This window comes from Sus scrofa, chromosome X (assembly GCF_054392235.1).
Source record: "Sus scrofa isolate SSC_HxYL_T2T_F1_AM1 chromosome X, Sscrofa_HxYL_maternal_Yorkshire_Landrace_v2.0, whole genome shotgun sequence".
NCBI lineage: Eukaryota > Metazoa > Chordata > Mammalia > Artiodactyla > Suidae > Sus > Sus scrofa.
In genome coordinates this window covers 45,111,788-45,396,821 of record NC_139401.1, presented here as the reverse complement: position 1 = coordinate 45,396,821, position 285,034 = coordinate 45,111,788, and the positions used below count along the sequence as shown (strand labels likewise).

Below are 285,034 nucleotides of genomic sequence, written 5' to 3'. Positions count from 1 at the left end.
TGTGGCTCAGTGGGTTAAGAATCCGACTAGCATCCATGAGGATGCAGTTCAGTCCCTGGCCTCGCTCAGTGGGTTAAGGATCCAGCATTGCCACAACCTGTGGCTAAGTCACAGACACGGCTTGGATCCCACGTGGCTGTGGCTGTGTAGGCCGGTGGCTGCAGCTCTGATGTGACCCCTAGTCTGGGGACTTCCATATGCTGCAGGTGCGGCCCTAAAAAGAAGAAGATAAAATGTGTAGGAAAAGGGCACAGCAGGTTAAGGATCTGGCATTGTCACTGTAGCAGCTTGGGTTGCTGCTGTGGTGCAGGTTCGATCCCTGGCCCCGAAGACATGGCCAAAAAAAAAAAAAATAAAAGACTTGAGGGAAAACTGATAGAAAGATCCAATACTCTCAACCAAACGTGAATCCACAAATTTTGATCCTGACATATTAGACTTGGTGAAAACTGGTCACAAATCAATCTCAGAATGCCAAGAGCTAGTCACTCAACAAATATTGAGTGCCTACTGGGTGCTAGGCACTATTATAGGCAGTGTGGCTACGAGGAACAAAAGATTCAAAACTTCCTGCCCTTGTGGAGTTTTATTCTAGCAGAGGGAGACAGACAATAAACAACGTAATAAATTACATTATATTGGTATATGTGGAGGTGATGAGTATGCATTAAATTAAAAATAAAAGGTTGGGGAGTTCCTGTTGTGACTCAGTGGGTTAAGGACCCAGCATTGTCTCTGTGAGGATATGGGTTCAATCCCTGGCCTCGCTCAGTGCGTTAACGATCTGGCGTTGCTGCAAGGTTCAGCATAGGTTGCAGATGTGGCTTGGGTCCAGTGTTGCTGTGGCTGTGGCGTAGGCTGGCAGCTGCAGTTCTTATTTGGTCCCTAGCCCGGGAATTTTCATATGCCACAGGTGCAGCCATATAAAGAAAAAAAAAGGCAGGGGGAAGGCTAAATTAGGAGTTTGAGATTAACAGATACACATTACTATACATGAAATAACAAAGACCTACTGTAAAACACAGGGAACTATATTCAATATCTTGTAATAACCTATAATGAAAAAGAATCTGAAAAAGAATCTAATTTTTTTACCAAATCACTTTTCTGTACACTATAAATCAACTAGACGTCAATAAAAAAATAATTGAAAAATAATGGTTACTGTCATGGCTCAGCGTTTAACGAATCCGACTAGCATCCATGGGGACGCGGGTTCGATCCCCGGCCTTGCTCAGTGGGTTAAGGATCCGGCGTTGCCGTGAACTGTGATGTAGGTCCCAGATGCAGCTAGGATCTGGCATTGCTGTGGCTGTGGGGTAGGTTGGCACCTGTAGCTCCGATTCGACCCCTAGCCTGAGAACCTCCCTATGCTGCGGGTGCAGCCCTAAAAAGCCAAAAAGAAAAAAAAAAAAAAATATATATATATATACATGGCAGGAAGAGGGATCAGGAGTGAAGGAGGGGAGTAGATTGTATCTGCATAGGGAGGCAGCTTAGGCCTTGTGGAGAGGTGATTTTTTTTTTTTTTAGAAAAAAATGTGAAGAAAGTGAGTAATGAGCTACAGACGCAAGAGCATTTCTAGCAGAGGGAACACCCAGTACAGTCCCTGAAGCAAGAGCGTGCCTGAGTGTTCAAGGAGAAGCCTGTGGCCAAGGACATATCTGGGGCAAAACTATTATTGCTCAAATATGACACAGTTAAGAGAATTGATGCATGGATCTCATCATCACTGTAAAGATGAACCCTTTTGAGAGCTCCTGTTCTCGTATCTGGCAGAGAGCCTATTGCTTTTCTGTGCTTCCTCTGGCATAGATCCTAACACTAGACAGACCTTGTGGTCGTTGGTGGTTTGAACCCCACTTACATCTTGAGGTTCATAGAGATACGCTGTCGCCAAGTTTGGTTGTAAATATAATCCGTGGGTTTTGAGATTTGCTATCTACTTGCTCTCTTTTTATATAGGGATTTGGTTTTTACCACCACTCCATCTTCTATAGCATCCTCAAGGAACTAGAAATTTTAGTCAATAAATAAATCAGGAGTTCCCATTGTGGGGCAGAGATTAACGAATCCGACTAGGAACCATGAGGTTTCGGGTTCAATCCCTGGACTTGCTCAGAGGTTTAAGGATCCAGCGTTGCCGTGAGCTGTGGTGTAGGTTGAAGACGTGGCTCGGATCTGGCGTTGCTGTGGCTCTGGCGAAGGCCGGCGGCTACAGCTCTGATGCGACCCCTAGCCTGGGAACCTCCATATGCTGTGGGTGCAGCCCTGGAAAAGACCAAAAAAAAAAAAAAAAAAAAAAAAAAATCAGCCAATTCTCATTTTGAAAAAAAAGAAAAAGATGGAAGTTCCCCTTGTGGCTCAGTGGAAACGAATCCAACTAGTAACCATGAGGTTGTGGGTTTGATCCCTGGACTCTCTCAGTGGGTTAAGGATCCGGTATTGCCATGAGCTGTGGTATAGGTCGCAGATGTGGCTCGGATCTGGCATTGCTGTGGCTGTGGTGTAGGCTGGCAGCTGTAGCTCCAATTCAACACCTAGCCTGGGAACTTCCATATGCTGCCGGTGTGGCACTAGAAAGGACAAAAAAGACCAAAAAAAAAAAAAAAAAAAGAGACAGTCATAGCGGTTAAGGGCATGGATTCTAGAGCCAAACTGCCTGGGTTCAAATCACAGCCCCCTCCACACCAAACATGTGACCTTAAGTTCCCATTTTCCTCCTCTGTCAACTGGGGCTAATGACAGTAACTACCTCCTAAGGATTCTGAGAGTCCTTACAACCCTACCTGACACAGATCAGGTATTTGTAAATATTGGTTGAATGAATCAATCCTCATTCACCTTAAATGAAAATTTTGGTTTTTTAGTGAGTGCCCTAAAAAATGAAAGTGTGGTAACCATGGTTCCAGGAGATGTTCAGACTGTGGACTTGGAATGGAAGGTGGTTTGGGAGCCCTGGCAGGCCCTACGGAGAAGGTTAGGGTCTAGTGTTGAAAGCTGTGTTTCCAGGAGTTCCCGTCATAGCGCATCGGAAATGAATCTGACTAGGAACTATGAGGTTTCAGGTTCGATCCCTGGCCTCGCTCAGTGGGTTAAGGATTTGGTGTTGCCGGGAGCTGTGATGTAGGTCGCAGATGTGGCTCGGATCTGGCATTGCTGTGGCTGTGGCGAAGGCCAATGGCTACAGCTCCGATTCAACCCCTAGCCTGGGAACCTCCATGTGCCATGGGTGTGGCCCTAAAAATACAAAAGACAAAAAAAAAAAAAAGAAAAGAAAAAAAGAAAAGAAAGAAAGAAAGAAAAATTACTTAGGTCAGTGAAGTTACCTTAGCAGTTGTTAGAAAAGCTGCAGGATTCTTGGAGTCAATTGTCTAAAGGTAGAAGGGCTAAAAAAAAAAATCTGGTGTTGTCATGAACTGTGGTGTAGGTTGAAGATTTGGCTTAGATCCCGTGTGTCTGTGGCTGTGGTGTAGGCCAGCAGGTGTAGCTCTGATTCGACCCCTAGCCTGGCAACCCAGGCCCTAAAAAGCAAAAAAATAAAAAAATAAATAAAGGTAGAGGGGGTCTGGGGAACACTGCCAGGGTTAGAATGAGGATCCAGGGTCTTGGCTGGAATTTAGGATAAGAGCCATGAGGTGCCAATTAGAGGTACACCTTTGGGGGTCCGTAAATGCTATAGCCTTTTCTTTTTATTCTCTTTCCAACTACCTCACCTCCTTCAAAAGTCTTTGTGTGTTTTTTTGTTTGTCTTTTGTATTTTTAGGGCCATATGCTCCCATAGCACATGGAGGTCCCCAGGCTAGGGGTCCAATCGGAGCTGTAGCCACCAGCCTACACCACAGCCACAGTAATGCAGGATCCGAGCTGCGTCTGCAACCTACACCACAGCAACGCCGGATCCTTCACCCACTGAGCAAGGCCAGGGATCAAACCCACAACCTCATGATTCCTAGTCGGATTCGTTAACCACTGCGCCATGACGGGAACTCCAAGTCTTTGTTAAATATCAGCTTCTCAAAGATTCCCCTTATTTAAAAGCATAATCCCCCTTACTATTCATTCTCTGTATTTGTGACATTTTCTTCAATTTTTGTTTTTGTGCTTGTTTTTTTAGTTTTTTCCTGCCACAGCACACAAAACTGCATCAGGTGTGTTGTCCTTGTAATTGAGGCAATTAAACAAAAATAAACTAGGTTGTTATTTTAATGAGGAAGAGGGAGAAGCAGGGGGAATCCAGGGAGAGAGAAAGGAGGAGGAGAAGGGGGGGAAATGGAGGAAATCTTCAAAAACCCTAAACCCACCAAGATGAGGCAGGAATGGTAGTTTGGGGCCAGATCCCACAGGGCTCTGAATGTCACACTGAGGTTTGGCGAGTGGTGTGTGTGTGTGGTGTGTGTGTGTTTGAACAAATTCCATCCAAATGAGAAACATTCTCTGCACACAGTTTCCAGCCTCTGCTTCTGCCAAGATTCTAAAGTCATAACAACCTCAGAGCCACTATTTTTCTCACCTGGAATCCACTTTCTCCCTTTTCCAGAAAATTCCACTCGTCCTACAAACGTGGCTTCTTGGGGAGGGGGGAAGATTTCATTCATTTTGAAAAAACAAGCTTAGAGGGGTTATTTAGGATCTGACCCTAAAAAAAGCACCCCCCCCCTTGGCCGTGCCCATGGCACGTGGAAGTTTCCAGGCCAGTGATCCAACCCATGCCACAGGAGGGACCCAAGCTACTGCAGTGACAATGCCGGATCCTTAACCTACTGAACCACAAGAGAACTTCTGGAAAAAGGCTTTTTAAAAATTTTTATTTTTTCGCTTTTTAGGGTCACACCTGTGGCATATGGAGGTTCTCGGGCTAGGGGTCTAATCAGAGCTACAGCCGCCAGCCTACACCAGAGCCACAGTCACGCAGGATCCCAGTGGGATCTGCAACCTACACCACTGTTCACGGCAACGCCGGATCCTTAACCCACTGAGCGAAGCCAGGGATCAAACCCACAACCTCATGGTTCCTAGTCGGATTCATTAACCACTGAGCCACGACAGGAACTCAACAGCATTCCTAAACTTTACACCTTTGCCTCACAATTTCGATCATTGGTGTTAAAGTTTATATATTTTTTTACATTTTGTAGCCAATAACAAAGTGTTGTAGTTATGATTATTTTTACTACAGTTTTTTGTTTGTTTGTTTGTCTTTTTGCCTTTTCTAGGGCCGCTTCCCACGGCATATGGAGGTTCCCAGGCTAGGGGTCTAATCGGAGCTGTAGCCGCCAGCCTACACCGGAGCCACAGCAACGCGGGATCCGAGCCGAGTCTGCAACCTACACCACAGCTGACGGCAACACCGGATCCTTCACCCACTGAGCAAGGCCAGGGACCGAACCCGCAACCTCATGGTTCCTAGTCAGATTCGTTAACCACTGCACCACGACGAGAACTCCTACAGTTGTTTTTACCTTTTAGAGTTCTAAAGGAATTATGGCTCACCATTACCATACTACAAAATCTTACAGAAAACACAATTACAGAAATCTTAAATATATTTTTAAAAAATCAGACATGTACACAGGCAAGTAAAATTTCCCATGCCAGGATTCAACTCCGGCAGTCTTAAAGAAACCCAATACCTAAGCACCAAAGCAGCAGCACGCTGAGTTAATTTGTGTTTTGGAGCCACCCCAGGTTTTTGTTTTTCTAGACTGCGGCTGCGCAGACACTCTGGCCCTCTGCGCTCCAAACCGCCTGGGAAACCAACACTCCCCCACGGTCTTCCTTCCCCAGTGGAGACGGGGCTCCAAACCAGATACCTTAAAAGGACCAGCAGAGGGAAGCTGGGAAGGCCACAGAGACCCTCTGCAGGCCCGCCAGTCTCCAAGTCAATAGAGGTCTGGGAAGAGGCGGAGCCAGTCGTGACAGATCAGCGGGCCACAGACAGCCCTTGGGTTAATCAGCTGTTCATCACCGCAGCTTTGCCACCTTTAAAGGGTGGGCTCTCCAACTGAAAGGGCAGCGGGGGGCCAATTAAGAGCTCTTGCTCCTGCGCGCAGAGGGTGCCGAGCGAGCCAGGGTGGGGCGTGGGGGGCGGGGGGTGCTGACGGACAAGCCAGCCAGTCAGTGAGTGCAGTCTTGGGACCCCAGGCTCTTCTGCGAGCAAGGGGTGGGAGCGAGGACTTGATTGATAGCCATTCCAACCAGTGACAATGTCTGAGCCACAGGGGTGGGTGGGTGGGGGTGTGTCTTGCTTTGACGGATACGTTTATCATCCAATAACCATGTCTGCTTGAGCTCGGGGCGGGGCGATTGGGTGCAAAACAGGCAGGGGCTTGTCCTTGACTGACCCTTGTTTTGCTTAATAAGGAAACCCAAATTCCGCAAGCAGCTCCTCTTTTTCTGTTTTGAAAAAGGCTATGATACTTTAAAAAGTTGGAAAATCACAGCTTTGGAGCAATTTAGCTTTCTCATGCGGGGCAGAAATGATGGCCTCCCTGCGCCCGTGGTAAAAAAAGCAGCCCTTAGAAGAGGTGATCTTAGGGGTGGGGAGTGGAAATGGAAGTGACTCTCTGAAGCCGCTGAACGGCATTTAGCCTAGAGTTGGAATTTGAGTTGAATTTTAGGGCTGGAGAGACTGTGATGGGTCTGATGGAGGGTCTCTGGTGTGAGCGATGGGAGTTTCTGGGGATGATGATGGGGGCCTGTGGGAATCACTAATAGATGGTTAGTGGCTGAGGTCAGTCTGGGTGACTCAGGTAGATGGCCAGAGTAAGGGCCTGGTCTCTGATGAGGCCAGCTGGAATTAAGTGGCAGATGGAGCCTGAGCTGGCAAGATCACCGCTTTTGCGCCTTGGACATGGCAACACATTCGCCATCTGACACTGGGTATGAAGTAGACTACACCCTATGTTTCTGCTGCAGTCTGTTTTCCATCTGACAGTTGCTCCCTACCATCAGCAGATATCTGATTTTTTGTGTTTTTTTTTAACTCAGTGAATTTTATTACATTTATAGTTGTACAACAATCATTATAACCCAATTTTATAGATTTCCATCCCAACCTCCCCAGCCCAGACCATCCTCACACACACCCCCCCAAGCTGTCTCCTTTGGAAACCATAAGTTTTTCAAAGTCTGTGAGTCAGGATCTGTTCTCCAAAGAAGTTCATTGTGTCCTTTTTTTAGATTCCACATGTAAGTGATAGCATAGGATGTTGGCGTCTCACTGACTGACTTCACTCAGCATAATTTCTAGATCCATCATGTTTCTGCAAATGCCATTATTTCTTTCCTTTCAATGGCTGAGTAATATTCCATTGTGTATATGTATCTCATCTTCTTGATCCACTCCTCTGTCGATGGACATTTAGGTTGTTTCCATGTCTTGGCTATTGTATATAGTGCTGCAATGAACATTGAAGTACATATATCTTTTCGGGTCATGGTTTTCTCTGGATAGATGCCCAGGAGTAGGGTGGCTGGATCAGCAGATATCTGAGTGTTGTTGAACATTGAACAGCCTCCTCAAACACGGACTCAAGGGACTTCCTATTGTGGGTTCAGAACCTGACTAATATCCATGAGGACGCAGGTTTGATCCCTGGCTTTGCTCAATGGGTTAAGGATCTGGCATGTCTGTGAGCTGTGGTGTAGGCTGCAGATGCAGCTCAGATGCCACATTGCTGTGGCTGTGGCATAGGCCAGCGGCTGCAGCTCCGATTCAACCCCGAACCTGGGAACCTCCATATGCCGCAAGTGTGGCCCTAAAAAGCAAAAAAAAAAAAAAAAAAAAAAAAAAAAAAAAGTAAATTTTATACAAATGCCCTCTGTCCTCTTGCACCTGACCCTGCAGCTGATAAAGGTCTGGGTGCAAACAGGAGATGATTGAATAAAAGTGAAGTTATAGGCCCTGGGATGGGACACATGGATTTCATGGCTATGGAAGGAGTGTACTTGGAGAAGGAACACCTTCGTCCCTGAGAGGTGCCAGATAGGGAGACAGTTAATGCCCTTTGTCTCCTAGATTGAGCACTCGAGCCTGGCAGAACATCGTATGGTTTCCCAGAGTCAAGCAGACCACTGGCAATGTGACCTGCTGCCAGGTTTGTCGTGACTTCCCGGGGATGACAAAAACAGAAGAAAAACTCCATGTTCCCGTTGTGGCTCATCGGAGTAAGAACCTGACATAGTGTCCAAGAGGATGTGGGTTCGATCCCTGGCCTCATTCTGTGGGTTAAGGATCCAGTGTTGCCATGAGCCGCGGCACAGATGCTGTTCAGACCCCAAGGTGCTGTGGCTGTGGCTGTGGCAGCTGCAGCTTTGATTCGACCCCTAGCCTGGAAACTTCCGTATGCCACAGTGGCCCTAAAAAGAAAAAGGAAAAAAAAAAAAAAAAAAAAAAAAAAAACAAACCAGAAAAACTCATGTGAAGGTGGCCAGTCCTAAACTGTTCTGCTCTGCCTGAGGCCATCGACGGCCCCCCGCCCCCCGAACACAGATTTCTCTCATAGCAATCACATAGGCCAGCATGACCTTGTTTAGATCTGACTGATACAAATTCATCTGCTTCTCCCAACACCCGAGTCGTCTCGGATCATGTCACATTTAGTACTTGGGCTACAAGCAGTGGGTGATACCAGCTATGAGACTTAACCAAACCAATGTCATGGTGTTCCCAATTAAGTCTAACAAATTCTTTCTTTCTTTTTTTTTTTTTTTTTTTTTTTTTTTGTCTTTTTAGAGTCACACCCAAGGCATATGGAGGTTCCCAGGCTAGGGGTCGAATTGGAGCTGCAGCTGCCCACCTATGCCAAAGCCACAGCAACGCTGGATCCTTAACCCACTGAGCGAGGCCAGAGATCAAACCTGAGTGCTCATGAATACGAGTCACAATGGGAACTCCTTTCTGTTTGTTTTTTTTTTTTATTATTATTATTGCTTTTTAGGGCAGCACCTGTGGCATCTGCAAGTTCCCAGGCTGGGGTCGAATCAGAGCTACAGCTGCCAGCCTACGCCACAGCCGCAGCAACTTGGGATCTGAGCTGAGTCTGCGACCTACACCACAGCTCATGGCAACACTGGATCCTTAACCCACTGAACGAGGCCAGGGGTCGAACCCACAACCTCATGGATCCTAGTCGGGTTTGTTAACCACTAAGCCAAGAAGAGAAGTCCAATGCCTTTCTGTTTATTCTTGATTCTTGGTGGGCTGTATGCTTCTAGAAATTTATCCATTTTTTTCAGGTTATCCCAATTTGTTGGCATAAAACTGTTCATATAGATCCTTATTATTTTTTTTCTGAGTCATCCATTGTAATGTCTCCCCTTTCATTTCTAGCTTTATGTATTTGAGTCTTCTCACTCTCTCTTTTTTTTTTTAGTCAGGCTAGCTAGGGGTTTGTTGATTCCCCTCCCCCCAAATACACTCTTATTTTTGTTGACTTTTCTACTGTGTTTCTATTCTTTTTTTTTTTTTTTTAATGGCTGCATCCATGGCATGTGGATGTTTCTGGGCCAGGGACTGAAACTGAGCTGCAGCTTCTGCAAAGGACACAGCTGTGGCAACGCCAGATCCTTTAACCCACTGGGTGGGGCTGGGGATTGACCCTGCGCCTCTGCAACCACCCAAACCACTGCAGTCAGATTTTTAACCCACTGTGCTATAGCGGGAACTCCACTGTGTTTCTATTCTTTATTTATTTCTACTCTGATCTTTATTTTTTTTGTCTTTTTTTTTTTTTTTTGTCTTTTTGCCTTTTCTAGGGCCGCTCCCTGGGCATATGGAGGTTCCCAGGCTAGGGATCGAATCAGAGCTGTTGCTGCCAGCCTACACCACAGCCACAGCAACTCGGCATCTGAGCCACGTCTGTGACCTACACCACAGCTCAGGGCAATACCGGATCCTTAACCCACTGAGCAAGGGCAGGGATCGAACCCGCAACCCCATGGTTCCTAGTCGGATTCTTTAACCACTGAGCCACGACGGGAACTCCTCTCCTCTGATCTTATTTTCTTCCTTCTGCTAACTTTGGGCTTAGTTTATCTTTTTTCCCCCTAGTTCCTTGAGGTAGAAAGTTAGGTTGTTTATTTGAGATCTTTTTATTTTTTATTGTATTTTATTTATTTTTTGTCTTTTTGCTATTTCTTGGGCCGCTCCCGCGGCATATGGAGGTTCCCAGGCTAGGGGTCGAATCGGAGCTGTAGCCACAGGCCTACGCCAGAGCCACAGCAACACCAGATCCGAGCCGCATCCGAAACCTACACCACAGCTCATGGCAATGCTGGATCCTTAACCCACTGAGCAAGGCCAGGGATTGAACCCGCACCCTCATGGTTCCTAGTTGGATTCATTAACCACTGAGCCATGGCGGGAACTCCCATATCAACATTCCTCATGGGATTTAAACAAGACTTAGAGTCTCATAATGTAATATTCAAAGTGTCCAGTATACAATCCAAAATTATCCAGCATACAAAGAACAATGAAATGTTTGATTCAAATGGGGAATGACAATCAACAGGTGCCAAGAATGAGATAATGCAGATGTTGGAATTAGCTGCCAAGCACTTTAAAAGAGCTATTATAAAAATGATTGAATGAGCAATCATGAAAATTCTCAAAACAAATATTAAAATGGAAAGAATTGGGATAGACGTGTTCCCGTTGTGGCACAGAGGAAACAAATCCGACTAGGAACCATGAGGTTGCAAGTTCGATCCCTGGCCTTGCTCAGTGGGTTACGGATCTGGCGTTGCCGTGAGCTGTGGTGTAGGTTGCAGACTCGGTTCAGATCTGGCATGGCTGTGGCTGTGGCATAGGTCACAGATGGGGCTTGGATCCTGCGTTACTGTGGCTGTGGTGTAGGCTGGCAGCTGCAGCTCTGACTGGACCTCTAGCCTGGGAACCTCCATATGCCGTGGGTGCAGCCCTAAAAAGCAAAAAAAAAAAAAAAAAAAAAAAAAGAATTGGAATAGAAAAAAGACATAAAAATTAACTAAATAGAAATTTTAGATTTGAAAAGTAAAATAACGACCACAACAAGAAAAAAACCCACTGGGTGGATTCAATAGCAAAAGAGATAACAGAGAAAAGAGCCAGTGAACTTAAGTGAGATCAATAAAAGTTATCCAACCTGAATAATAGATAAAAGTATTGAAAAAAATTAACAGAACTTCAGGGACCTATGGAACAATAGCAAAAAGTCTAATATTCAAGTAATTGGAGGAATATGAGGCAGAAAAAATATTTGAATAATGCCCCCCATAAACTTCCCAAGTTAGGTAAAAGACATAAGCCTTCAGATTCAAGAGCAAACCCCAAAGAGGATAAACCCGAAGAAATCCATATCCAGACACATTATCATCAAAATTGCTGAGAACTAAAGGCAAAATTGATAATCTTGAAATCGGTCACAGAAAAATGACTCATTACTCATAGGGGAACAATGATTTCAACAACAGATTTCTCATCAGAAACCACGAAGGCCAGAAGGAAATGGCACAACATTTTAAAACCACTAAAAGGCTAAAAGAGAAATATCCCCCGGTGGCAATAGTCCGCAGGAGTTGAAGGTGAAAGGAAGATATTCGCATATGAAGGAAAACTAAGAGAATTCATAGCCAGCACCCCTGCTCTAAAAAAATTGCTGAAGGTAGTTCTGCAGACAAGAAAAAGGATACATGAAGGAAACTTGGAACACCAGCAATGTAGGAAGAACCACAGAAATGGTAAGTATCTTGGTAAATATAACAGACTAATAGAACTATTAAAGTTCTTTAAAACATGCTTGATGGTTGAAAGCAAAAAATTTAACTTTCAATGAATTTTCAATGTATATGGATGTAGTATATAATACACTTAGAACATGAAGGAGGAAGGGTAAAGGGCTCTCTACGGTAGTAAGCTTTATACATTTCAAATATAAAATATTGATTCTGAATAGACCATGAGGGAGTTCCCACTGTGGTGCGGCAGGTTAAGGATCTGGTGTTGTCTCTGTGGCGGTGTGGGTTCAGCCTTGTGCAGTGGGTTAAGGATCTGGTGTTGCTGTGGCTGTGAGCGTAGGTTGCAGAGGCAGCTTGGATCTGGTGTTGCTGTGGCTGTGAGCGTAAGGGGGTAGCTGTATCTCTGATTGGGCCCCTAGCCTGGGAACTTCCATATGTCACGCAGGTGTGGCCCTAAAAAGACAAAAAAAAAATGTTGGTTCTTTTAAAAGATAAACTTCTGGAGTTCCCATTGTGACTCAGTGGGTTAAGAACCTGACATAGTGTCAGTAACGATTCAGGTTTGATCCCTGCCCTCGCTCAGTGGGTTAAGGATCCAGTGTTGCCACAAGCTATGGTATAGGTCACAGATGTGGCTTGAATCTGATGTTCCTGTGGCTGTGGCACAGGCCGGCAGCTGCAGCTCCAATTCAGTCCCTAGCCTGGGAATGTCCATATGCCGCAGGTGTGGCTTTAAAAAGAAAAAAATAAACTTCTGGCAAGACTGACAAAGAATAAAGAGAAGACACAAATAACCTGTGTAAGGAGGGGAAAGAGACATTACTACAAACCTCACAGACAGTATTTAAAAAATAATAAGGAAATACTATGAACAATTCTACACAGATAAATTTGAAAACTTTTATGAATATGGGCTGTTCCTTGAAATCCATAAACCACCAAACCTCATCAAGAATAAATAGATAACCTGAGTAGCTTCATAATGAAAAAGAAATCTCCAGATCCCAAATGTCTTCACTGGTGAATTTTGCTATATATTTAAAGAATAAAATAACAATAAATGACACTATCTTTTCCGAGAATAGAAGAGGAGGGACACTTTTCTAATTCGTTTTCTGAGGCCAATATCACCCTGATATCAACACCACACAAAGACAGTAGAAATAAAGAAAACCAGAGACCAATATCCTTGATGAACATAGATGCAAAAATCCTCAACAAAATTTTCTTTTGTTTTTATTGCTTTTTAGGGCCGTACCCGCACAGCATATGGAAGTTCCCAGGCTAGGGGTCAAATCGGAGCTGCAGCCACTGGCCTACGCCACAGGCACAGCAACGCAGGACCTGAGCCACGTCTGTGACCTGCACCACGGCTCACGACAACACTGGATTGTTAACCCGCTAAGCGACGCCAGGAATTGAACCCGAGTTCTCATGGACACTAGTCGGTTTGTTACCACTGAGCCATGAAGGGAAGTCCTCAACAAAATTTTAGAAGGCTGAATCCAGTTAACATATAAAAGGAATAATATGCTACCACTAGGGGGGGTTACCCCAAGAATGCAAAAATCTATCACATTATATAGAACAAAAACAATGTGATCATATCAACAAATGCAGAAAGAAGTTTGATGAAATACATTAATAATAATAATAATAATAATAATAAAATTCTTAGCAAACTAGACTAGAGGAGAACTTCCTCAACCTGAGAAAGGGCATCTGCAAAAAATTCTACAGGTGACATCATATTTAATGAAGAAAGTCTGCATGCTTTTCTCCTAAGATTGGGAACAAGGCAATGATATCCACTCTTACTATGCAGACTTAGTGTAATAAGGCAAGAAAAAGAAATAAAAATTCATATTAGAAAGAACAAAATAAAACCATCTACCCACAGAAGATATAATTAAATATCCAAGGAATCCCAGAGAAGCTATAGATACTCTTAGAACTACTCAGTTAATTTAGCAAAGTCATCAAAGTCAACCTACAATCATCAATCATACTTTCATAAATGAGCAATGAACAATTGGAAACAAAAATCATTTTAAAATAATGATATCATTGACAATAGCTCCAGAACATGAAATACTTGGATATAAATCTAACAAAGCACGTACAAGATCTGCATGCTGAAAACTACATAATGCGGATGAAAGACATCAAAGAAGACAAATAATTGGAAAGACATACCATGTTCATAGATTGGAAGACTCAAAATAGTAAAGATGTCAGTTCTCTCCAAACTGTCCTCCAGATTTAGAGCAATTCCAATTAAAATTGCCACAGGATTTTTTTGTAGATATAGTCAAGCTGATTCTAAAATGTATATGGGAGACCAAAGGAACTAAAAGAGCTAAAGGATTTTGAAAAAAAAAAACAAAGTTGGAGAACTCACACTACCCAATTTTAAGGCTAATTTGACAGAAATCAGATATGTGATTGCCTGGGGATGGAGGCAGACATACAGAAGGACCAAAGGAAAAGATTACAAAGGGAAAGAGGGAAAGTTGGAATAGTGGATAGATCCACTACCTTACTTGTGATGTTAGTTTCATTAATGTATAAATGTCAAACTTATCGAACTGTATACTTCAAATATGTACAGCTTAATTATAACTCAATGAGGCTTTTTTTTTTTTTTTTTTAGGGATGCACCCACTGGCATATGGAGGTTCCCAGGCTAGAGGTCGAATCGGAGCTGTAGCTGCCGACCTACGCCACAGCCACAGCCACAGCCACACCAGATCTGAGCCGCACCTGCCACCTACACCACAGCTCATGGCAACACCAGATCCTTAACCCACTGAGCGAGGCCAGGGATTGAACCTGCAACCTCATGGTTACTAGCTGGAATTGTTTCCACTGTGGCACAATGGGAACTCCTCAATGAGGTTATTTTTTATTTTATTTTTGTCTTTTTGTCTTTATTTAGGGCTGCACCCACAGCATATGAAGGTTCCCAGCCTAGGGGTCGATTCAGAGCTGTAGCCGCTGGCCTAGACCACAGCCACAGCAACACCAGATCTGAGCCGCATCTGCAACCTACACCACAGCTCATGGCAATGCCGGATCCTTAACCCACTGAGCGAGACCAGGAATCAAACGCACATCCTAATGGATACTAGTCGGGTTCATTAACGGCTGAGCCACAATGGGAACTGCCAATGAGGCTACTTTTTAGAGTATTCTTTCCAAAACGATATATTACTTTTTCATCTACTAGGAGGCAGTTGGAACCATGGATTTTTTTAAATTAAAGTATAGTTGATTTACAGTGTTATGTCAATTTCTGCTGTACAGCATAGTGACCCAGTTATATATCTATATCTTCATTCTTTTTCTCATACTATCTTCCATAATGTTCTATCCCAAGAGATTGGATATAGTTCCCTGTGCTGGACAGTAGGACCTCATTGCTTACCCATTCTTGTTTTTTTTTTTTTTTTTTTTTTTTTTTTTTTTTTTTTTGTCTTTTGTCTTTTTTAGGGCCGCACCTGTGGCCGGCATGTGGAAGTTCCCAGGCTAGGGGTCCAAGCGGAGCTCTTGCTGCCGGTCTACACCATAGCCACAGCAACGCCAGATCAGAGCTGCGTCTTCAACCTACACCACAGCTCATGGCAACGCTGGATCCTTAACCCACTGAGCAAGGCCAGGGATCGAACCTTTGTCCTCATGGATCCTAGTCGGGTTTGTTCCCCTGAGCCATGACAGAAACTCCCTGTGCCATATTTTAGATTCCACATATCATGGTATTTGTCTTTCTCTTTCTGACTTACTTCACTTAGTATGAGACTCTCTAGCTGCATCCATGTTTTTGCAAATGGCATTCTTTTGTTCTTTTTCATGGCTGAGTGGTATGCCATTGTACATGTGCACCACACCTTCTTAAGATGGCCAATAGGCACATGAAAAAATGCTCAGCATCACTAATTATTAGGGAAATGCAAATCAAAACTATAATGAGGGACCACCTCACACCAGTCCAAATGGCCATCATTAGCAAGCCTACAAATGATAAATGCTAGAGAGGGTCTGGAGAAAAGGAAACCCCTCCTACCCTGTTGGTGGGAATGTAAATTGGTACAACCACTATGGAAAACAGTATGGAGGTTCCTCAGAAAACTACATATAGAACTGCCATATGCTCCAGCAATCCCACTCCTCGGCATATACTGGACCAAACTATAATGCACAAAGAGAGAGGCGAGTTCTCGTCGGGTCTCAGGGGAAACTGAACCCAACTAGTATCCATGAGGATGCAGGTGTGAACCCTGGCCCTGCTCAGTGGGTTAAGGATCTGGCGTTGCTGGGAGCTGTGGTGTTGGTCACAGACACAGCTCAGTTCTGGCATTGAGCTGCAGCTCAGATTCAAACCCTAGCCTGGGAGCTTCCATATGCAGCAGGTGTGGCCCTAAAAAGGGAAAAAAAAAAGATAGAGGAACCATGGATTTTGCCAGAGGGTTTCGTTCTTATCCTCCAGCAATATTTTAGTTTGTAAAATAACTTAAAGGAAGAGTAATATGAAGGTGGGTGAGCACTGTCATATAGTGTATAAGATTATGATGAAAATAAAAAGGCACAATCATATAAGTCATTACCAAACTACTATTTATTAGTGTTTTGAAGCTTTGGGTGTAGTATGCAGAATAAAGAGCAGATATGGTCCCTTCCCTCTTCCCCCACTCCACCAGCAATTTCAAAGACTCAAGAGGCTGGGTTGACAGCTGAAAAACTACATTTCTTATTTTTTTGGCCACCCCTGTGGCATGTGGAAGTTCCCAGGCCAGGGACTGAACCCGAACCACAGCAGTGATAGCACTGGATTCTTAACCGCTAGGCCACCAGGGAACTGCCAACTCTATATTTCTATAGCACCTTTGCAAAACGTCTTATGTTATCAAAAGCACCCATCACCCTTTGTTAAAAATGCTCTGCCTTTTAAAAATTGTCAGTAAAAATTTAATGCTATTAATAATCTCATTGCTTCATTTTTTTGGGGTAGCTAGACTGAAATCTCAGCTCCCGAATTTTCTAGTTGTCTTCAAAGTCTCCTGCAATAGGAAAGAAGGCTTGTCACTCATCCTGCATAAGGATATGGAGGAAGTCCTTTGACCCCCAGGCCAGTTATCTGTTAGAAAAAGAAAAGAGAGGAATTTTGATACAAGTATTCTCCAAAAGCAGTTTTATGATTCACAATAATATATTTAGCCACCTATTATTCTTGTTTTATTTCCTATCATAAAAAGGAATTATTTGATTAGATATTTATGGTCCCACCCAATTATCCACATGGGTAAGAATCCATCTAGCAACCCTTTCCCACTAGAATTTGAAACTGAACTCATGGAGTTCCCGCTGTGGCCCAGTGGGTTAAGAACCTGACTGCAGCAGCTCTGGTCTCTGTGGAGGCCTGGGTTTGATCCCTGGCCAATCCCTGGCTTGGTTCAGCGGGTTGCAGGATCCAGCATTGCTGAAGCTGCAGCTTGGATTCAGTCCCTGGCCTGAGAACTTCCATATGCCACAGATGCAGCCATAATAATAAATAAATAAATAAATAATGTTAAAACTGAATTTATTTCTATCTTCTTCCCATCTGTTGAAGAAAGGGGTTTGAGATGATTTCTACATTCCTTTTCAGCTCAAGAGAGCCATAATTTTTATCAGTGTTTATGTCACCACCAAAAAAAGAGTTAAGAGATGGAGTTCCCGTCGAGGCGCAGTGGTTAACAAATCCGACTAGGAACCATGAGGTTGCAGGTTCGATCCCTGGCCTTGCTCAGTGGGTCGAGGATCCAGCATTGCCCTGAGCTGTGGTGTAGGTTGCAGATGCGGCTCTGAGGCTCTGACCCCGCGTTGCTGTGGCTGTGGCTGTGGCGTAGGCCGGTGGCTACGGCTCCAATTCGACTCCTAGCCTGGGAATCTCCATATGCCGTGAAAGCGGCCCTAGAAAACACAAAAAGACAAAAAAAAAAAAAAAAAGAGTTAAGAGGAATTCCCATTGTGGCTCAGTGGTAACGAACCCCACTAGTATCCACGAGGATGCAGGTTCGATCCCGGGCCTCGCTCGGTGGGTTAAGGATCTGGAGTTGCCATGAACTGTGGTGTAGGTTGCAGACATTGCTCAGATCTGGTGTTGCTGTGGCTGTGGTGTAGGCCGACAGCTGCAGTTCCAGCTCCAATTGGACCCCTAGCCTGGCAACTTCCCTATGTCTCGTGGATGTGGCCCTTAAAAGCCAAAAAAAAAAAAAAAAGTTAAGAACCTGAAATATTCTTGCAACATCAAAACAATCAACTAATTGCATCAACATGTTTCAAACACTGGATTTCCAAGCCGATTCTACTGATTTATAGAATTCAACAAACACCCCTGAAGCGAAAAAAAAATTTTTTTAAGTACTGTACAAAGTAGGCTAAACACATTGTCCTGGACTTCGGATAACTTAAGGTCTAGAAAATCTAAATAAAATGTTTTTAAGCCTAGCATGAAGGCTTCATAGTTTGGGGAAGTATGAAACAGCACCAATCACTCAGTTACTTATTGCAAGACCTCAAAATAAAAGACAGAGCCAGCTCACCTTGAAGATTCCACCAGCCTCAGGTTGCTGCAAAAGACCCTGAGGGTCTAGCCCATCCCGGGCACAGGTCACGTACATTTCAGAGTAATCCTTCCCTCCAAAGCAGCATGAGGTTGTTTTATCAACAGGCAACTTCACGGTTTGGAGTCTTTTCCCTAGATCACCAAATAGTTCCTTTAAAGTCTAACTGTAGCACATTTTCAACCCGCGCAAGCTTTTAGGATCCCTTGTGGAGCCAAAAGAAAGTTCAAAGAGGATCTGGAGGTCAGACTTGACCCAGCTTGTTCACCTACCTTCCTTGATAGTTTATTTTGAGCAAAAAGACTTACCACTGTAGGGAAAGGCGTTCTGATCATAAATTTTGGTCTATGTCTTTGGCCCTTATTTCCAAAAGCATCCAATTGAGACCTTTGAATAGATCTCATCTTTGAATATATCTCATCAAAGATAAATACACATATTTATTTTACTTTTATTTTTATTTTTTTTCATCTTCTTAGGGCCGCTCCCTCGGCATATGGAGGTTCCCAGGCTAGGGGTCGAATTGGAGCCGTAGCTGCCAGCCTACGCCACAGCCACAGCAACGCAGGATCCGAGCCGTGTCTGTGACCGACACCACGGCTCACGGCAACAATGGATCCTTAACCCACTGAGCAAGGCCAGGGATCAAACCTGCAACCTCATGGTTCCTAGTCAGATTCGTTAACCACTGAGCCACAGCGGGAACTCCCAATACGCATCTTTATTAGCAATGAAGTTTCTCCAGTCCCTAGTGTCTGGCGTTTTCTAGACATGACAGGGAGTTTTTATTTTGCTGTGGGCCTACCTGTCTCAGGATCCAGGCGGATCACTCTTCCTCCATTGTAACAGGCCACCCAGAGCTTCCCCTCAGTATCAATGCACATTCCATCTGGGATGTGTTCTTCTTTCTCCATCTTGTAAATGCTTCTGCGGTTGGCTATGGTTAAAAAAAAAACAAAACACACACACACACACACACACCAAATAACAAGTTGATCATAAATACTGATCACCTCTGACCAGGCTGCCCCATTCATGGAGTTCTCCTCTTTCAACCTGTTGAGTTGTTTCAAAGCTGGTTTCTGTACCCCCTGCCTTGAACTGCCCCCAAGATCCTGGGGATTCTAGCTACCAGTGTCAGAGTTTCCTGCCAGCACAGGGAAATCTACTCAATATTCTATAATAAACAATCTGGGAAAAAAGAATGGATATATGTATATGTATAACTGATTCACTTTGCTGTACATCTGAAACGAACCCAACCTTGTAAATCAACTCTACTCCAATAAAATGTATTTAAAAAAATACTGGAGTTCCCGTCGTGGCGCAGTGGTTAACGAATCCGACTAGGAACCATGAGGTTGCGGGTTCGATCCCTGCCCTTGCTCAGTGGGTTAACGATCCGGCGTGGCCGTGAGCTGTGGTGTAGGTTGCAGACGCGGCTCGGATCCCGAGTTGCTGTGCCTCTGGCGTAGGCCGGTGGCTACAGCTCCAATTGGACCCCTAGCCTGGGAACCTCCATATGCCGCGGGAGCGGCCCAAGAAATAGCAACAATAACAACAACAACAACAACAACAACAACAACAACAACAACAAAATACTGATCACTTCTGCTGATCCAGGGTCTGCCATGTGGGCAGCACAGGCGGGATGGTTCAGGAGGATCCCTAGCTCTAAAAATGTCCTGGAGTTCCCTGGTGGCCTAGCCGGTTAAGGATCTGGCATTGTAACTGCTGTGGTGCAGGTTCGATTCCTGGCCTGGGACCTTCAGCAGGCCATGGGCATGGCCAAAAATAAATAAATAAAATAAGTAAATAAGTAAAATAAATGAATTAATAAATAAGTCCAGAAACATGGGCGAACACCCCTCAACAAAGGATTTTGACTGCAGGATTTGGGATGGACTCACTCCCTTTAGTTTGGGTACAGACACAATTGTCGAAGCTTTCAGAGGACGGGGGAATAAAAGAAAGCAGAATTCTTGGACTCAGTGTGTCCCCACTGCACCAGGAAACTCCTAAAGTTCCTGTAGATGCAAAGCAGAATTTCCTAAGAACATGATGGACAGAGAATAGAGATCCTATGGTGGCTGTGAAGGGCCTGATGCCTCATATGGCAAACTGATAGCTTCGGATAGTCAGGAATTTTTTTTTTTTTTGTCTTTTTGACTTTTCTTGAGCCGCTCCTGCAGCATATGGAGGTTCCCAGGCTAGGGGTCGAATCGGAGCCGTAGCCACCGGCCTACACCACAGCCACAGCAACTCAGGATCTGAGCCCTGTCTGCAACCCACACCACAACTCACGGCAACACTGGGTCCTTCACCCACTGAGCGAGGCCAGAGATCAAACCCGCAACCTCATGGTTCCTAGTCGGATTCGTTAACCACTGCGCCACGACGGGAACTCCAGGATAGTCAAGAATTTATTGTAAAAAGAGAACATGTGCTAACATCAGGAGCAATAAAAGCCATGTTCAGTAGCCCAGGTCAGTTTGCTGAGAAGGAAACTGATGTAGTCAATTTTAGAGAGACCCCTTCAGGAGTTCCCTTCGTGGCTCAGCGGGTAATGAACCCGACTAGGATCCATGAGGTTGCGGGTTCGATCCCTGGCCTCGATCAGTGGGTTAAGGATCTGGCGTCGCCATGAGCTCTCGTGTAGGTCGCAGACCCGGCTCCCATTCCAAATTGCTGTGGCTGTGGCATAGGTCAGTGGCTGCAGCTCCGATTAGACCCCTAGCCTGGGAACTTCCATATGCTGCGGGTGTGGCCCTAAAAAGCAAAAAATAAAAAATAAAATAGAGAGATCCCTTCAGCTGCACTATGGAAAGTATGCATGTATCTTCCCCACAAGGTTTGTTACACCTCCAACACCTCAGAGATTCCTGAATTCCCAATTGCACCTTTTGTTTGTTTGTTTGTCTTTTTAGGGCCGCACCTGCGGCATATGGAGGTTCCCAGGCTAGGGGTCGAATTGGAGCTACAGCTGCTGGCCTACACCACAGCCACAGCAACATCAGATCTGAGCGGTGTCTGCGACCTACACCACAGCTCATGGCAACTGGCACATCCTTAACCCACTGGGCGAAGCCAGGGATCAAACTTGCAACCTCATGGTTCCTAGTCAGATTCGTTTCTGCTGCTCCACGACGAGAACTCTGAATTCCCAATTGCACCTGATATTGCACTGGAACCACTGATGGCTGCAAACCTCCTAGACTGCTAAATCAAATAAATTATAATATGGAGTGCCCATTGTGGCGCAGGGGAAAGGAATCCAACTAGAATCTATGAGGACGCAGCTTCAACCCCTGTCCTTGCTCCGTGGGTCAAGGATCTGGCTTTGCTGTAGCTGTGGTGTAGGCCGGCAGCTACAGCTCCAGTTCGACCAATAGCGTGGGAACTTCCACATGCTTCGGGTGTGGCCCTAAAAAGCAAAAAAATAAAGACAAAAAAATAAAATAAAAATTATAATAAACTGTTAACTTTTTTCACTATTTAATACCAGTAGGACATTTTCATAAATTGAGAAATAAACAAATGTGTCAGTCTGTAGGTGGTTTTGCCTTATCCTTTGGATGTGATATTTTATTTTATTTTATCTTATTTTTTTTTGTCTTTTTGTCTTTTGTTGTTGTTGTTGTTGCTATTTCTTGGGCCACTCCCGCGGCATATGGAGGTTCCCAGGCTAGGGGTTGAATCGGAGCTGTAGCCTCCGGCCTATGCCAGAGCCACAGCAACGCGGGATCCGAGCTGCGTCTGCAACCTACACCACAGCTCACGGCCACGCCGGATCGTTAACCCACTGAGCAAGGGCAGGGACCGAACCCGCAACCTCATGGTTCCTAGTCGGATTCGTTAACCACTGCGCCACGACGGGAACTCCTGGATGTGATATTTTAAATCAGAGCAATAGTAATATAGTAAATGTTGAAATTTAGACATGAATTGAATACATTTTACAGGGAAATAATGGGGCTATGTATTTTTATGATTTTAGTGTTTTTTATATTTCCAGTGTTCCAGTGCAATTTCAGGTGCGATTTTGTTTTTGTTTTTGTTTTCGTTTTGTCTTTTTAGGGCCACCCAAGAGGCATATGGAAGTTCCCAGGCTAGGGGTCGAATTGGAGCTGCAGCCACCGGCCTACACCACAGCCACAGCCACCGGGATCTGATCTGCGTCTGCAACCTACACCACAGTTCACGGCAATGCCGGATCCTTAACCCATGGAGTGAGGCCAGGGATCGAACCTGAATCCTCATGGATCCTAGTCGGGTTCATTTCCGCTGAGCCACAATGGGAACTCCTTAAATATGTTTTAAAAGACGCACTGTGAACTACTTTATCTAGATCCTAAGAGCAAGACTTTTCTGAACTATTCTGGTCTTCCTCTCTCCAGCTGAAATGTTATGAAATATGAAAAAAGTGGAGTAATGCACTGCAAATCTTATAGTGCACTTCAATATAGTATATTAATTATCTTCTATTAATTAAAGTATGACCCAATAAATATAATATCCATAATATGGGTCATCTACTGAACTCAAACTTATAAAGAGGTCATTCAGCAATTATACTAAGACAAAAAAAATTTGAAGAACTGTAACTGAGTATCTTTGTTTAGGCATGGGAAAAGAAGCATTAGAGTTTCTACCTTAGTAGTAAAACAAAGCTGTTATTACAAGGTCTATAAATTTAAGTCTTCAGCTTAGTTCTCTAAGACTGGTTTAATATGGACCAGTTTTTCTGGAATCTCCAAAACCATAAACAAGATCTATAACAGTAATTTTTCTTGGAGTTCCCTTATGGAGCAGTGGGTTAAGGACCCGGCATTGTCACTGCAGCTGCTCAGGTCTCTGCTGTGGCGTGGATTTGATCCCTGGCCTGGGAACTTCCGTGTGCCACAAGTGCAGTCGAAAACAAAAGAAAGCAATTAAATATAAATGTCAATTGAATATATTTTAGTAACTTCTGGAGTTTCTGTCGTGGCGCAGTGGTTAGCAAACCTGACTAGGAACCATGAGGATGCCGGTTTGATCCCTGGCCTCACTCAGTGGGTTAAGGATCCGGCATTGCCGTGAGCTGGGGTGTAGGTTGCAGGCGCAGATCAGATCCCGTGTGGTTGTGGCTGTGGTGTAGGCCAGTGGCTGCGGCTCCGATTCGACCCCTAGCCTGGGAACCTCCATATGCCGCGGGAGCGGCCCTAGAAAAGGCAAAATAAATAAATAAATAAAACTTCTTAAGACCTACTGGTACATATTTTAGTATAGAAGATTATCAGGTACTTGGTGACAGATAATGCTGATTATAAATGATGTTTTTTTTTATTAACAGCAATGGGCACAAACTAAATAGCTTTTGATTCTAGGGGAAGGAAAATGGTTCTCTACAAGGTAAGCTAGTCGGCGTTCTGCAACGCAGGAATTCAGGGTTTCTGGAGGAGTCTTTTTTTTTTTCTTTTTTGTCTTTTTGCCTTTTTTAGGGCCGCTTCCGCGGCACATGGAGGTTCCCAAGCTAGGGGTCGAATCGGAGCCGTAGCCACCAGCCTACGCCACAGCCACAGCAACACAGGATCCCAGCCGTGTCTGCAACCTTCACCCCAGCTCACGGCAACGCCGGGTCTTTAACCCACTGAGCAAGGCCAGGGATCGAACCCGAAACCTCATGGTTCCCAGTCGGATTCGTTAACCACTGCGCCACAACGGGAACTCCATAAATGATGTTCTTAAAGGTCAAGGTGAGAGCTAGAATAAAGGTTAACTTTGACCCATTTATTTCTTTATTTATTTTGCTTTTTAGGGCCACACCTGTGGCATATGGAGGTTCTCAGGCTAGGGGTCTAATCGGAGCTACAGCTGCCCACCTACGCCACAGCCACGCCAAATCAAGCAGTGTCTGCGACCTACACCACAGCTCAGGGCAATGCCGGATCCTTAATCCACAGAGCAAGGCCAGGGAATCGAACCTGAAACCTCATGGTTCCTAGTCGGATTCGTTTCTGCTGTGCCACGATGGGAACTCCCCAGAATCCTTAATAAAATACCAAAATATCTTTTTGAGGCTGATCTGAACTGAAGACCTGATCTGAACTGAAGACCTGAATGCACACTTTAGTCTGAGGTTAGACCTTTGCTGTTTTACTTCCAGAAACTCCTACCTTGATTGACTCCAAGATCTAGAAGGAACTGTACAAACAGTCGATGCATAAAAACTAGCAAGATGTATGAGTTCTGTTCTGCCTGACTAAATGCTCCAAAATCACCTTATCAAAACATACTACTAGGAAAAAAAACAAACAAACTCTAAATATGAGTAGGGCTTCTATAAGGGAAAAGAACATATATATATGTACATATAAATGAATCACTTTGCTGTACATCTGAAACTAACACTACATTGTAAATCAACTATACTTCAACTAAAGAAAAAAAGAGCTTGTTTCTGAAAGGAGTATTCTGAAAGCAACTGGCCCTAAAGGGAATCATAATACACCCCCACCCCCAAAAAAAGACATCAAAATCCAGAGGAACTTTGCGCTACAAAATCCAGGTCATTACAGTAATCCGATTGAGATATAATGGAAAGAATGTTAAAGCCATGTGCAGGGAAAATGGGTAAAAATAGTCATGAAAAGGAGCACTACGTCTTTTAAGAGTAAAACATCTGCTGGAATATTTTGCCTCTGATTAAATCTACATGACAGTCTTCGGATTTTTTTCAAATCATTTTTAGGATTGGTTTCGTTCTTGTGGTTTGGCGCCTTTCATGAAAGTTTCAAGCACCCCCTTGTAAATTCTTCCCAATAATTCCTTCCTTCCTAGTTTCCAAGTATGTCTCATGGAGAGTCCACTGATGGAGTTGAACAATCTGTAGCTACTTTTTTTTTTTTTTTTTTTTTTTTTACTTTTTGCTTTTTCAGGGCTGCACCTGGGGCATATGGAAGTTCCCAGGCTAGGGGTTGAATGGGAGGTGCAGCTGCCGGTCTACCCCAGAGCCACAACAATGCAGGATCCAAGCCGTGTCTGTGACCTACACCACAGCTCATGGCAACCCTGGATCCTTAAGCCACCGAGCAAGGCCAAGGATCGAACCTGTGTCCTCATGGATACTAGCCAGATGTGTTTCTGCTGCGCCACGATAGAAACTCCTACTTTTCCATTTTGAAAAGTTGTCTTTGAGTACTTGCCTATAGTTAATTAAAGTCCAAATAAGAAATATCAACCCCCATTTCTAATTTTCTGTTCTTTTGTCCCTTTTCTGTTATACATTATTTGCCTCTAAGCACAGAATCTGTTTTCCAGGGAACCTCTTTCTAGATATGGTTGCAAGAAAAAGGATTAAGGATCTAGCTATGCAATGCCAACAGTGGCCATATTTAGTTGTGTGAAAGCCATGGCTTGACTGGCAGCAGAGTCGAGCCTGTGTCGTCGTTACCACATTGCAATCATCATATCGGGCAATTCTCTGTTGGGAAAATAAGGATCTTTTCACATGGGTTAAGGGAGAGGCAGCTTGCTAGTCAGATACACGTGAAAAAAAATACCAGCAATATTAAGAAAAATGATGAAAAAGTACATACAAATCTTTCCTGTCTGCAGGTCATAGTCAAAGGCATCCACGGAGTAGGACAGGCTATCGATGTAATAGAAGATTTTGTGGTCCAGAGACCAATCCAAACCATTGGAGATGTCCACCTGATCAAAGTACTTTTCCACGTGGTGGTCGGCAAAGAGGGCGTACAGGGACCCTTGGTGCCGTTCCAGAACCGCCGGCGCTGTTTCCTCAGCCATGGTTCCTACAAACACCAAAGAGCACAGAGCTCAGCCACACAGCATTCCGTCCATATAAAGCACTATCTTCTTCCCCCTGGTGAAATCAACTATTACACAATCCCAATCTGGATGCTATTTTTTTTTTTTTGTCTTTTGTTGTTGTTGTTGTTGCTATTTCTTGGGCCGCTCCCACGGCATATGGAGGTTCCCAGGCTAGGGGTCGAATCGGAGCTGTAGTCACCAGCCTACGCCAGAGCCACAGCAACGCGGGATCCGAGCCGCGTCTGCAACCTACACCACAGCTCACGGCAACGCCGGATCGTTAACCCACTGAGCAAGGGCAAGGACCGAACCCGCAACCTCATGGTTCCTAGTCGGATTCGTTAACCACTGCGCCATGACGGGAACTCCTGGATGCTATTTTTTTAAAAAATGACAACAACCTTGCGTATAATGCAAATTCAAACTACCCTGAGAGGGAGTTCCCGTTGTGGCTCACGGGGTGAAGATCCTGACCTAGGATCCTTGAGGAGGTGGGTTTGATCCTGGGCCTCGCCGAGTGGGGTAAGGATCGGACGCTGCCGCAAGCTGTGGCATTGCTGTGGCTGTGGGGTAGGCCCGCAGCTGCAGGTCAGATGTGACCCCTAGCTGGGAAACTTCCATAGGCTGCAGGTGCAGCTGTGAAAGAAAACAAAAATGAAAAGCAAACAAATCAAAAAAAAAAAAAAGAAAAAAAAAAAACGCCTACCCTGAGAGATTCTAGTCCCAGACAGCTGCACCCACCTCATTTTCTCCCACTGAGCACAGCTCTTAGAAGACCTGGACAAAATGCATGGCAGCGCTATTTGAGAACTCTGAACAGAAAATTCAGAGAAGAACACAGAATTTTTTTTTTTTTTGTCTTTTTGCCATTTCTTGGGCCCGTCCCATGGCATATGGAGGTTCCCAGGTGAGGGGTCAAATCGGAGCTATAGCCGCTGGTCTACACCACAGCCACAGCAATGTGGGATCCGAGCTGTGTCTGTAACCTATACCACAGCTCGCGGCAAGGCTGGATCCTTAACCCACTGAGCAAGGCCAGGGATCGAACCCGAAACCTCATGGTTCCTAGTCGGATTCACTAACCACTGAGCCACGACGGGAACTCCAAGAACATAGAATTTGAAGTATCACCTAATTGGTGATGTGTCTCCATTTTATCCTCCAGTATGTCCCGGCCTGAACTCAACACAGCCTGGAACTTGGAAGGAATAAGCACTGTGGTGCAGGCAGAATGAGATCCAAGAGAAAAACAGTCTAGATCTGCTACAGTGAGCAGCAAACACTCCTGAGGCTCAGAGAGTGGAAGAAATGCCCTGGTTATTTTCCAGTCCCTTCCCTCCCTTTTCTCGTGCACTGGTCCCCAGACAATTCTGCAGTGAGGATAGCAAAGGCGGAGAATGGTCAGCCACAGGAAACTACAGGAATCAAAACTCTGAGGGAAGGTGACATTCCTCTCCATTTAGTGACGATGCAAGGACAAAACGGCAGAGCCAAACACTGTTTGTTTTGTTTTGTTTTTTGTATTGTTTTGTTTTATTGTCTTTTTTGCCTTTTCTAGGGCCGCTCCTGCGGCATATGGAGGTTCCCAGGCTAGGAGTCGAATCGGAGCTGTAGCCACTGGCCTAAGCCACAGCCACAGCCACGTGGGATCTGAGCCACATCTATGACCTACACCACAGCTCAGGGCAATGCCGGATCCTTAACCCACTGAGCAAGGCCAGGGATCGAACCCACAACCTCATGGTTCCTGGTCAGATTCGTTAACCCCTGAGCCACAATGGGAACACTGAAACACTGTTGCTTTCATGGTCTCCCTCTTTCTCCCCCGACCCCTCCTGCTACTTGGCCCTGGAGGCAGTGCAGTCACAGAAGTGGGTGGTGTCTGACTGGAGGAATGAAAAGGAGAGCTCCAGAAAGCTGGAAAGTACTAGAAGACAGCGAAGAGGGATGTTGCTCAGGAATGCAACCCCATAAAGTTGTCTGTGATCTCCTGGGCTCATCTCCTGCTCATACAAGTATGGGTTGGAATCTAATTAGCATACCACAGCCTTGGAGAAGGGAGCTGATGGATAGAACTCCTCCTAGCGCTCAGATTGACCCATGACTGGCACACACAGGGGACAGATCCTAATGGCACCTGAAGAAAGCAGGTTGGAACTTGCGATCTGAACCTGAAACAAATATATCAACATTCCTCCAGAGGATTTAAGCAAGACCCCGTGGCTCCTAATGCCACAGTCAAAATGTCCAGGATACACTCCAAAATTACTTGGCAACCCAAAGAAGCACGAACATGTCAACATGTATAGGAAAAAGAATCAACCAATGCAGACAAAGAGATGGCAGCACCGATATTAGAATTATTTGACAAAGACTACAGCAGCTCTTACAAAAAGGCTCAAATGAACAATTTATGAAGTCTTAAAACTCAGAATAGCAGCAAAGGAGTAGAAGATATAAAGAATCCTTGAGTGAAATTTTTAGAACTGAAAAACGAAATCAATGAAATAAAAAACCCACTGAGTGGGGGAGTTTCCGGGTGGTCTAGTGGTTAGGATTTGGTGCTTGCCTCGCTGTGGCCTGGATTTGATCCCTGGTCTGAGAACTGAGATCTCAGATCAAGCTGCTGCTTGCTGTGGCCAAACAAGCAAAAACCAAAAAACCCCTACTGGATGGACTCAGTAGCAGACTAGAGATGACAGAGGAAAGAGCCAGAGTTTCTGAAGCTAGAGCAAAAGGAATTATCCAATCTGAATAGCAGAGAGGAAAAAAGACTGAAAAGAAAGCAGTAGAGTGTCAGGGACCTGTGCGACAACAACAAAAGAGCTAACTTATGTGTCACTGGATTCCTAGGGGAGAGGAGAAAGAAAACGGCCAAAAATCACTTGAAGAAGTAAATGGCTCAAAATTTTCCAAGTGTGATGAAAAGCATAAAACTACAGAGCCGAGAAGGTGAGCAAATCTGAAACAGGAGAAGCCCAAAGAACCCTAACTCAGACTCATCATAATCACATTTCTGAAAACTGAAGTTAAATAGAAATTCTTGATGTCAATGAAAGAAAAACAACATATTACATACAGGAGAACAGTGATTCAATGGCTGTCAATTTTTCATGAGAAATGGTGGAAATCAGAAGGAAGTGTCATGTTCTAAATTTGTTGAAAGGAACAAAAAGCATCAACCTAGGAGTCTATATTAAGTGAAAAATAGTCCTTTAAGAACGAAGGTGATCATGGTAGAGAGCTTGGGGTTAACAGATGCAGAGTATTGCCTTTGGAATGGATGAGCAATGAGATCCTGCTGTGTAGCCCTGGGAACTCTGTCTGGTCACTTATGATGGAGCCTGATAATGGGAGAAAAAAGAATGTATGCATGTATGTGTATCTGGGTCACCATGCTGCACAGTAGAAAAAATAAATACAGAAAAAATAAAAGAAAAAAAGAAATAATAAAAGAAATAATAAAAAAAGAACGAAGGTGAAATAAAGACATTCTCATGTGAAGTAAAACTAAGAGAATTCACACCTAGTGGGTCTGCTCTAAAAGAACTGCTAAAAGAAGCTCTTCAGACAGAAGGGACATACCAAAAGGAAGCTTGGGACATCAGGAGTGAAGAAGGAACAACAGAAATAGTAAATATATTGGAGTTCACGTCGTGGCGCAGTGGTTAGCAAACCCGACCAGGAACCATGAGGATGTGGGTTCGGTCCCTGGCCTCGCTCAGTGGGTTAAGGATCCGGCATTGCCGGGAGCTGTGGTGTAGATCACAGATGCAGCTCGGATCCTGAGTTGCTGTGGCTGTGGTGTAGGCTGGCGGCTACAGCTCCAATTAGACCCCTAGCCTGGGAACCTCCATATGCCTCGGGTGTGGCCTTAGAAAAGACAAAATAAATAAATAAAAAGAAATAGTAAATATATGAGTAAATATAATAGACTCTTCTTCCTTTCAGTTCTTCAAAAACATTTTTGATGACTGATAGCAAAAATAACATTTTCTGATGGGATTTTCAATCCATGTGTATAGACAGGCAACTATAACATAAATGGGTGATTACCAATTGAAGTGGTAAAATATTGGTTCTGCATAGACTGAAAGTTAACTAGGCATTTTGTAATCCCTTCAAGAACCCTTAAAAAACTAGACAGGAGTTCCCAAGTGGCAGAACAGAATTGGCGGCATCTCTGCAGCCCTGGGATCAGGTTCAATCACCAGCCCCACACGGTAGGTTCAGGATCCGTCATTGCTGCAGCCATGGTGTAGGTGGCAACTGTGGCTCAGTTCTGATCCCTGGCCCGGGACCTCCATATGCTGTGAGGCGGCCAAAAAGGAAAAAAATATACAGAGAGATGAGTGAAAAATCGCAATAGATAAATTAAAATTGAATTCTAAAAACTGCTCAACCCAAGAGAAGGTAGGAGAGGGGAAACAGAGAAATAAGAAATACAGAGGGAAAGAAGAGAGAACAAATAATAAAATGGTATATCTAAGTCAAAGCATATCAATAATTATATTACTTATAAATAATTCTAAACACATCAAAAAGAGATTGTCAGAATAAAGTTTTGTGGTTTTTTTTTTTTGTATTTTCTAGGGCCGCACCCACCGCATATGGAGGTTCCCAGGCTAGAGGTCTAATCTGAACTGTAGCCACCGGCCTACACCAGAGCCACAGCAACATCAGATCTGAGCAGTGTCTGCGACCTACACCACAGCTCACGGCAACGCGGGATCCTTAACCCACTGAGCGAGGGGAGGTACATGAGAACTAAATGTGAAATGCATTATTATTATTTTTTAGGGCTGCACCCACGGCATATGGAGGTTCCCAGGCTAGGGGTGGAATCAGAGCTGTAGCTGCCAGCCTATACCACAGCCACAGCAACATGGGATCTGAGCTGCGGTCTGCAAGCTACACCACAGTTCACAGCAACACCAGATCCTTAACCTACTGAGCAAGGCCAGGGATTGAACCCGCATCCTCATGGATCCTAGTCGGGTTCGTTAACCACCGAGCCACGATGGGAACTCCCTTGCTTGGACTTTTAAGGTATCTTCCCATGTTGTAGCCTGCCTCTAGGATGGTCCCTAAAGAGCCCGGTCTCCCCATATTCACACCCTCATCTAGTCCCCTCCGTAACTGCGGGACAATAGCCCACAGCAGAAGTGATGTTATGTCACCTCTGAGATTGGTTAATAAAACCATAGCATCCATCTCGGGTGCGCTCTCTCTCTCTATCATCACTGGCTCTGAGGGAAGCCATGTCCCAGGCAGCCCACGTGGTAAGGAACTCCTGCCAACCCCCTCCAGGCCCCTTCAGACTCCAGCCCCCCACCCCAAGCCTGGAGCCCTAGCCAACAGCTTGACTGCAACGTCATGACATAGCCTTGAGCCATCCAGCTAAGCCAGACCCAGGTTCCCGACCTTCAGAAACTAAGTGTGATAATTCATGCTTCTTTTAAGCTTCTACATTTCAAGCTAATTTGTTACACAGCAGTAGATCACTAAGGAGTCCCACCGAACGCTTATAAATTACAATAAAAAATAGAGGAGTTCCCGTTGTGGTTCAGCTGTAATGAAGCTGACTAGTATCCATGAGGATGCGGCATTGTTTAGGGGTCTAAGGATCCGGCCTTGCTGTGAGCTCTGGTGTGGGCCGGCAGCTACAGCTCCAAGTCGACCCCTAGCCTGGGAACCTCCATGTGCTGCAAGTGCAGCCCTAAAAAGCAAAAAAAAAAAAAAAAAGTAACTATGCAGCAGTAGAGAAATTCAAGACCTCAGCTGGGAACTGGGTAACATTACCAATGAGGAACAGATGGTACCCAGATGGGGGACCCTGAGAAGGACAGAGCATCACTTAGGGATTCCAGCCATGGACGGATAGCATCAATCTAATCGAAAGAAGACATTAGACAAACACAAAACCAGGAGGAACATGAGGAATAGCCTATGAAAAAAAGAGGGGAGCGGGATGGGATTGCATTTTTCAAAAACAGCAATGTCATTCGAAACAAAGAAAGGTCTATGTTCTGTTCCAGATTCAAAAGATTCAAAAGAAATGACAACTAAATGCAACACATAATCCTAGGCTGGATCCTGTGCTGGAGGGGAAAAAATGCTATAAAGGACATTATTTGGCTAACTGACAAAACTGGAATATAACTAGTATATTAGCTAAAATGACCATATAATGTTAAATTTCTTTGAGATGAATACTATACTGTGGTCATGTAAGCTTTTTTTTTTTTTTTTTTTTTTTTTTTTTTTGGTTAGGGCTGCACCTGCAGCGTGTGGAGATTCCCAGGCTAGCAGTCGAATCAGAGCTACAGCCGCCAGCCTGCACCACAGCCACAGCCACACCAGATCCGAGCTGCATCTGTGGCCTACACCACAGCTCATGGTGATGCTGGATCCTTAACCCACTGAGCGAGGCCAGGGATTGAACCTGTGTCCTCATGGATGCTAGTCAAATTGGTTAACCACTGAGCCACGATGGGACCTCCCTGGGAACTCCCGCATATGTCATTTTTTCTTGGGGAATTCACACTGAAGTATTTTAGAGGTAAAAGCACATGACATATGCAACTTACTTTCAAATGATCCTGGAGAAAAATGTTTATGTATATTGAGAAAACAAATGAAACAAAATGTTGCCAGAGGTGAGACCAGGGAAAGACTGACCAGGTGTTGTTTGTGCTATTCTTACTGCCCCCCACCGGGTACATGTGAAATTATTTCCAATTTAAACATCAACAACAAAATGATACAAAAGAACTTATTTATAAAACAGAAACCGGATCCAAGATTTCAAAAGCAAATTTAGGGCAACCATTTGGGGAAACCATAGGAGGCGGGGAGGAATTGGGAATAACATATACACACTACTCTAGAGAATAGATGATTATCAAGAGCCTACTGTGGGAGGTCCCATTGCGGCGCATTGGAAATGAATCTGACTAGGAACCATGAGGTTGTGGGTTCGATCCCTGGCCTCGCTCAGTGGGTTAAGGATCCAGTGTTGCCGTGAGCGGTGGTGTAGGTCACAGATGCGGCTCAGATCCCCCATGGCTGTGGCTGTGGTGGAGGCCGGTGGCTACATCTCCGATTCAACCCCTAGCCTGGGAACTTCCATATGCCACAGGTGCAGTCCTTAAAAAAAAAAAAGAACCTACTGTAGCGTACAGGGAAATATATTCAATAGTTTGTAATAATCTATGTGGGGAAAAAAGAATGGAGATATATATCTATATCTCTCTGAACTAGTACAGCATTGTAAGTCAACTCTACTCCAATAGAATTTAAAGAATAACCCAGAAACGACAACATGACCTCTAGTATAAAACTCATTGCAACTACAAAAATACCATATATATTTTAGTCTGCTAGAGATAGCAACTATAAGGAACATCTATGAAGTTTTTTTTCTTTTTTCTTTTTCTCTCTCTCTCTCTTTTTTTTTTAACTGCTATATCTGTTGCCTATGGAAGATCCCGGGCCAGGGGTTGAATGGGGGCTGCAGCTGCAGCCTATGCCACAGCCTCACCGGATCTGAGCCCCATCTTTGACCTATGTCACAGCTCACGGCAATGCCGGATCCTTAACCCACGGAGCGAGGCCAGGGATCGAACCCACGTCCTCACTGTGTCGGGTTCTTAACCCACAGAGCCACAACGGGAGCTCCCCCAGGAAGCTTTTCTCATGGGAATTTTTGTTTTGGAGCGGGATCAAAGTGACTCAAGTAAAAATTAAAGAAGCCCTCAAGATCTGTTAGGAACAACAATTCTTTTCACCACTGCAGCTGTGAGACTTTTATAAGACAGATTCTGATCCTCTCCAAAGCTCAGTACATAGATGCTAAAGATAAACCATACCAGCAAAGTATCTCCCAGCGGGATCCACCTTCCCGTCATTGAATCGATTGTTTTTCTTGTCTTTATCGACAGCGGCCAAGACAACTGCTGACTCATCTTCCCAGTTCAAAGCACAGAACTTTGTTCCAACTGTGGCGACATAGCCTCCTGCCTGGCGAAGGGCCACAGAGCTGACAGGAGCATCTGCAGAGGCAAAAGCAGCAGTCAGAGGGCCGGCCGAGCAGCACACACAGCCATCACACCACCCGGTACCCCGAAGGCGACATGGCACTTTGGACCACGGGCATGCACCCTTCTTTCCACTGAAGAGTGAAGGCTACACAGCCTAGTATATTCGTGCAGCATAGGGACCCCGCGTGCTGAACTGGGCAGCAGGGATGGAAAGATGAATGAAACCCAGTTCCTCTGAAAGCGCCTAGCCTAGTGAGAGAAGCAGAGAAGTCAAACCACAGCAGCCGCCCTACCCTGCAGCAGGTGCCACGGCGCGTTCAGAGGAGAGATTTCCGAATGGGGGAGAGGGGGTGGGAGCATGCCATGAACAAGAGCCATAACCACAGAGCAAGCGATGCTCAATTTGCCCGATCTTCAGCAAATTCAGAGACACAAACCGTTTAGTTGAGTTTCAGCCGCTAAGTTTTGTGACATCTCTCTCCCTCCAAAACAGGACATGTTTTGTTTTTTAAATTAAGACCTGTTTGTTTGTTTTTTTTAAGGGGCCCTATTTTGTATGTATCTAATTGCACATTGTTTCTCAAATCCTTTTTGGAAGTAAACATGACAAACAATAAATAAAAATAGACGCAGTAAGAACAAACACATCTTCCTTATATTCTTATATTTTGTATATTTAAATTTTAGGTTTTCTCGGTTTAATATTTTTCCACGTGTAAGGACACTTTCTTTTAATTAAAAAAAAATTTGTTTTTGGCCATGACAAAAACTTCCACGCCTGTGGAAATTCCCCAGGCCAGGGGTTGAACCTGAGCTACAGCCAGCAACCGAGCCGCTGCAGTGACAACGCCAGATCCTTAACCCACTGAGCCACTAGGGAACTCCAGGAAACTTTTTTATTTCAGAGTGGAGAGATTGATTACCACGGTGAGCAGTCACAGGAAACAAATTGATGAAAATTTACTTTGAAAACATTTCCGAAGCATCTATTCAGGGCAAGACGCTGGGTGCTCTAGGTGGAGCTTCTAGCTAAAAGTCCTGTGCAAAAGTTGATTGGAGCCATTAAGGATCCCAGGAAATGTGCAGGACACTGTTAGAAGGGTCACATTCTCGTCTGGGATCCCAACCTGTGTCCTGAGGCTTCTGTTAGCTTTCAAGCAAATGCTGACAGCACAAGCCTTTCCCGTAGTTTGGGATTTTTTTTTTGTTGTTTGGTTGGTTTTTGTTTTTGCAGATTAGGCTTAGGAATAGATCCCTTAGGTGTGCATGTTGGGAAAGAGAGACTAGGAAAGGTCCCTTCCCTACTCTGATCACAGCAGGTCATAGTCATTTTGCCTCTAGCCATGGTCACATCCCTGTGTGAATTAAAAGCTGTTCCTTCTCATTAAAAAAAAAAAAAAAGTTGGAGGAGTTCCCACTGTGGCGCAACTAGGGATCAGTGGTGTCTCTGGAGCACTGGGACGCACCTTTGTTTTGTTTTTTGTTTTGTTTTGTCTTTTCTAGGGCCCCTCCTGTGACATATGGAGGTTCCCAGGCTAGGAGTCCAATTGGAGCTGTAGTCGCCGGCCTACGCCAGAGCCACAGCAACGTGGGATCCGAGCCTCGTCTGCAACCTACACCACAGCTCACAGCAACACCAGATCCTTCACCCACTGAGCAAGGCCAGGGATCGAACCCGCAACCTCATGGTTCCTAGTCGGATTCGCTAACCACTGCGCCACGACGGGAACTCCTGGGACGCAGCTTTGATCCTGGCCAGGCACAGTGCGATAGGGATCCGGCATTGCCCCCACTGCGGGCGAAGGTCATAACGATGGCTCGGACCTGATCCCCGGCCCAGGAACTCCATGTGCCATGGGGTGGCCAAAAACGAAAACAATTCTCAGGTCCCCAGATCTGAGTTGACAGTGTCCTAAGGTCATGGGAATTCCTAGTATCTTGTTCCCACAAACACAACAAAGAAATAAGAAACTTTATCACTGGTCAAGCCCATACCCTAGGGCCATAGAATGTGATAAGCCCCGCCTCGGGAAACCACAGGGCCATAAACAGAATCATATGCAAAGGCGCTCAAAATTCCTTCACGAATCCTACGTTGTACAGGGAAGAGAAAGTCCTGGTGCAAGCTCTCTGCACATTCAAAGAAGGGATATAGCTGTTATTTTTGGTCAGTCAAGGCCTTGCTTGGCCTGACCCAAGGTAGACGAATTTGCTGTGCCACAAACAGGGTCTCTGACGTTCAAGGCTGTTATCTGCAGCTATTAAGAACAGATCCTACCGTGGCGCGTTCCCGTGGTGGCTCAATGGTAACCAACCTGACTAGTATCCATGAGGACACGGGTTCGATCCCCGGCCTCACTTATTGGGTGAAGGACCCACTGCGCCATGAGCTGTGGTGTAGGTCACAGACACAGCTCAGATCTGGCGTTGCTGTGGCTGCGGCCGAGGCTGGCGGCAGCTGCAGCTCCGGCTGGACTCCTAGCCTGGGAACTTTCATATGCTACAGGTGTGGCCCTAAAAAGACGAAAAAAAAAAAAAAGGAAAGATCCTGCTGTGACTCACACTCCAAAACGAAATGGGGAATGTGACCCCAAAAGGGAAGAGGCACGTGTGGATGATCCAGATGTTACTCCTGGGTCGCAGTGGGTGACATAGGATGACGATCCAAGACTTTTAAAGTATATTCAGTACCTTTTAACAAGAAGGTCCCTGGGGGGACTGACACATTAGGTGACCGTCCCTTTCCAGGGAAGAAGAGAATGGCTGTCTGGGCAGCTCCCAGCCCGGGCTCCATCCTTACCCAGGGTCACTCGCTGCACTTGCTTGCTGAGCGCATTCCACCGGCAAACCTTTTTGGCGGGAATATCCACGAAGAGCAGAGAGTTGGACGCTTCCTCCCACACGGGCGACTCACCGCAGTGGCAGTTCTCCCGCAAAACGCACTCAATCTTAATGGAAGACATTGTCATGGGGGGAGATCTACTGAAGGTAACCGAGATAAAGGGACATGTTATTTCATGGAGCAAATTCAGTAAAACACCTCACTCAAGACCCCTGGCAAGACCCCAGTAGGGATTTTTTTAAAAAAATTAGAAATGGAGGTGTTCCCGTTGTGGCACAGCAGTAACGACTAGGAACCATGAGGTTGTGGGTTCGATCCCTGGCCTCAATCAGTGGGTTAAGGATCTGGTAGTGTTGTGAGCTGTGGTGTAGGTCACAGACGCCGCTTGGATCCCCCATTGCTGTGGCTGTGGTGTAGACCAGCAGCTGTAGTTCCAATTCGACCTCTAACCTGGGAACCTCCATATACCGCAGGTGCAGCCCTAAAAAGCAAAAAAAAAAAAAAAAAAAAAAGGAACTGGAGGAGTTCCCATTGTGGTGCAGTGGAAAGGAATCAGACTAGTATCCATGAGGACTTGGGTTCAATCCCTGGCCTGGTTCAGTGGGTTCAGGATCCAGCGTTGCTGTGAGCTGTGGTGTAGGTTGCAGACGTGGCTCGGATGCTGCTTTACTGTGGCTCTGGCATAGGCTGGCGGCTCCAGCTCCGATTCGACCCCTAGCCTGGGAACTTCCATACGCTGCGGGTGCGGCCCTAAAAAGACAAAAACAAACAAAAAAAAAAACAGAGAAAGGACAGACACATTTTCCCTAGCTCTGAACAAAATATGCAATCTGGCAGGAGGAGTCATATACAAAAGAAGAGCGAGAGGACAGCCCAGAACACAAGACAGCTTCAATCAACTTACCAGTGCTGTTTGTTAAGCAATCTTTAAAAAAGAGAGCCGCAGAAAAGCAACACCCCAACAGCCACACCTTGGCGCTAGTGACCCCCCCAGGGAAAGCTGACTGTCTGCACAAGGCAAGGCTCCCTTTATGCCAACACCCTAGCCCCCAAGGCTCGTCAGGGGGGCGTGTAGCTCCCTCATTGGTGGCCTTTCTGGGCGTCTGCAGGTCACCTTCTCCTGCTGCCCTCCCCATCTGTGGATGGTGTTGATGGCCTTCTGTGACCTTCAAGGCCCCGGTCTTCCTGCTCTGCATTTTTCTGAACTGCACGATAAGAAAGGCAGTGCATCAGTGACAACACATGCCACTATAATAATACACCAACATCTATTTTCTTTTGTAATCTAATTTGGATCTTACTATAAATCATTCAAGTGCAGAGTTACAGCCATTTATATATTCGCACATGTTCTGTAATTCTGGAAAGTGTTATGAATCCCCTTCTATCATCCATACGATCGTGAGGTATGGCGAAGTGTTTTTCATCTGATTTTCATAGTTTTCTATTCCAGAACAAAAAAAATCCTCTGGAAATAAAAGAGGCTGTGAGCATAAGGGGGATTTATTAGATATCGTAAAAGAATGATGCAGTAAAACTTATGTAAAAGTGTATTCCACTCCATTTAAGACTTATTATAATTCCGTTGCTAATTCTTTCAACTGAAAAATATGTCAAACTTTTCACAACTTTGTCAAATAAGAATATCATTTTATCTATTTATTACCATTTATTTTATTACTATTATTTATTACTATCTGTTATCAGTGGAATACTAACATCCATTTTCTTTCTTTTTTTTTTTTTTTTTTTGTCTTTTTTGTCTTGTTAGGGCCGCACCTGCAGCATATGGAGGTTCCCAGGCCAGGGGGCGCATCGGAGCTGTAGTCGCCGGCCTACCCCACAGCCACAGCAACGCCGGATCCTTCACCCACTGAGCCAGGCCAGGGATCGAACCTGCAACCTCATGGTTCCTAGTCAGATTCGCTTCCGCTGCGCCACGACGGGAACGCCTCTCACATCCATTCTCAAATTCAGACATCGGAAAAGGGGGAGAAAAGGACACCACTGGGGCACCGCTGTAGGAAGTTACAGGTATTTCTTGCTGCCTAGAAAGGCACTGTGCCAGTTTGGCAAGGAGTCTTGAACTCCGCAAGCAGGAACGTTCTATGCTGGGACTGTTGGCCAGAAGCTGTGACCAGCGAACAGGTAGAAGAAAAAGAAAAATGTTCAACGCAAAAAATTCTTGCTTAAGAAACCCATGTGAGAGGGGAAGGACAGGCAAAACTCTCTAGAGTCTTCTTTCCCACACTCTGCCCTGCTGAGGAAAATTGCCTGCATCTTCATCCTTCTCCCTGACTTGAAGTCAGTGGTCCCACACCTGGGTGGGCAAATTAAGGCTAGGGGAATAAAGGAACGACAATCTTGGGTTGAATACTTCTTTCAATAAACCGCTTAAGAAAAGAAAAAAGAAAAGAAAAGAAAAACAAACAAACAAACAAACAAAAAAAACCCCAAAAAAACCCCACACAGCTCCAATCGTCCTCATGTATGACCTGCCAGCGCTGGGGTATCTGCAATCCTCATGGGCGGTTAAAAATTGGCAAAAGTTCCAAAGGCCTTCCTCATATCAATTGGAGATAAGGCGCGAGATCAGACACGGGACTTTTGCAATCGCAGTGTTTAACCCCACGCTCCGTGGTGCAAGTGGGGGGGTGGGGGGAGACTGGCAAATGTCGTCCCTTTTCTGCCCCAACTTCTGCGAGAGCGCGGCGCGCAATCGGGGCAGCAGGTGGCCGTGCGACGGCGGGGTACCCGTGCGGGGGCGGGGAGGGGAGGCTTGACACCGGCCGGCGGCTCGGTTGAGGCCTCGGGTGACCGCGGGGCCCTGGGACGCTGAAGATTGCATTTGCGTTGCCTCCAGCCCGGGCCGGCCGAGTTGGGTGCACGGGACGCGGGGGTCAAATCGGCCTCCTTCCAACCGCGCGGGTTTCGGGGTGTGTGTGCGTGTGTGTGTGAGTGTGTGTGTGTGGCTGTCGTCAGAAGTCCCCTCTCCAAGGAGGGGGCGGGGAGGCCGGCCCGACCCAGCACTCACCAGGCTGATGACTCGCAGGCAGCTGGGAGGTCAGGTGGCAGAGCCGGGCGCGTGCGGGGTGTGGGGGTGGGGTGTGGGGGTGTCGCCGGCCCGCCTGGGGTGGGGGTGGGGACCGATCCCCCTCTCCCGTCCTCTCCTCCGCGGCTGCAAGAATCCAGCGGAGCCACTCTGGGCGAGGAGGTGGGGCGGAGGCTTGGAGCTCGGTGAATCCAAGCTTTGGAGTTTGGCCGGAGAGCGAAAGGTTGTTTCTGACAGCAGCAAAACGTTATTAAAATGCCTCACGGAGCGATGGGATCGAGGGTCCGGTTTGAACACAAACAAGTTCAAAAGGAAAGTTCAAAGCGGTTAAACAAACCCTCCCTTTCCCTCGTGAAGAGTCTGACAGGCTGGAGGCCAGCTCTTGCAAAACAGTCTTGACGGAGGGGAGCGGAGAGGCTTTATCTGATGCTTCCTGAAGTAAGTCAGACAAAGACAACTATTGTATGATCTCACTTATAGTGGGATCTGAAACATACAACAAACTAGTGACCATAACAAAAAAAAGAGAGTCACAGATATAGAGAACAAACTAGAGGTTAGAGGGAGGAGCAAGATAGGCACAGGGGATCAAGAGGTTACATATAAAATAAATAAGATATAAAGATATATTGTACAGCACAGAGGATATAGCCAATATTTTGTAATAACTATAAATGGAGCATTACTTTTTTTTTTCAAGGGCCGCACCCATAGCGTATGGAGGTTCCCAGGCTAGAGGTCCAATTGGAGCTACAGCTGCCGGTCTACACCACAGCAAAGCAGGATCCTAGCTGCATCTGTGACCTACACCACAGCTCACGGTGATGCTAGATCCTTAACCCACTGAGTGAGGCAAGGGATGGAACCTGTGTCCTCATGGATGCTGGTCAGATTCGTTTCCATTGAACCACAATGGGAACTCTGGAGCATGACTTTTAAAAATTGTGAATCGCAAAAAAAAAAAAAAAAAAAATTGAATTACCATGCCGTATACCTGAAACATACATGATAGTGTACATTTACCATATCTCGATAAAAAAATTAAAAAATAAAATCCTGTGGAAGAAATATTCCTAAGCTGCGCTCAGTTTCACATTCTCCTTTGAAAGCCTGAAGGTATTCCCGGCTCTGCCAACCTGACCATGTGTACTTCCTCTAAATAGCCCACAAGTTTAAAATACTAAAAAATAAAATTAAAATTGGAGTTCCTGTCGTGGCTCAGTGGTTAACGAATCGGACTAGGAACCATGAGGTTGCAGGTTCGATCCCTGGCCTTGCTCAGTGGGTTAAGGATCTGGCGTTGCCGTGAGCTCTGGTGTAGGTTGCAGACGCGGCTCGGATCCCGCGTTGCTGTGGCAGTGGTGCAGGCTGGCGGCTACAGCTCCGATTGGACCCCTAGCCTGGAAACCTCCATATGCCGTGGGTGGGGCCCTAGAAAAGGCAAAAAAAATAAAAAAATAAAATAAAATTAAGGGAGGGAGATAAACAGAATGGTGGTTGCCCCTGGGGGGATGGAAGCCAGGAATTGAACCCACCCCATAGCGGTGACAATGGTGGATCGGACCTTAACTTACTGAACCACCAGGGAACTCTTTATTGTATGTATTGAATCTAAGGTCAGCGTTATTATTATTTGTATCTCTCAGTCAAGTGTCCCATTCCTTGCCATCTGCGCTATCAAATCCCACTCAAATCACAATCATTGTGGCATTATTATTATTATTATTATCTTTGTCTTTTTGCCTTTTCTAGGGCCGCTCCCGCGGCACATGGAGGTTCCCAGGCTAGGGGTCCAATTGGAGCTGTAGCCACCTGACTGTGCCAGAGCCGCAGCAACACGAGATCTGAGCCGTGTCTGCGACCTACATCCCAGCTCACGGCAACGCCGGATCCTTCACCCACTGAGTGAGGCCAGGGATCGAACCCTCAACCTCATGGTCCCTAGTCAGATTCGTTAACCACTGAGACACAATGGGAACTCATTTTTTTTGATTTTTCAGCCACACCTGCAGCATGTGAAATTTCCCAGGGCAGGAATCGAATCCCAGCCACAGCGGCCACCTACGCCACCTTCCACAATGTCGGATCCTTAACCCACTCTGCAGGGCCGGGGTTCAAACGGGTGCCACCACAGAGACAAACTGGATCATTAACCCACAGCACCCCAGTGGCAACTCCTCATCGTGGCATTCTGATCGCCTTTACCTCACGAAGGAGGAAGAACTAGGCATCCATCTCCAAAGGCGCTAAGCTCCAGGCAGGCAGGAGGTGGCGGGAGCAATCTCAGCTCAGTTTACCATCAGTCCTTAGACTAACTGGCATTTATGGCTCCAGTTTTCACCTTTCACCCCGGGAGGTACTTTAGACAACTATTCTTCCATGTCCCATTTACAGATGGGAACACACACGTCTGCAAAGTGAGGAGACTCCCAAAGCTGCATATCCAGATGGGAAAAAGAAAAAAATCCAGCAAAGAGCCCAAACCATCAGTAGAAAAGTAAGAACTTGGAGGACACGTTCTTGGGTGAGCCAACAGGTGGGCCTACGATCTCCAGACGTTGGGGTTCTCATGGGCCTTCCTATCCTGTGGCTTCCTCTAGCTCCTTGAGGCTGATGACTCCCCAGACTATATCTCAGCCCAGATCTCTCCTCCAAACCACAGGCCTCTCGTTCAAACCCTTTACTGAACAGCACCATTGAGCTGATAAGAGCCAAGCCCATGACTCTTCACAAGCTCTCTTGGCCAATGGGACCATGGTCCAACCAATAGGCGGCATCAGAAGCCTGGAGCTCTCACTTGACCTCTCTTGTTCCCCACCTCAGGTCCATGGAGTCACCAGATCATAACTGTTGTTCCCTTGATGTCCTTCCAACTAGGTTGACACTCCCTTAGGTCATTCAGGACATCTCCATTTCTTGCCTGGATTGGTAGCATCTTCCTAGAGAGCTGGTCTCACACCTTTGGACCTGCTGCCAAGATGGTGAGCTACATCGTGGGTCCTGTAGGGCAGCGGGTGCATCTTACTCAGCCTCTCCTCCCCAGGTCCCACCACAGTGCTGATGCAGAAAGCTTGTTCAACTGTATGCTTTTTTTTTTTTTTTTTTTTTTTTTAGGGCCACACCTGCTGCGCATGGAGGCTCCCAGGCTAGGGGTCCAATCGGAGCTGTAGCCGTCAGTTTACACCACAGCCACAGCAACAGCGGATTCTTAACCCACTGATTGAGGCCAGGGATCGAACCTGTGTCCTCAGGGATACTAGTGAGATTTGTTTCTTCTGAGTCAAGATGGGAACTCCTAAGGTTTTATTTTGTTTTATTCTTGGCCGCACCCATGGCATGTGGAAGTTCCAGGGCCAGGGATTGAACCCATGCCACAGCAGTGACCTGAGCCACGGCAGTGACCATGTAGGATTCTTAACCCACTCTGCCACTTAAGGGGAAATCCTTAAGGTGTTAATAGTTGTACTGATGCATAAGCGACATACAACAAACCGACATATATAAAGAATATAACTTGATTAGTTTTGACACATGCACACATGCTTGAATCCTTACCACCATTAAGATAATGAATATGTCTGTCACTCCCAAAAGTTTCCTCTTGCCCCTTTATTATCTCTCCATCCTTCCCCTCCGTGCTCCTAACTCCTAGGCAACCACTGACCCACTGTTACTCTAGATTAATTTTCATTTCCTAGATTTTTTTTTTTTTTTTGGCACCTGTGGCATATGGAAGCTCCCGGGCCCAGGGATCAAACCCGAGCCACTGCACAGACAATGCCGAGTAGTTATTATGTGAGCCACAGGGGATGTCTTCCAAGATTTTTATATACATGGAATTGTACAGTAGGTATTCTGTTTTGTCTGGCTCCTTTTACTCCGCATAATTACTTTGAGATTCATCTACTCTGCTGTGTGTATTTCATTCCATTTTATTGCTAAGAGGTATTTCACTGTATGTAAATGTCACCACTTGCTTATCCATTCAAGGGTTGTCTTTTTTTTTTTTTTTTTTTTTTTTGTTGTTGTTGTTGTTGTTGTTGTTATTGTTGCTATCTCTTGGTTCTTGGGCCGCTCCCGCGGCATATGGAGGTTCCCAGGCTAGGGGTTGAATCGGAGCTGTAGCCACCGGCCTACGCCAGAGCCACAGCAACGCGGGATCCGAGCCGCGTCTGCAACCTACACCACAGCTCACGGCAACGCCGGATCGTTAACCCACTGAGCAAGGGCAGGGACCGAACCCGCGACCTCATGGTTCCTAGTCGGATTCGTTAACCACTGCGCCACGACGGGAACTCCTCAAGGGTTGATGTACATTTGATTTGCTTCTAGTTTCCTCAATCACAAAGCTACTCTGACTATCTGTGTACTAATCTTTATATGAATGAACATCTGCTTTCGCTTCTCTCGAGGACACATTTAGGAGCAGAATGGCTGCATCTTATGGTAGGTGTATGTCGACCTCTGTAAGAAGCTTCCAAACTGTTTTCCAAAGTGGCTGTGCCATTGTACATTCCCACCAGCCGGGTATGGGAGTTTCGGTTCACGTGGTGAGTCTTTTAAATTTTCGTCATTTTAATAGGGGTGTAGTGGTACCTTATTGTGGTTTTAATTGGCAGTTCCCTAATGACTAATGGGATTGAACATGTTTTCATGTGAGCATTTGCCATTCATTGTCTTCACCAAAGTGCCTGTTGAGATAGTTTGTTCCTTTTTAATTAGTTTTTTTTTTCTTGTATTGAAGTTGTGAGGGACACAATCTAGACACACTTCTTTATCAGATACAGGAGTAGCAAACCTTTGCTCCCAGTCTGAGTTCTTTTTTTTTTTTTTTTTTTGCCTCCTAACAGAGTCTTTCAAGAAGTAGTTGTAATTTTGATGAAGTCCAATATACCAATATGTTCTCTTAAGGAAAGTGCTTTTGGTGTCACATCTAAGAAGTTTTTACCTAGCCAAGATCCTAAAGGTTTTCATCTTTGTTTTTGTCTAGCAGCTTTATAGTTTAGGTTTTAGATTTAGGTCTTTGACACATTTTCAAATTGATTTTATATGTGGTGTGAAGTATTGATAGAAGCTGTTTCATTTTTTACATATAGAGATCTAGTTTTTCCAGCACACTTTGTTGGTAAGAGGATTGTTGAAGACACTGACACTCCTCTTTTTGCTAAATTGCTCTGCACCTTTGTTGAAAACCACTTTTCATTCTGCTCCATTGAGCTATATGTCTATCTTTACCCCAGTACCACATTGCTTTGATTCCTGTAGCTCTATAAAAAGCCATGAAGTCAGGTAGTGTCAGTCCTCTAACTTCATTCTTTTTGTTCTGAGTAGTTTTGCTTATCCTAGGTCTCTTGCACTTTCATATGAATTTTAAAGTCAGTTTATCAATTCACCCTCCAAAAAACCCTGGTGTGATTTTGATTGGAACTGCATTGAATCTGTAGACCAACTTGGGGATAATTGAAATCTTAATAATACTGAGCCTTCTATTCCATGAACATGGTATACCTCTCTGTTTACTTAGGTCTTCTATTTCTCTCAGTAATGTTTTACAGATGTCATTGTAAAATGACACATCTTTTTTTAAGATTTATACATAAGAATTTCATATTTTTGGTGCTATCATAAGTGGTATTATTGTTTAATTTTTTTGGTCTTTTTTGTCTTTTTAGGGCCACACCTCTGGCATGTGGAGGTTCCCAGGCTAGGGGTCTAATCGGAGCTATAGCCGCCAGCCCACACCACATCCACAGCAATGCCAGATCTGAGCTGTGTCTGCAACCTACACCACAGCTCACGGCAATGCCGGATCCTTAACCCACTGAGCAAGGCCAGGGATCAAACTCACAACCTCATGGTTCCTAGTCAGATTCCTTTCCTCTGCACCACGCCGGGAACTCTGGTATTATTTTTTAAATTTCAACTTCTGATTGTTCCTCATTAGTATATAATAGATTTTGTGTGTGTGTGTGTGTGATCTGACCTTTGATTTTGCATCCTTGCTATACTCACTTCAGAGTTCTGGTAACTTTTTTGTTGTTGTTGATTCCATCTGATTTTCTACATAAATAATCATGTCACCTGAGAATAAAGAAAGTAATATTTCTTCCTTTCTAATCAAGATGCCTTTCATTTCTTCTTCTTGCCTTATTGCACTGACTAGAAACTGCAGTACAGTATTGAAGAGAGGTAGTGACTGCAGATATTCTCGTCTTAGTCCTGGGAAAACATTTTCTTTCACTGTTAACTATGATGTTTGCAGTTGGTTTTTCATAAATGTCCTTTATCAGGTTCAGCGAGTTTCCCTTCTATTTTTAGTTTGCCAAGCATTATTACCAGGAGGGAATATTGGAATTTTGTCGAATGTTTTTTATGTATCTTTGAGAGGCAGCAAATCACATGGATTATTTTTGAATGTTAAAGTCAACCTTGCATTTATGGAATAAACCTCACTTGGTCATTGTTATAGACTGAAATGTTTGTGTGCCCACAAATTCATATGTTGAAGCCCCAGACCACAATATTTTGGTATTTGGAGGTGGAGCCTTTGGGAGATAATTAGGTTAAGATCGGGCCTCATATGTGGGTGAGAACCTCATGATGAGATTAATGTCCTTATAAGAGGAAAATCTCTCTCTATGCTCAGGTCCCTGGGACCTTCAAGAGCTAACTCTCCAACATACCCACTTCCTTGTGGGAAGCTTTGATAATTAGTGCATCATCCCTCATAACGAACCCCAACTGCCTTCTATCCCCTCCCCCTGGAGTAACACTCAGTGAGTTATTTCCACTTCCCTAGGACAGTTTTTCAGATAACAGGGACACCCAAACCTATGACAACTCCTTAGGCAGTGCCAGACCCAGCCACACTGGATCAAGCAGGCCCATGGAGATTACCCGGGATGAGATGCACCATCGATGCCCTTGGAAAACATGGTGGGGGGGGGGGGGAGGCAGGAAATAGAGAACTAGTGTCTACAGGGAAGGATTTTATTGATTGAAAAAAAAACACTTATTTTCCATTTCCAGAGAGAGTTTCGACTAAGAGAGACAGCACAGGAGTTCCCATTGTGGCTCAGCGGTAAAGAACCCAACTAGTATCCCTGAGGACACGGGTTCGATCTCTGGCCTTGCTCAGTGGGTTAATGATCCGGCGTTGCCATGAGCTGTGGTGTAGGTCGCAGACGTGGCTCGGATCTGGCATCGCTGTGGCTGTGATGTAGGCCAGCCGCTGAAGCTCTGATTTGCCCCCTAGCCTGGGGACCTCCATATGCCACACCTGTGGCCCTAAAAGAGCGAGAGAGTGGAGAGCTGAAGCCCAGGTGGACTATCTGGGAAGGATAAATGCTCCCCTGAAAGAATAAGGGACACTATGCTCTGTGCCTAGTTATTAGTTTCCTATTTCGCTGTAATAAATTTACCGCAAATTTAGTGGCTTCAAACAACACACATTTATTCTCCTATAGTTCTGGAAGTCAGAAGTCTAAAATCATAGTGTCGGCAGGGCTGCCTGGGTTCCTTCTGGAGACTTTAGGGGAGATTCATATCCTTGCCTTCTTCAGTTTCTAAAGGTCACCCACATTCCTTGGCTCGTGGCCATTCGTAGCCTTACTTGAACCTCTTGCTTCCATTCTCACATCTCTTACTGCAACTGACACTGATTGCACTGCCTCCCTCTTAAAAGTAGTCTTCTGAGTATACTGGTTGGGCTCACCTGGATAACCAAGGCTAACCTCCTCATCTCAGGTCCTTAACATCCATCATATCTGCAAAGTCTTTTTTTTTTTTTATCATTTAATGTAACAAATTCACAGGTTCCAGGGATTAGAATGTGGACCTCTTTGGAGGGGGGGCATTAATTAGGCAACTATAGGCAACCTATAATCTAATCTATAGATTAGATTAGCCATGGAGCAACACGTTCCCTAGCTCCTAGCTTCACCATGAGGTCTGTCCAGTGCAGATTTGTGTGAATTATCTTGCTCTTTGCATGTGAGCCTCGAAACGCTTTGCCTTTATGTCAGATGACTGATTCTGGTCCGATCATCTGTCCAGGATGACAGGAATGGAGTGGTATTGAACTCATGAATAGACCCCCTCTCAGGTTGCTTTCTTTAGGGAGAAGCTGAGGAGAAACACTTAACGAAGGTGCTTGGGGCACAGCAGTCAGGCAAATTGACCACGAGTCTGAGTTGTAGAGGCAGCCCCCAAGGTTCTAGTCCTAATCCTGCTGCACGCTAGCTGTGGAGACTTGAACAACTGTCTCACTCACTTGGGCTTCGTTTTCACATGTGTCAAGTGGAGCTAATAGTATCATCTTTATACGGTTAGCATAACTAAATATAAGGTAGTTCATATAAAAGGTTTAATTAGCAAAGGGCCTGATGCAGAAGAAGGGCTCAGTGAATTCTGCCCTGCTTATTTGAAGGCTTGACTGGTCTCAGGTTTCCTGGCCTTGGTTGGCTTCCCTAAGAGACCTAAGTAGCTGTCTTTTTTCTTTTTTGGCCACACCCAAGGCATGTGGTTTCCTGGGCCAGGATAGACGCCGAGCTGCACCTGTGACATATGCCGCAGATGTGGCAACTCCAGGTTCTTAACCCGCTGCACCACAGTGGGAATTCCCTTAAGTGGCTGTCTTGAAACTGAGCTTTAGCCTGGTCTTTGCCAGTGTAGTTCTCAGTCCATCTTTGAGGACTGGGGGGCAAAGACACTGGCATGAATTCTGCTCCAAACATGCAGAGATAGCCTTAAAAAAAATTTTTTTTTTAATGGCTACACTTGCAGCATATGGAAGTTCTTGGGCCAGGGGTTGAATCCAAACCGCAGCTTGACCCATGCTGCAGCTGCGTCAACACCGATCTTTCAATCCACTGTGCCCAGGATGGAACCCACACCTGAGAGCTCAGATGCTGCAGTTGGATTCTTAACTCATGGTGCCACAGTGGGAACTCCTTTTTTTTTTTAACCATTGTTTTTTTTAAATGATTTTTATTTTTTTTCATTATAGTTGATTTACAGTGTTGGTTTTTTTTGTTTGTTTTTGTTTTTGTTTTGTTTTTTTTTGGTTACATCTGTGGCATGCAGAAGTTCCCAGGCCAGGGATCAAACCTGTGCCACAGCATTGACTTGAGCCAAAGCAGTGACAACACCAGATCCTTAACCTGCTAGGCTACCAGGGAACTCCTGAGCCCTGTTTGATCCTGTTCATTGTTATCCCTGTGGGAAAAAGTGACTGAAAAAAATGGATGAGTGGCCATAGTATTGCATACAGCCAACAACAGCCTTGTGAACATTATCACTGGTTTCACTCCCTTGACTCCCTGTCTGTAGAGCTGGAGGAGTGAGGGGGACAGAATTAACCAGAAATCCTATCTTGGAAAGAGGAAGATGAAAAGTTAGGATAAAAAAAAGAGAAGTCTGGGAGTTCCCGTTGTGGCTCAGCAGGTTATGAACCTGACATAGTTCATTGATGTGGGTTCAATCCCTGGCTTCGCTCAGTGGGTGAAGGATCCGGTGTGCTGTGAGCTGTGGGTGTAGGCCACAGATGCAGCTTGGACTTGGCGTTGCTGTGGCTGTGGTGTAGGCTGGCAGTTGCAGCTCTGATTAGACCCCTAGCCTGGGAACCTCCATGTGCTGCAGGTGTGGCCATAAAAAGCAAAAAAAAAAAAAAAAAAAAAGGTAACTGCCCAATCTGAAGTGTCCTTCTTTTTGAAGCCGAGGTGATTAATTTGATGAGATTATAATTTTCAAAATGTCAGCAATTCTTAGCATGAAGGTTTTTTCAACATGTGAGAAACGACTACAAAATAATGAGACCATTTCCATGAGTGATTTATGGAAGCAGCTTCATTACATCATTGGCAATACTTTAGAAAGTCATGTTGACCAAAAGGTGGCTTGGCAAATGGTTTCCAAATTCAGGTAACTTGCCATAATGAGCACAGCTTAATCAGCCCAATTGTCTTTCTAGTTTGTTTATAACCTGATGTTCAGTTAAAATAAGTGAAACTGAGAAGTTGGGGTGGGAGGAGAAGGAAATTTAAACCTTGGGGGTCTTCAGGCTTTGAAGTTGGAATGGTCACACACAAACCCACCTTAGCAAGATGAGAAAGGCTGGGTGCTCTGAGACTTTATCAGGACAATTAATGTACTTAGGGAGCGTCAGGTCAAAGAACTCATCAGTGACAGGGGGCACTGGTTTGGGGTGTGACCATCCTCTTCATCCTGGCTCATTTCAAGGATGACTATCCGCATGCCTTCAGGTCATGCAATTTGTTCCAACCCATGAAGTAAAATTAACTGATTCACAGAAGCCTCCTGCAAGTGAGGAACTATTACTGAGTTCCTTGTGTAGGAGTGTCAGCCTTACTTAAAATTATTAGCAAGCATGCTGAGAACTGTAAAGTCCTGGAGGGAAAAAGCCCCAGGACTGCTCATCCTCTAGCTTCTCTGAATTTAAGTTTCTTTTTTTTTTTTTTGGTCTTTTCTAGGGCCACTCCCACGGCCTATGGAGGTTCCCAGGCTAGGGGTTCAATCAGAGCTGCAGCTGCCAGCCTACACCACGGTCACAGCCACGTGGGATCCAAGCCGCGTCTGCGACCCATACCACAGCTCACGGCAATGTCGGATCCTTCACCCACTGAGCAAGGCCGGGGATTGAACCCACAACCTCATGGTTCCTAGTTGGATTTGTTAACCACTGAGCCACGATGGGAACTCCTACAAGTTTCTTCAACACAGAAACAAAGGTTCATTTCCTATTAGAGATACAGACAGACATTAGCATAAATCCAAAGCTTTTGTTGGCTATAACAGGGTGTATTTGTAACTTTAGTAATCCAACATTTTACCTAACAATTTATGGAATCAAAACAGTCATCCATGGAAGGGGGGGAAATGCGGGGGGAGGGAGAGGGGGAAAGAGAAACCACTTATCTTTTAACCATCTTCATCAATGATTTACCCAGTGACCTTTAGCAAGTACATTTATCAAACATAATGGAAATGTTTGGCCTCAAAATCTGGCCATGACATCTTGTAAACAATGTATATTTACATGAGGCCTGATCTAAGCCTTCTGATCTTTTTTTTTTTTCTCTTTTTTGTCTTTTAGGGCTGCACCTGTGGCATATGGAGGTTCCTGGGGGTCAAATCAGAGCTATAGCCACTGGCCTATGCCACAGCCACGTCGGAAGCCAGGGATCGAATCTGCAACCTCATCGTTCTTAATTGGATTCGTTAACCACTGAGCCACGACGAGAACTCCTGATCTTTTTGACTTTAGACAGGATCCATTTCCCTGGTGATTTTTTATGTTGATACCAAGGTTTTGTCTTATTAGCCTGATGAAATCATGATTTCTGGGTAAAGTCCAATTCCCCAGAGTTCTCTTTGGTCCTGGTATTAACAAGAATTACGAATTTGTGCCTTTAATCATTCAGCTCCTCCGTCTCCTTTTTTTTTCCCCTTACCATTTATTTTGTTTAATGAATAAGATTTTTTAAATATAAAAGGAACGTAAGATTTTCTAAAACCCACGTGCCCAAATAAAAAGTTACCACACAGACAATAGTTAGCAGTTTTCATAATTTAATGAAAAAGTATCGGTAAAAAGGTGACATTTGAAAAAAGACTGACTTTATCTTTGAAAACTGGACTATATAAGACAAAACAAAAAAAAATTAACAAAGAAGGTTAAGAGGTAATACTTCAAACAACAGCAAAATGTAGGAAATACATTTTTTGGGGCAACTGAAATGTATACAACTGAAGGCTCCTTCATTTACCTAGGAAAATCCTGTAAAAATATTACAACTATATTTCCCTGACTGAAATTATTTTAGTCAATACTTTCCCAATGGCATCACATATGGAATTTGGCTGAAGCACTTTTTCAATGTTCGCTTTCCTTCCCACTCACTCAGAATTGAAAGGCATGAAAGGACATATAGGCTACTGCAGAAGGAGTTTATAAAACAGATCCATTACAATTTCATTACCATGAAGGTGTCAAATTAGTATCTACCCCAGGAGAATGCAAAGAAAAAGCACAGAAACCTGGTGCATAAATGGGAGAAATTCTCATTTGGATAATCCATAGCTTTTTTTCCATTCAAACAAAGTACAGGAGACATCTATCACACATGCTATGGCATGTTCACACATGTACACAGGCACAAAAGAAACATTTTGTAGGTGTAGCCAAAGGAGAGGCAAAATACAGGAGTTTTCAGAAAAGGAGGGTACACAAGAGCAAAGGAACCCATTAACCAGGCTATAAGAACAAAAGTGAGGGGAGAGGGAAACTGCTGAGTTTCCCATATTGATGGAGACAAAAGGCGCCCCTGCCTTTACTGCAACTGGGCTGTTTCACCTGAAAGCAACTTAAAAAATCTAAAATGGCCTCTTTTGTCTGAAAAGTCTCACTTAGTGTTCCCAAACTAGAAGAAAGAGAATATTAATTTAAGGCTAAGAAGAAAAGAGAGCAGAGAATGAAAGTCAGCTTCACATTTTAAAAACTAACAGTTTCCTCTCCTTTAAAAGGGAAGCAGATATGTTCTATCCCCCACAAATGTAATTACTCTCTTCCTTCCAGAAGTTAATCAAGGCTGATAGTTTGGGAACAGGGTATGAGCAACTTCTGAAAAACGGCTCCAGCCTTTCTGTTTGGGAAACTGCCTTGGATTCAAAGTTGGTACAAAGCTAAATTATATCCATGTGTTAAACACATGCTTTCAAATTCTGTTTGACAATAGAAATCTGTTTCAAAATTAAAGCAGGTAAGAATACTTAACCTCTGTGCATTTTACTATATTTTAATTATACCTCAATAAAAATTTTATAAACATTAAAGCAGGTATACAAAAACTGTCAGCCAAACTTGTTTTAAGTCAAACTTATTTGAAAACAGTAACTCAAAAACCCTGACCTGATACAAATCCCCCAGAAATGTTCTCACTTTGGGAAAGGCTCTGGGATCCTTCACAAATGCCTAAGCTGAGAGAATCAGAGCATTTTCCTTGGAAGTAGTACTTTTGTAAACACAATCCACAAGTTAGCCTTTTACGCTTGTTAGCTGGGTGAAATAGTTACAAGTGCGTCCCCAACAAGCACGTCTAGGAACAGGCACTGGACACGTAGAAGCATTAGGAGTATTGACTTGGTAAGTTAAGATACTGTGAAAGGAACTCAACCTTGTGCAGAGCAAAGGAAGAGGGTAGTGAGTTTGACAGTATCTGAGATGTTGGTCCCTGGTCTCTCCCTGAAGAGGGTTTCCAGGTACCAGTGGAGTTAGAAACCTCCTACAGACAGGCTCTCTGGGAGTCACAGGCTGTAGCTTCAAAAGATAGTAAGTAGTTTTAGTGTCTGATAATCACGGTCTCTTGTAAATGCATTAACAATGCAAGGACTTTTAATACATATGTGTATCAATGTGTTAATATAACTAGAAAGCTGCCCCAAAGTATTTACTGAGCAAATACTCTGGTCCCAGCTGTTCTCACTAGCTTCTGGCAAAAAAAACTTTTGCTGGACAATATGCAATTTCTATGATGTGCTTTTGAAAACTAGACCGGTTCAAAAATTGCAAGCCAATTTACTGTGGACGAATTTTATCCTTTTCACTACAGTTCCTCCTAACATATACTAGAATCCTTTTGGTGTGTCGGTTTCCCCCAATAGATGAGGCAAAGGCAAAGATGCAGGTTTTCTTGGCGTTTCTAATCACCTATGCATTGAACTGTGAGAAAGGGGATATGTCTTGCTTTTACCATGGCAATCCCGTCTGGAGTCATGGGGAGGATTTTCCCTGTCTGAGCTCTCTCTCTTTATCCTGACTTTCTCTTTACTCCCATCACTTTCTGCTTCTGAATCACTCAGCTCCAAATCTGGGCAATAGCCATCGTTTTCCTGATATGGAGCTCTCCCTGCAGACCGCCTGACAAGCTGCCTGCCCCAGAGCTGCTCCTTGGGGTTAATACTCTTGGTTGGCTTCACACAGCACTGGAGGTCCTCAGTGGTCCTCACCCACCTGTTGGTAGCCTCCTTAAAGGACCTGCTGAAGTGTTCCACGGTAGATTTTCTAAAGCTGCCCTGACTGCCCAAGTGGGAGCTGAGCATGGGCTCCTGGTCACAGAACATCTCACTCGAGCTGTCTTTTTGGGTGACATCCCCAGACCAGCTGCCCTCCAGGCCATTGGATTTGGCAAACTTGGAGTTAGGCTGACTTTTCCCATTCCCAATGGAAGACTGTCCATGCAGGGCAGCCTGAAGGACCAGAGGCTTTCCCAGCGCCTGCCCATGATAGAACTCTGGAGATGGAGTTCTCCAAGCAGGACTGGGATCCTTTGCTTCACTCCTGGCATGGCTGAGACTGGCCAGCAAACAGTTATTCTTGTTCTCTAGTGGATGCCTCGGGTATGACTTCATTCTCATTTCTAGTGATTCCTGAGCCACCTGCATGCTCCTTACACTGTGAACAATGGAGCTGCTGTCAGGAGAGAGGGGTCCATGATCAGGCTCTGTGGAGCTGTTTCTGCAGTCTTCTGGGGCTGATCTGGGCATTTTTAACTTTAAGGTAATTCTTGGTGGTGGGTAAAACAATGAGTTTTCTAGTGCACTTGTCAAAGGAAGTCCTGAAATCAAAAGGAAAGATTTATTTTTAACAACTGATTTAAATAACGTTATGTTTTCATGTAAATGGAAATGATAAGAAAGAGGGGGTAGCAACATTCATAATCAGACGAAACAAACTTTAAAACAAAGACTATAACAAAAGACAAAAAACTGGCATTATATAATAATAAAGGAAGCGATACGAGAAAAGGATATTATAGTTGTTAACACATACGCACCCAATACAGGAGCAACTAAACATACAAAGTAAATACTAATAGATATAAAAAGAGAAATGACAATAATGCATTAATAGTAGGAGACTTTTAACATCTCACTTCCATCAATGGACACATCAGCCAGACTGAAAATCAATAGCCAACAGTGGTCTTAAATGACACAATAGACCAGATGAACATAATAGATATCTATAGGACATTATATCCTCAAACAGCAGAATACGTATTCTTTTCAGGTGCCCATGGAATGTTCTCCAGGATAGAGCACATGCTAAAAGCACAAAACAAGTCTTAACAAACGTAACAGGACAGAAATTATACCAAGCATTTTTTCTGATCATAATGATATGAAACGAGACATCAATTACAGAAAGAAAAATAGGGAGTTCCCATTGTGGTGCAGTGGAAACGAATCCATGAGGATGTGGGTTTGATCCGTGGCCTCACTCAGTGGGTAGGGGATCTGGTATTGCTGTGAGCTGTGGTGTAGGCCAGTAGCTGTAGCTCCAATTTGACACCTAGCCTGGCAACTTCCATATGCCAGGGGTGCAGCCCTTAAAAAAAAAGAAACGAATGTAATATGTCAGTTAGACTTCAATAAAAAAAACAAACAAGATACAATTTTTAAATGTGGCCACGAGTTCCTGTTGTGGCTCAGTGGGTTAAGAATCCGACTAGTATCCATGAAGATGAGGGTTTCATCCCTGGCCTCACTCAGTAGGTTAAAAGATCTGGCATTGCCGTGAGCCACATGTGGTAGGGGTTGCAAATGTGGCTTGGATCTGGCGTTGCTGTGGCTGTGGGGAAGGCCAGCAACTGTAGCTCCAATTCGACTCCTAGCCTGGGAGCCTCCGTATGCTGCAGGTGCAGCCCTTAAAAAAAAAAAAAAAGTGGCCACAACACCCAAAGCAATCTACAGATTTGATTCAATCCCTATCAAAATACCCAAGACATTTTTCACATAACCAGAACAAATAATCCTCAAATTCATATGGAACCACAAAAGACCTCGAATCTCCAAAGCAACCTTGAGAAAAAAGAACAAAGCTGGAGGTATCATGTTCCCAGACTTCAGACTATACTATAAAGCTACAGTGATCAAAAAACAGACACATAGATCAATGGAACAGAAATAAATCCACACACCTATGGTAAATTAATCTATGACAAAGGAGACAAGAATATACAATGGAGAAAAGATAATCTCTTTAAGAAATGATGTTGGGAAAAGAGCTGCATGTTAATTAGTGAGATTGGAATATTTCCTCACACTACATACAAAAATAAACTCAGAATGGATTAAAGACCTAAATGTAAGACCGGAAACTATAAAATTCCTAGAAGGAAACATAGGTAGAACACTTTCTTTTTTTTTGTCTTTTTGCCATTTCTAGGGCCGCTCCTGTGGCATATGGAGGTTCCCAGGCTAGGGGTCGAATCAGAGCTACAGCTGCCGGCCTACACCACAGCCACAGCCACAGCCACACGGGATCCGAGCCATGTCTGCAACCTACACCACAGCTCACGGCAACACGGGATCCTTCACCCACTGAGCGAGGCCAGGGATCGAACCTGCAACCTCATGGTTCCTAGTTGGATTTGTTAACCACTGAGCCACGACGGGAACTCTGGTAGAACACTTTCTGACATAAATCATAGCGATATTTTTTTATCTATCTCCTAAGGCCAAAGAAATAAACAAAAAGGACCGAATTAAACTGAAAAGCTTTTGCACAGCAAAGAAAACCATCAACAAAAAGATAACCTACTGAATAGGAGAAAATATCCACAAATGACATGACCAATAAGGGGTTAATATCCAAAATACATACACAGCTCATACAACTCAGCATCAAAATAACAAGCAACACAATAAAAAAATAGGCAAAAGAACTGAACATTTTCCCAAAGATATACAGATACTTAACAGTCACATGAAAAGATGCTTAATACTGTTAACTATTTTTTTTTGTCTTTTTGCCTTTTCTAGGGCCGTTCCCGCAGCATATGGAGGTTCCTAGGCTAGGGGTCCAATCGGAGCTGTAGCCGCCAGCCTACTCCAGAGCCACAGCAACGCCAGATCCTTAACCCACTGAGCAAGGCCAGGGATCGAACCTGCAACCTCATGGTTCCTAGTCGGATTTGTTAACCACTGAGCCACGATGGGAACTCCAATACTGTTAACTATTAAGAGAAATGCAAATCAAAACATGAGGTATCACTTCACACCCACCAGAACGGCTATCATCAAAAAGTCTAAAATAACAAATGTTGGTGAGGATATGCAAAGAAGGGAACCCTTGAACACTGTTGGTGGGAATGTAAGTTGGTGCAGCCATTATGGAAAACAGTATGGAGGCTCCTCAAAAACTAAAAAAGAACTACTGTATGACCCAGCAATTCCACTCCTGGATATATATCTGAAAAAAACAAAAACACTAATTTGAAAGGGTACATGCACCCCAATGTTCACAGCAGCATTATTTACAATAGCTAAGATTGGAAACACCCCAAGTACCCATGAGCAGATGAATAAAGAGGTGGCACACACACACACAATGGAATATTACTCAGCCATAAAAAGAATGAAATTCTGCCATGTGCAGCAACATGGATGGACCTCTAGGTTATATTATACTATATTATGCTAAGTGAAATAAGTCAGAGAAAGACAAATACTTTGATATCACTTATATGTGAAATGTTAAAAATAATATAAATTAATGTATATACAAAACAGAAACAAACATAGATATAGACAACAAACTAGCAGTTAGCAAAGGGGAGAGGGAAAGGAGGAGAGGCAAATTAGGGTATGGGATTAAGAGATACAAACTACTACGTATAAAATAGACAAGCAATGAGGATGTATTGTATAGCACAGGGAATTATAGCCATTATCTTAAAGTAACTTTTAATGGAGTATAATCTATAAAAATGCTGAATCATTATGCTATACACCTGAAACAAATATAATTTTGTAAATCAATTATTACATAAATAAAAAAAGAAATTAACAAATACTGGCATGTGTGTTTACAGCAGTGTGAGTTTACATTCCCACTCTTCCAAAGGTTGAACAAGCACCTGTCTTTGCTATGTATCTATAGCAGCTAAAGTGAGCTAGAAGTTGGGGCGGGAAGTGCTACAGGTGGAAAACTTTGCAATGTCACTGTTTTCTCTGTGACTCCCAACCACTTCACCTCTGCTCTCCCAGTTTGTAAAATGATCAAAGACTTGTGTGGTGCTTCCTACATCCCTTCCCTGCTCCTTCTATTTCTGAAAAGAATGTCACTAGCAATGGTTTAGAACAGGGTCTCCCTATTTGTGTGTCTGCAGTATGCATGTGTTGAGTACTGCACAGCACTTAGGATGTGCCTTAGACATAGACATTTAACACCCCACCCTTCAGTCTTTCCCGGTCTTCCTAAAGCAAGTCAAATACAAATCTGAAAGAATGTAGCACGGGTTTTGGTGGGTGAAGAGTATGTGAGTATCTGTTTTAACCTGGCATTAGTAGCAGTGGTAGTGGGTGGTTCCCATATATTTTATGTTCTTAACCTAAAATAATTTCTTCACTGTGAAATCACGGAGGTGTGGAACAGGTATTGTAGTGGCAAGGCCAGCAGAAAAGAATCATGATGTTCCTGCCAATGGCCTGGTATGGGCTTGGCCTGGGGCTTACTGGCAACTAGTTACCTGGCTATGTCAATCATATAATCATATTTAGAACAGGTCTTCCTCTATTATTTTGAGTGCTCTGAAATTAAAAGGGCACTACCAAAAATTTCTCCTTGTATATGGACTGACCTTTGCCCATTATCATCTCACTCTAGGCTCACAAAGATGACATACAGAGAGGACAACTAGCAGGTGCCTCAACGGGCAACATTTGTTCCCTAAGGGTCCACGCTCACAGCCCCCATCTCTACCAGGGCCTGCCACCTGCTGATGCTACAAGCAGTTATGGGGCTGGCTCCTGCTAATCAGAAGCCACATGGTCTAGGGGCCAATTTCCTTGGCACCATGGGGGCTCCTGCAGCTGTCCTTTGGTTCTCCTTGTCTTGTTCACCATGGTACCCTTGTGGCTGAGCAGCCCTGCTGCCTCCTGCTACATCATTCTGCTGTGACTCATGATACAACTACCCACGAGTCTTTGATGCCTACCTGGCACCTAACTTCTGGATGTCTTTCTTGGTCTATGGCTGGCCCTTGGCAGAAGCTGGATTGTGCCTACTCTGCCCAATGTCCCCTGGTTGCCTAGGCTCTGCCACTGACCTCTGTGTTAAATGAGGCACAGGGAGGTTACAAATGTGTCTGAATATGACTGTCTTCATTCTAGCCAAGCTCCTCATGCTTAGGGCTATAATTATGCTCCCCCGTTTCTCTCACGAAGTGGGCAGCATACTCCGAAGGAAGGAATTCTGTCTTTCTGACTGCTCTATCTTCTAGCTCAGCTCTTAGTCCACAGTAGGTGCTCAGCAAGTACCAGTGAATAAATGAAGAGACGAGAACCCAGATCTTATAACTTCTGGCTAAGGATTTGTTATAACAGACTATTGCTAATATGAGTAATCCTGGAATTAAATGTTTTCTGGAAACTAGGATTACAACCTATCCTACTGATTTCTAAATAAATCCAATGATTCTAGAATAATTTCATGGCTCCAACTAAGAGCCTTTAATATCTATCTGGGGCCTCGGTTATCTGCCCTAGACCTGCAACTCCCTCAACCCTGTCCTGGGATTTCTTGCTTCAGGAGTTGACCGTGAAATGGGCCATGTTATATTAGGACTGGACTAGCACAAATGAATTTAAGATTTTAAAGTAAAATAATTGACATAAAATTTATGTAGGTTACCTGCAGCAATTTCCTGGTTAGCAAGCTGGACTTGCAAACTGAAGATCTGTTCCTGTATTTTGCTGTGTGACAGTTTCAGCTTCTCTCGCCTGCTTATCATGTAGCACAGGTTCCGGACCTGAAAGCCCAAACCCAGCGAACAGAGATTTTTGTTATGTTGCACAAACCTGACAACTTAAACTGTATAGCTAAAATTAAGACAACTAAAGTTAGGTGGTGCGGGGGGAGGCAGGTGGGTGAGGAGAGAAGACAGAACCCAAAAGCTGCGTAACAACGGCCATTCTACAGGAATTCATATAGCACGGTCAGTCCTGGGATCGTGGTTCCGATATCAATCAGTAGCACAAGCAAAATGGTCCAAAGTCACCTTCTCAAGTTTACTCTCCCTGTAGTGTCATGGGTTTGATATTTATCTGCACAGCCAGGCTGGGAACACCAAATGATGATTTAATATTTTAGCTTTCCCTTTAGATCCCTGAGTAAATGGTGGCAAGGCTGGATCCAGTACAATTTTCTAATGAGTGCTGGACCAACAGGATAAAAGTCTATTGCGAAGACCAGAATGGCTTCTTTGCTCACACTTTCAGCTCAGCCACATCTCCACAGACACAAGGGTGAAATCCTCACTCTTTCATGCTCCCTCATCTATACAAATTACTCAACCTTTCTGTGCCCCAGTTTATTCATCTGTAAGTAAGGATAATAGTACCTTCTTCATAAGCATGTTAGGATTATATAATATTTACAAAATGCTTAGAACAGGGTTGCCATATAGTAAGTGCCATATATGTATGAGATAAATTTTTAAAAGTGAGCCAATTCTATCAGTTCCCCTACAAATTCTGGTAGCAGAGAAAAAAAATAAGCTACCTCTATAATTATACTTGATTATAAAATTCTCTACAGTAAATACAGGGCCTAACTTATCTTTGAACCCCTACAGTACCTAATTTAGTAGATACCTGATATATACATATATATGATGAGTTCTCTTCTATTCTCTGAATGTGCCTACCAAAATTTCAACTGAGCCCAATGTTTGAGGCCGCAGTGAAATCAGAAGATAAGCAAGGAAACAGAAGCCCACACTATAAATGTACATTAACTGTACTTTTTTTACAAAATGGAAGTGGGGCCTCCATTTCTAGGCAGGCCGAGACCTACACACTAGTCGGTTGGTCACCTTACCCTCTCTAGGTCTTGCCGTAGGTGCATGAACATTCTCATGCGAGTGTGAATACTCTCCTCTTTTGGCTGTACTAGGCCATTTTCTTCATCCTCTTTAGGAGGAAATAATGGCTTATTGAAGTTACTTTTCCGCTTCAGTTTCCAGTAGTTATAGATAAAGTCCACAGCTAGTATGGGCAGCCCCAGCTCTGTGGCCACATCTTCCACACGGACCATGGAATAGAACTCTTCCTCCAGCTCCCGAAGCTTCTGTGCCCGCAGGCTGGTCTTCTCGCTTTTGGCCTGGCTCTGCTCTGAAGCCCTGTGTAGGGGGTACTCGGTCTCCCCGAGCTTCTGCCTGTTTTGGCTGTGCTTGAGGCAGTATGACTTGAACTTCACTTCATCCCCTTCATCTAGGATGGTCTTCATTTCTAGACTGTGCTCGAAGGCACAGGTGACGTGGAAGGCAGTGATGCAGCTTTTCACTGAGCACTGTGGGAAGAAAAGATGTGTTAAGACAGCAGGGCTGTGTGGGGGAAGGGAAAGTCCTATATGTCTGGGCCTAAAGTGAGAGCTCATAGCAAGTAAAGGAATGACAGGGAGAAAGCTGGTCCTAAATTGACCATGACAGACACTTTACAAGTGTCCAGGAAATTTGCTCTTACAGAAAGCAGTAAAAACAGAGACAAATTTTTTTTTCGATTCTCCTTTAAATTTTTAGCTCAACCATTAGGTAGTTCTGGGAATTCTTCTTTGGCCCCTGTAAAGAGTCATGCTGTACCTTTTCTGTAACCCCCTTATCACTTTATTATATGCTTCTATAATGGTCCTTTTCACACTGTACCTATAGCATAATAAATGTAAATCCCTGGTCATGGCTCTTAAAGACAGAAACTGCTATTCATCTTTGTATTGCCATCAACAACTAAAAAAGCAAGTACTCAAGAAATACTTCTGAACAAATGAAAGAAAAACAAAATCACTATTATTGTCAGAATACCTACTAGTTCTAAAAAGGCCACAGGAAAGCCAATATCTAAGTAACCTAACTTCTTGAAATTGTTCTTATAGAGCTGTGCTGTCCAACACGGTAGCCAACTGGCCACAAGTAGCTATTGAAATTAAAATTACATACAATCAAAAATTCAATTCCTCAGTCACACTAGCCACATTTCAACCATACTGGGCAGCCTAGATTTCCATTACATTGCAGAAATTTCTATTGGACAGTATGGTTACGGACAATCTGGAATTAAGTTTATTGTAATCTGCCATTCATAGATGCAACACATTTGTTAAGTATTACTATGGGGCATGCACTGAAGATTCACAGGGAGGCAGAGAGAACCTGGCTCATGATTGCTGGACTCTTAGGCTTCAGTTAGTCTCGGCTGCTCTTTTATACGGTTATGATGCTACAGCTTTCCTTCCAAAGACTTCAAATGCCATATATGCATTTATGCAGAGGAAGGAGGGAAAGCAAATAGTGGATTTGTTTCAAAAGATATAGTAGGAATTCCCATGGTTAAAGCCAAGTGTCAAATGTTTTGGGAGCCTGCATCTGGAGGGCGGACTACTCAATTACTTATATGTTGGGGTTTTTTTTTTTTTTTTTTTTTTTTTGGTCTTTTGTCTTTTTAGGGCCATACCCGCGGCATATGGAGGTTCCCAGGCTAGGGGTCCAATTGGAGCTGTTGATGCCGGCCTACATCACAGCCACAGCAATGCCAAATCCAAGCTGCATCTGTGACCGACACTACAACTCATGGCAACACCGGATCCTTAACCCACTGAGTGAGGCCAGGGATCGAACCTGCCACCTCATGGTTCCTAGCTGGATTCGTTTCTGATGCACCACGATGGGAGCTCCAGTTGGGTTTCTGATAACTAAACATAGAGTGTGACTTTGGATATGAATAAAGACTAAAAAAATGTAAACCCTGACAGGTCTCCTTATAATAGACTAAGAAATTTAACACATAAGAGAATACTGGCACCATCAAAGCTTTAATGGGGGCAGATTCCACTGAATCTATTTCCACAGGATAAAGAATTCCAGGGATGGAATACAATTCAAAGATAATCTTACCCAGCATCACATGTATTACTGCTTGTACTTCCTGTAAAGTACATGATTTTCTACCTCCACTGCCCTCTGTCTTCAACTCCTTTAGCTTTTTTTTAGTTAAGTGGTAATCTAGCCACTTACTGCTTTCCAAAACAGCCCACTCCAACTTGGCTCAATTGGAAAAGTTTGTTACATTACATCAAAATTTGTATCCTTAAAAATTCAATGTATTTGAGGAGTTCCCACTGTGTACAGCAGGATTGGCGGTGTCTCTGCAGCACCAGGACGCAGGTTCAATACCTGGCCCTACACAGCAGGTTAAAGGATCTGGTGTTGCCAAAGCTGTGGTGTAGGTTGCAACTGCAGCTTGGATCTTATCCCTGGCCTGGGAACTCCATATGCCGCAGGGTAGCCAAAAAAGAAAGAAAAATTCTATGTATTCAAAAGCCTCATGAAAATGAGGATAATGAAAGCCCCAAAACATACTTTTATCTGGGTACCTTTTGTTATCCCTTAGCTAAGAAACTAGCTGGTCATTTACAAAACAAGCAGCAAAAGCAAAAGATTAAAAGTGTTGAGCATAGTGCTGTTTTATTTTTATTTTTATTTGGCTGTGTCCATGGCATGTGGAGGTTCCCAGGCCAGGGACTGAACCCATACCACAGCACCGACCCAAGCCACAGCAGTGGCAGTGCTGGATCCTTAACCTGCTGAGCCACCAGGGAACTCCCACAGTGCTCATTTGCTGTTTAATAACTGACAAAACTATGGGAAGATAAAGCAAGGATTGTTTTCTACTCAAAGGGAAGAGTGTATGACATAAAACTACTACTAAGGGAATGTGAAAAACGGATCATCTCTCTCAGGTCAAATTTTACATAAGGTAGAGACATAAATTACTCAAAATAAAAGACAATACATAAATAAGAACTGAGTACTCAGATGAAAAATGGAATGTCCTTAGGAAACTCTGCCATAAAATCCGTTTAGTTTCAAAAAAGGTCATTCTATGATATTTATAGCTGGAGGTCCATATATCTTGGTGATAAAGTAGAAATGCTAACCAATTTTTGATGCCAAATAACTATTTATTAAAAAATTTAAAGTATAGTTGTTTTACAATGTTGTGTCAATTTCTGCAGTATAGCAAAGTGACCCAGTCATACACACACACACACAGACACACAAACATTCTTTATCTCATACTATCTTCCATCATATTCTATCACAAGAGATTGGATATAATATGTTCCTTGTGCGTTACAGAAGGATATTTACTTTTTGTCCAAAAACTCATTTGGCACATTCTGTTAAACAAATACCTTTGTATACACCTCCTTTATTTCTACCGTAATCATTTAAGGTGATATGCGAGGTTTTATTATGCCCATTTAAAAAGTATAGCTTTACTGAAATATAATTTACATGCTACAAAACACCATTTTTTTTGGTCTTTTTGCCTTTTCTAGGGCTGCTTTGGCAGCATATGGAGGTTCCCAGGCTAGGGGGCGAATCGGAGCCGTAGCCACTGGCCTACACCAGAGCCACAGCAACGTGGGATCCGAGCTGCGTCTGCGACCTACACCACAGCTCACTGCAACGCCGGATCCTTAACCCATTGAGCAAGGCCAGGGATTGAACCGAAACTTCATGGTTCCTAGTCAGATTCAAAACTCACCACTTTTAAGTAAACATTTCAATGTCTTTAGTGTATTTCCAGAGTTGTGCAATCATCACCACTAAATAATTCCAGTACGTTTTTATAACCCCCCCAAAAGAAATCTCAAGTCTATTTGCTGTCATTCCCTATTCCAATCCTAGCCCTAAACAACCATCAATCTACTTTATGTCTCTATAGACATGCCTATTCTGGACATTTCATATAAGTGGAATTGTATCTGGGTGGCAGTTTGTGTCTGGCTTCTTTCACTCAGCATGTTTTCAAGGTTCATCCATGTTGTAGCATGTATTAGAATTTCATTCTTGCTAAAATATGGCCAAATGATATTCCATTATATGGACATATTACATTTGTTTATCCATTCTTCAGTTCATGGATATTGGGCTGTCTTCATTTTTAACATTATGAAAGAATGCTGCTATGAACATTTGTGTACAAGTTTTTTATGGACATATGTTTTCATTTCTCTTTGGTAATGTGCAATAATGGACTAACTCTGCCAAAGAAAATTTGGCCTTTTGCCTTTAGCTCCCGAGAGGTAACCTCTAAGCCCTTGGAATGTCCTGCCCGATAAGAGTCTCTATTTACCTGGGGGCCTTGGGCCAAGTCAGATAGGCTATGCTAACAATGTGATTTATGGTGGAAGCTTTGGGCCATGTGGTATCAGCTTGACCTCTGGAGGGACTGGAGACTAAGGTCAGCCATGGGGGTGGTCAGCCATGTCTACGTGAACAACTCCTAATAAAATCTCTGAGCACTAAGGCTTGAGTGGCTTTGCTAGTTGGCAATATTCTGTGTGTATCAGCACATACCAGTGCTGGGAGAAAATAAGCATGGTCCAGAAGATTCCACTTAGAGAGGAAACTGCAATCTCTATGCCTGGTCTCTCCTGGACCCTGCCTTATGTGCCTCTCTCTTCCTTTTGTTGATTTTAATCTGTATTCTTTCACTGTAATAAAACTATGACCATGAGTATAATAGTTTTCTGAGTTCTGAGTCCTTCTAGTGAATTACTGAACCTGATAGTGGTCTTTCGGACCTCTAATTGTAGGTATATACTTAAAAGTGGAATTGCTAAGACATACGGCAACTCTATGTCTAACCGTTTGAAGAATTCCCAAACTGTTTTCTACAGTGGCTGTGCATTTTACATTCCCACCACCAATGCATAAGAGTTCTAATTTCTCCACCTTCTTGACAATAATTGTTATTTTCTGCCTTTTTGATTATTACCATCCTAGTAGGAAGCAGTAAATCATTGTGGCCTGTTTACTTTATTTTTATGGTTGCACTGCAGCATATGGAAGTTCCCAGGCCAGGGATCAAATCTGAGCTGCAGCTGAGACCTACGCCACAGCAATGGTGGATCCTTTTTTTTTTTTTTTTTTTTGCTTTTTAGGGACGCACCTGTGGCATATGGAGGTTCCCAGGCTAGGGGTCTAGTTGGAGCTACAGCTGCCGGCCTACACCACAGCCACAGCAATGCCAGATCCGAGCCACGTCTGCAACCTACACCATAGCTCCTGGCAATACCGTATCCTTAACCCACTGAGTGAGGCCAGGGATTGAACCTGCAACCTCATGATTCCTAGTCAGATTTCTTTCTGCTGTGCCATGATGGGAGCTCCAACAGTGGATCTTTAACCTGCTATGTTGCAGCAGTAACTCCCCTAAAGGGGTAAAAGGAAATAATCTTCTACTTATTCCTCAGAAATGAGTTTTTGAAATAATTTCATTAGAAGGAAAATAGCTACCTTTACATGTTCACATTTGTAAGGAGTTAGAGTTTCTGTGGGATGGGATGAGAACTGGAGCAGATAGGGTGGTTGGGATAAAAACCTTTGAAAAAGAATGCCAGAAACTTATTTAGGAATATTTCTTTTCTTTTTTTTTTTGTCTTTTTGCTATTTCCTTGGGCTGCTCCCACGGCATATGGAGGTTCCCAGGCTAGGGGTCTAATCGGAGCTGTAGCCGCCGGCCTACGCCAGAGCCACAGCAACTCGGGATCCGAGCCACGTCTGCAACCTACACCACAGCTCACGGCAACGCCGGATCGTTAACCCACTGAGCAAGGCCAGGGACCGAACCGGCAACCTCATGGTTCCTAGTTGGATTCGTTAACCACTGCGCCACGACAGGAACTCCGATTTAGGAATATTTCTACTGACCAATAAAATTTGAAAAATATGAGAAAAATATCAAGGCGCTTTACTTCTTAAATTTCTTTGGTACCCTTTAACCTTTTTGTTTGCTTTTTAGGGCTGCACCCAAGGCCTACACCACAGCCACAGCAACACTGGATCCTTAACCCACTGAGCGAGGCCAGGGATTGAACCCACGTCCTCATGGATCCTAGTTGGGTTTGTTACTGCTAAGCCAGGACTGGAACTCCATGCCCTTTAATCCTAACATTTAATTTCCTTCTCCACTAGTACCACCTTTAATAGTCACTGAGTAGATGTACTTGCATTTCCCCACTTGTCAAAGATTTCTGCTTTAAAAAAGTTCACTTCCTTCATAGTCGTATGAGTAGTCAAACTCATATTAGCCTAACAATGAACTCATGATGGCCGGCTGATTTATTCTGATGTCAATATACTTGCATGTAACTCCAGACATGACTACATTCCTCTAGTGTCAAAAGGGACACCTACTCTAGCATCAAATATTTAATGATTCTATTCAGTTTGGCTGGATGAATGCTAGGGCTTTCCATTAGTAAAGTCAGACTGATTCCAGGAAATAATATAAACAACAACAAGTATAACTACTAGTACCACCAATATTTACTGAGTGTTTACTATCTATTAGGCACTGTGTTAAGCTCTTTTCTACCTTATTAAGCAGGCACTATTATCATCTCCATTTATAGATGTGGAAACTGAGGCACAGATATGGTAGGTAACTTCCTCAAGATTACATAACAAACAAGAGGTGGGACAAGGATTTGGACCCCAGGAATCTGGCTCCAAAGGCCATAAATAAAAATTTGTTTTAGGGCCACACTAGTGGCATACAGAAGTTCCCAGGCTAGGGGCTGAATCAGCTGCAGCTGCTGGCCTACGCCACAGCCACAGCAATGTGGGTCCAAGCTGCATCTGTGACCTACAGCACAGCTCATGGCAACACCAGATCCTTAACCCATTGAGAGGAGCCAAGGATCAAACCTGTGTCTTCATGGATACTAGTTGGGTTCATTACCGCTGAGCCACAACGGGAACTCCGAAAGGCCATTTTTTTTTTTTAATGCTTTTTAGGGCTGCACCTGAGGCATATGGAAGTTCCCAGGCTAGGGGTCAAATCAGAGTTACAGCTGCCAGCCTACGCCACAGCCACAGCAACGCCAAATCCAAGTCATGTCTGGAACCTACACCACAGCTCGTGGCAATGCCGGATCCTTAACCCACAGAGTGAGGCCAGGGATCAAACCCATGTCTTCATGGATCCTAGTGGGGTTCATTAACCACTGAGCCACAAAGGGAACTCTGAAAGGCCGTATTTTTAACCAGTGTTCTTTCTTTCTTCTCAGAGAAGGCCTAACACATCTGGATTGGATTGAATGGGGCTTGAACATATGAATGTATAAGGACCCTATAAGGATTCTGGAAAGGTGGCAGAGGGACTGTGTCCAGAGTTCAGGCAAAATCCAGAGCTGTCTGGGGCATCTGTTTTTTGTTTTGTTTTGTTTTTGGCCACGCCCATAACAAGCAGAAGTTTCCAGGCCAGAAGTTCCCTTCATGGCGGAGTGGAAAAGAATCCAAATAGGAACCATGAGGTTGTAACGGGTTTAATCCCTGGCCTCACTCAGTGGATTAAGGATCTGGTGTTGCTGTGGCTGTAGCTCCACTTAGACCCCTAACCTGGGAACATCCATATGCTGCAGGTGGGTTAGGGTTAGGGTTAAAAAAAAAAGAAGTTTCCAGGCCAGGGATCAAACCCACACCACAGCTTATAACCAGAGCCACAGCAGTGACAAGGCAGGATCCTTAACCTGCTGCCACAAGGGAAGTTTAGGGGCATCTGTTTTGAATCCAGTCTTCAGGACCTGTTCCAAGATTATCAGAAATCTTCATGCTCAGGAAAAAGGTTCTCGCTCTCAGATATGGAGGCTGTAGATACTGGCTAGTCTAGATTCCCAAACCACCAGTGTGATTTTAGCCTTTATCACAGTGTGATTCTATCCTTGCCCAAATAAATGTCCCCAAATCAAAAGAAGAGTAGAAATATGGGTGTTCCCCACTGCTGGGAGACAGGAAGAATAAACACAGTTAAGAGATTTCTGGGAGTTCCCATTGTGGCGCAGTGGAAATGAATCCGCCTAGGAACCATGACGTTGTGGGTTTGATTCCTGGCCTCGTTCAGTGGGTTAAGGATCTGGCGTTACTGTGAGTTGGGGTGTAGGTTGCAGATGAGGCTCAGATCCCGAGTTGCTGTGGCTGTGGTGTAGGCCAGCGGCAACAGCTCCGATTAGACCCCTAGCCTGGGAACCTCCAAGTGCCACAGGTGTGGCCCTAAAAAGACAAAAAAAAAAAAAAAAAGACAAAAAAAGGAAATTTCTGTAAAGACTTTATAAAGCAAAATACCTGAGATGCATTACTAATCACAAATACTCTTAAAATAAACCTCTGAAGATAAACCTCTGAAGAAGAATGATGCTAATAAAATCTGACCTGTAATGAATTACTGTATTTGTTTACTGCTTTTGATTCCCATACAGGGAACAAGATGCTAAATTTTTAACTGGTTTGGATTAATTCAGTGGTGGTTTAAAAAGAAAAAACGGTTTTGATTTCATTTCCCACAGGAAAACTTGGTGTCAAGCATGGAACACAAAGCCCACTCTGTTAGTATAAACAGTGGAGAAAAATACAACCACACTTCACAAGGTCACCGGAAGCTCATTCCCTCTCACCTGGGGAATCTTCTGGGCAGTCTGGCACTCATGCTGCACTTCCCAAACCAAGAACTATTTCACACCTCTTCTCTCCCCAAACATTGAGACTTCACCCACATCCTCACTCTCAGCTGATGATCCTGCTTCCTACCTCACTGGGGCAATTACAACAATCAAAAGAGCACTCTGCAGATTCCCACCAGCATACCTACCTTCAAGACTGTTACCTGGGACGAATGATCTGTGCTCTTACCTGGAGCCGCCCCTCCACTGCACACTTCAACTCACCCTCTCTTACCTACTGAAAAATCTCACTCCAGCAGTTTTTCCTCCTCACTGGGTCACTCCCTTTGCATGCATACTGTATGCATACAAGTACACATAGAGTAGTCTCTCAGTATCCTCAGGGTATAGGTTCCAGACTCCCTGTGGATCTCAAAATCCATGGATGCTCAAGTCTCTTACATAAAACGGTGCGATGTTTGTATATAACCTACATACAACCTCTTGTACTTTAAATCATCTCTAGATTACTTAAAAAACCTAATGCAATGCAAATGTTACGTTAATAGCTGCCTGTGCAAGGCAAATTCAAGTTTTGCTTTTTGGGACTTTTCGGAATTTTTTTCCCCAGAATATCTTCAATCTGTGGTTGGTTGAATGAGGACCCCGAGGATGCAGAAAGCTGACCATACATCCTTATTATTTCTTCCATCTTAAAGAGCAGACTTCTTCCCCCTACTTTTCCAAGACTGTTCCTACTCCATTTCTTTGCCCTGACCCGTGGCCACAGAGCTTTTTGTCATTACCACTCCACTTACACTGCTCACCCAGATTATCCATAACCGCAATGCTAAATTCAGGGGTCAATTTGTAGTTCTCATCTACCTCAACAGTATTTTTATACCACTGATTTTTTCTTTCTCCTTGAAATGCTTTCTTTCCTTGATTTCTAGGCTACTATACTTTCTTGGTTTTTCTCCTGTCTCCCTAGTGGCTTCTTCTCAATCTCCTCTGCTATTTCTCCCTACTTTCCTGACTTCTTAACACTGGAATGCTTCAAGGCCCAGTGCTTGCTACTGTTCTCTTCTCTATCTACGGTCACTCAAGATCTTACCCAGTCTAGGCTAAAGATACCTATATGCCAGTGACTCCCAAATTTATGTCTTCAGTCCAAAACTTCCTCCCAAACTCCAAACTCAGACAGCTGCCAGTTTGGCATTTCCACTAGGATATCGTAACGATCTTTCAAATTTAAATGTCTAAAACGGAACTCATGATGACACCCCCCCATCTGTTCTATCTATAGATGTTCCTATTTAGTTTATGGCAATCTGCCCTTTTCCCTGTTCAGGTCAAAACTTGGAAGCATTTTCAACTCCTAGCTCCCTCTCTTACCTCATATCCGATTTGTCGTTAATCCTTCTGGTTCTACCTTTCACATTCAACCAGAACCCCATCACTTTTCACCACCTCCAGGGCTATCAATCCAGACAGTCACCACTGCCACCTCTCAAGGATTACTGTAATAGTCTAATTACTTATCTTGTTCCTAACCCTTCTTCCTCACAGTCTATTCTAAATAAGCAGCTAGAGTGCCTGTTTTTGTTTTTAACCTTTTACTATGGAAAAACCTATATAACAGCATAGAGAATACTATAATAAACCCTACATACCCATCATCCAGTTTCAGTAATTATTAAAGTATGGCCAATCTTGTTTCATCTCTAACCCCCATAGTACCCTGCCCTCCAGACCAGTTTGAGGCAAACCTTAGACATCGTAACATTCCACAAAGTGATCTCTTAAAATCAAAAATTAAATCATATCACTTAATCTGCTCAAAACCTGCTGATGGCTCCCCCTTAAATTCTGAGTAAAAACAAAAGATCTCATAAAGGCCCTAGAAACCCTTCACCAGGGGCTTGCAAACTATGGCCCACAGACCAAATGTAGCCAACTGCTTGTTTCTGTGCGGCCCATGAGCTAAGAACAGGAGCTAAAGATGGCTTTTACATTTTTAAATGGTGGGAAAAAGTCAAAAGAAAAAGAATATTTCATGGCACATAAAATATTACATTTAAATTTTGAAGTCCATAAAGTTTTGGTGGAATATAGCCATGCTCATTTACTTAAGCATTGTCTGTGGCTGCCTTTGTGCTACAAAGGCAGAGTTGAGTAGTTGTAACAGAGACTGTATGGCCTGCAAAGCCTAGAATATTTGATATCTATCCGTATAGATAAAATTGTCAACCTCTGCCCTAACCAATCAGGTCCCTGTGTAATCTCTCTGAGCTTCTCTTTCCATACACTCCATTCCAATCTCACTGGCTTCTTTCTTCTCACTCAGACAGGCCAAACACACTCGTATCTTGGGGCCTTTTGCACTGGCTGATCCCTCTGCCTGGAACATTTTTACCCCAAATAAAAATGTCTTGTCTTCTCTCACCTTTGAGTCTTTGCTCAAGTGTTACAACTATCAGTTATACTCTGACCATTCTATTTAAACTTGCAATGCATACCCCCGCTCCACAATACTCATGTTCTTACAATACTCTATAGTTTTTCTTTCCATAGCACCTAACCATCTTCTAATGTACTATTTAGTATCTATTGCTTATTATCCATTTCTTCCAAACCAAATCGTAAGTTCCATGGTGCAAAGTGTTCTGTTGATTCACTGATAAATCCAAAGTGCCTAGAATAGTACCTGGCACACAATTAGGCACTCAAATACTTGTTGAATAAATGTAATTCCTTATAATCAAAATTTTAAGAGTCTTAATTTGGAAAGACCTTTACAAAACATAGAATCTAAACTCTAAGTAATGAAAATAAAAACTATTGCCCTGCAAATGAAAAATGCATGCCAGAATGTTTCATCCATCTACCTGTTCATCCACTATCCATCTATCAATCTAATATTTTTATCTGCCATGTCAGGGGTGTTGAGGATCTAAGGATGAAACAGTCTGAGCTTACAGCCTGTAAGGGAGGATAAGACTTGTAGATAAATTACAACGATAGAGGGTGGAATATGCTAATGCAGGATGTGTTTTCTCTCATCACAGTCATGCTGTCAGTTACTAACTGTTGTCAAAAAAACAGGCTTTAGGAGTTCCACTGTGGCTCAGTGAGTTAAGAATGAGACACAGTGTTTGTGAGGATGTGGTTTCAATCCTTGGCCTTGCTCATTGGGTTAAGGATCTGGTGTTGCGGCAAGCTGCTGTGTACGGCAAGCTGCTGTGTACGTTGCAGATGAGGCTTGGATCTGGTGTTGCCATGGTGTGGTGTAGTCCAGCGGCTCTGATTTGAACCCTAGCTGGGGTATGGCAGGTGCGGCCATAAAAAGAAAATAAAAATCAGCCTTTAAATAGTAAAAATGGGAGTTCCCTGGTGGCCTAGTGGTAAAGGATTTGACATTGTTATTGTTCTGGCTTGAGTTCAATCCCTGGCCTGGGAACTTTCGCATAGCATGGGCGCCAAAAAACAAACAAAACAAAAACAAAATAGCAAAACTGAGGGGAAATGCAGGTACTACAGTAAGGAAAATAAGTAAACTATTATAAAATTACTAAATGATAATTATGAAAACATGGAAAATATTTTTAGTGGGGAGAATACATATTACAAACTAATCTATGATACAGTTACATATATAGTTGTATTTATTCAATAAACACGAATTGAACACTGACAATGGGTAGGCACTCTTCTTTGTGCTAGAGGAAATTTACAGAGGAATCATGCACAACCTTGGCCCTCAAGGTGCTCACAAGTGGGGAGTAACCAGGAGAGAACTTAGAAAACATAAACAGGCAATATGTTAAGGTAGTAGGGCCTGTGGGTATAGTTTTCCTTAAAAACTTTTCCCCTTAGGAGTTCCCGCTGTGGTGCAGTGGAAACAAATCCAAGTAGGAACCAGGTTTGCTCCCTGGCCTCACTCAGTGGGTTAAGGATCCAGTGTTGCCATGAACTGTGGTGTAGGTCGCAGATGTGGCTCGGATCTGGCGTTGCTGTGGCTCTGTCGTAGGCCAGCAGTAACAGCTCCGCCTGGACCCCTAGCCTGGGAACCTCCATATGCCACGGGTGTGACCCTTAAAAAAAAAAAATTCCCCTTATAATTGCTAAAGTGCTATAGTTAAATAAAATCAGTAGGAAATTTTTTTTTAAAAAAAAGGCAAGACAAAGGATCCGATTCTGTCAAATGTGAAAATGATGTTAAAAGGTTTTGGGGGTCCTGTGTTGTTTAAATACTATTTCTCAGTAAAAGAATCAGGGTTACTTGGAGGAAGGGCTGATTCTAAGTCTAGAGAAATAAATCTACAAGATGAGCCAGATAATAAGGAACCTCAAAAAACACCTGGAGCTACTTGTCCCTAAGCTATGGCATCATATGGTCCCCTTTCTGTGAAGAAGGTGAACAGGCCAACCTAACTCCAACCAGCCTGCAGCTCCTATGCAAGAGGTCTGGAGAGTGCAAGGTCAGCCCTTTATCCCCCTCTCGCCAGCAGAGCACCTTATTATATTTGGAGTAAATGGAGAGATGATGGGGAGTTCCCATCAGTGGTTAACAAACCTGACTAGGATCCATGAGGATGTGGGTTCAATCTTTGGCCTCACTCAGTGGGTTAAGGATCCAGTGCTGCTGTGAGCTATGGTGTAGGCTGCAGATACAGTTCGGATCCCACATTGCTGTGGCTGTGGCGCAGGCTGGCAGCTGTAGCTCCGACTCGACCCTTAGCCTGGGAACCTCCATATGCCACGGGTGTGGCCCTAAAAAGACAAAAATCAAAAACAAAAAAAAATAAAAGGTGAGATGACATTTTGGAAAACTAGTTTATGAAGAAGGGTCAATCTTTCTGCCTTTTCTAGGGGTGACTGGATCTCCCAGCCCCATCCTCACTCCCCTCCCCACAGTTTTGCTGCTGGGTGTTCCAGCTACTACTTCTATTTCAAGCAGCTCAATTTCTGTGCCCCAGATGTCCTAGAAAACTCTACTTGTAGTATCATATGCAACATATGTGCCTGAGAATGACTTTCAAACCAGTAATCAGAATTTATCCATTCAGATTCATCTTTCCCTACCAAAATGAGTTGCATTTCATCCACAATAGGGTCATCTGTCAAATCATCCTGGAGCCCAAGCTGTCCATCTAAAGTGGGTGAGCCACACAAGAACACAGGCCTGGTTGTTTTGAAGTTACACCTTGTTTCCACCCAAGATGGTAGGTAGCATCTACTTCAGAAATTACCTAATCCATCACACAGGACAGCAAAGGATGGAAATTAACTACGACTACGGCTATTGAAAATAATAAGCTGAAGGGTCCAGAGGCAATATCCAAAAAAGGGGTTCCAGAAATGGTCTGAACAGTGGCAGAGCTCTGGGAGTGAGTACGAAGCCTCCTGAGTAACCTTTCAGTTAACACGATGCTCTTACTGGGAGGGTGAGTCCAGCCAATTTGGTGTTAGCCCACTCCATGAGGACTTACCTGAATACAAGCACCTGTCTTCAACTTGCACAAGTTGCAGACTAAGGCCCACCGACTGGGCGGAATGTGGGAGACCTTTGTGATTGGTTCCATCCTCTCAGGACAAGCAATGCTGACCTAAACATAAAACACCACCATAAGGCACCAAGGCATTCCAGAATATCTTTTACAAACCATAAATGATGTTACATGAAAACAATGAGGTGAGCCATGTCTCTTAAGGTTGCTATGGAATTAAGAATAAATTAAACCTGTCTCTAACTACTGCTCACACCTTTAATCACTTTCAGTAATATAAATGATTCAGATATAGGATCAAAGGGCAAAAGTAGAGACGAGGCATGGTTACGTTACCTTAATGAATTCAAGATATCTATATTCTAGGAACCAAAGAAAGCTACGAACAAAAGGAATTAAAATTCACAAACCCTAGCACCCATCATATGTTTGAGATGGTGCCACATGCCTTTTTTTTTCATTTATAATCAACTAAGGGTGAAAAACAGGCAGTGACAAGCTTTTCAGTTCGACTTATAAAGAAGCATGATATTGTTGGATAGTGGCAGCAAGCTGTGTAATGTAGAGATTGCACCAGGTAAGTAGAAAAGATGAGGATGATAACATTTTTAAACTAGTGTTTAAAATTATATAACTATCATCAGCTTACTCTATTCTCTCAACCAAAGTAACTTTAAAGTGAAGTTAGTCTTTGAGGGAGTGCTGAGAGGAAAGGGATGCTTTTAAAAAAGATTTTTTTTCTGTGTGAAAATAAGGAGTCAAGCAACTTCTGGTAAAAAGTGTTCTCTTTAAAAATATACACATGAGGTTCTAAGAGAGGGACAACATTAAAAAGTGAAGGACCTTTGAATAAGGACAGTTAAAAGAGTATAAGTTCTACCCGCATCAAGAAACCAACAGTAAAAAGCTCAGAGAGCTCTTGAACAGCCCAAAAGGTACTAGAAACCTGATACTAGAAACTGTAAGAGATTTTCAGTAGGTGAGAAAGTTTATTTTACTTTTAAAATATTTTAATATATATTAGTTTCTTTTACTATTAAACAACTCTTCCTGAGTCATGTTCTAGACTTTAATACACTGAAAGAGCCTGCTTTATTAGCTGGGAATTTGCTGCTGGAAATTAGTGACTCTCAGGCCAGAAACCTCAGAGTTCACTTCATATATCTATTAAGTGGATGTTCCCAGTAAGAGAAAGAAACCACTACTTAAAAAAACAAAAACAAAACTGACTTCTGGAATTCCTGCTGTGGCACAGTGGGTTAAGATCCTGACTACAGTGGCTTGGGTTGCTGTAGAGGAGTGGGTTCAATCCCTGGCCTGGTGCAGCGGGTTAAGGGCATTGCTGCAGCTGTGGTTTGGACTCAATCCGTGACCAGGGAACTTCCAAATGTCATGGGTGTAGCCATAAATTAAAAAAAAAAAAAAAGAACAACTGAATTCTACATCCGTAAGAATACTATAGTAGGTATCTAGGACTTTCAGTTTAACTTTGTAAGCTCAGATTGGATGTTAACAGACTGGAAGTTAACAAGAATAAAGTCAGGCAAGTTTTAAAGGAGAATGAATTATTGATACAGTATCATCAGATCTCCATGACTTGAATTCTGCGATCTCTCTTGATCTGCAGTTGTGGAACAAGACAATGACAATCTGGTGTTGTCATTGCAGTGGCCTGGGTTGTTGCTGTGGCACAGGTTTGATCCCTGACCCAGGAACTTTTGCATTTTTGCATGCTGCAAGTACGGCCAAAAAAAAAAAAAAAAAAGGAATATCAGCAACTGGGGGACCAGATTTTTTTTTTAATTTTAAGATTTAATAATATATTGTCAAAATATGAACAGATGAATTCACAGAATATAAAGGCGGTTGGTTGAGTAGGAAGAACACCCAGATAATATAAAATAAAAATGCTTTATAAAGTCACTGAACAAGGAAACTGTAAACCACAAAGCTAATGGAAGGGAATGGATGCAGTAAGATGCTAAGAATATGTAGGAACAGGAATTCACTTTTCATCAGCATACTCTATCTTCATTTTCATATTTTCAACCCTCTTCATTTTGTATTAAATTATTTTTGCTAAAGACATACTATTTTGTACTTTCCAGAGAAGGACCAGATTAAGTAGTGAGGAGTGGAGTTCTGAATAAAGAAACTTTTAGAAAATGGGATACTACTCAGCAATAGAAAGCATGAATGGTGATACACCATATGGCTACAATACAGAGTGTCATTTAGCCAGAAGAGTGCATACTGTATGTACATGAGGTTCAAAAACATATAAAACTAAGCTACAGTGATAGAAATTAAAATGGTAGTTACTTTTTGGTAATAGGGATCCAGATAAGGACTGGAAAATGGGTATGAGGGATTCTTCTGGGGTGCTCTGTGTCTACTTCTGGGGTGTTCTATGTCTTGGTCTGGGTTGTGGGGACAGACATATACATGTGTAAAAATTTATGAAACTACACTTAATGTTTGGTATTTTAAGGTGAGTTTTACCTTAAAAAATCTGCTGCTCATACCCACTCCTCTCATACAAATTAATCCAATACCACTGGTAGTGCCCCCTATAAATCAGCATGGGCTCACATGCTCACCTGCATCCAAGAAGGACGTGAGGGAGTTCAATTGGAACCATTATCATCTCAGAAACATGGGCAGGCACAAAGCATCGCTATGAGGCCTGAGTCAGTCTGAATGTTGTGGAAGAGCAAATGGCTTCACAGACACAGATGAAGTCTTACCTCTGGAATCCACAGGGCACAGCTAACGTGAGCCCATTTAGTCCCTGTCCTGGTGGTCTTCATGGCTCCACCTTTCTTTGGACATAACAGACACTGTGGATGAATGCCCAGGACACAGGAGCGACACAGCCAGCTGCCTTCTGGAACCTTGAGGATGCCGTAGCAGGCCTGGAGGCACGAGGAGGAAGGGGGGAATGGTTAGTGTCTTCTCACCGGGCTCAACGTCTGCTCTGGTACACAGTCACAGAGTACTCTCCGCTTTTAGGAGAAAGAGGCAAATAAAGCCAAACAAGCTCATATCCAGGATTTAGTAATTTTAAAACACTAAAAAAAAAAAAAGGCAACTTCTAGAATCTATTCTAAGATCAGCATGTCTGCCTATGAGAACTGACTTTTAAGGACGATAGAATAAGACTAAAAAGAAATACAAGCAAAGGTTAGCCCAACTGTTATCTGAATTTTGTGATTATATATTTTTTTCTTTTTTGCCTCCATTTTCTAAAGCTTCCTCAATGATTGTGTTTTATAATTAGTCATATACTTATTGGACAACTTCTACATGTCATGCACTGTTGTGATCAAGAAAAAAGTGTTAGAAAATAAGCAAAATGAAACTTTTCAGGAGCAAATGAGCTAATGTTTAAAGAGCCTAATAGTGCCTGGTGCATAAAAAGTACTCTCAGAAAAGTGTTGCAATTACTTGCTTGGGTTGAAGAAAAAGGGACTTATGTATGGATCCTGAATTGAACAGAATATTAGACTAATCACAATGTTCTATAATGAGTTCTGGAAGCTACTTCAAATTCCTTACAGAATGAAGTTGGACAAATACATAAATTAATTACTAGGGGAGAGGGAGGCTAGTTTGGAAAATACTCTAGATTTCCTTTTCACTACCTCTAATTTCAGCCTCCTTCCCTCCCTTACTGCTCGACTCTCACCATTAAGGACTATACTTAGGGGCCACCTGGCTCCGCATGTGGCCTAGCATACCTTCACCACTGACTGGGTCACCACGGCAGCTTCAAGCCTGTGCATGCCCCAGAAGGTTCACCCACAGCTCAGATTCAAGTTACAACAGTCACCGTTATCCCCCACCAACTGGCCACTTTTCCAAAGTCTCTCTAACCATTTCACCACCATGCTTTCCAGCTTCCAGCTCCAAATTCCTAAACTCCTATTATCCACTTTCCTTCATCTACTGTCCCCCGGGCTTGCTAATTCTCCTTACAGAGTGATCACTAGACTCTGACCTTCCTCTCCAACCCCACCACCACTGCTCCATCTAAGTCCTCATTCGCACCATGCCTCGCATGATTTATTTCTAAATTCTCTTCCTCCCCTTTCATACCTTCAATCCTTCCTCTATCTGGCTGCCATATTCTTCTTACTAAAACAAAGGCTTCGTGCCACTGCATAGCAATAAGCCCTCTAAAAACTCTTTCTGCTCCCACTCCCAATCCCACCTAAAACCAGGGGTTGGCAAACTACTTCTTAAGGCCTGTTCTGTGAGGCCAACAAGGCTAGGAATGGTTTCCATATTTTTAAAGGGATGTTTAAAAAAGAAGAACATGTGGAGTTCCTGCCGTGGCTCAGCATGAATGAACCTGACTAGTATCCATGAGGATGCAGGTTCAATCCCTGGCCTCACTCAGTGGGTTAAGGATTTGGCGTTGTCGTGAGCTGCAGTGTCGGTTGCAGATGTGGCTCAGATCCTGCGTTGCTGTGGCTGTGGCACAGGTTAATGGCTGCACCTCTGATTTGACCCCTAGCCTGGGAACTTCCATATGTTGCAGGTACGGCCATAAAAAGAAAAGAAAAATAAAATAAGAATATGTAACAGGGGCTGTATGTGGTCCTCAAAGTCTAAAATATTTACTATCTGGTCCTTCAAAGAAAAAGCCTGCTCTTCTTTACCCCAATTCTCAGGTCACTGTGGTCCCTGCATCTGCTCCACTTCTCGACCCCCTCTACTCAATGTAGTTTCCCTTCCCAGGTACGTAGTCGACATTGTGTATTCTTCTCTGCTTTAACGATTATGTTTCATCTCCTCAGTGAGACTGTAAGGTCACTGGGGAAAAGTCCCTTATCACCAATTTATTTGGAAGGTTCTCCATGCTGAGTCTGAGCAAGTGGTTTGGTAGAACGAATAAATTTCACTCAGGAACTGAAGCTGGATTACAACTAGGCTGCTGTCACAAGAGCAGGGCATCATTTTATAAGGTCCCTAACCTTCAAAGCCTTTTCTTTTTCTGAGATCCCAAAAGCCTGCCCTGAAATGAAAGCAAGCTTTCTCCCTAAAATAGAGCCTCTTTCAGACCAGCAGAAGAAAAACTAGTAGCTGCTTCTAGGAATATCCTTTATTACCTGACCATTTTATTGGATAGAAAATCATTTACTGAGCCCTTGTGTAGATTTATTGGTCATAAGATCATAGAACCTTGTATTCCCTAGTAGTAGTTCTCAACTTTTTCTAGACTACAAAATGATGAAGGCTGAACTCTCCTTAAAAAAAAAAAAGCTGTTCACATGCATGTATGTATTTCAGGGGGTTAATAAATTTAGTGTCAAACATATATATGACAGGCATAAAAACTATGAGCATGTACCTTTAGGTAAATTAATTAGGCCTCAGTTTGAGTGTTCAATGCCTGGGCTAAGAAGCAGAAAATGTAACACATTAAGGGACTTGGAATAGTCCCGATTTTCATATTTTTTAATGAAAAATATCTAAGTTGATTGTTAAAATCCAAAATCTGTTGATGTAAAATTCTCTTCTAAAGTACTGCCCACAAGTGTATTATAGTCACAGAGGAACAAAAACTTACTATAATATGGTGGAAGTAAAAAAGAAAAATTATATTTAATAAATACAAATGTCAACATGTCCCCAATTCTGTTGAGTAAACCAACCTTCCAAATCGGTTAAAGTCACTTTTCAGTCAGCAGAGGGAGCTCTAACCTAAGTATCTCTTCAGAATTCAAGTGAATATACTCACTTTGGAAGACTCTCTTTTATGTGAAACTTTATGTGGCACCAATATCCAGCTTTGATACATACCAGCTTATATTCTGCAAGGCCTGGTCAGGTGTTATTATCATTTCTTTCTACGTGAGGAAAGGGTACCATTTATAGTCATTACTAGATATGTTTTCCAAGCAAATTACCTTCAAGGAGTTTATGCTACATTTTGTTTTGTTAGTCAAAGAACCTGGAAATAATTCATATTTTGTTCCAACTGTGAGGGATAAAGATAGAAAATACACACAGATGACCTTTGTACTATTACCTTCAAGTCTACTACAGATCCACAATCATTTATCTGAAAACTCGAGGGTAAGAAACATCAGGAAATTCAGAATTGTTCATATTTTAGGAAATTACTACAGTGCATACATGGCATATGACCTAACCCCTTAATGGGACCAGGGTAATATCTTATAATCAAATACATTAATGTTTCTCTAATAAAATACACAAGTATTTACACAAAATGGAAAATGAGTACAAATAGCCTCACATTGGATGAGTTCTGCTACTGCCCCCAAATCAGTTTTGGTGCCAAACTTAAGTAAAAAACTTGTAGTTTTCAGAGCTTTAAAAATCTGGAATTGCAGAGAAGGGACTGTGGACCTGTACGGTCAGACATTTAAGTTCATACTTAAATGGTAAAGATTTTTCTCTCTCACTAAAGGTGAGGCATAAATACCAATAACTGGTAAAGATAAATTTTCAAATTCACTCTAAAAGTGAATTTAGTAAGTGAGCAAAATGAAGAAAAAGACCCAAGTGATCACAGAGTAATTCTGAGTACCTTCTAATACAGAGGATTTTGTGGTCTAGGGAATTAAAATGAAATCTTAAGTCCTGGCTTCTATCTCCTGTGCTATCTAATCATTTTAGTCATTCTGTAGCCAGAGTGATCTTTCCAAATACAGGACAAAACCGAAGTTCCTTAGTTTGTTAGAGACACCTTCACATGTATCCCTTGTATCCCTCTCTACCCTCACTCTCCATGGCCTTCCTACTTGACTCCACCGCTCCTCACAGTTCTGAACTGCTCAGAGTTGCCTCTGACATACTTTGCCTACTCTCACTACTCCATTTGAACATGTTTTCCTCTCTGCCTGAGTGAATGCTGCTTTTTTTTTTTCCTTCCTGGCATCTCTTTTTGGCCATTAAAATTCAGCTTGGATGCCACTTTCTGGAAGTTATCCCTAACCCCCATCCGTCCCATGTACTTCCAGAGCAGCAAGACTTCTACCTACAAAAGCACTTGGCATACTATGCTAAATGGGCAGTTTCCTTGTAGACCCTACACCAGAGTCTGATCTCCCTGGGGGCAAAGACCATGTCTGCCTCTTCGTCACTGTATCTTCAGCATGCAGCAGTCCTGGCACATGGATGGTGTTGCGTACCTATTTGCTAGATAAATAAATGAAACACACAACAGGTTCAGAAGAGTGAAAAATCACTTTAGGGTAAGGGAGTTCAAGAAAGGATTTGAAGTAGATCTTGAAAAATACAGAAAGTTTTGATAGCTGAAGGTGGGAGAAGGTATTTTATTTTATTTTATTTTTTTGTCTTTTGCCATTTGTTGGGCCGCTGCTGCGGCATATGGAGGTTCCCAGGCTAGGGGTCTAATCGGAGCTGTTGACACCAGCCTACGCCAGAGCCACTGCAACGCGGGATCCGAGCCGCGTCTGCGACCTACACCACAGCTCACGGCAACGCCGGAACCTTGACCCACTGAGCAAGGGCAGGGATCGAACCCGCAACCTCATGGTTCCTAGTCGGATTCGTTAACCACTGCGCCACGACGGGAACTCCAGGAGAAGGTATTTTAAATTGGTGTGGCTGAAACACGGACACAGGACAGCATCAGGAATATTTATCACTGCCCCGCTGAGTAACCTTACTTCACTAGAGCACAGGGCTTGTGGGAGAAGACAATCAAAGAGCTGAAAAGAGTTCAGATATCGTCGTCATCACTACTGTTAACTAAAAAGCTAGTGTGGTAGCGAACAAATGATAAATAACTAGCTGTAAGAGCTTGGGGAAGGTCTCTTCACCTCTCCTGGTATTATCTGTAAAATTAAGAAGTAGGGCGGTCTTTTACAATCCTAAAATTCTATGATCATTAAAAGTAGAGTGGACCTAGTTTCCTGGTAGTGGTATATATTTGGGACATGGGGGAGTGCTTTGGGTGCCAGGATAAGGAGTCCAGACTTCCAGCTGTAGGAAGTGTAAATTCACCAAGGTTACTGACCAGGGGTGTAACCTGATGATGTAACAGGGACTCCAAGGCAGAGGAGAGACTCCCAGGCAGGCAGCAAAGAGACTCTCCAGGGGACTAAAAAATATCGCAGAAGGCAATCTCAGTGGCATGGGCATGAAGCAACACAATAAAGATCTGGGCTTAGCCTCCTGGAGTAACATTAGTAAGTTAAGTCACCTTGGGAATCATAAAAAGTATTGCTTCTAAAAAATTACTGAAGAACAGCCAGGCCAAATCTTTGTTTTCCCCCTTAAATGCAAGCTGCTACCCAGATATGGGTGCTGGAGATCATCACTGAGCTTCAGAAAGGCTGACCGTGGGGAGGTGGCGGTCTCCACTCTCACTAACCTGATGTACACAGATGTTACACTTATCACAGAACACCATATCATTCCCTTCTTCACTGTCTGGAGACCGGCACACATCACAGATCACATCTTCATCATACTCTATGCCTAGCCCTTCCTCTGTCTCAATAGCATGGTTCATATTTTCATGGCAATGGCGTTCCAGGACTTCTACTGTCTTTTCCATAAGATTCTCATCAACTGGCCCACAACCTGCACAGAAATACAAACAATCAATCAACCCATCAGTCAGCTGTCATTCCCAAATCACCTACTGTGAGCCCGATACGGAGGTGGGGAAATTCTAAAGAATAACACCATCTCTTCCCTGATCTAAAACAACCAGATTTCAAAGTATCTTTTGCTAGAGCTGTTCTAAAATTTATCTATCATCACATATTAGTGTTTGACACATGAAAGGAGATATACATTTCACCATTTTCCTTGTAAGTTATACAGTAACCTTTTCAATTTTCTGTCTAAATCCTAGTCAGTCTCCTCCTAAATCTGTTTTCCCTTATTCCTACTGAGGGAGGACTTTCACTGGACTTTGTAATTTTGAATACTTTAATTTACAGTATAATAAAGTTAGACTCACATAACTATTTGGACATAAATAATAATTTATTCTTAGCAAATTAGTTCCAATGAGCACATCTAATGGTCACAGAAGGAAATTTTCATACAAAAAGGGTATTAAGCCATTAAAGAAAATTCAAGGTATGCATATGAGATTTATACATATGAAATATTTGTTTTTCAAACGTGACTTTAAAAAATCCAGTAATATTTTCTAATGGCAAAGTATAATATAAAATAAACTTATTAACATTCACACAGGTCAAACTTCAAATTGTGAAATTATCTTTTTTGCCTCTTGATTCCTTTTCCTTTCATACTTTAATTTTTCTTAGTCTTCTATACTTAGTAACCCAACTAAAAGATTCATATAGTGGCTACCGGTAACAACTAATCATCTTTCTTCTTAGGGGAACCAATGGTTTTGTGAGAGCACACATATATTTACTCTAACAGCTTATAAACTCAGGAATAATTTTCAAAATGATCTGAAACAAATTTACCCAAGTATTCCATTTTAGGAATTCCACATAAACTACCTTCTCAAAGTTGTAGCTACTTATGAAACTCAAAACTACTCAGGTAGTATGTTTAATTTTTCCGGCCAAGACAAATTACACTTTTCCCCCCTGGAGTGAAGAAGTATAGTGTCTGGTTATAAGAACACCTGGATTCAAATTCTCACTTGACCTCATATTGGTTATGTAAGCTTTGACAAGTTATTTATCTGCTTTTTCCCATTTTCAGCCACACGTGTAGCATATGGAAGTTCCTGGGCAAGGGATGGAATCTGAGCCACAGCTGTGACCGGTGCCACAGCTGTGACCGATGCCACAGCTGTGGCAATGAGGGACCCTTAACCCACTGAGCCAGGCCAGGGATTGAACCTGTGCTGCCAGAGACAATGCCGGATCCTTAACCCACTGCGTCACAGTGGGAATTTCCTATTCATTCTCCTTAGGGTTTAGCCTCCTTATCTATAAAAATAAAGATAATAATACCAAACTCACTGATTTCTTATGAGGCAGAGATGAGATCATGTTTGTACACTGCTTAGTATAGTGCCTGGCATGCAGTAAGCACTCAATTTTTTAAATTGCTTAATGTGAATTTAAAAATGCTTAATTTAATATTGTTTTTAAAAGTGTAAGCTCTTAGAGCCTTACTACAGTATCATTCATTCTAAAGGAATGCTTGAGATAAGGCAATCGTCTTTTAAAACTCATCCAGGTCTAAATGCAATGTGGTATCCTGGACGGGATCCTGGAATAGAAAAAGGTCATTAGTGGAAAAACTGGTGAAATCCCAATAAAGTAATAGTACTGTACTTGTGGGGGTTTCTTAGCTTTGACAAATATACCATGGTAAAGTGAGATGTTAACACTAAGGGTACCTGAAACTGTGCAAGGGGTATATGGTAACTATTAAACGTGCAACTTTTCTGAAACCTAAAACTATTTCAAAAAATTTGAAAGCTTATTTTTTAAAAACTCAAACAGACACAGAGAACAGACTTGTAGTTGCCAAGGGGTGTGGGGGGGGATTGAGATGGACGGGACGTTTGGGGTTGGTAAATGCAAACTACTGCATTTACAATGGATAAGCAATGACGTCCTACTCTATAGCACAGGGAACTATATCCAGTCTCCTGGGATAGAACATGATGGAAAACAGTATGAGAAAAAGAATGTGTGTACGTATGCATATATATATATATATGTATGTATGTATGTATGTATGTATGTATATGTATGACTGGGTCACTATGCTGTATAGCAGAAACTGGCACAACACTGTAAATCAACTATACTTAAAAAAATAAATAAAATGAAAATCAGAAGAACTGGGAAAAAACCCAACTCATCCAAAAGGGAATTAATTGCAAAATACCAAAGGGATCTTTTTATAAGGCAGTGTCATGTTGAAAGCAGCACTGTAATGGCTGGAGAGTATATGGATGCTACACAGTTCATAACACAACTGCACAATGAGTTATCGCTCTACTTTATTATGCCCTCATATTCTCATTTTCCCTGTCAGTCTTTTATTCCCTTCTCTTTGTGGTTTGCACCCTAAACTGACCTCTCCTCTTAGAAAGCAGAGCAAGAGAAAATACAAAACAAAATGTTTTAAAAAGCAAGGAGTAAGTACCGGTTACTGGCAGAATAACTATCACCGTTATGCTAAACTGGATTTCATCTAATTTTAATTTCTTATTCGCATGCATTCAGATACAAACCTTTTCAAAAGAAAGAGGAGTTCCTGCTGTGGCTCAGTGGAAATCAACCCAACTAGTACCCACGAGGAGTCGGGCTCGAACCCTGGCCCCACTCAGTGGGTGAAGGATCCGACATTGCCATGAGCTGTGGTATAGGTCACATACCTGGCTTGGGTCTGGTGTTCTTGTGGCTGTGGTGTAGGCCAGCAGCTGCAGCTCTAATTCGACCCCTAGTCTGGGAACTTCCACATGCCACCGGCCCTTGAAAAAAAGAAAGAGAGAAAAAAAAAGGGTAGAAAAGAAAAACCACTGATCCTTGTTGTACTAACAATGAACAAATGGGATTCAAACAAAAATAAAGTCAAATATATCCTTCACCGTTATCTCATAGAGAGACTTAAAAACCACCCAGTTTCACAGGACCATTTGGACCTAAACGTTTAGACTGAAGACAGGTCAAAAAGAGCTGTATGTAAGTATAAGGTGAGTTTCCTTTCAGCCTAGGATTTCTGAGCATGGCTGGTATAGTACTGTATGGTATACATTTATTTAAAATTATTATTATGTTTATATCCGAGTTTTGTTTGCTTGTTTTTGCTTCATTTAATTAATTAATTAATTAAATTAATTCCTTTTTAGGACCACATCTGAGGCATATGGAAGTTCACAGACTAGGGGTTGAATCAGAGCTGCAGCTGCCGGCCTATGCCACAGCCACAGTATCGCCAGATCCGAGCCGCGTCTGTGACCTACACCACAGCTCATGGCAACACTGGATACTTAACCCACTGATCGAGGCCAGGGATCAAACCCAAATCCTCATGGATACTAGTCAGGTTCTTAACCTGCTGAGACACAATGAGAACTCCTATTTTATTTTTTGAGAACTGCATCACAACTCATTGGAGGTAGCTAAGAACCGCTTTGGAAATGTTTTGCCCTAGGCCTGCCATTCTTCTTTTAGGGAGCATTCTTTCAGGCAGCAAAATTACAAGTCCTTCATTAAGGCATCCTTGTCATATCAACCTGTCAGTTGCAGCGGTGCTGTCTAATGCTGAAGTTGGAACTTTTCTCCATCAGGTGGAGATGCCAGAGGTGCCACTGCCCTTGGCTCTGCTCACTGATCATGGTACTTTTCAGGGCTGAGCAAGGAACTGGTCTCGGAATGCTTCTCAACCAGAAGTCCAATCAGCATGACCAATCTCACATTCAGAACTGGGAAACAGCCTCGTAAAACCTACATGCTGTCCCTTACCTGTGATATTCACCATGAACAAGGAAAGAAAAGGTCAGATTTAAATGTTACTGCTCTACTTTAATATATTTATGCATTTCAGGAAATGCCTCATTAAGATTAAGATTAAAGAGAAAAATAATCGAAAAGGCCCGAAAAGAAAGGAAGCCACAAAATGAAAGCAAGTTATATATGGTCCTGACAACTTAAAAAAAAATTTAGGTATTGAGTCAAGGAACAAGTTACTTGTGAGGAAACAACTTACCCATTTCTGCGAGGTCTTCATTGAGTTCCTGGAGCCAAAAGATGTCCATGTCGTCTAGGTCATAGCGGCACACAGATGCCGCCAGCTCCGTGATGTTGATATAGCCAGGCTCTGCAGTCTCTGGGCTGGAGCAGTGGATGTACTTTCGGGGTCGGATAAATAGGACCTCCTTTACCTTGTCAGCCACAATCCTAGAAAAGCAAAAGAAAGACACTGATAATAATCAACACATGACAGATTCCAGGCACTGACTGGATGGGCCCAAGAGCACTCAAGCCATACAGTGGAGCTGAACGCGTTCCCTTTCCACCCTAGGGAAATCCCCTGCTCTGCCAACTGGGAGGCATGGCAGATTCCTTTCTAGAAAGCAAATGGTTCTACAAATCCCGTTTTGTCAATTGCTGTGAACACTGTGACTGCTAAGAAAATGCTTCACTACCCTTATGGCTTCTAGGTCCCTACCACCATTCATCCTATCAAAATGTTGGTACATTGTGTGTTCTTAGTGCAATGGTCACTATGTTTACCTAGAAGGGAAAATAGCAGAAAGGGTGATACCTATACAAAGACACAACCAGATTCCATACCAAAAATAAATTTCAGCTAAATTCATGATTTTCTGCAATACTGGATGGTGGTAATGATTACAGTCTATAGACTCACATAAACCTGTTTTTTGTTTTTTGTTTTTGTCTTTTTGCCATTTCTTGGGCCGCTCCCGCGGCATATGGGAGGTTCCCAGGCTAGGGGTCTAATCGGAGCTGTAGCTGCCAGCCTACGCCACAGCCACAGCCACAGCAACGCGGGATCCGAGCCGCGTCTGCGACTTACACCACAGCTCACGGCAACGCTGGATCCTTAACCCACTGAGCAAGGGCAGGGATTGAACACGCAACCTCATGGTTCCTAGTCGGATTCGTTAACCACTGCTCCACGACGGGAACTCCCTAAATCTGTTTTTTTTTTTTTTTTTAAATGCTTTTTATGGCTGTACCTGTGGCATATGGAAGTTCCCAGGCTAGGGGTCGAATGAGAGCTACAGCTGCAGGCCTACACCACAGCCACAGCAATGCAGGATCTGAGCTCCATCTGCAACCTACACCACAGCTCATGGCAACGCCAGATCCTTACCTCACTGAATGAGGCCAGGGATTGAACCAGCTACCGCATGGTTCCTAGTCAGATTTGTTTCTGCTGCGCCACGATGGGAACTCCCAAACCTGTTTTTCTGATACTCATTCGCATGATAATCTTGGGCAATTACTTAATTTCTATAAAGTTCAGTTTTCTTAGCTAAAAAGGATAATAATCATAAATTATGATATAATAACATCAAACTTAAAAGGTTATTATGACAATTACATGAAAAATTATACATAAAGTGCTTATCATAATGTATAGTAAAAAAGAGATGATCCATAATGCCATTGTTGGGAGTTCTCTTTTGGTGCAGTGGGTTAAGGATCTGGTATTAGCACTGCAGCAGCTTGGGTTGCTGCTATGGTGCAGGTTTCATCCCTGGCCTGGGAATTTCCACATGCCACGGATGAGGCCAAATAAATAATGCCATTGTTACTGTTATATTTCTTATTATTTTCACTATTCATGTAGATGAGTTAAAGCCAAGAGGCCACGGATTTATACAAACTTAAGGCATTCCCCCAGCATAAAGAATAGTGACTATAAGTCTGAGCCAGGATAACATGATGGATGAAAGATTCCCATTCTTCCATCAAATTACCCAACAGGCCAGAGCAACCTCATATTTCCCCTTAGCCCTCCTGACAGTTAAGGCAAGGAAACCAAGCAAGGGAAGAAACAGATGTTTCTCATACCAAAGACTCATTCTACAATCGATGTTTTGGATACTACACGAAGCATCAGAAAATATAACCAAGAGAGAAAAATCTGTATTATTAATCCCTGGCAATTAAAGAACAGGGTAGGCCATTTACAAAAGAAAGAGATATATGTGTCACCATAAAATAATGAAAATTGTTAATCTGAAAGGCTTCTGGAGCCAGTTTTTTTTTTTTAAATTCTAGAGTTACTATGGATGAAGAAGGATTCATAAACATAAATGAATTCAGAGAAATATATATAAATATATATCTAGGAATAGTCCACCTTGTAAACAGAGCATGAATATTTCCTCCTAAGCATTCTTCCAAAATCTACAAATAATGGTGAATAAAGTTAATAACCACACACATTTGCACATTTTAATTTTCCTACCATATGGAGTCTTTAAAGCCAAAGGCAACAAAGTATTTGAGGAAAAAAGTAGAACTCTAAAATATTAATTTAAGCTAAAAATTTGGGAACTGCTTCGATGGTCTGCTTCCAACCAAAATGAGCCCAACTGAAAAGGACAAGACATGCATATGAATTCTCCAGAGACTATGAGATTAATTATGCTGAACTTTTTGGTGCATAACCTACAGGGTAATTAAGAATATCTAATTTTTTTCAAGATTCATGTTTTTCTAAAAGGGACAATATTTTGCTTAACTATTCATCTTAATTGCCTCAAATTCTGTGTGGAACAAGATAGACTGTAAATGTCTGTGAATTAAACCAATACATTTATTAAGCTTCTGGAAAAAAATGAAAATAAACATCTTTGTGACCTTGGGATAGACAAAGATACTTTATATAAGACCCAAAAGCCATTAAAAGAAGAGACTGAAAAAACGTGTTTATCAACAATATATAATATACTCTTACAAATCAGTTAGAAAACTACAGATAGGCCAATTAAAAACTGGGCAAAAAATCCGAATATACACTTCACAAATAAGGATACCCAGATAGCAAGAAAACTTAAAAGATTCTCAACCTTATTAGTCACGACAGAAACACAAAATGAAATCATAATCTGCCATAATCTGCTAAACTTGAAAAGACTGACCAAAAAAATGACAATACCAAGTGCTTATAAGGAAATGGAGCAAACAAACCACTGCTGATGCAACTGTTAATTGGTACAATCATTTTGGCAAACTATTTGGTAGCAGATATCATGGCCGAACATATGCATACCCTATTACTTAGCAAATCCACTCCAAGGAATATACTTAACAAAAACACATATGTACACTAAAAGATGAATAAAAATGTCCATATTAGCAATTTTGATAATAGCTGAAACCTAAAAGCAACCCAAATACCTATCAAGAGTAGAACGGATAAATAAAATGTTGTATATTCACACAATGGAATTATGACATGGAAGTGAAACTTAATGAAATACTATATGCAACAGCATGGGTAAATCTCACAACCATAATGATGAACAAAACAATCCAGTCTCAGTATGAAGGCTTAAAAACTGGCATAACTGTCACCTATGGTGAAGGAAGTCAGTGAGCAAGAGTGGAAGGAGGGCTTCTGGAGTGCTGGTACATAGCAACTGCTACTGTATGCTGATTATTTTTGCTTTTACAGTAAGTTAATCATTTACCTATAATGTGAAAATCACGCACATATATACATGGTTAATACATCATTAACCACTGTGTGTGATATAACTTATAATACAAGCTTCCTTTCTTTCTTTTTTTAGGGTCCCACCCACAGCATATGGAGGTTCCCAGCCTGGGGTGGATCGGAGCTACAGCTGCCGGCCTACACCACAGCTCATGGCAATGCCAGATCCTTAACCCACTGAGCAAGGCCAGCGATTGAACCCACAACCTCATGGTTCCTAGTCGGATTTGTTTCCACTGCGCCACAACGGGAACTCCCACACGCTTCCTTTCAACCAAACATAAAGCACTGCTTTCCTCCTACTGGAACCTTATTGCAATAGAAACTAATTTAACTGTATTAATGAAAACAAAACAAAACAGAGACTATCTAAAGCCTGTTTAGTATCTACTAGCATCAAATTTATCCATGGTTTACCTAAAAAAAAAAGTAACAGGGTTAACATCATCTTCATGTGTTGAACTTACTTTCAAAAAAATTTCCTGTGGTAACGAACAGACTTATCTAAGCAGCAGGAACTTATAATGCAAGCTGGCTCCATTTCATAATTCTCCGTACCCCCCCTTCCCTCAATCATCGCATCCACACATTACACTACCTCAAACTAAGAGACGAGAACCTCGGAAGGGACGATGGAATAGAGGAGAAAACAGCCTGAAAGCCAGAACAAAAATTCTGAAAGGATTTGTTCCACCTACTCTGTTATGTCTCCCTACTCCCCACTGCGCCTTCAGTTACACAGCACGAATAGACTAATTCTAGCACCCAAGAATCAGGTCAATTAATTTATATACCTCCAAAATTACTTCTGTAAGTCCATTAGGAAATAACATTCTGAAGCATTTTGACAATCTTGTAGATTAGGTAATAAATAAAAAACAAGTGTTTAGTTTTATTAGCATTTAAATTTCTCTGACTGATTGAGTAATCTGTCTTTAAGCAATAAGTAACTCAAACACAAACATTACAAATACTATTATTGTGATGGATTGAAGGAAGTCACAAATGCTTTGATAGTCCTTCCGTGGAGAGGTAGGGTCTATTTCCCTCCCCTTCAGCCAGGAGCTCTCTGTGACTGCTCTAATAAAATGTGGTGGAAGTAATACTGTGCCATTTTCTGAGCCCAGGCCTCGAGTCTAACATCTTCCACTTCTTAGTTCTTGGGATACTCCCTCTTGGAACCTGGAGACTATCCTGCTGAGAGATGTGGACAGGTCTCAAGACTGAATGGGAATCTGGGCAGTGCGAATCATAGCATCAACTACAGGGTTAACAGTGGTGAATAAAATCAGTAAGGTTCCTGTGCTCATATAGCTTTGAGTTTGTAATGCTGCTACCAAAGAGTAGCAGAGAAATGCTAATGTGTTCACCAAATCCTGTTTCTTTTTTCATCTAGGTACATAGCAAGACTGCATTGCCCACTCCTTTGCAGTTACATGGGCCATGTGACTGAGTTCTGGCTAATGGCATATGTGTGGATAATCAACTTCAAAGCCTAGCAACCCCTCTCCCCCAATCTACATGCATAACCTTCCATACTGCCTTTTCTCTTTCTGCAGACTGGATTTAGAAGTTTGGGGGTGAAAAAGGCAGTGAGAAAAGACCTAGAAGATAGAGGAGCCACTCATAAAAAGAACCTAAGTCCCTGAATGACTATGTGGGGCAGAGGTGACTCACATCCCAAACCCACACTAGAGGGAGATTATGTGCAAGAAATAAAACCTTCATTGTGTTAAGATGCTGAGACTTCTGGAGATGTTTGTTATAGCAGTTGGCCTATCCTGACCAATACATACATAGTGGTAAAAAATTATTTCCCAATATTTTCATGTATGTTTCAACTTAAGTAATTATTGCTACAATAGTCATTCTAAATTTCTTGAACAGATGTATATTTTAGGATACTTTCTCTAGAGAACTGAGACATCCATCAGTAGAAAATCACTAACCAATGAGGTTTTAATTTTACCAAAACTAACGTTGGAGGAGTCAATCCAAAATAATACATTAAAAGATTTTTGTTTTTACATTCTGATACTTTTCATATGCTGTTGTGAACTGCTATCACATTCTTTATTAAAAGTATTTAGCACAAAATTAAGGAATGTCATCAAGTTCTTATTACACATTGATTTACAATTTTTAAATTTGTAAGGCAGGAAAAATTTTTACAATTAAATAATATTAACGAACATTTATTTTCATATGGAAGTAATACACAATTGTTGAAGACAGTAGTTTTAAATCTAAAAGCAATAATTGCGAGGCTTTGTTATGAAACATACATTTGTTAGATTTGACAGTTACATCAGAAGAGAATACTTTTATTTGTGGCTTTTGAGATTTCAAACTGTCTAAATATTCTCTCAAAAGTGTAAATAACCAAACTGTTACCTGGCACCTCCTTAACTTCTAGGAAATATGTAATCCATGAAAAAAACCAGACATACAAAAAGAAACCCTAACATAAAAAGTCATAAAATTAACCAATAAAAAAGGAATATAGGGAGTTTTAGTGTGGCTCAGGGGCTTAAGGATCTGGCATAGTCACCACTGTGGCTTTGGTTATAGCTGTGACACACGTGTTCAACCCCTGGCCTGGGAACTGCTGCATGGTAGCCAAAAAAAAAAAAAAAAAAAAAGGAACCCTCATACAATGCTGATAGGAATGTACAGTTAACTCTTAAGATGGGATAAGGAGCACTGAACCTTCCTGTAGTAAAAAATTTGCACATAATTTATTTACTGTTGGCCCTCTATATACATGGTTCTTGATCTGTGGATTCAATTAACTATAGTCTGTGCAGTACCACAGTATTTACTATTGGGAAAAAAGTGCATAGAAGTGGACCCACACAGTTCAAACTCATGTTGTTCAAGGGTCAACTATATCTTCTGGTTGTCTGCTAATTTTCTTTCCTAACACCTATTCATTTTCCTCTTTACTTCCTTTGTTCTATTCTCCTTACAATAATAAATGTATACTGAAAACCTATTTGACAGTAAGGGTTCTGTTCTCAGGTATCTTATAGTCACATCTTGTCTTCCTTCTCTCTTTTAATCACAGACTGTTGTGCCTTCATGTACCCACTTTCACATTTTCTTACCCATCTATATACTCCTCTATTTGTGATGATTATTTATATATATATTTATAATATATGTATGGATGACACATTAATATTATTGAGGTATAAAGGACATATATTAAGCTGAATATATTAAACATGTGCAAATTAGTAAGTTCTGACACATATATATACATTTGTGCAACCAGAACTACAACCAAGATAATAAATATATCCATCAGCTCTAAACGTTTCCTTGTGCCCTTCTGCTTCACTGGCCACTTCCAAAACACGACTGATCTGTAGTCATTTACATCAAATAGTCCTCACTTTGCACAGTGGTATTGTATTGTAAAAATGACTGCGCAAAATGAAACTATGAAGAGCAATCTTAATCATCAATGGTTAAATTATGATTGTTGAGTGATCTTTAAATTTTATCAAAATATTTTACTCTCTTACTGCTGGCCATAAGTATGTGGGGAAATAAAAAATAGTAAAATCACATATGTATTTAACACGCTGTAATTTGAAACACTGAGAATTTAAACTCTTATCTCTTTCTAAAACTTATCAAGAGTATAATATTTGACTCCTTTTAATTGCGTAACTTATGACGCAGAGCAAGCAATTTTTCTATGTCTTGGCAAACTGTCATACTCCTTTCTAAGTTTGGATCATTTTCCATCATTTTGTCCTTTGTGCTTTCACTGTTGTAAAATTTTCTGAGGGTTCCTTAATGTGCGGTTTCTTTTCTGCCATCATTTTCTCTGGGACATCTTCATTCTTTTCATCACAATCACTTTCTTTATGCCCATAAGTTTGCCTTCATTAAGTTCTTCTAGCTGCATATCTAGAGCCTCTTAAACTACAACAGCGTATTCACATTCCCATGATCAACTACTTATTTTATAACTACATTTAGTTTGATTCAAATTTCTTTTCCAGTGTTATCACTTTTTATTTCTTTAAATGTCTGGCAGAATTTTCCAGTGAGACTATTTTGGTGTGGAGGTATTTTCAGAGAGGGTTATTTATTTATTTAGTTTTTTAGTTATCTAAAAGAATCAACTACTTAAAGCAGAGAAAACCTAGCAAAGAATACAAGCTTGGTCTTTTTTTGTCTTTTGAGGGCTGTACCCTCGCCATAAGGAGGTTCCCAGGTTAGGGGTCGAATCAGAGCCACAGCTGTTGCCTACACCACAGCCACAGCAACATGGGATCCAAGCCCCGCCTACAACCTACACCACAGCTCAAGGCAACGCTGAATCCCTAACCCACTGAGCAAGGCCAGGGATTGAACCCGCATCCTCATGGATCCTTCGTTAAGTGCTAAGCCACAAAGGGAACTCCCTAGAGAGGGTTTTAAATTACAAATTCAATTTCATTAATAGTTATGGGGCTCTTCAAATGATTATTTCACACTGGTTGAGTTGTAGTAATTTGCTCAGGTAACCCTCAGGAGGGCAAAAAAAGAAAAGAGAGGAAACAGAGAGAGCACACAGACACATATATGTAATAAAATAGCAGGAGTTCCCTGGTGGCTCAGCAGGTTGAGGACACAGTGTTGTTACTGCTGTGGCTCAGGTCACTCCCATGTCACAGGTTCTATCCCTGGCCCCAGAACTTTCACATGTTGCAGGTGCAGCCAAAAAAAATTAGCACACTTAAGCCCTAGTATATCAATAATTACATTAAATATAAATGGTCTAAACCCATTAAAAGTCAGAGGTTGGCAGAGCAGATTAAAAAACATGATCCAAATATATGCTGTCTGCCAAAAACATACTAAAATATAAACATATAAGTTGAAAGTAAAATAATGGAGAAAGATATACAATGCAAACATTATTCAAAAGAAAGCAAGACTGACAATATTAATATCAGATTAAGTAGCCTTCATAGCAAAGAAAATTACCAAAGATGGAGAAGAATATTACATAATGATGAAAGGATCAATCCACCAAGAAAACATAGCAATTGTAAATGTATGTGCACCAAACAACAGTGCTGCAAAATATCTGAAACAAAAACTGATAGAACTGAAAAGAGAAAAAAACGATTCCCCATTATAGCTAGAGACTTCAACCTTTCTCAGTAAGTGACAGAATGGGCAGAAAATTATCAAGAATATAGAACTCAACATCATCAATCAATGGGATTGTACTGACATTAATAAAATATTCCACCCAACAGGAACAACAGAAGCATTGTTTTCAAGCACCCACAGAACATATACCATGATAGGCCTATGTCCTAGGCCATAAAATAGACCTCAACAAATTTAAACAAACTGAAATTATATAGAGTGTGTTCTCTAATATAATGGAATTAAAACTAGAAATCAGTAACAAAGATTAAAAAAATACTCAAATAAGCTAAAAATCACATTTTTGTTCTGGTGCAACAACAATGAGGTGCATGGATGTTCCCAGACCAGGGGCTGAATCTGAGCCACAGCTACAACGTACACCACAGTTTCGGCAATGCTGGATCCTTAGCCCACTGTGCTAGGCCAGGGATTGAACCCATGACTCTGCAGAGACAACACTGGATCCTTAACCCACTGTGTCACAGTGGGAATTCCTAAAAACCACACTTTTAAATAAAAGAAGTCTCAAGGGAAAAATACACTAAAGTGAATGACGCTTATTCTGGAAGAGGAAGTCTCAAATCAACAAGCTAAGTTCCTAATTTGAGAAACTAGAAAAAGAAGAGCAAAATAAATCTAAAGCACTTGATCCCCTTGCTGTACAGTGGGAAAATAAAAAAAAATAAATCTAAAGCAAGTAAAAGAATTGAAATAATAAAGAACAGAAATAAATTTTAAAAAAGACAATGAAACAAAAAGACGGCTTTGTAAAATGGTCAGTAAAAAAAATTCAACCTATAGCAAGAAAAAATGAGATAAAAATTGCCAATATCAGTTATGAAAGAGGGGATTTCATTTGCTTTGTGTTCATAATTGCTCAATGAAGCATTTGTATGATGGCTGCTTTTAAATCTTTGTTAGACAATTCTAATCTCTGTCACCATGGTACTGGCATCTACTGACTGATCAAGCTGAGATCTTTCTGGTAATTTTGTTTTTACTAGAACCTGGACATTTTGGGATCATGCTATGAGACTCTGGATCTTCTTTAAATCTGTTTTGATTGGCTTCCTCTGACACTGCTCTGGCTGGAGATCAGGTTGGGGGAGATATCACCTCATTACTGCCAGGTGATTGTAGAAATCCCTGTTCACTATTTGGCTTCTGTTGACATCCAGAGGTGGGGACTCTTTGCTATTAACTGGGTGAGGCTGAGAGTTCTCACTTCCCATTAGGACTCCACTGACACCTCCCCTGTTGGGGTTGGTAAGATCACCTTACCACTGCTCCCTATGTGGCCATGGTGGTGGGGGAGGTGTCCTCATTACCTCTAGAGAGTGGTGAAAGTCTCCTCTGATACTACCCTAGATGGGAGAGGGAAGGATGCATCATTACTGCTGGTTTAAGGTCTAAGTCTAGGCTCCCCCCTGTTACTGCAACAGTATATAAAAATACTGATGGTAAGGACACGAAAATGCCTGACTTTTGTGTTCATTCATGATTTGTGATTTCTAGGAAGATGGTGGCAATGATGATGAAAAAGTGAGGGTTGGTGCATGTTTTGGGCAAGATTGTCAGACTTTTCTTAAAAGAGCATAGACAGTCTCTCTGTGAGTGGGACAGCCAGGGCTTGGGTTTTTAGAAATGATTTGACAAGCATTTCTGAAACATGACTGAGATCTAAGAACCTCGGCTAGGGGCCGAGAATTCAAGAATATGGCCTCTGACCTTTATGAACCTAATACATACTAGAAATAGAGAGATGTTCAATTGTTCATAGTTGTAGGTCCCACTAGTCCCTTTATCTGATGCTATTCCTCCCCTTTCCTTCCTTCCCTCATTCATTCACTCACTCAAACTTATACCAAGCATTTTATTTCACACCAGCCTTTGTGCAAAGCACTGGGAACACAAAGACCAGTAAGAAAAAATCAGTCATTACTCCTGAGGAGCTAAATTTACTACTTCCTTTGGTAGAAAAGTTCTCTCTTCTCTTTCAACAAAACCAAAAGTCCTTGCTTACTTAAATTTTCTTCTCAAGTCTTTGCAAATGAAGGCTGTGTGTTTATGTTCAACCTAATTATTCCAGTTATCCCCTTTCATTTGGGTTTATGCATTTTATAAATTCTGTATATTTTGGCCCTCTATTTACAGATGCTATCACTATGAGGCCCCTATTAAAATGAAGTAACTTCTCATGGCATTATATATTAACAGAATTATTATGGGCTTATTAATGTTCTTCAAAGGCTATAAATGCTATTGATTGTTGAGTCAGACTTGGAAATCCTCGTCTCTAAAACCTTATTATAATTTCAGATTGGAGTTCAAACAGTTTTATCCTGTGAACAGGTACATACTATATCCCTAAGTAAATTAAGTCTGATTTTTAACTATTGACCTATCCTAGGCTGGTATAATCTGCCATTGGTCTGAGTGAATTGCTGAACATGGTATATGATTTTGCATTAGAAATGTATAATTAGTCACTCAACGTCTCCCCTCAAGTGCACACAGATAACCACAAGAGCAATCATCCCTTAAATCAAAGGTACATGCATGCAAATACCTGAGGGAAGGCTGTGGAACAGTGTCCGGACTGGCTGGTACCTGGACTCCCTTTTCCCATTCTTCCTTCCACGTATCCGCAAAGAGGTAATAGCTGTCAGGATTAATATGGTGAGAGTCTGGAAGTTTCATGGCACTGATAAGGTCCTTCCGGAATACCTGGGAAAACAGTGTATACACCTTGAGAGGACCATCACTATGGAACTAACACCATTTAATGTTCTCCTTTTAAAAAGTCCACCCTCATCCACTCTACATATCAACAAGAGACACATTTCTAACTTCCTAAATGGCCAGATGAACTTCTATTTGGAAAAGGTTTGAAGTATGGACAAGGAAGCCAGCTTGTTCTGGATTTAATAAAGAATAAAAAGGTTCTTCCTGAATTATTTTCTGGGACTCCTTGAATTTAAATCAACCGTATAGGTTACTCTTGGAATTCCCTTGTGACACAGAGGGTTAAGGATCTGGCATTGTCACTGTAGGACTGCGTGTTTGATTCCTGGCCTGGGAACTTCCACATGCCATGGGCGTGGCCAACAAATAAACAAACAATACTATCAGTGCCTCTTAAAAAGTCTGCATAAGGAATTCCCTTTGTGGCTCAGGGGGGTTACGAACCCAACTAGTATCCATGAGGATGTGGGTTCGATCCCTGGCCTCACTCTGGGTTAAGGATCTGGTGCTGCCATGAACTGTGGTGTAGGTTGCAGGTGTGGCTTGGATCCCACATTGCTGTGGCTGTGGTGTAGGCCGACAGCTGAAGCTCCAATTCGACCCCTAGCCTGGGAACTTCCATAAGCTGCAGGTGCAGCCCTAAGAAGGAAAAAAAAGTCTGCATAAAACAAACAATCCTTAACTCTCTCAAATTTAGCAACAAGTATCCTCTGATAGCTTATAACTTTATTTAGATATCACTTTATTTTAAAATTATTTACTTAGAAATAATTTTAGTCTTACAGAGAAGTTACAAAAATAGTAGAGTTCCCATATACCCTTCATGTAGTTTACTCTAATGTTAAACCATTTCACATAACCAGAGTACAATTACCTAAACCAGGAAATTAACGTTGTTACAAAAATTATTCAAATTTTACTAATTTTCACCCCAATGTCCTCCTGTTCCAGAATTCAGTCCAGAATCCCACACTGCATCAGTTTTCACGTCTCCTTAGCATTCTTCAATTTGTGACAGTTTATAGTCTTTCCATGTTTTTAAGACCTTAACACTCCTGAAGAGTACCAGTCATATATCTTATTGAATGACCCTAGAATCTGGGTTTGTTTGATGTTTTCTCATGATTAGATTGAGGTTATTCATTTTTTGAGCAAGAATGCCACAGAAATGATGCTGTGCCCCTGTTATTCCATTATATCAGGAATGTAAATGCTGATGTCATGTTAGTGGTGATGTTAAACTTGATCAGGTGGTTATGGTAGTGTGTCTTGCTGTTTTCTCCACCGTTAGGTTACTATATTTCCCTTTGTAATTAATAAATATCTTTGAGATACTCTGAGATTTTAAAAAATCCTGTATTGCCTCAACCTGTTGAGGAGTAATTTTAGCATCCAGAGGCAGATGATCTCTTGCTTCCAACAGTTATTACTGTGGTAATGTCACATGCCATAGGCACAGCAAAAAAAAAAAAAAAAAAAAAAAAAAAAAAGTGCTTTACAGTTCCCATTTTCTTGAATGTTTTATAATGCCTGAGTACTGAATTTTATTAAAGGCTTCTTTAGTACATATGGAAATAATTACATAATTTTCTCCTTAGATATATTAATATGCTATATGACAATACTGGACTTCTTAATACTGAAACAAACTTGCACTTCTGGAATGTCTATTTGATCATGACATTTTCTTACTAAAGTACTACATTCTGTTTTGTAATATTTTATTTAATATATATTTTTTCTTTTTTTTTCCTGTGGCATATGGAATTTCCTGGGCTAGGGGTCCAATTGGAGCTGCAGCTGCCGGCTTATGCCACAGCCACAGCAATACCCGAACTGAGCCAAATCTGCCATCTACACTGCAGCTTGTGGCAATGCCGGATCCTTAACCCACTGAGCAAGGCCAGGGATCGAACCCATGTCCTCACAGACACTATGTTGGGTTCTTAACCCATTGAGCCACAATGGGAACTCCATTTAAAATTTTTATATCATATTCATGAGCGATATTTGTCTGCAGTTTTCTTTTTTTTTCTATTGTCTTTGTCTTTTAGATTTAGGTATCAGCATTATGCACGTTTCATAAAAGGAATTAGGACATTTTCCTTCTGTTACAATGCTCTAGAATAATCTGAGAATTATTGGGACTTAGTACTTTTTTGGGGGGGTAGTTCCTTAATAATTTTCTCTACCTTTTTGGAAGTTGATCTCTTTAAGCTTTCTACCTATGATGGGATCAATTTTGGTAATCTTTATTTGCATAGTAAGTTATCTATCTTATCCAAGTTTTCCAATTTATTTGTACAAGAGCTGGCAAAGTATCGACACTTCCACTTTGCACAGCAGTGTGCACAGCAGGGGTGAAGAGGAGGACCGGAATGATATGTCTACTGTGGCAGCCAAGAGGCGCCCAGTGGGATCCTTAACCCTACCCCTGGCAAAGGATCCCTAGCTGTGTGGAAAGTTCAAAGGCCAGAGGTAGGGAATGATGATATGGGTACAGCTAAACCTTGGACTTACAAAGAGATTCCCTACAAGTCCATTTTCTGCACACTAAGCACAACTAAGTACTGACAATATGGGAACGAGGATCCATCTAAAGGCTGATGTACTACTATGCTCTGGTTGAAAGGGCCCTCGGGTGACTATGGAGTACAGAAATGTACTCACCAGCCTAAGAACATATAAATTGTTGTGACAAGCTAGGCTTTGCATGTCTCCCCTTTCAACAACAGGGAAAAAGTTTGCTATGAGTTCTTCAGCTAACCTGGCATTGACTTCAGTGATGAAGGCCCAATAAACATCTAAACAATGATGGAATAAACTTTCACACTGGTATATACCTCACCTACTAATTGCTAATTCTGAAAAAAATCAAACAATCACTTGCAGGTTTAAGATAAATGTTTCTACATCTCTGGATTATCAAAGGACAAGATGCTATCAAGCAAACATTTTAGCCTTTAATGCTAATCAAGGTTCTTGGAGGAGAAACACTGTCTAAGTTATGTATAACATGAAAGTAGAAGCACAGAGCATGATACAATAAAGCAATTAATTCTCAGCTGGTGTAGTTCTATTTAAACTGACAACATTTCAGAGTACAGGGCTATACTACCACATAATTAAATGATGCCATTTAAATAGAAAGGACATTCCAACTACTACTTTTGCAGGGACAACCCTGCAAATGCCTGTTGGTTTCATTTAGGGAAGATTTAGATTAATAATATGACCTGAGTAATGCAGAGAAGGAAACCAACCTTAAATATGCTGGAGACCAGCGAGGTGGCAACAAAAATGACCTTTTTACCAGGAATCCCAGCCAATTAAGGTTAATTGGGTACTGTGTAAGGAGCAAGTCTACAGGAAATAAAAACTGGTGGTTTATTACATAATGCTTTGTATAAGGGGGTAAGAGAGGCTCACAGACATATCCATTAACAGGTTTTGCATAGGGCTAGTGTTCTAGAGGGAGAAACCGAATCACTATTTTGCCAAATACTCTATAAACTGCCAGAGTGACTTTAATGAGACAGTGTTTAAAAGGCAATGACAATTTACAATTGTGCTAAACTACTGTCTTTGGGAAAAACAGTACTGTGGGAAATCTTACTTTAGATATGGGAAGAATACTCTGGAAAGAGCCAAGTATTTTTCTTTTCTTTTTCTTTTTTTTTTTCTTTTTTTTTTTTTTTTTTGCCTTTTCTAGGGCTGCTCCCTTGGCATATAGAGGTTCCCAGGCTAGGGGTCTAATGGGAGCTGTAGCCACTGGCCTACGCCAGAGCCACAGCAACGTGGGATCCGAGCCGCGTCTTTGACCTACACCACAGCTCACGGCAATGCCGGATCCTTAACCCACTGAGCAAGGCCAGGGATGGAACCGAAACCTCATGGTTCCTAGTCAGATTCGTTAACCACTGCGCCACGATAGGAACTCCAGAGCCAAGTTATTTTTCAACCTCTTAAAATACTTCATTATTTTCCATATGATACACATCTCAAAATAAATAAACTGGTTGCAAAATCATGCTTTGGGCTTAGTAATAATCACATAACATTCCATGTCCTCATACCTGACGTAACTGCTTATGAAAATCTGTTCTGTATAGTTTCCTAAGTAAACTGGAAACATATTGTAGTAGGTTGAACGGTGGCCCTTCAGAACATATGTCCACATCCTAATTTCTAGAACCCATGAATGTTCCTTTATTTGGAAAAGGGATCTTAGCAGATATAAATAATTTAAGGATTCTGAGATGAAGCTAGCATCTTGGAATATCCAGGTGGGCCTTAAATCCAGTAATAAGTATCTTTATAAGAGAAAGGCCGAGGGAGATTTGAGATAGGGAGTGTGACTATGGAGGCAGAGACTGGAGTGACTCATTAATCCACAAGTTAGTACATTCTGATAGCTATCAGAACCTGGAAGAGGAAAAGAATGGAATCGCCCCTAAAGTCTCTGGAGGGAGTGCAGTGTGGCTGATTTTGGACTTCTGGCCTCTAGAACTGTGAGAAAGTAAATTCCTGTTGTTTTAAGCCACCCAGTTTGTGGTTAAGTTGTTACAGCAGCCCTAGGAAACTAATACACAAATTTACCAAATAGAAGAGTAACTTGAAGACTCTAGACAAAGAGATAAAAAGCAGAGGCCAATGAAATCTGGCCCTTGTCCATGGCTTCAGAAATATCAAACCTCCAGGGAACAGGCACTCTGTGAAGTCTGGCAAACCTCGGCCTACAGAAATAGCAATCAACTCATACAGATTTTTCCTAAACAAATGAAAGCTAAATCCAATGAATATTATAATTTTCCCTCCTGTCTTTAGAGAAAAATAGCAGATTTATATGGGAAGCCTGATTTCAACTTTACAAGCCAGATTAAACAGCATCAGATTCAAGGTTTCTAGAGAAGCATTTTTACTCAAGGCAGAGTGCAAGAGTCTGCCTTATCTTGCTGTAGAAGTCAAACATTTCAAGTATGAGGCAGAACATAAAATACTGAAGAGAAGATAGGAATGTAAGTTCAGTACTCAGGACGGTATCTGCAAAGTGATATGCAATATATTTACCAGACTGGTCTCATGAATCTGCTTCTGATAAGAAAAGGCATTTTTAAGGTTTTTAAAATAAACATACGCAAACAAAATGGTTATGGTGTATCCTGGGTAGAGATGTGTTTTAAACACATACAGTAGCATATACATACATGCATATTTGTATATATTTTCATAAAGAAATAATAAAAGGATAAACTAAGAACTTAGGAAAAAAGTTAACTCTGAGGAAAGGGGACAAAACAGGGAGAGAGAGACAAAAACTGGATCTCTCTGAATGTATTTTGTTCTTAGTTTATTTGAACCAGACAAATGCTTTATATGGTTTAAAATGAAATTAAAAATCTTTAAAGAAAGGAATATGGGTCTGGGACAGACTGCCTGGATTGATCCACTGGTTTCAAAAGTAGTTTGGGGGAAAGTTGTCTAAATTATCCACGTCTCAGTTTACTTATCTGCAAAATAAGGATAACACTGACCTCATAAGGGTAGCTGTAGGGATTAAATAGATGAAACTATGTAAGGGGGTTAGCATGGTACTGGGCTCGCAGTAACTGCTAAATAAATCCTAGCTGTAGTTATTTTACCATCATCATCATAGTTTTAGCTTTACTTCTAAAAGCAGAAAGAAATATATAGCTGAGTTCTCCTCTCTAGTCTAAAAAGTAATTGTTGATGAGGTAAAGGAGATGTGAGTTCATGGCTCAACTAAAACATACATGGTTTGACTCCCAAAGATAATGTTGCCAAGCAAGAGCCCCCCAAGAATGTTAACCAACATCCTATATATAAGTCATGAGGTAATGCAGAAATCTCACAAAATGAAACATGGCTGTTTGTTGCTAAATTAAAGATTATGAATGAGGAATCTGGATATTGACACTGATCTAGGGAAAGAAGTTGAGAAGTTTTACAAGTTCTTAATTGTGTGCCTGTTTTATATGCACTGGTAGTTTCCCCAAAAGTTCCTGAAACAAAAAGGCTTTGTACTTACTAGATATCTGTTCATTTATGGTCAAAGAGGGGATTCACAGACTAACATACAGCCCAGAAGCTATGCCAAGTCCAACAGTGCATGCACATCTTGGCCTCTCAGATGCTTGCAGAAACAAAGGAGGCCTCACTATGTATTCAATTAGAATATCAATGCTTAACCTGCCAGAGCTACAAAATGAAAATGCCCTTCATGGACAGCTCTGGCTTTTTACTGTTCATTAACATCTCTCAGTGGGCAGTTTCTTAAAGCACAGCTAGTCTGAACATTTCTGTGACATTTTTTAGGGGAAAAGCCAAAACATTTACTTCCTATATGACACAAAGGGGAACACTGTCTGGTTCATGTATAATGAAGCAGAGAGAATGATCAATTTTGATTCACAGTCACTAAATCTGAAACTATAAGTAACTGATGACAAATATATGTGTCACCTCAAAAGCATTTAAAAAACAGCTGCAACCATGGTAACTATATTGAATTAAAAGGAATTAACCTTAAGTAATTTTCTTAGATTGTATAAATCTTTTTTTTTTCTTCTTTTTTTGGCCACACCCACAGCATGTAGAAGTTCCCAGGCCAAGGATCAAACCAGTGCCACAGCAGGAACAATGCTTGCTCCTTAACCTACTGAGCCACCAGGGAACTCTAAATTATACAATCTTAAGAGAAAAACATTCAGGTTATCTAAAAGAATCAACTACTTAAAGCAGAGAAAACCTAGCAAAGAATACAAGCTCGTTCTTTTTTTTTTTTTTTTTTTTTTTTTTTTTTTGTCTTTTGAGGGCCACACTTGTGGCATATGGAAGTTCCCAGGCTAGGGGTCAAATTGGAGCTACAGCTGCCAGCCTACACCACAGCCAGAGCAACACAGGATCCAAGCCGCGTCTGCGACCAATACCACAACTCATGGCAACACTGGATCCTTAACTCACTGAGCAAGGCCAGGGATCGAACCTGTGTCCTCATGGATGCTAGTCGGATTCGTTAACCACTGAGCCATGATGGGAACTCCTAAACAGGACATTTTTGATGACTATGGGCTGATATCAACTGGAATATCAGTTACCATAAAGCAATATACTTTTGGGCTACTTAGGTAGGTTTGATTATTCCCCTTACCCTGTGCCAAACAGAGGCATATGCATCCTGGTAATGGAGGAAGGGGAGCAACTGAGTCTGACTTGAAGATCTGGGCAATTTTCATATAAGAGATGACAACTGAAGTTTGCTTTGAAAGTTTTTTTCCCATCCCTCAATGTCCCTTTTGTGCAATAAGTATGCGTTTGCAAGCCTAGTACTTTTTATCTGTCGTGGGTCAGAAAACCAAATAATCAACCTTGTGAGAAACAGAGATAAAGTGATATAAACAGGCTCTATTTGAGGGTATGCAGTGTTCTCCGTTGAGTTAAAATATATGAGCTTTTACTCTGTTGCTATGAAAGTTCTAGACATAATAAATGAGACTCTGGGCCTACAGAAGATAGGCAGTCAATCTTTTAAGATAGGTTGGTATGTTTTATAGACCAGTTGGGCTAATATTAGGTGAAAATATCCTGGCTTTTGAGAAAGAATAGAAGATTTTTTAATACACTCAAATTGGTCATCTAGTACTATGTGCTTTTTCTAGGGCAATTAGCTTTTTTTTTTTTTTTTTTTTTTTGCTTTTTAGGGCCACACTCGCAGCATACGGAGGTTGCCAGGCTAGGGACTGAATTGGAGCTGTAGCTGCCAGCCTATGCCACAGCCCACAGGAACTCAAGTGGGATCTGAGCCACGTCTGTGACCTACGCCACAGCTCACAGCAACACTGATCTTTAACCCACTGATTGAGGCCAGGGATCGAACCCACAACCTCATGGTTCCTAGTTGGATTCATTTCCACTGCACCACAAAGGGAACTCCTGCAATTAGCTTTTTAAAAACATCTTTAAGAACAGGAGCCTTTTGACAATCAGATGAAGGCTACTAGCTCAGAAAAAAATACACATAAAAATATACCCTTAAAAGTTTGTATACAATTTTCAGAAGGTACCAAAGCCCTTAAATCATATTTGGAATTCACATCTCCCCAGGAAATACCTCTCTAGGGAATAAATCAGGGGCAGGCACACAAAGGAACCTCTCAACAAAGCACTAAACATCAAAGAAAATATTTGTCTATCAATGTAACCAATTAAGCCCCAGTGAAAAAGATCATTTATATTGCATTCCAATGACTAACTCCCAGTAAAAAACAAAAACCATAAGGTTTCATCTCAGACCTGTAGAGAGTCAGAAAAAAGAAGTTACTGTCCTTATAAGAAGAACAAGGTAGGAAAGGCAGCAAATGAACGACTTTTTGTGAAACCATTAGAGAAATGCGTCACAGGACAAATGGTCAACTCAAAGAGAGACAAGCACGCCTGCAGGAAGACACAGGACAGGAGTATTTGCTTACTTGGGGCAGAAGCCACAGTAGGAACATTAAACTAGAAATAACGATGAATCTTTGGGGGCCAAGTGGGAACTACTATGAGAATCTGAAGTTTCTGGGGGCTATAGTCAGGAGGTTCCCACTTTCTTATAAACTTTTCTCTGGAAACTCAAGAAGGCTATCACAGGGAAAATGCATAAGAACCTGGAAAAAAAGCTCCCCAGTGGTGCTGTCTGGGCTGCTGGTGCTCAGTGTCCTGGCTCCTTTACTAACAAAAGTCTTCATCGGCAAAGGAAGGATTTTGAGTGAGAGCACTGGAGTAATATGACTAGCGTTGTGCAAAGGAAAAAGCACCCAGCCTCAGCTTCCCTGTGTTACTCAAGGGAGAAAAAAATCCTTAATCTATAGGAGAGAGAACCTCAAGGGTGGAGAATCAGAGTACCAGAGGATACCTGCTGCAGGCAGGCAAGAAGAGCAGGCAGGGGTGAAAAAGCTCTATCCCTAAGGGCCACCTCCCCCACTTCACCCCCAGACTCGGGACCACTATACACTCCAAAGACTGAGACTCATCAGAAGATTAGAGAACACCACCCCTCCCCCATACCCTACCACCATGCTAAAGCCTTTACTGATAACAGTGGCTTACAGATGGGAGAGCTGCAGAAGATGAATTATATGCTGTAAGAATTATATTTCAAAAAAAGATGTTAATGTTTTTATAGTAAGGGGTACCACATCAGTAATGTAGTACCCCTTACCATACACTCCCCGTGCTGTCAGTGGAGGCAACAAGGTGAGATTTCCACCCCTGCCGAGAAGTAATGAGATACCCTTCCCCCTTTCCAGAGAAGTAAACAGAATTATCTTTCTAGAAATATAATAGAACTAGGATGGGAGCCTAGAAATTCTGTAGTTGGTGGTAAAAAGTCAGTGCCCTCATTTCCCCACTGGTCTGGTTATTACGAAGGCCTGCTAAAATAGACTTAAATAAGACTTAGTGTCTGATGACATAATGCAAATAAAAAGTGCAAGATGCAACAGAAAATCACTCATAATACTAATAAGAACTAGGAATGAGAAGAGGCCATAAATAGACACCTACACACTCAGATGACACAGATGCTGGAATTATCTGACAAGGATTTTAAAGAAGCCATCATAAAAATGCTTCAACAAGAAATTAGAAACATTTTTGAAACAAAAAAAAGAAAGTTTCAGTAAAGAAATAAGAGCATATAAAAGAATAACCAAATTTGAAAATTTGAAGTGGAATAAGATAATAACTGAAATAAATTCACAGGTTAGGCTCAATAGAATAACGGAATTAACACAATAAAGAACTGGTAAATAGGAGTTTCCTCATGGCCTAGTGGGTTAAGGATCCAGTGTTGTCATCAAACTCTAAATAGGAAAACCAAAAGAAATCCATGCCAGGCACATCAAGATTTGGACAACTAAACAGGATCTAACTTTGGAAAAGTAAAGGCAAAGAAAAATCTTGAAGGCAACTGGATTTTCTTCTCCCTTGAGTAGCACAGGGAAGCTGAGGCTGGGTGCTTTTTCCTTCGCACAACGCTAGTCATATTACTCCAGTGCTCTCACTCGAAATCCTTCCTTTGCCAATGAAGACTTTTGTTAGTAAAGGAGCCAGGAGAGCAACCGTTTGAATGAGGGCAGATTTCTCATTAGAAACCATTGAGGCCAGAAGGAAGCAACACATTTTTCAAGTGCTAAAAGAAAAGTTCTGTCAAACTAGAATTCTCTAACAAGTGAAAATATTCTTCAGGTGAAACCAAGGCATTCTCAAATGAAGGAAAGCTAGGAGAATTTATCACTAGCAGACTTACTCTAAAAGAATAACTAAAGGGAGTTCTTCAAATAGAAAGGAAATAAACAAAAGGAAAGTTGGAACATTAGGAATACAGGAAGAACAAGAGAATACAAATATGGGTAAATATAATTGACTATCCTTTTTCTCTTGAGTTTTATAATAATATTTGACAGTTGAAGCAAATATTCTAACAATGTCTAATGTAGTTCTCAATGTATGTAGAGAAAATATTTAAGACAATTTATAAAGGTAGCGAGTGGATAAACAAACCTAAATGGTGGTACGGCTTCCTTACTTCACTCAAAGTGGTAAAAGGTAGAGACCAGTAGACTGGTATGTCATGTTTGTAAAAGGCCCTTCCTTTTAAAGGTTGCTTCCCAAGAGTAACCATGAAAAGTTAAACAAAGATATACCCTTAACACCACCATAGAAAAACCAACATGGAATTTTTTTTAAATGTTCAAGTAATTCACAAGAAGACAAAAAATAAAAGAGAAACAAAAAAACCCAGAGGAAACAAATAGAAAAACAGTAAAGTGGCAGATTTAAACCAAACTGTACCAAAAGTTATATTCAATGTTTTAAATAAACCAATTAAAAGACAGAAATTGAAAAAGTAGATTAAAAATGACCCAACTATGTAGCATCTACAAGAAATTCATTTCAAATAAAATCATACATAAAAATTACAAGTAAAAGGATAGAAAAAAATACCATACACCATATAAACATGAATCAAAAGAAAGCCAGAAACTATATTAATACTAGGTAGTGTAGACTTCACAGCAAACAAAATTACTAAAGACAAAGAGGGACGTTACGTGGTGATACATTCACAAAGATATAGCAATCCTAAATGTGTATGCTCCTAACAACAGAGCTTCAACATACACAAAGGCAATCTAATAGAACTTGGAGAAGAGACTATATTCTCTGACAAAAATGGACTCAAACTAGAAATCAGTAACAGAAAGACAGCAAGAAAGTCTCCAAATGCTTGGAAACTAAACACCACACTTCTAAATAATCCATAGGTCAAAGAGGAAGTCTCAAGAGAAATAAATATACTGAACTGGATGAAATGTGAGCAGATTTCCTATTAGAAACCATGAGATTAATGGGATGCAGCTAAATCAGTATTTAAAGAGAAATTTAGGAGTTCCCGTCGTGGCTCAGTGGTTAACAAATCTGACTAGGAATCATGAAGTTGCAGGTTTGATCCCTGGCCTCGCTCAGTGGGTCAAGGATCCGGTGTTGCCATGAGCTGTGGTGTAAGTCGCAGATGCGGCCTGGATCCTGAGTTGCTGTGGCTGTGGTGTAGGCCGGCGGCTACAGCTCTGATTAGACCCCTAGCTTGGGAACCTCCATATGCTGTGGGTGTGGCCCCCAGAAAAGACAACAAACAAACATAAAGAGAAATTTATAGTACTAAAATTATTATACTAGAAAAGATGAAAAAATCTCAAATAGCCTAAGCACCCACCTCAAGAATCTAGAAAAAATGCAAAATAAAACTAAAGCAAGAAGGAAGAAAATAAAAAAAAAATAAGAGCAGAAATCAATGGAATTGAAAAGAGAAAAATAATAAGAGATAACTTCACTGATTTAAAGAATATTTTGAGCAGTACAATAAATTATATAGTATTGGATTATAATCCAAAGTATAAAATAAATATACCTGAGTCCATACTGCTATAAGTTATTAAATAAAAATTTTAAATTAAGGAAGCATCCAGGGAGGTTCTTACAATTGTTTAATTTTGGGAAACAACCAGGTTATCTAATATAAAGCTCTTGGCACATAAAAATTTCAATAAATGGTAGTTATGAGGTAGGTGTGGTAATATCCATATTATAATGAAAAAACAAATTATTTCAGAGAGATGAAATAAGCCAGCAAAGGAAAACATGGAATCAATTTCTTTTAATGCCAAGGCTGGTTCTGTTCTACAACATCAGGATCTCTCTTTTCTAACAGAATGTGACATAGGAACAAAACAATTTGCTTCCAGTAGCCCAGATCCCCTATTTCTTACAACAAAAGACCGATATTCTCACTGACTTGGAGGCAGCAGACCTTAAGACCCAAAGCTCTCGAGTCACTTTAAGTTTTAGCACTGGTTGTCCTAAATGGGAAAGTAGCAAGGTTTTTTCCCTCACCATTCTGTACTGAAAGCCTCCTCTGGATAGAGGAGGAAATTTGTTCTGCTTCTGTTTCTGCACATTTTATTCGCTAAGTTTTTCTCATGACACAGACACATATAAATACATTCTACCATGCCCACAAAGACACCTGACAAATGAAAAGTGACCTGAGAAAGGGAGAAATGCTCTCTCTGGCTGACACCCTAAAGTGATGCCTCTCCACCCCTTTGCAAGAGGGTAGGTGGAACCTGGACTTGCTTCTAATTAATATGGCAAAAATGATGGGCTATCATTCCCTTGATTAGGTTATGTTACCTGGCAAATGTGATGGTTATGAGATATAAGACTCAATCTTGGAAGACTGGAGCAAAAGACTCTCCCCTTGCTGGCTTTGCAAAGGTAAGCTGCTATGTTTTGAAAGGATCTATGGAGAAGGCCACATGGGAAGGAACTACAAACAGCTCCTAGGAGCAGAGGGTAGTCCTCTACCAAAAGCCAGCGAACAACTACAACAAAAATACAGGAACCCTGGTCCTCCAGCTGGAAGAAAATGAATTCTGCCAACAAGGTGAATGAGCTAAAAGCGAATTCTTCCTTTGTCAAACTTTAGGTGAGAACACAGAACAGCTAGCACACTGATTACAGACTTGAAAGACTTTAAACAGAGAACCTAGTCATGCTGTGCCCATACTCCTGACCCACAGAAACTGAGACAATAAATGTGTGCTGCTTTAAGCCACTGATTTTGTGATAATGTGTAATACAGCGATAGTTAATATACACTCTCTTTTCCTTTGCAGTCAAGGAAGACTATTATTCATAGTAGATATGAAGAATCAAGGTCAGTTTCTCATCATTAAATCATCACAGAGGAAAGTATACAGGATCACTAAACCCTTACCAAGTCCAAGCGCAACCCTGGCACTTTTCTGCCCTTGGGGCAGAAGATAACCAGCCTCATGAGCACTGACCCATTTTTTCTGGGCTGGCGGTAGTGTCTTGAAGGCTGTGAGGACACACCACAACCCAGATCTCCAATCTAGTCCTTTCCTTCCCTATCCACAACTTCCTCATCTATCCTTTCCTGCACTGCCTCCCACTTGCCAACTTAACTCTTTCCTATCACAGGACAAATCTTTGGATCTTTGGGTCCTTCCCAATTCTCCAAGTCTGGCTCCCTTTGACGTCTTAGCTAGGGGAAGATTTATATTCTAAAGCCAGGCACTTAGGTGTCATCACCAAAATGAAAGCACAGTGAAGATTACTTTTTCCCAAGGGAGAAAGGAAATGGAATCTTTCTTGAAAAATACAAAAGTTCATCAAAAGATAAGCCTATCCATTGGCACATAATTTACTCTTCACAGCTCTAAGATCTGGGTGTTGTAGGTATATAGGCAGAAGGCAGCTATTTTTTTTTTTAAAGTCTAAAAATTGAATATCTGATCTCACCTCAGCAGGTTTCTTGTGTTCATTTGGAATTTTTGACTTGCTCCTATACATTGAGCCAGAAGTAAAGGAAGTGGAAGGACCTGCAAAAGATAATTAGAAAAAAATACCGAGACTTATTACCTGCTAATAAAACTAAATGTCATCCAAGAGAATATGAAAGACATGATTGAGAAGAGCACAGTGACCTTATATCACAGAAGAAAATAGTTAAATTGCAACCAAGAAAGCCTCATAATGGAGTTTAATGACATTTACAGGTGACCTCCCAGGGTGTAAAAGCTTCAACAATACTAATGCTAAGGAGATTCGATTTGGTGTAATCATACCTCATAACAATTTGGAATAACACAATTTATGTTCTATCTGGAGAAAAAGTTACCTGCAAAAGCAACTGAAAAAACTGAAAATGTGGAGCAAGTAATCTGTATGTCCTTCAGCACTTCCCAAATGCTACAGTTAATAAAGTTGTTGCTTTTTTTTTTTTTTTGGTCTTTTTGCCTTTTCTAGGGCCACTCCCATGGCATATGGAGGCTCCCAGGCTAGGGGTCGAACTGGAGCTGTAGCCGTCAGCCTACACCACAGCCACAGCAACGCAGGATCTGAGCCGCTTTTCTGCAACCTACACCACAGCTCACGGCAACACCAGATCCTTAACCTTTAACCCACTGAGTGAGACCAGGGATGGAACCCACAACCCCATGGTTCCTAGTCGGATTCGTCAACCACTGAACCATAATGGGAACTCCAAGTTGTTGCCTTTTACAAATGATGACTCATCCAGTCAAGCACTTAGTACCTGAGCTACAAACAGAACTGTGGGGTCTACAATTTATGCTCTCAAACTTTCCTTACTTTTCTAGAAACACTGCTAAGTCATTGGTAGATGTGGCTTTTATTGCTTGAGTAAATAAAAAGTGAAAAACAAAATGCTATATGCCACACAAAATCAATTCTCTCACCTAACTTATCTATGTATAATGAAACTTAAATGAAGAAGAAAAATGGTATCCCAAACTTTCCTTCCTAGAAACATTTTTTAACCATTGAAGGAAGCATGAAAAAGCCTGTCCTCAAGTCAAAAAAGAAATCCTCAAGGAGTAAAGATACAGAGGTTACCAGCTGTTGGCCGGTTCTACTCACTCTCGTCTGAACTGTCACTGCTGCTCAGCGTTCTATGGCGTTTCATCCTGGAGCATCCTGGGAAAGAAAACAACACTGAATAAAAGAGTCAAAACACACACACAGAGAGGGCAGTAAATACTGCCCAAGAAGCAGAGCAGGCAAATCACACAAATCAAATGATTTATGTTAAGAACTGTCTCAAATGACCTAGAGTGATGAGAGAAGAGTACTACCAAATTCTCCAATACAGAGTGTGTCAAAGACTGGGTGAGGCCACGTATTAGCTTTAGGAGAAAACCCAAGCTGCAGGGGATGAATGGTATAGGATTGGCTGGAGCCTCATATGTAGACACATGACCAATGCCCAAACAAAGAGGGGCACCCAAAGGGCCATCATCAGCCAGGAATCCCCAAAAAGAGAAGAGTAGGAAATCAAATAGCAGTTGCAAAGGCGGAGCTGCCAAGGGCCAAGGTTAAAACGCATGAGACAAAACAAAACAAAACAAAACAAAAAACAAACAAACAAACAAAAAAAACAAGTAAGGCATGCCCCCCACCTTTAAAAGCAGAACACATTGCTTTTCTGCCTGCCCTTTCTCCCTCTTTCTCACTTTCTCTCTGTCTTTATCCTGCAAAAAACCAGCCTAAGTTAAAATTATATCTGTATAATCTTCAAGGAATTCTACAGAAAGCTCTTATATTGTGAAAAATATGTTTTTAACTAAAATTTCTAATGGTTTAAGCATCCTTCCATGTGTGTATGTGTCCGCACATGAGAGAGAGAGCGACACCAACAACAGACAAAAAGAGGTACCACCTTCTTGGGAACATATCAGCACTAGAGAGTAGGTAAAAAGGAAGACACGATATGACACTTTGAGTCACAAAGTGCTGAAACTGTAAACTAGAAAAGATAGTGATACAGTCAATAACTGACATTCTTTTATGTGCCATAGTATACGAAATGCTACTAGGGGAAATAATGATTCCACAAGGAATAAAGGTCAGGGTTACTTCCTTTAAATGACCTACAATCTACTAAGGAGATAAAAATTCAAGTACAAGTAATACGAGCAATTAGGAGTAACAGAAACAAAATTATATGTTAAAAAGCTAATAGAGTTCCATTACTGGCATGACAATGTGAAGAGCTTTGTGGACCCACTTCTTAGTGAAACTGGTGAACATTATTTAAAAAACAAATAAAAAACCCCACTCATTAAAAATTTCTGTAAATACTCCTAAAGGCCTACAGCAAATGAAGAATTTTATCTACTACAACTCAGTACTAAAGGCCTACAGCAAATGAAGAATTTTATCTACTACAACTCAGTACTAAAGGCCTACAGCAAATGAAGAATTTTATCTACTACAACTCAGTACTAAAGGCCTACAGCAAATGAAGAATTTTATCTACTACAACTCAGTACATAAAGTTAGAGTCTGTAGTATTTGGACCTAGACTCCCTTTCTCCATCCCAGCTCCCAGCACAGATCTCACACCAGACTGCTGCAATCAAGAACACAGAGCTCCCTCTCCTCTCCCAGATGCAAGGTTTTCTTCCTGGGAGAAGCTGGATGTCTGTGTTTCTCATCTGGTCCCCAGCTACTTACTACCTGTTGCTGAGGCTAAGTCCCAGACAAGTGTGGCTGAGAGATAGGGGTTCCCTTTTTTCAGGTGGCCCCCACTCTTGAGATGGAGGTTAAGCCTCAAGTGTGGTGCCACCAAAATAATGAGGCCCCAATTGTCCTGGCTCCAGCTCATAGAGTCGGGGTTCTACATAGGAAGGAAAACTTAGAAGACCTGGAGTTGCCACTCAAAGGAAACACATCATTGTCTCCACCTGCTACACTAGAGCTATGGTTCAGAATTTTGCCTAGGGGGAGAAGTAGATCATAGAACATAAGGCTCCAAATTGTTCCCCAATGGAACTGACTTCATCAGTGTGTGGGGAAGTTCGAGCCTAGGCTAGCATGCTAGAGAGAATTAGGGAAAGAAATAGCTGGGAGGAATCATCCTGGGGTCAGAAGAAATCTCGACTACTGCTCAGGAACATATCCCTTCAAAGGAGCCCCAATTTGATTGGATCAGTTTGGGGAGCAATTTATGCCCCAGGGCATTATTATAAAACAACAGTGCAATCAGCCAGCAATTAGTGGAGTTTAACAGCTGGGTGTGGTCATAGAAAAGAGTCAAAAAGAACCCTGCCAAAACCACTGTCATCCTAGGGTGACTGTGGGCATACCAAAGGCTGCACCCCTAAGAAGCAACATAGAGACTTCATACTCCAGGGCAAAGAGGGAGAGTAAATAGAGTTCAATAAAACAATGCTCATCTTCATATATACTTAATCTTTACTGGTCACTTGTGTTATTAGATTTTCCTTTTTTTCATTTCCCTTGGAATATCAATGCTTGTATTACTGGTTTCTAAAAACTCATTATGACTAAGGATATTAACCATTTGTCATGCATTGCAAATGAAATACCATATATTTATGCCATCAGTTTACTACGGTGTTTTGTATTTTGGTTGTGTATTAAAACATAACTGTGTTGTGTTTAAAAAAATGAAAATAAGAAAATAAAATAATGCAGCCAGTCACTAAAAAAGTAAACAAGTAAATAACAATAACGAGCCTTCAGGGGTGGCAGGGCACCAGTACTAAGTTGCTACATTATATTATCTAAAATGCCTAGTTTCCAACAAAAAATTACGAGATATGCCAAAAAAAGAACACAGTATGACCTGCACACCAGCAAGAAAGGAGGCAACAGAAACTGCCTGTAAGTGCAACCAGATGTCAGATTTAGCAGGCAAAGACTTCGAATTAGCCATATAAATATGTTCTTAGAACTAAAGAAAACCATGAACCAAGAAAAAAGATGAAGCAAAATGAACAAAGCCTCAGAGAAATGTGGGACACCATTAAATGCACCAACATATATGTAAGGAGAGTACTAGAAGGAGAGAGAGAAAAAAGCAAAAAGAAAAAATAATTTTTTAATGGCTTCAACCTTCCCAATTTTACTCTAAAACATTAATTTGCACATCCAGGAAACTCATCAAATGCCAAGTAGTTTACAGCACTATTACTATTAAAACTACTACTATGACTACTATACCATACTATCTGCAAAGAGATGCACAAATAGATGATATAACACGGTCAAATTTCTGAAAGCCAGACAAGGAGAAAATCTCAAAAGTAGCAAGGGAAAAATGGCTCCTCATTTAGAAGGGAACCCCAATAAAATTAACAGCTAACTTCTCATGAGAAACAATGGAAGTTGGAGGCAGTCAGATAAGATATTCCAAGTGCCCCATAGTAATGTTGGCACATATCAGTGAATATATTAAAAATCATGAAACTGTACACTTTAAATGGGTGATCTGTAGGGTATATATATATATTATAACTCAATAAAGCTGTTATTTTTTTAAAAACTAATAGGATTAGCCTAAGTATCAAAAGCATTAAATTCTATTTGTTCTACTATCAAAGTCAACTGAATATTTCTTTTTTTTTTTTTTTTTTAGGGCCGCATCCGTGGCACATGGAGGTTCCCAGGCTAGGGGTCGAATCAGAGCTGTAGCACCAGCCTACACCACAGCCACAGCAACGCCAGATCTGAGCCGCATCTGTGACCTACACACCACAGCTTACGGCAATGCCAGATCCTTAACCCACTGAGTGAGGCCAGGGATTGAACAGGCGTCCTTGTGGATACTAGTCAGATTCGTTTCCGCTGAGCCATGATGGGAACTCCCCCGAATATTTTTTTTTAAACTGCAATATAATTGACATTTCATATTATGTTAGTTTCAGCTTTATAACATAATAATTCAGTATCTGTATTAGTTTCAGGTTTATAACATAATAATTCAGTATCTGTACATATTGCAAAATGAAGAATGTTTCTTTAAATAGGATGTTAAGACATTCAAACACTCTTCTGAAATGTAAACAAAAACAATGATAACAGAACACTTCCCATCAAAAAGTGACATAAAGTCACAATGGGAGTTCCCACTATGGCACAGTGCGTTAGTGATCCAGCTTGTTTTTGCGGAGGTGCCAGTTTGATCCCCAGCCCAGTGAGTTAGGCACAGCTGTGGTATAGGTTGCAGCTCTGGCTTGGATCCCTGGCCTGGGATCTTCCATATGCCACAGGTGCAGTGGAAAAAGAAAAATAAAGTCACAATGAATGTAGAAATTTAAAGATGAAAGTAATATATTTTCTAACTGTTCCCTATTGAATGCACAATGCACAAATCTACCCAGAGTATCACTCAAACACTGCTGGTGGGAATATAAATGGCACAGCTATTCCAGAAAACAATTTGGCTATTTCTTTCTCTTTTTTTTTTTTAGGGCCACACCCTTGGCATATGGAAGTTCCCAGGCTAGGGGCTGAATTGGAGCTATAGCCGCTGGCCTATGCTACAGCCACAGCAACACCAAATCTGAGCCACGTCCACAACCTATACCACAACTCACGGCAACGCCGAATTCTTAACCCACTGAGCAAGGCCAGGGATCGAACCTGTGTCCTCATGGATGCTAGTCAGATTTGTTTCCACTGAGCCACAAGGGGAACTCCTCAGCTATTTCTTTAAGAATTAGACATGCACCTATCATAGGACCCAGCAATAGCACTCCTGGGCATTTATTCCAGAGAAAAGGCAATATATGTTCACACAAAAACCTATACACAAATGTTTATTGCAGCTTTATTCATAATAGCCAAAAACTGGAGATGATCCAGATCTCTTTCAACAGATGAATGGTTAAACAATCTGTGATACATCTGAACCATGGAATACTACTCAGCAATAAAAAGGAACAAAATACTGATAAATACTACAATATGTAAAACAAATGTAAAACATGAAAAAAACCCACTTAACAAAAAATTATGGCTCAGTGAAAGAAGTCATAAATACCAGACCATTTATTATAAGATTCTATTTATATGAAATGTCCAGAGTAGGCCTATCTATAGAGACAGGAAGTAGATTAGTGGCTGCCTAGGGGTGGAAGTGAAAACACATACTGACTGGGCATGAAGCTTCTTTTGGGGTGACAGAAATGTTCTAAAATTGGATAGCAGTGATAGATGCAAAACTGTAAATATATTAAACCCCACTGAATTGTCTACTTAAAATGGATGAATTTTATAGTATGTAAATTATACCTCAATAGAGCTAAGGAAAAAAACTTTAGGGAGTTCCCGTCGTGGCGGAGCAGAAATGAATCTGACTAGGAACCATGAGGTTGCAGGTTCCATCCCTGGCCTCGTTCAGTGGGTTAAGGATCCTGCGTTGCTGTGAGCTGTGGTGTAGGCTGACAGCTGTAGCTCTGATGAGACCCCAGCCTGGGAACCTCCATATGCCAAGGGTGAGGCCCAAAAAAGAAAAGGAAAAAAAAAAGAAAGAAAAAAAAACCTTTAAAAATTATTGTGACATTTTACCAATGAGAAATTTTTAGGTAGAGTCGAGAATAAAAGCAATAAAAAAATTTCTGTGTCTACTGAACATAACATTACTCATACTGAGACTAGAAACAGCATATGCCATAGAAGAAATAATTTTTGTTTTTTAAAAACCCTCAGTGAAGAAAGCCAACTGAGCGGGGCCCCTCTCTCTTCACTTTCTTGAAAGTTTCAGGACACCTAAGACATCTTAGGACTCTTCCTCTTATTGGAAGTTCTGGTCTTACGAACTTTGGTTAAAACGGCATCTCCATTTTCTCTAATATTCTTCTCTTTAAGTAAGACACCAAACTGCTCATGACTGAGGCAGGTGCAGATTTTTAAGAATCTGTAAAATCCGGTGCTTTTTAAACTATTACAGTAAAACAATCATTTTTTATTAGAGATTGAAACAAAAAAATCATATCAGTAAAGAGCATCAAAAACAGATTGTCTAACACCAATAATGCCAGTCCTGGAAACTGGGTTGCTTACAATTTTTAGAAAAGAAAAAGCAAGTTTTCGGGTCTGGTTTATTAAAGTCCATTGATCTGTTTGTCCATTTCTGTAACTGCACTGCTGTTTTATCTACTACAGAAAAATGACAAAGAATAGTAAACATCAGCATAATAATGCCATGATGGCAAATCTTTAGATTATCTTCGTTACTTCTAATCACAATAGTCACAAACATTATTACCACCAGATTTTACAGATGAGGAAGTTGAGGCTCAGAAATGTTTAAATGACACGCTTGGAGCTACATGGCCACCAGAGGGCAGAGCTGGCAGGGCTATGGAGAATGTGCACTCCAGGTTGACCCTGGGACCTGAGGAAGACTAGGGGGATAGCAGTAGGAATATTATCTAAGCTCAGCCTCATGACCATTGAGGCCTATAGACTTCCAGCTCCAATTTGTCAGATCTCATCAGATGCTGCTCCCCCGCCTCCTGCACATGCTATGGCCCATGTGATTCTATGAATACACCATCCTGTTTTCACGCTTGCCAGCTTTTGCACAGGGCTCTTTCTAATAGTTTCCTGTCTGTTTACCCTGACCTGGTCCTACCCATTTGTTAGAACTCCTCAGTGAGGCTCCCCAGATATGCCTCTCTTACAATTGTTCACTCCTTTCATTTCTATATCCAAGTCTCTACATGTTTCTGTCCATGTAAAAAAACTCTTCATTTGCACTGTAAATTTTCTTTACATGGTCAGCCCTGCCACAAGACCACAACTATCATCAAAGCAGGAACTACGCCACACTCTTCTTTTATCCCTAGGTCTCAGTACAGTGTCCTGTACAAAGTAAACATACAAAAGAGTTAAAGAAGCTGTGGTGCCTCACTCAGATCCTTTTACTAGCTAGCATTCCTATCTCCCAGCTACTGCCTGATGGCTGCTAATGGCTCACCGCTGTCCCCTTCCCCAAGGGCTGGAGTCCTGCAGGGAGCTTATACTCTCTCTGTCTTCCTCCCAGGGGCAGCCAGCAGTCAATAATTGCTCTATACCACCCCACTCCTACCCCTAACCTAAAGAGGCTAAGGCTAGACTTTCCTAAGACCGTATCCTTACTTTAGCTCCTTCCTCTTTCCTACCCTCTTGTCCTCACTCCCTTACAAGTTTCTCCTGGGAGTACTTCCTCAACAAATCATGTACATTCAAATACGATCTCAGGTTCTGCTTCTAAGGCACCTCTACTTAAGACAACATATGAATCTTCATTAGGTGGTACACTTTAAAAAGTACTTTAGGGGAGCTCCCATTGTGGCTCAGCGGGTTAGGAACCTGACAGACATAGTGTCTGTGAGGATGTGGGTTCAATCCCTGGCCTCACTCGTGGGTTAAAAATCCGGCATTGCTGCAGGTGTGGCATGGGTCACACATGCAGCTCGGATCTGGCGTTGCTCTGGCTGTGGCATAGGCTGGTGGCTGCGGCTCCAATTTGACCCCTAGCCTGGGAACTTCCATATGCTGTAGGTGCAGCCCTAAAAAAAGAAAAAGAAAAAAAAAGTGCTTTAGAATAAAAATTTTTTGTTAGGCAAAACCATAAATAAACGGAGCTCAATGTGCCGTGATGTCTTACTTGGATATGCTGAACAGCTGTTTATTTTCTAGTTCTCTATTCAGGGTGCAGACTGTATAAAGGTATTCTTTTCTTCCTTAACTCCCACAATGAGTACTCCTTTATTTTGGCAGAAATGAAATGTGCACCAGCTCTCACCTTGTACCCTTGAGAATAGTAATTTGATGGCAGTTTTCAGATCTTATTCCTACTATAATCTCAACCAAAATGATTAACAACTTAAATGATTACTATCTTAACAGTGACTCATAAGCCAGGCAAAATGCAAACATATAAAGTAAGTGCCCTCCCTGGGTGAGACTCCCTCTTAAAGGAGCACTGTCTGGAAGTTAACCCAACTAGGATTATTTGGGACTAGAATATAAATCTGTGGTTTGGTGGCTACTTGACTCCCCATTAATATTCCCACAGAAGAGCAGGAGGGCAGGAAAAGTGATTAACTCAAACACAGCCCTGTTCCTTTCCTTCTATTTGCCTATGCCTATGAGACATCTGAAATGCATGGTCAGTGCAAGGAGCTGCTCTTCACCGCCATCTGTGGGGCCATGCAGCAGATTAAAAATAATCTAAGGCTTTACTTTAAACATATTCACACCGTTTGACCCAGGAATTCTACTTCTAACATTCATCTCTGAAAAATACTCCAACACACAGAAAATTATTTATGAACAAAAATGTTCATTAAAACTCCTTAATAAAAATAAATGAAAGTTAGCTATCAAACAAAAGAGGAACAAAGTATATTAACATTATGGTATTTCATTCCATCATTTAAATATAGTACACAGGGAAATATTTATATTAAAATGTTACATGGGAGTTCCCACTGTGGCTCAGTGGTAACGAACCTGACTACTATCCATGAGGAAGCAGGTTTGATCCCTGGCCTTGCTCAGTGGGTTAAGGATCTGGTGTTGTCATGAGATGTGGTGTAGGTCACAGATGTGGCTCAGACCTGGTGTGCTGTGGCTGAAGTGTAGGCCAGCAGCTACAGCTCCAATTGGACCCCTAGCCTGGGAACTTCCATGTGCCACGGGTGTGGCTCTAAAAAGACAAAAAAAAAAAAAAAGTTAAATGGAAAAAGCAGTATAAAAATTGGTTTTATAGCAAGACTGCATCTATGAAATAAAATATATAGAAAATAGATGAAGGCCATAAATCAATTTACTCATGTTAGTTGCATCAGTAACATTAAAATGATGAATTTCTGAGTGATAAAAACATTCTTTTCAATTCTTTCCGTTCTCCACATTCTTACACACACAGGACATTTATAATTAGGAAAAAAAACTTCTGAGATTTCAAGGTATGTGTCCCGCACGCTACCCACAAATAATGCAGCTGACCTGAAAAACTGAAACTATGAAAGCAGTTGTCACTATTGTTCAAGTTGGACATCAACCAGAGCTGAAAAAAATCCAGAAAAGCACAATATAATCAACTGGATAGAGATATTATAAAGTTAGTCCCAGAAAGTGCAAAACCTTAAGAGTCAAGAAAAATGTAGAAATGACTGACTTTACTTACACAATCAAAGAGTTAAAGTAACAAAGGGGCACCCCCTGTAACTTAAAGGCAATTTTATCAAAATAAAGCAGGACTCTGAGCAATGCTTAGGGAACTTAGAGAACTCATCAGCTCAAGAAGTGGAACAGAATGTAAATGTAAACAGGTTCAAGAAGGACTGAGATAAAATGAGGGAGGATAAATCCATGACGGAATTTGGAAGTAATCCTTAAGTAAAGAAGCATCTGAAAGTCCAGCTCCCTTAGGAAAATACTTTTCAGAGCCATTAAAAGAGATAAATGTTTGAGTCAGGCCACTGGTCAGACCAGAGCAACACACTTCTTTTTTCCTTAAGGATCAATCCTGCCCATGTGTGCAAAGAACCGCCCAAGCTATGCCTTAAACAGAAATCATAAATACTATAAATGTGTTTCTTAAACTGACTAACTCTGCTTTGGGGTAAACAATACTAACCCTTGCCACACTAAGACTATTTGAGTCATCTGCCTACGCTTTAATTCAGAATTCACCCCCTCAATAAAACAATTCAAACTATCACTATTTTAGTGTTGTGGAAACCAAACTTTCCTTTAAGTCTGTTCACCTCAGATATCTTTCATCTGTACCACATTTCAGTAGTCCAGTAATTAAAACTATAACTACCTGAGTAAACAAGAAATAATAGAGAAAAAGAATATACCCTATGTATTTTACTGCTTCCCCTCACTCCTAAACAAATCTTTGCCTTTCATCTTTAAAAAAGAAGAGATGGAAGTTCCCATCGTGGCTTAGTGGTAATGGACCAGACTAGTATCCATGAGGACGCAGATTCGATCCCTGGCCTTGCTCCGTGGATTAAGGATCCGGCATTGCCATGAGCTGTGGTATAGGTCGCAGACGCAGCTCTGATTTGACCCCTAGCCTGGGAACGTCCATATGCTGCAGGAGCAACCCTAAAAAGCTTTAAATAAATAAATAAATAAAGAGATACCAGAAGTTGGAGTAGATGAACCTTCTAAAAGAAGAATGCCTTCATCTCGGTCATTTTAAAAGTTTGTTTTCAAAAATTAAGATATATCATGTGGGAGTTCCCGTTGTGGCACAGCAGAAACGAATCCAACTGGGAACCATGAGGTTGCGGGTTCGATCCCTGGCCTTGCTCAGTGGGTTAAGTATCCAGTGTTGCCATAAGCTGTGATGTAGGTCACAGACACAGCCTGGATTTGGCGTTGCTGTGGCGTAGGCCAGCAGCTGTAGCTCCGATTAGACCCCTAGCCTGGGAACCTCCATATGCAGCCCTAAAAAGCAAAAAGACACATCATGTGACTCATGAGTCCCCTGTGACTAGATAAGGAGTCTGAAGGTCAACTCTTTTCCAAAGCTCTCAAAAAGCATTAAACAAAAAAGAAGAAAATGCAAATTTACCTAGGTAGGTTCCTGCCACTCAATCGAGTATTTCTTTGTTAACTACTGTTATCCCCATTGCCAGGAAACAGGCTTACCCTCTTTAAAATACAGACATGTTAACAAATTATTTGGGAATTTCAAACCCCCTGAGTAGAAATCATTTTGCCTGAGAAGGCCAGGCTGGGAAGAGAATTTAGATCAGGGTTTAGCAAACTTTTTCTGTGAAGGACTAAACAGCAAATATTTTTGGCTTTATGAGCCATACGTTCTCTGTGGCAATTACTCAAATCTGCATGAAAGCAGCCACAGACAGTATATAAACAAATGATCATGGCTCTGTTCTAATAAAACTTTATTATACTGAAATTTGAATTTCATATAATTTTGACATGTCACAAAACAGTATTCTTCATTTTTCAACCACTTAAAAATGTTAAAAACCATTCTTAGCTTGTAGGTTATACAGAAACAGGTGGCAGGCTAGATTTGGCTCACAGGCCATAGTTCGTCAACCTCTGGTCTAATCTACAAGAAACCTTTCTTTTAATGAAAAAAAGAACATTGAAAATTGAAAGCATACAACTGAATTATCACTCTCCTAACACCACCCATTTCTTCCTAATCTCTCAGCCCACTGTTTGGCTAATACAGACCTCACCGGAAGGTTTCAGCTTGGGTGGCCTATTCTGTGATGTTATCTTGACAGATTTTAATGATCCCAGAGCCTTTCTAAATTAAAATCTGTTTTATGCCTTTTAAGCAAAAAGGTTCCATTATAACAACTTTTTAAAAATTAGCAGTACATTTTCTTTTTAATTTATATACATATATTCAATAACTTCAACTACTCGGATAAATAAGTAGGCTTGGCATCTTAGGAATAAAGAGATATATGCACAAAACAAATCCTTTTAAGATAAGACACCATTTCAAATAAGACCTCCTAAAAATAAAGCAAATCAACAAGAATAGCTTGTACCAAGAAATACATAGTTCTTTCTCCAGATAGAAACTCACACAATTTTTAAAAGAATGATTTCCATTATGTCTTATCTCCTGCTGTGAATTGCTTCCATGCTGAAATTTAGTCACATGTACCCCCTAATACATTTACAATACCATCTACTTGATTTAAAGTAAACATCAGAATTTGTTAGGAGGAAAAATACTTTTACGCCAGGTTTTAGAAACATTAATATGCCTCACATATTAAACAATGCCTCACATAGGTCAAACAAACACAAACAATCCCAAACTTACTGAGCAAATTCAAATCCACCGCACATCCACTGTTAATACTGTGTTAATAGAGGGCAGGCCCTGCAAGTGGCCACCACAATGGAAAAACCAAGTCCTTCGGCTCCCTCAGAGTCAGGGTCACAAGACCAGGTGCACTAGACACACTGTTACTATGGCTTGGGTGATCACAGCCTAAAGCTGGTGACCAATGATGTGTGACAAACCAATCAGCGGGGGGTTTTGGGGTTAATCCCAAATCAATCAAGGTGATGTGGGTGTGAAGTGGAGTGGGGGTTGCTGTTAAACGTTTACCTCCGGTCTGAGCTATACTCATGGCAAAAGAGCAGTCAGACAGGGAAGTTAACATATAAGGGAAAGGGTCAGTACTGACTTTGAGGGCAACAAAAATTGAGGGGAAATGAAATGGCTACAAGTTTTCCTCAGGAGAAATCAAAGGGGCTGGGTCATAGATGCCAACACAAGTTAAACCCTGAGAAAATGTATGTGGCCTCCCCAGCAGAGGTTCTCAATCCCCGCTATACACTGGAATCATCTGAGGAGCTTGAAAAAAATCCCAATGCCCACTGTACCCATTATCAATTAAGTGAGAATCTCTATTTTCAAAGAACCAGCTTTTGGATTCATTGTTTTTCTCTATTGTTTTTGTTTTCAATTACATTAACTTCTCTTTTATTCTTTCTTTCCTCTGGCTTGCTCTAGGTTTATTTTGCTCTTCTTTTTTCTATTTTCTCGAGGTGGAAGCTCAGGTTATTCATTTGTAACCTTTCATCTATTCCTCATATAAGCATTTAGTGCTATAACTGTCCCACTCAGCACTGCTTTAGCTACAACCTACAAGTTTTGATATGCTGTATTTTCATTTTCATTCAGGTCAATGTATTTTTTTTATTTCCCTTGAGACTTCCTCCTTGACCCATGGATTAATGAGAAGTGTGTTGTTTAGTTTCCAAGTGTGTGAAGACTTTCCTGTAGTCTGTTTTTCATTCCTACTTTGATTCCATTATGGTCAGAGAATGTACTATATATGATTTCAATTCTTTTACATTTGTTGGGGTTTGTTTTATGACCTGGGATATAGTCTACCTTGGTGAATGTTACATGTCTACTTGAAAAGTGAGTACATAATGCCATTGAAGTTCCCAACTACAACTGTCGATTTGTCTACTTCTCAATTCAGTTATGTTGAGTTTTGCTTCATGTACTTTGAAGCTCTACTGTCTGGTACATACACATTTAAGATTGCTCTGTCTTCTGGGCGGATTGACCCTTTGGATCACTATGGTGCTCCTCTTGTCCTCGGTAATTTTCTTTGCTCTGATGTCTAATTTATCTGATATTAGTATAGCCATTCCAGCTTTCTTTTGACTGGCATTTGCGTGGTATGTCCTTTTCCATCCATGTACTTTTAAATTACCTATATCATTACGTTTAATTGGAATAGAGTGAAATATGTCTACTCCATCTTGTTTGGTACAGGACGCTTGCTCTCTATTATATTATTTTTGCAACTCCTCTCTAAATTTAGACATTATCTCAAAATCTCTTATTTCAAAATAAAAATACTAATCTCAAAATTAAAAAATTAACATAAAAAGTATTATAAAAAAGGGCATTTTACTCAAGTTCTTAACACGTTTGGAGAGTATTACATTGAGAAAGGAAAAGAATCAACCTGTGGACTTGTGAGACTTTTCACTTACAGCACTCTCCCAGAGGAAGACTAAGAAACAGATAAAACTTATAGGTGTGCGGGTAACTGGGAGGCTGTGCCCCTATCATCTGCAGGCCATAAGAAGGAATGTCAGTTGGTGACAGGGATGCATCTACTTTTCCTTAAGAGATAAAAACTTAACCACACCTGGTGCTTTTTCTTTGGGAGTGAGAAGCTGTTTTCCAGTACTTATATTTTCTGGTTTCCCTGTATGTATTTGTTATTTTACTACTTATTAGCATTTTCAAAAGGTTAACGGAGAGAATTTAAAATGTATAACTTGTAAAGGAATAAAACTCTAATTAGTTACACAACTTAGTTCTGTAAAAGAAATGAAGAGTGAGAAAGCTGGAAAGTACTGACTAAAATGTGGCTTTCTGAGAATTAGTTGAGTTCAGTAATTTATGCCGTTCATGCTTCAGTGCCCCAGGAAGCCAGATTTGGATACAGATAAGTAGTCATTTGAGACAAACAGCAAAGTTTACCCCTGAATTGTTTTAAATGCTACCCAAAAGGACCACTAAAAGATCTAAGATGAAGACTAGAGAGCGTAGATGGAAACTAATTATTTCCTCTTGGCCCTAAAAAAACTTCTTTGTAAACTAAAATCATCCATATAGGAATCACAAAAAGAGGGAAGGAAACGGATTTTTCTTCTCTATCCTTTCTCCTGTAATCTCAGTGCTATTTTAATTGCTCCAAGTAAGAGTGTTTTACAAAAATGATGGGCAGATAAAAAAATAAATCTCTCAAAAATTTGAAATAAAGACTGGTGTTGCTGTGTATGGAAAGCTTGTCAAAAATACCTGTGAACCCAGGCCATGATTGACTGTCATAGTGATGAAACTTTCCTGGACAATGAGCCTCAATATTTTCTTATCTGAGAATCAGCAGTTTAATTTCATCCTTCAAGATCAAAGACACATAAATTAACTTGGTCCACTGATTTGGAGCTATCAGGCAAGACAAATCCACAAAGTAACTCATTAGTTTATAACGCTTAAAACAACTCTGGGCAAACTGTCGAGAACTGAACAGAGACACCCCAAGACACTCACCAATATATCTTTCTACAGTGCTGAATAGAAAACATCTAACCTCTACCTGACCATTCCAGTGAGAGAGCAACTATCTAGCAAGGCAATCCATCCTAATTTTTTTTTCTGTTTTGGCCACCCCATGGTATATGTAGTTCCTGGGCCAGGAATCAGATTTGAGCCGCAGTTGTGACCTATGTGGCAGCTGTGGCAATGCTGGATCCTTTCAACTCACTGTGCCAGGCTGAGGATCAAATCTGCAAAGATGTCCTGGTTGAGGATCATCCTGGTGCTGCAGAGACACTGCTGATCCTGTTGTGCCACAGCAGGAACTCCCATTCTTATCTTTTTGTTGTTGTCTTTCCAGGGCCACAGACGTGGCATATGAAGTTCCAAGGCTAGGGGTCAAATTGGAGCTGCAGCTGCTGGCCTACGCCACAGCCACAGCAACACCAGATCCAAGCCGCCTCTGTGACCTATACCACAGCTCATGGCAATGCCTAATCCTTTTTTTTTTTTTTTGTCTTTTTGCTATTTCTTTGGGCCGCTCTCACAGCATGTGGAGGTTCCCAGGCTAGGGGTCGAATCGGAGCTGTAGCCACTGGCCTACACCACAGCCACAGCAACGCGGGATCCGAGCCGCGTCAGCAACCTACACAACAGCTCACGGCAACGCCGAATCATCAACCCACTGAGCAAGGGCAGGGGCCGAACCCGCAACCTCATGGTTCCTAGTCGGATTCGTTAACCACTGCGCCACGACGGGAACTCCGGCAATGCCTAATCCTTAACCCACTGAGCAAGGCCAGGGATCGAACCCAAGTCCTCATGGATACTAGTTGGGTTCATTACTGCTGAGCCACGACAGGAACTCCCCATTCTAATTTTTAAACAGCTCTAAACAAAGAAATAACTTTCTGTAAACAGAAAAAAACCTTCCTTTATACTAGATTTGTACCTGTTAACAGGTTCCAATCTCTCCTTGTCTTTGTCCCCACACTATCTCTTGATCTTACATCATTTTTCTCTATTTAATACACCTAATTTCCTTCTTTCCCTTCTCTTGAAAAGGCCTCAAAATGTAGTCTATGGTCTGTCTTCCCTTCCTTGCTCTCAGTCACTCTTCAGTTGGCTTCTACAGAGTTCTTGAAAGAGTCACCAAGATATTTCCCAACCCTCCCATTCTGCATGGTGGATTTGACACCATGATCACTTGGTCCTTTCCTTCCCACTGTCCCTCCTGAAACAACTATCTTTGTTTCCAAAGGCTTTTCTGGGGTTCCTGCAGTGCTCCCTAATATTCTTTTCTTCCTCTAACCATCCTGTACATGACAGTGTTTCCCCAAAGTGCCTTACTACACTATACCCATGCTTATGGCTCCCAGAATAGAAAGAAAGAGGAGTCGGGGGTGGGGGGAAGAAGGAAGGAAAGGAAAGGAAAAGGGAAAGAAAAAAACCCCTAATACTTCTCCCTCTATGCCAACCAGATGCATCAACCTGGAAGATGATGATCAATACCAAGGCCACTACCTTCTTTTCTCCACTGGTTCTTCTTCCCTTCTAGTGGTCTCAGTTGGCTCCCTCCTTTATATGGTTACAAAATCTGGAAGAAGTCTATCAACTTCTTCCTCTCGCTCACTCTGGAATATTCTCATCAAACCCTGCCAAGTTAACCTCTGAAATAATCTTGTAAATCACTATTTCTACTCCATTTTAGCCTTTATTTTCCTAGTCTGTGACTTATCCATCTCCTGAAACTGAAACAGCAGCTTCCTAACTGGTTTGGGGGCTTCTGATCTTGTTGCCCTCAAATTTACCCTTCATTCAAATGCCAGAAACTGATCAGAAACACAAATTGAACTATGTCCCTTCATTGTTGAGACTTGAATGGCTTCCCTTTGCTCCTAGATCTTGGTTAAGGTCCTCGTCAAGCCCAACAAGGTCTTCCATAGTCGAACTGCATCTACTTCTGCAGCTTTATCCCTCAATGCACTATGTATGCTCCGGTTTTATGCTCTAATAACAATGAACCTCTGTAGTTCTTACCTCCACGTTGTGCCCCTCACCCCTATGCTTTATATAATCATATTATCCCTTCTGCCTGGAAGGCCCTCTTCTCAATTCCTTACTTTGCAAACACATAAACTCATCCTTATAAGACTTAGCAAACACATCACCTCTTCTAAAGAACCTCCCTTGTCTGACTTAGCACTTGACAATCCCAATAGCAGTATGCTCTCGGAATGGACTGTGTACAGCACCATTACAAACATAATCACTGATATAGGTTTTAAAATCTCCAACTAAAACATGAGTTCCTTCCAAGTATTGCTAGATTAAAAAAAAATTCTAATGGGTATTATCCTTCCTTTATCTCTTTGAAAATAAACTTTAAAGTCACTCTAAAGTGAATCTTGGGAGTTCTCCTGTGGTGCAGTGGGTTAAGGTTTGGGCTTTGTCACTGCAGCAGCTTGGGTCACTGCTGTGGCTGAGTTTGATCCCTGGACCAGGAACTTCCACATGCTGCAGGTATGGCCAAAAAATAAACAAAAAATAAAATAAAAAGATTCTCGTTGGGAGTAAATTTATTTGCTGGCTGCTAATTTGGACAAATATTCTCACTTTGAAATTTTAGTTTCTAAGACCTTGGAAAAAGTTCATTTCTCGCCTTCATTCACCCTCTCCACTGAAAGCTGCTTCCTCCCAGCATTCTCAATCCCATCCCACCAATAGGAGTAAAAGTACAGATTTAGACAGTAAGCCAATAATACATTTGCATTTAGTCCCGAGTCTCTCTCTGCTCTCCTGCCTGCCACTATGAATAGAAGCATCACCATTTTCTGTCTCTGTTCATGAGCAATCCTTGACTTTACACAACCAGGGATCATTTTCCCCAATCTGAATGTTTTGATTTCCATCATCTACAGAAATACAATTCCCAGGCATCTCTACTCTTTTCTAGATCTAGAGTCCAGTATATCAGTGACTAGAGGCCCATGACCGACAATCTCCACTTACTGTTTTATCTGTTTCTGTCTAGAGATTTATCTTTTCTTGATCACAGATACGTCTAACTTTTTATTTTATCTATTGTCACTTTGTTTAGAAAAGATCTGATATAAGTTTGAAGTATGAAATCAGAGCCACCATGACCAAAAGCCCTTAGGTTTAAATTTTACAAGTATGCATAATTTTTTACAGCAGAGGTCAGCAAACCATGGCCTGTAAGCCAAATTTGGCTCACTGCTTGTTTTCAGTATAGCCCATGAACTAAGATTGGCCTTTATAGTTTTTATAGGTTGAAAAAAACCAAAAGAATATTTTATGACATATAAAAATTATGTAAAATTCTTATTTCAGTGTCCATAAAAAAGGTTTTACTGGAATACAGTCATGCCCATTCATTTGTTTTGTTCCACTTATCAACTGCTATGTAACCACTACAAAACACAGCAGCATAAAACAAACCACCATTTTATAATCTCACAAATGCTGAGGGTCAGAAATTCAGGCAACCCATCAGGGATGGCTTTTTTTCACTTGACAATGTGTGGGACCTCAGCTGGGAAGACTTAAACAGCTGAAATCACCTGGAGAATTCCTCACTCACCTGGCCCCTTTGACAAGGATGACTGGGCTTAGCAGAGACCATCTCTGAAGTGCCCACACAAGGCTTCTCTACACAGTAGCCTCAGGGGAATAAAACTTCTTACATGGAAACTCAGAGGTCCCAGCATGAATGTTCTAATGAACAAGGCAGAAGCTGCACTGCCTTTTATAACTTAGCCCCAGAAGTCACCTACTCTATTGTACTGGCTGAAGCGGTCACAAGCCCACCCAGATTTAAATGGAAGGAGACACAGGAGACATCAGGAGGAAGGAGACTGCCTCCTGGTGAGTGTCCAAGAATCTGGGGTTTCGTTTTAAACCTCCATTTATGTTCTTCACATCATTTAGTAGCAAGGATCCAGAGTTAATGATTTTGATTTAAAATATGAGTCATATTCAAGTATCAGAGCATTCAAGTCCCCCCACGAAATTCAACCTGACAAAAGGACTATCATGGCCTTGACCTACGAACAATTTTAATATTTTCCTATTGGCTTTTGATCAGTCTTTGACCACATGAATATGAATTATGTGAATATACAGAACACATGAGTTTTTTTTTTATTTTTTATTTTTTATTTTATTTTTTTTGTCTTTTTGCTATTTCTTTGGGCTGCTCCCGCGGCATATGGGGGTTCCCAGGCTAGGGGTCGAATCGGAGCTGTAGCCACTGGCCTACACCACAGCCACAGCAACGCGGGATCTGATCTGCGGGATCTGATCTGCGTCTGCAACCTACACCACAGCTCACGGCAACGCCGGATCGTTAACCCACTGAGCAAGGGCAGGGGCCGAACCCACAACCTCATGGTTCCTAGTCGGATTTGTTAACCACTGCGCCATGACGGGAACTCCCACATGAGTTTTTCAATGTTATAGGAGTAATTGAAGTCTTTAAGAAGAGTAATCTGGTGTTCCTGTTGTGGCTCACTGGGTTAAGAACCTGACATAGTGTCCATGAGAATGTGGGTTCAAACCCTGGCCTCGTTCAGTGGGTTAAGAATCCAGCATTGATGCAAGCTGTGGTGTAGGTCACAGATGTGGCTTGGATCGGGGATTGCTATGTCTGTGGCACAGTGCAGCAGCTGCAGCTCCAATTTGAACCCGCACCCAGAAACTTCCATATGCTGCAGGTGTGGCCATAAAAAGAGTAATCTGCATTTGTCTGATAGCAAAAATGGTCCCAATTCTCCCCTATGTTCCTTTTTTTTTTTTCTTTCTTTTGGACTCTACTGCAGCATGCAGAAGTTCCTGGGCCAGGGGTTGAATCCCACAGTGGTGACCTGAGCCACAGCAGTGACAGTGCCAGATCCTTAACCCTCTGGGCCACCAGGGAACTCCATCCCTCCTGTTCTTTATTTATGCCCTCTCAAGGTGATTGTGAAGCTCCTTTCCATTCCTTGAATCTGGACTGACTTTGTGACTTGCCTAGGACAACAAAATGTAGCAGAGGTGATGCTTCGCCAGTTCTAAACCTAGGCCTCAAGAGGCCTTGCTGCTTCTTATTCAGACATAGAAACCTGCCTAGCTATCATGAAAACAAGCCTGGGTTTGTTATAACTGGCTATATAAGAGATCTATAGCCCAGGGCTCCTGCCCCCTACCCCTGCCCCAGTTGACAGCCAGCCAACCTCAAAAACAGCACTCCCTGCCGACCTGTAGTTAACCACAAACATAAGGGAGACCAGCTAAGAATAGAAGAACTGCTCAGCTGAACTGAGCCCAAATGGCGAATTCACAAAATAATGTGATAAATAGACAACTATTATTTTGAGCCACTAATTTTGAAGTGGCTAGGTATACAGCAATAGTTAACTGATAGAATTTAGTAATCAGTTTTGAATGATTAAATGTAAAATGGAAATTTCATCATACACCTCAGTCCTACTACACTGAATCACTTTAGACATTGAATAATTCTCCAAAGCAGGCACTACTGCTGAGCTCCACTCAGAAAAGCATTCTAGCCAACGCCAAGATCACAGAGGGGTCAACACCTGACTCAGAAGAAATACGCAATAGTGGCCATGCAAATAACAAAAGTCACTCTATATAAGTCTCTCATCCTGTCTGATGCCAAGGCAGACATAAAGTACCCTCCTCACCAAAGGCAGTGGAACCTGCAATTAGTACTTACCTAGTTAACTAGTTAATATGTCCCACACCCCTAATATTCCACCTGAGAGAATTTAGCATTACTATTAGAATCCCTATTTGTTTTAGTTATAACCCCCATCCTCTATTTGCACACTGTTACACTCAGTGCACTCCACTAAAGGCAGGGCAGATACCAACTCAAAAGATTAATTACACATATGTATGTAACTACGACATAATCAAAAAACCCCAAGTACACCAGAATTCATACATCCAATTATAGGCTGACTTCCAAGAGATACTATTAGGCAAATGAAATTTCTCAAAATACTCAGGACATTTTCACTTGCATTTGCTTTCTGTCCTTTTGGCATATCATATTTCTTTGAATAAGGTCAACGGAAGCAATTTTTTTCCCTTTGAGAGTGAATGTCACTTTTGGAAACAATCAAATATTACCCGAAGTCCGTTCAAATGAGCATGCAATTGAGATGTGTAAAACTAGTTTTAGTCAGTAACAAGTTGGGAAAACAAACTGCAAGACTGATTTATAATTCCAGTTCTACAGTCATTAGCCAGCAAGTTAAAACTCTAAATAAAAACACAAATACAACCATACAAAATCCATGGATTGCAGCAAAAGCAGTTCCTAGAGGGAAGTTCACAGTGAAATAGGGTTTCCTCAAAAAAAAGAAAAAAGAAAAATCCCAATCAGTCTAACCCATCACCTAAAAGAATTAGAAAAAGAACAAACAGAACCCAAAGTCATCAGAAGAAAGGAAATAATAAAGATCAAAGAGGAAATAGAGATTAAAAACTAGAAAAAAAAATCAGTAAAACCAAGAGCTGGTTCTTTGAAAGGGTAAACAAAATTGACAAACCTTTGGCCAGGCTAACTGAGGAGAAAAGAGAGAGGATCCAAATAAACAAATAAAAAATGAAAGAGGAGATATTATGACCAATACTGAAGAAAAACAGAAAACCGTAAGCAAATACTATGAACAACTATATGCCAAGAAACTGGAAAATCTAGAAGAAATGGACAAGTTTCTAAAAACATACAGCCCACTAAACCGGATCAAAAAGAAATAGATAATTTGAACAGATCAATCACTGAAAGGGAAACAGAATCTGTAATTTAAAAAAAGTCCCTACAAGCAAAAGTCCAGGACCAAATGGCTTCACAGGTGAATTCTACCAAACATACAAACAACATACAAATCTTTCTCCAACTCTAACAAAGCACTGAAGAGGAGGGAACACTCCCAAAGACATCCTATGAAGCCCATCATCACCCTGATACCAAAACCAGACTAAGATACTGCCAAAAAAGAAAATTACAGGCCAGTGTCTTTGATGAATATAGATGCAAAAATTCTCAACAAAATATTAGCAAACTGGATCCAATAATACATTAAAAAAGACCATAAGTAGTTCCCTTGTGGCTCAGTGGGTTAAGGATCTGGCATTGTCCCTGATGTGGCTTGGGTTCAATCCCTGGCCTGGGAACTTCTGCATGCTATGGGTGCAGTCAAAAAAAAAATAAAAAATAATTAAAAAAAAGATTATACACCATGACCAAGTTGGATTCATCCCGGGTCACAGGATAGTTCAACATATGCAAATCAATCAATGTGATATATATACCACATCAACAAAAGACAAAAACCATATGGTCATCTCAATAGATGTAGAAAAGGCACTTGATGAAATTCAACATCCATTCATGATAAAAACTCTTGTGAAAGTGGGTGTATTGGGACCATATCTCAACATAATAAAAGTTAGTTATGACAAACCCATAGCCAATATAATACTTAATGGTGAAAAGCTGAAAGCCTTGCCACTAAAATGGAGCAAGACAAGGATTCCCACTCTCAACACTTGTATTCAACCTAGTATTGGAAGTTCTAGCCACAGCAATCAGGCAAGAAAAATAAAAGGTAACCAAACTGGAAGGGAAGAGAAAAACTTGTCACTATATACATATGACATGATATATGTATAGAAAACACTAAAGACTTCATGCAAAAACTATTAGGAAGTGATAAAAATAAAATAGTTAGGAATAAACCTGCCCAAGGAGGTGAAAGACATCGACAATGAGAACTATAAAACACAGATAAAGGAAGTTGAAGATGATTAAAAAAAATGTAAAGATATCCCATACTCCTGGATTGGAAGAATTAATATGGCTAAAATAGCTACACCACCCAAAGCAATCTACAGAGTTAATGTGATCCCTATCAAATTGCCCATGCCATTTTTCATAGAACTAGGACAAATAATCCTAAAATTTATATGGAACCATGAAGGACCCAGAATTGCCAAAGCAATCTTAAGGAAAAAGAACAAAGCAGGAGGCGTAACCCTCCCAGACTTCAGACAATACCACAAGGCTAGAGTAATCAAAACAGTAAAGGAGTTCCCCTATGGCTCAGTGGGTTAAGGATTTGGTATTGTCACTGCTGTGGCTTGGGTCACTGCTGTGGCACAGGTTTGACCCCTAGCCCAGGAACTTCTGCAGCCGTGGGCACAGCCAAAGATATGTAAAAACAAACAAACAAACAAACAAAAAAAAACCGCAACATGGTCTTGGCAAAAAAAATCACGGATCAATGGAACAGAACAGAAAGCCGAGAAGTAAACCCACACACCTATGGTCAATTAAACTTAGACAAAGGAAGCAAGAATATACAATGGGGAAAAGACAGTCTCTTCAGCAGGTGGTGCTCAGAAAGTTGGACAGCTACATGAAAGTCAATGAAGTTAGAACATACCCTCACACCACACACCAAAATAGCTCAAAATGGTTTAAAGACTTAAAACATAAGATATGACATGATAAAATTCCTGGAAAAGATCATAAGCAAAACATTCTCTGACATAAATTATACCAATGTTTTCTTAGGTCACTCTCCCAAGGCAATACAAATAAAAGCAAAAATAAAACAAATGGGACCTAATCAAATTTATAAGCTTTTGCACAGCAAAAGAAACCACGAACAAAACAAAAAGACAACCTACAGACTAGAAGAAAATATTTGCAAATGTGACCAACAAGGGCTTAATTTCCAACATATACAAACAGTTCATACAACTCAATAACAAAAAACAACCCAATAAAAAAAATGGACAGAAGGAGTTCCCACTGTGGCTCAGTGTGTTAAGAACCTGATGTTGTCTCCATGAGGATTCAGGTTCAATCCCTGGCCTTGCTTAGTGGGTTATGGACTCAGTGTGACCACAGCTGTGGCGTATGTTGCAGGTGTGGCTCGGATCCAGTGTTGCTGTGGCTATGGCACAGGCCTGCAGTTGTAGCTCTGATTCAACCCCTAGCCAAGAAACTTTCATATGCTGCAAATGCAGCCGTAAAAAAAAAGGGACAGAAGACCTAGATATACAGATGGCCAATAGGCACATGAAAAGATGCTCATCATTGCTAGTTATTAGAGAAATACAAATCAAAACTACTATGAGAAATCACCTTGTATTGCTCACTATGGTCATTATTAAAAAAGTCTACAGGATTTCCTGCTGTGGTGCAATGGGGATTGGTGTTGTCTCCAGAGCCCTGGGACACAAGTTAGATCCCCAGCCCAGCACAGTGGGTGAAGGATCTAGCATTGCAGCACCTGCAGTATAGGCTGCAGCTGTGGCTCAGGTTGCAACTGCAGCGCGGATCTGATTTCTGGCCCAGGAACTCCATGTACTGCAAGCTGGCCAAAAAGGGGGGAAAAAAGGTCTACAGATAAAAAATGCTGGGGAGGGTGTGGAGAAAAGGAAACCCCTCCTACAATGTTGGTGGGAATGTAAATTGGTACAGCCACTATGGAGAACAGTATGGAGGTTCCTCAAAAAACTAAAAATAAAATTGCCCTATGATTCAGCAATCCCACTCTTAGGCATATATCTGGACAAGACCAGAGTTTAAAAAGATACACACACCCCTATATTCACAGCAGCACTATTTACAATACCCAAAATATGAAAACAACTCAGAAATTCCTGTTGTGGTGCAGCGAAACAAATCTGACTAGTATCCATGAGGATGTGGGCTCGATCCCCGGCCTCACTCAGTGGGTTAAGGATCCAGTGTTGCTGCGAGCAGTGGTGTAGGACGGCAGCTGCAGCTTCAATTTGACCCCTGGCTTGGGAACTTCTACATGATGCAGGTGTGGCCCTAAAAAGCAAAAACAAAACAAAACAAAACAAAACAAAACAGGAGTTCCCGTCCTGGCTCAGTGGTTAATGAATCTGACTAGGAACCATGAGGTTGCAGGTTCAATCCCTGGCCCCCACTCAGTGGGTTAAGGATCTGGCGTTACCATGAGCTGCGGTGTAGGTCGCAGATGTGGCTCGGATACCGAGATGCTATGGCTGTGGTGCAGGCCGGCAGCTACAGCTCTGATTAGACCCCTAGCCTGGAACCTCCATATGCTGTGGGTGTGGCCCTGAAAAGACAACAACAAAACCAAAGCCAAAAAAAAAAACCCCAAAACCCACCAAAAAACAAACAAACAAACAAACCCAGAACTCAAATGTCCAGCAACAGATGAATGAAGAAAATGTGGTAATATATATAATGGAATACTACCCAGCCATAGAAAAGAATGAAATGCCATTTGCAGCAACATGGATGGACCTAGATTATCATACTAAGTGAAGTCAAGTCAGAAAGAGAAAGACAAATAGCAGATAGTATCACTTATATGTGTAATCTAAAACATGACACAAATGAACTTACCTACAAAATAGAAAACAGACACACAGACATAGAGAACAGACCTGTGGTTGCCAAGGTGGAGGGAGGGTGAAAAGAGGGATGGATTGGGAGTTTGGGATTAACAGATGCAAACTATTATGCATATGAGTTCCCACTCTGGCTTAGCAAGTTAAGAACCCAATGTAGTCTCCTTGAGGATGCAGGTTTGATCCCTGGCCTCACTCAGTGGGTCTGGTGTTGCTGCAAGCTTCAGCATAGGTCGCAGATGCAGGTCAGATCCAGTGTTGCTGTGGCTGCGGCTGTGGCGTAGGCCTCAGCTGCAGCTTTGATTCAGTCCCTACCCTGGGAACTTCCATATGCCACAGCTACGGCTATAAAAAGAAAAAAAACTATTGTGTCTGGAATGGATTAACAAGGTTCTATTGAATAGCACAGGAAACTATATTCAATATCCTGTAATAAACCATAATGGAAAAGAATATGAAAAAGAATGTATATGTATAACTGAATCACTCTTCTGCACAACAGAAAGTAACATATTGTAAATCAACTATACTTTAATAAATTAAAAAAAAATCTCAAAACCTTCAGTGGCTCCCGACTCCTCACAGCACAATTATAGACTCCTAGACTTAGTATCCAAGGCCCTCTATAATGTGGCCATGCTCACCTTTCCAATTTTATGTTCCTTACAGTCTCTTTCCTAGGGAAGGTGAGCCACTCATTGCTCCCCACTCACATGTCCTGGTGCTTTCCTGCACACTCCTTCCCTGCTATATCCACGTCATCTGTCTCTACCTGATACAGTGCTCAACACTGTAAATGACTCAAATAAACACTTACTGAATGAAGTGAATATCCAACTCCTCATGTGGATTATTAAATGGCTCTGAAGGTAATCCCCCCAAAGAGTGCTCCAAAAACATTCTGAGCAAGGGAATACGTAGCTAGTCTTCAACATGCATTTTGAGGATGAAGTTATGAAATGATGGAACAACAACTGATTTGTAGTAATGCCTACTGATTGCCTAAGAAGTACCTAGTGAATCAGGTACTGAGCCAGAAATGCACTAAAAATTCCAGGCTTCTCCAGTCTATCTAGACCACTGATTACAATGCTATAGTATTCCAGATAGAAGGCCTTGTGGTTCTGGATTTCCTTGGGTTTCTCTCTCAAGAATACCCAAGTTAAGGAGTTCCTTTGTGGTACAGCAAGGTTAAGGATCTGGCATTATCACTGCAGTGTCTCAGGCCACTGCTATGGTGTGGGTTAGATTCCTGCCCTGGGAACTTCCACATGCTGCAGGCTTGGCCAAAAAAAAAAAAAAAAAAAAGAAAGAAAGAAAAAGAAAAAGAAAAGAAAGAACATCCAAGTTAAAAACAAACACAACTTCTGGATATATATCTAGAAGTGAGATTGCTGGATCTTATGGTGGCTATACTTTTAATTTTTGAAGAACTGCATACTGTTTTCCATAGCGGCATTTTACATTTCTACCAACAATGTACCAGAGATCTAATTTCTCCACATCTTCACCAGCACTTATCTTTTTTATATATAATAGCCATCCTAGCAGATGTGAAGTGATATCTTACTGTAATTTTGATTTGCATTTCCCTGATGATTAGCAATGTTGAGCACCTTTATATATGCTCGTTGGCCATATACATCCAAAATAATTGTCAGGATCTCAAAGAGATACTGGCATTCCAATGTTCACTACAGCATTATTCACAACAGTCAAGATACAGAAACAACCCGAATGTCTATTTGATAGAATAATGGATAAAGAAAATATGGTAATATACACACCATGGAATATCACTCAGTCTTTAACAAGAAGGAAATCCTGTTATTAGTGACAACATGGATGAATCTGGAGGACATAAGGTAAAGTGAAATGAGCCAATCACAGAAGGACAAATACTGCATGATTCCACTTATATGAAGTTGCTAAAACAAACTCACAGAAGCAGACCATAGAATGGAGGTTGCCAGGGACTGGGAGGAGAGGAAAATGGGGAATTATTGTTCAATAAGTATAAATTTTAATTATTCAAGATGAATTAAGTTCTAGAGATATGCTATACAACATACTGTCTATTAACAATACCATATTGTGCATGTAAACATTTAAGAGGGTAGATCTCATCTTAGGTCTTTTTATCACAAAAAAAAAGAGGCACAAAGGAAACTTTTGGAGGTGATGGATATGTCCATTACCTTGACTGTAGTGATGGTTTCATGGGTATGTGTATACGTCCAAACTCATCCAAACGTATACACTGAAAATGTGCAGTTTTTATGTTGTATCTCAATAGAACTGCTAAAAAACATGTGATAAGTGATGATTATGTCATCATTATAAAGAATAAAGACATTCTAAGAATTTATGAGATCCTTCCTCCTCTGACAAAGAAAGTTAAGCCTAATACAACCATAAGCTGAGAATGTTTTCAAAGAATTGATGTGACGAAATTAGTTTAGATATATTAGGTTAAACCATATGAAACTGCCATTGTTGTAGGTAAAAATATTTGAGTATCAGCAATTTCATATGGTTCAATCTAATACTGCAGGATTTTACTCATGAACAAAAAGAAAAAAGAAAAGGCTCCTCCTTTGCTTCTCTTCTTTTGTTTCCAAAGCCCTCACACACTCTGGAAAATCTTAATTCCTATGAACTTTTGAGGACTCATAATAAACAAAGAAAGAATACATGAAGCCTCGCCTATACATACATTATTTCTTAGTTCAAAACACCTAGTTTCCTTTAGGACTTGTATTCCAGTTAACCAGATTCAAGGTAATTGGCCTGTGAGTCCCCAGTGGGGCTTTAGGTCTCTTTGCCTACGTCTCAAATGTCTAGGTCAGATTTGAGCACCCTCTTCCCATGATCCATTTACACATTGCAAATAGGCCATCACACCCAGGATTTCCGAATGCTCTTTAATGAAAGATGAGGTGGTTGACAAAAAGGCATCTGATCATTATCATCAGTGTAGGCTGGGGGCGGGAGGGCCTTGATTTTATTCTCATTTTTTTCTGCTTTTACTGCCCCAAAGTTGCAGCCAGCTGGCTAGAATATCATCTCTGGATCTCTTGTCAGTCAGAGCAGGAGAAGAAGCTTCATAGGCAGGCTTCCTAGCCTTATGTTTGTGGCTAGAGTGGTGAGGCAGTTGCCCTCCATCTTCCTGAACAGCCGCAACAAGACCCTGTGAGGAGGCGCAGGTGCTGCAACTAACTGGCACACTCCCAAGCCACAGTCAACACCACGTGTTCAGAACAGAGGCTCAATTTTAATCCTTCTGAGACACCATTTCAGGAATCAGCCAATACACGGACATGTAATCAATGTAATGCTCTTGTGTGCTCACGTGGGTCTTGAACTTATGAATTTTCTGCATTAAAATTTTTAGAATTTTCTGCATTGAAAGTTACCCAAGACAAATATAAATGCAATTTCTTTGAAAGTTACCCAAGACAAATATAAATGCAATCTCTTTTTAATAGTAAATGTTATTTCGTGAGAAACACTGAATACATAATTTCAGCTTCAATGGTCAGAAGATCCTGTGCTTTCAAGTTTACTGTTAGAAATGCAAAACAGGGACAGCAAAACTCCATCATCCCACCTCTGTTCCCGCAGTACAGGATGTTTTCCTCTTTCAAAGGTTTTTCTTTTAATAAGATCTTTCATCAAGTGTGTTTTCAATAACCATTTTTCTCTATTTCCTCAAGAAGATTTATAGCACGGTCTGATTAAGTTTTCCCTTAGGAAATATCATCCCTGATATGCAACGAAAGCAAAACAATGGTGGCAGATTATGGAAATAGTAATATTTTTACCAAGTGAAAAACTGTAAAACTCAAAAGTGCCCAAAATACCCCTAAAGCTACTAATAGTAATTTGAAATATCAGCAATTCACAGGAGGTAGACTGATAAAAAAGTTCTTTACTTACTGTTCTCCCCACATTTGAATTCAGAACCCCACATTCCTACTTTGACAGTTGATAGCATCCCGACCACCTAAAAAACAATTTCAGAGGGTTCCACTGCAGAAAATGTAAGTGATACTTGCTTTTGCATAAGCTGTCTCAGAAGTAAAGCAGGGAGGGGACTGAGTTTCACATGTTCACTCTTATAGAGCCCATCAAAGAACCCAATTTTTTTTATTTTATTTTTTTTTGCTGTACCTGTGGCATGAGGAAGTTCCGGGGGCCAAGGATCAAATCCATGCCACAGCAGTGACAATGCCAGATCTTTAACCCACTGAGCCACCAGGGAAATCCTCAATAAAGATTTTTTTTTTCATTTTTTTTATTACTCAAATGAATTTATCACATCTGTAGTTGTATAATGATCATAACAATCTGATGTCACAGGATTTCCATCCCACAGCCCAAGCACATTCCCCCCACCCCCAAACTGTCTCCTCCGGAGACCATAAGTTTTTTAATGTCTGTGAGTCAGCATCTGTTCTGCAAAGAAGTTCCGTCTGTCCTTTTTTCAGATTCCACGTGTCAGTGAAAGCATTTGATGTTGGTGTCTCATTGTATGGCTGACTTCACTTAGCATGATCATTTCTAGGTCCATCCATGTTGCTAAGAATGCTGGTATATCCTTCTTTTTGATGGCTGAGTAACATTCCATTGTGTATATGTACCACATCTTCTGGATCCACTCCTCTGTCAATGGACATTTAGGTTGTTTCCATGTCTTGGCTATCCTCAATAAAGATTAAAAATTTTTTTTTATTGGAGTATAGTTGATTTACAATATTGTATTAGTTTCAGGTGTACAGCAAAGTGAATTGAGAGCCCCTTTCTCTGCCCTAGTTCCTCGCCAGGCTCACTCTCTCCTTTGAAAATAAGTGTTGAAAAATATTTAACAATGGGGAGTTCCCATCATGATGCATCGGATGACTAGGAACCATGAGATTGAGGGTTCAATTCCTGGCCTCACTCAGTGGGTTAAGGATCTGGTGTTGCCACGAGCTGTGGTGTAGGCTGCAGATGTGGCTCGGATCTGATGTTGCTGTGGTTGTGGTATAGGCTGGCAGCTGCAGCTTCGATTCGACCCCTAACCTGGGAACCTCCAGGTGCAGCCCTAAAAAGACAAAAGACAAAAAAAAAAAATTAACAATGGTTTTCAAGGGTGCTGTATCGGGGGATCCCCAAGACCACCTCCAAGTTCTGTGATTCACTAGGAGGATTCACAGAACTCAGCATATAACCACACTCATCGCCAAGGATTTATTACAGTGAAAGGATACAAAGCAAAATCAGCAGAGGGAAAAGGCATATGGGATGAGATATAGGGGAGAACAGGCACAAGCTTCCAAGAGTCCTCTCCCAGTGGAGTTACACAGGATGCACCTAATTTCCCTAGCAACAAGTTGTGACAACACACGTGAAATGTTCAGTAGGGAAGCTCATCAGGGACTCAGTATCCAGGGTTTTGATTGGAGGTTGGTCACACAGGAACCCTCTGATTGGCAAATATCAAAGTTCTAGACCTCAAGAAGGAAAGCAGATGTTCAGCAGAAACTACCTTATTTATATAAACAGTTCAGGCACACTGAGCCACACTTATCAGTTCTGGGAATGGTGGGAACCCCCCTGAAAGTCAAGTTCCAGATGCCAGCCAAGGGACAACTTTTCAAAGTCAAGCCTGCTATGATAACACTTTTTTTTTTTCATGGATGCCAATCATTGGCCTGGCTGGGCACCAACATGTCCTGCCCAGACCTGGATGGGGTAAATAAAGCCATGAAAGTTTTCTGCACAGAGTACTAAGGGAGCAGAAATGGAGGAACACTTACCCTTTCCCATGGGCAGGAAGGACTGCTTCCTGGGAGAGGCAATGCCCGAAACAGGTCTGGACACATGACAGATACCTGGCGTGCCAAGACTTAAATCCCAACCAGGTGAGTGATCTTGGCTAGTTAATTAACTAGATTAAGCCGTAGGACATGCGTTACCCACATGGGCTATGGCTATCTATATGACTTCCTAACTTCTTGCCAAATCATGAGGCTTTACTAGAGGTGGTACCAACCTATCTCTCCAGCCCCACGTATGTCTCTCTCTGCCCCTTCAGTCTCTGTGATCCAAACATCCTGGCCTTCTTTCAGTGTCTGAAATATGCTCCTTCCTGCCTCCAAGGCTCTGTATATTCCACCTCTCTCCCCCAAATGCTCGTCATCAACCTTCCTACCTACTTCACATAGCTAACTTCTACTCATGTTAGATTTCAATCCAAAGAGCACTTCCTTAGGGCAGCCTTCCCTTACCTGCCCCAGAGTAGGTCAGAACCCCTGTGGTTTGCTTTCCAGCACCCATAATTTCTCCTTTATTACTATGAGCACATTAAAGTCCACTTTTTTTTTTAACACTTACACACTTTAAGAAGGCAGAGACTATAATTGTACTGTTTGCTGTAACAACCCCTGAGCCTAACACAGTGCCTATCACATAGTGGGCACTCAGCAAGTGTATGAAAGAGGAATGAATGAGGGCTCACTCAGTCCATGTGGTCTGGGTGAGGGCACTCTCTGCCCCCCCCATACACACCTCTTTCTTCTAAGGCACATGAACCAGGCTACATCAACAAGTCGCCCAAGAGTTTTGACAGAAGTACTGGAAAAGAAGCACTGCGCATCTACTGCAGGTGGCCTGCCTGAGAATGAGTGAAACTGACTCAGAGAAAAGCAAAGGTAGGAGAAAGAGAATCAGGGCTGTGATGAGTGAGAGGATACAGCCACTCCTAAAAGCAGCATCTATGTGTTATTCACTTAACAGTAAACTTTCTTTTTCTTTCTTAGGCTAATCTGAGTTGGGATCCTGACACATGTAACTAAGAATCCTACTATGAAAATGGTAATAGGAATAAGGCATGTAGCTGGTCCCAAAGAACAAGAGAAAGACCATCAGTAAACCTAACTTGTAACGACCTGAGCTGCTGGCCTAGGAAATCCCTATAGTTCCTTGAACTATGAACAGGTTTGGTTCTGATACAAGAAAAAAAGACGTATTGACTGGGGAGTAGAGCACAGGCATCCTGATGCTCATAATCCTAAAAATCATCTTGTTCCTCTCCTCAGGGCTAAAAAACTATTCGCAGCCGTAATAGAAGAAACACTTCCTTTCATCTATGAAAACTCACAGAAATCAGACCTCCCAAAAGACTGGAGAGAGGCAAAAATCCCCCCCCTTTTTTTTTCAAAGAGGTAGAAGGGGTGATCCCATCATGGCTCAGCAGAAACGAACTGACTAGTACCCATGAGGCCGCAGATTCAATCCCTGGCTTCCCTCAGTGGGTTAAAGATCTAGCATTGCCGTGAGCATGGTGTAGGCTGCAGATGTGGCTCAGATCTGGTGTTGCTGTGGTGTAGGCCAGTGATTACAGCTCCAATTCGATCCTTAGCCTGGGAACCTGGGAACTTCGGGTGCGGTACTGAAGAAAAAAAAAAAAAAAAGAGGTGGAATGTAATCTCTACAAATAAAAAGCTTCAGTCTCACTCCATACTAAATTCTAGATGAGATTAATAAAGCACTGGTTGGATAAGCATTCGAAAAAGAAAAAAATTGTCACTAACAGCCAGCATGGGCTTTCTAAAATCATGACACACCCAACTTACACCAGACTCCTTTCTGTTCTAGCCATTCAATTTATTCATTGGGATAATTCTTTACAGGTAGAGTATATGTGGTGCAGCTGACAAAATTTTCCAGGTGATAAGATGAAGAATTCCAGCTACAGACAGGTAAACCTGAAAAGTGTCTTGGGATGGGACAGAGAGCTATGCCTTTGGCCTGGTGCTGATCAAACTTTGATCGGTAATGTAGATGAATCTAAGGTTACTGTCCTAGGAGGAATAACATTCATCAGTGGAAAGGGGAGAATTCAGAAACTAATATGATAAGCAAAAACAGAATGAAATTTAACTAGAACATATGTAAAGCCACTGCAATTTTAAAAACTCCTAAATATAGGATGATAGATATTCAGTTTTCTATGCCAGCAAACACCCCCAGCTATTCAACTTGGGCTGAATTCAGAAATATATCATCTACCTCAGTTGGACAACAACTGGACAACCAACTTCCAGTCTGAGTATCACAGAGAAACAATGACTGACAAGAGTGAATTCAGAGACCCTTAAAAAAAAGTGAATTCAGAAAAGGGAACCAAGATTAGAAAAAGGGTTGGGAATCACGTCACACAAATGACAGGTGAAAGGGTGAGAATGTAAATTGGTATAGCCGCTTTAGATAGCAAAAACAGAATCCTATAAAACTGAAATTATTCATACCCTGCGACCCAGCAATCCTGTTTCTAGATATATATCCTGGAGAAATTCTCACCAATTTATACAACTACCAATATAAGACTGTTTATAAAAGCAAAATTCAGGAAGTCCTTAGGCTTCTATCAGTAGGAAAATGGACAGACAGAAAAAGTCTATAAGGGAAACTTTGCAGCCACTAAAACAATGATGTAGGTTTACTTATATATCAGGATGTGCTAAGTTTGCCAAATTAATAAAAGAAACCGAAAATCGGAGTGGCTTAACACAAGCAAAGGCCATTTATTTCTTATACTACATGTTTAAAAAGTGAGTTGGCAGTGAGGTTCAACGTAGTTATTCTCAGACCCAGGCTGACAGACCCTGTCTCTATTTGTGGGGGGAATGAATATCACATCAACTCTTAAAACTTCCATTTGGAAGTGTACCCATTACTTCTGCTGACATTTCATTGATGGAAACAAGTCACATGGCCACACCTAACTTCAAAAGGGACAGGACTACAATCCTATCATAAGCCCAAATGGCAGATAGCCAAAAATACTTTGTTATATATAATGATTAAGACAATATATAGTATGGAAAGATTAATACAAAAAATACAGAAAGATCTATGACATTTTGCTGTGTGGACAAAACATATAGACACATTCATAACAACATCATTTGTGTAAATTAAAACAGAAAACCAAAACAAATCTGTATGTTGTTTAAACATACCTATATATGCATGACACAGAGGAGGAAGACGACACTAGAAAGGGTGATCAAAAGGGAAATAACCATTTCTGTACTGTTTAAATTATTTAAGAAAAACATGACAAAATCTTAATTGTTGATAATTCTGGCTGACAGAGAATATGAGTGTTCATTATATTACTCTTTGAATTTTCCACTGCATTTAAAACCTTGAAATAAGCTGTTGAAAGAACCAGGAATTTTTTCTGGCCTGAGAAGATCACAGGTGGGAGAAAGGGGAATGGGAAATAGGAAAATAGATGGCTTTAACTATTTTGGACAAAGAAGATTTGGTCTGTGTGGTAATGGAGGGGAGGGCTGGGAACAATGGTGAGAGATCCTAGAAGGCAGATCTTGGCTTGGACATAAACAATGACTTATCATGGAAAGATGAGTGAGTAGCATCAAACACCTGTGGAGGAAAAATACATACTTTGGAGGAAAAAAGTGGTCAAGAATCACACAATTGCCTGTCTGACAGAATATTATGGAGAGGATTCTTGCACTGGGAATTTGGTGATCCCCAAGGTCCTTCCAATCCTCAGGTTCCATCGCCATGGGACCAGAGACTCACAGGCTCTGGAAAATGCAGTAGTTATACCAAGACAAGTTTTAAAAAAATAATGCAATAATCTCAAATCGATACAGCCTTTAAAGATTTTATCTGGGAATATTTCAGAGTTCCCATCGTGGCTCAGTGGGTTAAGGATCCAGCGTTGCCGTGAGCTGTGGTGTAGGTCAAAGACGCGGCTTGGATCCTGCGTTGCTGTGCCTGTGGTGTAGGCCGGCGGCCACAGCTCCGATTAGACCCCTAGCCTGGGAACCTTCATATGCTGTGGGTGCGGCCCTAGGAAAAAAAAAAAAGAATAATTCACTTAATTAGGCCTGAAAATTATTACAGGTACGGGGAGTGGGGTGTTTATAAGAACTCTACTGGCCCTAAATAAAGTTCACTTTAATTCTCACGCCTTGGTCAACTTCAGGTACATAATTAAATCAGTATTACTTATAGAACGGTTGCCTATTTAATCAGTTTCTGTGACTTACTAGCTTTTTTAGTATCAAAGTCAAACTGCTCCCATAGCTAAAGAGATCTTCACCAGAAACATGCCACTGAAATGAATATTACTGTGTAAAATGAAAAAGTAGGAGTAAGTAGGAATAATGAGTGTTTTCTTTTTAACTAGGTGCCTTGGCTACTGCCAAAAGAAAAAATAAAAATCTTAGCAGTGGAAAACAAGTATCATTGACCTGTCCTTGTGTGAGGAGCGCCAGTCTGGCATAAAAACAGTGGGTCAGAACTCATTCTGCTCCCTGCTGCTGCCTTGCTCCCAGACAAGATAATGAATTTTAGTGGGAGTAAATGAGACAACATGCTGTACCTGAGGATTTTCTTTCCAAAAGGTACCATATCTTTTGTACCTACAAGTTTATCTGTACATGGCCCAGAAGGTTATGAGTTGAGCAGCCTTTATATGCCTAGAACCTGATGGATCTGAAGAGACACCTGGGAAGCCTATTGTGGTTTTTAAGGAATGTTGTTTCCACCATAAAAATACTGAAAGCATGCTGCAACATAAAAACATGTGCTTTGCCCATGTGTTTTTGCCCTTTTAGGATTTCCTTCCTGCAGTGATTCTGTACCATACTAACAATAGGAAATGCTGGCATAAAGGTAACTGTTATTTAGTAGTTTCTCCCTATTAAATTTCAAGATTAACAGCAAATAAAACAAAACAAAACAGCTCAGAAAGCTCTGATATAGTCCCAAGTGAATGAGGTTAGTGTGGCCTGAATACTACCTTCCTTCTAGACTGATAATTTCTGGCTGTGCTGGCGCTTCACGTGGCCTGGCCCCCCTATCACCAGAAATACTATATGAGAGAAAAAGCCTTAATATGCTGGAAAAGCAGCTCACTAGACCACCACAATGTCTTGCAGGGACTGAGGTCTGGCCCTAATCTATAAGCAAAAGCTGATTACTCACTCCCCACCACCCTAACCTACTTACATCCTAAGACGTCACAGGGCAGTGTAATCGTCCTTGAAAGATAGAGTCTGGGATAAAATATAAGAATGTAATGTTCAGAAGAGGGTATGGGAAACCAGAGACAAACGGGAGGGAGGAGGAGAAAGGAGTTGATGAATGAAGTCCTGAGGGGCAAAGGTTAACTGAAAAACAGCAGGACAGAAGTAAGAGAATGTGACAAAGAGGCAGGGCCAAGGAAAACAAGGAGGTCAATGATATGCTGCATGAGGACAAAGAACTGTGCTTCCGGATGAGATTACCATGTATGTCTTCAGAAAAGTGGCTTTGTTTTTCAGGTCATCATTCTGCCAATAGTGCAGCTCCTCTGCTTACACTTAGAAACTTTTGTCCACTTAACTTCACCAAACGCTGCATCTTCATAACTATTATTTCAGAGATATAAACATTTTGAGGAGTTGAGGAAACCAATCTAAAACACCACTTAGGAGTTTGGGTGCAGCCAATAAACAAATAAATAAATAGGAACACTGCTTAAAATATCAGTTAAAATGAATCTATCTACAAAACAGAAACAGACTCACACACATACAGAACAAGGGAGGGAGGAGGGAGTGGGATGGACTGGGAGTTTGGAGTTAGTAGATGCAAACTATTACATTTAGAATGGATTTTGGCAATGAGGTCCTACTGCATAGCACAGGGAACTATATCCAATCTCTTGGGATAGGCCATGATGGAAGATAACATGAGAAAAGGAATGTATATACATGTAGGACTGGGTCACTTTGCTGTATAGCAAAAATTGGCACAACCCTGAAAATCAACTATACTTGGTGGTGGATACAAACTGTTACACTTAGAATGGATGGGCAATGGGGTCCTACTGTACAGCACAGGGAACTGTGGATGACTGGGTCACTTTACTGTACAACCAAAAAAAGTAGGAGTTCCCATTGTGGCTCAGTGGTAATGAACATGACTAGTATCCATGAGGATCCAGGTTCCATCCCTGGCCTTGCACAATGGGCTAAGGATCCGGTGTTGCCACGAGCTGTGGTGTAGGTCACAGATGCGGCTCAGATTCTGCGTTGCTGAGGCTACTGCAGCTCCCAGTCGACTTCTAGCCTGAGAACTTCCACATGCCACCAGTGCGGCTCTAAAAAGCAAAAACAAAAACAAACAAAAAAAAAGTTTTAAAAAATCCAATTAAAAAAATCAGTTAAGACTTCTGGTTCCAGGTAAAATGAAATCAACACATCCACCTTTCTGTCCACTGAAAGCAACTGTAAAATCTTTACAGAATGCATGGGAAGCTATTAGATTCAGCAGGCGAATCAGGGAAGAATATCAAAATGCCTGGTACAAATGAACTGGTAGTGACTTTACTATTTTTTCTCTCCAGGATTCTCTGGTCTGAAAATACAACAAAACCTGAAAGTGAGGTTTTAGAGCACATGTTCTGGCTCAAGGTGCTTTTTTTGGAAAAGGGAACTACTATAAGAGAGACTGCGGGGCAGGGGTGGGAATCCCCTGGGGTTTTCTCTCCATTTTTTTCCCTTCTCTCATGCTCAGAAAATCCCACGGTGGAAGTTGTGGCAGCAGCGACGAAACTGATTGGCAGAAGAAAACTGTAGGAGTGAAAAACTCTCAAGGGAGAGGAACATTCCATTCCATTTGGTGCAACTATAGCTAGCTCCAAAAAGGCAAAGCCACATACCATTGTTTTTTACTTTCTCTGTCAGTCTGACCCTTGTGCCCTAGAGGCAGTGCATCATGAAAGTGGGTGGCTTCCAACTAGAGGACCAAAAAAGAAAGCTCTGGAATACCAGAAAGTACCATGGAGAAAACAAAGAGGGGAGAGCTCAGGAAAGCAAACCTATAAAGCTGCTAATGAACAATTCTGATCATCCCCCATCTGTGCATATGTGGATTCGATCCTAATAAGCATGTCAAATACTTTGAGAACTGAGCTAAGTAAGAGACAAACACTCAGGTCTCAGACTGACCGCTGGGCGTCAGACATAGGACAGATCTGAATAGCACTGCAAAGGCACTGAATATTGAACTCCTATCAGAACTACAGCCCAGAGAAAGTGAGCTGGAACTTGCAGTCTGAACCTAACCAGGTCAACTGACTGCTAAACAAATAATCAACATTCTCCACTGGACTGAAACAAAGTCCAGAGTTTAATTACAAAATATTCAAAATGTCCAGGATAAAATCCAAAACTAGCTGGTATGCAAAAAACAAAAATATCAATTCACACAGGAAAAGACAATCAATAAATGACAACGAGATGACATAAATGTTGAAATTATCTAACAAGTACGTTAAAACAGCTATTATAAAAATGCTCAAACGAGCAATCACCGAACTTGAAAACTCTTGAAATAAGGTTAAACAGAAATTTATTGGCAAAGTACAGAGAAGATAAAACCAAATTAAAACTTTAGAACTGGAAAAGAAAATAACTGAAATAAAAAATTCAGGAATTCCCGTTGTACTGCAGCAGAAACGAATCCGACAAGTAACCATGGGGTTGTGGGTTTGATCCCTGGCCTTGCTCAGTGGGTTGAGGATCTGGCATTGCCATGAGCTGTGGTGTAGGTTGTGGACATGGCTTGGGGTCTGGCATTGCTGTGGCTGTGGCATAGGCCAGCAGCTGTAGCTCCATAAGACCCCTAGGCTGGGAATCTCCATATACCGCAGGTGCGGCCCTAAAAAGACAAAAATAAAATAAAATAAATTAAACTGGAAGAACACAATAGCAGAATGGGAGGAGGTATTGAAAATGAAAACAAACAAACTAGCCAATTTAAATAAGAGAAAAAAAGGGGGGGAGAACAAAGCCTCAGGAACTTGCAGGATAACAATAAATGATCTAACATTTGTGTAACTGGAATCTAATACAGAGAAGAAAAAGTGTGATGCTGAAAAATATTTGAAGAAAAGAGTTGAAAATTGCCAAGATGAGAGAATACCAAACATAATCTATACAATGAAATCTACACCCAGACACATCATAAACTGATGAACTAAACACAAAGAAGTGAAACAAACAATTCAAAACTAAAACAGAATTCAACATCCTACTGTTGAAAATGGATAGAACAACTAGAAAGAAAAGCAAGAAAGAATATAAAAAAGTATTACCAAACACTGACCTAGTTGGTATTTACAAAACATTCCTCCCAAGATAAGCAAAATACACATGCTTTTCAAGTGCATATGGAACATTCTCCAGGAATTGGTGGGACTACTGGAAAACAGTTTGGACAGTTTCTTTAAGAGGTTAAACATAAATTTACCCTAATAATCCAGCAATTCTACTCCTAGGAATCTACCTAAGAGAAATGAAAACATATGCCTAACACAAGGACATATACATGAATGCTGACAGTAGCACTATTCATGAGAACCAAAAACTGGAAACATCTCAAATGTCCATCCACAGAGAATAGATAATCATAATGTGGTAAACCCGTATGATGTAATACTACTCAACAATAAAGAAGAATGAGTTATTGATACACGGCACGTCCATGAATGAATCTCACAAGCATTATGCTACCTGAAAGAAGCCAGACAGAAAAGAACATATAGTGTGTGATTCTATTTATACAAAATGTCCACAAAAGGCAAATCTATAGAGACAGAAAGTAGATTAGTGGTGGCCTAGGGCGTGGGGGAGGGGAACTGAGTGATGGCACATGGGCACAAAGAATTGTACTGGAGTGATGGAAACATTCTAAAACTGGATTATGTAGTTGGTAAATTTACTAAAAAGCATTAAATTTATGTTTACTTTGTGACATGTAAATTATACCTCAATAAAGTTGTCATCTTAAGAATGCCATACAAATGAAATGATTTGGTATATAAACTTTGGAGATTGGCTTTTTTTACATTCAGCATAATGCTCCTGAGATCCATCCAAGTTGTTCCAAGTATCAATAATAGTTCATTACTTTTATTCCATTATATGGATGTACCACAGTCTGTTTAACCATTTACCTACTGAAGGACATGTGGGTTGTTTCCAGTTTTTGGTTATTATAAATAGAGCTGCTATGAACATTCCTGTATGAATGTATAAAAAGGATACTCTTAAGAGTGAAAAGACGCTCAGACTAAAATGGACTCATAGCCAAGTTACATAATGAACTCTAATAAATTAATAAGAAGACAGATGACTCAATAGAAAAATGGCAACAGTCTTGAACAGGCTCTTCACAAGAGAATATTCAAATGGCAATAAATTATGAAAAAATGTTCAACAGTATTAGGCATCAGAGAAATACAAATTAAAACCACAATAAGACTTGCAAAAAAACCCCAAGATGTCCATCAACAGAACAGATAAAAAGAAACTTTGGTACATTCATACAATGAAATGCTCAGAAACCACCTGACCCACCTGAGAAACTTAAATTTCAATGAGTAACAGAAGTTAACTTGGACCTAAAAAATACGTAAATATGTGCATAGTACAGATGTGGCTCATTTGGCCCTTGAGATGGACAAGAAGAGGTTAGGAGAAACACGCCATGGACATCTCAATTGATTTCTGATGCCGGCTGGCAAGGCAGGTCTGTAAGCCCAGAGGAAAGGCCCACCTATAAGGGTCTGAGTTGGGCTTTCCTCTTAAAAGTGATCAGCCACTTCCTCTCACCACAGAGAAAAAAACTTGACAAAAGAAGCCTACAGAAAGTCACCTAGGTAACTGGGCCAGGGATCAAACTTGTACCACAGTAGTGAAGGTAATTAGACCTATTAAAAAAACCCAACAGGGAAGCGGGAAAACAGAATTTAAATAACAGCCTTTATCTCATCCAGCCAAGAAAACCTCCCTAAGCCCCTCACACTTGGGCCTCAAGTGCCTCCAACTGTCGATCTTCTTCAAATAACCAGGTAGAAACAGCTCTGGCTTTTCTTTCAATCATTTCTCTTGATCTGAAAGGCTAATTTTATTTTATTTTTTTGCCTATTATTTATTTAAGTTCCCCCTCAGCTTTATTGACAAAATTATATTTAAAGTGTACAATGTGATGCTTTGATATACCTGTACACTATAAAAGGATTCCCACCATCAAGTTAACACATCCATCACTTCACATGGTTACTTTTTTTTCCTTTTAATTCTTTTTGGTCTTTTTAGGGCCATACCCACGGCATATGGAGGCTCCCAAGGGTTGAATCGGAGCTGTAGCTGCACCCCACCAGATCCGAGCCATGTCTGTGACCTACACCACAGCTCACAGCAACACTGGATCCCCAAACCCCTGAGCAAGGCCAGAGATCAAACCCACATCCTCATGGATACTAGTTGGATTTGCTTCTGCTGCACCACAATGGGAACTCCCCAAAGGGCAAACTGTAAATTAACAGCATAGTGCCGCAGAATTGAAAATATTTAATACATGCCAATAGACTAGTACTGGAATCAGTTAATAATCCTTATCTTCTACTTTCTTACACCTATGACAGTTACTCAAACAGCGAATTCTGAATTCTATCTACCATTTTCACACTCAATTCACTGGACATTGTTCTAAACAAGGAGTTAGCAAACTTTCTCTGTAGAGGGCCAGACAATATATCTTTTTCTTTGCAGGCTATTCAGACTCTGTCTTAACTATTCAACTCTGTCATTACAACATAAAAGAAACCACAGACAATATGTAAACAAATGGACATAGCTGTGTTCCAATAAAACTTCACACATAGACACTGAAATCTGAATTTCATATGATTTTCGTACGTCATGAAATACTATTCTTCATTTGATTCTTTTTCAACCAGTCAAAACCAGAAAAATCCATTTTTAGCTTATGGGCTGTATTAAAATAGGCAGTGGGCCAGATTTGGCTGGCAGGCTACAGTGTGCCAATCCCTGCTCAAACCAAGATTTGATGCTTCCCTGAAGGAATTTAAAATTTCAGATTTAGATTGATTTTTAAAAAAGTAGACATTTCAAACCAGCATCTCACCATAAACTTTACATTCAAGTTTCAGACTGGGAGGAGGGTCAAATTCTGTAAGTGCACAGAAACATATTATAATAGTGTAAACAGAATTTGAAAACTAACTTATAGACCTGCAACTTACTAGGTGTGTAAAGCTACAAAACTCACTCTCTCTGAGGCTCAACTCTGTCCATTCTAGTCCATCTGCAACAATCTTCCACATCACTGAAAGGGAATAGGAGTTACAACTATAATTTACTAAACTTACGTTAAATTCTGTCTGGGATATACAGAAAAATTTCTATTTCTACTGTGTATAGGTCCCTATGAAGCAAAGATACTTTCAAAAGAAGTCTTTTATCATTACTATTCCAATCTATTCTAGATCTAGAGCCTACTTATGAGACTTTGAATAGCCTGAGCAGTGAAAAACCCCAAACAGAATAAATCCAAAGAAACCCATATCTGGACATACTCAAATCAAACTGCTTAACATAAAAAGAAAGAAAAAATCTTGAAAGCAGCCAGAGAAAAACATATTATCTTATAGGGATATAACAATTTGAATTACTGTGGATTTTCTTCTCTCTTTAGGGCTGCATCCATGGCACATGGAAGTTCCTGGAGCTAGGGGTTGAAATGGAGTGGCAGCTGCCAACCTATGCCACAGCCACAGCAATGCCAGATCCAAGCCACATCTATGACCTATGCTGCACTGTGTGCCAACACTGAATCCTTAACCCCACTGAGCAAGGCCAGGGAGCGAACCTGTGTTCTCATGAATACTAGCTAGGTTCTTAACCTGCTGAGCCAGGGGAGTTCCCAGTGTGGAAACCTATGCCACAGCCACAGCAATGCCAGGGAGCGAACCTGTGTTCTCATGAATACTAGCTAGGTTCCCAGTGTGGAAACCTATGCCACAGCCACAGCAAAGGCCAGGGAGCGAACCTGTGTTCTCATGAATACTAGCTAGGTTCTTAACCTGCTGAGCCAGGGGAGTTCCCAGTGCTGCCAACCTATGCCACAGCCACAGCAATGCCAGATCCGAGCCACATCTATGACCTATGCTGCATTGTGTGCCAACACTGAATCCTTAACCCCACTGAGCAAGGCCAGGGAGCGAACCTGTGTTCTCACGAATACTAGCTAGGTTCTTAACCTGCCGAGCTAGGGTAGTTCCCAGTGTGGATTTTTTTAATTGGAAACCATGGAGTCAGAAAGAAATGGCAAGACATGTCTGAAGAGTGTGTGTGTGTGTGTAGGGGGAACCTGTCAACACATAAATACTATACCCAGCAAAAATACCCTTCAGGAACGAAAATTTATAGCCAGCAGTCTACTTGAAAAGAATTGCTAGAGGAAGTTCTTCAGACAGTTCGGAGATAACAGCAGGAAGAAATGTAGCACATTAGGAATGAAAGAACAGCAACATAAATGGTGATGTTTGAGTAGATATGATAGACTGTTCTTCTCTTGAATTCTTTAAAATACGTTTGGCAGCTGATAAGAATGTGTGAAGGGATTTTCATTATGTGTAGATATAATATATAAGACAACTATAACATAAAGAGGTGAGGGTAAAGGGACCTATAGGATATAAGGTTTCTGCATTCCCCCTGAAGTGGTAAAGTATTGATTATAAGCAGACTCTGCAAAGCTAAAAATTACATTATAATCCCTAGAGCAACCACAAATAATATGCAGAGATAAACTCAAAAATTATGAATTAAAAAAATAGATGGAGTTCCTGTCGTGGCGCAGCAGAAACTAATCCGACTAGGAACCATGAGGCTGTGGGTTTGATCCCTGGCCTCGCTCAGTGGGCTAAGGATCCGGTGTTGCCATGAGCTGTGGTGTAGGTTGCAGACACAGCTTGGATCTAGCCTTGCTATGGCTCTGGTGTAGGCCAGCAGCAACAGCTCCAATTAGACCCCTAGCCTGGGAACCACCATATGCTGAGGGTGCAGCCCTATAAAGACAAAAGACAAAAAAAAAAAAAAAAAAAAAAGATGAAGTAAAATAAGGACTAAAAATGTTCAAATAACCCAAAAGGCAGGAAAGTGGAAAAAAGTGGGAAATAACAACAGAGATAACACAAAGGAAATAGTAAAACGGTAGGCTTAAACCAACCATATCAATAACTACATTAAGTGTAATGGTCTAAACATACAATTAAAAGAGATTGTCAGAACAGATTTAAAAAACATGACCCCACTACAAACTGTCTATAAGAAAGTCCTTTTAAACATAATGACATAGGCAGATGAAAAGTAAAAGATAAAAAAAGATATGATGCAAATGATGATCAAAAGAAAGGATTAAGGACTTCCGTGGTGGTCTAGCAGTTAAGGATCTGGCATTGTCACTGCTGTGGCTCCAGTGACTGCTGTGGTGCTGGTTCGATCCTTGGCCCTGGAACTTCTGGCCCTGGAACTTCTGCATGCTGTAGGCAAAGCCAAAAACCCCACAAAAACAAAAAGAAAAAAGAATTCATAGCAAAGAAAATTACAAGGATAAAGTGGGATATAGAGGGACATGGCATAATGTTAAAGGATTATCTAACTCACCCAAAAGACTCAGCAATCCTAAATGTGTAAATGCCTAACAACAGTGTTTCAAAATATGTAAAGCAAAAACTGTCAGATCTGAAATCAGAAGCAGAAAAACCCACAATTATCGTTAGAGGCTTCAACATTCCTCTTTAATTAACACATAGAACTAGTAGAAAATCAGCAAGAATATGTAAGAACTAAACACCATTGTCAACTAAGGGGAATTAACTGACATGTACAGAACACTGTGCCCAACAATCACAGAATACATATTCTTTCAATAAGATAGAACACATCCTGGGTCACGAAACAAACCTCAAATATAAAGGAATTGAAATCATAAAGAATATGTTCCCTGACTATGGAGGAAACAAAATAGAAATCAACAACAAAGAAATAAAGAAGAAAACTCCAAATGTTTGGATATTAGATAGCATACATCTAAATAATCCATTAATCAAAGAGAAACTTTTAAGGAAAATTAGGAAATATTGAGAATTAGAGAGAATGAAAACACAACATAACTCAATTTGTGGGCTACAGCTGAAGCAGTGCTTAGAGGGAAATTCATAGCAGCAAATGCTCCTTTAGGGGAAAAAAAAAGAGTCTCAAATACAGTTGACCATTGAATAATGCAGGCATTAGGGATGCCAAACCTCTGTGCAGTGGAAAATTCATGTCTTACTGTCTGTCCTCCGTACCCGTGCTTCCTCCATAACCTCGTTTCCTCTCTGCTGTCCACATCTGTGGATTCAACCAACCATGTGGACTGTGTAATACTGCTGAAAAAAAAAAAAAAACCACATATAAGTGGACCTGTGCAGTTCAAATCCCTGTTGTTCAAGGGTCAACTGTAATTTACACTTTCACCTCAGGAAACTAGAAAAAGGGCAAAATAAACCCAAAGCAAGCAGAAAAAGGAAATAAAGTAGAAATCAGTGAAGCTGAAAACAGACAACAGAAAAAAAAAATCAATGAAAATATAAGCTGGTTCTTTGAAAACATCAATAAAATTGATAAACCTCTACTTTGAGCGAACACTCAAAGTACCAATATCAGGAATGAAAGAGAGTATCACGATAGACCCCACAGAAAAAAATAATAAGGGGATGCTATCATGAATAACTCTATACACATAAGTTAGACAAGTTAAATGCAATGGACAGACTGCTTGAAAACCACGAACTACTAAAACTCATTGAAGATTAAATATGTAACTTGAGTAATATACCATCTATTAAGGAAATTAAATTCATAGCTAAATATCTTTTTTAAGAGAAATGCCCAGGCCCAGATGGTTTTACTGGCAAATTCCAACAAACGTTTAAAGATAACACCAATTCTCTTAGATCTCTTCCAGAAAACAGGAGAAGAGAGAATCCTTCCCAAATCATTTTATGAAGCCCTGATATCAAACCTAGACAAATGCAATACAAAAAAGAAACCTAGGAGTTCCCGTCGTGGCGCAGTGGTTAACGAATCCAACTAGGAACCATGAGGTTGCGGGTTCGGTCCCTGCCCTTGCTCAGTGGGTTAACGATCCGGCGTTGCCGTGAGCTGTGGTGTAGGTTGCAGATGTGGCTTGGATCCTGAGTTGCTGTGGCTCTGGCACAGGCCAGCGGCTACAGCTCCGATTAGACCCCTAGCCTGGGAACCTCCATATGCAGCGGAAGCGGCCCAAAGAAATAGCAAAAAGAAAAAAGAAAAAAAAAAAAAAGAAACCTAGAGACCAATATCTCTCATGAATATAGAAGCAAATACCCCCAGCAAAATATTAGCAAATATAACAGCAATATATAAAACCCTACAACCAAACGGGGTTTATTCCAGGAATACAAGGCAAATTCAATATTCAAAAGTCAATCAATGTAATCAACATATTAAGTCTAATAGAGAAAAACCAAATGATAATATCAGTTGATGAAGACAGAAGCATATGTTAAAATTCAATATGCATTCACACTGAAACTTTCTGCAGACCAGGAATAGAAGGGAACTTCCTCAACTTGATAAAGACCTTAAAACAAGAAAAGGATGTGCTTTCTCACCACTCCTATTAAACATCATACTAGAAGTCTTAGCCTGTGCAATAAGGGACAAAAAAATATACAAAAGGTATACAGAATGAATGAAAGAAATGAAAATATACCTATTCCTAAACATCATGATTGTTTGCTTAGAATATATCAGATAACCTATTTTTTAAAGTCTTATAACTAACAGCTTGGCAAGGAAGTAGGACATGAGGTCAAAACAAAGATCAATCATATTTCTATATAGTGGCAATAAACAACTAGGAACTGAATAAAAAAAATCCTTTTTTTTTTTTTTTTTTTTGCTTTTTATGGCTGCACCTGTGGCATATGGAAGTTCCTAGGCTAGGGATCAAACTGGGGCTACACCTGCCAGCCTAAGCCACAACCACTGCCATGCTGGATCCAAGCCACATCTGCAATCTACGCAGGCAATGCTGGGTCCTTAGCCCACTGAGCAAGGCCAGGGATCAAGCCCACATCCTCATGGATACTAGCCGAATTCTTAACCCACTGAGCCACAACAGGAACTCCAAAAATATGTCATTTATAACAACTCCATAGAAATAAAATATTTAGGTATAAATCTAATAAAACATGTACAGGATCTATATGCTGAAAATTAAAACGCTGATACTTGCAGGACAAAATCAAAGAAAATCAAAATAAATGAAGAAATATATTCATGTGGTGCAAGATTCAGCATTATTAAAGATGTCAAATGTCCCCAAATTCATCAGATCCATCCCGAGATTTAACCTAATTCCAATAAAAATGCCAGTAGGATTTTTTTTTTGTAAATATAGACAAGCTGACTCTTAAAGTTTATAAAGAACAGCAAAAGATCTAGAACAGCTAAAACAATTTTTTAAAAAAAGAATAGTTGGAGAAACACTGATTTTAAGGCATACTAAAAGGCTACAGTAATCAAGTCAGTGGTATTGATGAAGTGATAAAAACAGAACAGTGAATGGAACGAGAGAGTCAAGATAGTGACCTACATAATATAAGCGACTGATTTTTTTTTTTTTGTTCCAGGCATATGTTTATCAAAATCTGAACAAAGGATTCCTCTGCAAGATATTTTCCTCTGTGATACAGCCACCTGCCCCACCGTCCTCCTACATTCACTCTTAATTTCAGGCAGAGAGTGGTGACACATGTCTTTGATTATAAAAATCTATGCCCTGTACCTTAAAAAAAAAGTTCCTTTCCAATGTGTTTTAGTTATTTCTGAAGAACTCCATGGCTTCAGAATCAGCAAGCACAGCAAGAGATAGTCATTGCTAACTATGAGGTACTTCAGTTTCTACAAAATCATCTCTCATGTTTTCAAATCTAAAGAAAAAAAAAGCATGAGCCTGAGAATAATAAACAAAGACAGGATGACAAATCAGTCCACTGGAGCCACAGCAGAGTTCCTCATGGCCCATGAGCAGCTAAACTACTTCAAAAATCAGATTCCAGGAGTTCCCCTGTGGTATAGCAGGTTAAGTATCTGGTATTGTCACTGCAGCAGCCTCAGTCACTGCTGTGGTGCAGGTTTGATTCCTGGCCCAGGAACTTTCAAGTATCAGATGCTAAACGTCCCACAATCTCTTTCAAATATGTGTTTTTACAAATTGGAGACTCAACATTTTCTTATAGGAGTATACAAACAGTCTCACCTCTGAAGGAGTCTATAAAACATCAGTAGCTTTATAACTGAGAACATCTTTGGAACGTCATTTTTTGTGTGTGTCTTTTTAGGGCCACACCACGGCATCGGGAAGTTCCCAGCCCAGGGGTCGAACTGGAGCTACAGCTGCCAGCTAAGTCACAGCCACAGCAACGCCAGATCCGAGCTGCATCTGTGACCTACACCACAGCTCGCGGCAGTACAGATCCTTAATCCACTGAGTGGGGCCAGGGATCAAACCTGCACCCGCATGGGTACTAGTAGGGTTCGTTACCACTGAGCCACAATGGGAACTCGTGGAACGTCATTTTTAAGCTGAGGGAAGTGACAATAGTGATGTTCTCTCACGGTTCACAGGCTTTTGTTGATGTTGCTGGTGGTTTTTAATCAAAGAAGGGATGGAGTCTCTTTTCGAGGTCCTACAGGCCACTTTTTCTTTCTTTTTGTCCTCTATTCAATTGTTCAAGTAGAACAAGTATTAGAAATCTTTTTTTTTTTTTTTTGTCTTTTTAGGGCCACATCCTTGGCATATGGAGGTTCCCAGGCTAGGAGTCGAATTGGAGCTATAGCCGCTGGCCTACGCTGCAGACACAGCCACAGCAACACCAGATCAGAGCCACATCTATGATCTATACCACAGCTCACAGCAAAGCCAGATCCTTAACCCACTGAGCGAGGGAGGCCAAGGATCCAACCTGTGTCCTCATGGATACTAGTCAGATTCATTTCTGATGAGCCATGACGGGAACTCCTAGAAATCCTGAAGCTATTATTTCTGAGCCTTTCTTATTTTCCTTGGAAAAGAAACAACTACACTGGAAATAGGCACTATCTGATTATTCAATTAGATCATGCAACACAAGAAGAGATCCAAAGGCACCCCTCCTAACATCAGACGGACAAAAAAAAATTAGACTCCAAATGTTAAAGACAATTATACACCAAAAAGACAGGCAAATATGGTGATATGTTCTATTTATTTATTTTTTCTCTTTTCTACAGCCAGCATATGAAAGTTCCCAGGCTAGGGTTCCAATTGGAGCTACAGCTGCCAGCCTATACCACAGCCACAGCAACACAGGATCTGAGCTGCGTCTGTGACCTACACCATAGCTCATGGCAATGCTGGATTCTTGACCCACTGAGCGGGGCCAAGGGATTAAACCCACATCCTCATGGATACTAATCAGGTTCATTACTGCTGAGTCACAATGGGAACTCCTGGTGGTATGTTTCAAGATTGTGCCCACAATAAGCAAATGACGTAGTGATGGAACATCAAAACAAAGCTGATGAATAAAAAGACACACTCTAAAAGTTCAGGAGTAGAAAAAAAATAGAACAGTGCTTTTTGGTTTGCTTTGCAACTAATGTAGGGAAGAAAGTGAACAGGTATATTCAAATTATTTTCAGGTGAAGAGTTCTGGATGCAGCTCCCCAAAGATAAATGTTTTGGATAACTCGTAAGCATCTGTGGAGTGCCTGACATCCTCAACGTTTTCTATAGCATCACCTCTAGCTTGTTCCCTTAAGACTTCTTCCCCACCAGGATGCTCCTCCAAAATTTGGTCAAAACCTTGTGTGCAGGATCAGCCAGGTGCTCTTGCTGTGGCTGTGCTTTTGGATCTCTTCCAGGGTCTAGTACTTCATGGCTTTATTGGACTGCTTGGCCATTTTGGAAGGCGGCAAGCCTCAGCCCCTGTAGACAGCACCAGAGCCAGGCGGAACAGAGCAGGAGTCTTAGCGAACTCAACTGTAACACTTCCAGAATCCTGGCTCCGTGCCTGGGCCTAGGCAACTGATTTTTGAAAAAGGCGCAAAACGCAATTTAAAGGAGGAAAGATAGCCTTTTGAACAAATGGTGCACGAACAATCAGACATCCTTATATAAAAAACAGATCTCCACCTAAACTTCATACGAAATACAAGTAACTCAAAGTAGGTATAGATCTAAATGTAAAACATTTAACTATGAAATTTTTAGAAGAAAACATAGGAGAAAATGTTCATACCTAGGGTTAATAAAAGAGGTCTTAGACATGAGCCCTTTTAAAAAATGATAAATTGGACTGCACCAAAATTAAAATCTTGCGTGGTAAATGACACCTTTAAGAGAATGAAGAGCCAAGCCACATTGATAAATCACATAATCAACAAAGGATTTTTATTCAGAATATTTAAAAAAGCTCTCAAGACACGACAAAATAAAACAAACTACCGAATTTAAAAATGAACAAAATACTTGAACAAATACTCCTCTCAACATATATCTGAGTAAAAGACTCTTCTCTGATGTGTTCAATAAAAATCATGAATTTTAATTTAGTTTGACTTAATTTTAAGGGTGAGAGCAACACTACTTCCTGCTTTCTACATCCTAAGGCAGAAGCTGGCCCAAAATGATTTTTTCAAAAACATTTTATTGTGAAATATTACAGAATTTTGTTTTAATAATCACTAGAGGAAAAGTAGGTTGAGAAAAATTTTGCCTACTCTTGTTTCATTTCCTCAACCCACTTCACCTCCTTCTCCCTGGTGTTTTAGAATTTTGGTTCAGACTTACGCTGAAGAGAATTCCCTATCCTGCATGGAAAGTTGGCTCTTTGGTCTTTGTATGAATGGGCACCATACTTGGATTATCTATGTTTGAGTCTTTATTTCAAGATATTTGTTTCATACCTCTTTCAATAGTTGTCAAGCCAATTCGGAATATTTATAAATACCTGTTTGTTAGTGAACCATGTTTTAACCTGCCCTTCCTGTTTCTCAGGATATTTCAAATCTGTGTGTATTTAATATTCAGTGGTATTGTAGATAATTAAGCTTTTATTCCTGTGGAAGAGATCATTCTTTTGCTTGACTCCACTTCAAATCTTTTGGGTGCTGACAGGGCAGACTGCAACCCTCCATTTGGGCTCTGTTCTCCATTTTCATCCTAGACAACTGCAAATCAGTGATTAACACTGAGTTGAGCCTGCAGGGGCAGAGAGTGAGGGTGCTGAGGGGTGAGCAATGCCTAATGCCTGGAACACACCGGGCATTTGCTGAATTTGTTAATTTGATCATGCTACTCAGTAGTATGAAAAGGAAAGTGGTTAAAACCTGTTAGGGAAAAGAAGGCTCTATCACAATGAGCTGCAGTATATTTTGCCAAAGCTATTAGATTTTTGAGGCAGCTGGTAGTTTATCAATTTTTATTGCACCAATATAGCTATTTTATGGCCATTACTAGCAAAGTGGATTATAAGAATAATGTTTGACAGGAAAGAAGGGCCAGTGTGAGTCTATTTGCTCTGAATCCCTAAAACAAAGGTTCTTAATGTCATCCTATCATGTTACAGATAGAACAGTAAGTAACACGATAGGAAGGAGCATCAGCTTCTCATTTTGTGAAAGTAGTTCCAGGGAGTCTTTCTGCAGTTTTCTTGAGCACGTGCAGAGGTATCTGGTTTTTTGTTTTTGTTTTTTCTAAGACCTCTTCAGATACCACCATGATCACAAAGGAATTACAAGGTGCTGGTATAGCGTTACAACCAGCAATAAGTCACAGATTTCAGGGGTTTGGTACAGTTTGGGGCACAGCCCACAGAAAATGTCATAGGATGTTTGGGGTATCAAAATATAATTTTCAAAATTAAAAATATGACTCACATACAAATATAGAATGAACACGTCAAAGGCTAATTTATTAGTGAGGGATCCAGCATGATGTAAGGCTCATTCGAAGAATATTTGAGAGATTCAGTACATATAGATACTGTAAGCAAAAATGCTAGAATAGAATAGCTTGATAGAAAAGTGGTTAATGCAGTCTAGGAGAGTTAATTTGTAGTCTTGGGGATTATTTCTTATACTAAACAGAAATTTTTTTCATCTCTACCAGACAAAAATACGTAAGTTAGGAGTTCCCTGGTGGTGCAGTGTGTTAGGGGTCTGGTGTGGTACAGGTTCGATCCCTGGCCTGGGAACATCCACGTTGCCATGGGTATGGCCGAAAAAAAATCTGTAAATTAACATGTCACTTCAAAAAAGTCTAGACCCTAATCATCAGTGAATAATAAACCAAGAAAAGATGTGATCTCCTAGAGAACTAAATAATCCTCAAGTAGGCCTCTCAATCAATGCTCCAGAATGAAAATGAAAGGACATCTGGCCATCCTTTTGTATTATTTTTAAGTTTTAAAATAATTTTTATTAACAAAGGGCTAATACTTTTATGTTTAAGTCTTCAGACATAAAATTAAGGTTCTAGGGGGCCCACCTATAAAATAGTGTGGTAGTGCTAATACATTTTACTTTACAAATGCATTCTAAAATAGTTATTTATTTACCTTTCAAACCAATCATAGGATCTTACAAGTCATGTGAGATCCAGTCATCTCCTATGACAGGAATGCTTTCTTTAGCAGTCTTGACAGGTGATCACGAAGCATTTGTGTGTAAGGAGGAAGGAAACTAACATTACTGAGTGCCTATTATGTGCAAGTTTATTTTCTAAGGGCCAAATTTCTTTTCACACAATAACATGTTACCTATACACACAGCAATATTTATCAAATAAGTAGATTTCTTCAGCATAATTGCTTTGAATTCTACCTTAATTTAATAATTTTATACATAGTGTAATTTACCTTTTTTTAATGGGCCCATCTGAGATATATGGAAGTTCCAAGGCTAGGGACTGAATCCAAGCCGCAGCTACAACCTACACAGCAGCTGTGGCAATGCCAGATCCTTTAACCCACTGTGCTATGCCTCCCAGAAACCTGAGCTGCTGCAGCCAGATTCTTAACCCACTATGCCACAGCAGGAACTCCAAATTTACTCTTTTTAATGTGCAGTTCAAGTTCTCACAAGTACCTATGGCTATAATTACCACCAGAAACAATATATAGAACAGTTCCAGCATAATTTCTTTTTTAATGTCAGTTAATCAATAAGTATTTATCAACTACTGATGTGTCTAGTAATTACTGGTTAGTCTTTGGAGATAGCAGGAGAATGTGAAAAGGCAGAAGTAAAATATATTATGCCTGTCTCCAAAGAACTTCTAGTCTAAACCACAAGGCATGGTTTCACACACATAAACCAAGCACAAACAAGCAACGTAAAAGGCAATTACATGCATGAGATGCAGATTCTGTACTGATACTGCGGTAAGGCTACCTTGAATAAGCCATTTATTATTATTTCTTATTTAGGCTTTCCCCCCCTCATTTATAACTGGAAGGGGCTGTCCTACACAATCTCTTAGGTCTCTCCTAATCATAAGCACATATGAATCAGGTAGTGAGGGTTCAGTGACGGTGGAAGGCTGGGAAGTTGAGAACAGCTTTATGGTACTGGGGTTGGCCCCACAGGATTAGTGAATAGGTAAGTAGTGACAGATGCAGCATGGAGCTCAGAGATACGACCTGTCATGGGGCTGTGAAAGGAGCGCATGTGGGTCCGGTGAAGCGAAGCAGAACTGCAAGGTGTCATTCTGGAATACAGTGCTGAGCCCAAGCTTTGATCTGTTTGAGAGCCAGAGAGACACACGAGGATTGGGAAGCTTGATTGTCCACTAAGACAAGACAGGAGTGACACCATGATGACAGTGATCCACAACAATCTCTTACTGAAAACCTACCATGGACATGTCCTCTAGATGCCAGGAATACAGCAGCACGAACCCTACCCTTTCACAGTTATTGACTGCTGCATAACAAATCACCCCAAAACAATAATTTTATCTGCTCATAATTCATTCTGTGGGTCAGCAATTTAGGCTAGAATCAGCTGAGTGGTTCTTTTGCTAATCTTTCCCAGGGTCCCTCCTGCAGTCAGTCATCTGGCAGTATGACTAGAGCTAAATATTTAAGATGGCCTCACTCACATGTCTGATGGCTGGCTGCTGAATGTGTGCTCCATATCATTTCTCTTCTTCCAGTAGGCTAGCTGCGGTTTCTTCACACGGTTGCTTCAGGGTTCTCAGGGAGAGGAGGAAACCTACAAGATTTCTTGAGACCTAGGCTCAGAAGTCACCCAGAATTTATTGGCCAAATTGAGTAACAAGAATAGCCCAGATTCAAAGAGTAGAGAAGTAGATTCCACCTCCTGATGGGAGGAGCTGCAAAGTCACACTGTAAAGTGGTGTATACACAGAGATCAAAGGACTTGGTGGCCATTAAGCACTCTATCATATCATCCCATTTGGGAAAATGAGTGTTGATCACATTTAGTCCTGTGGACCTTGAAAGATGGAAGGAACAATTGGGGTGGGAAAAAAAGAGCTTCTGAATGGATCCTGAGAAACATGCAGCTGGAAGAAATACAGAGGAATGGGGAGAACTTCAGGTAGAGGCAGTACAGACAGAGCAGCAGGATGACTCATGTTTATGTTTAGACTCTAGTGAATGCACACTTGGGTGGAGTGGGTAGAGAAGGGTATTTAAGACATAAGAAGTAAAGAGGTGGGAAAGGTTATGATTGGATGTGGGGGTCTTCAACTGCTAGGCTCTCAGGTGTACAGACACTACCTACTATGGAGTGAGCAGCCAGGGGTACATGGTGGCCGAGTGGCATGACTGGGTATGGGGGTATCGGGAATAGGCCTTTAGAGCCTGCATCTTTGTGGAGAGCAGTTTGGAAGGAAGCTGAGTTGGACCTGGAGTGGCACAGAGATCATGGCAAGAAAGCAGCCTAGAGTCGGTTTCCCTAAAGGCAACTTCCTACATAGATTCTCCTCAAGGGGCTAAAGGGCGTAATTGGAGCTTTTAGGGTAGGTTTACTTAGAAGTACAAAAAATGTTTACTTTGGATTTAACTGGTTATCCTAGAGAGAACTAAATTTAGGCTCATAACACACACACACACACACACACACACACACCTCTTCTGTATAAGGTGCGAGTTTCATGAGAGACAAGTAGGATACAACTGTTGTTTACAGTCAAAGTTTTGTCTGTATTTTAAAAGAAAAAAATCCTAGTGCTCTTTTTTTTTTTTTTCCGTCTTTCCTAGGGCCGCTCTCGCGGCATATGGAGGTTCCCAGGCTAGGGGTCGAATCGAAGCTATAGCCGCCGGCCTATGCCAGAGCCACAGCAACGTGGGATCTGAACTGCTTCTGCAACCTACACCACAGCTCACGGCAACGCCGGATCCTTAACCCATTGAGCAAGGCCAGGGACCGAACCTGCAACCTCATGGTTCCTAGTCAGATTTGTTAACCACTGCACCATGACGGGAACTCCCTAGCGCTCTTTTTTAAAATAAATTTTATTGAAATATAGTTGACTTACAAAGTTGTGTTTCAGGTGTACAACAAAGTAAATCAATATATATATATATATCCATATTCCTTTTCAGATTCTTTTTCCATATAGGTTTTAGTGCTCTTTAACATTTTAATTGGACAAGGAATCATGATAAGGCTAGAAACCATGACGGAGCCAGGGAAAAGCTGCCTGCAGCTTTGACTATTATCTACACTGTGAAACCATGCTCTGCTCAGACAGATTGTATAGCCACACTTTTCACAACGGCAGCATATTAAACACCAGTTTTTTTCTGACAGTCTGAAAAATGTATACCTTTTCCAAACTACTGCTTTCCACAGGACTTATGTAGCCATTAGAACATGTTACATGTAAAATTTTTTTAACACAAAATGAGAACTGATGTTTGGTTTATTAATTAAATAGTAGGCAGCAATTCTCTTTCAGGTATTTGTGAAAGATAGGATGTAGAGAATTTGAGGGTTTCCACCATGGGAGTGGCAGTCTAGTTGTAAATCTTCAGGTCAAGTGTATACAAAATAGGTCACAGAGTAAGGAAGTATGGCATTAGGTGCCAAAGTGAATAAAAAAGTCAGGACCTAATGAGGGGATATGGTGTAGAGGATGACATCCAAATGAGTGGGATTTAGAGAAGTGGAGAATCTCCCGCTGAGCCAGAATTTCTGAGAATTTGGAATTGGCCCAAGAAGGACTGATTGGCAGGGCAAAGAGGAAAGGATGATCCAGTTGTGAGGAATGACTCCAAGTAAACTTGAGTGCTAGATTGTTGGTGGTACTGGGGGAGGGGAGGCAGTGAGCAAACAGTTCAGAGATGACTTTTAGACTGTGTACTGCAGACTTCTGCTCCACCTAGTTGCCCTGAAATTCCAGGTGAAGAACTGTCCTCAGTTGATGGGTTGTGTCATATGAAAACATTACAAAACAACGGAGCTAAAAGACAGGAAAAGAAAGGATATTTAGGTTCCTCTTTGCACATACAGGGCTTTATCCACTGTCTAGGGAAACAGATGGCCCTTTGTGCATACCTCACAGGACAGGGAAAAGTTCTCCAGGGGAAAACACATCTCCTCTGCCCTTGGTGCTTGCTCAGACGGAGCCATACCATACTATACAGCAGTTATGCAAGAAAGGGACCTCCACTGCATTTTCTAATGACATAGTGTTCTAAGGAGAGATCTGAGTGGGCATGTTGAGTTTTTGCCAATTCTCTCCTCAACATGCTCCTCAAATCCAGGGAGGTTTCTTGTGAAAAAGATGTGTTCTATTTTAGGACCTGAGAAATCATAGATGGTTCATATCACAGGGGTTTCAAGAAATCATGCCTCATCAGTGTCCTCAACAGTTAGCTTCTTTAAAAAGTATAAAAATAACATTTAGTGGCTATCCAAATTATTTATTTTGTGAGGAGGCACTCAGGTTTATAGACTTGAGAAGTGCCTAGACTTGGGCACTCAAAGAGTGTTAGTTGATTCTGAGCTATTTTCTTTGAGAAGTACAGTAACACCCTAAATTTCGGTGAACATAATTCTTTGATTTTGTCTTTTTAGGGCCACACCCACAGCATATGGAGGTTCCCAGGCCAGGGGTCCAATCGGAGCTGTAGCCGCTGGCCTACACCACAGCCACAGCAACGCTGGATCCCAGCTGCATCTGCGACCTACACCACAGCTCACGCCAATGCTGGGTCCTCAACCCACTGAGCTAGGCCAGGGATCGAACCTGCAACCTCATGGTTCCTAGTTGGATTCGTTTCCACTGCACCATGACAGGAACTCTGATTCTTTAATTTTGGAAGGACAAGTAAAACTATCAAAAGTGGCATCTGGTCCAATCTTAGGATGTTATATAAGACTCCCATACATCTATGTTCCTAAACTTTTTCACCACTGAGGACAATTTTTAAAATTTCATCCACAGACAGCATGCTTTGAAGGCTTGCCTGCCAAACACACTGCAACTATGGATTACTTAATCTTGCCATTTTAATTAACTAAAGGTGAATGTTTTTGACAAAAAAGAGGCTCTATTAAACATGAGATGATGATGATGTTGATGATGATAATAATAATAAATGTGGTATGCCAGACATTAACTCAGTATTTTATTCTTTTTTTGGGGGGGGGCATGCCCATGGCATGCAGAAGTTTGAGAGCCAGGGATCAAGCTTATACAGCAATACAGCAGTGAAAATGCTGGATCCTTAACCCACTGAACCACCAGGGAACTCCAGTTTCTTATACTTAATATGCCATTAATTCCACACAACAATTCCAGTGGTTGTTACCAATGGGTAAAACTTCAAGTCACAAATAAGGAAACTGAGGAACAAAGAGGTTAAACTCACTGAAGGTTGCATAGCTAGTAAAAAGCAAAAGCAGAATTTAAACAACTTGGGTTTTTGTTTTTCTTGGTGTGTGTGTGTGTTTATGGTTGTACTGGCGGCATATGGAGGTTCCTAAGCTACAGCCACAGCAACTTGGGATCCAAGCCATGTCTGTGACCTATACCATAGCTCACGGCAACACCAGATCCTTGATACACTGAGCAAGGCCAGGGATCGAACCCGCATCCTCATGGATCCTAGTCGGGTTTGTTACTGCTGAGCCATGATGAGAACTCCTGGGTGTTTGTTTCTCTATCCATTCTAGCATTTAAACTCTAGCCAGTTTTACCATGAATAGCAGTATAATTCTAGCAATCTCACTCTCAGGTATTTACCCTAGGGAAATGCAAATTTATATGCACGCAAACACTGCACATGAATTTTCATAGCAGCTCTACTTATAATCACCTAAAACTAGAAACAACCAAAATGTGGTACCTTCATAGAATGGAATACTTCTCAATAATAAAAAGGAACAAACTATTTCATACACACAACTTGAATGAATCTCAAAAGCATTATCCTGAGTGAAAAAAAAGTAAGACTCCAAAGATTACATATAGTCTGACTCCATTTATGTGATATCAAAGTGACAAAACTATAGTGTGACAGCGCAGAGATCAGTGGCTGACTGGGGTTGGGGTGGGAACAGTGTAATTGAAAGAAGTAGCACAAGGGAGTTTCTTACGGGTGATGGAACTGTTTTGTACTTTAGTTGTGGTAGTGGATACACCTATCTATACATGTGTCAAAACCCACAGAACTATACATACTCCAAAAAAGTCAATTTTACTGTATGATAAGTAAAGCAAAAGGCAAGGAGTCATCATCTTTTTGGTCAGTACTAATTTCTATATTTCCCATTTACTCACAGTAGACTTTTACAGTTCTATCTATCACCAACACTAGTTTTCATGTTTAAAAATTAGAAGAGTTAGGCGTTCCCGTCGTGGCGCAGTGGTTAACGAATCCGACTAAGAACCATGAGGTTGCGGGTTCAGTCCCTGCCCTTGCTCAGTGGGTTAACGATCCAGCGTTGCCGTGAGCTGTGGTGTAGGTTGCAGGCGCAGCTTGGATCCAGGGTTGCTGTGGCTCTGGCGTAGGCCGGCAGCTACAGCTCTGATTCGACTCCTAGCCTGGGAACCTCCATATGCCGCGGGAGCGGCCCAATAAATAGCAAAAAGACAAAAAAAAAAAAAAAAAAGAAGAGTTACATTATAATGTGAAGTAAAGACCCATTACTAGGCAACACATCTAAACTGAATGATGACAGTTATCTCCAATAAACATTCCTTAAAAGTTAAATGAATTTGGGTGCTTACTCCCTTAAAAAAAGAAAAATATTTCAATAGGAGTTCCCTTGTGGCACAGTGGGTTAAGGATCTGACATTGTCACTCCAGCAGCTCCAGTTGCTGCTGTGGTCTGGGTTTGATCCCTGGCCTGGGAATTTCCACACATGCCATGGGCACAGCCAAAAAAAGTGTTTCAACACATGTATTGGATGATATATTTGATATAGCAATTTGCATAGTAAAAAATAAGTTACCAATATTAACTCTGGGAAGGAGAACGTGATGGAATGAGGGTATCATTAAGGATGTCATGGACAACCATGGCTCTTTCTATAACTTTTCAGTTTTTACTAGAATGTATTCATATATCACTAATACAATTAAAAGTAAAAATTTTTAAAGAATTTCAAAAATCCTTCCAGACTGATAGGGAGATGTTTCCCAACTTGCACTATACTTCTATCCATGGGGCTTCCATTCCCTTCAGAAACCCCTTGGTTGCTCCATTTACCAGGTCAGGCTTGTATTCTTCCCAACACCTAGTGTCTCACTTGTAGCACACGGGGCACTCAAAAATATTAGCTGAACTGAACTGCACCTGGAAATGTGGAGAATAAAAATCACAAACACATGGGTCACTAATGAACCCTATAATCTAAAAAGGCTAAATCATGCTCTAATTTTGAATGAGGCAAATTATTACTGAGTGCTAACGACAAGCTCAATAATTACAAAGGCATACATAGAATTTTGGAAGAGAGCAAGACAAACATATAACATACCAGCAGTGCCAGGTTTTCAAAGCCTAAAATAGGCAGAACCCAAACCAGAATCTATTATTTCTGGCTCCCTAGCCATAAAACTATAAAATTCAAGGGGGTGAGAAACAGAAAAATAAGGGGAAAAAAAGGCTAATTCTGTACTAAGTTTCTATAGGTGGCACATTAGACATCTGTGTAGATTAAAACTTATTTGAGGACTCAGGTTTCAGCTTGGTCACATAAAAGTACTGAGAGGCCATCATTTCCACCCTTACAACAGGAAAGAAGCTAGACTGATTGAATATCAATGACTCTTCTTGGACCTATCAGAGAAGTTAAGTCACAGGGCAAACCACCATCCACTGTCTGAAGAGACAGGTGCCTGCAGGTAAATACAGGATCTGAGCATGTAAACTGGTAGGAAGATTAAACTAGTGATTCTGACAAATTATTCTGGAAGCCAGACTACGGAGTATAATGAGAGTATGAAGCTCCTAGGCTCCATACTGTTGGGGAGGAGTTTCCCATCCCTCACAAGTTTTACCAAAAGGAATCCCTCCAGGCTCTTATAGGGAGGATCAGGGAAAATCCTAGAGAAGGCTCCCACCATGGTTCTGGTTGGCTGAGGAAAACAGCATTCACTGTGAAATCCAGCCAGAACAAAGGGCTTAATTTGCAGGGGGAGGAAGGGCTTAACTCCTTTGGTTTGAGGACACTGGTGGATACTCATTGCAGCTGGGGAGGAAAAAGTAAAAGAAGCCCTACCTATAGAGGGGCAGGAAATCTTGTGAAGGACATTCTCAAGATTCAGCTTCTAGTACCTGCCTAAGTCTGAGGCTTAATCAAATCATCAGAACTCCCCCTCCCCCACCAACCACCACCTGGCAAACCAGCTACTTGGTTAGCAACAGTGGGAATACAACTGGGAGGGCTATAAGAGATAGCTCTTGGGAACCAGCACAAAGGAAAAATCCAAAGCCAAGCAGGAGTCAAAAAGAAGGTATCACTAGAGGAATCATAAATCTCTAGTGCCCATAGCAAAAACAAACATCTAACACAGGCCAACTCCTGACTTAGATTAATTTAAATCCCCACACTAAAGGCCTAACAGAAGGGAATCTGTGTGCTTCTGCCCATGTTCAGCTTTCAACATATTTATGAGGTATGATAAAATGCAGGAAAATATTCCAAATGGCAAAACAATCATCAGATCCAGACTCAGTGTGACAAAGAAGTTGGGACTATCAGAAATGAAATTTTTTTAAATTACAATTAATATGGTAAAGACTAATGGAAAAGGTAAACAATATGCAAGAGCAGATGGGTAATTTCAGCAAAGAGATGGAAACTGTCATAAAGAATCAAATAGAAATGCTCAATAAAAAAGCAGACAAAAAAAAAAAAAATTTGCAGGTTCGATCCCTGGCCTCACTCGGTGGGTTAAGGATCTGGCGTTGCCGTGAGCTATGGTGTAGGCCACAGCATTCAGATCCTGAATTGCTGTGGCTGTAGCGTAGGCTGGCAGCTACAGTTCCAATTCGACCCCTAGCCTGGGAACGACCCCTAGCCTGGGAACGTCTATATGCCTCAGGTGTGGCCCTAAAAAGACCAAACAAACAAACAAACAAACAAAAAACCCACCATGCTCAACAGTAGACTTGACACAGAAGGCAAAGAATCAGTGAGCATGAAGATCAAGTTTATCGATCAGGTCAATTAAAATAAAAACAGGAAGAGACTAGAGAGAGGAAAAAAAAAAATAGAACACAGCATTCAAGAACTGTGGGACATTATCAGACAGTATAAAATTTGCAATTGGAACCATAAACGGAAGAAAAAGAGTGAGAGAAAGGGCACAAGAATTATTTGGAGAAATAATGGCTAAGAACTTATCAAATCAGTTAACAGACAACAAACTACAGATACAAGAAGCTCAAAGAACACCAGGCAGCATAAATATGAAAAGACAGAAAGGCCACACCTAGGCAAAGACAAAGAGACTGAAGGCAGCTAGAGGAAAAAAGACACATTAACTATTGAAGAATAAGGATAAGAATTACAGCAGACTTATCAGAAACCATGTAACCAAGGCAACAGTGGAGTAATACATTGAGAGAGGGAAAAAATTCAACTCAGAATTCCATATTCTATGAAAATGTCCTTCAAAAGTGAAGAAAAAACAGTTTCTCAGACAAACAAAAACAAAGAATTTACTACCAGCAGATGTGGCATGAAAGTAGTGTTAAAGAAAAATTCTTCAGAAAGAAAGATTATGATTAAGGTGGGAACTTGGATTAGTATAAAGAAATTAACGGCACTGGAAAAGGAATAAATGAAGGTAGAATATAGTATCTTATTTTCAAAATGTTTGAAAAGCCAATTCCCCAGACACCATCCAAGGGCTGATCTTGAAATCCCTCTAAAACAGCAGCCTAAGGCCTGCTATGTTAATTCTTTTCAGCAAAAGAGAGTATATATTTAAAGAAAAAAAAAAACCTAGAGCTAACGTCATCCTTAATGGTGAGCAATGGAATGCTTTCCAAGATCGGAACAAATTAAGGATGTCCTCTCTCACCAGTACAATTCTGATAGAAGAAAAAATAACAGTACTCGTATTACCTGATTTCGAGAATCCTATAAAGCTATGGTAGTCAAGACAGTGTGATAATGGCAAAATGAAAGACACATAGATCAATTCAACAGAACAGAGAGCTCAGAAATAGACCCACACAAGCATGGTCACATTTTTGACACAGGAACAAAAGTAATCCAACAGAGAAAAGATACTACTTTGTTTTGTTTTCCTTTTTAGAGCCACACATGTGGTATATGGAAGTTCCAAGGCTAGGGGTCGAATCAGAGCTGTAGCGGCTGGCCTACACCACAGCCACTGGGGATCCAAGCCACGTCTGCGATCTACACCACAGCTTCATGGCAACGCCGGATACTTAACCAACTTGGCAAGGCCAGGGATCGAATCTGCATCCTTATGGATACTAGTCTGCTTCGACACCATTTGGGCCACAACAGGAAGATGAACGTTGGCATACACTCCCCATTTTCACAGCTGGTGAGAATGCAAAATGGCAGAACCACTTTGGAAGGTAGTTTGGAGATTTTTATATAAAATCTCAGCAACCCCACTCCTAGGCATTTACCCAAATAAACTAAACGCTTATGTCCACACGAAATGATTACTTCAGCTTTATTCATAATCACCAAGATACCAGAAGCAATCCAGTTGTCTTCAAACAGGTGAATGAACAAACTGTGGTATATCCAGATAATGGAATACAATTCAGTGATAAAAAGGAACGGGCTATTGGAGTTCCCACTGTGGTGTAGCAGAAATGAACCTGACTAGGAACCATGAGGTTTTGGGTTCAATCCCTGGCATCGTGCAGTGGGTTGAAGATCTGGTGTCGATATGAGCTGTGGTATAGGTTGCAGACATGGCTTGGATCTGATATTGCTGTGGCTGTCTCATAGGCCGGCAGTGTAGCTCTGATTGGACCCCTAACCTGGGAACCTCCATATGGTGTGGGTGTGGCCCTAAAAAGCAAAAAAAAAAAAAAAAAAGGAATAGGCTATTAATTCACACAACATAGATGAACCAAGTAAAAGAAGCAAGACCAAAAAAGGCTATATATTGTATGATTTCACTCATATGACATTCTGGAAAAGGTAGGGCTACAGTTAAAAATTCAGACATACACTATTCTAAGGCATTTCTAGGAAACAAAACTGGCTGGATATATATATTTTTAACAGGGATAGTTCTGACCAGATCAACCTGGATAGGAAGCCATGGAAGTTCACATTACCATCACCATATATCATATCTTTTTAGATAAAAGTATTTTTAAAATAGGGTAATATATTCACATGACTTAAAATTCCAAAAGTATATATAAAAATTTATGCAGGGAGTTCCCTTTATGGCTCGGTGGATAACGAACCCAACTAGGATCCATGAGGATGAGGGTTCAATCCCTGGCCTCACTTAGGCCAGGGATTGAACCCGAGTGGCTGTGGTGTAGGCCAGCAGCTATAGCTCCCATTTGACCCCTAGCCTGGGAACTTCCATATGCCTTGGGTGTGGCCCTAAAAAGCAAAAAAAAAAAAAAAAAAAAAAAAGTTTATGCAGTGAAGTCTCCCTCTCACCATATACACCCCAAAGCTATCACTGTCTTCAATATCCTTCCAGAAATATTTTATGTTCATGTAAGCAAAAACTTTTCTATTATTGCCTCACTATTCTATACAAATGTTAGTATACAATGCACACTGTTCTGTCTCTTGCTTTTTTTTTCATTTTGTACATCTTGAAGATCATGTACTATTAATATAATATTCTACTTGTGTAATCAAGCCTTGATTGATTCTTAGGCTATAACCACTCTTTTACTATTATAAGCAATACTCCAAGTAATATGCAAATATTTGTTGAATACATCCCTGGAAGTGTTTGCTGGGTCAAATGATATGTGCATTTATAATTTTGATGGATATTTCCAAGTCACTGACTTTTAAAATGTCAGGGATTTTTCATTTTTAATTTTTATACTAAGAAGAAAAAAAGGAAGCTGTGATTCTATCACCAGGCAACTTTCTGGAGGAATGTACAGCTCTAAGATGTACAAAGTGAGTCTTCTACTCAATTACCCAACACATGCTTCCTAGGGTCCAGCTGCATTTTCATGCAATATATTTCAGCCCACAAGCTAGTTGTAAAGCCTATTTCAGGTACATAAAAGGTGTTACTTCTAAAATCTTCCTAAGCAAAGGCCAAAGGCCTCAAATTACTAGTCACTGACCACCCACGCTACAGCACAATGCCGGATTATTCACTGCAACCAAAAGGAGATTTTCAAATCCTGACCAAATAAAACATATCTATCTCTGTTCTTATTATAATGCCCAAATAAGGATTTCTTCTCTTAGGTAAAACTATAAATCACATTAAGGTCAAGAAAGGCTGCAAATGTTTCTCTCATCTTTTAGGTAGTGATGGATTCCCAATTAACCATCTTTTTGCTTAATTACCAAACCTAGCGCAGTCTAGTACACTACAGTTTTCATGATAAAGCTTGAACAGGAGGTTGCGGAAACCCAGGAACTCCTTTGATAATAGCCACACAAGATCAGTGAGCAGCCAAGACATTCATGAGAATATCTACATCTAGAACCACACTGACTCCCTTTGGCTTCCTCCTAGAAAAACCATCATTCAGCTCCACGCTCGAGAGAAGAGAAGGGGGCACAATCGTTAATACTTAGTCTCAAGAATGCACTACATTTATAAATGAGTCTTTAGCATGATTTAATCAAAGGAAAATAGGTTATATTCATTAGCAATTATTATGTACTACTGTAGTAATGGTCCCCAATTTTCTCACATCAGAGTCTCTCACAATGACTCTGGTATTGGTCAAGGAAGAACTTCTGTGCTTTGGCTGATGTGACAATATCAAATTTGACACAAGCAGTCACTTGAGAAGTGTTTGTGCACTGGTGCTTGCTCTCACTTGCTCCTCTTTGTGCCTTTAAGACCACAATGTTAACAAGTCCAGACTAGCCAGCTGGAGGAGAGACCACTTGAGGTGAAGACGAGCTATCTTAGCTTTGGGCCTCCTAGCCCGACCAGCCTGCCAACTACCAGATGTGTGAGCAAGGCCATCCTAGATCACCCAGCTGCCAGCTAAACACCCTCCTTGCCCAAAAAAGCCAACTGACATAGGCTACTTCAGAGCAAATATGTCTGTGGTCTGGTACACACGGAAAGGGAAAGGGAACACTTATTTTCCCTATGAAGTTGACTCTGCACATAAGAAATAGTTTCAAATAAAAAAACCTGTGGTACCTGGATGAGAATAAATAAATATATAAGTATTGAAAAAAATTCCTAAGTCTTCCCAGATTCTCACAAATGCACTGTCTGCCATCACAGATGGCGCACATCAAAAAATTTTAAAAAAAAGAAAAAACAAAAAACCCCCAAATTAAAAATTTCCATTTAGTCATTCATTGAAGCATCTTTATCATGATATATTTAGACCAAAGTCTTATACTCGCAGTTCCATTTCTAACACAAATAACAACTCAGGTTTCCAGGAATTACTTTTTCTTCCAGTTCTACTTTTTTCCCAATTTGACACGGCTTGGTGAAAGCTGCAAGAGCGTCCTTAATGCAGTCTAAAAAGCATCAGATCTATGAGTCCAATTAAACCTCCTTCTAGAAGCATTCTACAGGACCAGCTTCTTCCAGCATCACAGCAACCCTTTTTAGTCATGTTAATGGTGGGCTCACTCTCTCTCTCTCTCTCTCCCTCCCTCTCTCTCTGAAAAACACCTTCCAGCAGACTCCCACAGCCCTTGGAATAAAACACAAGCTCCTTAACGAGGTCCCATAAGGCCCTGTCAATCTTCCCCTGCCTATTTCATCTCTATCCCCAGGTCCTAGCCAATCCTCTGTGGATCTTTTCTCCATCTCTCTCCCACCTCAGTGCCCTCACAACACTACTGTTCCCTCTGCCTGGCAATCCCTTCTCTCTGACTTTTACCTTGCTTTTTCTTGCTCTTCCTTCAGACCCCAGGGCACCTTGCTGATCTCCCTCTCAGAAGCATTCTACCTCTTACCTGCTGTGTGACCTTAGGTGAGTTACCTTTGCTTCACCTCTCCGAGCCTCAGAGCTCAGAAAGATACCGTGACAAGCGCTTAGCACAGTGCTTAGTGCACAGAAAATGCTCAACAAATCATCGCTGCTATTGCTCTTACTTCACAGTAATCTCCATCACAACTCTTTAGTACAATTAGTAATTATAAATTTGTAGAAAAAATAGAAATACTTCTTTGGATCTCACTTTAATACCTAATACCTTCATGCTATTTCCCCTATACTGCATTTTTGGAAGGGAAGATGAATAAATGAGCAAGTATTACCTCATTTAATTATTATCTTGGAGATGTGGTTTGGCAGATGAAGAAACTGAGGCAGAGAGAAGATAAGACACTGGCCAAAATCAAGTGGTGGATTAGAATTCAAGTTGGTCTGACCCCACAGCCTGTGCTGGCTTCCCTAACTCATGAACCTTGTCATCACCTAAGAGCAGTAAGCCTCAGCAAAGATGGACCTTCACATTCACATACAGCCCAAATGACTCCTAGGTATCTAACTCTTCAAATCCTTAACCAGCCTGGTGTTCCAATCATCCCTGTAAACCCCTTCAGCAGAATACTCTTCCCTTTGATTGAGATGGTAGATTTCCTTACTACCTTTCTTTCCACTGGGTGTGAAGCTCTCAAAGGGTAAATATCTTTTACCTCTTATACCCCTAGCAAATATATGTTTGCTAAGCAAATACATGAAAATGTTAGGAGAATATATTTTATAGGTGCAAAGTTGGGGAGTGGTGGAATGGATTTTCATAACAATATTAAAGTTTGGCATAGCAAAACAAAAATCATAACAAAAGGGGAGTTTATCTTCACCACTTTTACAATTGATAATGATTTCTAAATATAGCACCAGAAATTCCATGTGATTTACAACTGCATGCTTTAGCAGCTATAGGTAGACTTACCAATGTTCTGCTATACCCTGCAGCTGCACCTGAGCTACCCTCATGACCAGATGCCTTTGACAAATATTAATCTCTCAATGGTTACTCTCAAATGTTCATAAAAAGAAACAGAAAGAGCAAATGATAAAGCAAATGGGAGCAAACTGTTAGTAAATGGTGACCCTGAGTAAAGGGAATACAGGAGTTCTTTGTACTATTCTTGCGACTTTTTTTTTTTTGTAGTTATTATAACAAAGTAAGAAGTTTTGAAAATCTAAGAAAGGTAACATTTTTCCTAGGAGATTCCAACACACAAGGTCTAATGTACTGGCCATGCCGGTAGCATATTTCCTTGTCAGCTATTTCAAAAAACACACTCCAGACTTGGGTTTCCTTGCCTATCAGCCAATATCAAGGGATAAGAAGCCCCTTGGGTAGCAGAGCTCAGCCATGGCTTCTGGGTTGGGACAGAGATTAAATTACTTATTGCCCGCAGAACAGTAATGAACACATAAGGTATCTCCTACTGGACAAAGCCCCAGTCCTATGTACCCATACCAGGCCCCCTACTTTCTTTAGTAGGCCTGCCCCCTCCGAGTTCCCCACCAAGAGAAGCACAGAGGCAATTCTGATGGTAAGAGCTTTGCTGCTATTGTCTATGGAGAGACCTAAATAGAGGAAGCAAAAATAACCATGGGGAAGTCACAAAGATTCCAGAAACAGAAAAATCAAAGCAGTAGTTACTTGGTCCATAATGACCACTAGCTAGCACCCTTTTATTCATTCATCACTTCCACCTACTCATCCCAGATTCTCCCCACCCCACAAACCAGGATGCTTGGGCTTTCCTAGCCACTGTAAGTGGAACAAGTAGAACCTTGTAAACCATTCAAGTATCTCCACATTAGCCATTTCAGAGGAGTGCCACATGGGTGACACCCAACACTAACCCATCACCAATAAGGTGAGATAAATTATTCCCTGATGAGAGATTTTCTTAATGTAAACCAGGATATGCTCTTTACCGTCCTCAGATCCTGCTGTGTAAGCTCCGTGAGGAGATAGGTGCATCATGTTCTGTAATAACATTCAAGCTCTGTATTCTTGATCAAGGCTTATAAGAGCTATCTGTAATGCCATGTCTTCAAAAACACCCAACGCCTTCTGCCTCCACCCAAACACTTACCTAGTTCCAGCCAGACCTCAAAGAAGTGTGCAAAAAGAAGAAATGGCTTTGTATAGCTTAAGGGAGAAATGGGTGTCAGGGCTGGTGGAACACAAAGGAGGGAAAAGACAAGCATAACCAAAGGAGACCATACTCATCCTACAAGGCTTCAACATCCTTTGTTCTTAAAATATTTTAACTTTCACCAACCTTTACGTCTCAACTATGATGAGAGCCCTGCACCATCACTTGTCCTGCTCCTGGGAACCTTCTCTACAGTCCAGAAGGTGTGTCACAGGCACCCAAAGGCTGCTTCCAAGTCACTCCTGATGGCCAGTTGATCACAAATACTTCAGGAAGGAGTGGGGGGGGGGCTTCTTCACTTTCCTCTATTTGTGACCAAGATTCACCAACTTCTACAGGTAAGAAGGCATTTACCACACTGCCAAGACATAGCAACACGACTCAGAAAGGTGGGAGACGGAGGAAGTTCCCATTGTGGCTCAGGGGTAACAAACCTGACCGCTGAGGATGTGGGTTCGATCCCTGGCCATGAGGCTGCAGGTTCCATCCCTGGCCTCGCTCAGTAGGTTAAGGATCCGCTGTGGCTGTGGCTGTGATGTAGGCCGGCAGCTGCAGCTCCGATTTGACCCCTAGCTTGGAATTTCCATATGCTGCAGGTTCAGCTCTAAAGAGCAAAAAAAAAAAAAAAAAAAAAAAAAAAAGAGAGACCAAAACTGTGGGTTCTAGAACCAGATCAGGACCCCAGAGTCTTCCAAAATTGACTAGACAAAGAATGCAAGGAACTCTATCAGGGCAACGATACTGGGTTAAGAGCACTTCTCTAGCCAACAAAACTAGAGAAGAGCACAACTGAAGAAAAAGTGTCAATGATGGTAGCTAGCACTGAGAAGATCTCATGTAATTCTCCGACCCTTGAAGAGAGGTTATCATCCTTTTACAGTTTGAGTATTTAAATTCAGAGCTCACTTCAAATGAAAATGTTATATAAAGATAGAATATTTCTAGGCTAAACAAAAGAGAAAAAAAATCTATTTTCACTTAACCAGAAAGCAATCACATGATGCTATAAAAGCATGAGAACTACACTATTCAAAGGTTACAGAAGCCCGAGATCCACATTCCCATTGTTTACAGAGGTTATGAAGTATTAAATTAAATAAAAACACAATGCTTTGTTCAGGCCGGCTCCTTTCTCAACCCCCCCACCATCACCCCCAGGCTGACAAGACGTGGCTGCAGGGAAGATAGTTAAAAGAACTCCTCTGGGAAAGTGGATTCTGGGTTGCTTAAACTAAGCCGAGATGTTGTGCAACCAGTCTTTACCTAAATTATTTTCCATTACTTTGCGAGTTGAGAGAGAAGTAGACAGTTATCTTTATCAGACTGAATACAAGGAATGAGGTCGTCTTTCCCTCCCAGCCACTGGAATCACCATCAAGTCGGTTTTGATTTCTCCTACAATCACAAGGCGGGGAGGGGGGTGGGGGAGGCACGGGGATCTCTCATCCTCAGCTTCCCAGATCCACGGATCTCACCTCAAAAACAATCGCTCAAACATCTGAGACCGTGGATTTCCTCACAGCTCAGCAAGTCAGAGAAGCGGCCAAACAAGTTTCTTGCCAAATGCTTCGGAGCTACCTATGTCCCAGGGCTACACAAGGACACCACCTTTGAAACATGCCTCCACATACCACTATCGCGGCCACACACCCGAGAGCCCGCCCCCCTTTCCTCCTCACAAATAATAAACGCAGGTTGCCCCGTGCAATTTAAAAGTCAGCCCACCAACAGCAGCCCTGAAGAGCGGCGAGAGGGACTGGATGGGAAGGAGGCTATCTTTTTTTAAAAAAATGTTTTTCATCGATTGCCCCCACGGCGGAGGGAATAAAGCCAACTCGATCGGTGGAGAAAAGTTAACTTTGTCGTGCCCCGTGGTGGGAAATTTTTCCCTTCAGACTCGCAAAGCCCTCCCGCTTTTCCCACCCTCCCGCCCCCGGGACCGCCCGGGCGCTCCTCAGCCTCGGCGGCCCGGGACCCGCAGCGCCCGAACAATGACGCCGGGGGGGAGGGAAAGTTCGCCAGCCCGCGGGGCGCCGGGGCTCACCGGGGGCCTCACCGCCGCCGCCCGCACCGCCCGTCCCCCCGTCTCCGGGACTCGCTTCTTCCCGCCCCTCGAGATCGAAACAGCCAGGGCGCGCCCCCGCTCCCCAGAGCATCCGGCCTCAGGCGGCCCCGCACGGCAGGTCCTCCCGCCGCAGGGTCTGGCCCCGGGAGCCCCACGAGCAGGCAGAGGACCGGGAGGGAGGGGCGCCAGGAGGGGGCACCGGAGGGAACGGCCGCAACAGTTATGGCGCTCAATTCCTGCCCGAGCAGAGCCGCCGCCGAGCCCGGCCGGCAGCCGCCCCCCCCCACCCCCGCCTCCAACGCCCCCCCGCTCCGAGCCGGCCACCCGGCGCTGCCCGGGTCGGCTGAGGGGCCGCCGGGCACTTCGCCGCAAGCCCACACGCGCTCTCGGCCCCCAGGCGCTGGGGACACCGGAGGCCACCGCGGTGTGGAGCCGGAGCGACCCGGAGCGCGGCGAGGCTGGGCCGGGACGTTGCGCTCCGCGGCGTCCGTTTCCACTCCCCGAGGCCGCCACTCCCGCTGCCCACCCGACGCAACGCCCCCAAGCCCGCTCGCCCCGCGTCCAGCCTCAGCGGCGCCTACCTTCGCGCAGCTCGGTCGCCGCTCCTCCCCTGCTCCACGCTCGGGCCCGGCAACGTGCCGGGCGAGTCCGGCCGGGGTGGTCACCGCCCCCTGAACCGCTCGCTTTCTTCTCTCCCCTCCCTCGCACCTGCCCCCGAATCTCCTCCCCACCCCCGCCTCCCGCCCCTCCGCCGGGGCCGCCCCCCGCGCCGCAGCTCCCGCCCTCGGGCCCTCGCCAGCCCGCCCGCCCGCCCGGCCGGCCCGTCAGGCCTCAGCGCTGGGCAGGCGGTTGGGCGGCGGCGGCGGCGGCAGCGGAGGCGGCGGCGGCTGAAGCGGCGCGGAGCACTATTGTATTCCTGACACTGTGCGCTCCCACGCTCCGCCTCTTCCCCTTCCTTCCTCTCCCCAACGCCCCCCCAACCGCGCTCCACTTACCCGCCCCGCCAACAGCCGGCCGCGCTCGCCCTACCCGACTGGCTCCCCGCCGTCTGCCCGCCGCTCGCTCTTCTGGCGGGCTGGGCGCCGTCGCCACCGCCGCGCGTCTCGAGGCTCCGCCCACTCAGTGCTCCCGCACCCGCGGCGCCGGGCTCCAGGTGGGTTCCTCGCAGCTCCTGCTGGGCGCGCTGCAGCCGGGAGGCGCCTCAGCGCCTCCCAGGGCCGGGGAGAGCGACCGCGGGGGAGGTAGCTCGGCTGTGTGGAAATACTGCCGAAGCTTTGCCTGGCCCCTTTCAACTCGAAAGTTCTCTAAGTGGACCCTCCTGTCTACACCTCGTTGTCGGCCTCTATTGCTTAAGGTCGTTTGCGCTGGAATGACCTATAATCGTCCAGCCGAAGAGGCTATTAACAGAGTGAATTTATTCAGTGGCAAGCCCAAAAGGTTTATGATGGCGTGTGGCTTTTTGATGAGTCAACTTGGTTAGGCTACAGCCCCCAGGTATGCACACCCTAAGCCAAGGTGTTGCCGTGAAGAGATTTTCCTGTCATTAAAGCTCCTGATCTGTCGATGGAAAGTAAGGGAGATTATCCTGGATAATCTAAGTGGGCCTGATTATTCCTTTCTGACTCCTGCCCTATAGATTCTGGATTTGCTTAGCCAGCCGCACATTTGTAAGCCAATATCTTCTAATTACTAAATGAGTTAATATATATATAAATATAATATATATAATGTAATACGCACACACACATATGGCTATTTGTCTGCTTCCCTGGTGGAATACTGACTCATACAGATGTTTAAGCAACAAACCCTTGGCTGTGAGCTCATACTGTCGTTTGCATTTACATTTCTAGGCTAAACAAAAATATAGGCCCTTTTTGTATTTTGTCCGTTTTCCATATGAAGGACGTAGTTCTATTTTATTATACGCAAATGTGTGAGTTCTGAAGTATCCATGGTCCTTCAAAACTTATTTTGAAATAGTTAGAGATTCACGAGATCCATAAACAGTATTACAGAAGTTTCTTGTACTCTTCACCCAATTTCTCACAATGGTAATATCTCCCAGAACCAAGGTATTGACATTGGTACCATCCACAGGCCTTATTCAGATCTCACCAGTTTTACATGCACTCATTTCTGTGTCTGGGTATATAGTACCGTGTAATTTTTATCCTATGTAAATGGAATCATACCTTTTGTTCACTCAGCATAATTTCCTTTGAGATCCACGTAAGTTGTTGTATCCATAGTTCATTCCTTTTTATTGCTGAGTAGTGATATTGCTGTGGATGTACTACAGTTTAACTATTCACCCACTGACAGACATTTGGGTTATTCCAATTTTTGCCTGTTAAGAATAAAACTGCTAGGAATATTCATATAGAGTGTTTGTGTAAGCATGGTTTTCACGTCTCTGTGACAAATGCCCAAGAGCGCAGTTGCTGGGTCAGGTGGTGTATGTAAGTTTAGTGTTATAAGAAACTATTAAAATTTCTAGACTATCTGTACCATTTTACATTCCCACCAGCGATGTATGAGAGATCCACTTTCTCTACGTCTTTGTCTCTTTTGTCTGCATTTGGTATTGTCACTGTATTTTTATTTTCGTCATGCTAATAGGTGTGCGGTGATATCTCTTTGTTTTAAATTGCCTTTCCCCAATAGCTAATAATGTTAAACATCTTTTCATCTGATTATTTGCCATTTGTACGTCCTCTTTAATGTGATGTCTTTTGCCCATTACGTTTCGAGAATTCTTTATATATTTTAGATACAAGTTCTCTGTGGGGTATGTGGTCTGCACACATTATTCCCAGTCTGTAGCTGGTCTTTTCATCCCTCTAAGAGATTTTGCAGGCCACAATTTTTTATTTTGACGAAGTCCGACTTGTCAATGTTTGCATTTATGTATCGTGATTTGGTGTCACGTCCAAGAAAAATTTCACCTAGCCCCAGATCCCACAAATTTTCTCTTGCATTTCCTTCTAAAAGTATTATAGTTTTATATTTTACCTTTAAGGCCGTGATTCATTTTGAATTAATTTTTGTATAAAATGTGAACTCAAGGTCAAGGTTCATATTTTTGCCAATGGATGTCTGATGGCTCAAACACGGTTTGTGAAAATGACAGTTTTCCTTCCATTAACTTGCTTTTACACCTTTGTCAAAATCAGTTGGGCATATTTGTGTGGGGCTATTTCTAGATTGTCTGTTCTGTTTTATAGTTCTATGTGTCTAGCTCTCTGTGAATACCAAACAGTCTTGATTACTATAGCTACATATTTCTTTATTCTTCCAAATTGTTTTAGCCATTCAAGGCCATTTATTTTCCTTTCTATATAAATTTTGAGATGAGCCTGTGTATATCTACAGAAACCTTGCTGGGATTTTGATAGGAATTATGTTGAACCTATAGATCAATTTAGGGAGGACTGGCATCTTTACTATATTGAGTCTTTCAATCCATAAACACATTATATGTGTCTCTCCTTGTATTTAGATCTTCTTTGATTTCTTTCATCAGCATTTTGGAATTTTCAGCATACAGATCCTGTACATGTTTGGTGAAGTGTGTATCGTATTTTATTTTCTTTGGAGTGATGGCAAATAACATCGTGTTTAAAATTTCAGCTTTAGGGGTTCCCGCTGTAGCACAGTGGGTTAAGGATCCAGCTTTGCCACAGCTGTGGCATAGCTTGACGCTATGGCTTAGATTCAACCCCTGGCCCAGGAACTTCCATATGCCATGGGTGTGGCCAACAAAGAAAAAAAATTTTTTCAGCTTCTTCATTCATTGTTCGTTATTAGTATATAGAAATGCAGTTAATTTGGGGTGTTGATCTTAGATTCTTTGACTTTGTTGAACCCACTTACTGGTTCCAGGAGGGTTTTTTTGGGTAAATTCTTTGGGATTTTCTACATTGACAAATGTGTTTCCCATGCGTATGGGACAGTTTTATTTGTTCCTTTTCAATAAATATGCCTTTTATTTCCTTTTCATGCAGGCTAGAACTTTTAGTACTATGTCGAATAAGAGCGGTGTCAGTAGGAGTTCCCACTGTGGTGCGGTGGGTTGATGATCTAGCTTGTCTGTGAGGTGTTGCCAGTTCAATCCCTGGCCCGGCGCAGTGGGTTAAGGATCTGGTGTTGCTGCAGCTGTGGCATATGTAGCAGATGCTGCTCGATTTGATCTGTGGCCTGGAAACTTCCATATTCCAAACGGCCAAAAAAAAAAAAAAAAAAGGAAAAGAGTGGTGTGAGCAGATATCCTTCCCTAGTTCCCTATCTTAGGGGGAAACTTTCATTCCAGCTTTCACAGCTGAGAACATTGTTAGCTGCAGTGTGTTTGTTTTTGTAGATGCTCTTTATCAAATTGAGCAAAGTACCCTTCTGTGCCCGATTTGCTGAGAGTTTTTAATCATGAATGCTGAATTTTGTCAAATGCTTTTCTGCAGCAATTGATATGATCCTATGATTTTTCTTCTTTAGCCTTTGGATATGATAGTTTATATTAATTGAATATTGATTTTTTTGTTGTTGTTGTTTGAGGGCCGCACCTGCAGCATATAGAGGTTCCCAGGCTAGGAGTCTAATTGGAGCTATAGCTGCCGGCCTACACCACAGCTCATGGCAATGCCGGATCTGCCGGCCTACACCACAGCTCATGGCAATGCCAGATCCTTAACCCACTTGAGCAAGGCCAGGGATCGAACCTGCAACCTCATGGTTCCTAGTCGGGTTTGTTTCTGCTGCGCCGTGACAGGAACTCCTGAATATTGATTTTTGAACTAACACTGCATAGCTGGAATAAGCCCCACTTGGCCATGGTATAATTTTTTTATGCCTTTCTGGATTCTATATCACTGATATTTTGTTGGAGATTTTTGTGTCAAAGTTCATGAAATAAGTTTTGAGAGTTTTTTTTCCCCCCATACTGTGTTTGTCTGGTTTTGGTGCTAGGTGAATCCTGGCCTCATGAAATGAGTTGAGAAATTGGGCAGAAAAGAGTAATCATCGCAGGTCCTTGGTGGGTCTCTAGGAGCTTGGATTTCAGGCGCGTTTCCACCATTCCCAGAACTGATAAGGGTGGCTCACTATGCCTAAACTGTTTGTACAGATGTGATTTATGCCGGGAACTAAAATTCAGGTCTTCTGATTTCCAAGCCTTGCGGGAAGAGTTAACACCGCAGGCCTGTTAGCCTTTGAAAGACCTCTTTGCAAAGTCATTTCTTGGAAACTTGGATTTGGGGTGAGCTCGCCCCACTCCCAGGACTGATAAGAGTGCCTCACTGTGCCTAAACTGTACAAACAATATGGTTTGTGTCGATCATCTGCTTTCTTTCTGGGAGTCTGGAATTTTGTTGAGTGCTAAGGAGAGGGTGCCCATGTGACCAACCCCCTAATAAATGCCCTGGGACTACATTTCTAGTGAGCTTCCCTGATAGAAAACATTTCGCATGTGTTGTCACAACTCTTTGCTGGAGGACTTAAGTACATCCTGTGTGCCTCCACGGGGAGAGGACTCCTGGAAGCTTGTGCCTGCCTGGTTTTCTCTGCCTTTCACCCATGTGCCTTTTTCCTATGCTGATTTTGCTCTGTATTCTCTCACTGTGATGAATAGTAGCCTTGAGTCTGACTGTATGCTGAGATCCTAGTAAGTCATTGAGCCAGGAATGGGTTGAGGACTCCTGACAGAAATTCTCCCTCCTCTTTGGTGTTCTGGAAGGGACTATGTGAAATTGGTGTGAATTCTTTAAATGTTTGGTAAAATTTCTCGGTGAAACCATGTGGACCTGGAACTTTTTTCCCCCAAGACCTTTTAAATTACAAATCTAAGGGAGTTCCCATCGTGGCTCAGTGGTTAACGAATCTGACGAGGAACCATGAGGTTGCGGGTTTGATCCCTGGCCTTGCTCAGTGGGTTAGGGATCCGGCGTTGCCGTGAGCTGTGGTGTAGGATCCCGCGTGGCTGTGGCTCTGGTGTAGGCCAGGGGCCACAGCTCTGATTCGACCCCTAGCCTGGGAACCTCCATATGCCGCGGGAGCAGCCCTAGAAAAGGCAAAAAGACAAAAAAATAAATAAATAAATTACAAATCTAATTTCTTTAGTAGTTATCGGATTATTTAGATTATAAAATTCCATCTTGAGTTTTGATAGTTTGTGGTTTCCAAGGAATTGGTCCATTTTATCTAAATTGTCAAGTTTATATGCATAGGGGTTTTCATAGCATTCCTTTTTAAAAAAAGAAAAAAAAAAACATCCAGGAGTTCCTACTGTGGCACAGTGGATTAAGAACCCGACTGCAGCAGCTCACGTTGCTGCGGAGATGCCCGTTTGATCCCTGGCCCGGCACAGTGGGTTAAAGGAGCTGGCATTGCCGCAGCTGCGGGGTAGGTCATAGCTGTGGCTTGGATTCAGTCCCTGGCCAGGGAACTTCCATATGCCGCAGGTGCAGCCATAAAAGAAAAAAACAAAAAACAAAAAACACAAACACACACTTCACATATTTACCTCCCCTTCTTTTTCTTTGGTGAGACAATTTAGGTTCTACCCTCTTAGCAATTGCAATTATACAATACAGTGCTGTCTACTATACTCACTGTGTTATACATTAGATCCTCAGACCTTATTCATCTAAGTTTGCACCCTTTTACCAACCTCTCTCCATTTCCCCTGACCTTCAGCCCCTGGCAACTGCCACTCTACTCTCTGTTTTTATGTGTTTGACTCTTTTTTAGATTTCACATCTAAGTGATACCATGCAGTATTTGTCTTTCTCTGTCTGGCTCATTTCACTTAGCATAATGCCCTCCAGATTCATCACTATTGTCACAAATAACAGGATTTCCTTCTTTTTAAAGGCTGAATGATATTCTTGTGTACCCGCATGACACACACCACATTTACTTGATTCATTCCTCTGTTGACAGACACTTAGGTCGCTTCCATATCTTGGCTATTGTGAATAATGCTGCATTGAACATGGGAGTGAGGATAGCTCTTTGAGATCCTGATTTCATTCCTTTTGAAATATACCCAGAAGTGGGATTGCTGGCGCATATAGTAGTTCTTTTTTTAAATTTTTGTAAGGGGGGGGTCCCTAATATCAAAAAATATAATGAGGAGTTCCCTTCGTGCCTCAGTGGTTAATGAAACTGACTTGTATCCATGAGGATGCGGGTTGATCCCTGGCCTCGCTCAGTGGGTTAAGGATCTGGCATTGCCGTGAGCTGTGGTGTAGGTCGCAGACATGGCTCGGATCCCATGTGGCTGTGGCTGTGGCTGTGGCTGGCAGCTGTAGCTCCCATTCGACCCCTAGCCTGGGAATCTCCATATGCCCTGGGTGTAGCCCTAAAATAACAACTACTATATATATATATATATATATATATATATATATATATATATATATACATATATATATATATATATGAAATGATTTGCAAGTTTTTCTTCCAAATAGTGACATATTTTGGTCAGGGATGGACTCTGTATTTGCTATAGACAGATATTGCCATAGCATCTTTCTCCCAAGGAATTTGGGTACTGGGTTGAGAACTTTTATTTTCCTTTCATTGGCTGCAGGATCTGTAGGAAGATCCCCTGGCTCATTTGTGGTATTAGTGACTTATGTTTTCTCTTTTTATCTTAGTCAATTGTGCTATAGGTTTATCAATTTTATTGATCTTTTCAGAGAAGCAGCTTTTTGTTTAATTGATTCTCTCTATTGTTTTCCTATTTTCAATTTCATTGATTTCTGCTCTTTATTATTTCCTTCCTTCTGCTTGCTTTGAATTCATTTTATTTTGTTCTTTTTCTAGTCTCTTTATGTGATTGATTTCTAGTCTCCTTACATGACTGATTTGAGATCTTTCCTCTTTTCTAATGTAAGCATCTAGGGTTCTAAATTCCCATACCAGCACTGCTTTATCTGCATTCCACAAATTGTGATGTGCTGTATTTTCGTTTTCATTCAGTTCATTATATTTTCTAAAATTTCCCTTGAGATTTCTTTTTTTTTTTTTTTTTGACCTATGGATTAATGAGAAATGTGGTATTTAGTTTCCAAGTATTTGGAGATTTTCCTGTTGACTTTTTTTTAAAATTGATTTCTAGTTTGATTCCATTATGGCCTGAGAACATACTCTGCATGATTTTAGTTCTTTTTACATCTGTCGAAGTTTGTTTTATAACCCAGAATATGAGCTATCTTGGTGAATATTCATTGGTATTTGAAAAGAATGTGAGTTATGCTATTGTTGGGTGGAGTGTCCTATAAATTCGATCCTGTTGTTTTATGGTGTTGTTGAGCTGTATAATCTTGCTGATTTTATGTCTAGTAGTTCTGGTGCTGAGAGGGGTTATTGAAGTTTCCAGCTATAAGTATAGATTTGTTTCTCCTTTCAGTTCTATTAGGTTTTGCTTCATGTATCTTGAAGCTCTGTTGTTTGCCTCATGCACATTTATTTATTTATTTATTTTGTCTCTTGTCTTTTTAGGGCCACTCCCTCAGCATATGGAGGTTCCCAGGCTAGGGGTGTAATTGGAGCTACAGCTGCTGGCCTATGCCATAGCTCACAGCAATGGCGGATCCTTAGCCCACTGAGCAAGGCCAGGGATTGAACCCGCATCCTCATGGATACCAGTCAGGTTTGTTAACTGCTGAGTCATGGAGGCATGCACATTTAGGATTGCTGTGTCTTCTTGGTGGATTGACCCTTTTATCACTAATGTCCTTCTTTGTCCCTGCTAGTTTTGTTTGCTCTAAGGTCTATCTGATATTAATATAGCCACTCCTGCTTTTATAAATTAATATTTGATTAGTGTATCTTTTCCCATCATTTTACTTTCAGCCTACCTATGTTATATTTGAAGTGAGTTCCTTGTAAACAACATATAGTTGGGTATTTTGAAAAGCCATTCTGTGAATCTCTGTATTTTAATTCATGTATTTATACTCTTCACCTTTAACGTAGCTATTGATATCTTAGGGCTAACATCTAAGGTTTTCATTATTTGCTTTCTGTTTATTCCCTCTATTTCTCATTCCTCTGTTTTCCTTTTCTTGCCTTACTATAGGTTACTCGAATATTTTTTAGAATTCCATTTTGACTGACATTGTGTTTTTGAGTATATAACTTTATAGAGATCTATGTTTACTCTAGGTGTTAAAATACACATATGTAATATCACAATGTACTGTTATCAACATTTTGCCACTTCTAGTAAAGTGTTGAAATCCTATTTTCATTTATGTCCCTTGACCCTCTCACGTTTTAAATACAATTTTCATATTTATTTCCTCTACATACATTAAACCTAACATTAGATGGTATTATAATTTTTGTTTCAACAGTCTATCATGGTAGAAAAAAACCTCATGAAGAAAAACACAGTCTATTATATTTATCCTTATTTTTACACAAGTCATTGCTTTCCTTCCTCTCTGAAGTTCCAAGCCTCCTCCTTTTATCATTTCCATCCTGTTTGGAGAGCTTCCTTTACCCATTAATTAATGGTAAGTCTGCTAGTAAAAAATTGTATAAGTTTTCTATTATCTGGGCACATTTTTATTTTCCTTTATTCCTGAAGGATATTTTTGCTGATCGTGGAATTCAGATTTGACTGTTCTTTTCTTTCATCATTTGAAAAATATATCACGTTCTTCCAGCCTTTATAATTTCAGATGAGAAATTCACTATCACCTGACTCAATGTTCTTCTGTAGGTAATGTAGTTTTCTCTCTAGCTGCTTTCAAGATCATTTTTCTTTATCTTTAGTTTTAGAAGTTATTTGTGATGTGTCTTGCTGTGGATTTTTTTTGAGGTTTCCTGTCTGGGTTTCACTGAGCTTCTTGAATTTGTAGCTTTATGTCTTTGGACAAATTTGGGACATTTTGGGCCATTATTTCTTTGAATTCATTTTCAGCCCCACTCCCCCCTGTCCTTCAGTGACCTCAATTTTATGAGTATTAGCACGTTTGTTGTTATTGTACAACAAGTCCCTGAGACTGGGTTTTTCCTCTCCACATCTACTTTTTCTCTTTTGTTCAGATTGGAGAAATTCTATTGTTCTGTCCTCAAGTTCACAGATTCTTATCCTGTCATCTTCATGCTACTATTGAATCCATCCAATGAGTTTTTAAAAATCTTTTTCAGTACCTTTTCTTTATTTATTTACTTTTAACTCGATGAATTTTATCACATTTATAGTTGTACAATGATCGTCACAACCCAATTTCCATCCCAAACCCCCAGCATCCCATCCCCCCACCCCCCCTAACTTTTCACTACTGAATTTTTCAATTCTATGCTTTCTGTTTGGTTCTTTTTTTCCTGTATTTTATGTATTTCTCCATTTGTTTCAAGATCACTGAAGTGTTGATTGTAATTGATCATTGAAACATTTTTTTAATGACAGCTACTCTAAAGTTCGTGTAAGATAAATCCAACATACAGAGTTTCCACTGTGGTGCAACAGGATTGGCGGCATCTCTATAGCACTAGGACACAGGTTCAATCTCTGGCATGGTGGCTTGAAGGTTCAGCGTTCCCACACCTGCAGCATCTGATCCCTGACCCGGGAATTCCACATGCCGCAGGGCGGCCAAGAAAAGAAAAAAGAAAAAAAAAAAAAAGAAGATAAATCCAACATCTAATTCCTCTCAGTGGTATATCTGTTGTCTTTTCCCATTCAAGTTGGGAATATGATGAGTTCTTTTCCATTGTCTCCTAGACATTTTGGATGTCAAGAGACTCTGGACGCTACTCAAATCTTAGTGCACAGGTCCTAGCCTACTTTTGGGGCAATTTAGTTTTTAGAACCCTTGCAGTGCTATTCCAGTCTACTTTGTGTGCTATTTGAAGCCACCTTGAAAACTGAGGTGGTATTCCACACTGTAGTTCAGTTCTCAGACCTTCAGGCATGTTGATTAGTCACTTTTACCTTTGGGTCAGTCAAGTGTCTTTCCAGGAATCCCTTCCAGAGTTCCCTGGTGGCCTAGCTGTTAAGGACTCGGCCTTGTCACTGCTGTGGCTCTGATCACTGCTGCGGTGTAGGTTCCATCCTTGGCCCTGGAATTTCTGCATGTAGCAGGTGGGGCCAAAAAAAACAAGAAGAAGAAGCCCTTTTCCCAGTTCTCTCCTCTCTTGAGATCCCCTCTTCACTCTGAAACTGAGAGAATGAGAGCACCAGCTGCCATTGGCAGACAGGGTGAAAGTCTAGACATGGCAACACTGGGTAGAGGGAGCATCTTGCTGGATCCTCTCCTTATGCAGGGTGGGAGAGGAGTGGCAGATGTCCAAACTGCCGCTTGTGCTCAACTGGCACTGCTGGTGGGAGAGGAAAGTGCCTCCCCAGCCACCTGCCACTTGATGGGAGTCCGGAGATCCTATGCCTCCCCAGGGCCATCTGATGTCTTCAGGTTGGTGATGGGGGTGGGGGAAGATGCCAGGCTGAAAATGCTAACCCTGGCTACCTGGTGCTGCTGGCTGGGCCACAGCAGTGTGAATTATTTGCTGGGTATCTGCTGATGCCTCCAGCAGAGCACAGCACCACCACCACTGCCCCCAACTCTCAGCTCACTCTTGAATGCAGGGAGTGCGTCACAGGCCGCCTGGTGCCACTGGGACTCCCACTCCATCTCAGCTTGTGCTTTTCCAGGGGGAGGAAAGCAGCGATTAGATGGGGGTCCTAAGTCTAGTGTCCCTGCTTAGTCACTTCAGACACCATAGGCTGAGGTAGGGCAGGTGTCATCATCAAGTTTTCTCTCCTACGGGACTGGGTTTCTCTCCTTTCCAGGTGCTTTGGCCAGAAGGAACAGGTTTTTCTTTGGCTTTGTTATCTTTTGCTTGTTTGTTTCGGTCTGCTCTGACAGGAAATTCTAGATTGCAGGCTTCACAAGCACCTAGTCTGGAATACTGAAAAACTAGGGAGCTCACTCCAGGTTTCCTCAAGTCCTGAGGTCTCTAACCAGCCCCCATTCCTCTTTTTGCCACCAGAGTCTCTTCATGATGGACTTTTGCTATTATTTCCAGGGATTTTAGTTACACTTAGCAGGGAGGAGCAAGGAGAAATGAGTCCATGCTGTCTTGTCTGAAACTTGAAGTTACGTCATCTTTTAAAAGCAATTAATGAAATGATAAATGAAGACATTTCTGTTTCAGTTGGAAAACAGGAAGAATTTGCCGTCGGGGGTCATGATGACTTCAGCTTGCACTTTAAAGCCAAAACTCTTTTCTTGTCTTTCTTTTTTTTTTTTAATTTAATTTAAAAAATTTTTTAAACCAATTTTTTAAAATTTGTAAAATAATAGAACTGCTAATGTTTGGACTTTAGTGGACAGATACTTTCAGAAGGCCTGGGGGATTGTAAATCTTTGCTAAGCCACTTGTTGATGGAACTGGATGTAAGATCTGGCCGTGCTTTGGTACAGACGCTGTGGTGGTGTAACTTGCCAGAAACGGGCTCAGGGGACCAAAAGTGAAAAGGCCAAAGAAATATAGAGGAGTAAATTATCACCCTTGGCAAGACTGTCCTTCCTTCTCTTTTCTCTCCAATTTCTCTCTTACCCATCACACCAATTTCACATGATAAAAATCAGTAGGCCCCGTTTCCCTTAGACAAGTATTTTACTTGTAAAATAGCTACTTCCCATGTAAGTTCATCTGTCTGTGCACTGTAATATATATGTAAACCCATAGACAAATGGTCTAGAAGAATATAGACCAAACTGATAATGGCAGTTACCAATGGAGAGTAGGGATCAAAGAGGATTTTAGATTTTTTTTTTTTTGTCTTTTTGGGCCATACCACCTGCAGCATCTGGAGGTTCCCAGGGTAGGGGGGTTGAATCAGAGCTGTAGCCGCCCAGCCTACGCCAGAGCCACAGCAACGCCAGATCCGAGCCGAGTCTGCGACCTACACCATAGCTCACGGCAACACTGGATCCTTAACCCACTGTGTGAGGCCAGGGATCGGACCTGCATCTTCGTGGATGCTAGTCAGATTCATTTCCACTGAGCCACAGACAGGAACTCCAAGGATTTTAGATTTATCAACATTTTTTCTCAGAGAAAATAGTGGTATGATTTGGATAATTAACAATTAATAATAAAACAAAACAACCTGTGCATCTGCCAGGCCACATGAGAGAGAGACTGATAAGGAAAAGAATTTAAGACATGCTCCCTTTTCTTCAGCCAAAAGTTATTTCAACCTTGTGAAATCTGGTGACACTTAACCTTTCTTCAGAACTTCAAGACTTGCAGGAACATTTTCAGATAACATTCGGAAAATTGCTGGTTTTTCAAACAAAAAAGCAATTGTAAACACAGGGAACCTTTATCTGCGCTCTCGGTTGAAATGATAACATGTAAAAATGGTCTTTGTGTGCACATAGTAAATACAAAGACAACTACAGCGAGAGAGTGATAAATTCGTGAGCACTAGTGACATTATTTGATTTTTTGCTGCATACTGATATCCAAAATAATGCTATCAAGTAGAGACAGCAAAAAATATTGGGGAGGCTGCAAGTTCCCAGGAGGAAAGTTAAGTGGGAGCTGCAGCTGCCGGCCTACGCCACAGCCACAGCAATGCCAGATTCAAGCCATGTCTGCAACCTACACCACAGTTCCTGGCAATGGGAGATCCCTTACCTTACTGAACGAGGTCAGGGATGGAACCCGAATCCTCATGGATACTAGTAGGGTTCTTAACCCACTTATCCACAATGAGAACTCCCTGGAGAGAACTTTTAATTCACAAGATTTCACTTGTGAAAGCTATATTCATGGAAGGAGACAGAAAATCAATATGTGTGGAGAATCTACAGTATTCCAAGTGTTTAAGTTATATTTTCTCATCTAATCCTTCCCCAGATCCTCCATATAGTCATCACTATTCCCATTGCAAAGGTAAACAAACTGAGGCTCAGAGAGAAAATAACTTTCTCCCCATCAATAGTAGACAGTAGGTATGCTTCAAACAAAATGCTTTCTATTCTTGTGTGGGTTTCACTATTTGTTGTTGTTGTTGTTGTTGTTGTTAGGTTTGTTTTTGCGGTTTTTTTGGCCATGCCTGTGGAAGTGCCTGGGCCAGGGATCGAACCCATGCTGCAGTTGCAACCTGTGCCACAGTTGTAGCAAAGCCTTGTCCTTAACCTGCTGCACCACGAGGAAACTTCCAGGTTTCACCAATTAAAGCATCCACCATTTTTATCCCAAGGGAATATAGAAATAGCCAACTAACCTAGCTTAGTATTCATTAAACATTTGCGGCATAAGGAAATGATTTACAAATGAAGAAATATATACCTGTTCTTTGAACTCCTTCCTTCCTTTTTAGGTATTAACTGCAAATGAGTTGGAGAACTCATTTTCTTACCAATAAACTGAAAACCACTTAGTGGAGCTGGGCCATAGCATACACCCAATAGATGAGTTATAATCAATGAAGCTTCCTTTTACCAGATGGTTTATGACCTTATAGACCACATATGTATTAATGCTAATGCCGCAGATTGATAATATTGGCTCCGTCTCTCCTTGGAAGCCTGTCTGGACTCGTGATTTATTTTCACAAAGAACAAGGTGTTCACTGATAGAAAGAAAAACGAAAATGAAACACCAGCCAACACCATTCGTGTTACAGGGTTAGGCTATAGTTCCCAGCTATTCCGTCAAGTACTAGTCAAGATGGGGGTGCAAAGATGTTTTGTAGGTGTGGGTCAAGTCTACATTCAGTTGACTTTAAGCAAGGAAGATTATCTTAGATCATCTGGGCGGGCCTGTTCAATCAGTTGAAAGCCTTAAGAGCAGAACCGGGGCTTCCCTTAAGAAGAACTCCCGGTGTTCCCTTCGTGGCTCAGCAGTTAACAAACCCAGCTGGTATCTATGAGGATGCAGGTTTGATCCCTGGCCTTGGTCAGTGGGTTAAGGATCCAGCGTTGCCGTGAGCTGTGTGTGGTGTGGGTTGCAGACACAGCTTGGGTCTGTGTGGCTGTGGCTGTGGTGTAGGCCGGTAGCTGCAGCTTCGATTTGACTCCTAGACTGGGAACCTAAAAAAAAAAAAAAAAAAAAAAAATAGAACTCCCACCCATGGACAGCAGCACAGCATCAGCTTGTGCCTGAGAGCTCTAACCTCCCTGTCCTGATAATCCCCACTACAGTGTTCAGATTTTGGACTTGCCTGGCCTTGCCAGCCCCCATAATCACCTAAGGCAGTTCATTGGTTCTGTTTCTCTGGTGGAATCCTGAATGATACAATCAGTATCTTTACATTTATATATAAATCCGGAATCTTTATGTACTTGAAAATTAATTTTCCCTGAACTTTGTCTCCTCTCTTTAGATTTTTCTCAATCAGAAATTTCGAAAGGGTTGAACTAAGTGTCCGATTCTGGAGAATGCTCAACTTTAGAGACTAACCATCATTTTCCATATTGGAAATAAACTACACCATGTGTGGCTTAGGAGGGTGATTCCTCATGGAAACCATTATCTAAGTGAGTTCTCAGAAGTCTCTGTATTCAGCTTTCTGAAGATATAAGCACTTTTAAGGGATAGAAGCTCAGGAAAACTATTCCAAGCCTTTTATGCTCTAGTCAAGCCCATCCATAAAATCCTACATGTCTGATGAGATACACGGGCCAGTTGTTGTTTTTGTTTGTTTGTTTTCATCACAACAGCAATAGTTTTGAGTCTGAAGTTCTTCAGCAATTTCTTGGGAATTTTTTACTTCTCTGGGAGACCTTACCCCAATGATCTCATCCTAGTCTTTAGCCCTCTGAAGAAACTTTTGGGTTATTTTTTGGAAATGTTCTTAAATTTCTCCCCTCACATCTGTTTATGGTGTGTTCTAAACTACGCAGACCATAGGCTTCATGTGGCAAATACTGCTAGTTGCTTAGGCAATAGCCATTCTTTTCATCTTACTGTCAGAACCTCAATTTTTCAGGGAGGCAATATACCCCGTAAGAATACTCACCTCCCCAGATTCCCTAGAAGGTAGGATGGCCACGGGATCCAGCTCTGGCAAATGAGATACAAGCAGAAGTCTACTGAGTAACACTCCAGGGAAAGTTACTCTTTTCCCAATGGAAAGGTGCAGACCTCGCTGGCCTTTTGCCATTCGCCTTTTCCATTCTTTCTACTGAGAACGCACTCACCATACTTAGAGGTATGAAAGCCATGGTATTGGCATAAAGAAGAAGTTACATGTTTAGAATGGCAGAGCAGGAAGATAGAAAGAGCCGAGGGCTGTAACGACATTGCAGAGTTATTGGGCTGCCTAGCTGCCTACCTTAAGACTTTATTATATATGACCCATCATCTCAGCTCCTAAGTTCAATACTTACAGGTATTCATTCAGAGTTACTGATTTTGCGGCATTAGAGCCCCCTACAAGTGTTTAGATTTGTACTCATCTAACCAGGATTTCTTTTACTCGGGCAGTATTTGGCTGCCTGAGGCCAACAGGAGGCAGTTGTAAAGTCTTGGTGTCCACAGTGAGTTCTGGTCATTTTGAAAAATAAGACACAAGGAAAGTAATACTTCATGGTTTTATGTGATTAAGGACAAGAGGTAACACTAAGGCTAGAACTGTTATGCCCTTTATTTCACTGAATACTCAGAATAACTGCAAAGCAGTCATAATTCTCATTTTACAGAAGATAAAACTAAAGACATAACATGGCTTACAGAGATCTACACAGGCAGCATGTAGCAGAATGTAAGTCAAACCCAGGTCTGATGGGTCTCAAACTCACACTTGTTCTTTGCATGCATCTCTGACATGACCAGTCCAAACAAGCAGGGGTCCGTGGCTTCCTGGAAGAGGTAGAAATTGGGCCAGTCTTGAAGGAAGGGAAGAATTTGAAGCTTTGGGGCAAGGGAGAGGAAGAGGGGAGAGTGATCAAAGGATTCCAGGTGTGGAGAGGAACGTAAACAATGAGCAATTTTCATGGATCATGACTCTTTAACAGTCAGGAGATCAGATGGCTAAAGTAGGGAACCGAGTTCTTCAAACAGATAAGTATCCGTTGACTTATCTCAGCATCCTGTGATAGCTGCTGTGGGCATACCAAGGTGAATTCTGTGAAGGCACCTGGCATGCAGTTGCCACTCAGTTGTTTTCTTATTATTATTATTTTGCTTTTTGGGGCTGCACCCTTGGCGTATGGAGGTTCCCAGGCTAGGGGTTGAATTGGAGCTACAGCCGCTGGCCTACACCACAACCACAGCCATGCGGGACCCAAGCCATGTCTGCGAGCTACACCACAGCTCATGGCAACACCAGATACTTAACCCACCAGCAAGGCCAGGGGTCAAACCTGCATCCTCATGGATACTAGTCAGAGTCGTTTCCACGTGCCACAATAGGCACTCCCTACCACTCAGTTTTTGATGTGTTTGTTCTTTAAGGGGTCCCACACTTGAAAACGAAGGTGCTCATCATTTGGCTTTCTCCAAAAGCTGACAGTCTAGCTTGGGAGAGAATGGAATTATTTGAGTTCCACAATAGAAAGTGTCACACGATGATGTGAGACTAATGATACTAAACCACTCCCGAAGGTTACACTCTTTTTTTTTTTTTTTTTTTTTTTGTCTTTTTGCCTTTTCTAGGGCCGCTCCCGCAGGATATGGAGGTTCCCAGGCTAGGGGTCCAATCGGAGCTGTAGCCACCAGCCTACACCAGAGCCACAGCAATGCGGGATCCGAGCCACGTCTGCAACCTACACCACAGCTCACGGCAACGCCAGATCCTTAACCCACTGAGCGAGGCCAGGGATCGAACCTGCAACCTCATGGTTCCTTGTCGGATTTGTTAACCACTGAGCCACGACGGGAACTCCCGGAAGGTTACACTCTTAACTATTAGGCCTTTTGCCCATGCATCAGATGCATGGGAAGAAGCGATCAGAGATATTAAGTAGGGGTCCTAGCGAGGAGGCTGATACAGCAGCCATGGGACCACGTTAGGTTGATAAGACTGGGCATGAAAAGGAAAGTAGGTAGAAGAAAAACATTTCAACAATAGGGCTAGTTAAGAGCTGCTTAGCTGGCGGGTGGGGTGCTGGTATTGGTGGGGGGAATAATATTCTAACATGATCCCAAAATGTCAGTGCTATAACTAAGATAAACATGTCATCAGTGGAGACAAGGGTGTCAGGAGAGGCGGACCATCTGGGAAGGAGGAATGTGATGAGTTCTGTTTAGTACATGGTGAGACCAGGAGAACAATTAAAATTTAACTACCCAAGTGAACATACTTGGTAGAGTTGAAGATTGAGCAATAGCAGCCAGATAAGCAGCTGAGCTTAGCGGCGCTGGTTGAAGCTATGCGTAAGGTACATGCACCTAAAGGAGAGGACACAGAGATCAAAGCAGAAGACTCACGACTGAACCTTATACCATAATAACAGCTTAGGTAGAAGGAGGAAAAAGAAGGACAGAGGCAAAAAAGAAAAAGAAAGAAAAGAAATGAGGCGCTAACCAAAGAGACCAAGTCTCAAAGATGTAGGAAAAATTGCGTCTAGCACAGTGCCTGGCCCAAGAAGCAGGGCTCAGCGAATTCATGGAGGGGGAACAACTGTGTTCATTATCCTGGGAACCAAGGGGGGAGAAATTTTAAAGAACAAGGCAATGATTATCAGTGAAAAATGTTACCAGGTACAAAGTGTGATTGAAAAAAAAAAAACATGGAGTTCTCTTGTGGTGCAGTGGGTTAAGAATCTGGCGTTGCCATGAGCTGTGGTGTAGGTCGCAGACCTGGCTCAGATCTGGCGTGGCTGTGGCTGTGGCTGTGGGGTAGGCCGCCGGCTGCAGCTCTGATTGGACCCCTAGCCTGGGAACTCCCACATGCCTCAAGTGTGGCCCTAAAAAGAAAAAAAAAATCAAAATTGTAAAAAGGCATACATACATGTAGGGGTCTCATTCCCACTTCTAACCCCATCCCCTTTGGTTTCTCTTGCCCCCTATGGGCAATTTATTGGCTTATTTGTCCTTTCAGTTGTCCTTTATGCAAAATTGATATATACATATACTTATTAGGTCCCTTTTTTGTACGTAAGGTAGCACAGTGGGTGCACTGCTGTTGACCTTGGTTTTGTAATCTAAAAGTAACATCACTCCTTATCAGTACTGCCACCTGAAGAAAAACACACAACCTAAAAGTTATGAGCTCTGTTTTATGTGGGGACCTTACTGAGACTATAGCCCAGAAGACAGCCTCTTGAATAGCTCTAAGGAACTATTCTGAAGAGGGAAGGGAAGGGCCAGGATATGTAGGAGTTTTTGCAACAAAAAGTAGTCGAAGGGAGGGGGAGGGAGTGGTTGGGGGGATTGGGGTTAGTAGATGCAAACTATTGCCTTCTGAATGGATGAGCAATGAGATCCTGCTGTGTAGCACTGGGAACTCTGTCTAGTCACTTATGATGGAGCATAATAATGTGAGAAAAAAGAATGTATACATGTATGTGTAACTGGGTCACCATGCTGTACAGTAGGAAAAAAAATCGTATTGGGGAAATAACAATTAAAAAAAAAACTAAGACTAAAGATAGTGTCAGATTAATAAATGTAAATAAATAGAAAAAGTAGTCGAGCATTAGAAGATTCCTGCTAATCACCAAAAAAACCAGACATCTCAAGTTAATAATTTCAGTGAGTTTCTATATATGGGAAGATGCAAGATTCTGGGCTCACTGAAATCATTCCTTTGATATGCATCTTAAATATGCAGGGCCAGTATCCTATTTTTCTCCATCCTGAATTCCCCTGAGGGTGCACCTTGGGCGGGGGCGGGGGGGGGGTGGCGGGGGTGGCTGCAGTGCCTGAGGACTTAATAGCGGGCAACATTCTTTGTTTACTGAAATGGCAGGCAGCATTTTTTTGTTCACAGTACATAAAGATAGATCTTTGTTTCTTTTTGGCTCTTTGCATGTTGTTTCTCTGCCCATCTTTGATCTTCTTCTCCCACCTTTTAATACTCTGTACAGTCACCTTGTTTAGGCTTTCTACTGCCTGATGGGCCATATGTATTTTGAAAAAGACCCACAAGTAATTTTGATATGCCCCTCTCTCTGGAATAGTGGTTAAGGGACAGCCATTTACGCTCCAGCTGTGCCACTTACTTGCTATGGTAATGCTTAGTCCTTAGGGGAAAGGAAGCTCAGGGTTACTTACTTTTCTCCTTCCCCACCCGACCTCCATCCCCTCCCCCAAAGGAGTGCTGATCTGGATTGAGAAGATTCCAGGACCCTAGTTTGAACCACAGTCACAGGAGGAGGCACTTGGCAAGGAGTAAAGAGATACACGGATCTTACAGGTTGTCTCCCTCGGTCTGGAAGGGACTTTTTGCTTGCCTTCCCTTCACAGCAGCCATCTTCTAGGGGCAGAGGCTTCTAGCCATCCAAACAAAGTCTTTTTGGAGTTCCTGTCATGGCTCAGCAGTAACAAACCCGACTAGGATCCATGAGGACACGAGTTCGATCCCTGGCCTTGCTCAGTGGCTTTGGGATCCAGCCTTGCCATGAACTTCAGTGTAGGTCGCAGACATGGCTTGGATGCAGCATTGCTGTGGCTGTAGCTGGCAGCTGCAGCTCTGATTCAACCCCTAGCTTGTGAACTTCCCTGGGCCATGGGTGCAGACTTAAAAAGCAAAACAAAAACAAAGACAAACAAAAAACCCAGTCTTTTTGAATGAAAGTCTTGTCTGGATATATGCCCGGGAGTGGGATTGCTGGGGGTCCCTTTGCTGAACAGCAGAAATTGATACAAGACTGTAAATCAACTATATGCTAATTAAAAAAAATAACTAAAGCCTTAAAAACAAAATCTTTTTTTTCCATCTAGCACCCCTAAGGAGGGCCTTATCACATCAGTGGAAGAATAGCCACACCTTGAATGTGTGGAAGCCTCAGGCCGCGATCTAGTGCAGGAAAATCGTGAGGAGCCAGTCTCACTCCTCATGGTGGTACATTGGAGTTTGGGGCCAAAAGCTGTGGCTCCTGTGAAATGGTCACCTTGCTTTATTTTAAACTCTGGGCATGGGTTTTCCTCCGAGACCTCCTGGAACCAGGTAATCGGGGCAGGATTGAGGTTCTGCTCTATCCTGGCCAAACACATCCTCAGCCTGTTGATCTCATCCTTTGATAGATCCCCACTCACCAATCTCAGACGTGTGACCTCAACAAATGAGGTCCTCGCCTAACTTCCCATTTCTTCATCTGGCAAAATGGGGCCAATCCTAGGTCTTCATACATTTGATTCAAAGGTTAAATGGCTTAAAGTATACAACACACCTAATATGGTGCTTAGCTATTATAGCAAGTGCTCAACGAACAGTTAAAATTATTTTTACTATTGTTAGTATTGCTGAGCAGTATAATGCAACAGTTAAGAGCACAGATTTTGGGGTTAAACTTCTTTCTTTGGCCTTGGGTCTATATTCTGCACTTAACATATTTTTAAAAAAATTTTTATTGGAGTATAGTTGATTTACAGTGTTGTGTTGCTTTCTGCTGCACAGCATAGTGACCCAGTCACACATATATACGCATTCTTTTTCTCATATTATCTTCCATCATGGTCTATCCCAAGAGACTCGATATAGTTCCTCGTGCTATACAGTAGGACCTCATTACCTATCCATTCTTTTTTTTTTTTTTTGTCTTTTTGTCTTTTTGTTGTTGTTGTTGTTGCTATTTCTTGGGCCGCTCCTGCGGCATATGGAGGTTCCCAGGCTAGGGGTGGAATCGGAGCTGTAGCCACCGGCCTACGCCAGAGCCACAGCAACGCAAGATCCGAGCCTCGTCTGCAACGTACACCACAGCTCACGGCAACGCCAGATCGTTAACCCACTGAGCAAGGGCAGGGACCGAACCCACAACCTCATGGTTCCTAGTCGGATTCGTTAACCACTGCGCCACGACGGGAACTCCACCTATCCATTCTAAATGGAATAATTTGCATCTACTAACCCCAAACTCCCAGTCCATCCCTCTCCCTATCCCCCCTTTCTTGGCAACCACAAGTCTGTTCTCTATGTCTGTGAGTCTGTTTCTGTTTTACAGATAGGTTCATTCGTGCCTTATGTGTATGTGTATATATATATACATATATATTTTTTTTTTACCAATTTAAGTTAGCTAGCCCCACTAAGCTTTAATTTCCTCAATCATAAAAGTAGACATAGTAGAAGTACCTATCTTTTACGGTTGCTAAGAGGATCAAATATGCAAAGTGCTTAACACAGAGGTAAGCACATATAAGAAGTAGCTGCCCTATCTAACAGCATTTAAAAACTCAAACCCGGAAGTTCCCAGCGTGGCTTAGTGGTTCACAAACCCGACTAGTATCCATGAGGATGCGGGTTCGATCCCTGGCCTCGCTCAGCGAGTTAAGGATCCAGCATTGCCGTGACCTGTGGTGTAGGTGGAAGACGCGACTCGGATTCTGCATTGCTGTGGCTGCGGGGTAGGCCGGCAGCTGCAGCTCCGATTAGACCCCTAGCCTGGGAACCTCCATATGCCACGGGTACAGCCCTAAAAAGACAAAAAAACCCCCAAAACCCCAAACCTAACTACATTTAAATGATTTAGGCCCCTTCAGAGGAGGTGGGAAGTGTCTCCTCACGTACAATTGAGCATGCAGGGGGTAGAGGTAGAGTGAATCCAACATTTTCCCATAAAAATGCACTCGTTTAAAATTTTAGGGGGTAGATCTCATGTGTTTTTTCACCACAATTGAAAAAAAATTTTTTTGTTATTATTTCCCCAATACAGTTATTTTTCTACTGTACAGCATGGTGACCCAATTACACATACACGTATACATTCTTTTTTCTCCCATTAGCAGGGCTCCATCATAAGTGATTAGACATAGTTCTCAGTGCTACACAGCAGGATCTCATTGCTAATCCATTAAAGAAAACAAAAAGACAACTTACAGAATGGGAGAAAATAGTTTCAAATGATGCAGCTGACAAGGGCTTAATCTCTACACAAGCAACTCATACAACTCATCACCACAATTTTTTTTTTTTGTCTTTTTGCCTTTTCTAGGGCTGCTCCTGCAGCATATGGAGGTTCCCAGGCTAGGGGTCCAATCGGAGCTGTAGCTACCAGCCTACACCAGAGCCACAGCAATGGGGGATCTGAGCCGCCTCTTCCACCTACACCACAGCTCACGGCAGCACTGGATCCTTAACCCACTGAGCGAGGCCAGGGACCAAACCCGCAACCTTATGGTTCCTAGTCGGATTCGTTAACCATTGCGCCACAATGGGAACTCCCATCACCACAATTTTTCAAAATTCACTCATAGAAATGAGTTTTATAAATAAAGTTGAAGGAAGGGCGCTGTGACATTCTGAGCATTCACTCCGTGTCCCATGCTTTACATTTTTCCTTATACTTAATGCCAGTATAAAAATAATCAGGGAGTTCCCTGGTGGCTCAGTGGGTTAAGGATCTGGCATTGTCGCTGCTGTGGCTCAAGTCACTGCTGTGGTGTGGGTTTGATCCCTGGCCAAGGAACTTCCACATGCGGCAGGCACAGCCAAAAAAATAAAAATAGTAAGAATAATCAGGACAGCACTTGTGTTGGCAGATTCAGTGTGAATAATACCATATGAACCTCACATGCTGCCCTATCTATTGCCATAGCCTTTGATCATTCAGTTAGCTTTACAAGTACTTGTTAACACCAAAGGATTTGTGATACAATCAACTTGAGCAAAGTTGTGGGAAGGAGGTGAGTTTTTTTTTTTTTTCTTTCACTTCAAGAAGCTAAGCCCTGATTCAAGTCAGAAACATCTGCCTTTTGGGAGTTTCCTTCCTGGCTCAGTGGTTAATGAACCCGACTAGGATCCACGAGGACATGGGTTCGATCCCTGGCCTCGCTCGGTGGGTTAAGGATCTGGCGTTGCCATGAGCTGTGGTGTAGGTGGGAGACGAGGCTCGGATCCCGCGCGGCTGTGGCTCCAATTCGACCCGAGTGAAAAAAAATCTTGCTTGCCATATCAGTAAACAAAGGATGTGGCAGCCACCAAGCTATCACATCGCAGTTGCCCAGATGGTGAGCCCTGCCTGAAAGAACGCAGGATAGAAATAGAAACAGGATGCCTGCCATCAATCCCCTGCAGCCACCCCTTAATGATGCACCCTGAGGAGACTCAGGATGGGAAAATGCAGGATCCTGGCCCCAGATGGCTAAGGTGCATATCAAAGGAATAATTTCAGGGAGCTCAGACTCTTGCCTCTTTCCATATATAGAAAAGTACTAAATTCCTTAACTTGAGATGCATGTTTTCTTTAATTAACAATAACCTTTTGATGTTCTGACTACCTAGTCTTTGTTGCCAAAAACTCCTGTCTCCCTGGCTCCTCCCTTTCCTCTTTGGAGCAGTCTCTCAGAGCTATCTGGGAGGCTACACGCTGGCTTGGGTCTCAGAATGTCCACCGACTAAAACATAATTCTCAACTTTTAGGTTGTGCATTTTTTCAGTCACCAGTTCTGGTGACCATGAAGGGATTCAGCGCAGACTTCTCTGCTTCACCTAAACTCTATGAGGCACCAGAGCCTTGGTGCCAGCAGAGGCCTCTCGTGCCCGTCTCCCTCCTTGGAGAGTCCAGACGAATTTGGGTGAGTCTCTCCTGTTTTTCGGATCTCCTTGGTTGATGATCCTGAGGTTTATTCGGCAACATGTAACAGGTACCTGGCTCCCCAGCTGGAAGATACTGGGGAGTGACTCCCCTAACTGAAAGATATGGGGGGAGCCCAGTTCAAAAACATGGGGATTGGCTCAGTTAAAAAGTTACTGAGTGGTCTGGGCTGAATGGTTAGGTCAGAGGCTGACCTGATGTCTTTCCTCAAATTGGCTACCTTAACAAGAATGTCAGGATGAAAGTGCATGAGCAAATTTTATCCCCAACGAATTCAACTTTAAAATGGGAAAGAGAGAAAAAGACAAAAAAAAAAAAAAAAAAAAAAAGGAGTTCCCGTCAGTGGTTAACGAATCCGACTAGGAACCATGAGGTTGCGGGTTCGGTCTCTGCCCTTGCTCAGTGGGTTAACGATCCGGCGTTGCCGTGAGCTGTGGTGTAGGTTGCAGACGTGGCTCGGATCCTGCGTTGCTGTGGCTCTGGTGTAGGCCAGTGGCTACAGCTCCGATTGGACCCCTAGCCTGGGAACCTCCATATGCCGCGGGAGCGGCCCAAAGAAATAGCAAAACGCAAAAAAAAAAAAAAATGGGAAAGAGAGTCTCTCAAACAAACAAACGAAAAACCCTGATGGGCATCAGAAAGCCAACCTCTAACACTCCAGCTAGATTCATATATGTATGGAGCTCATACTTAAATGTACCTACTTAATTGGAAATTAAATATTACTTTATTTAATATTTAATAAGAAAGTAAATATTATTTAAATAATACTAATTAAAATAATAACTTAAATATAAGATGGGGCTCTTATATTGCATACACAGTTAAGTTAAAGCTGGTTTGATAAAAACATCTTTTCAGAATTCTAACCTTAAAGAAACAAAAGCCTTCTGGGGAGACTTTGTGTTTGTCTTCCTATGTCTTTGAAATGAAAATGTTCTTACTGGGAGTTCTCTGATGGCCTAGCGGGTTGAGGCTCCTGCGTTCTCACCGCTGTGGCTCTGATTGCTGCTGTGTGGCGTAGGTTCAATCCCTGGGCCAGGAATTCCCACATACTGCCTGTGTGGCAAAAAAAGAAAAAAACGCACACAAAAAAACCCAAGAGAGAACCTGAAATAAACGTTGCAACTCTCATTTTCTTAAAAAAAAAAAAAGAAAATGTTCTAACTGATCTTAGGACAGTGTGTGTGTGTGTGTGTGTGTGTGTGTGTGTGTGTGTGTTTTGAAAACTTGACCTCTTCCATACTATTTTTTGAGTAAACTTTCTGGATCTTATTTATGTAGCATCCTCCTCACTCTCTTATGGGGAAGCCTCTTGTGTTTTATTGCTTTTGTTTGTTTTTTGTTTGGTTAGTATTTTTGGCTTTTTAGGGCCGCACCTGCATCATATGGAAGTTCCCAGGCTAGGGGTCACATCAGGGCTGTAGCTGCCAGCCTATGCCACAGCTCACGGCAACGCCAGATCCTTAACCCACTGAGCGAGGCCAGGGATCCAACCCGAGTCCTCAGGGATACTAGTTGGATTCATTACTGCTGAGCCATGATGACAACTCCCCGTTTTATTGGTTTGAATCACAATTAATATATATCTCATTAATAGCCAGGTGATGGATCCTTTAAATTAGAGCTTTTCTAAATTGCTAAATTCTTAGCTCTCATTAGAAATAACTGCATATTGGTAGCTATACAAAATTAAATTAAAAGGTGGAAAAATATATACCGGTTAACCTAAGAACTGCCTTAGTTGAAATCAAACAAGAAAAACTGATTTGGGAATCGGGTATAGTGGTCTCCCAAGGGTCTCCCCTTCCCCTCAATGGGTCTTAAAGATGCTCATAAAAACATTAGAATAACTAATGTTACTTAGGTTGATTAACAGGGAAAAAAAGCTGTAGGGAATGTCTAGAGCCTCTTTCCCAACAAGGTGGAAATTTTAAGGAGACTTATCCCAACTGGATAAAGAAATCTTTCGATGGTTATTTTAAAATGGGATAAATAATTGGTGCAGCCACTATGGAAAACAGTATGGATGTTCCTCAAAAAATTAAAAATAGAGTTGCCATACAATCCAGCAATCCCACTCCTAGGCACATATATGGACAAAGCTCTAATTCATAAAAGATACATACACCCCTGTGTTCATAGTAGCAGTATTTACAATAGCCAAGACATGGAAACAACCTAAATATCTGTTGACCAAAGAATGGATAAAGAAGATGTGGTACATGTATACAATGGAATATTACTCAGCTATAAAAAAGAATGAAATAATGCTACTTGCAGCAACATGGGTAGAACTAGAGATTATCATACTAAGCGAAGTAAGTCAGGAAGAGAAAGACAAATACCACATGATATCACTTATATGTGGAATCTAAACTACAATACAAAGATTGATACAACATTGCAAATCAACTATACTTCAATAAAATGTTTAAAAATGAAAGAAAATATGACATGAATGAACATATCTACGAAACAGAAACAGACTCACAGATATGGACTTGTGGTTGCCAGCGGGGTGAGGGGAGAGGGAAGTATTGGGAGTCTGGGATGAGCAGATGCAAAGTATGACATACAGGCTGGATAAGCAACAAGGTCCTAACTGTATAGTACAGGGAACTATGTTCAGAAAGGAATATGAAAAAGAATATGTGTATATATATATATATATATATATATATATATATGTATAACTGAATCACTTTGCTGTATACCAGAAATGAACACATTGTAAATTAACTATCCTTCAATAAACATTTTAATGCAAAAAAAATAATTAAAATAAAAAACATGGGATGAATAAAATGGACATTTAAAAGGCTGGGAAAAAATTATACTGAGATACTTGACCAACAATTACTTGGGGCAACAGGCCAATTAATCACGTTTAAAGATTGATAAAGGGTCTAAGTCCCTTGGCTCAACCCCTCTCTGGGGATCCCAGCATCTTTTATATAAGAATAGTTTAAATAGACAAGGGATAAAAAGAAAGAAAAGCTTCTAAGACTCCTTCTAAAAACAAGAACTGTTGATTGGGCTCTAATGAAAACCAAAGTTGATAGGATTAAGATAAAAGTTCACAAAAAATGATGTATATAAATGGGCTTTCTATAAGATGGCTGCATCTCTTTTGCATAATTATATTGTGGGATAGACATGTCTCACTTGGGGTCTTCCGCTGCTTGGTATTATAAGATAAGGCATATAGATCTGCCTCTGAGGATTTTTTTTTTTTTTTTTTGCTTTTTTTTTACGGCCGCATCTATGGCATATGGAGGTTCCCAGGCGAGGGGTCGAATCAGAACTATAGCCGCCGGCCTACACCACAGCCACAGCCACGCCAGATCCAAGCTATGTCTGCGACCTACACCACAGCTCAGGGCAACTCCAGATCCTTAACCCACTGAGCAAGGCCACAGATCGAACCCGTGTTCTCATGGATACTAGTCAGGTTCTTTACCACTGAGCCACAAGGGGAACTCCCTCTCGGGAAATATCACATCCTAAAGGAAACCACTTGGGTTGCCTGAACCATACAAAATAAAGTAAAACCTGGAAACTAATATTCAGGAGCTAATAAAAATAATAGTAGAGATTTTGCTCTGGGTCTAGCCTGCACTCAGAAAGAGGGCCCTTGTTGAATGCCTTCTGCCAGGTTTGGAAGACATGATAAATTAAACCCCAAAGTCTAGAACATGGAACTCTTACATTTTGGTTTAGTTAGAAATCTTCCCACTGATATAGAGGAACAAATGAAAGAAAATATAGTCGGGCCAATCAACCTTTTGATATCCTTTGGGTGACAGACTAGTTATTTGACGAGTTAAAAGGAACTGTCTTTGTTCTGTAGATCTCTACAGATCAGAAATGTAAATACAGGCCAAGAGGACCTGAGACTGAACCTAATTAGCTCCATCAGGTAGAACCAGAAATCAAGGGAAAAAAAGGAAAAATGGCATATTAAAGTTAAACTGCCAGAAATCTCCCCTCAGCTGAAAATCTAATTCTTCACAGTCTCCTTAGAATTTTATCAAGAACAAATACAAATCTTAAAAGTCTTTTCCATAAATAGTAAAGCCTTAGTCATCTAAGCAAGTGAATTTAATTTATTCCAACTGTTATTTATAAACTAGTTAAGTTTACATTGTAATATCTGATTCATAACTAAGGGGTTTTTTTAAGTGAAGCTACGAGATCTCTGTTTTTGTCTGTTTATATGTCTGTGTACACATTATACATATGAGCTATTTCTAGCTCTAGAAAATATTATCAAAATGAAATTTATAAAAGTGTTCTATTTAATTAACTTAAAAGTAAGCACTTATAAATTAAGTATTTCTAAATATGAAAAAAAGAAACCCAGCCAGAATGACTTTCTGGGTCATGTGAACTGGGAAATATTCAGTATTAAGTTAATACCTGGTATTAAGGTTAGTTTAAGTTTGTCGAGTTAATTAATATTGACATGTTTTCAGAGTCATCAATATTAAGTATAATGTTTTTATTGTTCCTAGGTTTAATACAAGTCAGGTAAGGTCTTGTTATATCTGTTACGAATTTGACAGCAAGAAAAAAACTTGGTGTGATAAAATTCTTGTAAATTAAACACAAATGAGATGAGAGCTTTTGGGTAAACTCTTCAGAAATAATTATGTTTTAGGAATGCCTACTTGAAAGCAATCTCTCCAGATACCTGGTAACTTGAAATTCTGGAGTGCTAAATTCAGTTGAATGATGGGCGTTTATTGAACATTGAAGTGTATTGAAGTTTACTGAAGATTGGCTTCCCTTAACAGAGAAACCAAAGGTATTTAGGACTATGATTAAATATGTTGGTGCCACACTGAGATTTTTTTATAAGAAAGCACATGTTGTTAGAAATTACTATTGGTATTTATGTTTGCCAACCTATAGAATACTAATGTAGAAAACAGTTCCTAATTGCCTATTTTAATTTTCACTAGAAATTAAGGTTTTAAGAGTTGAGGAGTCTAGCTTAAATATATACTTAATGCTACTAGAAATAATAAAAACCTTTCAGTATACAATAGAAATGGAAGACATATATTGTGAACAAAAGGAGGTATAAAGAATGGAATTCCATTTTGTTAAGAGAAGGAAGGTAAAGTGATTTTGTTCCCTAGAGTTGATTGTTTCTAAATGGGAAAATGAAAGGACAAAATGACATGGCCACAGAAAATGATAAAAGGTTGTGGAAAAGGAACCCTGGAGAAAAGAGTTTTATACATGGTCCAGATCGGCTAAATTTAGGTTTAATTTAATTAAGTAAAGGGATTTTGTTGTTACAAGTAGGCTGGTACAAGACTGGAGGTTGATTTTTCTCTCCGTTAAGAGGACAAAATGTTCTTGGGGTACTGCTTTTGAAAACAGATTGTATAAGTGCCTGTAAGTCATCGGTATTTATTTTTTGAAATCTTTGTCACCTTACTTAAGTCAATAGGTATTTGCTTCACAGTGACTTCATGTGTTTTAAAACCTTTTTTAAACTTGCCAAATATCAAATTCTAACTGAAGTTCTTTTAACCTCCAGTAAACTCTGGAATGCTCATTTCAAAGCAACCCTGAAACATCTCAGAGAGGAATTTCTATATACAAACATACATAGGAAGAAACTAATTAGACTTCTTTGGTACATTAAATTACTTGAGAAACATTGTCAAGTGATTGGAGGTGAACCTTAGGTTATATTGTAGGGGTAAATGTCATTAATATAGATATTCGGAAATTTACACGGAATTCCTAAAAATCTTAAAGTTTATTGCATAGTATAATGTTATCAGTCATAATTCTAGTTATTATCTTAAAACGTGGTATGTTATAGAAATAGTCAAGTTTCTTGTCAATTGTAATCAAATCTTTAACCACGCCATTTTAAGTCTTGTTGTTTATTGACAATCATTGTTTTAAATTCTGATGCTTTTATAAAGTGAAGGTCTTGAATAAAATTCATAAAAAGGACTTTTTGACAGAAGTTTCTGATAGTCTGATCATGCTGCTGAAAGAAGCAAACTTGCTGACCTCATCCGCATCACCAGGAATTAATTAATTACATGGGATGAACAAACTGATAAATATAATTTATAACTTAATGATTGTTTTTTTGGAAATATACTGGCTTTTAATCTTTGTTTTCAGAAAAACTTCCCACTTATACTATGACCTGCAAGTTGATAAGTATACTTTTGTAGGAGTTCCCATTGTGGCTCAGTGGGTTAAGAACCTGACTAGTATCTATGAGGACGTGGGTTCAATCCCTGGCCTCGCTCACTGGGTTAAGGATCTGGCGTTGCTGTGAACTGTGGTGTTGGTTGCAGACATGGCTCAGATCTGGTGTTGCTGTGGCTGTGGCACAGGCCAGAAGCTGCAGCTCCAATTTAACCCCTAGCCTGGAAACTTCCATTTGCTGCAGGTGTAGCCCTAAAAAAGCAAAAAAGTATACTAAAAGTGTACTTTTGTAAGCAAAGATAAAATATTTATATCTTTTTCTTGTTCTTGTTGTTTTCATGTTCCTTCTAAAATTTGTCTTCTCCAGCTGGCTCTCCTATGACTTGATAGTTTATTGCAACCGGATTATAACTAGTTATACCAGTCATTGTTTTAATTCATTCTTTAATTGAAAATTGTTCATGCTTTGTCTCCCTACTGCACTATGACATTGTCAGTGTTACTAGCTGTATTACTTATAACCTGTTGATTTTATAAGATTGTTGTCTCTTACATGACCCAATATGTAGCCAGGCCTCCAACAAAAATGATGATGGCAAAACACCTTGAAGAAATATTTAACATTTATAACTCTACATAGAATAATTGTAATAGCGTGATTCTAGGTATGGGAAGAAGCAACAAGGGAAAACATTTCCTGGGTCATAATAGACTAGTAAGACAGGGGATCCAGAGAATGTTAAATTAGCAACAGCGCCTAATCCAGAAATTAGCACCTTGAGTGGCATATGAACAAAATCTTCACCTGATCTAGGAATGAACCTTCCTAGCACCATGGGACAAAAAATTTGCCATGAAATGTCTACCAAATATTAGCTGAATTTATGACCAAAAGGAAGGACTGCAAGTGAAAAAAAAGGTTGCCTGCCAAGTTTGTAAACAAAGGATTTTGCAGCCATCAAGCTGCAACACAGTACAGCTGCCTAGATGGTGAGCCCTGAAGGAATTCAGGATAGAAACAGGATGCCTGAGCAACAAAATTACAATCAACTGCTGAACAACCTTCAACTAAGTAGACTGCAAACTATCCAAAAAGATATCCTACTTGAGAAGAAGAGGAGGCCACATCAAGATGGTAGGGGGTCAATTATGTGACATAAGCAACCCCATACCTCCACAGACTGGAAAGTAACTATCACAGACACTCACCCACAGGAGTGAGAGTTCTGAGCCCCACTTCAGGTTCCCAGGCCTGGGGATCTAGCATTGGGAAGAGGAGTCCCCGGAGCATTTGGTGTTGAGGGCCAGCAGGGCTTGTGTGCAAGAGCTCCACGGGACTGGGGGAATCAGAGATTCCATTCTTTTTTTTTAGCTGAATGAATTTTATTACATTTATAGTTGTACAACAATCATCACAACTCTTTTTTTTGTCTTTTCTAGGGCTGCACCCACGGCATATGGAAGTTCCCAGGCTAGGGGTCTAATTGGAGCTGTAGCCACTGGCCTCCACCAGAGCCACAGCAATGCAGGATCCGAGCCTCATCTGTGACCTACACCACAGCTCACAGCAACACCAGATCCTTAACCCACTGATCCAGGCCAGGGATCAAACCTGCAACCTCATGGTTCCTAGTCGGATTCGTTAACCACTGAGCCACGATGGGAACTCCCACAACCCAATTTTAGAGCATTTCCATCCCAAAGAGACTCCATTCTTAAAAGGTACACACAGGCTTTCATGTGCACTGGGCCCCGGGCAAAGCAGAGACTTCATAGGAATCTGGGTCAGACCTGACTGCCATTCTTGAAGGATCTTGTGGGAAAACGGGATGACTGTAGCTTGTTGTGTGGGACATTGGGGGCAAAAGTCTTGGGAATAATCAAATAATCATCAGCGTGTGCTTCTCTAGAGATGGCCATTTGGGAATTGGCCCCATCTGTCCCACCCATCAGGGCCATACAGTAATCCGGGTGGGAACACAGCCCCACCCATCAACAAACAGGCTGCCTAAAGACCCCCAGGCACATAGCCACCTCTAATCTCACCCAGAAACAAAGCCCCACCCACCAGAGGGATAAGAATCAGCTCCACCTACAGGAAGCCTGTGGCAAGCCCTCTACCAACTTCAGCAATAAGGTGTGTGTTGGGGGGGCATCAGAAGCAAGAGAGGCTACAGCTGTATTGTCAGCAAAAAGGAGACCACACCAGAAATCTATACAAAATGAAAAGATACAAAATTATGACTCAGATAAGGAAACAAGGAAAAAAAAAACCCAGAAAAATAGTTAAGTGATCTGGAGATTGCCAACCTCTATGAAAAAGACTTTAGACCGATGATAGTAAAGATGATTCAAGATACTGGAAATGAACTGGAGGCAAAGATTGATAAATTACAAGAAACATTGAGCAAAGAAATAGAAGATTTAAGGATTAAGCAAGCAGAGATGCAAAATACAACCACCAATTAAAAATTCACTAGAAGCAACCAATAGCAGAATACAGGAGGCAGAAGAATGAATAAGCAGGGTGGGTACAGGCCAGTGGAAATCACTGACAAGGAACAGAAAAGAGAAAAAAGATTGAAAAGAAATGAGGACAGTCTAAGAGGACTCTGGGACAACGTTAAATGCACTAACATCCACATTACAGGACTGCCAGAAGGAGAAGAGAGAGAAAAAGGGCCAGAGAAAATATTTCAAGAGATAACTGCCAAAAACTTCCCTAACATGGGAAAGGAATCCCTCAAATCCAGGAAGCACAATGAGTACCATATAAAATAAACCCAAGGGGGCATACCCCAAGACACATATTAATCAAACTGACCAAAATCAAAGACAGAGAAAATAGCGAAAGCAGTTAGGGAAAAGAAACAAATAACATACAAGGGAAACCCAATAAGGCTATTGGCAGATTTTTCAGCAGAAACTCTGCATGCCAGAAGGGAGTAGCATGATATACTTAAAGTAATGAAAGGAAAAAACCTCCAAATGAGATTACTCTACCCAACAGGCTCTGACTGAGATTTGAAGGATAAATCAAAAGCTTTATAGACAAGCAAAAGCTAAGAGAATTCAGCACCACTAAACCAGCTTTACAACAAATACTAAAGGAACTTCTCTAGGTGGAAAAGAAAAGGCCACAACTAGAAACAAAAATATTACAAATGACAAGGCTCATTGGTAAAAGCATACATCTAGTACAGGTAGGAAATCATCTACACACAAATATGCTACCAATACTAGAAATCATGAGAAGAGGAGGGTACAAATGCAGGACACTGGAGATGCACTTGGAATTAAGAGACCAATAACTTGAAAAAAATCTTGTGTGTGTGTGTGTATATATATATACATATATATAAATATATATATATATATTTAAAATAAATATAAATGTAAAATATAAATTTATATATATTTAAAATACAAGACTGTTTTGCAAGATATATATAATACAAGATTGTTTTACTATACACACACACAAACACACACACACACACACAGAATCCTTTATCAAAACTTAATGGTAACTGCAGTCCAAAAATCTACAATAGATATACACACAAATAAGAAAAAGCACTCCAAATAGCACACTAAAGATAATCATCCAACCACAAGAGAAGGGAAGAAAAAAATGAACAAAAACAAATCTAAAACAGTTAATAAAATGGAAATGAGAACATACATATCAATAATTACCTTAAATGTAAATGGACTAAATGCCCTAACCAAAAGACATAGACTGGCTGAATGGTATAGAAACAAGACCCATATATATGCTGCTTTCAAGAGACCCACTTCAGTTCTATGGACACGTACAAATTGAAAGTGAGAGGATGAAAAAAAAAATATTCCATGCAAATGGAAATCAAAAGAAAGCTGGAGTACCAATACTCATATCAGATAAAATAGACCTTAAAATAAAGAATATTATAAGAGACAAAGAAGGACATTACATAATGCTCAAAGGATGAATCCAAGAAGATATAACAATTGTAAATATATATGCACCCAACATAAGATCACCTCAATATACAAGGCAACTGCTAAAAACCTTAAAAGGAGAAATTGGCAATAACGCAACAATAGCAGGAGACTTTAACACTACACTTACAGCAATGGACATATCATCCAGACAGAAAATCAAGAAGGAAACACAGGCCTTAAATGATGCATTAGACCAGATGGACTTAATAATAGTTATTTATAGAACATTCCACCCAGAAGCAGCAGAATACACATTCTTATCAAGTGCACAAGGAACATTCTCTAGGATAGATCACAGTCTGGGCCACAAATCAAGCCTCAGTAAATTTAAGAAAACTGAAACGATATCAAGCATCTTTTCTAACCACAATACTATATGGAGTTCCGTCGTGGCTCAGTGGTTAACGAATCCAACTAGGAACCATGAGGTTGTGGGTTCGATCCCTGGCCTTGTTCAGTGGGTTAAGGATCTGGCATTGCTGTGAGCTGTGGTGTAGGTCACAGATGAGGCTTGGATCCTCCGTTGCTGTGGCTCTGGTGTAGGCCAGTGGCTACAGCTCTTATTCGACCCCTAGCCTGGGAACCTCCATATGCCCCAGGAGCAGCTCAAGAAAAGGCGAAAAGACAAAAACAAAAACAAAAACAAAACACTATATGACTGGAAATCAACCACAGGGAAAAAAAACTGCAAAAAGCACAAACACATGGAGACTACACAACATGCTACTAAATAACCAGTGGATCACTGATGAAATCAAAAGGGAAATTTAAAAAAATACATAGAAGCAAATGACAACAAAGACACAACAATCCAAAACCTATGGGATGCAGCAAAAGCAGTTCTAAGAGGAAAGTTAATAGCAATACAAGCCTACCTCAGGAAACAATAAGAAGCTCAAATAAACAACCTAACTTTACACCTAAAGAAACTAGAGAGAGAACAGCCAAAACCCAAAGTTAGCAGAAGAAATCATAAAGATCACAACAGAGATAAGTGAAATAGAAATGAAGAAATCCATAGAAAAGATCAATGAAACTAAAAGCTGGTCTTTGAAAAGATCAACAAAATTGATAAACCCTCAGCCAGACTCATCAAGAAAAAGAGAGGACACAAATAAATAAAATTAGAAATGAAAAAGGGGAAGTTACAAAAGACATCACAGAAATACCAAGGATCATAAGAGACTACTACAAGCAACTATATGCCAATAAAATGGACAACCTAGAGGAAATGGACAAATACTTAGAAAAGTACAATCTTCCAAGACTAAACCCAGATTAAATAGGAAAAATGAATAGACAAATCACAGCTACTGAAATTGAAACTGTGATTAAAAAACTTCCAACAAAAAAAAGTCCAGGACCAGATGGCTTCACAGGCGAATTCTGTCTAACATTTAGAGACGAGCTAACACCTATCCTTCTGAAATTATTCCAAAAAATTGCAGAGGAAAGAACACTCCCAAACTCATTCTATGAGGCCACCATCATCCTGATACCAAAACCAGACAAAGATACCACAAAAAAAAGAAAACTACAGGCCAATTTTCCTGATGAACATAGATGCAAAAATCCACAACAAAATACTAGCAAGCTGCATCCAACAATACATTAAAAGGATTGTACATCATGATCAAGTGGGATTTATCCCAGGGATGCAAGGATTTTTCAGTATCCACAAATCCATCAGGGTGATTCACCACATTAACAAACTGAAGAATGAAAACCATAGGATCCTCTCAATACATGCAGAAAAAGCTTTTGACAAAATCCAACACCCATTTCTGATAAAAAGACAAACAAACAAACAAAAACCCTCCGAAAACTGAGCATAGAGGGAGCCTACCTCAATATAATAAAGGCCATATATGACAAACCCACAGCTAACATCATTCTCAATGGTGAAAAGCTGAAAGAAACAAGACAAGGATGTCTGCTCTTGCCACTACTATTCAGCATAGTTTTGGAAGTCCTAGCCACAGCAATCAGAGAAGAAAAAGGAGTAAAAGGAATCCAAATTGGAAAGAAAGAAGGAAAAGTATCACTGTCTGCAGATGACGTGATACTATACCTAGAGAATCCTAAAGATGCTACCAGAAAACTATTAGAGCTCATCAATGAATTTGGTAAAGTTGCAGGATATAAAATTAATATGCACAAATCGACTGCATTTCTACGTACTAACAATGAAAGATTGAAAAGAGAAATTAGGGAAACCAGCCCATTTACCATCACATCAAAAATAATAAAATACCTAGGAATAAACCTACTTAAAGAGACTTGTACTCTGAAAACTATAAGACGCTGATGAAAGATATCAAAGAAAACACAAATAGATGGAAAGATATATCATGCTCTTGGATTGGAAGTTAATATAGTCAAAATGACAATATTACCTAAAGCAATCCTATTAAATTACCAATAACATTCTTTACAGAACTAGAACAAAATATTTTAAAATTTATATGGAAACACAAAAGACCTCAAATAGCCAAAGCCATATTGGAAAGAAAAAAATGGAGCTGGACGAATCAATTTCCCTGATTTCAGACTATGCTACAAAGCTAGAGTCATCAAAATAGTATGGTACTGGCACCAAAAACAAATATACATCAGTGGAACAGGATAGAAAGCCCAGAATTAAACCCACACACCTACAATCAACTAATCTATGACAGAGGAGGCAAGAGTAGACAATGGAGAAAGGACAGTCCCTTCAATAAGTGGTGCTGGGAAAACTGGACAGCTCCATGTAAAAGAATGAAATCAGAACACTTCCTAACACCATACAGAAAAATAAACTCAAAATGGATTACAGACCTAAATATAAGACCAGATACTATAAAACTCTTAGAGGAAAACATAGGCCGAACACTCTCTGATATAAACCACAGCAATGTCTTCTCAGATCCACCTCCTAGAGTAATGATGATAAAAATAAAAATAAACAAATGGGACCTAATTAAACTTAAAAGTTTTTGCACAGCAAAGGAAACCCTTAACAAAAGGCAGCCCACAGAATGGGAGAAAATATTTGGAAATGAATAGACTGACAAGGGATTAATCTCCCAAATATATAAACACCTCCTGCAGCTCAATACCAAAAAAAAAAAAAAAAAAAACCAAACAACCCCATCAAAAAATGGGCAGAGAGGAGTTCCTGTCATGGCCCAGCAGAAATGAATCTGACTAGGATCCATGAGGATGCAGGTTCAATCTCTGGCCTTGCGCAGTGGGTTAAGGATCCGGCGTTGCCATGAGGTGTGGTGTAGGTCACAGACATGGCTCAGATCTGGCATGGCTGTGGCTGTGGCGTAGGCCAGCAGCTACAGCTTCAATTTGACCCCTAGCCTGAGAACTTACATATGCCACAGGTGTGACCCTAAAAAGACAAAAATAAGGGGGGGGGGCAGAAAATCTAAACAGACAATTCTCCAAAGATATACAGATGGCCAAAAAAAGACATGAAAATCTGTTCAACATCACTAATTATTAAAGAAATGCAAACCTACCATGAGTTATCACCTTACACCAGTCAGAATGGCCATCATCAGAAAGTCTACAAACTATAAATGCTGGAGAGGTTGTGGAGAAAAGGGAACCTTCTTATACTGTTGGTGGGACTGTAAATTGGTACAACCACTATGGAAAACAGTATGGAGGTTGCTCAAAAAACTAAAAATAGAATTACCATTTGAGCCAGCCATCCCATTCCTGAGCATCTCTCCAGAGAAAACCATGACTCGAAAAGATACATGTACTCCAGTGTTCATTGCAGCACTATATGCAATAGCCAAGACATGGAAACAACCTAAATGTCCGTCAGTAGAGCAGTGGATAAAGAAGATGTGGTACATATATACAATGGAATATTACTCAGCCATAAAAAATGAAATAATGGCATTTGCAGCAGCATGGATGGACCTAGAAATTATCATGCTAGGTGAAGTTAGTCAGACAGTGAGACAAACATCATATGCTATCACTTATATGTAGAATCTAACAAAAGGATACAATGAACTTCTTTGCAGAACAGGTACTGACTCACAGATTTTGAAAAACTTATGGCTACCAAGGAAGACAGATAGAGGTGGTCAGGTTGGGCTGGGTGTTTGGGATGGAAATGGTGTAAAACTGTGTTGTGATGATCATTGTACAACTACAAGTATAATAAAATTCATTGAGTTAAAAAAAAAGAAACAGGATGCCTACCATCAAGCCCTTGGCCACTGCTGCCACCCCTCAATGGTGCACCCCAAGGAGACTCAGGATGGGAAAACATAGGATACTGGCCCCAGATAGCTGAGTTGCGTATCAAAGGAATGATTTCAGTGAGCCCAGACTCTTGCCTCATCTGCCCATACACAGAAGAGCACTAAATCCCTTGAGATATCTGGTTTTTTGCTTTTTGGGTTTTTTGCTTTTTAGGACCTCACCCATGGCATTTGGAAGTTCCCAGGCTAGGGGTTGAATCGGAGCTACAGCTGCCAGCCTACGCCACAGCCACAGCAATGTGGGATCAGAGCCATGTCTGCGACCTACACCACAGCTGATGGCAAGGCCAGATCTCCGACCCACTGGGCGAGGCCAGCGATCGAAACTGCATCCTCATGGATACTAGTCGGATTTGTTTCTCCTGAGCCACAACGGGAACTCCCTGGTTTTCTTTAGTTAACAATAATCTTTTGATGTTCTGAATACTAGTCTTTATTGCAAAAAACACCTGTCTATCCTGGCTCCTCCCATACCTCTTTAGAGCAGTCTCTATTCTTTATCCGAGAGGCTATGTCCCAGGCTTGAAGTCCTCAGAATGTCCACGGATAAAACATAATTCTGAACTTTTAGGTTGTGCATTTTTTTCAGTTAATACAACCTAAGTACCACATTTATGCACATATTTTATATTTTTATATAATGATTTTTATTTTTTTCCATTATAGCTGGTTTACAGTGTTCTGTCAGTTTTCTACTGTATAGCATGGTGACCCAGTTACACATACATGTATACATTCTTTTTTCTCACATTATCATGCTCCATCATAAGTGGCCAGACATAGTTCCTGGTGTTACACAGCAGGATCTCATTGCTAATCCATTCCAAAGGCAATAGTCTGCATCTATTAACACCAAGCTCCCCATCCATCCCACTCCCTCCCCCTCCCCCTTGGCAATCACAAGTCTATTCTCCAAGTCCATGATTTTCTTTTCTATGGAAAAGTTCATTTGTGCCGTATATTAGATTCCAGATGTCAGTGATATCATATGGTACTTGTCTTTCTGACTTATTTCACTCAGTATGAGAGTCTCTAGTTCCATCCATGGTGCTGCAAATGGCATTGTTTTGTTCTTTTTTATGGCCGAGTAGTATTCCATTGTGTATATATACCACACCTTCTTAATCTAGTCGTCTGTCAATGGACATTTGGGTTGTTTCCATGTCTTGGCTATTGTGAATAGTGCTGCAGTGAACATGTGGGTGCATGTGTCTTTTTCAAGGAAAGTTTTGTCTGGATATATGCCCAAGAGTGGGACTGTTGGGTCCTATGGTAGTTCTATGTATAGTTTTCTAAGGTACTTCCATACTGTTCTCCATAGCGGTTGTACCAGCTTACCTTCCCACCAACAGTGCAGGAGGGTTCCCTTTTCTCCACACCCCCTCCAGCATTTGCTATTTGTGGACTTATTCATGATGGCCATTCTGACTGGTGTGAGGTGGTGCCTCATGGTAATTTTGATTTGTGTTTCTCTAATAATCAGGGATGTTGAGCATGTTTTCATGTGCTTGTTGGCCATCTGTATATCTTCCTTGGAGAAATGCCTATTCAGGTCTTTTCCCCATTTTTCCATTGGGTTGTTGGCTTTTTTGCTGTTGAGTTGTATAAATTGTTTGCATATTTTAGAGATTAAGCCCTTGTCAGTTGCATGGTTTGAAACTATTTTCTCCCATTCTGTAAGTTGTCTTGTTGGTTTCCTTTTGGTTTCCTTTGCTGTTATGCACATATTTTAAAACAGTAATAGGAAGGGAGTGATCATGAGCCACTTGCATCTTGGTCTACTGCTACTATTGAATAAATGCAAAGAAATACTTTCCAAACAAGAAATTACAATTAAGTATCATATGAAGACATCAATATACTGAGGAAACAGAAAGAAAAACCATTTAAGGAGTTCCTGTCGTGGCTCAATGGTTAACGAATCCGACTAGGAACTATGAGGTTGCAGGTTCGATCCGTGGCCTCGCTCCGTGGGTTAAGGATCTGGCGTTGCCGTGAGCTGGGGTGTAGGTCACAGACATGGCTCGGATCCCGAGTTGCTGTGGCTCTGGCGTAGGCTGGCGGCTTCAGCTCCGATTAGACCCCTAGCCTGGGAACCTCCATATGCTGCAGGAGCAGCCCTAGAAAAGGCAAAAGGACAAGAAAAAAAAACATTTAAAGTAAATAAAGGGTAGAATGTGTATTTAGGATTTTACTTTTCTTTTAAATTTACAATTAAGCTTTCATTCCAGGAAAGAAAAAAAAGGCATTATCACCACTATATCCCTGCGCCCCAAGTTGGAGCAACACCGTATGGACAATTCCATACATGTTCTATTGATGATAATGACCAAGCTCAACCTTAAACTCTCAAAGTGGGAAGATGTCAAGAGATAAAGATGGAGGATAGGAGTTCCCACTGTGGCACAGTTAATGATCTGGCTCGTCGCTATGGAGGCGCTGGTTCAATCCCTGGCCCGACACAGTGGGTTAAGGATCTGGCATTGCTGCAGCTGTGTTGTAGGTCGCAGCTCCAGCTTGGATTCTATCCCTGGCCCAGGAACTTCCCTATGCCATGGGTGCTGCTGAAAAGGGGGGAAAAAAGATGGAGGATAATGTCTGAGAGGGACCAAGTGATTAGCTTTCCCCACAAGCTCAAAGCAAGTAGCTGACTGCTGTTTTAACTCAGCCCCAGCATCAACAAATCCCCACTCTGGCTTATGCAACATGTTTCTTCATTGAAGAAAACACGCTTGAATACGAAAACACATCAGAAGAAGATTTAAGTCAGAAACTGCTGTGCTCTTATCTCTGTTTCCACCGCCTACCGTAGATGTTCTTAAAGCTCCCCAGAAGCCTCAGTGGGCAGAGATCCTGGTTACTATTTTAACACAAAATGGGAGAGTGGGGGGGGGGAGTAAATACTGTAGAATGTTCTTATTCCAAAGCCAATTAAGGAGTGGACACGAAGAGAGGGATGACGGAAAAGACTAAAATCTGAGCGTCTGGATTATGTCATTCAATCAAAAATACTAATAAACTATAGATCACATTATGGACCCTCTCTAGGAATACAGAGATTTCTGAGCCTTGATTTTAGTCCCTGAGGAATTAACAGTCTAGAATAGAGCTTCTCCAACTTTAATGTGCATATGCATCCTCTGAACACTTTGTTAAAAGGTAGAAGCTTGCAGACAAAAAAATGTTGCCTGGGATTTCAGTAAACCAAGAATGTTGCCCTGCCATCAAGCCATCAGCCACTGCAGCTGCCCCCCAACAGCAGCCCCTGAGGGGACTTCAGGATGGAGAAAAAACAATACAGGCTCTAGATAGTTGAGATGCATATCTAAGGAATAATTTCCATGAGCACAGACTTGCATCTTCCCATACATAGACGAGCACTAAAATCATTCACTTAGGAGGCCTGGTTTTTATGATTAGCAGTGATCTTTTGACATTTGTTTGAACTACATATTTGTTTTTGTTTTTTTTTTCAGCAAAAACTCCTATATATCCTGACTCTTCCCTTACCTCTTTGGAGCAGTTCATCAGAACAGTCTGAGAGGCTGTCTCCCAGGCTATAGTCCTCGATGAGGTCCCCGAAGAAAACATAGCTTAAAGCTTTTAGGTTGTATGTTTTTCTTCAGCTGACAGGCTGATTCAACAGGTCTGGAGCGAGGCCTGAGTTTCTAACAAGCTCTAGGTGATGCTGATGCTGTCCACATGTCTACATGCGAGGCATGGATAAAGAACTAGAATAAGGACGTCTCTGCAGAGTTCTGTATGAGCACCAAAGAGGGACTGTGCCTTTCTGAGTTAGAAAAGTCTTCGTAGAGAAGCCTGATGGGCTGAGCCTTGTTCTCTAAGGGATCGCAGGGGGGACGTCAAGATGTCTCCGTTGTAGTTTAATGATTATGGTTTGAAACTCAAGAGGTCTACACTGTAGTTCACTGAGTCTGGTTTGAGTTGGACAGGCCATTTAAACTTTCTGACCCTCAATTTTCTCATCCGTAAAATGAGGGACTGGCGTTCTCTTACAGTGCAGTGGGTTAAGGATCTGGCATTGTCACTGCCATGGCTTGGGTCACTGCTGTGGCATGGGTTCGATTCCTGGCCCAGGAACTCCCACATGATGTGGGTGCAGCGAAAAAAAAAATAATAATAATAAAATAAAAATAAAAGAAGGGATTGAAAATATCCAGACGCGTCAGTCCTAAAACTAGATGACTCTAATGAAATAAAAAATTTTTTGGATGTGCCCATGGCATACAGAATTTCCAGGGCCAGGGCTGGAACCCACACCACAGCAGCGACCCGAGCTATAGTAGTTACAATGCTGGGTCCTTAACCCACTGAGCCACCAGGGAACTCCTAACGAGATAAATCACTTAGTATGTGCTCTGTTTAGAAGTTAGGGTGAAATAGTATAAGAGGTTCTATTAATGAGCCTAACAAACTGACCTCCATCTGACAGATTAAAAGTATATCAATCAATAAGAAAATAACACTTAAGTCTTAACAGCCTCTTACATGTGCTTCCTTTCAGTTGCCTATTTGTAGGTGAGGGTATGGCTTCGAAACTGGACTACTTTTAAAGAACATGGTACTCAACTTTGTTCGGCACAATAACACTTAACATCCATAAAGCACCTTTCAGTTTCAAGGCACTTCCCAAACATCAGCTCATTACTTGTCACACCACTTGCAAGTTTCTTTTCATTAGTCCAATCACTAGTGGATAGATTAAACTGAAATGAGGAAGGCAGGCCCCAGAGGGAGGATCAGAGCTAAGAAGAGGGTGCTGGGGCTCTCTGCCACCTGGGCCCCTGCTCCCACATCTATTTATAGGTGAGAAGCTGCCCTGACCAGGAAAGCACCAAAACACCAGAAAAGGAAAAAAAACAAAAACCAAAACCCCCTGCCGTTTCTGAACATTTTGCTGGAGTTTGCCACTAACAGCTAAGATGTCAAAAACATCAAAGGAGGAGTTCCTGTTGTGGCTCAGCTGTAACCCGACTAGTATGCAGGAGGATGTGGGTTTCATCCCTGGGTTAAGGATCCGGCGTTGCCGTGAGCTGTGGTGTGGGTCGAAGACACAGCTCCGATCCCATGTTGCTGTGGCTGTGGTGTAGACCAGCAGCTACAGCTCCAATTTGACCCCTAGCCTGGGAACCTCCATAGGTCACAGGTGTGGCCCTAAAAAGCCAGAAAAAAAAAGTCAAAGGAGAGAGATGTAGTATAAAGGTTAACTGCTTCCTCAGCTGAGTAGGACTGATTGCCACGCTCCTCAAACACTGTATCAAAAAAGAAAACCGGAGTTCCTGTCGTGGCGCAGTGGTTAACGAATCCGACTAGGAACCATGAGGTTGCGGGTTCGGTCCCTGCCCTTGCTCAGTGGGTTAACGATCCGGCGTTGCCGTGAGCTGTGGTGTAGGTTGCAGACGCAGCTCGGATCCCGCGTTGCTGTGGCTCTGGCGTAGGCCGGTGGCTGCAGCTCCGATTCGACCCCTAGCCTGGGAACCTCCATATGCCGCGGGAGCGGCCCAAGAAATAGCAACAACAACAACAAAAGAAAAAAAAAAAAAAGTCAACAGAGAATGACTCCATTTTCACACAAAAAAATTTCATTACTACAATGCAAATAAAATTTGGCTTTTTTAGTGTTACACTTTTAAAGGATAAAATATTTTCTAGAATGGATTTCGAAGGAGTAATCATACCCTAATTACAGTACCTTCTATTCCTATGGAGAGCAGTTAATATGTCCCTTTTAAATGAGAAAAACAAATTTTAAACTCAGTACAGCTGGAGTTCCCGTCATGGCGCAGCGGAACCAAACCTGACTAGAAACTAGGAGGTTGCGGGTTCGATGCCTGGCCTTGCTCAGTGGGTTAAGGATCCAGCGTTGCCGTGAGCTATGGTGTAGGTCACAGACATGGCTCGGATCTGGCGTTGCTGTGGCTATGGTGTAGGCCAGTGGCTACAGCTCCAACTGGACCCCTAGCCTGGGAACCTCCATATGCCGCAGGTGTGGCCCTAAGGAAAAAAAAAAAAAAAAACTCAGCACAGCAATAATTATCCAGTAAGTAATTTTTGCTACTATCTTATGCAGTTCTGTTTTTTCCCCCAAATGCTCTACCTGTACATATAGAAGCTTTACAGAAATAATGATAATAAATGTTATTTAAACACTGTAGCTTCTGATTTATGGGCTGGGAGAGGGAGAAGTTGGATACAGAGGCTGGTAAATTTGGTAGTAATGTAAAAATAAGGTCCATTTGTATAAGCTGGAAAGTATATCACAAACAATTCGTTATTTTTTATTTTTTTGTCTTTTTGCCATTTCTTGGGCCGCTCCCGCGGCATATGGAGGGTCCCAGGCCAGCGGTCGAAGGTCGAATCAAAGCTATAGCCGCTGGCCTACGCCAGAGCCACAGCAATGCCAGATCCGAGCCACGTCTGCGACTGACACCACAGCTCACGGCAACGCCGGATCCCTAACCCATTGAGCAAGGCCAGGGATCAAACCCGCAACCTCATGGTTCCTAGTCGGATTCGTGAAGCATTGCGCCACGACAGGAACTCCTTGTTATTTTCTCAAATATGGAAGAAAAATATACCTAATCTTAGTATTTGATTATAATAAAATGTATCTTTTAACAAAGGGAGCATTATGTCAGAAATTCCTTAGATTAAAATAGGTTTTCTAGTTCCTCTGCATTTCTTCAGAGTGCTTTGTACACACAATATCGTTCATTTCTCATTAACATAAGACAGGTTAGACCATTGTGTTTTACTTTTATCATTAAAAAACTGGTATCATGACCAAATTTTGGTACATGTAAGAGTAAATATATGTTATAAAAGTTCTCTTCAAAAATTCGCGAAGCCACTTTCATTTTAACAATATTTATTACAAATCACATTTTATAAACACTAGATAAATTACATATAAAAGCTAGACATAAATATATAGAAGCAAAAATAGTACTATTAACAAGAGAAATACGCTAATATAATGTCTAATATCATGTTTAAACATGTATAACTTAATAAAATTACTAAGTTTTCATTGCTAATACTTTTTCATACATTTGAAAGCTATTCAGAAATGAAATGTAGGGGAAAAAAAGACATGAAGTGTAGAATACTCTAATTACAATCAAGATTTAAAAGGATAGAAACAACAAACATAGCAATACTTATTTTAAAAAATCTTTTCAAACATTTAGAAGCAAAGAACTGTCCTGAAAGACAAATTAAACTTGGGTAAAAGCTCTTATCTAACTGGAGTATAAAATTTTAGGCTCTGGTTAATAGATACTAAATTTAGTGGAAAATTAAATTAACATCTCCCTTATAGGTAATATTCCTGAGTTTTTGCTAGATAAAATAACTCAATTTACAGCATGGCATAACATTGTGTTATATTTTTGAAAAACAAAAAGTACTGTGATTTTTAAAACTGTGAATAATGGGATTTAATAATGCAACCATGATCAGAAAGAATATGCTTAATTCACCTTACCATCAGAAAAATCAATGCCCTCTAACCACTACTTGGCAAAGCTCATCTGTAAATTATGATTACAAATTATATTAAACCCATCACCTGTTTTTATTTGCATCTTATGAAGTCACGTGATTTAAAGAAGAGGTTGATTATGTGGTATAAAATGCTCTTGTAAAAAGACTGAAATGATACAATGCTAATACAAGGCGAGGCACAGGGTAGGTGGTCAATATTACTTAATTTAAAGTGAAAAGTCTTTCAATGTATCATTTCTGAATATCAAGACATGATTCAATGTAGTAGTTATAAATGAATCTGAAAAATATCCCCAAAGAGTTCAAACAGGAAAATACATTTTTAGTAACAATCATAAGAGGAATTTTTACAAGTGAAATTTGTGCTATTTTCAGCCTTAGTTTTTATCAAAATAGAATTAAATTTAAGGTTCCTTTAAAAAATAGACTTATGAAAGCTAACTTCCGATTAGCTGCTCTGTGTGGTATAGATGGCAGGTTCAGTCCCTTCTTGCAAGATCAACCTATCAATATCTTCTGATTACATTACAATACACCCCTTAAAAACAGAGCTTCCTCTGGATGTTGAATCCATGCACCTAAACGCTGGGCCCAACAATGTGGATTTTTAAACAAGCATCTCTCTCCTGCCCCATGGTAAATTATTATAGGCAGATTGGTTTGGAAAATAATGCTTTAAAGCCGCCAACATTATTTTATCATACTTGAACATTGCTTGATAGGCATGGCATAGCTAATAAAAATCGAATTTGTCTAGCTTTTTAGAAACCTGCATATCTCATCAAATATGCTTAAGTATTTCTTAGCTAAGTGTTGCAAGGTTTTGTTTTAATTCTAGTAGCTCTTAAGAGCTGATAAAAGGAGTTCCCATTGTGGCACAACGGAAACGAATCCAACTAGTATCCATGAGGATTCGGGTTTGACCCCTGGCCTTGCTCAGTGGGTTAAGGATCCGGCGTTGCCCTGAGCTGTGGTGTAAGTCAAAGACATAGCTCGCAGCTTGCAGCTCAGATCTGGCGTTGCTGTGGCTGTGGGGTAGGCTGGCCGCTGCAGTTCCGATTTGACCCCTAGCCTGGGAACTTCCATATGCCGAGGGTGCGGCCCTAAAAAGCAAAACAAAAAAAAAAAGCTGATAAAAACAATGACCACCTTTTTGAACTGCTGAGCTGCCAGTGAGTGGGCTTCTATAGTTTTAGTGTGACATATGCCTTTTCTTAACAGGAAGCAGAAGAGTCACGGAGCAGTTGTACTCAAAAACAAAACAATGTGGGATTCAAATAATCGCATTACTCACAAAATAGTCTTTAAATAGCTATACCAACATCAGTTAGTAGAGTTACTTGCAAAACTGGCTATCAAATAGCTATTAATTTAAAAAATTAAATTTACAAAGTACTCTGACAACTGTGTATATAGAACCTCACTTGCCATAGTATGCAACTAGGAAGCAAATATTTAACTGGATTATGTACACATGAAAAAAAAAAGCACATGAGTTCATTCTAATTGATCAACTAGGAATGAATCCTTCTAAATTAGAAAAGAAAAATAAGCGATGGAGTGTATTCTCAGACAAACATTGTAGAGTATTGGAGTTCCCAGTGTGGTGTGATGGGATCAGCGGTGTCTTGGGAGCAGCCCTTGTCGACAAGGGTTCGGTGCCTGGCCCAGCACAGTGGGTTAAGGATCTGGCGTCACTGCAGCTGCAGCTGCAGCTTAGGTCGCACCTGTGGCTCGGATCTGATCCCTGGCCTGGGAACTCCATATACCATGGGGCGGCCAAAAACCACAACAAAAAAAGAAAATCATAGAGTACTGAGGACAGTGTAAAATAGAGACTTGAAAGAATGTTTAATTAGGATTAAAATCATGAACTGTGAGCCACTTCTGTTTTCTAATAACAGTATCATATGCAGAGGAACAAAACTACAAGCTCACTGAACTGGGTTAAATAGTTTTTAAGCTGATGAAAACGACTTAATTTAAAATGAACTCTTTTTGAACCTCAAGGGAATGATGCAGTATTCCACAATTTATTTTAAAAATGCCTTTAACAATTTCAGCATCAGTAAGAAGACCATTGCTAATACGCGAATTGAAAAGAACTTAATATCAAGTCCTTGGTTTCAAACTGTACTTCATATTCCCATCTGTATATCGGCAAAGTTGTAGAAGCTGTCTACATCTCCAGGTGCTGTCTCCTTGCTTTCTGATACAAACATCTATGTTAAATATAAAAGAAACAAAAAATACATAAATAGTAATCCCCCAATTCCAAAGCCCATGTTCTTCACACAACAGGCACCAGAAGCTTGCTATTTAAAAGAAATGCAAGGAATTCCCATTGTGGTTCAGTGGTGTACAAACCCAACTAGTATCCATGAGGATGCGGGTTTGATCCCTGGCCTCACTCAGTGGGTTAAGGATCCAGTGTTGCTGTGACTGTGGTGTAGGTCGGCATTTGTAACTCTGATTTGACCCCTAGCCTGGGAACTTCCATTTGCCACAGATGCAGCCCTAAAAGGCAGAAAAAGAAATAATTCAAGTACATCATTTATAATGTTTAATCTGTGGGTTTTCTGTATAATTCATGCAAATATAGTTTCAATGGCTATGATGTAAATTGAGCTCTTTTATTTTTGATTTTATTTTATTTTTTGGTCTTTTTAGGGCCATGCCTGTGGCACATGGCGGTTCCCAGGCTAGGGGTCGAATCGGAGCTGTAGCTGCTGGCCTACGCCACAGCCACAGCAACATCAGATCCCAGCCATGTCTGCAACCTACACCACAGCTTGTGGCAACGCGGGATCCTCAACCTAATGAGCAAGGCCAGGGATCGAACCTGCAACCTCATGGTTCCTAGTTGGATTCCTTTCCGCTGCACCATGACAGGAACTCCAAATTGAGCTCTTTTAAAAGCATTTATGATATAATTAAGGTCTTTGCTTCATAATACTTCAGTTGTATTTTATTACACTTGGAGTATCAGGGCTTTTTTTTCTTTTTCAGCTGCACCTGCAGTATGTGGAAGTTCCCAGGCCAGGGATCGAATCCAAGCCACAGCTGTGACCTACACCGCAGCTATGGCAATGCCAGATCCTTAAACTACTGCACCACATTGGGAACTCCAGAATTAAACTATACAACTATCAATATTGTGAAAGCTACTGAACAAAGAGGTTTTTTTTAAAGATTTCTTAGTTTCTTATGTTTTCTAGGAAGAATCTCAATAGGCTGAGAAGCAAAACTTGAGGTAATCTTTTTTAAAGCTGCTAAAGATATATCACTAATTTAAAATTATTTCCCAAACATCAACAAAGCAGTACTCAACAGAACCCTTCAAAAATAGCTTTTACAAATGTTAGTCAGAAATTAGAGGGTTCTGAGTCCTATTTGGCTTTACCATAAACCAGCTATATGATGCTGACAATTTAATAAACCTCTCTGGCCTCAGTTTCCATGTGTATAAAATGAGAAAGTGGGAATAGATAATCTTTTAACTCATTCAGATCTAAAAACTCCAAATTATATAACCATTTTCTCTCTCAGTTTCCTTTTCTATGCAATCTGATTATATATGCCTTCTCCCTTAGTACTGTTGGGATGATAAAATGAGACAAAAGACGAAGTAATTATATGTTTGGTTTTTAAGCTCTATTAAGTTATTAAGTCTGAAATTCTTAGATACAGCAACTTCATCTACCATATCTAGAAAATACCTACATACAGTGATTTCTAGCTATGAAGTATTACTAAAGCAAATAAAAATGAACACTGGGCAATAGGATTGTCCATCCAAAGTATACGGATCTTAGAAATATAATATTTTCAACATACCACTATTTTTAGAAAAGGAAGGATCTGAAGAAACATTTGGTGAGACTTTTTAACTTTAGAGACATATGTTTTTTTTTTTTTGGTTTTTTTTTTTTTTTTTGTCTTTTGTTGTTGTTGTTGTTGTTGTTGCTATTTCTTGGGCCGCTCCCGCGGCATATGGAGGTTCCCAGGCTAGGGGTTGAATCGGAGCCGTAGCCACCGGCCTACGCCAGAGCCACAGCAACGCGGGATCCGAGCCGCGTCTGCAACCTACACCACAGCTCACGGCAACGCCGGATTGTTAACCCACTGAGCAAGGGCAGGGACCGAACCCGCAACCTCATGGTTCCTAGTCGGATTCATTAACCACTGCGCCACGACGGGAACTCCGAGACATATGTATTATTGAAGGTTTTTTATAAGTAGATACTTAACTTTGTAAATTTTTCAGCTATTAGAATTTTAGTTCGGCAAGGAAAAACCAAAGCTTAGCTTCCAGTTGTTTACCATAAGTTCTAAAAGTCATGATGTACTGAAAGTAACTATTTAATTGTAAGGAAATGAAAGGCTTGATTGAAATATAGTCCACAGGAGTTCCCATCGTGGCTCCGTAATTAACGAACCTGACTAGGATCCATGAGGACTCAGGTTCAATCCCTGGCCTTGCTCAGTGCATTAAGGATCTGGCGTTGCCATGAGCTGTGGTGCAGGTTGCAGATGTGGCTCAGATCTGGCATTGCTGTTGCTGTGGTGTAGGCTGGTAGCTATAGCTCCAATTGGACCCCTAGCCTGGGAACCTCCATATACCATAAGTGCGGCCCTAAAAAGCCAAAAAAAAAAAAAAAAAAGGAAAGAAAGGAAGGAAGAAAGATAGTCAACAAAGCCTTGTACCTTGGTCCCATTGAATATCTCGTTGACGATAAGCTGACATCCTTCTACAGCACCATCTCCATTGAACTCCAAAGCAATGACAGGACCTATAAGCAAAACCAAGAAGAGTTGTCTTATGAATACAAATCTATCCTCCAATTAATCTTTTTCTTCTTCCCTGAAGACTCTCCAGCCTCTTCTTTGAGGGTGAGAGAAAAGAAAGAAGTAGACAGATGGGACACGTCACTTCAGCCACTTCCTACTCTAATCATAAAACAAATTAACATAGAGTTTCATCACAGGACAAGCAGCCTCAGTGCTGGGATTAGTGTCACATTTTTAAGTGTTGTAAATCGCCTGGCTTTTCTGGTTTTCATACTTCTACAAAATCCATAACAAGTCCACCCCTTTAGCAGTACAAAAAATAGTTGATAAAATGACAAATAAGATCAAATGCTATTCAAGTCATTGTGCCAAGCAGCCAGTCTTGCTTCCAACTCTCCTACTTAGCAGCCAAGTTCTGGGCCACCAATGATGAAGCTCAGCCAAGTGGGAATCGAAACCAGGCACCAAAAGTCATGACCATATGAAAGTACTTTTCTTGAAGGTGCCATAAAACTATATTCTAGAACCAACGACGAAGTTTTTAGTCTTTAATTCTCTGAAGAGAACATGTGTGCCTCCTTTCCCAGGCTTAATTTGATTACTTTGAAACCACCCGTACTTTAAATCCTGGTGTAAAGATTCGTGATTCAGTTTGACTTGGATTTAAACATAGCATTGGCACGACTGGCATCAAACTGTTGGCAAACATGGCCATACGTGAGCCAAACAAAATAAGCTTTTCAATTCAATTATAACTTATTCAGCTATCACTATATGCCAAATAGATTTTTTTAAATCTCCTTTAATAATGGAGAAATCCTGACCTACAGGAGATTACAAATTTCTTGAAAAAAAGACATAAATCCATTAAACAGTATGGACTAAGAGAGGATAATGAAGTACTCAGGAATGAAATACTAAGGTGAATGTGGTCACAGTCCATAGAACAAGGCACAAGAAGAGAAAAGGGCTTGAGATTTAATATCAACAGCAAATACAGAAAAGGCAGGATAGGGTGTTCCCATCGTGGCTCAGTGGTTAACGAATCCGACTAGGAACCACGAGGTTGCGGGTTCGGTCCCTGGCCTTGCTCACTGGGTTAACGATCCAGCATTGCCGTGAGCTGTGGCGTAGGTTGCAGACGCGGCTCAGATCCCACGTTGCTATGGCTCTGGTGTGGACCGGAGGCTACAGCTCTGATTCGACCCCCAGCCTGGGAACCTCCATATGCCGCGGGAGTGGCCCAAGAAATGGCAGAAAGACAGAAGAAAAAAAAAAAAAAAGAAAAGGCAGGATATATTACAGTCAATTGTACAATTAGATACAGAGAACAAATTAACAAAGTGTGGGTTTTTCAGTGTCACAGTATGTAGATCAAGATAGGTGCTGAATAAACAAAAGAAGGTAACTGGGGAATATTTTCTCAGAAAAATGGATAATTCTATGTCTGGGGCTACGAAATGAACAAGCTCAATCTGCACTATCTTGTTCAGCCAAAAAGCAATAGGCTATCAAAGGCCAATAGTGTTTTATCAAAAGGACACAGGAGCCAGTTTGAAGAGGCTCCTAATGGCCAAAAATGAGACATGGTGAGATCAGAAGGAATAATGACTGCAATTTATTAAAACATACTGGATATATAAAGTCATGAACTCATAATGATATTTAGAAAAGACAGAAACAAAAGTCACTGAGCACCACTATAGGTTGCTAGGGCACTGATTTATTACTCTGAAAATCAATGTTTAATTTTCCTTTATTTACTTTGCTTTTCTGATATGAAGCACTTTTCAAGGTAACCAAACAGCCTGGTGTACGAGAAGTTCTATTAACATCCATTAATAAATGCAGACATAGTGACACAATTAGAGAATGATCGTTTTGAAGTTCCCATTGTGGCTTAGTGGGTTAAGAATCCAACTAGTATCCCTGAGGATGCAGGTTCGATCCCTGGCCTCACTCAGTGGGTTAAAGGATCTGGTGTTGCCATGAGCTGCGGTGTAGGTCGCAGAGGTGGCTCGGATCCTGAGTTGCTGTGGCTGTAGTGTAGGCTGGGAGCTGTAGCTTCAATTCGACCCCTAACCTGGGAACTTCCATATACCATGGGTTCGGCCCTAAAAAGACTAAAAAAAAAACAAAAAAAAAGAAAGAAAAGAAAATGATCATTTTGGAGTTCCCTGGTGGCCTATCAGATTAAGGATATGGTGTTTTTCACTGCTGTGCCTTGGGTCCCTGCTGCTGCTGTGGCATGGGTTTGATCCCTGGCCTGGGAACTTCCACATGCTGAGGGTGTGGCCAAAAAGAAAATGATCATTTTGAAATTCCTTTATTATGATTATTTTTTGTCTTTTGTGTTTTTAGGGCCACACCTGTGGCACATGGAGGTTCCCAGGCTAGGGGTCTAATCAGAGCTGTAGCTGCCGGCCTACACCACAGCCACAGCAATGTCAGGTCCCAGTCACATCTGCGACCTCCACCACAGCTCTCGGTAATGCCAGATCCTTCACCCACTGAGCGAGGCCAGGGATGGAACCCATAACCTCATAGTTCCTAGTTGGATTCATTTCCGCTGCGCCACAATAGGAACTCCTGAAATTCCTAATAAAATAATTGGATCAGGCAATTCACAAGAAAGACTGACAGGAAACTACAATAAAAAGACTGTTACCACCTGAGCCTAACAGTACAACAATTAAACATTTCGCACCTTCTCATTAATAGGAAACAATATTAATATTGTAATATTCTTGCCACCCCCCCCCCACAAAAAACCACAAGACTTTGATTTAACATCTACAAGAGGAACAAATTAAACAAACCTCTGCAAATTAGAGGACAATGGACTAGGTTTCTTTTACGAAACAAAGGCATAAAACTCCTGTTTCTGGGCGAGGGAACTCCTGTTTCTGGTTAAGAGCTAAGAGTGATATAAGATACAAAACCACCACATACAGTGAGTGAGTAGGCCAATTTTACATCTGTATCAAATTAACTGTAAAAATACATAAAAAATATTTTTAGACAATTAGGGAAATTTGAATATGGAATGGTTAGTAGATGATGCTGAGAAATTGTTAATCATGTTAGACATGGTAATATATTTCACTTGAGAAAATATTTGTGTAGCTGTCAAATTGTTATGGTATATATCTTTAAAAAAAATTTTTTTTTTGGCCACACCTGCAGCATATGGAAGTTCCTAGGCCAGGGATTGAATCTGAGCCACAGCTGTGGCCATGCCAGATCCTTTAACCCACTGCCACAGGCTGGGGATCGAACCTGCACCTCTGCAGTGACCTTAGCCACTGCAGTTGGATCCTTAAGCCACTACGCCATAGCAGGAACTCCTAAAATATATCTCGATAAAACCGTTATTAAAAAAGAAAAACATTCGTTTTTAATTTTGTTTTGTTTAAGACACATACTGAAGTATTTGGGATGAAATGGCAAAATTTGATTAACATATTTCAGCAAAAACAGAGAGTATAGATTATTTTTTAAAGTATGGCAAAAGTTGATAAACCTGGGGCATGGGTACACATGAGGTGATGGTATTCTACTTCTGAGAAGACACAGTACATTTGGAAATTTTCAAAAAAGTTTAAAAAGCATTTTAAACCAAATAAATATTGATCTAAAAAGTTGAGAATGTAGGATTTCCAGTTTTGCAGAGAGCAGATGGAAAGTTTGAATTAAGGTAGAATGGAATTTACTTCTATTCAGGGTCACTAAAAAGAATACTATATATATATATATTTTTGTCTTTTTTAGAGCTGCACCCACAGCACATGGAGGTTCCCAGGCTAGGGGTCTAATTGGAGCTATAGCCACCGGCCTACGCCAGGGCCACAGCAACGTGAGACCCAAGCCACATCTGCGACCTACACCACAGTTCACAGCAACGTCGGATCCTTAACCCACTGAGCAAGGCCAGGGACCGAACCCGCAACCTCGTCGTTCCTAGTCGGATTCATTAACCACTGAGCCACGACAGGAACTCCAACAGATATATATATATATATATATATATATATATATATATATTTTTTTTTTTTTCGCACCTGAAGTCACCAACTTTAGGTGGTTTAATATTTGTTTTTCACACTGTGGTTATATAATGATCATAACAATCCAATTTCAGAGGATTTCCATCCCATAACCCAAGCACATCCCCCCACCCCCCAAACTGTCTCCTCCGGAGACCATAAGTTTTTCAATGTATGTGAGTCAGCATCTGTTCTGCAAAGAAATTCAGTCTGTCCTTTTTTCAGATTCCACATGTCAGTGAAAGCATTTGATGTTGATGTCTCATTGTATGGCTGACTTCACTTAGCATGATCATTTCTAGGTCCATCCATGTTGCTAAGAATGCTGGTATTTTGTTCATTTTAATGGCTGAGTAACATTCCATTGTGTATATGTACCACAGCTTCTTGATCCACTCCTCTGTTGATGGACATTTAGGTTGTTTCCATGTCTTGGCTATTGCAAATAGTGCTGCAATGAACATCAGCATACATGTGTGGTTGCGAGTCATGGTTTTCTCTGGGTAGATGCCCAGGAGTGGGATTGCTGGATCAAATGGTAGTTCTATTTTTAGTTTGCTGAGGAATCTCCATACTGTTTTCCACAGTGGTTGCACCCAATAGATATATTTTTAAAATCAGACATTTATTACTAAAAGTTTCTGTATTCTCTAAAGACAATATAATCTAGAACTTAGAAATACACTTTTGATAGAATTTCCAAGTATATCACTTGGTTGATATACTTTGAACAAAATATGAGGAACTTCCAATAAGTAATTTAATTTGTCAACAAAGAAATATCAACAGGAGTTCCTGCTGTGGCACAGTGGGTTAATGATCTGGCTGGTCTCTGTGGCACTGCTGGTTCGATCCCCAGGCTGGCACAGTGGGTTAAGGATCCAGCATTGCCGCAGCTGTGATGTAGGTCACAGATCTGGCTCAGATTGTATCCCTGGCCTGGGAACTTCCCTATGCCAGGGTGTGGCCGAAAAGGGGAAAAAAAAAATCAACAATAAAGATGGATAAGGGCATGAGTTTTGATTAACATGTGTGAATTATCCTAAATTTAAAAACCTACAACACTGACAGTGTACTTTTTAAGTAGTTCTGTCTATCTGATGGTGACCGCAATTACGGTGGTTATTTCAAACTGAACCATGAGGTCACCAAGATCACTGGCCCCGTTTTTAGTGTTTTAATGTGACCGTCTTATCAAATAGTTCGCGGTAGCTTTAAATCTAAAATTTGAACTGTCGTGAAAAATTGTGAGATTGTGAAGTAAACAAAAAAGGCTTCTGGATGTTCTGTCTAACGAACTCCTCTGTGTTATTTCACATGACCTTGGAACAAGACATGTCTCAATTAGATTAGAGCAACAGACTCCCAGCTGGTCTCTCTGCTTCTCCCTTAGAGTAACCAGAATGATAAAAGTTACATTTTAAAGGGACCGTGGCATTCCTAGGCTCTAAAACCTCCAGTAAAATATGTCTGTATTTTTCCTATTTTTAATTTTTCTAAAAATAACTGACGGTTTAGAGTAACAACGTGAACAATGAATTAGATGTTTATAGCATATGTAACAGTAAAATATATAACAATGACATAAGGATGAGAAGGAAGATTTGAGGATATAAATTAGGTCCTTACATACTATAGGTGGTAGGGTATAATATTAGAATAAGGTAGCCTCAAATGATTTAAATATGTATACTGTAAAAACCAAAGGTGACCATTAAATAAGATTTAGGAAAAGAGGCAACAGAGGAGAAAAAAATGGAATCGTTAAAAAAATACCCAATTAAACAGCAAAAGAGGTAACAAGAAACAAGGAGCAAATGGAATAGAAAGCAGCTAGCAGGATGGTCGATGCTGATCCAAATATATCAATCTCTTTCAATATGAATGGTGCAGACACACCAGTTAAAAGTCAGAGACTATCAGATTGGACTGAAAGGCAAGAACCAACTATATGCTGTCTACAGAAACTTCACCTTAGATACACAGACTTTGATAAGTTAAAAGAAAAGGGATAAAGATATATGATGAAACACTAACAACTAAATGAAAGCTGGAGTGAGTAGCTGTATTTCAGACAAAGCGGATTTCAGAACAAGGAAGATTATCAGCGACAAAGAGGGACATTATGTAATGATAAAAGATTTTTCAAGAAGACATAATCCTAAATGTGTATGCACCTAACAAATGTTTCAAAATTCCTAAGGCAAAATCTGATAGGATCTGAAAAGAGAAATAAATCCACAGTTATAGTTGAAGACTTTGACATGCTTCTCTCTTTAATTCATAGAACACATAGGCAGAACATTAGTAAGGACATAGATGACCTGAATAGCATTATCAATGAAACTGACCTAGGGGACATTTATAGAACATTTCACCAAACAAAAGCAGATTACACATTCTTTTCCCTGCACACAGACTATTCACCAAAATAGACTATATTATGTTCCACAAAACAAACCTTAACTTAGTAAAGAAATCATACAATGTGAGTTTTCAGACCATAACAACATTAATCTAGAAATCGGTAACAGAAATATATCTGGACCATTGCCCAAACGTTTGGAAATTAAACATTATATTTCTTTTTTCTTTCTTTTCATTTTGCCCCCACCCCCACATATGGAGTTCCCAGGCCAGGGATCAGAACTGAGCCACACCGTGGCTGTGGCAATGCCAGATCCTTTAACTCACTGTGCCAGGCTGGGGATCGAACCTGCATCCTGGCACTAGAGAGATGCTGTCAGTCCCATGGTGCCACAGTGGGAACTCCAAACATCATATTTCTAAATAGTCCACAGATCAAGTGAAATGCCTCCAGGGAAATTAAAAAATATTCCGAACTGCATCAGGGGTCAGCCTACTTTTTTTCCGTAAAGGGCCAGATGGGAAATATTTTAGGCTTAGTGAACCATACAGTATCTGTCACAGCTAATCATCTTTACTGCTACAGCGCAAGAGCAGCAAAACATAACAGATGAAACAATGAATGTGGCTGTGCTCCAATAAAAGTTCATTTACAAAACATACGGTAGGCCATAGTTTGCTAAATCCTGAATTAAATCAAAATACGTCATATTAAAATTGGCAGGACGCAGCTAAAGCAACACTTAAAGGAAAATTTCTAACACAAAACACACACACAGCCATTCCTCATCATCAGTGGATTCCTTCTTTGCTAACTGCTTACTTGGTAAACTTTGTTTTACCCACTAGGCAAAATGTGTTACCCCAAATCAATGCTTGCAGTCTTTTCATGGTCATTCATGGACACACACAAGGTGGCAAAAAATATGAATTGCCTGACATTGCATGTTCCCAGGTAAAGTTGAACTAAGTGATGCTCTGCCTTCTTGTTTCAGCACTGATTCTGTAACCAAATGTCCTTTTCACAGTCCATTTCATGCCACATTTTTCACATTTTTGTGCTTTTCGTTGGGGACATTGGTGCTTAAAATGTCCTCCAAATGAAATGCTCAAGTATGGTCTGATGTTCCTAAGCTTAGGAAAGCTGCGATGTGCCTTACAGAGAAAATATCTGTTAGATAAGCGTCATTCAGGCAGAAGGTATAATGCTGTTGGCTGTGAGTTCAATGTTAATGAACATCTACTAAATGAGGTGTCTTTAAACAGACACATGCATACAATAAGGTTATGTATTGATTGGTTGATACAAATGTTGTGTGTGACCAAAGACTTGTGGATCCTGGCTCTGCATTTCTCCTAGGAGTAGCAGTTCCGTACTTACGGATTCAGCATTCATAGCAACTTTATGAAACAGAACTAGCATGAATAATGAGAACCACTCTTTTAGAAAAGTAAGAAAGTTGGAGTTCTCTTGTGGCTCAGCAGGTTAAGGATCCAGTGTTGTCATTTCAGTGGCTCAGGTCATTGCTGTGGCATGGGTTTGGTCCCTGACCTGGGAACTTCGCATGCTGCGGGTGTGGCCGGAAAAAAAAAAAAAAAAAGAGAGAGAGAGAGAGAAAAGAAGGAATATCTCGGAGTTCCCACTGTGGCTCAGTGGTTAATGAATCCAACTAGGGACCGTGAGGTTTCCGGTTTGATCCCTGGCCTCGCTCAGTGGGTTAAGGATCCGGTGTTGCCGTGAGTGTGGTGTAGGTCACAGATGTGGCTCGGATCCCGAGTTGCTGTGGCTGTGGTGTAGGCCAGCGGCTATAGCTCCGATTCGACCCCTAGCCTGGGAACCTCCACATGCCACGGGAGTGGCCCTAGAAGAGGCAAAAAGACAAAAAGAAAAAAAAAAGGAATATCTAAAATCAGTAACCTAAGGTTAAACTTGAAGAAACTAGAGAAAGAAGAGCAAATTAAACCCTAAAGCAAGTGAAAGGAAGGAAATAAACATTAGAGCAGAAACCAATGAAACTGAATAGAGAAAATCAGTAAAACAAAAAGCTGCTTCTTTAAAATGATCAATAAAGTGATAAACCCCTATCTAGGCTGATGGGAGAGGCCTCAAATTACCAACAGGAGGAGGATAAAAGGGACATCTCTAGTGGTTCCACATACATAAGAATAAGGAAATACTATAAACTCTATACCTATAAATTTGATAACTGAAATGAAACAATTCCCTGAAAGACCAAAACTTACCCAAATACACCTAAGAAGGAAAATATACCCTGAGGAGTTCTATAAATAATAAACAAACAAACAAATAAAATTTATAGCTAAATATTTTCCCCAAGTCTTTAGGTCCAGATGGTTTGATTGGTGATTTCTACTAGACACTTAAGGAGGCCAGCATAACCTTAACATCAAAGCCAAAGATATTACAAGAAAAGAAAATCAGAGACCCATGTGCCTCATGAACAAAGATGTAAAAATCCTCAATAAAATATTAGCAAATGGAACCCAGTGATATATTAAAGGGATAAAACACCATGATCAAGGGGGTACATCTCAGGAGTACAAGGCTGGTTCAACATTCAAATGAACAAAATTAATTCACCTGCTTCAATGACTCAATCATTAAGAACGCATGATAACGCAATACATGCAGAAAAAGTTTTCAACAAAATTCGTCATCCACGTGTGATAAAAACTCAACAAACTAGGAATAGAATGAAACTCCCGTAGTCTAATAAAAGGTATGTATGAAAAATTTACCACTGACATCATTCTTAAGGGTGAGACTGAACACTTTCACCCTGAGATCAGTAAGAGGACGAGAATGTTCTCTTCTTACTATTCTACACAACATCGTAGTGGACATCCTAGCCAACATAATCATGCAAAAAAAAGGAAATAAGAGGCATGTAGAAGAAAGAGAGCAACTAACCTAAAGAGCTCCCAAAGGCTAAAAGTGGAACAACTGGATAGTATTGGACTATAAGCCAAAGAATAAAAATATATCTCTGAGTCCCTACTGATAGACATAAATGACTGAATAAATAAATGAGAGAGAAGGGACAAATCTTTCTTACAGAATTCCAAATAATGTATGTAGATACTCCCCTCTCTAGGAGGTGGAGTATAATTCTCCTCTCCTTGAGTATGGACACTGGTCTTAGTGACTCAACTTCCAAAGAATGTAGAGAGAACTTCCAAAGAGTATAGAAAGAGGAAAACAGGAACTGCAAGAAACCTGGCCGATAGCACCTGAGCCAGGTCTCTAAGGTCAACATCACCAGCATTGAGTCATGTTGCTGTCATGTGCCCTGCGATGTGATGTGATATGACCTCTTCTCCAAAACCTTAGTCTAACCAGAGAAAACAACACCCACAAATAGAGGGACAGTCTACAGAGTAACGTACCAGTACTGTTCAAATATTTCATAGTTAGGAAAAACAAGGAAAGACTAAGGAACTGTCACAGACAAGAAGAGATTAAAGAGACACAATGACTAAATGCAATGTGGGATCTTGGATTGAGTTCTGGAACAGAAAAAGAACATGAATGAAAAAAAAAAAAAAACCTGGTGGAAATTTGAATAAAGTTTACAGCTCAAGTAAATAGTATTTTACCAATGTAAATTTCTTAGTTTCAACAAAGGTGCCATACTTATGTTAACATGAGGGGAACGTGGGTTTCAAAACTCTGTACGGACTTTGCAAGTTTTCTGCAAATCTAAAATTATTCCAATATAAAGAGTTTAATTAAAAAAAATAAAAATAAAAATGTCTAGTAGCTTCTCATCTCATGCAGACTAGAAACCAAAGTCTGTAGAATGGCCTACAAGGCCCTATATTATCTAATTCCTCCTTTACTACTTCTCAGAACTCATCTGCTATGTTTATAGACTAAATTAATGAATGACTCTCTACAACAAAAGAGCCCAAGTCGACCTAATCAGCAGAACCATCTAGGGAGCTTTTAAAAAATGCAGATTCCAAGGGTTAATCTCAGAGATACTCGAATCAGTATTTCTGGAGTAGGGGTTGGAAATTGCAATCTTTAAAAGCACCCCAGACGGTTCTGAGACTCAAGTCAGATTTGGAGAGTCTCTAGATGGAAACAGTGAATTCTGTCAAAGAGCTTCATTCTCTGAAAGGAAGTAATATGACTACTTGAACTGAAGAGGAAAATTTAGAGACTCTAAAGTATAAACTATTTGAAATCAAAATGAATGTTCAAAAGCATAAGTCCATACTCCCCTCGACCCCCGCCCAAGCCCAAGAACAGCGGTGTGCAACTGGGAGCAGTTTTGTCCCCCCACCAAAGGGGCATTTGGCAATGTCTATTTGGCAATGTCTGCAAACATTTTTGGTTGCTATAGCTGGGGCAGTATGCTATTGGCACTCAGTCCATAGAGGCCAGGGATGCTGCTAAACATCCTACAATGTAGAGGACAGCCCGCTACAATGAAGAATTATCTAAAATATCAATGGTGCTGTGCTTGAGAAACTCCTTAGAATGACTGATGGCCACTTTTAGATAAGGACCCAATCCATCTAACACCTGCTGGAATATCTCCACAGACAGCCTACTCATAACGCCACATCACTCAGGGTGCTATTGGGCAGCTTAAAATTTGTCCCCAACTTTTATTTGGAAAAATTCCAAACAGTATATAAAAATCGAAAGAATAACAAACATCCCTTTGCTTGGATTTTTTTTTTAAACTTTTTTTTTTTTTTTTTAGGGCCGCCCCTGTGGCATATGGAGGTTCCCAGGCTAGGAGTTGATTCTGAGCTGAGCTGCCGGCCTTTGTCACAGCCACAGCAACGTGGGACCCGAGCCACGTCTGTGACCTACACCACAGCTCATGGCAACGGCCGGATTCTTAACCCACTGAGCGGGACCAGGGACTGGTTGGGTTCGTAACCCGCCAAGCCACAAGGAGAACTCAAGGATTTGTTCGGATGTGTTAACCTACACCCATCAAATGTTAACCTTTGGCCACATTTGCTCTGCCACACACTATACACATACACACACATGCACACACAGACAAACCTACTTCGTTTTTGTTTTGCTGAGCCATTTGAAAATAGCAGGCATCATGACAATGCAACATGCATCTCCTATATAACCGTAATACCATTATTATACTGCAGGATACAATAATAATTCCATGATATCATCTTCAAACTTCCCAAGTTGTCCCCAAAATGCATTTTACAGCGTTATTGCTCACCCTACCCTAATCCAAAATCCAATGAAGTTTCATTCCTTCCATGTACTGGTTAGATTTCTTTTAATCCCAAACTGTCCCCCATTGCTTTTGTTCTCCAGGACATTGTCTGAAGTGTCCTAGTCAGTCATCTTGTAGAAGGTCTTCTCTTTTTGCTTGTCTGTTTCCTCAAGGTGTCGGTTAACGTGTTTCCAGATTTCCTTGACTTGGTTAGATTTAGGTAAAATATTTTTGGAAAGAGTCCTTCATAGCCGATGATGTGTTATTTCTTATTGCATCACAGCAGGAGACATACAATGTCAGGCTGCCCTGCCCTCAGCGATGCTAAGTTTGATCACTGGGTTAATGTGATAATCACCAAATCTCTGCTGTAAAGGTGCACTTTCCCATCTCAGTTAGATTGTATAAATATCCTGCTTCTTATCAACTTTTTTTTCATGGCCCTGGAAGTTCCCGGGCCAGGCATGGAACTCAGGTCTCTGCAGTGACCCGAGCTGCTGCGGGCGGATCTTTAACCCACTGTGCCACCGCGCAGCTCTTACCCCAGGAATTTTAGCATCCACTGATAAACTCTGTCTGAATTAATTATTACATCAGGGGTTGGAAAATGGTGATTTCTAAAGTCTATCATTCTCTCTATGTTTATTAGCTCATAGTAGTCTGTAAAGAGCTTTTCTTTCCTTTTTTCTTTCTTCCTTTTTTTTTTTTTTTTTTTTGGTCTTTTTATGGCTGCATCTGCAGCATATCCAAGTTCCCGGGCTGGGGTCGAATTGGAGCTGCAGATGCTGGCCTACACCACAGCCACAGCAACGCCAGATCTGAGCCACATCTGGGACCTCTGGTGCAGCTTGCGGCAACACTAGATCCTTAACCTACTGAGTGAGGCCAGGGAGTGAATCCACATTCTCACAGAGACTATGTTGAGTTCTTAACCCACTGAGCCACAACGGGAACTCCCGAGAGCTTTTCTTTATTCCCTCTCCCTCCGCCCCCCCCCTTTTTTGGTGCTTAATACACATTTATTAACTGAATACATTAAATAGTGTTGATTTTTCAAATTAGATAAAAAGCATGGGCTGATAAGTTTCATGAAGATATTTCACAGATTAGAAAAACAAATTTCAAACAGATTTGTGATTACTGAGATGAGAAACTGATTATTACCAATTTGGGGTCCTGGAGAACTGGTCATTTCAAGCTAATGGAACAGTGTTTCTTTTACTAGAGGATAGGAAGCTTCTAGACCATGGGTGTGCCTAGCAGTCACATGTGATATCTATGTAGACCCCAAAGTTAGGTAGATTCCAAGCTTACAGGGCATGCTGGGCCATGGTTTAGTGCCAATTTCCTCTCCCTTCTTTTTGGTTATCACTATGGGTGCATGGGTTTCTGCTGTTGTTAAATCAGTTCTCTTCATTATTCTTTTTGAAGCTCAAATTGTCCCAAATTTGACCAGTGGAGACTCTTTCAAGCTAGCTCCTATGACTTTTTGACATGACCTTCTTTGTCTTTGGCTACTTCCTCTGGGCATCTCTGGTTCTGAAAGCTGTTTAAATGACATTTATTTGCTGTAACTCCTATAATATCTGCTCACTGGTTTCAGTGCTACTTTTTTCTGCAGAAGCAGAACATTTTACTTCTTCCATGTGGAATGCTGTGTCACTGAAACACATACGATGGTTGGGGTGGAGCAATTCTATGAAACCACTTCACTGACCTTATCATGAGTACATAAATCACGAGTTTAGGCCTACTCAGATGCTCCCTTCTTTCTTAATCTTCAGGATGCTATTACACTTGGTCCTTGACTGAATTTCTGAAAGCTGCTAAGAGTTTAAAGATTTGTTTTCAAGGTTCCATCAGAATGTTCCCATATCAGAATGGCTGCATCAAAGGAGCCAGGTCATAATTTTCTGTATATAATCTAGGATAGATTCATGTGCTGGTTGTAGGCGGTCCTTAGTACTGTTAGAATAAAGCCACCAAGGCTTATAAAATACTGTATTAAGACTTAAGACCGGGAGTTCCCTTCGTGGCTCAGTGGTTAACAGACCTGACTAGGAACTGTGACGATGTGGGTTTGATCCCTGGCCTCGATCAGTGGGCTAAGGATCCAGCGTTGCTGTGAGCTGGGGTGTAGGTCGCAGATGCGGCTCAGATCTGGCGTTGTTGTGGCTGTGGTGTAGGCCAGCAGCTGTAGCTCCAATTCGACCTCTAGCCTGGGAACCTCCAACATCCATATGCCGCAGGTGCAGACCTAAAAAAAAAAAAAAAAAAAAAAAAAAAGAGGAAAAAAAAAGACTTAAGGCCAAATCACACACCCAGCATTAGTATTAAAATTATCCTAACAGTCCTCCAATATTCTCATACAGGTTTTTGCAATGTATCACAACTCATTTATACATAAAGACCATGTCCATGCAGATGTACCCTTTTTCTAGGCTATAACCAATCAGCATTACATATTACTATACATATTTGCTCAGACCAGTCAGGAAAAGCCTGATGAGCCTTGAGCAAACAACATCCGTGCTCTGACAGATGAACAAGTACTGCCTTGTAGATCAGTACACCTTCAAATACATGGAGGCAAACAGCCATACTTTAGGAGGGCACACAAACTCTGTTTGCAGACTTATTTCCAGTATCTGAAATTTACTGCTGGCATGCATCCATGGGAGAAAATAATTCTGATGATGCACGGGGAGTTAATCAACTGTATTCAATACACAGAATAGTATATATTTCTTATTTCTTTTCTAAGATGGTCAAAGCACACTGAAGGCAGAAAAAATCCTTATCCAGGAGTTCCCGTCATGGCTCAGTGGTTAGCAAATCTGACTAGGAACCATGAGGTTGTGGGTTTGGTCCCTGGCCTTGCTCAGTGGGTTAAGGATCTGGCGTTGCCGTGTGCTGGGATGTAGGTTGCAGACGCGGCTCGGATCCCGCGTGGCTGTGGCTGTGGCGTAGGCCGGTGGCTACAGCTCTGATTGGACCCCTAGCCTGGGAACCTCCATATGCCGTGGGAGGGCCCAAGAAATGGCAAATAAATAAATAAATAAATAAAATTTAAAAAATTAAAAAAAAAAGAATCCTTATCCAGTGCCTTCTAACTCTGGGCCGGGACAAGGAAATGGTCACTCACTAAAGTATACTAATACAACAATAATAAAATAATAATTGAAAATAATAAAATACATAGTAATAAAATGTGATTTCCAAGAACTAAGATGATAGAACAGGGGGGAAAAAAACCCCTAATACCTAATTTCTAGTTAGCTGTATATGGCTTTTTGAATGCTGTGAAATGTTGACATTTCTGAATAGCAATAGGAAACAACATAAACGAGAAACATTAAAGGCAAGAGTAAATCAGGCAAGAGCAGGTCAAGAGAATAATCACAAAAATATACCAGTCATCCAGAAGGTACCTTTGTTCAGAAGAGGAAGGAAGTCAGGTGCTTTTTCCCGAAAAACCCTTTGAGCATCCTCAGCTTTCATTGACACCTCCTTGGTCTGAACTAGGAAAAAGCCTTTACCCACCATCTGTGGAAATAAAATGTCATTTAGGTTTTAAAATGACCTTCAGGGACTAAAACAACAATTTTTTCTGTATAAACAATTTTTCTGTATAAACTGCAACAGAGCACTGATTTTTGTTTTAGTTATGACTCTAATTCAGAGTGTTTGCTGTAATAAGATTTCACCATACGGAAGATTCTTTATTCCAGATTGGGGGGAGGCGGTTCTGGTTAAGAATGGGTACTGCAGTGCCCACTGTTGAGATTAACAGTCCAATGTGAATTAGTTCTCGAAATTTTAAACGTTATTAAAAAAATTGGGGAGGCTGAAACAAACGGATGGAGGCTTTGGTTTGATGATACTGCAAATGCCCAGGGAGTGAATGGTTAAATGAGTTATGGTACCTTCACATGAGAAAGTACTACAGTTCATCAAATGTAACAAATAATAAATAGGCGAAGCTTATATAATAATGTCAATTTTAAAAAGCATAATTCATATTTATATAGTATAGCACACTAATGATAGATTATATTTATGGAGTACTATGTGCCAGGCAGTTTTATGCATTCTACATGTGTAACACATTTCACCAGGTACAATTACAATTATTACTCTCATTTCTTTCTTTCTTTCTTTTTCTTTTTTTTTGGTTTTTAGTGCTGCACCTGTGGCACATGGAAGTTCTCAGGGGTCAAATCAGAGCTACAGCCACCGGCCTACACCACAGCCACAGCAACTTGGGATCCGAGCCGAGTCTGCAACCTGCACCACAGCTCACGGCAATGCCAGATCCTTAACCCACTGAGCAAGGCCAGGGATCGAACTCACGACCTCATGGTTCCTAGTCGGATTCATTTCCGTTGCGCCTCGATGGGAACTCCTATTACTCTCCTTTCACAGGTGAGAAACTAAAGCACAGAGTGGTTTAAGAAATCCACCCGTGGTCACACAGCTGTTAAGTAACAGAGCTGTGATTTGAACCCAATTACTCTGATCACAGATTAAATAAATTAAAACTTATTCCTAAAAACACCAGTCATTAAGGATGATTTTTTTTTTTTTTTTTTTTTTTTTTTTTTTTTTTTTTTTTTTTTTTTTGTCTTTTGTCTTTTTGTTGTTGTTGTTGCTATCTCTTGGGCCGCTTCCGTGGCATATGGAGGTTCCCAGGCTAGGGGTTGAATCGGAGCTGTAGCCACCGGCCTACGCCAGAGCCACAGCAACGCGGGATCCGAGCCGCATCTGCAACCTACACCACAGCTCACGGCAACGCCGGATCGTTAACCCACTGAGCAAGGGCAGGGACCGAACCCGCGACCTCATGGTTCCTAGTCGGATTCGATAACCACTGCGCCACGACGGGAACTCCAGGATGATTTTTAAACTTACTGCTATTCTTTATTTCCACAGCTCTCTACAATGAGGTCACATTAATTTTTAAAATAATTAGGAAAGTAGTTTTTAAAAATGCAAAGTCATTCGACCCATTAAAGCCTATTGGGGTTTTAGTTATAAAAGTAACAATTAGGCTCAATACAGAACATTTGCAAAATAAAAAAAACCAAAAAGAAATATCAACCAAGGTGCTACTACTCAAAGATGCCACTGCCACGTAGGTATACTTCCTTTTACCCTCCAGTCTTCTTTTTCCCGTCACAGAAATGATACATGTTATGTGTACAATCCACAGAACTGCAAATAAGAGAGGAAAATTCGGCTAGGGAGTTCCCATCATGGCGCAGCAGAAACGAATCCGACGAGGAACCATGAGGTTACATGTTCGATCCCTGGCCTCGCTCAGTGGGTTAGGGATCTGGTGTTGCTGTGGCTGTGGTGTAGGCCAGCAGCTGCAGCTCCGCTTAGACTCCTAGCCTGGAAACCTCCACAGGCCTTGGGTGCGGCCCTAGAAAAGACAAAAAAAAAAAAAAAAAAGAGAAAGAAAGAAAAAGAAAACTCTGCTAGACTTGTGGAGGAGGGGGGAGGGAGTGGGATGGATAGGGAGTTTGGGGTTAGTAGATGCAAAATCTTACCTTTTTTTTTTTTGCTTTTGCTTTTTAGAGCTGCACCTGTGGTATATGGAGGTTCCCAGGCCAGGGGCTGAATCAGAGCTGCAGCCGCCGGCCTTCATCAGAGCCACAGCAAACGCCAGATCCAAGCCACATCTGTGACCTACACCACAGCTCACGGCAATGCCAGATCCTCTACCCACTGAGCGAGGCCAAGGATCACACCCGAAACCTCATGGTTCCTGGTCAGACTCGTTTCTACTGCGCCACAATGGGAACTCCAAACTATTCCATTTAGAATGATGGATAAGCAATGGGGTCCTACTGTACAGCACAGGGAGCTATGTCCTATCTCTTGGGTGAGAACATGATGAAAAATAGTATGAAAAAAAAAGGAAGAACGTACATATATGTATGACAGCGTCACTTGGCTGTACAATAGAAGCTGAAGGAACATTGTAAATCAACGATACTTTAATAAAAAATTTTTTAAAAAGAAAAAAGAAAACCCTACTCTTCATCCACTTCCTAAGAAGACATTTTAGTATACATATACTTTCCAGATTTAGCTACTTAAAAAAAATCAAACGCTTTACATAATATTTTACAAATTTTCACTTGCTCGGTTATGAACATTTCCCAGCTATTCTACTATAAAATCAGTTTTAATGGTTGCTACTATTTCATTCTACGGCTACATTATCCTATACCACTTGATCAAGCTGGATTCCAACTCGAATCCTTTTGCTGCCTCAGAAAAAAAAAAAAAAGACATACATAAAAAGTAGCAGAAAATTACATAAACATCACTGCCAGATGATGACTGCAAAGTTACTTAAAATATCAGAAACAATCCCACATCTGTTTCTAATTCTCTAGACTGCTCATTACCTCTCATTTTATAGTCAGACACATAAACTGACAAAAGATGATTAATTCAAAATACCTTTACCTAGAAACAAATAATGAGCTCTGAAACAAGTGTATCTGTTTTGATATTTCACTGCAGATATGTGAAGAGACTCTTTTTTTATGAAAATTCCTCTACTTTGAAAGACTCGAAAATAGTTGTAACTACCCAGCTCAAATTATGCCATACTTCCAAACAATTCAAACTGCTTTTATCTACTTTAGCCCGTGCATGTCTGTGATAGAGTTAAGAGCCCGGAGAAATCTGATTTTTTAGGTATGAAAACCGAGGCCCAGTAACTTCTCTTGACTCCTACAGAATGTGCTTTCTGCTTTACCCAGTTTTTCTGGACTTCTGCCCTCTCAAAGTTTCATACTTCCTATCTCAGAAAACCATTATGATATGTTTAATTTATGAAAACAGTGTGAAACAAAATTCTGCGATACTCCTAGGGTTTAACAAAACCAAAGCTAGCAGCACAGTTCCAGTCTAAGCTGTTCTAAGACATTTTGTGTTATAACAGAAACCACTCGAGTGGTTCTTTTTTTTTTTTTTTTTTTTCATCTCAGAATTAACTAGCTTCTACACAAATTTTCCAGGGAACTCGAGCTTCATTTTTGAAAAAAATACATAATCTCAGGAGTTCCTGTCATCACCCAGTGGTTAACAAAACCAACTAGTATCCATAAGGATGCGGGTTCGATCCCTGGCCTCGCTCGGCAGGTTAAGGATCCGGCGTTGCTCTGAGCTGTGGTGCAGGTCGCAGATGCCGCTTGGATCCCACATTGCTGTGGCTGTGGTGTAGGCTGGCGGCTACAGCTCCAATTGGACCCCTAGCCTGGGAACCTCCATATGCTGGGGGTGTGGCCCTAAAAAGACAAAAAAAATTAAAAAATAAAAAATACATAATCTCTTAACGTGTAACTCACTGGTCTTTCAACATGTTGTGATACCCTCTTCTCATATACTTGGCATTTTTTTCTTTTTGTTATCTTTTCTGATTTTTGTTATTGTTGTTGCTACACTTGCGGCATGTGGAAGTTCCCAGGCCAGAGATCGAACCTGCGCCACAGCAGTAACCCAAACCACAGCAGTGGCAATGCCAGATCCTTAGCCCACTGAGCGAGGCCAAGGATGGAACCCGCAACCTCAAGGTTCCTAGTCAGATTTGTTTCTGCTGTGCCACGATGGGAATTCCTCTTTCTTTTTTTAAAGAAGGTTTTTAATTTTTACCATTTCCTGCTCCTTTTTTTTTAAACGGCCACACCTGCAGCATATGAAAGTTCCTGGGCAAGGGACTGAATCCAAGCTGCAGCTGCAACCTACCCTGGCCGGGGATGGAACCCACACCTCTGCAGTGACCCGAGCTGCTGCAGTTAGATTCTTAGCCCAATGCACCACAGCACGAACTCCCTGTTCTCTTTTCTTAATTCTGTGATTTCAGAATCAGATAGGATAACTCTAGCCAAAAAGTCCCAGGGTTTTTCCTTCTAGGCTGGAGGGTAGTATCTGCCTTGCATCCACACACTTTTGGTCACATTCCTGCTCCAACCAGGCATTTATTAAGTTTCCTTTACCACTGAGGCAGCATAGTAGCATCATGCTTAAGGGTTAAGACCATGGCCTACAAAGCTCAACTGCCTGTATTTAAATCATGGCTTGGCATTCCCGTTGTGGCACAGTGGAAACGGATCCGACTAGGAACCATGAGGTTGTGGGTTCGATCCCTGGCCTTGCTCAGTGGGCTAAGGATCTGGCATTGCCATGAGCTGTGGTGTAGGTCGCAGATGTGGCTCAGACCTGGCGTTGCTGTGGCTGTGTGGTGTAGGCCAGCAGCTGCAGCTCCGATTCAACCCCTAGCCTGGGAACCTCCATATGCCATGGATACGGCCTTAAAAAGCAAAAAAAAAAAAAAAAAAAAAAAAAAATCATGGCTCTGCTACTTAACAGTGAATGACCTTTTGCGAGTTACTTACCTTCTCTGTGGCTTTTTCTTGTCTCTATAAAGGGGCATAATGGCACCCATTTCACAGGTTATTCTGAATTAAGTTAATTCATTTAAATCCCATAAACATGCCTGACATATAGTAAACATTCTATGAGTCTTAGCTATCATAACTATTGTCATCATTGTTTTTGTTCTTACTGGATTTTTATTGTTTTAAATTATTTTGTAACCCAGAGGGACATCTAAAGAACATCACTCCTCCCGGTCCCATTGCTTTCAAGTGCACACGACACTGCCATCTCTCACATCAGATAGCAAAAGTGAAAAGGTTAAGAACATCTGATGACTCATGAAGAATGACGGCAGTTGGTTCTGATAGCTTGTTTTCTTTAAACATGCTCTACATTTTTTATATCCACTCCTCATTATCTATCCAGAAGGAGTTTAACCTGAAATAATTACCTTTTGAAAACTGCATGTAGATTTTTTTAAAAGATCCCCATACAGTATAATGAAAATGTTTACCTCTCAGATGTTGGATTAACATGTGATTAGATAGCTCACAGGCCAGAAACAGTTTTTTTTCCTAAATTTATTTATTTAGCCTTTTTTTTTTCCTTTCGTCTTTTTGTCTTTGCTAGGGCTGCACCCGCGGCATATGGAGGTTCCTAGGCTAGGGGTCAAATCGAAGCTGTAGCCACCGGCCTACACCACAGCCACAGCAGCGCCGGATCTGAGCCATGTCTGCGACCTACACCACAGCTCACAGCAACGCCAGATGCTTAACCCACTGAGCAAGGCCAGGGATCAAACCCGCATCCTCATAGATGCTAGTCAGGTTTGTTAACTGCTGGGCCACGACGGGAACTCCAAAAACGCTTTCTATATCTCACAGATGCACCAGTACATTTTTATCAGATTGGCATAATCAAAAAAGAAAATATCAAAGTCTTAAGATTATACTTTGGAGTTTGTTTTTTGTTTTTGTTTTTGTTTTTTCCCCTTTTTCGGCCACACCCACAGCATGTGGAAGTTCCTAGGCCAGAGATCAAATCCGAGCTGGGGCTGCAACCTACCTCCCAGCTGCAGCAACGCTAGATCCTTAACCCACTGTGCTGGGCTGGGGATCAAACCGGCAACGCCACAGAGACGAACCAGATCATTAACCCACTGCACCACAGCGGGAACTCCTGGCATCTGTTGCTTTGAAAACTAGACCTCGGATATACTTTGTAGATTTCAGACATGGGTTTTCAACATGGTAGAATGTATAAGCTGCAGAGAAGTGGTCATTTTAAGTCTTTTCTAAAAATCATTCCTTTTGACAGACGTGTTACAACTTAAGAAAAAATCCATCCAAAAGAGTTTTCCATTCACGTCTCTGTTTCTGGAAGGTTGATATTTATTTATTTAGTCTTTTGAGGGCCGCACCCTCGGCATACGGAGGTTCCCAGGCTAGGGGTTGGATCGGAGCTGCAGCTGCCGGCCTACACCACAGCCACGTGGGATTCCAGCCGCTTCTGCGACCTTCACCCCAGCTCAGGGCAACACCGGATCCTTAACCAGAGAGAGGCCGGGGAGCAAACCTGCGTCCTCGTGGATGCTAGAGAGATTCGTTTCCACGGAGCCATGACGGGAACTCTGAAAGTTTGATTTTTAAATTCCAATCAACACTTCCTGAAGAAAGCTTGATGAATGGATAATTAATACATCCCACTGCTGCCTCCCCGCTGGACCACCCGCCAACACAGGAACTGCTGCTTCTGGAGCCCCACACCTCCATGTTCCCATTCATTTGTCAGGTGAAACCCAAGGACCTCTCTACTCCTGAACACACTACAAGCCCCTGGTCTTGAGCCTACTTCTGCTGTCTTGGCTCCCAACTTATCCTTTTGCATCAACTTTCTCTTCGGCAATAAGGCAAAGGAAGCTAAGGCAAGTAATGTGATGGGTGCTCTCACAGTTCACAGTCTAAGCAATTAAAACTCCAAATAGATTTCTCTACCAAATCATTATAAAAGGACATGCTTTACTTTGCAGTACTACTTTTGTGAGCTCCTATAGAAATCTTTTATTATAGAGCAGAAGTTCCTTAAGGGCAGAGAATTTTGTCTATGTATTTCCACTCCCAGCCCATGTTAGATTTCATCAGCTCTAAGCCGCCATCAATTGCAAGATGCATCTCCGACAAGCAAAACAGAGGAAAACCAAACGCATCCTACGATCAATGAAATAGGGTAACAGTAACCTGTACATAACGATTGCTTACTAAATGCTTCCTGAATTAAATTACACTTTTAAAAAGTTTCTTTGGGGAGTTCTCGCTGTGGCACAATGGGATCGGTGGCACCTCTGGAGCACTGAGACCGAAGGTTCGATCCCCGGCCCTGCACAGTGGGTTATGGATCTGGCATGGCCACTAGTGTGGCGTAGGTTGCCCCTGCAGTTTGGACCTGATCCCTGGGCCTGGGAGCTGCATATGCCAAGAGGCATCCAAAAAAGAAAAAAAAAAAAACTTCTTTGGGAAAGTATTTTTGCTTACAACCAGCTTACAGATAAATCTGTAGGGGGCCAGAGGACTATAATTTAAGGATAGCCTGTATTTCTTTTTCTTTCTTTTTGTAAAGTTGTAGTTCCTTTACGATGTTGTGTAGGTTGCCTGTATTCCTAATAGCCAATGAGAAAAGAATGGGAGCTCGCCAGAAAGTGGTGTGTTACCACGCAGGTGTATGTCTGTTTCTCTCTCCTCTCTCTCCTTACCTCATCGATTAGCTTCCTGGCGTTTGCAATAGTGTAGTCACCAGCAAATAATACCACTAAGCAGGATTCATCACTGTTCTTCTGCCTCTGGCCCCGGGACACTGGGACGATACTTTTACTGGCTTCGGTGGAAAGGCGGATAGCTTTGAGCTCTTCCGTCGTAGGCAGAGGCACATGATCTTCCACGACAGCATCTTCCGGCAGAAGGCTCCAGTTGAGCTCTCCTGACACAGGTGTAAAGTCATGAATGTTACTCCAGGTATTATTGAAGATACTGAGCCCTGCATCTTTGAACTGGAACGCTAGTTCAGGGTAGTACCACTGAAAACAGCCGAACTTGATATGTGTGGAAGACTCGATGATGGGCTGAGTGGCACAGCACAGAAAGACCTCCAGCTTTCGACAGTCCCGCACACGAAACTGCTGGCAGGCTAGGGCGCACTTGCAATCTCTGCAATTCCGGAAGAACACGCTGCCTTTCACGGGTCCCAGAAAAATGACACAGTTGGTACAGTCATCGATAGTGACTGTGGCAGAGTGATCAAAAATGTAGATGTTACAGTTCTCACAGTCTTGAATGAGAAACTGTTGTCCTGCCACTTTCCCAGGTAAGCGACCTACTGTTTCGTCCTTCAGGCCGCTGAACATGAAGTCCTTTGGATCGACCTGCAGGAACAAAGCACAGACCCTGAGCATGAGGAACAGTATTCCGCAAACACTGTCTATTAGATGTCAGGCACAATTCTGAATGCTAAGATAATAGGTTCTGACGCTTACTGGCTTTGCCACATAGTAAGAAAAGGAACAGGGCAAAAAAACCCTGTATAAATAAATAGCAGGCGGAGTTCCTGTCGTGGTGCAGTGGTTAACGAATCCAACTAGGAACCATGAGGTTGTGGGTTTGATCCCTGGCCTCGCTCAGTGGGTTGAGGATCTGGCGTTGCTGTGAGCTGTGATGTAGATCTCAGACACGGCTCGGATCTTGCGTGGCTGTGGCTGTGGTGTAGGCCGGCGGCTACAGCTCCGATTCGACCCCTAGCCTGGGAACCTCCATATGCCATGGGAAGCAGCCCTAGAAAAGGCAAAAAGACAAAAAAAAAAATAGCAGGCATAAGGGGGAATGGGAGAGGAAACTGTTAGAGATAAAGAAAGACTCAAGGACATAGCAACCAAACCAGGTGTGGACATTGCTGGATCCTGTTCCAACATGTCAACTGTAAAAGTACTTTTTGGAAACAGGTGGGAAAATTCTCATACATACAGCATACTGGATAATATAAAAGAATATTTCAGATTTGACCCTTTTCTTTTTCTGATGCTTCGCTTTTTTATCTCTATTTTTGAAATCTTTCTTTACCTCAAGTAGAGTTGATTTACAATGTCAAGTGATGTTTCACTTTTAAGACAACTTCAGCTTCTTTAAAAGTCTCTGAAATTTGAGGAGTTCCCATAGTGGCTCAGCGGGTTAAGAACCCAATGTAGTCTCCGTGAGGATGCAGTGGGTTAAGGATCCAGTGTTGCCGCAAGCTGCAGCGTAGGTCAAAGATGTGACTCAGAGCCAGTGTTGCCATGGCTGTGACGTAGGCCGGCAGCTACAGCTCCGATTTGACCCCTAGCCCGGGAACCTCCATGTGCCACAGGTGCTGCCATAAAAAGAAAAAAAAAAAAAACACTTCTGGAATTGGAAATACACCCAGATTGGAATATATTTCTCTATCCTTCCACAAATTGATGCCTGGGTCTTAGTTTCTAACCCCCAACTGATTTCTGCAATACGCTACTGAAAATGGAAGAACCTGGAGGGACAAGAATCAGTATGTGTCAGAATCTTCATCTACGACTTTTTTTCTGAGGCCAGGGATCGAAGCCAAGCCACCGCAGTGACAACTCCAAATCCTTAACTGTTAGGCCACCAAGGAACTCCCTCTACAACTTTTATTCAAACATTTATTGAGCTAGTCCTCCAATGTAATTTTCAAATTTCCCCATTTCCCCCTTTAGGTATTCTAAACTAAAGTGCACATAATCTTTTAAATGGTGTGCCTGGATAGTTAAAGTAGCTGAAGAAAAAAGAGAAACAAAAACATTAGTTTTAAAATTTTAGACAACATCTCAAAAACAGTCACTAAAAGACCATTTAGATTTTTCCAAATTACTTTAAAATCTACTTGTACTGTCTACTCTTTGTGAATATATGGTTTCACACAAATTTCATACTATTCACGTACCAGAAACAGGCTCCCATAGGTACAATAGGTAAAAACTTGCTTGTATTTACAAAGATAATTTAATCATCTTAATTGTTAACAAACTAGCTTAAAGTGACTTATTCAGTGTGACTCAATAAATGTACTTGTCCAGTTTTATACAAGATTCTAGAAGCAAGTATTGGTACGGAGCATGAGGCAATAGGAGCCACCTGTTTTCTAGTGTCAATTTTGTCACCCATGAACAACGTGAATGAAAAAGGCACTTTAACTTTCTAGAACTTCAGTCAACCAACATTTGAACACCCAATATGAAGCAGACGTTGTTTTAAGGGCCACAATGCATACGACCAGCTCTTTCCGTAAAAGAAGTAAACACTAACCTAAACAGATGATTTTAAAACAACCTGGCTGTAGAATGAGAAGTACCCAGAATATTCAGGAAACACAGAGGGACACTGAGGGGCAGGGGAAGTAGCGGTATAAGACTTCCTGTATGAGGTGACAATGAATAAGCTGAAGTTTACTAGGTAAAAGGGGTGGGAGTAAAGGATCCTCCCTTCTGGACTTCCTGTTGTGCCTCAGTGGAAATGAATTCGGCTAGCATCCATGAGGATGCAGGTTCAATCCCTGGCCTCTCAGTGGGTTAAGGATCCAGCATTGCCGTGAGCTGTGGTGTAGGTCGCAGATGCGGCTCGGATCTCACATTGCTGGGGCTGTGGTGTAGGCCAGCAGCTGGAGCTCCGATTGGACCCCTAGCCTGGGAACCTCCATATGCTGGGGGTGTGGCCCTAAAAAGACAAAAAAAAAAAAAAAAAGGATCCTCCCTTCCCACACCAGGCAAGAGTGAAAGAATGAACACAATGAAACTCTTCTGGCAGTGTGAGGAAAACAGAAAGTAGTTTGGTGTTAGCAGCGATACTGCGATGGAGCAAGTTAAGCCACAGAGATAGGCAGGGGCCGTGGGATGAAGCTTGGAAGTTATCTGTGGGTAACAGGGTACCACAGAAGGATTTAAATAAGCGAAATGTACACTTGGGGAAGATTATTCTGGTGAGAATAAGGACAAGTGGAGTGTGGCTGTTGCAATCATCCAGAAAAGGCTGGAACCAGAGCAGTGGTTGGCCGGGAAGAGGAAGATGGGAGGAATTTGAGAAATACTGAGGAAGTCCCACCAGCAGATTTCGTAATTCAATGGCTGTAGGAGGTAAGGCAGAAGGATGGGTCAAAAGTGATTCCTAGTTTCTCTAGTCCAATAGTTTTCAACTTTTTGGACTACAATCCACATTAGTACACGCTCCAGCGCAGCCCAGTGCATGTACCTTTGAGTATTTGTGCATGTACACATACCAATGAAATGACAGTTTCACAGAATACTTAGTTCGTGTTAACCCCCCCTAATACTTTCTATTATTCTGCCCACAGGTTTGAAAAAGCATGGCTCTGATTTATGTGCCTGGAGGTTGGTCGTGCCACACACCAAAAATTTTTTTAAAAAGCAAGAAAAAAAAAATAATAAAGAAAGAAAGAACAAACGAACAAACATATAGGAGGCAACAGGTTTAAAATGGGAAGACATGCTCAAGCAATTTCACTCCTAGGATTTCACAGGCGACACACATATGTAAAGGTACTGTGTTCCAGTTCGGTCTCTACCAAGCTACTTGAACTAGTGTAGTTGCTGGCTCCCCATTGCCCAAGACTCATCCCAAATGGATCAGGCAGAGAAAACACCAAGAAAAGGGGAAACCATGAGAAACCCCTGTGGTGGGTGTGGGAGGATAAAATAGAAAAGGAACCTCTGAGATTTTTGCTCGTGTTTCGCCCCCTCGCAAATCTTGAGACAGCGATGCTTCTCCTACACCTGCTGGGACTCAGACTTCTGGTCCAGATTTCCCTGGGAGCCAATCTGGGGCAGGGCAGAAACCCTATGCTGGTGAAGAGCTGAGAAAAACGGGTGGGGACTAACTTGGACAGTGGTTCAGCACCTCTCCAAATCCTCAGAACTGGCAAATTGAAATCTAAGGAGTGTCTTCAAGTGCTGCTTCTCAATTATCAATTGGTCAAGTAGAAAAAAAAAAAAAAAAAAAAAAAAACCCAACAAAAACCAAACTCCGAGAATCTAGGAGATCCAAACTACACAATGAGTAAGTTTGAGTTCTGCCTCCAACAAGTAGAGTATACTCACATTTTTTTCTCAAGCACAGATTGAAGGTTGTTTTTTTATTTTGTTTTGGTTTTTGGTTTTGTTTTGTTTTGTTTTTAGGGATGCACCAGCAACACATGGAATTTCACAGACTAGGAGTTGAACTGGAGCTGTAGCTTCCAGCCTACGCCACAGCCACAAGCAACTCGGGATCCGAGCCACGTCTGCAACCTACACCACAGCTCAGGGTAATGCCAGACCCCTCAGACCCTTAACCCACTGAGTGAGGCCAAGGATCGAACCCAGTCTTCATGGATACTAGTTGGGTTTGTTACTGACGGGAACGGCACATTGAAGATTTTTTTTAAAAAAATTATGTACTAGCACCAAATCATAAAGAAAGCCTCAACAAATTTTACTTTATTTTATTTATTTTTGGCCATGCCTACAGCATGTGGGAGTTCCCATGTCAGGGAGCAAACCTGAACCACAGCAGTGACAATGCCAAATCCTTAACCGCTAGGCTTTAAGGGAACCCCTCAACAAATCTTAAATAACAGATAATGCACAGGCCATTATATAGAACAATAGGCAAATAAGTTAGAAGTTAATAATAAAAGACACTTTTAAGAATCCTTGCCTATTCGAAAATTTAAAGACACACTGCTAAATAATTCAAGGGTTAAAAAAATCATAATCGAAACCTAAAATACTTAGAATTAAACATTAAGACACCATATATGAGGTGCAGCAAAAATGGTGCTTTGAGGGAAATGTATAACCGTAAATCGCTACAATAAAAACTCTCAGGAGTTCCTGTTGTGGCTCAGTGGTTAACAAACCTGAGGAGTATCCATGAGTCAGGTTCGATCCCTGACCTCACTCAGTGGGTTAAGGATCTGGCATTGCCGTGAGCTGTGGTGTAGGATCCTTCGTTGCTGTGGCTGTGGTGTAGGCCGACAACTATAGCTCCAATCTGACCCCTAGCTTGGGAACCTCCCTAAAGAGGAGGGTTGCAGCCCTAAAAAGACAAAGATTAAAAAAAGAACCTCTCAGATTAATGAGTTAAATGTCCATGTGAAGAAATTAGACAATAATAGAATAAATCTACTTTCTGTAGAAGGAAAAAAAGTGAAAATAATAGGAGAGATTAATGATTTAGAAATCAAATACACAATAGAAAACATCAGCAAAACCCAAAATCGTTTTTTTTGGGGGGGGAACTTAAAAATTAGGCAAACTTGACAGGAATAATCAAGAAAAGGAGAATGAAAACACAGACAGCATGAATGAACAGGGGCATGTTATAAATAAAGTAGAAGTTAAAAAGGAATATTAACAATTTCATACCAACAACTTAAGATTTTGTCCATGAATTGAATAAATGTCTTTAAAATTAGCTTACCACAACCAATTCAAAAAGTTAAAAGCTATTACTACTAGAAAGAAGTAGAATCAGTGGCTAAAGAGTTTTCACAAAGGGAATACCAGATTCTTGTTTTATTCATCCCGGCTTTATGAAAACCCTTAAAGACAACATAAAAAGAACTAACTATGCTACTAGTCTATCCAGCAAGACTCTAATAAGAAAAAGTCGGAACAAAAGAAAATTTTAGGAAGTTCCCTGGTGGCCTAGTGGATTGTCACTGCTGTGGCTCAGGTCACTGCTGTGACGTGGTTTTGATCCCTGGCCATGGAGCTTCTGCATGCTGCAGGCACTGACAAAAACAAACAAACAAACAAAAACACTGAAGGAAGTCAGGCAGAAAGAAAGAAAAGAGAGAGGAAAGAAGGAAGAAAAGTTTAGATCCATTTCACACATGCTTATGGATGGTATTTAAAAATTGCAAAGCAGGAGCTCCCCCTGTGGAGGAACAGGATCCGCAGCATCTTGAGAGCAGCTGGGAGGCAGGTTTAATCCCTGGCCCAGCACAGGCACAGTGGGTTAGGAATCCAGCGTTGTAGCAGCTGCAGCTTAGGTCGAGACTGTGGCTCTGATCTGATCCCTGGCCCAGAGCTCCAAATGCCATGGGGGCAGCCAAAAATGACAAAAAAAAAAAAAAAAATGCAAAGCAAATCAATCCTATGAGAAAGCACCACAACCAAGTTAGATTTATCTCAGGTTGTGTACAAATGGGGAAGTTATTAGAAAACCTTTTGCTGTAAGTCACCATCATGTGACATCAAGTTACATTTTAGTCCTAACTCCCACTGCCCCCCTATGGGAACTTTATTCCTCAGTAGAGCTGAAGCACTTGCTGAGACCTGTCTATGCCCCCTGATTCTCCTCTGCCCAGAAGGCTCTCTCCTAGTTCTACGTGCCCACCTGTCAAATTTTTTTCTGTGAAGCTTTCCAGTTTCCCTCAACCAGGAGCCTGCTTCTCCTTTTCCTGAGTACCTACATGACATTACCAATCTATGGAGTTCCCGTCGTGGCTCAGTGGTTAACGAGTCCGACTAGGAACCATGAGGTTTCGGGTTCGATTCCTGGCCTCGCTCAGTGGGTTAAGGATCTGGCATTGCCGTGGGCTGTGGTGTAGGTTGCAGATGCGGCTCGGATCCTGCGTTGCTGTGGCTGTGGTGTAGACCGGCGGCTACAGCTCCAATTGGACCCCTAGCCTGGGAACCTCTATATGCTGCAGGTGCAGCCCTAGAAAAGACAAAAAAAAAAAAAAGGAAGGAAAAAAACCCCAATCTATGTCCCCTAATGTATCTAAAGCTTTAGGCCTGAACTCTATAACCCATCTGTTTAAAACAGAAAAAGTCTGCAAGAGAATGGACGTGTGTACATGTATAACTGAATCACATTGTTGTCCAGCAGAAATGATCACAACCGCATAAGTCAACTCTACTTCAATAAAACTTAAAAAAAAGAGGTAATGCAAGTCAAAAAAAAAAAAAAAAGGAGTTCACCAATGGGGGATAAAAAGAGAAACACCTCCTCCAATATTACGCCTTCACCCTTATTTTTCTCCAAAGCACTTAGCTTCCTTTTAACATATTCCTCTGAACTATATGTATTGTCCGTCTTCCCCCTGCCCTCCCTTGGAACATAAGCTCCACGAGGGAAGGGATCATCTGTTCCGTAAACCCCTATTGTCGCCAGCGTTTAGAACAGTGTCTGGCACCATGGAGGCACTGCACCTGTCTTTGTTGAATTCATTTTAACCACTTAAATTGATTACCTCAGATTGTAACCAGAGGCAGGTGGTCTCCAGGTATCTCTCTCTCTTTTTTTTTTGTCTTGTTAGGGCTGCACCCGTGGCACATGGAAGCTCCCAGGCTAGGGGTCAAATTGGAGCTGCAGCTGCCGGCCTATGCCACAGCCACAGCCACGTGGGAGCCGAGCCGTGTTGGCCACCTGCACCACCACTTACGGCAACGCCGGATCCTTCACCCCATGATCGAGGACAGGGATGGAATCCTTGTCCTCATGGATGCTAGTCAGGTTCTTAACCCACGGAGCCACAGTGGGAACTCCCACCGTTGGCCAATTTCTGAGTAGGAAGATATATATGATCGTTCTACAGAAAGCCAGGCAGAGGCACCCCTGGGCCTCTCCATTTCATTCACCTCTGTCCCGACCTGCAGGAAAAAGGAAGCGGAGCTGCCTTTTGCTTGGTCGACCCTGTGGAAGGAGATGGGAATGTGGCCGCAGAGCAGGCTAACGGGATCTTGGTCGCGTAGGGAACACACAAGAGTGGCTGAAGTCAGTTCTGCTTTAGGCCTTAAGGAGGATGACAGACATTCTCCGGCCTTCTTCTGGGCACCAGTCCCCCTCCCACGGTGGGTGTGAGTGCCACCAAGAGATTTGTCTGAAAAGGAGCCCAGGAGATGGCCTGCCTCTACCAAGGCCTCAAACTCAATAAGCAAGAGGAATCTTTCGGCTTCAGTTTATGGTTTCTCTCACTGGATTAGAAACTCCTTAAAGCTTTTATGTAAAATGTGTCTCTTTTCCTGGGGAATTGATGTGGGCTTCAAGAGTCTGGCCAAATTATCTCTGCCTGAGGCCCAGACAGCAGGTTCAAAAGTTTGCAAACACATTTATCTGAGAATTTAAGTCGGAAACAAACCAATGTTTAGACAAAGATAAAATAGTTAATACTTCTTACTAAAAAGGGATTTTGCAAATTTTTGTATGAGAAATTATAGATGACATACGATATACACTATTTAACAGAAATTTCAATGGTATTAATATATAATTAGTTCCACAGCAACACTGGATCTGAGCTGCATCTGTGACCCATGCCGCAGCTTGCAGCAACCCCAGCTCTTTAACCCTCCGAGCAAGGCCAGGGATCAAACCTGCATCCTCATGGATTCTAGCAGGGTTCTTAACCCACTGAGCCACAACGGGAACTCCCTATTCTTAATTTTAAAGTTACTGAGCTGCTCTCATTGTCTGCGTGGGCTGTGTTTACAGACTGAACATTTTCTGTCCTCTCAAGAGCCGTATGTTGAAGCCCGGTAACCTCACAATGTGATGGTATTTGGAGGCAGGGACTTTGGGAGGTAATTAGGTTGGGAAGGGGTCGTGAGGGAGGGGCCCTCATGCTGGGATTTGTGCCCTTTTTCAGAAGCGATCTCTCTCTCACTCGCTCCATGCACAGGCAGGCACGGCGGCGGAAAGGCCATGTGAGCATAGAGCAAGAAGGCAGCTGACTACAAGAAGGAAGTGGGCTGTCACCAGTGAGGACTGCAGGGCTCTTGGCACACTGCACGTCTGTCCAAATCCCTGTACCAAGAGACTTGACCACACTCTAGCATGGCTTCTCGTAGCACTAGGCTACTAGAAGGGCCCTGGCCCCTATTCAAATGCCAGTCTGAGAAAGCTCAACCCTGCGAGAAAATTTACTATTTGTTCCAGCCAACATCTGATGATAGGCCCCTGACCTCTCTTTCTCAGAGCATTTATTAAAAAGTGCTGACAATTGTGGCTGTATCTCTTATACCTGCAAAGTGTCTTTCTCTCCAGGACCTGAGAGCCATTCCTTTGAAACGTACTTATTGCGAAGGACAGGGCCTCTGTTTACCAGGCTCCGTGGGAGGATAACTTCCAGAAATGCCAGCTAACCAGCACGGCTGGCCTAATCTCATTTGCAAGGACCAACTGGGTAGCTGTTCACTTCACGGGCTCCCCTGAGCCCCTGCTCTCCCCACTCCCTCCGTCTCCTTCACATGGCTCATATCACCTTGGCACAAAGCAAAACGGAGCTCAGCTCTTTCCCCTGTCAGGAGTTACTGAACAAAATCTGTTTTCATTGCCTTAACTAATAATGTCCAGCTGTATTTATCTTTGACACCAGATACTGCATATGCTGGTGCCTTGATCTTGGACTTCCCAGCCTCCAGAACCAGGAGCAATAAATTCCTGGTGTTTAAGCACCCCCGTTCATAAGGGCCTGAGCAGACTAAGACTGGCTGCCATGACAAAATAACACAGACTGGGTAACACATCAGGATTGGAAAGGATTTTTTCGTATCATCTTTCTTTCTTTCTTTCTTTTTTTTTTTGTTTTTGTCTTTTTGTCTTTTCTAGGGCTGCTCCCGCGGCATATGGAGGTTCCCTGCCTAGGGGTCGAATTGGAGCTGCAGCCACCGGCCTACACCACAGCCACAGCAACCTGGGATCTGAGCCGAGTCTTCGACCTACACCACAGCTCCCGGCAATGCCGGATCGTTAACCCACTGAGCAAGGCCAGGGATCGAACCCGCAACCTCATGGTTCCTAGTCAGATTTGTTAACCACTGCGCCACGACGGGAACTCCAATCTCATCTATTCTTAATCTCATTTTACATCCTATCACTTTTCCCTCTGTTCACTCAGATTTGCCTGAGTGCTGCTAGCAATGCTTACCCCCTCGCCTGAGATGCTCAAAGAACTGAAGACCTAGAAGGGCTCTTAGGAAACTGAGAGCTGGAAAAGCTGAATGACCCGACTGGCGAGACGGAGCATAGGGCAAAATGCAAATTAAAACCCCGGTCCCATACACTGTCCACTCGACGTGCTTTTTCCTCTTTTCTCATTTTATGTGAGTGAAGAAACTGGAACCCTTGCACACTGCTGGCAAAAATGTAAATGGTGCAGACCCTTTGAAAAACGGTTTGGCAGATTCTCAAAAAGTTAAACACAGGGTTACTTACTATACGACCCAGGAATGCCACTCCTAAGTATATCTCCAAGAGAAATAAAAATGTGTGTCTATGCAAAGGCTTGTCCACAAATATTCATAGCCACATTATTTGTAAGGGCTCCAAAGTGGAAATAATCTGAATGTCTATCCACTGATGAATGGATAAACAAAACCGATTGTAAAATAAGCAAAATTTATTTAGAAATAAAATGAAATAAAATAGTTATGCTATATTATGTTATTCAGCAATAAAAAGAAATAAATTACTGATGTACGCTATGATATGGATGAGTCTCGAAAGCATGCTAAGTGAAAGAAACCAAGAACAAAAGACTACATATGGTATGAATCCACTGATAAATGTCCTAAATAGGCAAATCTATAGAGATAGAGAGTAAAACTGGTTTCAAAGGGCTCAGGGGAGTGGGGAATGACTACTAATGGGGCTGGGTTGTGAGGGATGAAAATGTTCTAAAACTACATCAGGGATGGTAACATGAGCCCGTGAACCTATTAAAACCATTGGATTGAAACCTTTAAATTACTAAATTAGATGGCATATGAGTTCTATCTCGCTAAAGCTATTTTTAAATGATTAAACAAAGAACTAGTTATTTCCTTTAAGTAACCACAACTTTATGTAGAGGATTTAAAACACGTTTTCACAAGGTCTCTGACACGTCCCCCCTCAAGAGGTCCTCTCCCCTTGGACGTGGGTAGACATCTGTGATTGCCTTGACCAATGAACTGTGGCAGAAGTAATGTTCCCTGACTTAAGGGGCTACGTAGAAAAGGCCATGCACCATCAGTAGCAAGTCCACAAATAACAAATGCTGGAGAGGGTGTGGAGAAAAGGGAACCCTCCTGCACTGTTGGTGGGAAGGTAAGCTGGTACAGACACTATGGAGAACAATATGGAGGTACCTTAGAAAACTATACATAGAACTACCATAGGACCCAGCAATCCCATTCTTGGGCATATATCCGGACAAAAGTTTCCTTGAAAAAGACACATGCACCCGGATGTTCATTGCAGCACTATTCACAACAGCCAAGACATAGAAACAACCTCAATGTCCATCCACAGATGATTGGATTAAGAAGATGTGGTATATATACACAATGGAATACGACTCAGCCATGAAAAAGAACAAAATAATGCCATTTGCAGCAACATGGATGGAACTGGAGACTCTCCTACTAAGTGAAGGAAGTCAAAAGAGAAAGACAAATACCATATGATTTCACTTACATCTGGAATCTAATATATGGCACAAATGAACCTTTCCACAGAAAAGAAAATCGTGGACATGGAGAACACACTTGTGGTTGCCAAGGCAAGGGGAGGGACTGGGAATCTGGGTGCAAACTATTGCCTTTGGAATGGATAAGCAGTGAGATCCTGCTTTATAGCACTGGGAACTATGTCTGGTCACTTGTGATGGAGCATAATGTGAAAAAAAAGAATGCATACATGTATCTGTGACTGGGTCACCTCGCTGTGCAGTAGAAAATTGACAGCACACTGTAAATCCGCTATAATGGAAAAAATAAAAACCATTATTAAAAAAAAAGAAAAGGCCATGCAGCTTCTGCCAGTCTCTTTTAAGACACTCACCCTTGGAACTCAGCCTTCATGCCGTGCAGCAGCCAGGGCTACGTGCATAGGCCCCAGGCCCTCAGCCCTAGCTGAGCTCCAGCCAAAAGCCAGCATCAACTTGCCAGGCAGCTCTATGATGAAGTCACATTGAAAACAGATCCTCCCGCCTAGTCAAGCGGCCGCAGCTGATGCCACGTAAAGCAGAGACCCAACCCTGCTGAGCCCTAAACAAATTGCAGAGCTGTGAGCAGAATAAGTACTTGCCATTATTCTGTGCTATTAAGTTTGGGGTGGTTTGGTATGTAGCAATGGATAACTAGAATACCTTGTGTACTTAAAGGGCTAAAAACAGCATCTAGCCCCCATTCAATGCAGACACTTCCTTCTAGTAGGTCGCCATCCAACCTCTGTCTGAATGTGTGTGTGTGTGTGTGTGTGTGTGTGTGTGTGTTTTGTTTTTGTCTTTTTGCCTTTTTCTGGGGCCGCTCCTGTGGCATATGGAGGTTCCCAGGCTAGGGGTCCAATCAGAGCTGTAGCCGCCGGCCTACACCACAACCACAGCAACGTGGGATCCGAGCCGCATCTGCGACCTACACCGCAGCTCATGGCAATGCCAGATCCTTAACCCACTGAGCAAGGTCAGGGATCGAACCCGCAACCTCATGGTTCCTAGTCGGACTCGTTAACCACCGAGCCACAATGGGAACTCCATCTTTCTGAATGTTTTGACTGACATGGAGATCGGTTCTTCACATAGCCACTCCTCCCACTAATGAACAAGTCTGGGAGTTAAGATCTGCTTTATAGTAAGACTAGTTCTGTCCTGTCCAACCCCTGGTCCAAGTTCTAGCTTCAGGGAGTTCCCGTCGTGGTGCAGTGGTTAACAAATCCGACTAGGAACCATGAGGTTCGATCCCTGGCCTTGCTCAGTGGGTTAAGGATCCAGCGTTGCCGTGAGCTGTGGTGTGGGTCACAGACGCGGCTCGGATCCTGCATTGCTGTGGCTGTGGCGTAAGCCAGCAGCAACTCCGATTCGACCCCTAGCCTAGGAACCTCCATATGCCGAGAGAGCGGCCTAAGAAATGGCAATAAGACAAAAAAAAAAAGTTCTAGCTTCAGAGGTGACCATTACTGTCTAACCCCTCTTCCTCGGGACAAGCCTTTACCTTATGAAATAGTAGAGAAATCATTACAGGTTTCATTTTATTTTTTAAGTTTTTAAATTTTTTGGCCACACCCACAGCATGCAGAAGTTCCTGGGGCCAGGCATCGAACTCACATCACAGCAGTGACCGGAGCCACAGCAGTGACAATGCCAGATCCTTAGCCACTGAGCCACCAAAGAACTCCTGCCAGGTTTCATTTTATAGCTGAGGATACAAGATGTGCTGTCCATACAGTTTTCATAGCTATACCATCATTTTTTTTCTTTTGGCTTTTTAGGGCCACACCAGTGGCATATGGAGGTTCCCAGGCTAGGGCTCCAATCAGAGCTGCAGCCACAGCAACCTGAAATCCGAGCCGTGTCTGCAACCCACACCACAGCTCAAGGCAATGCCGGATCCTCAACCCACTGAGCGAGGCTAGGGATCGAACCTGTGTCCTCATGGATACTAGTCGGGTTCATTAACTGCAGAGCCACGATGGGAACTCCTATGCCATCATTTCTATCATCTAGGTAGAGTGTTGGTATGAATAACCAGAAAATGAAAGCTACTTTCCTGTACTACTCACCTTCCCTTTGTATTCAAATATTTCCTGTTTTAACTCAAAAAAGCCAGTCAGCTCTTACAATTTTGAGTCTTCCTTGGTGTGTGTGTGTATACAGAATAGTTTGCCTCGTTATGGGAGGCAACACACAGATAACAAGGATAAAAGCATCTCTTTCCAAATGATTTAAACACAGATCTCAAAATCCAAAAATATTTTTCCTTATGTTAATGGAGTAATTGTACAGTAAGCGTTTTTCTTTTTCAAAGTCAGCAAAAGAAAATGAGCTTTTTACACTGTTGATTACAGTATATTAGTTGTCATGACAACACTTAGTCCCCAAACATTCTTTCTAATTGAGACAACTTCTCCGAGCTTCAGTCCCCTAAGACTGACCCAATTACGCAGCTCAAAACCCAAAACCCAGAGGATGCCTCTTGATAAAGATACTTTTATTACACAACCTAAGGAAAAATTGAAACACCACTTTTCCAAGTGGCAAGGAAACGTTTCAGGCAATGCGCTTTGTTCTTGCAGTTAAGGCTTACAGTTGAAGGGTAACTGCCTGAGTGAACTTTAAAATTGTTTCTGTTATACTCCATGATCACATTACAGAGACCTAAACTTTGAATACGAACCATTTTCCATTAGTATACATCCAACATGTCTCATTTCTGTTCTCTGGACTGTATTTGCAGTCTGCGCTTTTTTTTTTTTTTTTCCTTGTCTTTTCTAGGGCCTCTCCCTTGGCATATAGAGGTTCCCAGACTAGGGGTCGAATCGGAGCTGTAGCCACCGGCCTACACCACAGCCACAGCAACACCGGATCTGAGCTGCGTCTGCAACCGACACCACAGCTCATGGCAACGCTGGAGCCTTAACCCACTGAGCACAGGCCAGGGATCGAACCCGCAACCTCATGGTTCCCAGTTGGATTTGTTAACCACTGAGCCATGCCAGGAGCTCCTGCAGTCTATGCTTTTTAAGGTACAAGTAAAATCCTCTAGGAGCAAGCAAGACCATGCTAAACTCAGTAAAAGTATCACTGGACTAATACAGAACATTTGCACACTACCCCTATCAACCTCATGAGAGGTAAGGGGCTAGAAAAAAAAATCTTTAAAGTCATTAGCAGGCTGTCATAAATTAGAAGTACCCTAGAGTGAACGCCTAGCAATTCCAAAAGAAAAAGTTCCAAAGAGAAAAGGCAATGATGGGAAATGTGGTATCTCCATTGTCTCCCGATGTCAGCTGGTAACTGTCTTTCTCTAATAGTCCAAAAGATTTTTGTTTTTTTTTGTTTGTTTGTTTGTTTGTCTTCTTGCCTCTTCTAGGGCCGCTCCCGCAGCATATGGAGGTTCCCAGGCTAGGGGTCAAATTGGAACTGTAGCTGCCAGCCTATGCCACAGCCACAGCAATGCTGCATCTAAGCCACGTCTACAACCCATACCACAGCCCAGATCTGCAACGCCAGATTCTTAACCCACTGAGCAAGGCCAGGGATCGAACCCGCAACCTCATGGTTCCTAGGCGGATGCGTTAACCACTGAGCCACGATGGGAACTCCCCCAAAAGATTTTTAAAAGGGGTTGTTTTCAGAATATAATGCTTATTGAGTTAGAAAAATTGGGGTAGTTCAGTTGACTGAGATTTTATTATACACAACTCAGAAGCATGAGCTTATTTTACATACCCAGTAACACCTCTTACTCCCCTACAACTCTAGTACCTAGTAGGGTTCCCAAAAAGTGTTCCCTGTAAGCTTAAAACCATGTCTACATGTGGAAGTTTGCTATACCCTCATTTGGGAGAAAAAGGTTAGATGTTGGTCTCCACTATTCTATTTTTCAGTGTGTTTACTTAGCCGAAGTGCCAAAAGGGGAAAAAAATCACAGAATACATCCATTTATCTAAAAGGAGAAAGATTGATCAATGAGATTCCATTCAACAGAACCATTATGTTAATAAAGGCAACTGTAAAACAATTTATTATGAAGTAATGAGTCAGAGGGCAATCAAGCTACTCTAAATAAAAAACAGAAGTTCCCGTCGTGGCGCAGTGGTTAACGAATCCGACTGGGAACCATGAGGTTGCGGGTTCGATCCCTGACCTTGCTCAGTGGGTTAAGGATCTGGCAGTGCTGTGAGCTGGGGTGTGGGTCACAGACGCGGCTCGGATCCCGCATTGCTGTGGCTGTGGTGTAGGCCGGTGGCTATAGCTCCGATTCGACCCCTAGCCTGGGAACCTCCATATGCCATGGGAAACAGTCCTAGAAAAGGTAAAAAGTAAAAAAAAAATAATAAAAAACTAAAAGTACTTGAGTTTTGGCATTCCCTTGTGGCACAGCCGGTTAAGGATTCAGCACTGTCACTGCAGTGACTTGGGTAGCTACTGTGACACAGGTTCAATCCCTAGCCTGGGAACTTCTGCATGCCATGGGCGGGGCCAAAAACAAAAAACAAAAAAACAAAACACCCCTAAGGCCACGTAAATGAATCTTTTAAAAATTGTCCACCAAATAACTTTAAATAATAGATGCAATCTTCTTGTAAGACAGAAAGTAAAGTATTTCCACTCCTACGTTACAAACTGCTGCTGCCACTGTCAGAAGTTCCCTTGTGGTGCAGTGGGTTAGGATCCCACATTGCCGCAACTGCGGGTCTGGTTCGATACCTGGCCTGGGAACTTCCACATGCCACAGGCGTGGCAAAAATAAAATAAAATAAAAAATAAATAAATAAAATGCTGCTATCAACTATGGATAAGAGAGAATCAATAAAGACCCGGCAACCCTGTGAAACCAGAGGCAGAAAGATGGGGCCAAGAAGTCTGTAAAAAGCATCCAATTTCTTAAATCTGACACTTGGAGAACTGAGTTTACATGATTAAATTCTGCTGGGGATTGGAATTCATGCAGGATGGTCTATAGAATCAAAACTTTAATAAGAAATTTACCAGAAAGAATTTCTGCATAAAGATATGTTGCATTAAGCAGGAGTTAACTGTTCATAACACTCACTTAAAATTTTTTCTCATTTTGTTTGGAAGAGAAAAATAATTGATAAATCTGTCAAATGGAGAACTATGTAGAAAGAGGAAGCATTATGAAATTTATGACTAAGTGTGTTTTGTGTAACCCTGGTGGACGTGCTCAAAGCTTGTTCGTTTCTGGCTATATAGAAAAGTAAAAACGAGGGCATTTTCATTCATTAAAACAACAGGAAAATATCGCTTGGCTTATGCTGGTTATTTTCATCTTACAGTCTTAACCCACATTCCAAAGCTGATTCGATTTTCCTTATTCCTTTCGGGTAACTGGAAGAGGAGGGAAAGCAAAGCTGTAGGTCAAACGGTCCACTTCGTCCTTGAGAAAATTCAGCAGCGGAATCTATCAGGAGGCACCAAAGAGATTTACTGGTAGGGGCAGACAAAAGAGAAAACAGCCACAGAAAGAAAGAACATAAGCCGCGAAAGAGATGAGAATCAGTCCCATGTGTAACTCGAGGACTGCACAAAACCCCGCTGGGCGCTGCTGGTGAAACGAGCAGATGTGAGATTTAGGGCATTCCCGGGTTTCCCTTCCCTCCCTCGAGTCCATCCCCGGACCGAAGGCCGGGATGCAGCGAGAAGGGAAAGCCCGCAGGATCCATCAATCCGGACAATGAGCTCTAGGCCCCCCTCCAGCGCTGCACAGCCCTCCGTGGCGCCCTCTTTAGCGCTCAATTTCTCGGCTCCCCAAAAAGTCATTCACTCCGACTTCAACTACTCGCGGGAGAGAGCGCGCGTGCGGGAGCAGCAGCTGCTGGGTCAGCCCCCCTTGGTGCTGCGGGGCGGCGGGGGACCCTCGCCAAGAGGCTCGGAGGGGGTGAGACCAGCATCTACGGGACTTGGGTTACCTTTTCGCGCTGGTCCCAGCTGTACTGCTTCGGCCGCTCCTCCTCGCCCTCGGGCTGCGACTCCTTCTCAGCCTTCTGCCTCTTGGAGAAGAAGCAGCCCATGGTCCCGGCCCGCGGCGTCTCACTGGCCGCTCCTCCTTGCCTGCCCACTAGCTCAGGTACCTCCCGGAGTTGCAGCCTCAGCCCTGGGCGCCCCGGGCACCGCAGCTCTCCCGTACACCACCCCCGCGAAACCGCCCAGCCACCCGCAGCCTAGGTTCGCCCGTCAGGCCCAACACCCCTGCTCTTTTTCCTCTCAGTCGCCCTGACGACCCACCATAGCCAATGACCACTCAGCGCCCGGGGAGCCAATCAAAGTCCCGAGAGCAGCCTGTGCTGCCTATGAAGAGAGGTCGACAAATGCACACAACCAATCTACACCCGGCTCCTGCGCCAGCCCCCAGGGGCGGGCCCAGCCGGCTCCAGCCCACGCACGGCCGACCCCGCCCCCAGCCCTGCCCCGTCCCTCCGAGGACTCCACCGGGCCCGTCCCGCTGCCGGGAGTGCCGCTTTGGCAGGCGGGTCTTTTTGCCCTTGCGTCTCAGCTTCCAAGTTCTAGATGCGGCAGGGCTCCCGTGTGCAGTCGCCTGGAGAGTTCAGTTTTGTGATGCAATTGATGAGGGAACAGAAAGTCCTGCTGACGCAAGAAGGACCCTGAAATTCGCATTCCTCACTCCCGATCACCCGTTCCCCGCCCCCGCGTCTTCTGGCTCGCGTCACCACCCGCCACCCCACCCCCACCCCCCGCGGGAAATTTCCCCAACCACTTTCCCTACCTTCCTTGCCCTGTCTTCTGTACTTTCTTAGAACTTGCACGTATCACTCTAAAATCGAACGAGAACTTAGTAAAATAACTACTTGTGTATCGTCTCCCTATTGGAATTGTGAATTTCTTGACATCAAAAGGCTTGTCTCTAGGTTGTGTCTGATAAGCCCAAAACCTAGAATAGATTTACAAGGAGATCCTGCTGAATATCATTGAGAACTATGTCTAGATACTCATGTTGCAACAGAAGAAAGAGTGGGGGAAAAACTGTAATTGCAATGTATACATGTAAGGATAACCTGACCCCCTTGCTGTACAGTGGGAAAAAAAAAAAAAAAAAGGCTTGTCTCTTTTTTTTTTTTTTTTTTTTAATCCCCCAAGTCTGGCCCAGTTTCTCCCTAGCTGCTCAATAAAACGTTTGTTGAATGAATGCTTGCACACTAATGAAGGAAACCTTTACAGTCTTTCCCTTTTCCTTCCCAAACAAAATAACCTGAGTGTGTGGGGCGGGGCGGGGCGGGGCCGGGGGGGGGTGATGAAGGGGGAGGAACGGTAAAAGGGTTCTCCTCCTGGAGTTTATTGCCTAGTGGAGGAAAAAAGCATTCCCATATAAACCATCAAATCTGTTCTCAGCAAATGGTACAGAGTTTGAAGATTTTTTAAAAATATATATTAAATATTCACATTTGCTGTACTCGGGTTGAGTTTTACTACGATGCACATATACTGCTTATGTGAGAGAAAAGGTAAGTTGTTGGTTTAATTCTCTGAACACAATATTTTGGTATTTGGTAGGACATCAAATGCAGATTAGTTGAGGCTCAAATTTAGTTATTTTTCTGCTTTCTCACACGTATTCACTGGCGTATATCTTAAATGAGCCCCTGACTTAACTTGAGCATTAAGGATGTTCCCTTTTTCACTTCCTGCCTTTTATTGCACAATCAGGAAGAAAAGTGCATGCGCCCAAGTATGAGAAATTACTGTAAATTTAAGTTCCAGATCTTAGGCAATTGAGGTTTTACCTGGTGCTCCCTTTTTCTTCTTCAGAGTGAGATGAGAGAGTCTATGTGAGGATGTTTTGGATGAGACCCTTAGGTGTTTTTTATTCCCAGAAGGCTAAAATTGTGATCACCATGCAGAGGAATGCAGAGGTCCACAGAGGTGAAGGGACTAATCTGCCGTCACAATGAAAGTGGTTGGGCAGGGTCTAGAAAAACCGAGAGCTTGTGTGTCCAATGCTCCCTCCTCCCAAATGTGGTGCTTTCTGATTCATCTGAAAGATAGAAGTAAAGAAGTATCTGCTTGGGACACAGGTTCAATCCCTGGCCCGGCACAGTGGGTTAAAGGATCTGGCGTTGGATCTGATCCCTGGCCTGGGAACTCCACATGCCTCAGGGCGGCCAAAAAAGAAAGAAAATAAATAAATAAATAAATAAATAAAAGAAGCGTCTACCTAAGGCCTTCTGATGTTTATGGGAGCTCTGTCCCGAAGTGATGCTGTTCCTTGTACTGAATGAACAACAGAACTTATTTTAGAGAAACAATCCCTAAAACGAATATAGTTTTGAAGTATTCATTAATAAGAAACTTAAACCTAAAACAAAATCTATATCCAATAGCAATCTTGTCAAGGTCCCTTAAACGAAAGTGAAGATAAGGTCCCCTTTCTGTTAAATCCCATCCCACCATCACCCCGACCAGAAAGAAAATAAAGGAAAATTAAATTAAAGCAGTTAGTGATAATAATCATTTAGAAAGTTCCCTGGAGGCATAGCAGGTTAAGGACCCGGCATCGCCACAGCTGTGGCGCAGCAGCCCACAACTGAAGTGCGGGTTCAATTCCTGGCCCAGGAACTTCTGCATGGCACAGTCAAAAAAAAAAAAAAAAAAAAGGAGAAGAATTATTATTTAATAATTAAATTATTTAAACTGGGACGTGTTCCAAGCCAATGAACAGAGCTAGTGCTAGAGCTTTCTCATGCTCTTTCTTTCTTTCTCTCTTACTTTTTCTTTCTTTTCTCCCCGCTTCCCCACCCCTGCCAATGGATTCTCATCACCACTTCTTTCTGCAAACCAGCGCTCTACTTACTCATTAGCATACACGGGGCTGAGAAAAGTCATGATCCCTCCCATTCCTCATGGCCTTTCTGTCCAAGTGCCTGCTACAATCTCTTGATACCAGTTTGGATTCTCGAGGGAGATAACCAGATAAGTTGCTCGTCAACCAATAATAGAATGGTTACCCACTGGTCTCATATACACCCCTGGTCGAATTGCTGCAGGTGCAAGGATGAGTCCTATATTGCAAATGCAAGTGGGGCTCAGGTCCTGAAACAGGCACACGTGCTGGCAGTCCTAACTCCACAGAGTCCAAACAGAAATTGGTTGCTCCTTCTGCCTGTGGTCCTCCTGCTACTTATATTCTTGTGGTTTCTTTTCAATGGAAAGCTGCCCTTCATGTTCAGCTGAATAGATGCATGCTCATCTCTATTAAAAATTTGGGGTGTGGGTGTGCACCCAGCCACAGGCTTTGGTCATGGTCTAGGTCCCCATATGTCTTGACCCCAGAAGTGACATAGTTACCTCTCAGAAGACAGCTCTGAAAATAGATATCTTTATGGCACGAATAAGCCACGTACCCCAGCAAAAACGACTAGAAAATCCCCAATTTTTTTCTCTCTCTCTCTGGCCAAGCCTTTGGCCAAGGATCGAATCCACATCACAGCAGCGACTCAAGCCACAGCAGTGGCAGTGCCAGGTCCTTAACCCATTGAGCCACCAGGGAACTCCAAAACTCCCTATTCTTAAATTGATCTGACACATGCTTGCTCACTCTGCACTCACCTAAGGGAACACTTTACAAGTGAAGGAGAAAAGAGAAGAGCTGTTCCATGATCCACTGCTGCTTAACAAACTTAATGGCTTAAACAACAATTATTTACCTTCCCCTGAATCTGCGATTTGGGTAGGGCTCAGTGGGGACAGATCAACTCTGCTCCATGCTGTGCCCAGAGCCTCAGCTGGGATGACTCCGATGGCTGGAGGGCTGGCCCAGAATCATTCTACACAAAATCTCAGACCCTCTCCATGTGATCTGTCCAGCAAGGTGGCCTTAAGGTGGTCAGATTTCATACATCAGGCTGAGGACCCTAAGGATAAGTGTGGGGTCCTTCGGCCAAGGCAGACCACAGTAAGGCCCCTTGTGGTGTAACTTCCAAAATCACATATCACACAGGGCTGGCCCTGGCTCACTAAGGGAGGGGACTAAACAAAGAAATGAATACTGGTAGGCGCAGATCTTTGGGATGTCATCTCAGAGGCTGGCTACCATAATGAGAGTCAATTCTGCCAATAATATTACCTGTATACTGAAAAAGAGGATTGGGAGGTTTAAAAAATGCAGCAGTTCATGGAGTTCCCATTGTGGCTCAGTGGGTTAGGGATCCGGCGTTGCCATGAACTGTGGTGTAGGTTGCAGACACAGCTCGGATCCCTGCGTTGCTGTGGCTGTGGTGTAGGCCGGTGGCTACAGCTCCGATTGGACCCCTAGCCTGGGAACCTCCATATGCCGCGGAAGCCGCCCAAGAAATGGCAAAAAGACAAAAAAAAAAGGCAGGAGTTCCCATCAGCGGAAACGAATCTAACTAGTATCCATGAGGACTCAGGTTCAATCCTTGGCTTCGCTCAGTGGGTTAAGGATCCGGTGTTTCCGTGAGCTGTGGTGTAGGTCACAGACTTGGCTCGGATCTGGCATTGCTGTGGCTGTGGCGTAAGCCAGCAGCAACAGCTACAGTTCCACCTCTAGGCAGAAAACCACCATATGCTGCGGGTGTGGCCCTAAAAAGACAAAAAAAAAAAAAAAAGTACAATCAGATAACTTTTTTTTCTTTTCATAGATTTTTGAACCAACATCTCTTCTCATGCTTAACTTTTAGATAGTTCTTATTGATTTTCTTTCACTCAGTTATTACCCAGTTCATATATATATATATATATATTTTTTTTTAGGGCCGCACCTAAACTTCCACGCATGTGGAAGTTCCCAGGCTAGGAGTTGAACCAAAGCTGCAGCTGCCAACCTACACCATAGCCATAGCAATGCCAGATCTGACCTGCATCTACCTATGCCACAGCTTGTGGCAATGCTGGATCCTTAACCCACTGAGTGAGGCCAGGGATGGAACCTACATCCTCGTGGATACTAGTTGGGTTCTTAACCCGCTGAGCCACAACGGGAACTCTCCTAATTATTTTTTAAAAGCATCAAAATTGTGTGCAATTAGGTTATAAAGACTGTATTTTTCAGACCGCTCTTAGCATAGGGTCTCTCATTCACTGTTGTTGCCAAAATTCTTAAGGTAAGCCAAGCAAAAAATATTTGGAAGTTAGTACAGAAAAAAGAATAACAGAGGAGACAGACTTCTAACTCAGATGAGGTGGGGGGAAGGGTGGAAAAATCAAGAAAGACATCTCAGAAGTGAATGGTTTTAGCAGCGTAAAATAAAAATCATTCCAGTAACTTTTATAGCAAAGCAGTTCCAATGGAAACTATTTAAAAAAAAAAAAAAGAACAGCCTCTGGATTAAAAAAAAATATCTTTTAGTGGAATTTCCATTTTCCAAACACTCATTTCCATACTTTTTGAGAAAGGGACAAACTGTGATAAAACTGATACCATAGAGCTAATCAGAGCATGCTGGTTAACAACCCTTTTTTTTCTTTGGCTATGCCTGCAGCAGGCAGAAGATACCAGACTAGTGATCAAACCTGTGCCACAGCAGCATCCAGAGCCACAGCAGTGATAATACTGGATCCTTAACCCACTGAGCCACCAGGAACTCCCTTTCAGCATTTGTTTTTATATTTGGGATTTTTATTAATCAAAGAGCTACTTCCCATTTCACCCAAGCTAAATAAGAGATTACATTTCCTAGTTTCTTCTATCATGTAAACCAAAAATAAGCTTTCAACCTGACATCGAGAAGATCCCAACCCATATAATTGCTATTCATCAGCATTTGCTTAGTATACAGTTCCAAAATAATGAAAAAGAAAGATTTGGGTAAGATGATTGATGCCACAAGGCAAAGTTTTAGTAAAGAGATATTTAATACCATTTCCTAAACTTACATGAGGGAATGGTTAATATCCTGTGGATGGCCAACACTTAAGCTGGCCTGAAGTTTCCTGGGACCTCTAAGAGTAGGATTTCCTGGAGTTCCTATAGTAGCTCAGCAAGTTAAGAACCCAAGAAATATCCATGAGGATGTGGGTTCAATCCCCGGCCTTGCTCAGTGGGTTAAGGATCTGCTGTTGCCACAAGCTGTGGCATAGGTGGATGCAGCTGGGATCTGGCACTGCCATGAGCTGGGATGTAGGTCGCAGACATGGCTTGGATGCCGAGTGGCTATGGCTGTGGCTGTGGCGTAGGCCGGCAGCTGCAGCTCCGATTTGACCCCTAGCCTGGGAACTTCCATGTGCCACGGGTGCGATCTTAAATAGAAAAAAAAAAAAAAAGAGTAGGATTTTTCCCTACTTACTGTTCTCCCCATCCCCCAGTTCCTGACAAAAATAAACAAAAGTCAGAGCTCATTCTAGACAAAATCTTCCCTAAGAGCTGCTCTGCTAGGTTTTGTACAATTCCCATATCCTAACCTCCCCTCCACAACACCCAGCTGCAGGGTACAATCTAAGACCAGGGAGGAAAACATTTCTTTAGCACCTCTTTCATTCATTCATTCTCGTGGGGCTAAGACTGGCATCTAGGAGTTGCTGCTGTGGCACAGTGGGTTGAGAATCTGACTGCAGGAGTTCTCATTGGGGCTCAGTGGTAATGAGGATGTGGATTTGATCCTTGACCTCGCCGTTCAGTGGGTTAAGGATCTGGCATTGCCGTGAGCTGTGGTGTATTTCTCAGATGTGGCTCAGATCCTGTGTTGCTATGGCTGTGGTGTAGGCCGGCAGCTGCAGCTCTGATTCGACCCCTAGCCTGGGACCCTCCATGTGCTGCATATGCGGCCCTAAAAAGCAAAAAAAAAAAAAAAAAAAAAAGACTCTCACTGTATCTGCATCAGCTTGGATTGCAGCTGTAGATTGGATTCAATCCCTGACCCAGAAGTTGCGTATGCCTTGGGGGTGGCCATTAAAAAAAAAAGGCATCAAATCAGCAACTGTTCACTCTAAGAGAGAAATCCAGAATTTGTAAGGTTTGCAGGTTATACAATTTAGGTTGGGTCCTTTCTAAGAAAAATAATACAAATTATGCATACGAAATTGCTAGGGCCCCTCCTGGAGGGTGTGCAGAACCTGTGCCAGTGGAAGGCCCTAAAGTTTCTGCTCCATTTGCTAGACTATAAGCCATTTGTCCAAAAGTATTAGGGATATTACTTCTTGGGGAGCCAGGATCTAAATTCACACATACTACATATTTTTCATATATTAATTGGCTTCAGAATGTATACCTGATGGCACATTATACCGGCGTAGGACTCAGAAGACCACATTGTCTTGGCGATTCTGCAGATCTGCCACGCTTATGAAAAACCTCAATGGGAACAGAGAAACCCATAGGTGCAGGCTGCTGAGAGGCAATCCGAAATCAGCTACCGGTGTCAGAAATACAACGAACAAAATTCTTCGTGCAAATTTACTGACCAGTTAACATTCCTTGGAGACAACTAGGTAACCCGACATTCAGATGACCAGAGGTGCAAATGTCCTCAACCTCTTTTTAAAAACTTTCCTATGAGAACGATAAGTGGGGAATCTCCAAATTTATATGCTGGCCTGGTATTTCAATTTTCAACGAGTCTGACTGCACGTGTTTTTTTTTTTTTCTTTTTCCAACCTATTTAGAAAACCGATGCTTACACTTGCTGTTAAGACTGTATATTCTTATCAGACCTGTCATATCATTCTTCCTTGCTGGCAGACATAGACTCAATGCCCACACCTCTTGTCCAGCTTTTTATTTGAATAATGACAACATTCTATTCTGTTGTTTCTTAGTCTACCGCCTCCCAGTTGACAATCTCTGCAGAATGTTCGAAATATTAAAAACATTAATTCCTAGACAAATGGACAGCAAGCCAGAGTGAAATATTGATTTAACTCATTAACGAGGAAGCCAAAAGGTCAACCAGCTGATTCAAAGAGGATATGGAAAGTGCGGCTTTATATAGTCAAGGAAGAAAAAGGGAGGCTGCAATAAGATCGCTGCCATGGCTACAAAACTGGTTAATGTCCTGAGGGGCAATAAAACCATAAACTTTGAGATCTTTTCTAGTGAGCAGAAAGGAAAATCATCGTACTGCCCCAGTTCTCTGTAAGTGAACCTCTAACT

General features: G+C 41.7%; 3 protein-coding genes across 39 annotated transcripts; all 3 read right to left on the bottom strand.

The window, feature by feature from the left end:
- Window positions 1–16,315: 16,315 nt before the first annotated feature.
- Window positions 16,316–40,298, bottom strand: RGN (regucalcin). 6 transcript variants are annotated; one of them, XR_014834598.1, is made up of 7 exons: window positions 37,925–38,022; window positions 36,979–37,157; window positions 34,008–34,190; window positions 25,902–26,117; window positions 19,130–19,261; window positions 18,219–18,458; window positions 16,316–16,940 (listed from the first exon to the last, which is right to left on the bottom strand). XR_014834598.1 is itself a non-coding variant. In XM_005673575.4 (7 exons), exons 2-7 carry the CDS (start codon window positions 37,145–37,147, stop codon window positions 16,806–16,808), a joined length of 906 nt encoding a protein of 301 aa, XP_005673632.1. In that variant the 5' UTR covers window positions 37,148–37,160; window positions 40,055–40,298; the 3' UTR covers window positions 16,316–16,805.
- An 11,346-nt stretch (window positions 40,299–51,644) lies between these two features.
- Window positions 51,645–186,029, bottom strand: JADE3 (jade family PHD finger 3). 31 transcript variants are annotated; one of them, XM_085007778.1, is made up of 16 exons: window positions 185,956–186,029; window positions 159,361–159,441; window positions 159,185–159,244; window positions 158,675–158,752; window positions 150,440–150,562; window positions 114,742–114,813; window positions 114,203–114,259; window positions 113,063–113,142; window positions 98,997–99,154; window positions 87,779–87,969; window positions 83,484–83,695; window positions 77,857–78,024; window positions 75,092–75,208; window positions 60,975–61,445; window positions 59,787–59,904; window positions 51,645–54,705 (listed from the first exon to the last, which is right to left on the bottom strand). In XM_085007778.1, the coding sequence occupies exons 6-16, from the start codon at window positions 114,758–114,760 to the stop codon at window positions 53,795–53,797; spliced, it is 2,502 nt and encodes an 833-aa protein (XP_084863904.1). In that variant the 5' UTR covers window positions 114,761–114,813; window positions 150,440–150,562; window positions 158,675–158,752; window positions 159,185–159,244; window positions 159,361–159,441; window positions 185,956–186,029; the 3' UTR covers window positions 51,645–53,794. The 31 variants fall into 31 exon arrangements, with proteins under 31 accessions (XP_084863904.1, XP_084863901.1, XP_084863903.1 ...); XM_085007775.1 differs by lacking the exons at window positions 150,440–150,562; window positions 158,675–158,752 and adding an exon at window positions 156,276–156,332 and having other exon boundaries at window positions 159,345–159,441; XM_085007777.1 differs by lacking the exons at window positions 150,440–150,562; window positions 158,675–158,752 and having other exon boundaries at window positions 159,345–159,441.
- Window positions 186,030–230,953: 44,924 nt separating this feature from the next.
- Window positions 230,954–277,181, bottom strand: RP2 (RP2 activator of ARL3 GTPase). 2 transcript variants are annotated; one of them, XM_003360282.5, is made up of 5 exons: window positions 276,885–277,181; window positions 259,187–259,852; window positions 251,472–251,586; window positions 236,316–236,401; window positions 230,954–233,830 (listed from the first exon to the last, which is right to left on the bottom strand). In XM_003360282.5, the coding sequence occupies exons 1-5, from the start codon at window positions 276,984–276,986 to the stop codon at window positions 233,747–233,749; spliced, it is 1,053 nt and encodes a 350-aa protein (XP_003360330.1). In that variant the 5' UTR covers window positions 276,987–277,181; the 3' UTR covers window positions 230,954–233,746. The 2 variants fall into 2 exon arrangements, 1 of the variants encoding a protein (XP_003360330.1); XR_014835302.1 differs by lacking the exons at window positions 230,954–233,830; window positions 236,316–236,401 and adding an exon at window positions 248,721–248,830 and having other exon boundaries at window positions 251,020–251,586.
- Window positions 277,182–285,034: the final 7,853 nt, after the last annotated feature.

Excerpts from the sequence above, each read along its gene's own strand:
- RP2 (XM_003360282.5), bottom strand. The coding sequence starts at position 276,986 with ATGGGCTGCTTCTTCTCCAAGAGGCAGAAGGCTGAGAAGGAGTCGCAG. Across the intron at positions 259,853-276,884 it reads GCTGGGACCAGCGCGAAAAG|GTCGATCCAAAGGACTTCAT; the intron begins GTAACCCAAGTC and ends TTGTTCCTGCAG. Across the intron at positions 233,831-236,315 it reads AGATATTCAATGGGACCAAG|ATGTTTGTATCAGAAAGCAA; the intron begins GTACAAGGCTTT and ends TATTTAACATAG.
- RGN (XM_005673575.4), bottom strand. The coding sequence starts at position 37,147 with ATGACAATGTCTTCCATTAAGATTGAGTGCGTTTTGCGGGAGAACTGC. Across the intron at positions 26,118-34,007 it reads CGCTGGGAGATACTTTGCTG|GAACCATGGCTGAGGAAACA; the intron begins GTATGGTTTATC and ends TGGTGTTTGTAG. Across the intron at positions 16,857-18,303 it reads AGGCTGGTGGAATCTTCAAG|ATAACTGGCCTGGGGGTCAA; the intron begins GTGAGCTGGCTC and ends TTTTTCTAACAG.
- JADE3 (XM_021080378.2), bottom strand. Across the intron at positions 114,260-143,063 it reads ATTCAAATGTGGGGAGAACA|GATGCTCCAGGATGAAACGC; the intron begins GTAAGTAAAGAA and ends TTTCTTTCCCAG. Across the intron at positions 75,209-77,856 it reads GTGCCCTGTGGATTCCAGAG|GTCAGCATTGCTTGTCCTGA; the intron begins GTAAGACTTCAT and ends TTTTATGTTTAG.